The following is a 251,831-nucleotide window of genomic DNA, read 5'->3' as shown; positions in this document are numbered from 1 at the left end:
AAAGATAAACTATTTCAGACCTGAAAGTGATTAATGCATCCTTTCACAGGTTAGATAAGCCATGTCATAACCACAATTTAAGTTTTATATCAGATAAAAACAAATATAAAACTTTTTTTTTTTTTTTTTTGCAAATTTGTGAAATATTTAAGTTTCGAAGCTAGGGATAGTTTAGTAATAAGCTTATGAGGATGGACAGTGTCCTTCACAAAGTACCATAGCCTGGGTGGCTGATAAACCACAGAAATCTGTTTCTCACAGTCCCAGAGGCTGGAAGTCAAAGGTGAAGAAGGTGTCGGTGTGGTTGGTTTGGGTGATGAACCTCTAGCACGGTGCAGCTGCCGACTTCTGGGTGTGTCCTCACATGGAGGAAAGAGGGCTGAGAGAACTCCCAGGGTCTATTTCGTAAGGGCACTACGCTCATTCACGAAGGCCCTGCTTCCTGAGCTAGTCATCTCTCACAGCCAGCACCCCACTACGAATACCATCCCTTTGGGGATTAGGTTTCAACGTATGGTTTTGGGGGAGACACAGACCTTAAGTCTATTGTATTCATAGTGACCTTAAGCTCAGCTTGGGACTTGAGCAGGGATTGGGGTGGGGTGGGGAGTTGATAGAAAAGTATGGTCTCGGTATAAGACTCACCTAAACCTAGAGGTAGATTTACCATTAAACTTTCAGGGCCCCAGGAATTTTGTATCGGCAATAAACTTCAGTTTATTACACTTTGCAGATGAGGGGTTTTGTTTTGTTTTTGTTTTACAAACTTAAGGTTTGTGACAACCTAGCTTCATTTTCCAATAGCATTTGCTCACTTTGTGTCTGAATCACATTTTGGTAATTTTTGCAATATTTGAAACTTTAATTATATTTGTTACGGTGATCGGTGATCTTTGATGCTACTTTTGTAATGGTTTCAGGTGCCCCAAACTGCACCCACACAAGGACGGTAAACTCAACCGATAAATGGGTGTGTGCAGACTCCTCCACCAACTGACTGTGTCCCCATCTCCCTCTCCTCAGGCCTCCCTATTCCTGAGACACAACAGTATTGAAATTGGACCAATTAATAACCCTACAGTGGCGTTTAAGTGTTCAAGTGAAAAGAGGAGTCGCACATCTTTCACTTTAAATCAGAAGCTAGGACTAATTAAGCTTAGTGAGGTGTGTGTCGAAAGCGGAGATAGGCCGAAAGTGAGGCCTCTTGTGCCAAACAGCCAAGTTGTGAATGCAAAGAGAAAGTTCTTGAAGGAAATTAAAAGTGCTACTCCAGTGAACACACGAATGATAAAGCCAAACAGCCTTATTGCTGATACAGAGAAAGTTCTAGTGGTCTGGACAGAAGATCAAACCAGCCGTAACTCCTTTAAGCCAAAGCCTGACCCACGGCAAGGCCCTAACTCTCTTCAATTTCGTGAAAGCGGAGAGAGAAGAAGCTGCAGACTGAAGCTAGCAGAGGTCAAGTGCAAGGTACAGTAATGAGAGCTAATGTTCAAGCTGCAGCAAGTTCTCCAGAAGAATTAACGAAGGTGGCTCCACTTAACAGATTTTCAGTGTGGATGACCTGGCCTCCTACTGGAAGAAGGTGCCATCTAGGACTTTGCTAGAGAGAAGTCAACGCCTCAAAGCTTCAAAGGACAGGCTGACTCTTAGGGGCTCATGCAGCTGGTGACTAAGTTGAAGCCAATGCTCATGTACCATCCTGAAAACCCTAGGGCCCCTTAAGAATTATGCTAAATCTCTTCTGTCCATGCCCTACAGATGGAACACCAAAGCTTGGATGTGAGAAGAGTATGTTATTGGCACAAAATTAGACACGTAAATAGAACAGGATAAAGAGCCCAGAAATAAACCTATGCCTATACCATCAATTAATCTATGACAAGGGAGGCAACAATACACAATGGGGAAGGGACAGTCTTTTCAATAAATAGTGTTGGCCAAACTGGGCCACATTTTTTAATTTTAAGATTTATTTACTTATTTGAGGGGGGGAGGGGCAGAGGGAGAGGGAGAATGTCAAGCAGACTCCCTGCAGAGCGCAGAGCCTGATGAAGGTCTCCATCCCACGACCCTGAGATCATGACCCTGAGCCGAAATCAAAAGTCAGGCGCTCAACTGACCGAGCCACCCAGGCGCCCCCAAACTGGACCACTTCCTTAGGCCGTGCACAAAATTAAGTGGTTAAAGACCTAAATGTGAGACCTGAAACCATGAAACTTGAGACTATACCAAAATGAAGCAAAGGAAGCCATCGACAGAACAAAAAGACAACCCAGTGAATGGGAGGAAATACTTATAAATGATACACCCAACATGCAGGTAATAACTAAAATGTATAAAGAACTCATTCACCTCAACACGAAAAAAAAAATCAACTAAAAGGGGCAAATTTGTGATTTTATATAATATTTTTTTCTCAAAGAGAGTCCCCCAAAATATCAAAAGTTGGATCCAGTCCTGCTAAAACTGAATACAAAAAGAAACCTGTGTGGTGCATACATAGTAGGTGCTCAAATGTGGGGTGAGTGAATGAGAACATGTGTGCTTGAGAACAGCATAGATAGAGTTCAGTATCTTAACCTTTGAATGAGGAGCCTTTATTTTCTAATTGCTCATGCTAAGCTCTAAAATCAAATACGGACTTTGTATGTCATTACACTTCTGTTTTGACGAATGGACAGTCTGGAGTCTTAGATTCTTGATTTACAAACTTTTATGAATTTCTGATGAAAGAAAAAGACATCCATGTAATTATATACACAATTGTGTAAATTTTAAATGTTCCAACACTGAAGATCAAAAAGTATGATAGTGACGTCCTAGAGTGAGTACAGAGAGTAAGTAGCAACTTGCTCTCTGGCCTGGTAATGATCTAATGTCACATGCGCTTATCCAAATTTAGATCTACTCTCCTCTCTGCCTGCTCGTCTAAAGAATGACAGGAGACTTCCCTGGGTGTTAATGATTTTTGCTATTTTCATTCAAGAAATCCAGTATTTTGGGAGCCTGGGTAGTTCAGTCGTTAGGCGTCTGCCTTTGGCTCAGGTCATGATCCCAGGGTCCTGGGGTCGAGCCCCACATCGGGCTCCGTGCTCAGTGGGAAGCCTGCTTCTCCTTCTCCGTCTCCCTCTGCTGCTTCTCCTGCTTGTGCTGTCTCTCAAATAAATAAATAAAATCTTAAAAAAAAAAGAGCCACACACTTGCTCCACTTAGGAACTAACTCAGTCTCCCAGGTCAGCAACCTTGATCGAATTCTCTACTGCTTCCCTCCCCACCGCACTTCATTAATTCTCTGTTTTATATCTACAATCTGACCTTTGTTTACCTTCACTTCTGCTGTGTTTGCTGAGTGTTAAACATTTCATGGCGTGCTTATACCATCTCAGGGAGCTGTTGGCTTGCTTCTTGGCCTACATTTTGAAGTGGACTATCTGTATGTACAGAGTGGTAAATAGTGGTCAGTGGGATTGTTTGCTTTAAATCTGACATTTGGGGGGGCACATGGGTGGCAAAGTCGGTTGAGCGTCCGACTCTTGGTCATGATCTCAGGGTTGTGAGATTGAGCCGCACTGGGCTCCGTGCTCAGTTCAGAGTCTGCTTGAGATTCTCGTCCTCTGTCTCTCCTGCTCATGCTCTCTCTCAAATAAATACCTCTTAAAATCTGTATCCATATCTATATATCTTATATGGGTATATATATCTTGGGCCTTACACACACACACACATACCCAGAGCTTAAGCATGGATACATATTGTAATGATTTTTCTTTCAGTAGCTGTTGAAGCAATAGGTATGAAAAGGTTTTTACTTGGCCTGGAAGAGGCTCAGCAAGAGAGAAGGCATTGAGTGTGATATTCGAAGGAAGGAGGTAGGACTTGGTGACCTTGAATATAGAGGCTCTGGTAGGTGAAGGAAGCAAGCACTACTTTAAGGGACAACCTGGGTGCCTGGGAAGTTAAAGATAGAGGTGCTGTGTTTATCTATTGCTTTGTTAAAACAAAAAAACAACCCCGAACATAGTGGTTTAAAAACAAAAACAGCCATTTAATTTCTTTCATGGGTTCTGTGGATCATGAATTCAGGGCACAGAAGGGAGGGCTTATCTCTGCTCCATAATGACTGGGCTTTCAGCTGGAAGGGTTGAATGCTGGGGACTGGAATCATTTTAAGGCTTTTTATCCATATTTCTGCCTAGACCTAGCGTGGGAAGTCACATGATCTCATTTCTGCCATACTGCACTGGTCCCGGCAGTCCGGGTTCGGATTCCAGGGGAGGGAACACAGACCCCAGTCACATGGAAAGGAGCTTGTTGGTGGGGCCATCTTTGAAAAATACAATCTCCCTCAGCTGTCAATAAAACAATTTCAAACAAAACATAATGAAGGGTGGGAATTTTACTTGAGGAAAAATATGGGCTTGGGGTAAGTTGTATGCTGTCACTCCTTGTATCTTCTTCTTTTTTAAAAAAAGATTTTATTTGAGAGAGAGAGAGCAGGCGCACGAGATGGGAGAGGGGCAGAGGCAGAGGGAGAAGCAGACTCCCCCTGAGCAGAGAGCCTGACTCCCAGGACTCTGACATCATGACCTGAACTGAAGGCAGACGCTTCACTGACTGAGCCACCCAGGCGCCCCACTCCTTGTATCTTCTACATGACAATAAAAGAAAATAATGTTAGAGACAAAAAGATTTGTTGTCTCCAGGTGAAGATTTAAGGTTAAGTAACGGGTTCCCAAAATGTGAGGACAACCTTCATAGCTGACATGTCCGTGGTTCTCTGGGAAAAGGAACAGCAAGGTGATGCAATGTTGAGATAATCAGTTCCGACCCCAGCTTCACCATTTTGTGTGCAACTGCGACAAAAAAGTTAACTTCTTAGTATTTCAGTTAGTTCCTTAGTTAAGGGGTGGATAAGAATAGCATGTAATACATGGAGTTTTTGTGAAGATTAAATATAATAATTCTTTTTTTTTTTTTTAAAGATTCATTTATTTTAGAGAAGGAGAGAGCACGAGTGGGGGAGGGGCAGAGGGGAAGGGAGAGAGAATCCCAAGCAGAGTCCCTGCTGAGCATGGAGTCCAACTCTGGGCTTGATCTCACAATCCCGAGATCATGACTTGAGCTGAAATCAAGAGTACAACCCTTAACCAACTGAGCCACCCAGACTCCCCAAGATTAATATAATTCTTATTAATTGGGCACCTGGCTGGCTCAGTAGGTTGTGCATGCAACTCTTTTGTTGTTTTTGTTTTTTAAAGATTTTAGGGGCACCTAAATATATTCCCTCTCTCACTGTCTCTCTCTCTGGGCACAAGCAGGTGGAGGGGCAGAGGCAGAGGGAGAAGCAGGCTCCCCGCTGAGCAGGGAGCCCCATGAGAGACTGGATCCCAGGACCCTGGGACCATGACCTGAGCCACCCCAGCATGCAACTCTTGATCTCTGGGTCTGAGTTCGAGCCCCATGTTGGGCATAGAGATTACTTAAAAGATAAAAAAGTAAACCTAAATTAAACATTCTTATTAATTGCTCAGTAAAGTTAGCTATTAGCATGTATTCTATTCCTCCTCTTACTGAAATGTAGTTGCAAACGTATCTCATCATAAATTAAAAGATAATTGGGGGGGCGCCCGGCTCCCACCATTAAGCGTCTGCCTTCGGCTCAGGTCATGATTCTGGGGTCTTGGGATCGAATCCAGCCTCGGGCTCCCTGCTCAGCGGGGAGTCTGCTTCTCCCTCTGCCCCTCCCCCCCGCGTGTGTGCTCTCTCGCTCTGAAATAAATAAAACCTTTAAAAGCAAACAAAAAGCTAACTGGATTGCTCGATAACACTTGAATGAGCTGGGTGGGTCTGCGGGGAGAAGCTAGCTCCACGAGCAGAAGACGCTCGGCTCAGGACACCTACACCCGCAGCGTGCCAAGGTCGGAAGTGGAGGAAAGGGGACCGGCGGCCTGTCACGTGCCGGCCGGACTCCGTGCCAGCGCCTCAGGCCGAGTCTGTACTGAGGCTCCGCCCCCTGCCGTCTCGCCCCGTCCTGTCGGCCAATAGCCACTCACGCCGCCGCCGTCCGAGGCTGCTATTGGAGAGAGCGGGGTGGGGCGGGGCGCGCCTGGCGCGGGGTGGCCGGGGCAGCGGCGCGGGGACTTGGCTGCGCGGGGACTTGGCTGCGCGCGTCCGTCGTCTCCGCCTGTCAAGTCTGTCTAGGCGCCCGGAGGTCATGGCTGTGCTGGCGACCCTTCTGCGCGGCAGCGCACGCGGGCGCGGCCCCCTGCTCCAGAGGCCGCTGCAGGTGAGGGCGGCTGGGACCCGGGCCGCGGCGTGCCGGGCCCCTGCCTGGGAGGGCCGCGCTCGCGGCGCGCGTCGCCCCGGCTGTGGGCCTCCGGGCCCGCGCCGGGAAGCCCCCTGCGCCGCGCACGCGCCGTACGTGGCCCCTGTGCGTCGCCGGCGTTTGCGGGGTCTCCGCCGCCGCCTGCCGCTCGCTCGCGCGTGGGTTGCGCGGGGCGCGGATCTCCGCCGCCGGAAGGGCCCAGCCCCGGTCCTGCCTGACCGGCAGCCGGGGCCGTACGCCTTCCCCGGGATTTCCCTCACAGCGTGCTGTGTCCCTGCGCTAGGGCGTCACCGGGCCTGCGGGCGCGAGGCCCCGGGGGAGGAGGAGAAGACGCCCCGGCCTGATGCGGCCTGACCCTGACCGGGGCAGTAGGGCTCCTCCGCGCGCGAGGAGCAGATGGTGCTGGGCGTTAGGCACCGAGGGCGTCCCGCTTGCTGTGTTTGGGGACGCGGGAGCCAAGGCCGTGGGAGGGAGTCTGTCCAGGAGTGTCAGCAGGGAGCCTGCGTCTCAGGTTTGCGGCCTGGCAGAACCTGGCGAGGAGCAGAGAGCTTAGGGTGCGGCTGGCGGGGCGCGATTTTGACAGGCTGGTTCCCGTCGGACACTTGGCGGTCCGCCCATGTTGTGAGAGTTGGAATCTCACCCAGGTCGGCGGAGACGGCTGATGTCTGGGGACTTGTCACAGCCAGAGGTCAGGGGGATTGAGGTGCGGGAGGGCGAAACACTACTGCGGCGTGAAGTGACTTGAGCTGCCCGCTGGCCGGAGGAGAGGGAGCAGCATTATGCCAGAGGTTTGTGAAAGCGTGAACGTGGCACTTGGCACATAGGGAGTGGGTGTGGGGAGCCAAGAGGAAGAGGAAGAGTCGAAATAATCCTGGGTGACTGAGCTAATAGGAAAGTCAGGAGGAGTGGGTTTCCACGGAAGAGGAGTCCTTTTTTTCTTTCTTTTCCCCTCTCACCTAGCGGCAGAGGGGAGCTGGGAAAGGTACCCAGGTCAGTTCATCAGCATGTTCGTGCTTCCGTGGAATGATTTGGGAAGTCAGAAAATATAAGTACGTTGACCAGGTGAATTAGGTGAGCTGGGTCCTCTAAAAAAACCAAAAACGAATGCAGAAACCCTCTTAATTTATAGTTTAATAAGAACTTACGATCAAGCGCGTGTTGCTGATGAGAAGAATGTAGCTGTAGGTTTTACAGCGTATGATTGATGGTCCTCATTTTATTGAATTCTAGGAATCAGTATTGGTAGTTATTTGAAAGAAGTGGTCATTTACTGGAAAAATCCTGTTGTGCCAGTTTGTTGAGTGGAACTCGACCTTCACCCATTGCACTGGCTCTTTGAGGTTTGCCTTCAAATAACAAAGTCTCCCTTATGGTCAGCAAAGTAATGGACTAATTTATCGGAGCTTGTTGCCTTTCCAGCTGTAACCACTTTTTTTTTTTTTTTAAATATATCCCCTTTCTCTTTAAGCCTCTGGTAACTAGATTTCTGTGCCCCTCATTTGAAGAATACCCGTGCTTGTGTGTGTGTGTGTTTTTCATCTTGATCTTATACTGCATTTGATACTCCTTCAAACTCCTCTGTTTTGCTGTTTTGACCCCAAATTATTGTTTAATACTCAGACTTTAAAAAAATTTCTGGGGCGCCTGGGTGGCTCAGTCGTTAAGCGTCTGCCTTCGGCTCAGGTCATGATCCCGGGGTCCTGGGATCGAGTCCCGCATCGGGCTCCCTGCTCAGCGGGAAGCCTGCTTCTCCCTCTCCCACTCCCCCTGCTTGTGATCCCTCTTTCGCTGTCTCTCTCTGTCAAATAAATAAATAAAAAATCTTTAAAAAAAAAAAATTCTTGCATTGTGCCAGTCCTCAGCCTGTTTGCTCCCGGTTCCTGTCCCTCCTGTCCTCTGTAGGGCCGTGGGGCTGCCTGTTGCAGGTGCAGAAATCACAGTGTCTGCCAGCTGGCTTCTGGCTGGGTTCAGACACTGGTAGGAGACTGGGAGATAGCAGGGGAGAAGCCAGGATGATTTTTTTCTGTCTACCCTTAGGTGGTGTTTCTGAGAACGTCTGTGGCTCCTTTGGTTCTTGCTTTTGCAAGGTAACCCTGACCCTTGGCTTTGGTAACCTTGCTGCTTCCCTTTGTCCCAACAGCCTATGTGTGCTAATGCCTTCCTGTTGCTAATCTCTACCGCCTGCCTCCTGTTGTTCTTAGTTTTTCTATCACCTGTATGTTTAATCTCTGCATTAAATTATGTTTCAGATAGAATGATTTTTATTTTCCTGGTTGAATCCTGATGGATGGATACCCTCACTGTTTTTACTCCCTTCCCATTCCCTTTCACCCTGTGGATTTTTGCACCTCAGTCCTTGAGCCTTTCCTCTTTTACAGGACAAAAGAACAGAGTACTGTGGCAAGGCGGCAAGTGTTGATAGCAATCTGAAGTGGTGGTAAACGTAGGCAGAGGTGGATAGATGCCAGAGATAGCCTGGGGGTAGAATCTTTTGACCTGAATGACTGATGGGCTAAGAGGAGCTTAGTGAGAAGGAGTTGCGTATAATTTGGGGGCCTTGGCCTGCCATTTAGGTGATCACTAGTGGTTTTCAGAGGAACAGATGTGACTGTACAAAGTGATGAATTGTATTTTGGACTTGAGTTTGGAGTTGCCGGTTTGATGACTAAGAGAACTGGAGGAAATCGAGATTTGGGAATCATCAGCTGCTGATGACAGTGGCATCCATGGGCATTGGTGAGCTCACCAAAAGCAGGTGTAGAGGGAGAAGCAGGGAGGGCTTAGCAGGGGGCCTTTGGGACACGGTGTTTCAGGACAGGGCAGACAGGCAGGAACCTGCCGAGGTGAGTGAAGAGAGAGGATAGGTTATGGAAGAAAAGCAGGGGAATGTAGTGTCATCTGAAAGCCAAGGGAAGTGAGATTTTCAACAAGGAGGGTGTATTACTTCCTTGGGCTGCTGTAACAGAATACCACCAATTGGGCAGCTTACAACAACAGAAACAGTTCTGGAGGCCAGGAAATCAGAGATCATGATGTTGGCAAGACCCCTCTCCCTCTAAATTACCCCCTTGCCTCGTCCTTGTTTCTGGTAGTTTGCTGGCAATCTTTGGAAGCCCTTGGTTTGTAGATCTATCATTCCTACCCTCCATCTGCACAAGGCAATCTCCACCCCCCGCCCCCCCGCCATCTTCATCTTCTGTGCTTGTCTTTCTCTGCATTAAGATTTTCTCTTTTTATAAAGACATCAGTCATACTGGATTAGGGCCACCCTAATGACCTCATTTTGACTTGATTAATTCTATAGAGACCACATTTATAAATAAAGTCACCTCCTAAGGTACTGAGGGTTAGGACTTCTCTTTTTTTTTTTGGTGGGGTTGGGAGGCACAATTCAACCCCTAATAGAGCACTCAGTGCTGTAAAAATTTAATATAACAAAGGGGTTATGTAAGATTTTTTTTTTAAAGATTTTATTTAGTTATTTGACAGACACAGTGAGAGAGGGAACACAAGCAGAGGGAGTGGGAGAGGGAGAGGCAGGGAGCCCGATGGGGGGCTCAAAGACAGATGCTTAACGACTGAGCCACCCAGGCACCCCGGGGTTATGTAAGATTTTAACAAGGGAATTATATAAATGAAATACCTAAAATGAAAATTGTTGATTGAAATTAGCAAAACTCATTAATACTTGGGGAGCTTTATAAAGACCTTAAGAAATACAGATTTGATGGGGCGTCTGGGTGGCTCAGTCAGTTAAGCATCTGACTCTTGGTTTTGGCTCAGGTCATGATCTCATGGGTTGTGGGGTCAAGCCCCATGTTGGCTTCTCGCTGGGTGTGGAGCCTGCTTGGGATTCTCTCTGCCACTCCCCTCCCTCCCTCCCCCCCCACCCCAGCTCTCCCTTTCTCAAAAAAAAAAAAAAATCTTAAAAAAATCTTTAAAAAAATACAGATTTGAGATACAGATTACAGTTTAAGGGAATTTTGCTTTCCTTACACAGACAATTATATGCATAAACACAGGTATTTTAAATACTAACTGCTAAGCTCTCTATACTAAGAAGTTGAAAAGCTCCAAAAATGGTTTAATCAGTTTTCTCAAAATATTTTGTTGATTATGGCTCAATTTCTAACTCGCTTGGCTCATTTTTATAGTTATTTTGGCGTGTAGATGTTCCCTGTGAATTTACCTGTCTCCTGGGGTTCTGCCTGTTTCTACAACGGAATAAAGAGACGTTCGTGGTCCTGTTGACACACTTGATCAGTGAAGTATATCATAAGCAAATCATTAGTTCCTGAAAGATAGTGCAGTACTTTGGAAAGTACTTGCCTCAGCTTCCTAAATTGTGTTACTATTTTTTAAATAAACTCATATGTATAATATACAATGTATCTATTATACATATAAGTGTACACATCTAAGTATATATACATATACATGTATTTATAAATAGAGTCAGACTGCTTAGATTTGAAATACCAGCTCTCCCCTTACTGGCCGTGTGACTCTGGGCAAGTTGCGTGACCTCACTGTGCCTTCTTTTCCTTACCTGTAAAATACGAATGGTGGTAGCCACTAGCTGGTTGCATCTGTGACACGTAGTCCAGGTCTGTGCCCTCCGCCCTGGAGCCCTTGCCTGGCCCTGCGGCGCTCCTCCACGACCTCTCCCTCGTGCCAAGTGTGTTCGTGGTTCTCATCCTTCCCTGGGCCAGGTGCTCCTTTCCTAGGTCTCCCCAAGGCTGCTCTCTAAGACTCACTTCTCCGCTCCAGTGGCCTCCCCACGAGCCCCCACGTAGGGTAGGCCCTCACCCCCTAGCCATGTCACTGGCTTCCGAACGTACTTACCCTGCCCGCAATGTCACTTCTCACACTTGCTGGGAAGCTTCAGATTTTGTTCAAATATTTGCTTAGTGTCTACTGCCGTCAGGGGGAGACAGACAGTAAATGATTACCTGTCTCTTTTCGGAACTCACAGTATAGTGTGGAGACAGGTCACCGAGGGGCACGAAAGCCGCCTGGCTCGGGCAGCTGAGGTTTCAGGGCCACAGTGCGGCTGAGTGGCCCCGGGACGCAGATCACACTCTGCTGGTTGTGTTCATCCCCTGCCTACCGGTGACCCTGTCGGCAGGGAGGCCGACTTTCCTGGGGTGGCCGGGGAGGAGCACTGTGGGAAGGTGTCGTCCGTGCTCAGACGTCAGAGTACAAACGGGCCGCGTGGGGAGCAGGGGCCGGGCTGTTACTCGCAGGATCTGGCCGGTGCGGCTGGCGTGGAGCAAGAGTGATGTGAGCCCGGGAAGAACCGAGGAGCTAAGTTGCTGCAGAATGACCGACAGGGTTTGGATGTCATTCCGGGAGCGATGGAAAGCCGTGGAAGGATTAATCAGGGCAGCGATGAGATCTGATGGATGTGTTTAAAACCGGCTGGACGGTGGGCGGGAAAGTCCGGGGTGATGGGCTGTGAGTCAGGTGCCTGTGCCGCTAGCGAGAGGGACAAGGGGACCCAGGGGTCGCGGTGGAGACGAAGCCCGGGGAAGAAGTGAGCTATATTTTGGACACAGAGTTGGCAGCGTCCGTGGTGGAGTACCTGGGTTTTAGGGCGGGACGAAGGACAAGGGCTGGGATTTGGGCTTGAGCACCGGGTAGACAGATGGTAGTGTGATGCTCTGAGGGGGGTCGTACTGGGAGGAAGCTGGTTTCCTGGGTTGGAATTGGGCGTGGTGATTGGGACGTTAGATAGAAGCTGTCCCTGGGCCCTGGGACTGTGAGCCTGAGGTCAGCGGGAAGGTCAGGGCTGCAGAGGATGGAGATGCCGGTTCAGGAGCCGGTGAAGCTGGCAGAGGGCAAGGGACGGGGGTCGGGGTGGGGCCTCTCCAGCCCTGAGACAGGGTGGGTAGGGGAGGAGGAGGGGGCCCAGCTGGCTGGGAGGGAACCTCAGACCTTGCGAGCGCAGACGCCCAGCAATGGGTGGATCGGGTGGGGGTCCCCTGGACGTCCCACAGAGGAGGCCAGCCCGGCTCCTGGCCGCTGCTGGCAGGGCTGTGCTCGTGGGGGGCCTGGCGCAGTGCCGGCGCTCGTGTGGACAGCCTGGGGGGGGGTGTGGGGGGAGGCGGCTGAACGGTGAATGGGAGGTGAGCACGGGGAAACAAACTCCAAGTCACCGGGTGGAGAACTCGTGTCCCGGTGCCGGCTCAGTGAGAATGTGGGTTCGGGGAAGTTGGCTTGTGTTGTTCGGGTGGAAGGAAGTAGGGCCTGTGTGTGCTTGTGGAATGATCTGGGAGTACGGGGGTGAATAGAGGTGGGGGAAGACCTGAAGGTGGGGCATGGGGGCCAAACGGAGAGGCCAGGGAAGCTTCCTTTGTAGCCAGCCGCCTCGCGCGGGAGAAGCCGCTCGGATTGCCAGGAGGCACATCCCATTCCAGACTCGCACCGGGCAAAGGGCATCTTCACACGGGAGGCAAGCGCTTGGCATCCAAGGCTAGGAAATAAAGCGTTGCTGCCCTTGCTGGAACCTGGACGGGGAGGTCACTGACCAAGGAATCTTCTTTTGTCTCTTGTAGTGTGTCCTGCTCTTTTCCCTTCTTTCCCCTGAGTACTTTGTTCTAGTCCTTTCTTCTCTGCTTGCTAATGGCTTCTCTCTTTGCTGTCACCTCTGCTTTGACACAGCAGTGGTTGGCTGTGGTGCTGACTAGCTCCAGCACTGGGGACCACCCTGTGGTCACGCGCCTGTCGTCATCCAGCCGACCCAGTCTCTCATCTGTCCACCCCATTCCTGGTCCTGTCCGCTCCGGCCAGTGCGGGGAGGGTGGGAGTCGGAGGTACTTGGGGCTGTTCCTTCCGCACCCAAGAAAGGAGTGTGGTTGGAGAGTCAATGACTGGCATGTTTGCCACAAATGGGGACTTTAAAAAAAAATTCTCTGCTTTGGATACAGCCCACAAAGTATATCGGGTTTCCATTAAAAGTTTATTAGTTTCCAGATATTTGGGAATACAAGTGGGAACTTTTAATTCAGAGTTCGATCACAGATAATAGGCTGGAATCCTTCAGCAGCAGCCCACATTAGCTGACCTGTGAGCGGTGCACAGCTGATGGCGAGGAGTCCTTCCACGAGGCAGGTGGACCCAGCTGTTGCCTGCCGGTCCGTCCGCAGGGACCATGTTTTACGGATCTCAGATTCCCGATGAAGGCCTCTGTAACATCAGTGATCTCAGTGGTTATTGAGCAAGTGAGGGGTCAGGTAGTAGGAGGCGTGTCTGTCATCTCTTCATCACAAAGACCCAAAAGCCATCTCTTCAGAAGAGGGGCTGCACCAAATACTGTAATGATTATAGTTTGGAATAAAGCCAGGATTAAATTAGGTTATTTCTTATAGCAAACTTGTTTATATGAACTTTCTACATAAAAGTGACTTACTCTGTCATCTTAACATTGGAAAAAGGATTTTCTTAAATCCTGTTCTACAGCCTAGTAACACACTCTGTCTTGAAGCTGCCGATTGCACGTATCTGTTCTCATCTGAACACGTTATTGTGGTTTTCCCTCTGCTTATAACCACTCTTTGTCACATTTACTTTCTTTTTCTTTCTGTGCTCTATTATAAATTGAAAGCTTTCATTGGGTGTTCGCATTAAGTCAGGCTAGCTTTTAGATGTTTCTAGGCTTGTTCATTGCTCTGAGGTACGATTGGCCATTTACAACTATCAACAAGATTAGGTTCTAAATATAAGTTGTCATTTTTGAGTATTTATTATGCTCTCTGACGTCAGAGGATAAAAAAATTTATTCTTTGTCCTGCAAACTGTCCAGTTTCAGATCAGTCGGGTCTCTGAACTGTAACTAGCACTTTCTCTCCTTGTTCTTGTTGGCATTTGTTCCTAAGAATGGTGTGGAAAGAATGGACATGTAGGGGCAAGATACTTACTCATTTCTTTCTTAAAAAATAACTTATTTGGTAAGGTAGACCTTATTTGTATGAGGTGTGTTTGCTTCAAATAAATGAGATCCATTTGTTAGAAGTGGAGGAAGGAAAGGGCAAGTTTAAGTTAAATAAAATATTTTTTTGAATAATAAGGACATTTTCGTGTGGTACTCTGAAATTAGTTTAGAAAAAAATTAATATAGAAGATTTAACTGCATTTTATACAAAGCTTATACTTAAAGGCTTATAGATTTAAAGTTTATAAAGGTATCAGAAGTTAAAACAACATTTGCAAGGAACAGCTAATCAGAAAAGTATAGTATAAAGTAGTAAATTTTTTCTGATTATAAATGATATATGCTGTGTAGAACATGGAAATAAAAATATAAGGAAGCAGAAAGAACTCACTGAAACCCTACCACTGAGAAGTATAAAATGATGTAGATTAAAATTTTTCACATTATAACTTTACAAATATTTATATTACAGGAAATAAGATACATGGAGCGAAGTTACACATCAAAACCCACTTTGAATGTAAGTATAAATTTAAATTGTGCTTTAAAATTTCAAGAATTTAAAAGGAAATATAGACAATAAAAAATGCATATTCTTATATTTGCATGTATGTGGGGTCATCTTGGGATGCTGCAGGGGTTAGGAATAGCTAATTATTGGCAGATCCCGGTGAAGAGATCACAGTCTAGGTCCCTGCTCAGCTGCCACTGCTTCCCCAGTGTCTCCCGCGGAAGAACCTTCCTCTCAGACTGTGCAGGGTTCCTCCTTACTCTCAGGGACCCGCATTGTATTGTGAGGGATACATGGAAGATCCTAGAAGAAAGGAACCGAACCAGGCTGGGGATGAGACAGGGAGGACCGTCATCTGATCACGTGGTGCTTTCAGAGGGGCGCTCTGTGTCTGACGGGTCCCTTGGATGACTTAGTAATAGCCTTCTGTCAAAATCTAAGGAACAGTTCTCATCTTATCCCCGAGCTCAGTAGGAGAATGTGGAAGGGAAGTGTAAGGAGAGAATTGTTAAGAGAGCTTTTATCTCCTTTTTCTTCAATCTCATATTATTGTTCGTATGAATCATTTAGGAAGTTATGACTCTGCGGAGTCCCCGTTAAGCAGTACAGCCCCATGTCGCATGCAGGTCTGGATTCCCAGCCCAGAACTGCCTTCAGGAAGGAAGCCGTTTGGTTAGGATTCTTGATCGTGCAGTGAACAGGGTAAAGTGATCATTTCTTAAATTTTCACTGAGGAGTAGAAGTGAAATTTAAGCTTCTGGTGTGGACAACTGGGAAGGATCTATGCTTATTTTATTTTATTTTTTTTAAAGATTTTATTTATTTATTTGACAGAGAGAGACACAGCAAGAGAGGGAACACAAGCAGGGGGAGCAGAAGAGGGAGAAAGCGGGCTTGCCGTTGAGCAGGGAGCCGGATGCGGGGCTCGATCCCAGGACCCTGGAATCATGACCTGAGCCGAAGGCAGACGCTTAATAACTGAGCCACCCAGGCGCCCGATTTATGCTTATTTTAGACTTGGTTTGTCTTAGGTTTTCTGTTAGATCTTAAATCATAAAGCACCATCAGTGAACTGATTAGTCTTACTGCTATCCAGATATTTAGATTATTTTAATCTTTATTGAGTAAATAGTCATTCATAAATAAGTCTGTCTAGGGGCACCTGGGTGGCTCAGTCAGTTAAGCATCTGCCTTCAGCTCAGGTCAGGATGGGATCGAGCCCCACATCAGGCTCCCTGCTCAGTGGGGAGTCTGCTTCTCTCCTCTGTCCCTCCGCCCACTTGTGTGCTCTCTCTCAAATATATAAATACAATCTTTTTTTTTTTTTTAAGATTTTATTTATTTATTTGACAGAGAGAAACAGCGAGAGAGGGAACACAAGCAGGGGGAGTGGGAGAGGGAGAAGCAGGCTTCCCGCCGAGCAGGGAGCCCGATGCGGGGCTCGATCCCAGGACCCCGGGATCATGACCTGAGCCGAAGGCAGATGCTCAACCTACTGAGCCACCCAGGCGTCCCCAGTCGTTAAAAAAAAAATAAAAAAATAAAGTCTGTGTTTTAGATAATAAAATGGTCCCCCTTACCGCGGTTCCACTTGGCTGTGGTCGGCCTCGGTCTGGAAGGAGATGAGCCTCCTGGCCTGCTCAGAAAGTCAGTAGTAACCCAGAGCCCCTGTCGTTCACTCCCTTCATCTTGTCACGGACGCATTTTGTCATCTCGCATCGTCCTCATAGGGTGAGTCCCGTCCCCGGAGATACCCCGAGAGGCCCCATTCGTGTAGCTCTCATTACAGTATGTGGTTACAGCGTGCTGTGTGCTGAGTTCCTGCTGCGTTTCTCTCACGGAGCCTAATGGGTGTGCAGGGTGGAGCAGGGGGTGTGGGGTGGAGCAGGGTGTGCAGGGTGGAGGAGGGTGAGCAGGGTGAGCAGGGTGAGCAGGGTGGAGCAGGGTGAGCAGGGTGTGTGGGGTGGAGGAGGGTGGAGGAGGGTGAGCAGGGTGAGCAGGGTGTGTGGGGTGGAGGAGGGTGAGCAGGGTGAGCAGGGTGTGTGGGGTGGAGGCGGGTGGAGCAGGGTGTGCAGGGTGAGCAGGGGGGAGCAGGGTGAGCAGGGTGGAGGCAGGTGGAGCAGGGTGTGAAGGGTGGAGCAGGGTGAGCAGGGTGAGCAGGGTGGAGGCGGGTGGAGCAGGGTGTGCAGGGTGGAGCAGGGTGTGCAGGGTGAGCAGGGTGGAGGCGGGTGGAGCAGGGGGAGCAGGGTGGAGCAGGTGGAGGAGGGTGAGCAGGGTGAGCAGGGTGGAGGCAGGTGGAGCAGGGTGTGAAGGGTGGAGCAGGGTGAGCAGGGTGAGCAGGGTGGAGGCGGGTGGAGCAGGGTGTGCAGGGTGGAGCAGGGTGTGCAGGGTGAGCAGGGTGGAGGCGGGTGGAGCAGGGGGAGCAGGGTGGAGCAGGTGGAGGAGGGTGAGCAGGGTGAAGCAGGGTGGAGGCGTGTGGAGCAGGGTGTGAAGGGTGGAGCAGGGTGAGCAGGGTGAGCAGGGTGTGCAGGGTGTGTGGGGTGGAGGAGGGTGTGCAGGGTGGGCAGGGTGGAGGCGTGTGGAGCAGGGTGTGCAGGGTGGAGCAGGGGGAGCAGGGTGAGCAGGGTGGAGGTGGGTGGAGCAGGGTGTGCAGGGTGGAGCAGGGTGAGCAGGGTGGAGGCGGGTGGAGCAGGGTGTGCAGGGTGGAGCAGGGGGAGCAGGGTGAGCAGGGTGGAGCAGGTGGAGGAGGGTGAGCAGGGTGAGCAGGGTGAAGCAGGGTGGAGGCGTGTGGAGCAGGGTGTGAAGGGTGGAGCAGGGGGAGCAGGGGGAGCAGGGTGAGCAGGGTGGAGGCGGGTGGAGCAGGGTGTGCAGGGTGGAGCAGGGTGAGCAGGGTGAGCAGGGTGGAGGCGTGTGGAGCAGGGTGTGAAGGGTGGAGCAGGGTGAGCAGGGTGGAGGCGGGTGGAGCAGGGTGTGCAGGGTGAGCAGGGTGGAGGCATGTGGAGCAGGGTGTGCAGGGTGGAGCAGGTGGAGGAGGGTGTGCAGGGTGGAGGAGGGTGAGCAGGGTGAGCAGGGTGGAGGAGGGTGTGCAGGGTGAGCAGGGTGTGCAGGGTGGAGCAGGGTGAGCAGGGTGAGCAGGGTGAGGAGGGTGAGGAGGGTGAGGAGGGTGAGCAGGGTGAGCAGGGTGGAAGCGGGTGGAGCAGGGTGTGCAGGGTGGAGCAGGGTGAGCAGGGTGGAGCAGGGTGTGCAGGGTGAGCAGGGTGGAGCAGGTGGAGGAGGGTGAGCAGGGTGTGCAGGGTGAGCAGGGTGGAGGCGGGTGGAGCAGGCAGCCCAGGGCGCAGCTGTGTCCGCAGCGTCTTCCCCGGGGAGCAGGCTGAGGGACTGAGGCTGGGGACTGAGGCTGGGGGACTGAGGCTGGGGGACTGAGGCTGGGGACTGAGGCTGGGGACTGAGGCTGAGGGACTGAGGCTGGGGACTGAGGCTGGGGGACTGAGGCTGGGGACTGAGGCTGAGGGACTGAGGCTGGGGGACTGAGGCTGGGGACTGAGGCTGGGGACTGAGGCTGGGGGACTGAGGCTGGGGGACTGAGGCTGGGGGACTGAGGCTGGGGACTGAGGCTGAGGGACTGAGGCTGGGGGACTGAGGCTGGGGACTGAGGCTGGGGGACTGAGGCTGGGGACTGAGGCTGGGGACTGAGGCTGGGGGATGACTGCGCATCTCAGAATTCTGTTTCTTTCATGAAAGAAGGTTTGGATCAAGTATTTCCACGGACCCATTTTACCATCTCTGTCTCGCCAGGAGGTGGTCATCGTGAGTGCCGCAAGGACGCCCATTGGGTCCTTTCTAGGCAGCCTCTCCTCCCTGCCGGCCACTAAGCTCGGTTCCATTGCAATTCAGGGAGCCGTGGAAAAGGCAGGTCAGTCGCTACTTGGTTTTCTGGGTTTTTTGTTTTTTTTGAAGTAAGCTCTGTGCCCCACGTAGGGCTTGAATGTGCTCTGCCGACTGAGCCAGCCAGGCGACCCGGTTGCTTTGCTTTTTGTGTAGAGGGGGCAGTGATTCAGTGGAGCAAATACTTATTTTGCACTTACTGTCTACATAACACTTAGAAACGCTCAGTGCCTGCCTTTCTAAATTCCCTTGTAAAGAAATCCTTGGACTACATTTAGGATGAAACTCAGAGCTGACGAGAAGAAGAAACAGTTCCTGCTGTGTAATATCATGTACCTTAGTAGGTAACCACTAATTATATTTAAATTGACTAAAATATGGAAATGCTTGTTTTGTTTTTGTAAAAACAGGGATTCCAAAAGAAGAAGTGAAGGAGGTGTACATGGGGAACGTTCTGCAAGGGGGTGAAGGACAAGCCCCAGCAAGGCAAGCAGCCCTGGGCGCAGGTACTGGGAATCCGTGTTTGCTTTTATACTTCACATGTTTGGTGGAGCAGAGTGGAGGCCATTTCAGCTTAAATACAATGTTAAATGCATACTCTAGTGGCAGGAGTGATGCTGTTGCAGGTTAGAGGTTTCACGTGCCCTGTTGTATGAATTTAAATTCTACAGGTGTGTTTGAAGGGTATCTTCGCTTTTTATTTTTTATTTTTTTTATTTTTTTAAAGATTTTATTTATTTGACAGAGAGACACAGTGAGAGAGGGAACACAAGCAGGGGGAGTGGGAGAGGGAGAAGCAGGCTTCCCGCTGAGCAGGGAGCCTGACGTGGGGCTCGATCCCAGGACCCCGGGATCATGACCTGAGCCGAAGGCAGACGCTTAATGACTGAGCCACCCAGGCGCCCCGTATCTTCGCTTTTTAAAAGTAGGACTTGTTTGTATTGGTTTTAGGCTTACCTGTTTCTACTCCGTGCACCACTGTAAACAAAGTTTGTGCCTCAGGCATGAAAGCCATCATGATGGCCTCTCAGAGTCTTATGTGTGGGCATCAGGTAAGAAGCACCTTCTTTTCCATTTTATAACTCAAATAATACGCAGTGTTAAAAGACACTACACTGGAAATCGAAGCGCATTTGTGCTTTCGAAGTGAGGTTCTTTCTCGTCAGTGCCGGGAGCTGTGTTGTTCCCGAGGCTCCGGACTGTCTGGCTTTGTTTTATTCCAACTGAAGCGGGGGCTCAGATAGTAGCTTGAGTGTCTTGTGTTAGAAATTAGTTTTCAGCGAAGAGGTTTTGGTCTTCAGGTGACCCTTTACTTGGTCTTATTCTGGGAGACTCAACACACGAAAAATGTTTTATTTGCCAGAATAAGGAGGGTTTTCATGGTAGATGAGCAGAAGGTGCTGACCTTGGGAATGCAGTCACTGACAGAGCCCGGACTTGAGGACAGATCTGTGGCTCCTACGTAGCCCGGCTCCTTTGTTCAGTCGTGCTCTCTGCTGGCCGGGCTGGTTCCGTCTCGTCCTTACCTGAGCTCGCGCAGGAGGTGGCTGCTCAGCATGCCCGCGCTGTGGCGGGAGGAGAGCAGACCCGGGCCCACGGACCTGAGAGCTGGTCAGGTCCAAGCCCTTCCTTTCGCGCTTGAGACGAGTGGGGTTGAGACGCGGCCGGCAAAGTTACGTGGTTGAAATTAGAAAGCAGGTGTCTTTGTCCTCATCTAGTGCCTTCCGGCCTCTCGGGCTGTGACACCGGAGGGCCTTCTGTGAGGTGACTGTGAACGATGCTTACACGGTTAGTGTGCCATGCTCTTACCCTCCCTGGCTTTGTTTCCAGTTGAAAGGCAAAGAGGAAAACAGGACAGAGTGCTGTCTAGCTGGCGTGTCTGATACTTTATCATAAGTAGTGTTCTGAGCTGAATAGCGATAGCATATTTTCCGGGCCCTTATTGAAAGGACACGTAGGGAGTCTCCCCTTCTCCACTGTCTCACGTAGTGCGGCCGTGCGGAGCTCCCCTCGTGCATCTTTGTAAACCCTCCTCAATCCTTGAACGACGCCTTGGAGGGGGCGCAGCGTAGTGGTAAGAACAGCAAGTCTGCGGCCAGACGAGCGTGAATCCTCCTCCTGCCCCGCGAGCTGCGCACCTGCTCCGTGACGGTCGCTGGAGCCCGGTGGACAGAATGTTAAAAATCTTGTCATGGACAAATTGGTCTCTTAGAAAAATTACTAAGAGGAGAATTTGAGTCAGAAGATTTTCAGAGGATATTTTCAAATGCTTTCCATTAACGTGGTACCAGTTGCACACTTTGCAAATGTTGGGAGCTCGCTCGTGCAGAGGGTAACACCAACACGGGGTGTCACTAAGCCCTTGTCGGAGCAGTGAGTGGAAATTGGGGGAGATTGTTTACATGCTGGAAAACTGAGGAGGAAAGTTTTGTCTCAGTGGATTTATTGCGATTCTCTAGCCAATGCTGTGTGCACTACACTGAAATGCTTTCAGCTGGTATTATTTGTGCATGTGTACAATTACCTGACTTAAAGGAATACTAGGAGTAAATATTTTGAATTATCAAAGTATTTTGAAATATTTTGGAAAGTGGCCATTTTTATTTTGTATTGAAGAATAATTGATACTTTCTTTTCTGTCACTAATTATTGGCATCATCCTCAGGGAATATTTAGTATTTTAGGGTAACAGATTAGAACGTACCTGAGAACTAATTGAGAATCTCTTGATTTCAGAACCAGAAAAATATTTAGGTTTCTTTGGTCTGGAACTTGTGTTTGTCTTTACTCCTGGTTAAAGGCTGTGGCTTTAATGCTTACGTTAATGTTTTATATTAAACTATTTTTTTTAAATTAGCCCTTATATGCAAACAGATTTCTTTTGTTGGTTTGTACTGACAGGTGGATTAATAGTCATTAATAGCTGGGACAAGGTTTCTGGCCTTGCAAGAAGCTGCGTTTGGTGAAGACGAAGATGGGCCCTGCAGATACAGCTGTAGTTCAGGGCAGTGGCACTAATAAACGCCTGAGCCAGTAGCTGGGGAACAAAAAAGAAGGACGGGCGGCTTCCAAGAAGGCCCAGGTGGTCAGGGAAGGGGCGACATGGCCATGTCTTGATTAGTTTGAAAGGAAGTACCGGTGTTTCCCAGGTGGGCGGGTGGCGCAGAGTGCCCAGGGGTGTGTGAGCACGAGGTCTGTGAAGACCTTGCAGCAGGTGCGGTGACCTGACCCGAAAGGGAGAGACAAGCCTTCGGGAAGAAGGGCCGAGGAGTCTCATTCTACCCAAGGTGACCAGGGTGCATGTCGACGCCTCCGGGGTGGAAGCAAGGATGCGTGTCCGAGGATCCCGTAGAAGGTCATCACAGCCGTCTGGGAAAAGCTGGTCAGGAGGATCTCAGTCCAAGAAGTAGGATTATTTCTGCGAACAGGTTGTCATCTTTTAGAAGACATGACATAAAGCAGTGTTGAGTGCAGTGAAGGGTTAGAAGAATTTCACAAGAGGGTCGGTCTTCCATGAAGGATCCTGGCATTCTTATAAATACCTGATTCTTAATTATCGTGACACATTTCAGACCATTTCTTTTCATCTGGGTCAAAGCGGGTACTTCCTGTGTTCGCTGTGTAGCGGCCTAATGAAGTCCACGGAAACTTGTTTGTGGTTGCTGTGTGGTGGGTGTACTGGGTTGTACAGGTCCTGTTCGAGTTGACATTGTTTTTGTTGCTGAGCAGGATGTGATGGTGGCAGGCGGGATGGAGAGCATGTCCAATGTTCCCTACGTCATGAACAGAGGGGCAACGCCATATGGTGGCGTCAAGCTTGAAGATTTGATTGTGAAAGATGGGCTAACTGATGTCTACAATAAAATCCATATGGTAATCTTGATTTTTGTTTTTTTTAAAGATTTTATTTATTTATTTGACAGAGACACAGCGAGAGAGGGAACACAAGCAGGGGGAGTGGGAGAGGGAGAAGCAGGCTTCCCGCTGAGCAAGGAGCCCGATGCGGGGCTCGATCCCAGGACCCTGGGACCATGACCTGAGCCGAAGGCAGATGCTTAATGACTGAGCCAGCCAGGTGCCCCGGTAATTCTGGATTTTTAAGGAGAAATATCATTGAGTATGCAATACTGTTTGATTTTTTAAAATTATGTGTATTTTAGTAACTGAAGGATGGGCTCTATAAATGTTGATTTTAGCCATTCATTTCAGGAAAATATTTCTTTGCTCCCTGCATCAGTTTGACTCAGTTGTTGAATAAACTGCCCCACACTGGAATAGGGCGTTTTCTGGCTTCTGGTAATGGATTCCATAACTATTTAATTATTTGCCTTTGAAATAGCAACTTCTGGGCTCATTGAAGTATCTAAAGATGAGACATGAGTGAAAAATGACCTAGTACAGAAAGAGGTGTATTTTAGGAAACTAAATTTAATGGCTAACCACTATTTTGTTATGCAAGTTAACAGATATTTTGTAAGTTATGCAAAGCAAATTACTTGTTTAAGAATTCCAACTTTTATCAGGGGAACTGTGCTGAGAATACTGCGAAGAAGATGAACATTGCACGAGAAGAACAGGACACATACGCAATTAACTCCTACACCAGGAGTAAAGCAGCGTGGGAAGCAGGAAAATTTGGAAATGAAGTTATCCCTGTCACAATTACAGTAAAAGGTAGAGGGATGATATTCCAAAATAGATTTTTCACAGGTTGCTAAAAAATTTTGCTTTAAATTCATTCATTTTTATCTTCGTTCAGCTGAGGACACAGATACTTTTGCTTATGGTTAATAGAGGGGAATACTGCCAGGTTAGAATTTAATTCAACCCAATTTCATATCCGCTTCCAACTCAACTGCAAATGCCACTAAGAAGAATGTTTCCAATTTGAGAAATGTGTTTATTAGAAATCTTTCTAATATCAGTGACAGACGGTTTATTAGCCCTGGAGGTGAGGAGGAAGGCCACACGGCAGCAAGCAGCAGCTCTGGGAGCTCCGGGCGCGCGACCTGGTGCCGAGTGCTGCGCACTTTCGTCCCAGCTCCGTCTCTGGGGTCCCCCTGACGGCTCTCAGTCACAGAGCAGGGAGCTGTCCTCACCCCCTCGGGCAGAACCCAAAGCGAAGACTGGTTGAATTGGCTTAGGTTCCACTTCCGCTGAGAAACGACGATGAGGCTCAGAATGGTAGAATTACTAGAGCTTGTCCACGCCTGCGGTCAGGAGAGTGGATGGGATCTAAAAAGGGGGAGAGGAGAGAATGGGATGTGGCCACATCAAAGATTTAAACTGTGTTCAACTACTTAATAAACTCTTCAAGTGACTAACAGAGATGAGAGGTGGTGGATTCTCGAGTAGGGTTGACTTGGGATGGTGCAAGGTGTGCAGGCCCCGCATGGGAGGGACACTTGCTGTGTCTTACTCCGTGACTCACTGGTGTCCTGACTGGTGATGAAAGACTTGTGTTGTAGGTAAACCAGATGTACTGGTGAAAGAAGATGAAGAATATAAACGTGTTGACTTTAGCAAAGTTCCAAAGCTGAAGACAGTTTTCCAGAAAGAAAACGGTTAGTATGAAGAAATGAAGCATGGCAAAAAGTGGAGGTAAACTCCATCTCTAGTCTTGGAACTGCCTCAGGATTTTAGAAAAGTAATTCTAGAAAACATCTAGATGTTATTTAACATTTTCAATAGGTCAGGCTCATGTGAAATTAACAAATTATATTTAAAAATATTTAAAATTGTGTAACAGCAAATACCTTCAATATAGAAATCCTAGGGAAGAGATTGTAGAATGAGTATAGAATCCAGTTTTTCATATGTAATTCATTTTGAAAGCTTATTCTGAAATGAAAGGTGTTTATATGTTAAATACCGGTAAGCTTCTTGAGGGTGAAGTTGACAGCAGTGTTGTTCACTGTTTTATTTCCAGCGCCTGGCATGGAAGTAGTAGTTACTGAATGCTACCATGAATGGGATTCCAGTGTTCTCAGATAATGCTTTTGAAATCCTTGAGGTGGTCCGTTCTGCTTTTAAAATTGGCAGATTTACTGGTGATGATAATCTAAAGTTTCCGCCTTTCCTGATGTGAATTTCTCACTACCAACTATAGGGACGGATCAGTCTTTTTTAAAGCACCATATAAAATTTGTATTGCAAAAGTGTATTTTTATGTTGTATATTTTTAGCTGCAGTACTATAGGGTCTTGGTTGCAATTTTTAGAAAAGCTTAATTGACACAATTTACATACCGTAAGATTTAAAATGCACAGTCCAGCGATTTTTAGTACCCTTGACGTTGAACGTCAGGGGTGTGGAGCCGCAGCAGGTTTGCACCCAGGGCCTGCTCTGGTGGGGGCGGCGCGGCCGGCCGCGGGACGGGGAACCACGGAGCTGCTCCCCAGCCTCGGACGGCTCGGAGGGCTCGCAGGCCGCTGTCCCCGCCGCCGTCTCCGAGTCGCGTCAGGGCTGCGGGCTGGACGGCCCGGGCGGTACCCTGCGGGAGCGACCCCGCGACCCCGCGCGACCCCTGCCCCCCTCTTCCAGGCACAGTCACGGCCGCCAACGCGAGCTCGCTCAACGACGGCGCGGCCGCTGCGCTGCTCATGACCGCCGGCGCCGCCCGCAGGCTCAACGTGACGCCGCTGGCCCGAGTGGCAGGTAGGCCCGGTCGGCGCGTGCCCCCTGCCTCCGGGCACCGGGCCGGGCACCGGGCGGGGCTGGGGCCGCGGCTCCCGTCGCAGGCTGCGCCGAGCGGAGACAGGCGCTCCTCTAGTGCCTCTGGGGGAGCGCGCGCGCTGAAGGGCCTCCCGTCCTCTGACGGGCGGGGAACAGAAGGGCCGCGCTCTGGCGCCAGGAGCAATGTGACCGCAGCTTGGAGAGCACGAGATCAGGGCTCCAGAACTAGGGAATCTGGGTATTTATGTGACTTGTCATACCCTCAGTCTCTCTAAACATAGTTTTAGCTGTAAAATCTGCCTTGTTAATGAGTTAAACAAATATTTTGTTACTTTATAAAAAGGCTTCACGACTTCATCTTATTTTTTTTTTAAAGATTTATTAGCATCACGAGCAGGGGGACAGGGACAAGCAGACTCCCCGCTGAGCACAGAGCACACGCAATCCCACTACCTTGGGATGGTGACCGGAGCCGAAACCGAGTCAGATGCCTTCCTAACCCCCGAGCCATTCGGGCGCCCCTTCATTTTTAGCTGGGATCTTGGTTTCTTAACCTCAGCCCTTCTGAGATTTTGCAGCAAGTCAGTGTTTGTTCCTGAGGCTCCTCGGCCCCTACCCCCGATGCTGCAGGAAGCAGCGGCCTAGCTGCTGCGGACCTAAATGAGCCCTAGCTAATGCCGGTGTCCCTGGAGGCAGATTTCCCCCAACCCCCTACTTAATGAAAATCAGTGGCCTAGATGATGGATCTAATTTTATAAAGCCTAGAATCTCAGAAAAGGAACAAATGCATTTACATATATTATTGGGGTTAGGAAGCTTGCAGTTTTGCATATTATATCTAATGACAGATGTGAGTCACTTGTCAAAAAGATTTTAATGACCGATTTAATTTTTTTTTTAATAAAGCATTTGCTGATGCTGCTGTTGAACCTGTGGATTTTCCCGTTGCACCTGCATATGCCGTACCTAAGGTGAGGACCTGGTGAGGGGCGGTGTCCACCACATCAGCGTCTGTTCTGCTGAGAGCAGAGCTGCAGGGTTTGGGTTTTAAATGTTATGCATCTGAGGAGGCCTAGAGATAGGAAGATTTGAAACCAAGCTACTTTTTTTTTTTTAAGATTTATTAGCACGAGCGGAGAGAGGGGCTCCCCAACTGAGTGGGGAGCCTACTGCGGGGCTCGATCCCAGGACCCCCAAATCATGACCTGAGCTGAAGTCAGATGCTTAACCGACTGAGCCACCAAGGGGGCCCCCAAATCTTCCAACTTCTGCAAACAGTTTGAGCAACCCACACACTAGAGCTTCAGTGGAACAGACACAAACTATGTAATTATTTTTAAGTAGGATGCTCACTCACACCTGGTATGGAAACCACAAAGTGGGAGGTTGGCGTGGCAAAGAAAAAATGCTAAAGGTACTGGTTCTAGAATTCAAATAATTCACTACTAGGAGAGGTCTCCATTCTGAAAGGGAATTGCTGGGAGCTGGTCTTACTCCAAGCTGTCGCTGTCTCTAAGGGAAGTTGCTAAGGGGTCACAGGAAGAGATGGTGCTGAAGGATCTCAGAAGATTCCAGCAAATACTCCTTTTCAGAAGGAGAGGGCCTCACCCTGGGAGGGAACTTCTGAGACCAGCACCCAGACTGAGCAGAAATCAGTGAGGACTATGGGAAGAGAGGATCAGAAACAATGGGGTGGCGGATCTCAGAAAGGGACAGAATGACACAGCTTCTGAAAGTGAATGCATCACATTGGAGAGCGAGGGTGAGAAACAGTTCTGGGTTCTGAAGGTGCAGCTCCAGTCCTGACCGCGGCCTGACTGAGCGCCAGGGCAGGGGCCCCGCGGGTCTCGTGCGGTAGGAGCTGTGGAGCCTGCTGGAGGAAGAGGGGAACGGGGAGGAAGAGTTCACAGTGAATTTTACTGTTGCTCACAACAACAACAACAACAATTTCTAAAGAAAAAGGACAGCAGAATTTTATAAATATATAAGCATAACCATTATTATTAGCACCATCACACCTTCCTGCACAGCTGACGAACTATTTAGAATAAAAGACTTGAGATAATTTGCAGTGAAGATACAATAGCTAAGAATGTCTGTGCCCATATAACCCCAGAGCAGCTTTTATAAAGGAAAAACTATAGGAGATGCAGTGAAAAACAACCGTACTAGTAGTAGAAACTAACAGACCTCTCTCACTTGACAGATCAAGTCTACAACTGAGCGATGTAGTGAAGTAGATCGTAAGACTATCAAGTTATAACCCCCAAATAGAGAATATGCGTTCTTTTCAGGTATCCATGGAACGTTCAAGAAAATCTAGTTCTTTCTATTGCTGCAAAATAGAAATAATGCAAACAAAATTCTTTGCTCACAGTGCAATGAGACATTAAAATCAGAAAATAAAAAAGCTCTTCCTCCTGAAAACTAAGAAACTCTGTATTTAAGTATCTCTTGCGTCAAGGGGAAATAGCAACCCAAATTGCAGAATTCCAAGAAAATAATGAAAATAAGTTTTGACTGTTAATCGATCATTAAAAAAATTTTAGGTTCTTAAAGATGCAGGACTGAAAAAAGAGGATATTACGATGTGGGAAGTGAACGAAGCCTTTAGTCTGGTTGTGCTAGCAAACATTAAAATGCTGGACCTCGATCCCCAGAAGGTGAACATCAATGGAGGAGCGGTTTCTCTGGGACATCCGATTGGGTAGGTGACGTCAGACGACCGTCTAGGCTGATGGCAACATCATGGCCTTCGTAGTTTTGTCTAAATCTTAACCGCTTCGTGCTCATTCCTGTTACTCCTGGTCGAACCGGTTTCCTTCCCACCTGTCCTTCGAAGGGCAAACACCATTTCTGATCGATTGATAGGATCTGACCCTGAGCACAGATCTGCCACCGGCAGTTGCCGGAAACTAGTGGTGCTTTAAGATTAAAATCTATGCTCGGGCTTTAAAAAAAGCTGTAACCGTTTTTGAAACACGTCTCCCACATTGAAGGGAAGGAGTTAGATGCTCTAATAGACTTTTCAAGTGAATATGGAATGGAAACTTGGTTTGGTCAGGTATTCTGTAATTTATGTTAAAGGACACAAGTGCCTTCTTAATCCTAGGATGTCCGGAGCCAGGATTGTTGTTCACTTGGTTCAGGCCTTGAAGCAAGGGGAGTACGGTCTCGCCAGTATCTGCAATGGAGGAGGGGGAGCGTCTGCCCTGCTGATCCAGAAGCTGTAGGCAGCGCGTGTCGTCTAAAGCAACGAGCGCAACAGTCCTACGTGGCCGGAAGGTCTGCCGCCCTCAGTGTGACTGACCGCCCTGGGTCAGCTTGTATGCTCAATCTGTTTCAGGTTCTGTTGTTTTTTCTAACATTTTTACAATAAGAGAACAAGATCAACTCTCAATCCCTTTGAAATTATCAATAAATGTTTTCTTCTGCTTTAAGTCTTTTGTAATCTTTAGTAGTTCAGAGTAGTTTTTATCAAGCCGTACTGTTTGAAATACCAGTATGCCGCTGTTACTTAGAAGTAGAGGCTTCCGTTTTACAGAACAAATCCTCATTTCTATTTTGAGGATTGTCCGAGGTCAAATGAACGTCATGATGGCTAGCTGAGTGGAAGTGAGCACAGTGTTGCTGGGAACAGGATAGATCCGCGTGCTCGGGTCTAGAGGGGGTACAGTCTCTCCCAAGGTGAGCATGCAGGATTTGAGGGGGTAGCAGGTCTGAGAAAACCCAGGGCTTTGGCCTCTGGCTTACTAACTACAGCAGTTGGGGCGGGGGGAGCTGCTCAGCTGAACGGATTCATCAGGTGCAGAGACTCTGTTCTTAAGCAGGAGAAAATGCAGCCCAAGTATGGGGAACTGCATTTCTTCTGGGAGGAGAGCAGCACACTGTGGGCAGGGGCTGTGTGCACCCACCTCAACGGTGGCTCCGAGAAGGGACGCTCCTTTTCCGGTTGAGACAGACAGCGGTGGGAGAGGGAAGGGGCAGAAAAGGTCACGTATACACAATCTCCTGGCAAATGATTCTTGTGAATCCTTACCTGAGAAGGAGCAAAAAGACAATATAAGGAAAAAAATGTTAAGATTCAGACAGAATACTTAAAAAAAATATATCTGTATAGTAATCACAGCTAGTATTTGTGGCTCATTATGTACTAAGTAAGTCCTTTAATCCTCACAAGAACTCAAGAAGGTCGGCACTATCATTTCCTCTCAGGTGCAGAGAAGGACACTGAGGCCCGGAGTAGGGAAACTGCAAGGTCTGGGGCCAAGCTGCCTGGTCAGGAGCTGAGCCGGCCTGATCCAAGCAGTGCCCGTTGCAGCTGTGCCCAGTGGGCCTCCGCCCTGACTCTGACAGGAGGGGCCAAGACCCACGAAGAAAAGAAAACCCAAACTCTATTAGAATACTTCACGGAAGACAAGCAGAAGTAACACTGCATCTCAAAGTCAGTGACAGAGGAAAGCCCGCTCACAGTTCGGGGAGAGGAAAAGAAAAATATAGAACCATGAGTAAATGGTATTTCTTAAAAAGGAAAAAAAAAACACCAAACCAAAACAAAAAACCACGTGGTACTCCCAAGGATTAATTATAATAGAAAAACGCTGAAGGCCTTATTTCATTAGCAAAATTAACAGAATCCTACTAAGATTCTGGAGAAAATATCTAGGTGGAAAAATGGGTAGCCTCAGTCCTTGTTTTAATAAATACTAGAAGACAAGTGACCAACATCTACATATTTTTAATGAAACAAAGATACTAGGAATTTCTAGGCATGCAAGAGCTTATAAAATATGCTCTACTATTTCCTCCAAAATGACAAAGTTTATTATCAGCACATGGAAAGAATCAAAATTAAGAATTCAAGAATGTAAAATTTTTAATTTTCTTAATTTTTAAAGTTTAAAAGGGCTGGCTGGAGAGGCGGGGGAATGTAGTAAAATCGGGGTAAAAAAATTACATGTGCTAACTAAAGGCAAATGCCAGTAGAATGTAAAATAAGTTCTACAATAAATTACTATAGAAGATAAAAACTGAAAAACTCCATTATCAAGTAAAAAGAGAAGGTAGTATGTATCACAAATTACTAGTAGTCAAGGCAGAAACAGGACAAGAATGCTTTTATAAAGAAAAGATCATTCAAAATAAAGTTCTAGGGAACCTGAAGACAAAGAGGAAAAAGGAAGTGGTTTTTATGGAGCAAAAGCATTTAGCACGGATCTAGGAGTGCACAGTGATCCTCCCCGGAGACCGGGGAGCCAGCAGACCCTACCCCTGACTTCTCCCTTGAACTCCTTACAGATACAAGTATCTTCTAGATGTAGTTTGCATGTATGTCTGGTGCCCTTCCTTTTGTAGCTGCCACCCAAAGCCTGGGTCCCTGGATAACCTGGCTTTGACAGGCAACAGGACTTGCACTCCTGGATTGCAAAGAACTGTAGCAAAGAAGCAATTATTAGCGGGTGCAGGAGCAACCCCCCTCCCCCCACCCCGGCTCCAGTGCAGAGGCTGCTGGCCACAAAGTCTGTTGTCTGCTTTCTCTCGGGAAAGGCCTAACGACATACCTTGTCAGCTGCTGCCGGACAGTCCCGCCTGCATCTAGGTGCTGACTGCAGTCCTCCCCTCCCAGACACTCGCGTCCTCGCACACCCTCAAGTGCTGGGAGCCACTGGAAAGCAACAAGCAGCAGAGGTGATCACAGAAGACTGAGAGACAACCAAGACTGGCCAGGCTGACTGAAGACGTTCGTCTCCCACACAAGGTCAATGGGTAGAAACCACCTAAGTGAGTCAAGGAAGATGAAGAAACAGGGATTTGTGCTCAACAAAAGAACAAGATCAAACTTAACCAGACCTTAATGAAACAGAAGTGATTTGTCTGACAAGTAACAGCCATAAAGATGCTCACTAGGTTAGGAGAACAATACATAAACAAGGTGAGAATTTCAAAAAAGAAAATATAAAAGTACCAAAGAGAAATCAGAGCTGAAGAATACAGTAACTGAACTGAAAACTTAAGGAGTCAGACTTTCCCACGTGGAAGAAAGGATCCGCGAAATCAGGATGGTGAATCTCATCCAATCAGAAGAGAAGACAGAGGAAGGGAACTTAAAGCACGTATGTGATAACATCAAGTGGACAAATATTTGCATTACTGGGGTCCCAGAAGGAGAAGACAGAAAGGGGCAGAGAGCTTATTCAAAGAAATAATGGCTGAACACTTCCCTAACCTGGGGAAGCAAACAGAAATCCAGATCTAGGGAGCCCAGAGAGTTCCAAAAAAGATGAATCCACACAGCCCCACATTGAGACACATTATAATTAAACTGTCAAAAGCTAAAGCCAAGGAGAGAATCTTAGAAGCAGCAAGAGAAAAAATGACTTGTTACCTACAAGGGAAACCCCTTAAGACTAGTGTAGAGTTTTCAGCAAAGTCTGCAGGCCTGAAGAGAATGGCAGGATATATTCTAAGTGCTGAAAGAAAAAAAAAAAAATGCCAACCAATACTTTACCCAGCAAAGCTGTTCTTCGGGTTTGAATGAGAGTTTTCTGGACAAGCAAGAGCTGAAGCAGTTCATCACCACTAGGCCAGTCTCACAAGAAATGTTAAAGGGACTTCTTCAACCTGAAAGGAAAGGATGCTAATTAGTAACAAGGAGACATTTAAAAGTTTAAGTGTCCCTGGTAGAGACAAATACATGGTCAAACTCATAATACTCTAATGTTGTAATGGTGGTGGGCAAATTAAAACTCTAGTATGAAGGTTAAAAGACAAAAATATTAAAAATAAGTTTAACTACAAAAATTTTTAATGGGTGTTCAAGGTAACAATATAAATTGTGACATCAAAACCAGTGTGGTGGGGGAGTGTAAAAGTGTAGTTTTTGTATGCGTTTGAAGTTAGTTGTTATAGCTTAGGCTGTTATAAATATCTTCAATAGGCTCATGGTAACCACAAAACAAAAACCTATAGTAGATACACAAAAGATAAAGAGACAGGAATCTAAGGATGCCAACCACAAAAAATTATCAAATCACAAAGGAAGAGAGCAAGAGATGAAGAAGGAAACAAAGGAATTACAAAACAGCCAGAGAACAATTAACAAAATGGCCATACCTGTAAATAATAATTTTAAATACAAATGAACTAAATTCTCCAACCAAAAGACACAGAGTAGCTGTCTTGCTTATTTCTTGCTGCCTGCAAGAGATTCACTTCAGCTTCAAGGACACACTGACTCAAAGTAAAGGGTTGGAAAAAGACATTCCATGTATGGAGGCCAAAGGAAGCAGGGTAGCTGTGTTTGCTTTGGACAAAACAGACTTTAAGACAAAAACTGTATAAGATATAAAGAAGTGGGGGGCAATCCAACAGGAAGTTAAGCAATTTTAAATATATACACACCCAACATAGGAGCATAATGCAAGAGTAGGAGACTTTAGTGTTCCACTTTCAACAGTGGAGAGATCATCCAGACAATCAGTAAGGAAACACTGGACTTGAATCAACATGTCAGACCAGATGGGACTTAGATATTTACAGAACATCCCATCCAACAACAGAAATACACATTCATCTCAAGGGCATATGGAATACCATCCAAGATAAATCACAGGTTAGGCCACAAAAGAAATCTTACTAATTTTAAGGTGTTTGAAATCATATCCAGCGACTTTTTTAACAGTGGTATAAAACTAGAAATCAATTATAAGAAGAAAAAGTGGAAAATTCACCACAAATGGAGGTTAAAAACATGCTACTGATAATCAATGGGTCCAAGAAGAAATCAAAAGAGAAATACACAAAGTATTGACATGGGCGCCTGGCTCGCTCAGTCAGCAGAGCACATGACTCTTGATTTCCGGGTTGTGAGTTTGAGCCCCGTGTTGGGTACAGAGGTTACTTAAAAATCTTTTTTAAAAAATGTGCACACAAGTGAAAATGGAAGTACAACATACCAGAACTTATGGGATGCAGCAAAAGCAATTCTAATAGGGATGTTCACAGTGATAAATGCTCACGTTATGAATCAAGAAAGATCTCAATCTCAAATAAACACACTAACTACACCTCAAGGAACTAGAAAAGGAAGAACAAACCAAGCCCTAAATTAATAAAAGAAGGAAATAACAAAGATCAGAGTGGAAAGAAATGGAGACTAAAATACAATAGAAAAGACCAATAGAGTTAAGAGCTGATTTTTTTTTTTTTTTTTAATTTAAAGGCAAAAACGGAAAAACCATTAGCTAGACTTAACCAAGAAAATAAGAGAATTTGCTTTGGCAGCACATATACTAAAATCGGAACAAAAATAAGAGAACTCAAAAGTATAAATGAAGGAGGAATCCTTACATGAATACTACACAAATACACAGGGTAATAAGAGATTACACTGAATTACCAACAAATTGGAAAACCCAGAAGAAATGGATACATTTCTAGAAAACATACAACCTACCAAGATTGAATCATGAAGAAACAGGATATCTGAACAAACCAATTAATAGTAAGGACATTGAATTAGTAGTCAAAAACCTCACACAATGAAGTGTGTGACGAGACAGCTTCACTGGTTAATTCCATCAAACATTTAAACAGAAGAAGAGGGGGCGTCTGGGTGGCTTAGTCAGTGAAGTGTCTACCTTCAGCTTGGGTCATGATCCTGGGATCCTGGGGTCCTGGGATTGAGCCCCACAGGGGCTTCCCTGCTCAGCCGGGAGTTTGCTTCTCCCTCTCCCTCTAACCCTCACTTGTGCGTGCTCTCTAGTGCTCTCTCTCAAATAAATATAATCTAAAAAATAAACAGAAGAAGAGGAAACACTTCCAAAACCATTTTACGAGGACAGCATTACCCTGATACCAAAACTGGACAAAGACATTACAAGAAAGAAAATTACCGGCTAGTATCCCTGATGAACATAGCTACAAAAAGCCTGAACAAGGATTAGCAAACCAAATTCTACAGCACATTAATGTGATACATCATTTAACAAAATGTAAAAATCATATGATCATCTCTATAGATGGAGAAAAAGCATTTGACAAAATAAGGTTGAAAAGCTGAAAGTTTTTCCCCTAAGATCAAGAACAAGACAACAATGCCCACTTTCACCAATAAACTGGAAGTCCTAGCCAAAGAATTAGGCAAGGAAAAGAAATAAAAAGCATCCAAATCAGAAAGGAAATAAAACTACCTCTACTTGCAGATGATATAATACGATATATAGAACACCCTAAAGACTCGACAAAAAAAAATGTTAAAACTAATAAATGAATTTGGTAAAGTTGTAGGACATAAGATCAGTATAAAAAAGTCAACTGCATTTATATACACCAACAATCTACTAACAGAGACGTTAAGTAAATAATCCCATTTACAATTTCATCAGAAAAAGAATAAAGTTATCTAGTAATAAATTTAATCAGGGAGGTGAAAGATCTGTATACTGATACTATTAAGAACCAAATGGAAAGATATCTCATGCTGATGAAATTAAGAAGGAAGAATTAGTATTATTTAAATGTCCATACTATTCTATGGATTCAGTGCAATCCTTATCAAAATTTCAATGACATTTTCCATGGAAATAGAATAAACAATTCTAAAATTTGTATGGAACTACAAAAGACCCTGAATAGCCAAAGCGATTTTGAGAGGAATAACAAAGCTGGAGGAATCACACTTCCTGACCTCAAAGTTATAGTAATCAAAACAGTATAATACTGGCATAAAACAGACATGCAGATCAATAGAATAGAGGGCCTAGAAATAAATCTATGCAACACATAATCATTTAATTTAGGACAAAGGAGCCAAAAATATAAAATGGGGAAGGACAGTTTCTTCAATAAATGGTATTGGGAAAACTGGACAGGTATATGCCAAAGAGTGAAACTAGACCCTTATCTTACCCCATAAAAATGAACTCAAATGGACTAAAAACTGAAATTTAAGATCTGGAACCATAAAGCTCTAGAAGAATACACAGAAAGTGACCTTCTTGACATGGACCTTGGCCATGGTTTTTTTGAATTTGATACCAAAATCAAAAGCAAATAAATGGGCCTTTATCAAACTAAAAAGCTTCTGCACGGCCAAAGAAACCATCAGCAAAAAGAAAAGACAATGTATAGAATGGGAGAGATTATCTACAAACCATCTATCTGATAAGTGGTTAATGTCAAAAAAACAAAACAAAACAAAACCTCACATAACTCAATAGCAAAAAACCAGACAATCGAACTAAAAATTGGGCAGAGAATAAGAATACACATTTCCCAAGGAAGAGCTATAAATGACCTGCGGTTACTCAACGTCAGTAGTCATCTGGGAAAGGCAAATCAAAACGACATACCACCTCACAGCTATTAGAATGGCTGTCATCAAAAGCAGTGGCAAGAATGCAGAGAAGGGAGAACCCTCATGCCCTGTTGCTGGGAATGTAAACTGGTGCAGTCATTATGGGAAACAGTATGAAGGGTCCTCAAACATTCAAGAAGAAAAATCAGAAAAAATATGACCCAGGCATCCTACTTGTGGATACGTGTGTGCATGTGCGTCTATACCCCAAGGAAATGAAAAGCAGTGAAAAGACACGTGGACTTCTCCACTGTGCCCTGCAGCTTCTCAGCACGATCCACAGCAGCTAAGATACGGGAACACCTAAGTGGCAGTCGATGAATGAACAAAAGCGGTGGTAAATGTATGCAATGGAGGATGATTCAGGCATGAGAAAGACATTCTGCATTTGCAACAACATGGGTGGATCTCGAGGGCATTATACTTAGTGAAATAAGACAGAGAAAGACAAATATTGCATGGTATCATCACTTATATATGGAATCTAAAGAAAAAAAAAAGAAAAAAGAAAAGTCAAATTCCTAGAAACAGAGTAGGAAAGTAGTTGCTAGGGGCTGAGGCCCGGAGAGTGGTGGTGGAGGAAACGGGGGGGATTATAAAAGGGTACAAAATTTTAGCTCTAAGATGAATGAAGTTTGAGGGTCTGATGTACCATGTGGTGACTACAGTTGGAAATACCGTATTACAGAATTGAAATGTGTGGAGAGAGAACTCATACGTCACACACACAGCCAAGAAGAGGAGTATGTGAGGTGGTGGATGTTTATTAACTTGATGGGAGGAATCCTTCCACGACGTATTGTTTCCTCAATGTATTGTAGATCCACTCGTGATGTACACTTTAGATATCTTAACAACTGTAGTCATCAATCTTAAAAAAGCTGAAAAAAATGCAGTAATGACAGCTATAGACTATGCCCTGAGCAATGATAGCAAAACAATTGAGGCAAAAACTATGGCCAAGATAATAACGGGAAAGTAAAGGTTTATGACAAAAGTGTTAAAAGCAAATATAAAATTAAATATCAAACCTAGTATCTTTATAAACAGAATATTTGTTTTTAAGCATCCATGAAAGATTTACAGAAATATCAACTAATCTTTTTACCAGAATAAAAATAAATTTTAAGCAAAAAAATAAAAAAGATAACATGCTACTTTATTCTAAGTAATTAAATTACACAAGAAAATAATGAAACAAGAAAATGAAAGTACTTACCCTATCTTCCAAATTTCGATGTCTTAAGGTGAAATCAGAACTAAATTCATAGCGTTAATTAAATGCTTTACATAGTTTTAAAAGGAAAAAAAGCCAGGTAACTCTTCATTCAATTTAAAAAATTAAACATGAAAAAGAACTCTGAGGAAAAGAGCAAACATTAAGAATAAATGACCAGTTGGGGCGCCTGGGTGGCTCAGTCGTTAAGCGTCTGCCTTCAGCTCAGGTCATGATCCCAGGGTCCTGGGATCGAGCCCCGCATCGGGCTCCCTGCTCGGCGGGAAGCCTGCTTCTCCCTCTCCCACTCCCCCTGCTTGTGTTCCCTCTCTCACTGTGTCTCTCTGTCAAATAAATAAATAAAATCTTAAAAAAAAAAAGAATGACCAGTCAATCAGAAAAGTATACAGTTGTTAAACGTAACAGGTGATTTTGTCAGAAAATTAGTCTCTAAAGAGAGTAAGCAAGATTTAGGGGAAAAATATATTTAATTCAGAAAAAAGCTCAAAGCCTGATTAGACCAATCAGCCTAGAAGAACTTTTGGGGGAAAAAACCTAAATTGCTGCTGCAAGAGCCTGCCGGCTTCGATGATTTCGTGGTGATTTAGTTCCAGGAATAGTTAGCTCCCATTCTAAATAATCTGCTGCAGAATGCAGAAATAAAAAAACAGCACAGGCACTAGCTGTGATATGTTCCAGACACTGACCTTAAGTGCTCTGCCTATATTGTCTTAACCATCACGTGGATCCTCAAACAAGCACTATTTACTATTCCAATATTCAGATAAACTGAAAGAGATGGTAAGTTCCAAATTCAATGAAAAAAACTGGCATAAGCTTGAAACCAATCTCATTAGAAGTAAACATTTTAAATAAAATGTTGACAAATCAAATTTAGTTATACTTAAATCAGTAAGACTGCAAAGCACACATTAGAATATAAAAATAAATTCATGGACTTAATAAAAATATTTTAATTGATGTTAGAAGAGCACCTTATTAAGTTGAACAGATACTCCTGATGTAAATTCTTAAAACACTGTAAACAAAATGCAACACTGTACTTAACATTCTCATTAAAATGAGGAATAAGACATGGAAGCCTACTCTGATCATTATTAGTTGTACTTGAAGTGCTAATCACCATAGTAAGAAGAAATGAAATTAGAAAATAATTATTTAGAGAGGACACATCCTTAGTAAATAAAAACTAAGCATCAGGAAAACCAGGAGTTCTAATAGAGCTCTTAGTAAGTGGCTCAAATATAAAATAAAAACCTAAAACAAACAAATTTCCTACAGTCATTAAGATGGTGTGTTACTGGCACATCTTTAAAACGTAGACCAATGGCACAAACTTCCAGTTATAAAATAAGTAAGTCATGGAGATGAAAAGTACAGCAGAGGGAATACAGTTAATGATCCTATAGTAACGTTTTTTGGTGACAGATGGTGACTACCCTTACTGTGCTGAGCACCAAGTCATGTGTAGAATTGCTGAATCAGTATGTTGCATACCTGAAACTAACCTAACACTGTATGTTAATTATACTTCAATTAAAAAAAGTTGACCAATGGAACAGATTAGTGTCCAGAAGCAAACTCACACGTACATAGTTTATTAGCTCATGACAATGGTAACAGTGCAGTGTATTTGGAAAAGGAAAGTCTTTCTCAAGAATGGTGCTGGGTAGGGACGCCTGGGTGGCTCAGTCGTTAAGCGTCTGCCTTCGGCTCAGGTCATGGTCCCAGGGTCCTGGGATCGAGGCCCGCATCGGGCTCCCTGCTCAGTGAGAAGCCTGCTTCTCCCTCTCCCACTCCCCCTGCTTGTGTTCCCTCTCTCGCTGTGTCTCTCTGTCAAATAAATAAATAAAAAATCTTTAAAAAAAATGGTGTTGAGTTAATTGGATGATTAATCAAAATACAAAAGGTTGAACAATAAAATTGCTAGAAGAAAAACATGGTAAAATATTCAGACATCAGTTTTTCTATTTGAAATGGGACTTGTATCTAGAACACAGAAAGAACATGTACATATCAGTAAGAAAAAAAGGCAGACAACTCAATACAAAAGTGGTCAAAAGATATGAACTCATACTCCACAAGAGGAGACCCATCATCCAAATGGCCAGTAAGCATATGAAATGGTGTTCAGTTCTATCAGGAAGAACTAAAGTAAAACTGCATTATGATGCCAATATACACCGCCAAAATGGCTAAAACGAAAATACCAAGTACTGACAATGATGTAGAACAAATGGAACTCTCCTTACACTGTTGATAGTAGTAGGATTTGGTAAAACCACTCTGGACAACTGAAAAATCTGAATAGGGTTGGATATATGCAACCCTAAGAGCCAGCAACCCTACTGAATACATATCCAACTGAGAACTCTAATACATTCACCCCAAAAAATGTACAAATATATTCACAGTTCTATTTCTAATAGCCCCAAACTGAAAATAAGTGTTCACTGATTATAAAATGGATTAACTGTGGTGTAATACAACATGGATAAACACAAGGAAAAAATACATAGCATGGAAGAAGACATCTGAATTACATACATGGGTGGATCTTGCACTGCTGAGCAAAAGAAGTTATAAAAGACTATATACCGCATGAATACATAAACTGTTAAAAAAAAAGCTGAAACTGTGGTGGTAGAAGTCAGGATAATTATTACCCTGGGAGTTAGCAGTTACTAGAGGGATTCTAGGGTACCGGCAATGTGCTGGTCTCGATCTGGGTAATTAAGTGGATGTGAATACTTTTAGAAAATCCACTGAATTGTGAACTTAATAGTTGGTGCACTTTTTCTATGTTATGTTTCCATAAGAATTTTACACTAACTAAAAAAGCAATAACCAGTTAGAACAATGGAACAGTTCTTTAAGAATACAACAAACAACAAAATACCCAGTTTAGCAAGGAATTTATAAGACTAGCGGTAACTACAAAGCTATGGATACTCACCATACTGCCCTTACCATTTGCTTCTTTCAGTATCAGTTAACTTATAGGATCAATGTACTTCAAATGAATGCTCCAAAAGAATTTTAATTTGAAATAAAACAAGTGATTCTAAAAAGTTAACCGGGAAGCATGGAAGGAGTGAATACTTGGAAGAATAGTTAAAATGGACACAAAGCTATAATGCTTTGATCAGTGGTACAAAGTAATCTACATACTTCAGTGTACGTAACGATGTGTAAATTTAACACAGGTTCAAAGTCGTTGGTCTTCTATCTTTATGGTTAGCTGGGTTTTACGATGCAGAATATTTAGGATTTTTAAAAAGTAACATGATGTATATATCACATACACCCTGTTGAATCTCAAACAGCACATTTTAATAAGCACATTACTACTTTTCTAGTAATAAAATATGAATATCCCTACCAAATGAGATAGAGATTCATGTAGCCTCATGTCAAATCAGGTCAGGTTTTGCCATTAAATAGTTCTGACGCTAAACTTAGGGAGAAAAATTGGTTGTTAGAACCTTTTGAATTTTAGAATTGTGAACAAGAAATTGTGTCAGTACAGAATAAGAGAGACATTTTAAGTAAATGTGTGTGCACAGAGAAACCTTAACCAGTTGTACAGAGTCAAGTGGTTAAATGTTTAGGGAAAAAATATACTCTGATCTTTATTTCACACCAGATATCAAAACAAATTTTATATGGGCTGGGAGCTAACTCCTAATTTTAATAAGAACTAAAAGCCTAGAAACCAGTGATGACGTCTTTCACTATATCTTTGGTAAGTGATAAGCACATGCCATGGCAGAAATGATAATTTGCTGGCAGGAATGTAAACTGAAAAAAATTTTCTGCAATAATTTGGCAAAATGTATTGAGATCCTTAAAAAGATGTATACTAAGTTTTTAATTTGGTAATTCCACTCTCTAAAATGTCTCCTAAGAAAACAGCTGGATAACATAAATAGCTATTTGGTTACAAATCTGTCAGTGCTGTTTTTTTTTTTTTTTTTTAAAGACTTTCTAAGCTTTTTGTTCATTTATAAATTAAAATGACTCTTAATGGTTGTCATGGTTTTCTTTTTTTATAATAATATAAAAACTGAAAAGCATTAGGAAGTTATATTTGCAGTTTAAGTTCAGGTATGTAGAAAAATAGGAAAAAAGTATGCCAAATGTTAATTTTTTTATAAAAAGAAAAAAGTCTGTTAAAAGTAAACATCTAATAATAAAGTCAAAACTTAATACAGAATTTCAAGAAGTTGAGCCTGTGGCCAAAGGATGGTGGCTTGAGAAATAATGAATGCAAAATACATAATAACAAGCATTTGAAATGACATCTTATTGAAGCTTCATACTTACTCTCCTTAAAAGTCATGACATCTAGCCTTTGGCTGAGTGCTGATGGATGTTTCAACATACTACTAAAAGGTTATAACAATATCCAGGGCTAAAATAATAAAATCTTTTAATTACAAAAATTCCCAGATTTGGCACACGTTGAGGGCATTAACCACTAAATAATGTCCAAAATAAAGAGTGGATCCTTACATGTAGTTATAAAAGTAGCCACAAGTAGTTTATGGTGTATATACTCTGACCCTGAAATGCAGTCCCTGGGCATCTGAATGTTAAAATAGGTCACCCGGGATACGCTACGATTATGTCCAGGAATTTGGACTTTTGCTCTTGAACATGAAGGAAAGCTGCAAGCACGTAAGTTGTTTTTGGACCGTACCAAGTGCAGCTCTTGGCTAGTGCCTAAGAATCCTGAATAAAGTGAACTTACTTTGTGTATGACTTCTTAGTACTTAGCACCTATTAATACATACTAATTGAATGAGAAGGAAATCTGTTTTCCAACACTATGTGAACTTCTGAAAAAGTGACTTGCAAAGGAATTTAATGAAAGTATCTACATGAGAATGACTGCCAATATAAAGTAATTCAAACTTTTGCAGTTAATGAAAACATTTATTCAAACCTAACTGTAGTACAGTATCGAGTTGAGTTAAATAAACATTACGGGTATGATATGTAGTTCTGTAGGAACAGACCCCCACCATATCATAGAAATTTTTAACAAGACATATTTCTGCAGTAAGGTTCAGCAATTATGATGTGATTTCCACACTGAGAAATAGGAGTAGGATGGATTTAGTTTTTTAAAGGCCCATTATAAAAAAAAAAAAAAAAAAAAAGCTGAGGAAAATGACCCTTTAACAACATATACACCTGTAGAAAAAAATCCTTGATAATACTGATATTCAACCAAACAGAAAGCACTTAAGAGAATATACTTTAATCTAGGCACAATCGGTCAGATATTAATGATAATTTCTGTTCTCATTTAAAAGTTTAAACCAATTTTTCAACTTTGCTGACGTGTGTGAGTTGGTACAGAGAAGGCACCTCTTTCATTCTCCTTAAGGACTTTTTGAGAGTAACTCTTTGTAACACCTTAGGGGGCACAGAGACAATGCACTATATCTAAGTACAGATATAGTTATTTAACACAGCCCATTTTAGGAGAAACTAAATTAAAATATAAAACTATGATTTCTCTTTTTACATCTTATGATGGACATGGCTTTCTAAAAGGATACCAGAAGATAATCCTCCATACAAGCTTTAACATAGAATACAAGATTTAAATTAAATGTGCACTGGTCACTACTATGTATGAAGTTCTATGAATTAGTGCAATTCTTCAAATCCCCAGTATATGGGGAAAAAGTATATACATACCAAGAAATCTCAACTACTACATAAACTTTGTATGGCTCAATAGTCTAAACATTTAAAGTTCTGTAAAAGATCCTGAAAGTTATAAACAAAAGATCAGAACACTCAGATATGGTTTACAAAATTCTCTCTTTAGAACAAAGAGACCAGAACGACCAGGAGAAACACATTAAAGTGTAAAACTTCAGGAATATAATCTTTACTGCAATTATAAGGAGGGGTAATAAAGTATTCACTCTAGCAAAAACCTAAATTGTTCATTTCTGATCGCTCCACCGCCAATTGAGGTTGTCATCACCTTTGTACTACTTTGTGGCCGACTTTAAATGTCTTGTATGACAGTTACTGAAGGCAATTTTATAAGGAAAAGCATTATTCCCCCCCGCCCCCCAAAAAGTGAGAAACTACTCCAGATGAATAAGCCTCAGTTAGGGATCACAAGTCAAAAAACACAATGTCAGAACACTAGGTTGATTTAACTTCTATTTCCACAAGATTTATACAATATTTACAATACGTAATTGTCAGAGCTATACAGTTTTGCAGATTGGCTTTACTTACATTTCTGCAAATGTTTTTCCCAAAATAAAAAATATACTAGGTAAATCTATTTACAAACTAGGAAGCTGCTTCAGAAACAGCATGATTCAGATATAAAGTGAAGTTTCAGTACAAGGAAAGTGCAGGTCATGCTTTTAGGGTCTGTCAATATCTCACTCCCTACACTCAGAGTTTAAGGGATACGAGTTTTAAATAGCTACTGTTCTTTTATGTTCAGAATGTTTACTCATCATAATGCAATGATAACAAAAATTTGTCCACATCCATTCCAGCTGGAAATGAACTGGGTAGCTTCTTTTTCTGTCAAAAAAAAAAAAAAAAAAAAAAAAAAGGGAAGGGGGAGAAAAAGAAATGAAAAAAGAAAAGAAAGAAAAGAAAAAAAAAAAAAGAAAAAATAAACCTAAGTTAACATATTGAACTCAAACAAGGCCAAAAAACTTTCACTTAGAACCTTATATCAGGTTCTTCCTATACTACTAAAATTTTGCCAAAATTTTTAGTTGGTTGGAATTTTAGTTATACAGAGAAGTAGCAACACATTTTATAAATCCAAAGTTAATAAATTATACTTCACTGGTACTTTAACATTAGTTTAGGGCAAAAGACATTAAACAAATTCAGAGTTTGTGAATGCTGAGACAAGACAGACCACGCTTTCTATGGAGGTGGTCATTTTCCCCAAACCATAGGAAGAGTCTCAGCAGCCTTCCTCACTACAAGTAACAGGTACCGTTCCAGTTCCAAACACGGAGCACACCCGGGGCATCCGAGAGCACTACGTTTACTCCTCCAGCCTCAGGTAAGACGTGTGGTAGCCTCACGTCAAGGGATGCAGCTGAGCCCCAGAGGCTCCGGGCTTAACCACAACCTCAGAACCAGTAAGCAGGAGATGCGGGGTTCAGACCCAGGCTTGCATGGCATCGAAGCCATGAATCTTTCCCTGACACCGGACTTGCCGTAAGACATTTTAAACACCTTTCTTTCTATTCAATTCATTTACTAAGTGGCTACACAGCTTTAGGAAAAACAGGTTTTGGTTCTCAATGCTATCCCCGCATTACCTTTCTACAGATAACCTTGCCCAAAGAAAAAAACAGGTAAATTTAACTTTTACACTGCTCCAACATATTAACGTCTGTAAGAGCCAATGGAAGAGATGGCAGGACATGTGGGAAAAAAACCCAAGAGGTAGGAGTTGCAAAGGTGTTTTTTACTTGGTAATTCCACACACAATAGTGGCTTCCCAATCTTTCATGCCTTATGTTATTCTCCCAAAAAGCCTGGCTCCTACCACGACAGAAACAAAAACCTCCTTTCCCCAAGAAAGAGGTTCACCACTCAGTGCCTTAGCAATTGTCTGCAAACGCTTCATTTCGCCTAGACAAATTCTGCGTACCACACTGGCTGAGACACACTGCTACAGACTCTATTTTGTCAATCAAGACCCAAAGCTGTCTTGACCAGTGTTCAGTCAGGTAGCTGCGGCACAAATGCTGAGATCTCTAATGGGAGCACTGAAGGAAGGGCAAAGGTGTGGTTTTGAAATTAAGACTTTCAAACTTGCCTTTATTTTCTTCTTTTTCATTGGGAGTGATGAATTTGCAAGATTTTTATTAGAAGCACGAGAGGTTCGTTCACGTTCATCTAATTCCTCAATTTTCCGCTTTTTTGTGGTGCTCCTGGAAGATGCTCGGAACTGCTGGGTATTGTCTTTGAGCGGAGTGGTCGAGGCCGTCCTGGAGATGGCTGCTCTGGAGAGAATCATGAGGGTGTGGGCAGCCATGCTGACACTGTTCTCGCTCCCTGTCTCACTGGTAGGGCTACAGGCAGGCAAGTCTGGGGTGACAGGAGGGACCATTACCTTGGCTGTGCTACTGTCTTCACCAAAACGCCTACTAGAGGGCACCTTCATACCGTCTCTAGGCTCTTCTTTATGTTTGTCCCCTGGCCCCGAGCCAGATGTCCGGGGGACAGGTGCATCAGAACTATCGGGGAGCCTATTTACGGGGCTAGGCCACTGGCCGTCCGGCAACACTTCGGTGGCATGTTTGGTTAGTGGGCTAATCAGAGAACTGGCACATTTCGTTTGTTCTTGTTTTGGATCCTTCACAGTTGCACCTACTGAAATGACATTTTTACTATTTGAGGATGTGCCTTGTTTTTTGGTTAGTTCTTGCAGTGAAGCTATGGTTTTCTCATTCCGTAAACCCCCATTTTGCTGTCCGTTTGACAGTTTTGAAGTTTCTGGATTTTTCTGCCTTTCGACATCGCTGCATAATTCATTCTCCTTATTAGCTGTTGCTTTATGGAAAGATTCAAGTACAATTTCTGTTGGTGAAACTTTCTTTTCTGACTGAGTTTCTTTTATGGTTGCATGTCGGCTACTGGCAGTTTCTGATTTAGATAAAATCTTAGGCAAAGGAGGTCTCTCTCTCTCCCTTTTGAGAGCATTATTAGAAGGGGGTTTTAAGGCGGAGGACACAACGGGTGACTCAAGATTAGGAAATGCAATGTCATTCCTTTCTTTGTTCTGGGACACCATCTTATGGTCCGTGCCCCGCGAATCCGCCACAGGACAAGCAGTGCTATCAAAACAGAGCACACGTCGGTGGCTTTCGAATGGTCTACTAGCTGGAACTACGCTCTCTAATGAGAAGGGGACTGTCATTTCTTCCAGTTTTTTCCCAAGATCTGTGGCCATACTCCTGTCAGACACTTCAGTTCTGCAAAATAAACAAGTATTTTTAGCAACATAATCCTTTATGTTTTCAATCTGAGCAAAGAATCTATGATGGAAAATACTTTTATGCTCACCTTTGTGCATGACATCCAACTAAATGACTAGATGAATCCACCAAATTATTTACCTGCTTTCCTGGAATTATAAATGAAATAATTAGAAAAGGAAAACATTCCTGAGAGAAAGAGTACATTACTCTGAAAGAAAATGGGACAGACATCACACACCGTGAGAAAAATTTCAAATGACAGCTAATGTAACAAATGAAGTACTCTCACCTACTGGGTTTAAAAAGCAGCTTCTAATTATTATTATTATTATTATTAAGATTTTATTTATTTATTTGACAGACAGCACAAACAGGGGGAGCAGGAGAGGGAGAAGCAGGTTCCCCGCTGAGCAGGGAGCCCGATGCGGGGCTCCATCCTAGGACCCCATGATCATGACCTGAGCCGAAGGCAGACGCTTAACAACTGAGCCACCCAGGTGCCCCCACAGCTTCTAATTTTAGATACAAGACAAGATGGTCATTCATCCATTTTAGAGAGGAAATACAGATATGGAGCAAATGACTTGCTTCAACTTTAGGCAAGTATTGAGTCCAGTCTCTGGATCTATGAATTACAATGTTCAACATAGCACTTAGGGGTACTCCTTAGGTCCAGAAAGTTAAAGAAAGCAATGTATTATGCCTATTTTGAAATTTTGCTGATTCGACTGTCATGTTTGCAAGCCTATGTCAGGCAGAGCACAAGCTCTGGAGTTTTAATAGCCATATTTTAATTTCCAGGGACTTAGGAATTTATGTGGGAGAGCAGGAAGATACTAAGCTGGAGAGGTAGGCACAGATGAGATTAGGAAGGACCTTGTGCCTTATGCAAGAAGTTTCAGAGAGAATCCTTAAGAGTTTTAAAGAGGGAACAGGCATAAATAGACTTGTGCTTTGGAAAGTCACTCTGGCAGTAGTCGAGAAGGTGGGCTAGAGAAGAAAGAAAACTGCCATCCGAAATTCTCCTCAAGTGGCTGTCAATAGTCCAAGTAAGAGATGATGGAGACAGTGATGGGCGTTCACACAGATACGAAGGGTCAAGGAGGAGTGCATGGTGACATTAACCAAGGAGAAAAGCAGGCAGAAGGTCTCTGCGGAGCAAGGGAGCCTGAGACACGGCGAATCTGAAGGTCTGGAGTCAGGCAGAGTCACGAAGGCAGGAGTGCAGTAATTTAGTGGTGGGTCCAGAAACCACCAACAGTGTCAACCGCCAGAGGGAAGTAAGGTCAGGATGGAAAACATCCAGAGGCACTGATGATCTCAGTTTAAACAGTTTTAGTGGAAACATGAGAAAAGACAATAATGTGGATAAAGAAAGCACGGGAGACAGAAGTTGGGGATGAAGGGTTGGCAGGTGAGACAAACCCAAGGAGCTTTACAGCCAGAGAGGGAAGAAGGATCCAAACAAGAAAAATATAGGACATACAGAAGACAGAAGATGCAGGCAGACGGCATTAACTGCAGAAAGGACGAGAGCATTATTCCTGTAAGAAAGGAACGAGAGGAAGTAGAACAGGTACACACCCAATGGGAGTGCTGTGGGAAACTGGAGTTTACTACTTACTGATCAGGTGGGAGAGAATATCACTGGCCTACAGTGAGGAGGGTGGGGACTGGGTGGGTAGGAGAAGAGCTGTAGGAGTTTGGAAGAGTTTGAAGGGGGAATGGGAAAGAAAGATAGGAAGACATTTGAAATGGCTGCTAAGTGGCAGTAGTGAGGGTGAGACATTTTTAAAGTGGTCGTGAACGGCCCCACTTCTAAAGCAATGCTGAAAAGCCCAGGTACAAAGGCAGAGAGGGATGTTTGGAAAGATCCAGGGCTGGAAGGCAAGGGGGATGGTAGAAGAATGTGCACATGAAGGTGTTTAAGAGTCCTTGGAAGAGTGGCTGAGGTGGTGGATTGTGGGTCTAGCCTGGATGGGAAGGAAGGGAATCCAGGAAGGAAACAGGAGGTTCAGGGAAAAGTGAGGATTCGAGTAAGGGGAGCCCTTACTGGCTGAAGAGCGTCACTGTATGGGAATGAGAGTATTTTGAGACAGATCATTGGCCTTTAAAAACTGCACAGGGTAGTACGAAAGGAAACATTAAAGGTGAAGCTATGGGAGAGATTAGGGGCCATGAAGATCAAGACTTAGAAATGGAAGGTGTCCAAGAATTCTGAGGGCTAGGATGGTGGGTAGGCTGACGACGTGGGCATTGTCATCCACGAAGATGGAGAAGTTGGAGGCAGAAGTCTGACGCAACCCCTCAATGAAGACCTGGTGTTATTTTGTAAATAGGGTCTTTTGTTGAACAGAAACCTTTAATTTTGGAGCAGTCATGCTATCAACTTTTTCCACTTATAATTGTGTTTTTTTGCATTTTTATAAAGCAATCCTTTTATCCCTTTGTCTCTAAGATATTCTCTTACATTTCTTTTACTGCTTAACTGTTTTGCTTTACACTTTTAGGTCTTTAATCATCTTAGATGATTTGTGTATGGTTTGAGGAAGGGATCTAATTTTTTTCCTATAACATATATAACAGCCAATAAATTTATTAGAACGATCCTTCCTGCCCTCTGTGACTTCTGATGCTATATCCACCACATACAAGTTCTCATAAGTACATGGTCTCTTTCTGAACTCTATTTTGCTCCATTTGCCTTTTAGTTTAGATAACTAAAAACAAAACAAAACAAACAAAAAAAAACAACTTTAAGCAAAGACTGGAAATCACCTGTTAGGAATGAAACAGGTATTCAGAAACAAACACTGTGGTGCTGCTGTAAACCAGTGAGCATACAGACATAAAAGGGACATTAATGAACGTAAAAATGTACCTGTACCAGGCTTGTTTCTTAGTCCCTGAGTCTTCTGAGATTTTGGAGGGATGGGGATTTGAGGGATACTTCTATTGCATACAGGTGCCGCCAAAGGCATATGAAGGAGCTAGAAGAGAAGCGGCCATGAGTGATTCCCGGTTTGAAAAGCATCGCTGTGCCATTTTCAGTTCAGAAATCTTACCTGCTGAGGAGGAGCAGAAAAGGTATTTCCATTCTGTCCAACCACAGACACAGGGATCATTCCCACCATTCCTTGGAGCACAGGTTGGACGGGAGAAGCAATTATGATGGCAGATCCTTAAAAAAAAAAATCTCCATAAGATTCTCTCTCAAACAAGACTCCAAAGTAACTATTAATTTAAATTTTCTAAAATTATAATCCTTTTACCTTAGAATCTACTTTTTTGTTGAAGATTTTATTTGAGAGCGAACAAAAGCGAGAGAGATCACAGAGGGAGAGGGAGAAACAGACTCGCTGAGTGGAGAGTCTGATGTGGGGCTTGATCCCAGGACCCTGAGCTGAAAGCAGACACTTAACCGACTGAGCCACCCAGGCGCCCCTAGAATTTTCTGTCCTTAAAAAACTTTAGGAACAAGAGCAAGTCTAACAAATTAAGAAAAAATCAATCTGAATATTCAAAAGTAATCTAATTGCATTTGGTCAAGGTAAATATTCTAAGCATTAAACTTCACAGTCAGGAGATCACATTACAGTTATATGTTGATTCTTCTGGGTATAATAATGAAACTGATTAGAAACATGATGCTGAAGTTTTCAAATTTGAATCACACCACAAAATTAGAGTCTCAGCTGAATGTTAACGGCCCAAGACCTGCTCAGAACACCAACCTATCATCTCAGCGGTACTGGTCAGAAAGGGTCCAGAGAAATGTACCAACGGTCAAAACTGAGGGGAAATGACAATGCTTATATGGTCCTTAGAAGTCAACACTATAGTCTGTGGCTATCCTATTTTATCCCTAAATCAAACTTTTCCTTATATTCACTAACTGCTCCTGTCAGGTGGAGCTCACTTTCACGAACACCCACTTCAGTCTCTCAAATACCCACCTACACTTGACAACTCCCTCCCTTCACTCAAACCACAACTTCATTTCTCTGAGCTTCCGCTGAAGTCCCACAGTCTTTAGTCATTCTGACCCCTCTTTTATTTTTTAAAGATTTTATTTATTTATTGGACAAAGACACAGCGAGAGAGGGAACACAAGCAGGGGGAGTGGGAGGGAGAGGGAGAAGCAGACTTCCCACTGAGCAGGGAGCCCAATGCGGGGCTCGATCCCAGGACCCCGGGATCATGACCTGAGCTGAAGGCAGATGCTTAACAACTGAGCCACCCAGGCGCCCCCTGGCCCCTCTTTTAAAAGAGGTTATTTTAAACACTTCAAACAGATCCATCAGGCTACTAGTTAATTGTGTGTATTTATTCAGATTTTATTATATGCCTACAATATTAAGAAAAGGGGGAAAGGAGCTTGGGAAGCAACACGTAAGGAAAGGCAGATGAATGTATCCTCAGCTCCATCTTCCAAGATCACTGAAACCAATGAATTTCATAACTTATAGCAGATTTAAAACAAGGTATGGCTGAATTCATCAGGGAGAGAAAAGAGGGGGCATAATCACAAATTTCAGTCTTTTCTCACACTGTCCAGTTACGATTTCGTTCCTCCTAGTCAATAAATGCACACACGAGAAATTAGGTCCCATTCCAGAGAAATGAACCGCAGTGTGTTCTTAAAGTTACCTTGTGAAAAGCTGGGTGACACAGTGTGGTTGACAGCGAACACACTGTTTGACCTCGGGGGTGTCTGTAACTGGGGCAGGGGTGGTGGAGCGGTCACGGGGGCAGAATTTCCAGGCACCACCACCACATTAGACTGACTTCCAGCTGTCCCTAAGGCTGCTGCATCGGTCACACAGGTAGCTATGAGAATGTTACTTGAGTTGCCGAAAGTCGTGCTCGCAGCCGGCATCAGCTGTATGTACCCCCCGTCCTTGGGGACACTCGGTGTGACAGTGGGTGAGAAGGAGCTGCTGCCTTCGTGCTGAGCGCCGTTTCCGGCACAGTCCTCAGGTCTGCGGGCCAGAAGGCCCTGTTCCCCTGGTGCGGAATCCCCCAGTCCGTCAGCAGATGGGACGGCACCTGCAGTCTCTTCTGAAGACAGGCATTTAACTAACTCTGCATCTTTGGCAGGAGACTTGGCAGGAGAGGACAGTATTATAGTCGGCAAGTTCTCCCCACTGATACTGGAAACAGCACTGTTCAGTTCAGTATCCGAGGAAACAAACGGATCGTCACTAATGATAATCTTGAGAGAGACAATATTTGATGTATCTATGTCTGCTGAACTGTCCACTGCAGGTTTTTCACTAGTCTTCTGGGACTCCGGGGGAGAATCTCCCACTGAAGCACACACAGATTCTGAAGGAAGAGACTGCTTCTCTTCCAGAGGATGACCTTCTGGAGCCATCAGTGCAACCTCCCCACAGTTACCAGCTTCCCCTAAAGTGAGAAAAATACTATTTCCATCTTCTTTTAAAGACGCAGGCTCTTGTGAATCGACAGCGACTTTCTCAGACGTGGAGGGCTGACTTTCATGTTTTTCCGTACGACTTAACTCAGGTACTGATGAATCCTCAGATGGCTGTTTAACTGAAGACACTGAATCTTCAAGACGAATGTCTACTTGTTCGGATACGTTTAAACCTGAACTTTCAACTGACACAGGTAGTATTTTACCTGGAAATGAAGAATTATCTTGGCAGTCTGCACATTGTGAGGCAACTGGCAATCCACCGTGAACCTCAGTTTTATTCTGGTGCATTTCTCTAGGGTCTGACTTAGAACCAGGGAGAGTAGTAGTTTTAAGTCTTGCTGTGTTGTTGGAGCTTTCACAAAATTGACTTGTTTTAGATGTCTTTCCAGTTAGTGGAATAGTTTGGGATAAAAGCTGAGAACTCTTCCCAGAGAGAATTAAGTTTTCACCGTTGGTTTCACCACCAAGGGAAACAAATGACGGCAGAGCGGCCGGGTCAGGCTGCAAGGGAGGCTCCTGCGGTGTGCTGGACAGCAGAGAAGGCTTTCCAACCTCCATCGTCACGGCGCTGTCAGTGGGCATCTGATGGGTGTACAATTCAGCACAACGCTGATTACATTCAGCATCAGCATTTACTCTTTGGTTAAAGTCATTCAAATGAGGCACAGACTCAAAGGTAATATCAAGGTTACACTTCTGTCCATTAGGTACAACTGTTTTAAATGCCTTTTTCTGGATGCTAGAGCCTATCTGAGGAAAGTGTTCCTGGGCTTCCTGTCCAAGCTCCTCATGGTTGCTGCTATTCTTCAAAGCATTTGAGGTGTCTTCACTTTGATAGGATGCACAAAATGGGGGCTGCCCAGACTGATCATCTGCAAAATATAAGGATGGTAGAGACAGTGAATATGTAATCATTTCTGAGGGAGTCACGCTGACTGTTTTGCCTCCTTGGAAGTAACTCAACTTTGATATACCAGTTAGCAGAAGTCTGAAAAGCCGTATCTCACGTTTTCCGAGTATCAAAAAACTTACAGGTACTTTTTAAAAAAATTACTGATGCCTTTTTAAACAAGGGCTAAACTGTTCAAACCTCTTAGAAAACAAGTGACACAAAGAAGGAAAAAGTATATAGGTTTAAGAACATCTAATGTTCATCAGTATGTAAAAAAACTGGCCCCACATGTGCAGTGTTTTTCAAAATAGCTGACTTTTCAACTTGTGCCATTTCTGTTGACCTTACTTTACCGGATGTATTCTTCAAGGTGAAATGGGCCAAGTGCATTTTGTATGATCAACATTTGATGTTCTCATGTCCTGTTTGGAATCTTCAACACACACTTATTAAAGATCATCAACCACATGATTAGGGCTGGGATAAAAGACGAATGACCTAGTCTCCGCCCTTGGGGAGATCAGTCTATTAAGGGAAGCAGACATAGAAAGAGATGATAAAACATGTAAAAACTGTAATAGTATAGGAGCAAAAGGCAACTCTTTCTGCCTAACGGATGTGACAAAGTGTTAAAAAGGAGATCTTAAAAAAGAAAAGAAATGTGATCGCTGGAGTAAGAAGAAAGGGCGTTTCAGGAAGTAACACAGCATTGACATACTGTGTCATAGAGCACTCACAGTGTAGGACAGAGAACAGTAACAGTAACAATATGAAAAACATAGGGAAAAATCTGGAAAAATGTCTGTCACCTATGATTCTGTTAATGTGACACTGGTAAATAATCTTTGGTTCAGAGAACGTTTGAATCCTTCTGAGGGGAGACGGGCAGAAATTACGTCCAGGCCACGTCAGTTTCAGTGAAGTGGTGAGACTTTGAGAGAACGAGATTTCGAGTTTCATTCTGTGCACAGTAGAGCGCTTAAGTGAAGCATAATCTTCCACACAAAATGACACTGTAATCCAGTCCAAGAAGAATTAGAGGACTGGGCTTCAGTGTAGGCAGAGGATTCAGAGTGGGAATGTAGTCTGAGATATTCCCAAACTACTTTTTGGAAGACATGATGTGAAACTTGGAAGCCATCAGGTTTTTTTTTTTTTTTTTTTTGCAGTTGGAGGGGTAACAGCATTTAAGAAGACAGACAAAAAAAGATGACTTTGGCATAACTTGTTACTAACAGAACGGATAAAGGTGATACTAAAAAGGCACAAAGTTTAGCAGGTGTGAGATGCAAGAGTAATGGTTATCTCTGAGAAAAAGCTGGAGGGTTTAGTGTTGGGAAGGGGTATGAAGCGAGGTTTTCTCGTGCTGGCAGTGTTCTATTTTTTGATTTGGGAGATGGTTATACAGGGTAATTCCTTGGCTATAATTCAGTGAGATACACATATTTTTATTGTGCACTACTGTATAAGTGTTACGTTTTACAAAATTAAAACAATTGGCAGATATGTAAAGGAGGTAAGATGGACACATTCACTGCCTTCCCTCAGTCAGTAAGTAGTTACTGTGGGTCAATTATGCGCCGTATTGGTACCCCACTGCTACCTCACTGGTACGGGAGGCAGAAGTGAAAAAACTGACTTAGTAGACACATAGGAATATGACCTAAAGCCTTGTAAGATCCATACTGCAAGACTATCACTACAGTATATAATTTCCTTGAAATAAGTGAGATATGGAAGCTGAGCAGTCAGCTGAACTTGCTTACCAGGCTGAATGATTAATACCACATACTAACCTTACATAGCAAGGATCTGAATTTATGCCACAAAAAAATTATGTTAAATGTTATTGTTTTTTGTCAAACTGGACCACACCATTAATACTAAATTGTGCATGTCAAGAATCTATTGCATCACAAAAGAATGAGTACTAAAAATTCACCTTTTATTCAAATTACTAAAAGGCTTGGGGTTTTTTTTTTCTTTAATGAGAAGAAAAAACTTAAAAAAAAACACACACAACAAATCCTATGTGGCAATTTGAACAACTTCCAAATTAAACAGTATTGTCTGCCTTTGAAATTCTGAAACTGATATTAGGATTTAGATGGAAGATATTAACAAAACCAAATTCTTACCAGACTGTTCTGTTTCAAAAGGACCTTTAACTGCTAGATTAGTTCCATCTGCTAAGACTACACCGGTGTTGGTTTCCAGATGCTGACTGGAAATGCCTTGTGACATATTTTTATTATTCTTTGATTTACCTGTTAAAAAGGGAACAGGGAAACAACTGGTTAAATTATCAAAATAAAAACAAGCATCAGTTAATACAGCCTGAGGGTGACTAAGCAAATGTCAGACTTCATGTTGCAGTTACGGGCTTCTGGATGTTTTTAACACGTCGCCTTGTATATCACTGACAAAAATGAAGATTTTTCCAACAGACTGGTAGTTCTTAAACTTTAGCCTGTGTCAGAATCATCTGGAGAATCCAAGAATTTGCATTTTTAACATGTTCTCAGATCATGTTGTATGCTGGGATGGAGACTACACTTTGAGAACAGCGGCCAAGCTCCTGTGTTCCGTACGACCCAGCTGTGTTTAGGACAACGTATGTGCAGTAGTGATGCCAACGTATTCGTGCTGACTGCCAATAATGCTCACAACATATACAAAAGGTTCTCCATTTCTACAGCTCAAGTTTAAGAAAAAAATAACTCCCACCCCCCCTTTCATAGCCATATGTTTGCTTTGATGAAAACAGGACATTTTTTCAGATGCTCTGGGAATGTTGCTTCCGTCTGGTTAAATTGCCAAAGGAACTGAAACTTTTTTCTTCTAACTGCCTTGAAATGGTCTCCTTACCATAGTCAAAGAGATCAAAGAGTGCCTGAAATGCTGGGTCTGATTCTGTTTGTTCCAATATATCCTGTATGGCTTCCTCAGACATGTGGATCTCACTCTGCAAAAAAAGTCATCCTAATGGAGTTAGTATTTGGCTTAATACCAGCAAAATAATTAGGGGGCATATGATACTCTCATTTTTTATAAATAATTACTTCCCTCCATGAAAATTTCTTCTGATTCTAACACTAGGGTCATTTGAAACAAATAAAAACAACCACACCAGAAGGTAGAAGTGACTGTTCCCTAATTCTACTTCCTAGAGTTAACTGCTTTGGTGAATATATTCCCAAAATTAAAATAAAATGAACATAGGAACTACAGTTATCTGTGTGTGTATACAACTTCAGTCACACTATAAATGTTTGCTTCAACTTGACATCCAGCACTAAGTTTACAGTGTGCGGCGTAATGCCTTGACCTACATATGCCGTGAAATGATGATCACAGTAAGTTTAGTTTTAACATCCATCATCTCATGCAGATACAAAAATAAGAAAAATTTTTTTTCCTTGTGAGAACTCTTAGGACCTACTTTCTTAACAATTTTCAAATATACAACACAGCAGTGTTAACTAGTCATCATGCTGTACATTAAAGCCCACTACTTATTTATCTCTTATTTAGAAGTTTGTATTTTTGACCACCTTCTTCCAATCCCGCCCCCAACTCAACCCCCAACCAATACCCTGTCTTTAGTAACTGCAAATCTGATCTATTTTCCTATTAGTTTGGGTGACTTCTATATAAATCTTGCCCCTTTTATCTCTCTGCTTTGGTCTCTTAATATTAAATGCTTTCTTCAAATGTTGTACAATCCTTGCTCGTCTGTTCACATTTATTCTAAGATTTTATTTGTCAGAGAGACTAGGGCCTTCATTTACTCTAATAGAGAATTAAAATTCTCAATTTTAGTTATTTATAAATCATCCCACAATGTCATATTCTTCAAGATTAGTAAGGCATACATTTGAATCCCATGAGACAGGAAATTCACATGGAACAAGAGTTAAAGTGGAACTTTCATGAACTGATAAAAGCTTGGGAGTTTTTATAAAAATGCGTATAAAATGAAAAGAAAAACTTGTTTGAAATTAAAGAGCCAGTTCACTTTAATTATGAAGATGTACAGAGAACATCAACAATTCTCAATGAAATATGATTTGGGAGGAGTCCGGGAGCTTGAACAACTGTTTCTATATCCAGGAACTTGAAAATACAGTAATGTAAATAATGTCGAGAACACAATGTGATCGAATTATGAAACGTTGGATACAGTCTTATAAAAATTAATGTTGACGAAATGCATTTTTCTAGTAAGTCATTTTATTCTCAACTGTAAATATTAGAATCAAAAGAACCCTGAAATGAATGTTCCAAAGGTAACTGCAAATCAATCTTCTAATATTTTTAAAACTCAAGGTATAATTTACACACACTAAAATGCAAAGAACTTAAGTCCACAGTTCAGTGAGCTTTGACAATTTTAAGGACTGTGCAACCACCACTCCAATAAAAAGTGTGAAACAGGGCACCTGGCTGTCTTAGTTGGTGGAAGTCTGCAACTCTTGATCTCAGGGTTGTGAATTCGAGCCTCTTGTTGGGTGTAGAGGTTACTTAAAAATAAAATCTTTAAAAAAAAAAAAAGGTAAACATTTCCACCGCCCAAGAAAATCACACATCTATACACACCATTCCCTTTTCTAGAGCATTCCTCCTTTGGCAAATTAGTACCCTCATCCTCACCCAAACAATTTCTGATTTCTATCAGCATGAATTTGTGTTGCCTGTTTTAGAACTTCATATAAATAGAAGCACACCACTATATACATACATTCTTTTAGTCTATCTTCTTTGATCAATATATGTTTGAAATTCATCCATGTTGTTATGTGTATCAGTAGCTCAGTCCTTTTTATTCTTCACCAGTATTCTATGACTGTCAAAATTTGTTTATTCCTTTTTTGTCGATGGACATCTGGTTTTAGTGTTTGTCTATTAGGAACAAAGCTGTTACAAATATTCTGGTAGAAGTCTTTTTATAAACATATGTGAACATATTTATTTCTTTTGGGTAAAAACCTAGTAACTGCCAGATCATAAGGAAAGTGTATAGGTGTATACATAACTTTGTTAGCTATCAGTTTTCCGAACAGATTATACTATTTCATAACTTCTCATCAGCAATTTTTCAGAGTTCCAGTTGTTTAACATCCTTGTGAACATCTGGTATTGTCAGATCTTTAACTTTCAGACATTGTAGTGAATGTGAAACGGTATCTCACTGTATTCTTAACTTTCAATTCCCAAATGACAAATAGTTATTTTTTCATGGCCTTAGTGGCCATTCCTCTATCTTCTTTTGTCTGGTCCAATCTTTCACCCCTTTCTTATGGGTGGTTTATCTTTTTATTATTGATTATGGAAGCTCTTTCTATACTTCGGATAAAAATATCTTGACAGATGCATGTGTTAGGAGTATTTTCTCCAAGTTGGTGGTTTGACTTTTAATTTTTTGTTAATGATGATTTTAATAAGCAGGTATTTTAAGTTTTAAGGAAGCTTTTTTTTTTTTTTTAACAGTGATTTGTGTAGCCTAAGAAATCTTGCCTTCTGCAAGGTCACAAAGACTTGTAAGTATTTTTAAAATTCTTACTTCACCTATTTATACAACTGGCTAATTACTTCTCAGTGAATCTGATGTTTTTACTACTCAGTTGGGCAATTTGTCTTGCTGTTCTTTTAAAAAGTTATTTAAATCTGAATTTAACTTTTCCCAAATATACAACATTACAAAGCAAGGGCAGAGGGTTGTCTTCTCTTACAACGTCTCACAATATTTAGCACAGTGCCTTGATTATGGGAAGTATCTGATGTTTGTGGAGAAAATATAAACAAGCAATTGAAGACTATAAAAATTTAGAATAGGGTGTATTCATTTGTTAAACATTAAGACAGGAGAAGTTTTTAAAAAGAAGTACTGGTAGATAATTTAAAGTCGCTTTAAAAAGTTCGTCATATTTTGTTAAATTTACTGAACTTCACTACGGGAAAATGTAGCAAATTGTTTTTTTTAAAGTATTCTGAAGGAAAGACCAAAAAAAAAAAAAATTCAGTGGTTTTTATCTAGAATTCACCTGAAAGCAAACCTGCTATAATGAATTCGTTTGGTGGGCATGGCAACAAGAATGGATTACACTGTCCGAGAGTCCAAGTCAAAGGATGAGTTACCATCACAATCTCAGCGGCCCTTGAGGAAGGATATGTGCACATGAACAAATCTTTTTTTTTTTTAAAAACACATGAACAAATACTAAAGATAAATTGTCGGGGCGCCTGGGTGGCTGTTGTTAAGCATCTGCCTTCCGCTCAGGTCATGACCCCAGGGTCCTGGGATCGAGCCCCGCATCGGGCTCCCTGCTCAGCGGGAAGCCGGCTTCTCCCTCTCCCACTCCCCCTGCTTGTGTTCCCTCTCTCACTGTCTCTTTCTGTCAAATAAATAAATAAAATCTTTAAAAAAAAAAAAAAAAGATAAATTGTTAAAGTCTTCCTTTACCAGCTGATGTTCTTCCATCTTCACCATCACTAAATAGCAACAGTAACTACAATCCCATCTTCCTTCTCTTGGCAGTAAACTTCACACAATTTATTCATTTAGTTAGTAACCTTTCTTTTTTAAAGTGTTTTGTTCATTTTACTTGGATTCATCATATACCTTTAACATGATTTCATCGCTTCCGTACATCCTCATGCCGTGTGTAGCAATGTAGAAGAAACGCAATTTATCCACGCTGTACAGTAGCGCTGCGACACAAACATACCCACTTCCGCATCTTTAAGTACTGAGTACTTAGATACCCCCGACCGACTGCCGCACGGCTACAGTAAAGGGTTTCACTGATAACGTGGAAGAATTAGAGCTATTAAATGGGTTAGAGATGTCTTACTACTTTTACCATTTAAACAGTACAATTTACACTGATTATTTGAAAATTCACTAATACGTTTTCAAGAACAGGTTACATTTATGCTTGGATAATGAAGGAAATCTCTATCTAAAATTATTATCTTAAATAATTTTATACATCTCTTGGCAATGGGTTTTGTTTTTTGGTCAAGATTTTATTTTATTTAAGTAATCTCTACACCTAACATGGAGCTCAAACTTACAACCCCAAGATCAAGAGTCGCATGTTGTACTGACTGAGCCAGAAGGCACTTCTTGGCAATGGTTTTGAAATGAAACCAAAACACCATCAGTTTTAACTAGGAGTATATGCACTACAAACACACACCCGAACCTATACCTGAAGTCCCAGGAGTTCATCAATTGAAGTCTCTGGTTCCGTAGGGTTGCTCTCTGTTTGCTTAGGTATTTGTGCAATATTGTTGTCGCTGTAATACAGAAAGAAAAATTTTTACCATAGCTCTCAACTAGGTGAAAACAGTTAGGCATCATCAACACACATAGCTTACCTAGTCAAAAATTTATTAATGTTTTCCGCAAGCTTTTCTTGAAGAGATTTGTTACTTAATATTTTTTCTCGTGCATTTTCAATAACCATTTGCTGGAAAAGAAAGTCAATATTAGTAAAGAATAGGGTAGACCTTCTAGTTAGCGGGAGCTAGCTAGTTTTAATAAATCTAGGTGGAAACTCAGAAGTTACCGTGGCTCCGTTTGTATAAATACTTGAATACTACACAAGTGTTACCACAGGTCCCTCACCAACTCTTTCTTCACTGATTACAAAACAGTTCCAAACTCGAAATTTTCATACAAGGTTTTTAATAATCTGACTCCAGTAAAATGCCCTACTATGTTGCATAATCCAGCACCCACAATGTATTTATTGTTCCCTAAACATAGCACTGGCTTCTTACCTGGTGCACTCGCACACGCTATCTATTCTAAATGGACTGTCTCCTACTCATACACTTTACTACGCTCTATCCCAAGGAAATTACCCTGAATTTTTATAGAAATACTGTCACACACACACACACACACACACACACACACACACACACACACACACATATGCATGTAAATATCACTATTTTAAAACTCAGGAATATCTCAAACTGCAAAGCTTGGTAAGGTCACTTACTTTTTCTACTGCAAATGCATTTGGATCCTGGAAATTCCGTATCGTTGAATGAGGCCCAGACAAAGTGTTACTTTTCCTTTGAGATTCACTGAAACACATTTTAAAGCTTGTCTTTTAACTAGTATGAAAAACAGATTCAATGATAATTACATATAGATATATAAATCTTAAGGTCATGGAAGAACAGGTATTTTCCCTCTCTGTGGTAGCAACAAAGGGCAAGAGTAGAAAACCATTACTACACCCGCATTAGTAAGAAATGACTCTGAGGTCCAGCTTTACCAACTACTATGTGGTCTGTAGCAAGGTAAGTTCTATTTGTTTTATTTTTAAGGTTTATTTATTTGACAGAGAGCGCGAGCGCGCGCGTGCGCGTAAGCACAAGCAGGGGGGAGCGGCAAGCAGAGGGAGAAGCTGGCTCCCTGCTCCCAGTTCTGACTATTTGACCTACTTTATAACGGGGTAAGATCAACTGCATTATTGGGTTTATGAAAGAACCGAATAAGGGGCGCCTGGGTGGCTCAGTCGTTAAGCGTCTGCCTACGGCTCAGGTCATGATCCCAGGGTCCTGGGATGGAGCACCGCATTGGGCTCCCTGCTCAGCGGGAGGCCTGCTTCTCCCTCTCCCACTCCCCCTGCTTGTGTTCCCTCTCTCTGTCAAATAAATAAATAAAATCTTTAAAAAAAGAAAGGACCGAATAAGATGAAGTACGTGTAAAAACTATTTTTTTTTTTAATTTTAATTTTTATCTTTTTTTTTTTTTTTTTGAGACCGTGCACACAAGCTGGGGTGTGAGGAGAGGGCCAAGAGAGGAGAGAGAGAATCTTTTTTTTCTTTTTGCAGTTTATTATAATTCTTAATATCTTTCTTGGCAATTTTTTAAAATATAAATTTAATTAACATATAGTATATTATTAGTTTCAGATGTAGAATTCAGTGATTCATCAGTCTTATATAACATCCAGTGCTCATTACACCACATGCCCTCCTTCACGCCCATCACCCAGTTACCCCATCCCCCCCTCCTACCTCCTCTCCAGCAACCCTCAGTTTGTTTCCTAGATTAAGAGTCTCTTACGAGGGGCGCCTGGGTGGCTCAGTCATTAAGCGTCTGCCTTCGGCTCAGGTCATGATCCCAGGGTCCTGGGATCGAGCCCCGCATCGGGCTCCCTGCTCAGCGGGAAGTCTGCTTCTCCCTCTCCCACTCCCCCTGCTTGTGTTCCCTCTCTCGCTGTGTCTCTCTCTGTCAAATAAATAAAATCTTCAAAAAAAAAAAAGAGTCTCTTACGATTTGTCTCCGTCTCTGATTTTGTCTTATTTTTCCCTCCCTTCCCCTACGATCCTGTTTTGTTTCTTAAATTCCACATAAAAGTGACATCTTATGAAAATTGTCCTTCTCTGGTTAACTTATTTCACTCAGTTGTGAGAATCTTAAGCAGGCTCCACACCCAGCATTGAGCCCAACGTGGGGCTCGACATCATGACCCTGAGATCACTACCTGAGCTGAAATCAAGAGTCAGACGCTTAATCGACTAAGCCACCCAGGTGCCCCTGTGTAGAGACTTTGTAAGAAGGCCAAGGTTTCTATAAATGTTAGATACTGTCATAGTTGTTTTATTATTAAAACAATAAAGGAGGCTGAGGTCAGCCTTGAATGAGAGACAACCAACAGTAAAAACTAACAAAAATATCCATGGCATGGCAGTTAAGAAATTAGAAGTAGTATTTAAAAACTATTATCTCTCTTTTCTGAAATATCCTTCAAACAAAGACACACAGGTTAAGGCAGAAAGAACTTTGGTCTCAAAGACTCCCTGAAAAAATTTCTGACTTTAAGACTTGAAATATATGTTTGTGGACATGCTAGTATTATTCCTATTTATTTAAAAAATTGATTGATTTATTCATTTGAGGGACAGAGAGAGAGAGCACAAGCAGGGGGAGTGGGAAAGGGAGAAGAAGGCTCCCCAGTGAGCTGGGAGCCTGACGTGGGGCTCGATCCCAGGACCTCGAGATCATGACCTGAGCCGAAGGCAGATGCTCAACCACCTGAGCCATCCAGGCGCCCTAAAAAACACTTATTTAAAAAAATCTGAGATACCACCAATATATTTTTTTTTTACCACCAATATTTTTAAATTTAATTTTATTATGTTGTTAGTCCCCACACAGTACATCATTAGTTTTTGATGTAGTGTTCCATGATTCACTGTTCTCGAATAACACCCAGTGCTCCATGCAGTACATGCCCTCCTTAATACCCCTCACCAGGCTCACCCAATCCCCCCCCCAACAAAACCCTCAGTTTGTTTCTCAGAGTCCACAGTCTCTCATGGTTTGTCTCCCCCTCTGATTCCCCCCCTTCACTTTTCCCTTCCTTCTCCTAATGTCCTCCATGCTATTCCTTATGTTCCACAAATAAGTGAAACCATATGATACTTGACTTATTTCACTTAGCATAATCTCCTCCAGTCCCATCCATGTTGATGTAAAAGTTGGGTATTCATCCTTTCTGATGGCTGAGTAATATTCCATTGTATATATGGACGTCTTCTTTATCCATTCGTCTGTTGAAGGGCATCTCGGCTCTTTCCACAGTTTGGCTATTGTGGACATTTCTGCTATGAACATTGGGGTGCATATGGCCCTTCTTTTCACTACTACTGTGTCTTTGGGGTAAATACCCAGTAGGGCAATTGCTGAGTCATAGGGTAGTTCTATTTTTAATTTTTTGAGGCACCTCCACAGTTTTCCAAAGTGGCTGTACCAACTTGCATTCCCACCAACAGTGTAAGAGGTTCCCCTTTCTCCACAACCTCTCCAACATTTGTTGTTTCTTGCCTTGTCAATTTTTGCCATTCTAACTGGTGTAAGGTGGTATCTCAATGTGGTTTTGATTTGAATTTCCCTGATGGTTAATGATGTTGAATATTTGTCTGTTAGCCATTTGTATGTCTTCTTTGGGAAAGTGTCTGTTCATGTCTTCTGCCCATTTTTTGACTTACTTGTTTTTTTGGGTGTTGAGTTTGAGAAGTTCTTTACAGATCTTGGATATCAGCCCTTTGTAGTGTCATTTGCAAATATCTTCTCCCATTCCGTGGGTTGCCTGTTTTGTTGACTGTTTCCTTTGCTGTGCAGAAGCATTTTGTCTTGATGAAGTCCCAAAAGTTCATTTTTGCTTTTGTGTGCCTTTGGAGATGTATCTTGAAAGAAGTTGCTGTGGCCGATGTCAAAGAGGTTACTGCCTATGTTCTCCTCTAGGATTTTGATGGATTCCTGTCTCACATTGAGGTCTTTCATCCATTCTGAGTTTATCTTTGTGTAGGGTGTTATAGAGAATGGTCGGATTTCATTCCTCTGTATATAGCTGTCCAATTTTCCCAGCACCATTCATTGAAGAGACTGTCTTTTTTCCATTGCATGTTTTTTCCTGCTTTGTCGAAGATTATTTAACCATAGAGTTGAGGGTCCATATCTGGGTTCTCTATTCTGTTCCATTGGTCTGTATGTCTGTTTTTGTGCCAGTACCATACTGTCTTGGTGATCATAGCTTCGTAATATAGCTTGAAATCCGGCAATGTGATGCCCCCAGCTTTTTCTTTTCCATTTCCTTGGCGATTCAGGGTCTTTTCCGATTCCATACAAATTTTAGGACTGTTTGTTCCAGCACTTTGAAAAACGTCATTGGAATTCTGATCGGGATGGCGTTGAAGGTATAGATTGCTCTGGGCAGCCTAGACATTTTAACAGTGTTTATTCTTCCCATCCATGAGCATGGAATGTTTTTCCATGTATTTGTGTCTTCTTCAATTTCTTTCATGAGTGGTCTGTAGTTCCTAGAATATAGATCCTTTACCTCTTTGGTTAGCTTTATTCCGAAGTATCTTATGGTTTTTGGTTCTATTGTAAATGGAATCGTTTCTCTAATTTCTCCTTCCACAGTTGTGTTGTTAATGTCTAAGAAAGCAACTGATTTCTGTGCACTGATTTTGTATCCTGCCACATGACTGATTTGCTGTATGAGTTCTAGCAGTTTTGGGGTGGAGTCTTTTGGGTTTTCCACATAAAGTATCATGTCATCTGCAAAGAGAGAGAGTTTGACTTCTTCTTTGCCAATTTGTATACCTTTTATTTCTTTTTGTTGTCTTATTGCTGTTGCTAGGACTTCTAGTACTATGTTGAACAACAGTGGCTAGAGTGGGCATCCTTGTTGTGTTCCTGATCTTAAGGGAAAGGCTCTCAGCTTTTCCCCATTGAGGATGATATTCACTGTGGATTTTTCAAAGATGGATTTTATGAACTTGAGGAATGTTCCCTCTATTCCTATACTCTGAAGAGTTTTAATCAGGAAAGGATGTTGTATTTTGTCAAATGCTTTTTCTGCATCAATTGAGAGGACCATATGGTTCTTCTCTCTCGTCTTATTAATGCGTTCTATCACACTGATTGATTTGCGAATGCTGCACCACCCTTGCATCCTGGGGATAAATCCCACTTGGTCGTGGTGGATGATCCTTTTCATGTATTGTTGGATCCTATTAACTAGGATTTTGTTGAGAATTTTGGAATCCATATTCATCAGGGCTATCGGTCTGAAATTCTCCTTTTACATGGGGTCTTTACCTGGTTTGGGGATTAAGGTAATGCTGGCCTCATAGAATGAGTCTGGAAGCTTTCCTTCTGTTTCTATTGTTTGAAATGGCTTCGGGAGAATAGGTATTATTTCTTCTTTGAATGTTTGGTAGAATTCCCCAGGGAATCCATTAGGCCCTAGACTCTTGTTTTGGCAGGTTTTTGATCACTGCTTCAATCTCATTACTGGCCTATTTAGGTTGTCAGTTTCTTCCTGTTTCAGTCTTTGGAGTTTATAGGTTTCCAGGAAGGCATCCATTTCTTCCAGGTTGCTCAATTTATTGGCATATAGTTGTTGATAATAATTTCTAATAATTGTTTCTATTTCCTTAGTGCTAGTCATGATCTCCCCCCTTCATTCATAATTTTATTAATTTGGGTCCTTTCTCTTTTCTTTTGGGGTAAGTCTGGCCAGTGGTTTATCGATCTTACTAATTCTTTCAAAGAACCAGCTTCTAGTTTCATTGATCTGATCTACTGTGTTTCTGGTTTCTAATTCATTGATCTCTGCTCTGACCTTAATTATTTCTCTTCTAATGTATGGCTTAGGCATTGTTTGTTGCTTTTTCTCCAGTTCTTTAAGGTGTAAAGTTAGTTGGTGAATTCGGGATTTTTCTATTTTTTTTGAGCGAGGCTTGGATGGCTACGTATTTCCCCCTTAGGACCGCCTTTGCAGTATCCCATAGATTTTGAACTGATGTGTTTTTGTTCTCATTGGTTTCCATGAATTAAGTTCTTCTTTGATTTCCTGGTTGACCCATTTTTTTTTTTAAATTTTTAATTAACATATATTATTTGTTTCAGGGGTACAGGTCTATGATTCATCAGTCTTACACAATTCATAGTGCTCACCATAGTACATACCCTCCCCAATGACCCAAGCATTCTTAAGCAGAGTGGTCTTTAGCTTCCAAGTGTTTGAATTCCTGCCAAATTTATTCTTGTGATTGAGTTCCAGTTTTAAAGCATTATGGTCTGAGAATATGTAGGGAACAATCTCAATCTTTTGGTATCAGCTGAGATCCATGTGCACTCAAGAGGGAGTGTTCTGTTGTTTTAGGGTGGAATGTTCTGTAAATATCTATGAGGTCCATCTGGTCCAGTGTGTCATTCAAAGCTCTTGTTTCTTTGTTGATTTTCTGCTTAGATGATCTGTCCATTGCTGAGAGTGGAGTATTGAGGTCTTCTACAATTAACGTATTATTATCAATATGACTCTTTACTTTGGTTAACAGTTGGCTTATTTAGTTGGCTGCTCCCATGTTGGGAGTGTAGATATTTACAATTGTTACATCTTCTGGTTGGCTAGACCCTTTAAGAATGATAGGGTCCTTCTCTGTCTCTAACTACAGTCTTTAGCTTAAAATCTAATTTGTCTGATATGAGAATTGCTACTCCAGCTTTCTTTTGAGGTCCGTTGACATGGAAGATGGATCTCCATCCCTTCACTTTCAGTCTGGATGTATCTTTAGGTTCAAAATGAGTCTTTTGTAGACATCATATGGATGGGTCCTGTCTTTTTATTCAATCTGTAACCCTGTGCCGTTTTATGGGAGCATTTAGGCCATTCACGCTGAGAGTGATTATTGAAAGATATGAATATATTGTCATCATGTTGCCTGTGAAGTCCTTATTTCTATGTATTGTCTCTGTAAATTCCTGTTCTATATCACTGTTGGGGTCTTTCTGCTTTTATAGAGCCCCTTTAAAATTTCTTGCAGGGCCAGCTTAGTGGTCACATATTCTTTCAGTTTCTGCTGGTCCTGGAAGCTCTGCATCTCTCCATCCATTCTAAATGGCAGCTTTGCCGGATAAAGTATTCTTCACTGCATGTTCTTCTCATTTAGTACCCTGAATGTCTTGCCAGGCCTTTCTGGCTTGCCAGGTCTCTGTGGATAGGTCTGATGTTATTCTGAAGTTCCTCCCTCTGTACGTAAGGAATCTCTTCCCCCTAACTGCCCTTAAGATGGCTTCCTTGGTTCTAAGATTTGCAAGTTTCACTATTACATGCTGGGGCGTTGGTTTGTTTTCCTTGATCTTGGGAGGGGTCCTCTCTGCCTCTAGAACATGAATGTTTGTTTCATTCCCCAGATTAGGGAAGTTCTCAGCTATAATTTGCTCAGCTATATCTTCTCGTCCTCTCTCTCTCCACCCCCTCAGGGATCCCAACAATTCTGACATTGGAACGTTTCATGGAGTCACTTATTTCTCTAATTCTGTTTCCATGGATTTTTAGCTGTTTTTCCCAGGCCTCCTCTTTTTCCTTCTTTTCTATCAATTTGTTTTCTAGATCACTAATTCGTTCTTCTGCCTCACTTACCCTAGCTGTTAAGAGTACCTAGATTAGATTGGATATCATTGATAGCATTTTTAAGTTCTGCCAGTTTAGCTTTTATTTCTGCCCTTAGAGACTCTATGTTCCCATTAATCGATTTCTCCATTCTAGCTATCATCTTCATAACTGTTACCGTGAAGTCCATTTCCGACATCTTGATTATATCTGTATCCATTTGTAAATCTGTGGCAGAAGTCACAGTCTCTGATTCTTTCCTATTTTGGGGGTTCCTCCTCCTAGTCATTCTGTTGAGGGGTGGTTGAGGGAATGTAGAGTCCAAATTATTGACCACAACCCAAGCAAGATGCACCTGTTTTGTAGGGACCTTAGGGTTGTCAGCCTCTTGTTCTCCCAGCCTGTCTTCTGGGGGAGAGGCCTGCCGCGCTGTTACTCAGGCAACACTGGGCAGAGTTGCCCTGCCCCCTATGGCAGGGGATGGGCTCAGTGAAAACCAGTTTTTGGGGCTTTTGTTCTCTGGCAGCTTTACGCGTCTCTTCTCAAGAGTCAGAGCAGCAGTGACCATTTCCAACCCTCTGCCTCAGAACAGAGATCGCAGTCTGTTCTTCAGTGAGTTCTCCAGGCCACACTATCTCCGTTTCTGTCTGTGCTGCTATAAACTGCGGTGTCCTGGGTTGTGTGCCCCTCAGCAGCACTCCCAGTCCTTGGTTCTAGGTTGGGGCACATCTCTGCCCTTTGTGCTTCTAAAACCACCAGCTGCACCCAGTTCACATGTGCGGCCCTGCCGCTTCAGGTTTCAGTTCAGGGGGCTGCCCTAAAGTCTTTTCCCCACTGCTACTGGTCTGTGAATCTGTGCCCCATCCCCAGTGCGAGAGGCTTTCACCCACTGGCAGTGCAGGATCCTGATGGCTACCTCCCCCTTCCAGTTTATCTTCTGATACGTGCCTGTGGAATCACGGCTCCCCACTTCATACCTTGAAACTAACCGCCTGCGATATTCTGTTTGTAGAGATCCAGATAGGTCTTCTTACATCTCAGGCTGATTTCATGGGTGTTCAGAGCGGTCTGGTAGATATCCAGCTCAATTCAGAGGATCGGTTGGAACAGGGTCTCCTTTTCCTCCGCCATCTTTTGTCCTCTTGATACCACCAATTTTAAGACATATTTTTATGTACTACTACAGATTTAAAGTGTAGTAATGTGAATGTGAGAAAAAAAGCATTTTAGAAGGGGTATAATAATAAATAGTCCCAGGAACCGAATCCATTCTTGTTATTTTATTCATAATATAAACATGGTGGTGTAATTCTTTAATTTTAGTGGTTACTGGAAACTTGTCTGTTCAAAAAGCATTTACCTTTTGCGTCTAGCAGGAGACATTACTGTGGTCTGAGTTTTCTTTTCCTGAGGACCAGGAATGATATTTAAAGCCTCTCCAGCTGTATATAAAGAAAACAAAGCATCATGTCAAGGACATGGAATAGTTTTCTAAGCTTGAATTAATGGAATAAGTAGCATTACATAATGATTATTATTTTATATTAAACTCAGCATACACTGAATGCTTTACTATTTGCAAGGCACTGTAAAATACATTAAGATGAGTAATATATACTACAATTTAAGGCTTTATAATACAGTATTAAGTATAGTAGAGTCTCAACCAAAAACATGGCAGAACAGAGGAAGTGTAGGAAATATAAATTAAGTGTACACTATAGAGTGTGTATACCGTTTTTTCTTTTCTTTTTTTTTTTTTTTTTTTTAATACTAAGCGTTTTTACCCAGCGGTGTAAACGAGCCTGGAGAAAAGATGGAAATGAGGGAGGATGTAACGGATGGTGATAAATTTTAGCTGCACAGAAGAGAAAGAAGATTGGTCTAAGAAGTGAGATAGCTGAGACCTGAATTTTTATTCCAACTCTGTTATTAACTAGTTTTTGCCCCTTACTATCATGCGTTTTCAATAGTTTCAAGTATACAAGAAGATATACCAGATGGTCTCTTAAGTTTATGCCTAGCTCTCAGATTCACAGAAATATGAAGGATTCGTAACATGCAGAAATGGAGGTGTACTGGAAGAACATTCCTCACTGTAGAACAGACTGTCATGAACAAAGATAAGGAGATGGTCAAATGTAATGTGTATTACTTTTAAAATCAAATATAACAAGAGTCTTTTCTATCCTTCAGTTAGAATAGAAATAATCCTAGATTAAAATGTCTCATAAGTGTAGTAATATGTTTACTTTAAGGCAAACCTACCCAAAGTGTATTCTACTTCCAGCCTCTCGTCTTTTTTTTTTGGTGTAATTTTATAAAACGCGTATAAAAGTGCAGCGTATCATCTATTTATACAGGTACAAAATTTCAGAGAAGAAAATTTAAACTTACCGGCAGCAGCGTCTTGTGGCTGTGAATGGCTGACCACTATAAAATTTGATCTCAAAGGAGCTGAAATCTGGCCAGCCGGCCTCATAACCTGTGTAGCTGCTGGGGGAGGAGGGGGAGGAGGAGGAGGAGGAGGAGTACACTGTCCTGAAAGATACGCTAAAGTCAGCAAGTCTGAACTGACGGGCGCTGCTTGAGCGGCAAGCCTTCTCTGTCGTTTGATTTCTGCAATTCCACTTCTTGTTCGGACTGAAACACATGAGCATTTAAAAGTAAACTGTTGGAGTACTCTGGCAATTTTAACAAGTCTACATGATACATGTCCTACTATTTAACATGTGAAATCTACAGATTAAAAAAGAGCCCTTGAAAGTATCAACTAAATTTATGTTGAAATTATGTGGTAATTCCCTATGAAACAAACTGAAGTGAGTACAGCTGACCCTTATACAGCACAGGGGTTAGGAGCACCGACCCTCTGTACAGGTGAAAATCCAACTATAACTTAGGACTCCCCAAAAACCTAACTAATAGCCTAATGTTGACTAGAAGCTGTGCCAATAACCAATAGTTGATTAACACATATTTTGTATGTTATACTGTATTCTTACAATAAAGCAACCTAGAGAAAACAAAATGTTATTAAGAAAGCCACAGGAAACGAAAATACATTTACACTCCTGTACTGTATTTAGAAAAAAATCTGTGAATAAGTGGACCCATACAGTTCAAAGCAGTGTGGTTCAAGGGTCATCTGTACACACAAACTGCATAAATCTACGAGTATATTTCTTCTGTAACAATTCATACTGATAATACCTCTACAAACCTTTGAAGTGAGAATTAAAAAGATGTGAATACATGAGAGCCACTGAGAAAAAATAGGGAGTATTTCAAATGTTTATTTCTACAATAAATGAAAATATTTCCTATTATAATAACTGTACTTAGAAGAGCAGTAGTTTAAACAAAATAAATACTTAGCACAAATGTACTGTTAATGAAAATGTTCATCTGATAGTATGAGTATGAAGTAATTCTGAACATTATTTATAGTTTAAAGTTGAATACCAACCTCTCTGATTAGCAACAAAGCCTGGGGAACTTTGCATGCTCCTAAAAAATAAAACAAAATAGTTAGACATGAAAAAATTTCTGCTTTGGCCAAGATACATTCTAATTTATTAACAGTCAGACCTGAAGTAAACTGAATTAAAAGGCAATAGATCTCTCTCAGACAAAAAAGACAAGCACATTTTTTTTGAGGGGGTGACCAAATCTTACTTGCTTTAGAAGAGTAGCAGGTAAGCACACTCATGCACATATGATTTTAATCATCAAGCTTCTATCCAGTGCAGTATGCATTACAGAACTCTGACATCCCATCAAGAATTTGACTTGACTTTAGGAAGTCTATATATTTAAGAAAGTTGTGCATAATTACCCTTACCACTAGAGATACCTTCCCAGAGAGATTCTGATTTCGCAAAGGACTCCATAAATACTCCAGAATCCCAAAGTTAACTTCAAAGGACATCCTGATTTTATCAAATTTATGACTATAAACTATTTTATCCAGCCTCTAACAAGAGAAAAAAGTAAACATATAATTCACAATATAAGGTGATTCTCCTTTTATTATGGTTACCCAATCATGGATACTGCTATCTTCCTGGGAAATCTGTTAAATAAGTCTCTACCAACAAGAGCAACAAAACTTACTAAACTGATTAAGCATTTTTTTAAAAGATTATTTATTTGAGAGAGAAAGAGAGAGGGGGGAAAGAGAAAGGGAGAGTGAGAGGGAGCAGCAGACTTCCCACTGAGCAGAAAGAGTCTGACGTGGGGGCTCGATCCCAGGACCCTGAGATCATGACCTGAGCCAAAGGCATACGCTTAACCAACTGAGCCACCCACGGGTCCCTGAATAAGCATTGTTAATAACACACAAACCACCCTGGAGAATACCTGGCTAAGAGCCTTTTATTTTTATGTAGTACCTTGTTAATAAGACATCTCAGTAACATAAATATTTATAGGTGTTAAATTGTGAATGTCTTTTTTAAAAAAAGATTTTTAGAATTTATTTATTTAGAGAGAGACACCGTGTGAGCAGGGGGAGAGGCAGAGGGAGAGAATCTCAAATAGACTCCCTGCTGAGGCGGGAGGCTGATGCAGGGCTCAATCCCAAGACCCTGAGATCAGAACCTGAGCAGAAATCAAGAGCTGGATGCTTAACTGACTGAGTCACAGGTGCCCCAAATTGTGAATGTTTTTGAAAGATTATTTGAAAGAGAGGAAATGAGTTGAAATGGGGGAAAAAAGGTAAGACTGTCAAATGAGATGTGGTACAAAGTTAGATAGAAAGCATTTGGAGCCACTTCAGGGTTTAAACTGAGGAAGGAATGGAGCCCCTGCTGAGGTGTTTTTTTTTTTTTTTTACAGATTTATTTATTTTACAGAGACAGAGAAAGGGAGCAGGAGCAGAAGGGCAGAGGGAAGGAGAATTCCAAGCAGATTCCCTGTTGAGCGCAGAGCCCCACATGGGGCTCAGTCTCACAACCATGAGATCATGACCTGAGCCAAAACCAAGAGTTGGATGCTCAACCGACTGAGCCACTCAGGGACCCCAAGACCCTGTTGAATTTATGTTGGGTATTCACCTGTAGCTCTAGGAGAAAGGGTAAAAAACTCAGTTTTCATACTAGATTCTAAAGTTAAATAAGAGATGTTATAACTGATACCAATAAGGGCTGGCATCCAAGGCCATGACATGACCTAGGTAAAAGGCAGACACTGCTACCATGAGGAAATTCTAAAATTAGAAGATCCCAGAAGTAGCATTATTATTCAAGTTTGTTTCTTTATAGGGCAAGAACCAATGAGGCATGAATTCAACACATCAATTCTTTGCATGAGTAACCAAGATGCAACTATGTAAGGGAATTCACACAAGACTGGCATTAGATTTGTATTCTAGCCAGAGATCTGCCTCTAACTTGCTATGGGAACATGGGAATGTTATTAAATATCTATAAATCTCAATTTCCTTATTTCTAAACATTTTACTGAAGTATGCATTTTATGTCAAATTATTCCAATAAAAAACAAATGAACATCAATAATCTCTAGAGTAAATTTAAAATTAGATCAGTATCACAGAAATGCACTGTGTGGGTCTTAAGAAGATTTAAAACTGAACAGCTTCCTACATGTGTTTGCATTCCAAAATGATCACGCATGTTCTGATAAACTTACTATACAGGCTTTTTATTACCTGATCTGAGAAAGTGTATGGTCTAACTTCTTCCATAGAGATGACATAATTGCTGGGACATCATTTGATGTTTCTAGAGCATAAAAGGAAAAGTTTCTTAATAAATACAGTCAAAGAAAATTCATCACTTTAGACACAAAGTGAACAAGGAAAACAAACTTTCCTCTAAGCTGCTGACATATGTCACAAACTAAGAAATAAGCCTATTTTGTAAAATGACCTACAAAGCTATAAACGAGACTGCCTTCTTTTCTTAAGCCATTGAGTATCAGATGCAATATGAGTGGAAATGGGAATTTGTAAAGCCTCTGAAGCTTTTACAGATCAATTTTTTATCTTCTCTGCATTAAAAAAAGACTTTTTTTTTTTAAAGATTTAAGTAATCTCTACATCCAACATGGGGTTCGAACTTACAACCTAAGATCAAGAGTCACATGCTCCACCGACTGAGCCAGTCAGGTGTCCCTCAAAAGGGCAAGCTATTTTAAATCCTTTCTATTTGACATCATATTACATTTGAATGTTAATTAAAATAATCTGATTTATAATAAATATCATAAAGGTTACACAAACTCCTGTGACTATGGAAATTATTTTTCTACAACCAATGTTTTTATGTCCAAATCACTGCGATCACTCAGCAACCCCTTAATAAAAGCCCCACCAGTTACTATACTTAAGTTACAGGTAAAATTCCTGAGGACGGATTAATTTTTTTTTTTTAGAATATGCTCTAAAAGCCCACAGTGATGGGAAACTTCTAGGATATTTAAAATCTTTACTATATACTTATAAAAAAACTCAAACCAGAGAAAGCTACCCAACATAAAAATGGGATTAAACCTTTGTAGTCCAATAGCATATTGTTTCTGAAGTTATTCACACTCTAAATATTCCTGTAAGAATATTTAGGCCTATTACATTTTTTTCTAGTGCTGTGATCTTGGAAAAAGTTATATGGCTTCTCTAATTCTGTTTTCTGATATTTAAAAATTATCTGAACAATCAACACCTGTAACTGGGTTTTTTTAAGAACTGAAGTAAAACAAAGGAAAGCATTCAGCACAAAGCTGCCTAGAGACAAATACCCAAAGTAATAAATAAGCATCTTTCCTTTTTTTCAATGTTATTATTTTATGGTAATTCTTTTGTTAATGTTGTGAATTACAAAAATAATCAGTATTGGAGAATAAAACAAACAATTTTAACTTTCCCCCTAAAATATTAACTTAGGCAAGTATTATTTTATATTCTGGTTAATATAAACCAGAATTTTATGACTGGTTCCTGTGTCGAGATTTAGACTACCAAGACCTTAAAATTAAAATATTGACTTGAAATTTTATAACACACAGAACATGTTCATTAGTTTAGACACTTAGACTTGAGTTTTATTTTTTAAGAAAATTATTTTCTTGTTATATTCTCTAGCTTTCAGATTTTTGCCACTGATTTATTAATCAATATAAATGCAAACTGATTAGATATCTCCCAGTAAAACATATCTCATCATAACTGAGACAAGTTTTCTTTTGGCTTTTAGGAGGCATTAACAGTCTTTAAAAATTGTTTCCAATTAAAACTATTAGATAAATCCTGTGTAAAATAGAAAAGAATCCTTGACCCTCAATTCTTACCTTTTGCTTTCATAGCTACATACTCATTCAGAATTGTTGTCAGGTTTTTTCCAAACAAGGACTGAAAAAAAAAAAGATCAAGCATTATAAAAGTTGTGCAATACTACTAATAATTTCCCACCATGAAACATTTCACTGTATAAAGTTATAAAAGATCTGGATTTTTTTTTTTTTTTTTAAAGATTTTATTTATTTATTTGAGAGAGAGCACATGAGAGGGGGGAGGGTCAGAGGGAGAAGCAGACTCCCTGCCGAGCAGGGAGCCTGATGTGGGACTCGATCCAGGGACTCCAGGATCATGACCTGAGCCGAAGGCAGTCGCTTAACCAACTGAGCCACCCAGGCGCCCAAGATCTGGATTTTTTGATGAAGAACAGATTAGGGTAAGAACAGGTTATCAAAAATGAAGAGTCACTTAAGGTAGGGTTGCATCAAATCTACAAGTCATGAATCTTGCCTGTTTGCATAAGACACTGTGACTGTTTCATTAGCTAAGATAGTCCAAAGGCAGAAAAGCAGTTTTCAGCTGTGGGGTAGGGATCTAGTCACGTAACTTTTTTTTTTTTTTTAAGATTTTATTTATTTATTTAAGAGAAAGTGAGAGGGAGAGAGAGAGACAGAGAGCATGAGCTGGGGGGAGGCGCAGTGCAAGAGGGAGAAGCAGACTCCCCACTGAGCAGGGAGTCCGATGCGGGGCTTGATCCCAAGATCCTGGGATCATGATCTGAGCTGAAGGGAGATGCTTAACCACTGAGCCACCCAGGCGCCCTCAGTCACATAACTCTTTAAAAACAGTAAGGACTCACTCCTAATTTGCCCTTTCTATCCTGAAAGCCATATGAACCTGCCAAAAAACAAAGTGAAAAGACACTGAGCATGAGAGAGCCTTCTCAAGGACGAGCACCTTCCTATTTTCACTTCTATCCTCTCACAAACTTGTTTTCCTCCCCTCCCCCCCGCCCCGCCCCAGTTTCTCCTACTACTAAAGTGCAGGTTTTTATTACCTCAAGTTTGAGGTCATAAGAATCTGGAAGGCTTACTTTCGTATGTAAAAGTGGACATGTTAATTCTTAATTCGTAGAGTCATTTGTTGTGAAGATTAAGTAAGGATACATGAAACATGTCTAAGACAACGTCTAACACAGGACAGGTGATCAGTTTCCTTTTCTCTCCTAAAGATTTCTACTTTGTTCTGTCTTAACTAAAGCCTGAGAAGTTTGGGGATTTGCTTAATACTAACTTGGTCATTCTACCTTGTCTTATATCTAGTAGCTAACATTAATTTGTGAATGACTGGTATCATGTCCCCCAAAATTCACATCAGGACACAGTGGAGAAAGTGGCCATCTATTAAGCTGGGAAGACAGCCGTCACCAGGAACTGAATCAGGAGCACTTTGATCTCAGACTTCCTACCTCCAGACCTGGGAGCGGATCTAGGGGCCAGGTGTGCATGTGGCTACTGGGGGACCACTGCAGCTGGGCCCTCACAGCAGGAAGCTACACAACCGCACCGACACGCTAATCCAAATGAACAAACACACCCGTATCTGTACAGATTTCTACAGATATTAAACATGGCTTCATACTGGGATCTCCGACTACGATTCAACACCACAGATTTCATACTTAGGCTTATCTGTATCTTCTTTCTCCCAGAGTCCTGGCTCCAATTATCTACAATACCATCTTACTTATTTGTTGAGAATGGCTAATTTAGAGGAACTCGGGGGAATTTATTTAAGATTCATTCATGCTGTTGTGTGAATCAACAGTGTGTTGCCTTTTATTGCTTAGTAGTATTTGATTCTATGGCTATACCGTAGTTTACCCACTTACTGGCTGAAGGACAGCATGGTGGTTTCTGATTTTTGACCATCACATATGAACATTAGTGTGCAGGATTTTGGGTGAGTATGTTTTTCAATTCACTTCGGTAAATATCTGGGTGTATGAGTGCTGGGTCTCATGCGTGTTTTATGTATGTTTAACTCATATGTATTTAGCTCAATGTATGTTTAACTTCATAAACAATTGTCAATCTGTTTTCCAAAGTGGTTGTATGATTGAGTTGAATGAGCAATGAATGAATTCCTACTGCTTTGCATCCTTAGTGCTAAGTATCTGACAGTTTTTAAATGTTTTTTACATTAGCCATTCTAATAGGTATATATTGGTATCTCCTTATTCATTTGCATCTTTCCAGTAACAAATGATTTGGAGCATTTTTTTCTTGTTTTTCTCTTTTGGAATTTTTTTTCCATAAGCTTATTGCCATCTTCAGATCTCCTGCCCATTAAGAATTTCGTTTTTTGGGGCGCCTGGGTGGCTCAGTCATTAAGCATCTGCGTTCAGCTCAGGTCATGATCCCAGAGTCCTGGGATTGAGCCCCACATCGGGCTCCCTGCTCGGCAGGAAGTCTGCTTCTCCCTCTCCCACTCCCCCTGCTTGTGTTCCTGCTCTCGCTATCTCTCTGTCAAATAAATAAGTGAAATCTTTAAAAAAATTTTTTTTCTTCGTTTTTTTTAAAAAAAATTAACAGTTTTTTAACACGTATTCTCGGTACAAATTCTTTACCACAGATGTGATAATGTAAATAGTTTCTTTCAGCCTGTGGCTTGTCATTCTTGGAACAGTCTATTGTAGAGCAAAATTTTTAAATTTTTACAAAGTTTAATTTACCAATTTATCCTTTTATTGTCAGTGCTTTTGGTATCACATCTAAAACTCATCACCAAACCCACGTTTACACAAGTTTTCTCAAAAAAAAAAAAAAATCTTACAGTTCTACATTGCACCTTTGGTCTTTTACCCACTTGGGTTAATCTTTATATGAAGTATGTGTAGAGGATCTTTTTTTGAATCTGGATGTCTAATTGTTCTATCTCCATTTGTTGATAAAATTACTCTTTCTCCAGTGAATTGCTTTTGCACTTTGGTCAAAATCAGTTGTGTGTGTGTGTGTCTACATTGGGCTCTATTCTGTTCCACCAATCTAAGTCCCTAACCTTCCTCTAATGCCACTCAATCCTGATTATTAGAGGTTATTAGTAAGTCTTACAATCAAGTAATGGGAGTCTTCCAACCTATCCTTTTTAAAAATTATTTGGGCTACTTTATAGTTCCTTTGCTTTTCCACGTAAAATTTAGAATTCAGCTTGTTGCTATCTACAAAAATGTTTGTGGGGATTTTGATTGTAATGGATATATAGATCACAATAGGGAGAACTGACATCTTAAATGAACACAGTATGTTTGATATTCTCCAGCAGTTTTGGAGGTTTTTTCAGGTTTCCTCCATAGATAAGCACGTTGTCTATGACAACTGAAATGAATCTGAGACATGTTCAAAATAAATTAGCAAAATACTATGTCGGGCACCTGGGTGGCTCAGTTGGTTAAGTGACTGCCTTCGGCTCAGGTCATGATCCTGGAGTCCCGGGATCGAGTCCCACATCGGGCTCCCTGCTCAGCAGGGGGTCTGCTTCGCCCTCTGACCCTCTTCCCTCTCGTGCTCTCTGTCTCTCATTCTCTCTCTCTCAAATACATAAATCTTTAAAAAAAAAAAAAATACTATGTCAAATAATGTAGCTCCAAACTATGTCTATTATATTCCAAATGATGCTCTGTTGGTCTAGTGATATTCTAAAAAGAGGTGACAAGATAACAAAACACCTGTTTTATATTTGTCTAAATTAAGCAAGCAGACATAGGAAAAAATGGGTTGAGATAAGATACCACAGAGCAGGTGGCTTAAATAACAGGCATTTCTTATTCTGGAGACTGGTGAGTCCCAAATCAAGGTGCTGGTCAATTTGGTTCCTGGTGAGGGCCAAATTCCTGGCTTCCAGACATCTCCCTTCTTGCTGTGCGCTCACATGGCATCCCCTCCGTGCCTGTTCAAGGAGAAAGATCTCTCTCTTCCACTTCTTCTAAAGGCAATAATCAGATCCCAAGGGGCCCAACCTCATGACCTAATCTAAACCTAATTAATTCCCAAAGGCCCCACCACTAAACCATCACATTGGTGGTTAGGGTTTCAACTTATGAATTCTGGAGGGACAAAAATATTTAGTCCATAGCAGGCAGAAAACAAGTGAGCCCCAAGACAAGCAGTAGTGAAACTAGTTAGAAATGAGAGTGTCAGGGCCTCTGGGTGGCTCAATCGGTTAGGGATCTGCCTTTGGCTCAGGTCATGATCCCAGGGTCCTGAGATTGAGCCCCGCATTGGACTCTCTGCTCAGCGGGGAGCCTGCTTCTCCCTCTCCCTCTGCTGCTCCCCCTGCTCGCTCACTCGCTCTGTCAAATGAATAAATAAAAAATTAAAAAAAAGTAATGAGAGTATAATTTTTTTTTTTTAAGATTTTATTCACTTGACAGAGCGAGTGAGCCAGAGAGCACAAGCTGGGGGGAGGGGGGGATTGGCAGAGGGAGAAGCAGGCTCCCCACTGAGCAGGGAGCCTGACGCGGGGCTCGATCCCAGGACCCTGGGATCATGACCTGAGCCAAAGGTAGACGCTTAACCACATGAACCACCCAGGCACCCCGAGAGTGTTATTTTGAAACTGATTCTTAGAAGCAAAGTTGCCAGCTTTGGCATAAGTGTGTGAAAAGAAGAGCTGGCCTTCTTTAGGTCTTTCCAGTCATGCATTAATACTAACTATCAAATGTCTACCAATTTTGAAACTGCTAATGAGCTGATGTTAGGACTGCTGTTTATAGTCTCTCATGTTGGTCAATGAGGAACTATTTCCCTTAAGGAACAAATCACTCACCAGTAAGCAGGCTGGAATAAAACCTTCATCTGTACAATGTTCCGCGTATTCTTTTAAATTTGAACTTTCCAAAATAAAAGTTTGGCAGGTAGAAGTGAGGTTTTCCTGTTGTAAGTAACCTAAATGAAAAACAGAAGGTTAGGTAATTCCAGTAACTTCGGTACTTTCGCCAAAATGCAACAGAAATGCAGTTTCATATCACAAATGGAACCTCAGGTGGAATGTGCTGGGTTTCTGCAGCCTTGCCCAGAACCACCAGTTTGTGCTGCAGTACAAAGCAGTCTTCAGAGAATACATGGTTGTTTGATGGAAAAAACTCTAGCTAATCTAAAAACATACGGTATTTGATCAAGTACAATTAATGCACAGTAATGCTTACAAGCGAATCTATAAGTAATGATACGTAAGAGGAGAACTAATAAATGATCCATGTTCTTCTCCATAACCTCCACACTGACCAGGCTGGCAGACAGTTATATAAGTAACTTACTGCATTATCAAAAAACTACATTCTCCCCATGTTGCTATTTACTTGTACATTTCACATATTTGCCTAACGGTTTTAAGAGAAAAATGAACAAGAGATCTGCTTTGAAGGAAAGCAAAGAAAGGCACTCCCTTGATTTTTTAATTTATGCCTTTGGGAATCAAAACACTATTTCAACAACAACGACAGCACTTACATCTAACTGACATTTACGGAACAGTCTTATTATCAGCCCTTGGTACTTGCACACATATGAATGCTTCATTTGTCTTGACTAGCAGCCTATCTTTGTTCTTTTGTTTCTTAGCATTATTGGCGTTTACCTAAACCCACCACAAAAAACAGCAGTATAATACTGAAAGAATATTGGATAGGATATTGGGAGACCAGGTTTTTACTCTGTTCGGTTAAAATAAGCATTGTGAATTTGGGGCAAAAAATATCACGTTATCTTCCAGGACTAGGGTGCTTCATCTGTAAGGCATCACACTTGTCTTGACTTGTGGATCAAATCTGGTGAAATTACTCCCTTGTGTAAAGCCCTTCACTCACTTCCCATAGCACTCAGTTTAAACTTCTAAATTCTGAGCAGCTTCAGCTGGATTGACCATGTAAGGACCTCTAAAAATCCTCTCCTCCATAAAAGCAATGAGAACACTGGCACAAATGGTTAAAAAGAGAAAAACTTTTACAGAACTCAGAAAATAATCAAAGTCTTGGGAGCATTTAAAAAAAATAGAAGAAGGTCAGTAATAATGAACATTGTGGCATTTTAACTTGCTCTATTCTCACGCTCATATCCCCAGCTGAGTGGTATACTTGTTTTAACTGTGATTCCAGGCTGTTGATTTTCAAACAGCCTAGCAGCCCATGGAGGGGTCAGATAGGGCTGGAATTTTTCCAAAGACTCATTCCCATTCCCAGAATACTTTGATCTGTGTAAAAATTACCTGGAAACCTCCACTTGCATGGCTTGTCTTTGAATTCAATCAGAATTTACCCAGTGCAAAGAACCTTCTCCTTTAAGATGTTTGCCTAAAACTATCAGCAGGAATAGCTTAACACTACAGCTACCAGTGACGAAGAGTGGGACAAACAAGCTAAACAAAAAAAACACAAAACATACAGACACACACACACAAAGCTGGGGTATGAGCAGTCCATAGCAGGCTCTGAAAAGTTAGGATATATTCCTGGGATATTAGAAGGACATGTACAAGTGTAGGGCAGTGCACCTACTCAGAAGAGATCTGACAAGGCCCTAAGCCCTCACCTCTGGCTGACCAGTAAGGCTCTGAGTAAGCAGGCTAAGGCAGAGTTGCCAACTGCTTAGCTGAATGTTCAAGCATGCCCCAACATACACACAGCCCCTTGACAAACAATGGGAGACTTATGGACTCCAAGCTTTAAAAAAAAAAAAAAAAAAAAAAAATTCAGTGTCCAATCATAGAATATAAACTCAAAGAATAAAGACTTTACAGATTTAGTTCAGGCAGTTCACAGCAACTGCTGAAACAACAACAAAGAGCCATAACAAACATGAGGGAGGCAGGAGAATTTGATTACAAGAGCTGTCACGTTATATTATTTAAAATGTCTAATTTACAGCAAAAAATATGAGACATGCAGAGAAACAAGAAAGTATGTTTCATATACAAGGCAAAAATAAGGGCGCCGGGTGGCTCAGTCGGGTAAGTATCTGCCTTTGGCTCAGGTTATGATCCTGGAGTCCTGGGATCGAGACCCACATCGGGCTCCCTGCTCAGCGAGGAGTCTGCTTCCCCCTATACCCCTCACCCTGCTCGTGCTCTCGCTCTCTAATAAAAACTTAAAAAAATAAATAAAAACACAAGGCAAAATAAAAGCAGTTAATAGAAATCATCCCTAAGGAAGCCAAGAGTTAAAACTTTAAAAACTTTAGAGTTTTTAACTACAGTTAAAACTTAGTATCAGCTACTTCATTTTTAAAAGATTTGAGAGAGAAATAAAGAACAAGCATGAGCATGGTGGGGAGGGGAAAAAGGAGAGGGAGAGAGAGGGAGGGAGGGAGAGAGATACTTTAGCAGTCTCTGCACTTAGCTCAGAGCCTGATGCAGGGCTCAATCTCATGATTCTGAGATCACAACCTGAGGTGAAATCAAGAGTCGGATGCTTAAACGACTGCCTCACCTAGATGTCCCCAAAATCAGCTGTTTTAAGTAAGTTCAGAGAACTAAAGAAAACTATTCCTAAATATCTAAAAAAAATCATGAGAGCAATGTTTCATCAAAAAGAAATAAGAAAAACAGAAATTATACAAAAAAAAACCAAGCAGAAATTCTAGGGTTGAAAAGTATAACAACTAAAATGAAAAATTCCCTAGAGGGGGGACTCAACAGCAGATGTGAAGAGGCAGATGAAAGAATTAGTGAACCTGAACACAGCTCAAATGAGATTATCCAGCATAAGGAACAAAAACAAAAAAATATCACAAAAAGTTAACAGTCTTTGAGACTTGTGGAACACCATCAGTTGTGCCAACATAAGCATAATCAAAGTCCCCGGGGAGGAGAGACAGAAAAAGGCAGAAGGAGTATTTGAAGAATTAATGTCCAAATAATGAACATCCAAAATTTGAGAATTATTTATTTATCTAGGAAGTTCAATAAATTCCAAGTAGGATACATGGAAAGAAATCCGTATCTAGACATCTCATAATCAAATTGTCAAGACAAAGAGAATTTGGAAAGCAGAGAGAAACAGTTCATCACATCACAAGGGATCCTCAGTAAGATTAACAGCTTTTTTTCTCATGAGAAACCATGGAGGCCAGAGGCAGGGAGATGAGGTAAAGTGCTAACAACAACAAAAATCCAACCAAGACCAGCAAAATCCCTTCAAAATGGAGACATTAAGCTACTCCCAGATTAAAAATACAAAATGAAACAAAACCCAAAGACATTGTTGCCAGCAGACTTGCCCTTTAAGAAATATTAAAGGGAGTCCTTTAGGCTAAAATTAAAGGACACTAGACAGTGAAACAAATCCATGTTAAAAAAACAAAACACACCAATAAAGGTAACTGTACAGGTAAACATAAAACAGTATAAATTACTTTTTGTTTGTAACTCCCTTCTGCTTTAAATGACAACTGTATATAGTAAGTATAAATCTGGGTTGGTGACCATATAATGATGAAGATGTAATTTATATGACTTTAAAAGCAAAAAGGGGGAAGAGAATGGAGTTAAAGAGGAGCAAAGTTTTTTTTATTTAAATTTTTTTTATTGTTATGTTAATCCCCATACATTACATCATTAGTTTTAGATATAGTGTTCCATGATTCATTGTTTGTGCATAACACCCAGTGCTCCATGCAGAACGTGCCCTCCTCAATACCCATCACCAGGCTAACCCATCCTCCCACCCCCCTCCCCTCTAGAACCCTCAGTTTGTTTTTCAGAGTCCATTGTAAAGAGGAGCAAAGTTTTTATATACTATTTAAATTAAGTTGGTATTAATCCAAACAAGATTGTTTTAAGTTACTTGTAACCTCCAAGCAATCACTAAGAAAAAGGCTCAAAAATAAAAAATATAAAGGAAACAACGGGGAGGCGGGGGCGCGCCTGGGCAGCTCAATTGGTTACGTGTTCAGACTCTAGTTTTTGGCTTAGGTCATGATCTTGGGAGCCTGGGATAGAGATAGAGAGAGAGAGAGAGAGAGAGAGAGAGAGAGAGAGACACACACACACACAGCTCTGCGCTCATCAGGGAGTTGGCTTGAGGATTCTCTCTCCCTTAGCCCCCTCCCTGCTCGCCTGCACGTGCTCTCTAAAATAAAAATTAAGAAAAAAAAGGAAACAATGGAATTAAAATGGTAAATTGGAAATATCCAACACAAAAAAGGCAGTAATAGAAGAGTAACAGAAAAAGTAAACATAAAATATATACAGACTACAAGTATCAGAATGGCAAGCAAAATCCTCACCTTATCAGTAATTATATTAAGTGATAACGGATTACACAATAAAAAGGTACAGACACACAGAATGAATAAAAAATACGATCCAACTACATGCTTTCGACAACAGACACACTTTACATTCAAACACACAAATAGGTTGAAAAGAAAAGGATGGAAAAAGATATACCATCATACAGTAACTAAGAGCTGGAGAGGCTATACCATATCAGACAAATTAAGACAAATATTGTTAGTAGACACAAACATAATGATAAGATATTTAATGAATCAAAAAGAGAACAATTACAAGCATATATGCATGTAACAACCAAGGCCCCCAAAAACATGAAGCTGAAACTAACAGAAGTGGAACAAGAACTAGACAATTCAACAAGAGAAGTTACAGACTTCAACATCCTACTTTCAATAATGAATAGACTAGAGAGCTCAGTCAGGAATGAGAAGGCTTGAACACTATAAACTAACTAGACCTAACAGACATCTATAGCCTACTCCACCCAACAACAGCAGAATACACATTCTTCTCAAGTGCATGTGAACATCCTCCAGGATAAACCACACATTAGGACATAAAAAAAGTTTCAGTAAATTAAAAAAGACAAATTATATAGAGTATGCTCTCTGGCAAGACTAAAATTAGAGATCAGTAATAAGAAATTCACAAATATGTGGAAATTAAACAACACTCTCCTAAATAATCAAAGGGTCAAAGAAGAAAACAAAAGGAAAGTAGAAAATATTTTGAGATAAACAAAAACAAAATGCAACATACTAAAACTTATGGATGCAGCTAAAGAAGTGCTTACTGGTATATTTATATCTGTAAATACATTTCAAAGATGAAAGATCTCTAACCGATAACCTATCCTTTCATTTTACGAACTAGAAAAGCAAACTAAACCCAAAAGAAAGCAGAAGGAAGAAAATAAAAGATCAGAGAAGAAAAATGAAAGAGAATTAAAAAATAGAGAAAAATCTATGAAACAAAAAGTTGATTCTCTGAAAAGATCAACAGTAATCAACAATCTTTAGAGAGGCTGACAAAAAAAGAAGACTCAAGTTCCTAAATTCAGGAAGGAAAGAGGGGACATTACTATCACCCTTACCGAAATATTATAATATTTATATTATAAAAGGATACTATGAACAATTATATGGCAACAATTTAGAAAGCCCAGGGGAAACAAATACTTCTTAGACATTAACTGAACTGACTCAAGAATCTACAGAAAATCTGAATAGACCTAAAACAAGTAGAGACTGAACTGTAATAAATATTCTTTTCACAAAGAAAAGCCTAGGATCAAATGGCCTCACTGGTGAATTCTATCAAACATTGAAAGAAGTTTCACCAACTCTTTAAAAAAATAAAAAATAAGAGAGAGGCTGCCTTCCCATTTCAAACGCTGATACTAGTAATAATCTGATACTAAAACCAGACAAAGACATCACATGAAAACTACAAACCAATATCCCTTATGAAAAAGCAGATGTAATAATTCTCAACAAAATACCAGCAAACTAAATCCATTAACATTTGAAAATGATTATACACCATAACCAAGTGCAACTGCGCCTGGGTGACTCGGTTGAGCGTCTGCCTTCGGCTCAGGTCATGATCCTGGAGTCCCTGGATCGAGTCCCGCATCGGGCTCCCTGCTTGGCAGGGAGTCTGCTTCTCCCTCTGACCCTCCCCCCTCATGTGCTCTCTCTCTCATTCTCTCTCAAATAAATAAATAAAATCTTAAAAAAAAAAAGAGTGGTTCAATAAAACAAAAACAAATCAATGTAATACACTCTATTAAAAGAGGGGCGCCTGGGTGGCTCAGTTGTTAACCGTCTGCCTTCGGCTCAGGTCATGGTCCCAGGGTCCTGGGATCGAGCCCCACACTGAGCTCCCTGCTCGGCGGGAAGCCTGCTTCTCCTCTCCCACTTCCCCTCTTGTGTTCCCTCTCTCACTGTATCTCTGTCAAATAAATAAAATCTTTAAAAAAAAAAAAAAGGAGTAAAGTCGGCCCAATACATTGTTTTAATAGAATAAAGAACAAAACCATGTTATCATCTCAACAGATGTAGAAAAACCACTTGACAAAATCCAACACCTTTTCATGATAAAAATATGAGGAATATAAGGGAATTTCTTCAACCAGATAAAGGCATTTGTGAAAATCACACAGCTAACGTAATACTCAGAAGGTTAAAGAGTCAAAGCTTTGCCCATAGGATCAGGGACAAGACCATGCTTGCTCTTGCCGTTTCTATGCAACACTGTACCAGAAGTTCTAGTTTGGGCAATTAGGAAAGAAACTGAAGTAAAAAGTGTCCACATTGGAAAGGAAAAAAAATCAAATGTCCTCATTTGCAGATGACATGATGTCCTAAATAAAAAATTCTAAGGAATCCATGTACACACAGAAAAACTATTAAAGTCATTAAGTGACTTCAGCAAGGCTTCAGGATAAAATCAGCTGCATTTCTATATACTTGCAATGAACAATCCAAAAATGAAAAAAAACAAAAACACAAACCAATTTCATTTACAAAGGCATCAAAAAGAATAAAATATTTAGGAATTAAGTTTAACAAAAGTGTATGATCCTACTAAAAACTAGAAATATTACTGAAAGATATTAAAGAAGACTAAATATAGAGATAGATCTCTCTTGTTTATGGATTAGAAGAGTTAATGTTATTCAGATGTCAATACTCTTAGATTCAATACAATCCCTATCAAAATCTTAGTTGCCTTTTGTGCAGAAATTGACAAACTGATCCTAACATCCACAGGGAAATACAAGGGACCCAGAGTAGTTAAAACAATCTTGAAAATGAAATAGTTGGTGGACTTAACACCTACCCACTTCAAAACATACTACAAAACAATAGTAATCAAGGTAATGTGGTAACTAGCATAAGGATAGACCTATAGATCAATGGGACAGAATTAACATTCCAGACATTTATGGTCAATTGATTTTCAAAAACAGTGCCAAGTCAGCTCAATGGGGGAAATATTAGTCTTTTCAACAACTGGTGCTAAGAGAACTGGATACCCACATGCAGAACAATGAAGCTGGACCAAAACAATGAAGTTATACCTCATACCAAATATGAAAATTAACTAAAAATAGATCAAAGATGTAAGTGTAAGAGCAAAAATTGTCTTAGAACAAAACACAGGTGTAAATATTTTTGATGTAGGATTAGGTAATGGTTTCTTAGGACATCTAAAGAACAAGCAACCAAAGAAAAATTAGATTGAACTTCATCAAAATTAAAAACATTTGTGCTTTCAAGGATACTATGAAGGAAGTGAAAAGACAATGGACAGGGGCGCCTGGGTGGCTCAGTCGGTTAGGTGTTTGCCTTCAGCTCAGGTCCTGGAATCAGCCCGTATCAGGCTCCCTACTCAGTGGGGAGCCTGCTTCTCCCTCTCCTCCCTGCTTGTGCTCTCTGTCCCTATCTCCATCTGTCTCTCGCTCTCTTTCTGATAAATAAATTAAAAAAAAAAAAAAAGACAAGATGATGGACAAAAATTGAAGAAAATATTTGCAAGTCATCTATCTGATAAGGAACTAGAATCCAGAGCATATAAAGAACAAACCACTAAGCAAATGAGAAGAGGCTCAACTTCATCAGTAAATAGGAAAATATAAAATCAAAACCACAACGAGATGTATCAATTCATACCCACTAGGATAGTCAGAATTAAGAAAGATAGTGAGTACTGACAAAGATGTGATGAAACTGGAAATCTCATACATTGCTGGTAGAAATGTAAAATGGTGCAAAATCACTTGGGAAGTTCTCAGAAATATTAACATAGAATTACCACATCACCAAGTGATTCTACTCTTAGGTATATATCTAAGAGAATTGAAACAGTATGTCCAAACAAGATTTGTACATGAATGTTCATATAGCATTTTTTTAATAGCCAAAAAGTGGAAACAACCTAAATGTCCATCAATGAATGGACAAAATGTGGAATATCCATTCGGTGGAACATTTTTCAGGCATGAAAAGGAAGTAACTACTTCAACTTGCTATGACATGTATGAATCTTGAAAACAAGGTTCTAGAAGTCAGATACAAAAGGCCACAAATTGTAGAATTCCATTTACATGTTATGTCCAGAATAGGGAAATCCACAGAAACAAAAAGTAAATTAATGGTTGCCAGAGTTTGGGCGAAGGGGGCAAGTGGGAGTGACTATTAACGGGTCTGGCGTTTCTTTTGAGGATGATGGACATGTTCTGGAATTAACAATTTGGTGATGGTTACAAAACACTGTGAATATACTGAATATTGTGAATATACTGAAAACCACTGAATTTTACTTGTTGTCGGATGTGGATTATATCTCAATGAAAAAATGTAATCCTACATTAACACGTTATATGAAGCTCTACTTGTTTGGCATCCTAATTTCTTCTTTAGCCTTTTATCATGCCATTCCATCTCTCCCAGACTAACTGGTCTTTCAATTCTGCAAATTCACAAATGCTCTGATAGCAAGACCACTGTATACTCCATTCCTGTTGCTTCGACAGCTTATCTTCTTAGCCTAGCTAGTTCCAACTCATTCTTCAGGTCTACGGTTAACTACCACTTCCTCAGAGGCTCTTTTTTTGAATCCTCTTATTACGTGTTATACTCCTCTTATCAGATACTAGATTCCCTTATACTTACCTTTGCAGTAGACTTATCTCAGTGCTGGTATAATACTCAAGTATTTCATGACTAAAGCAATTATTTAGGTCTCCTCCGTATTTAAAATCTACTTCTGTATTTAAAATTCTATTCTTTTCACCTGGAACTTTATCTTTAACCAGGCCCTCCAAGTCAAAAGACTAGAGTGCCTATGAAGTCATTATATATGAAGATTATAAAAGCAAAGGGCAAGAAAATTGTCATCCCATTTTAGAAAATGCCCTAGCTGGGATCTGGGAACCAACTCACCACTTTCTACTTATAGTTGATGAATCAGTTTTCCAACAGCTTGCTCACTAACGCTATAGAGAGAAAATACACAAATAAAAAAACCAAAGATATTGTCCTTTGGATTAGGGGAAGACATTTAGAAACCAGAATATACCTTTTATCTCATATACTAGTACTTCAGTATCTCCAACACTGATGATATGAAATCATCTCAATTATGAAATTAGATCAAAGATAGATTGCTATTTTCCCTTTTTTTATTTTTCACAAGTAACCCAATATAAACCCTACAATTCTACAGCCAGCTGAGAAGCAATCATTTTTATGATGGCTTGCTTTTTAACATTACATTATTTGGAATAACTCAGCTGCTACTAGGATTTCACCAATACAGAAATTTAAAACGTATACGAACCACTGGAGTCACTTTGGAAGCAGGCAGCTGGAGCTTTTTATATGTTTCAAAATTTAAACTGAAGATAATTTCTTTTCATGGGAGAGTTTCAAAAGTATTAAGCACCCCAGATGTATTCATAACCACTTGAGACTTCTAACAGGTGGTGGTGTGAAATCAAATTCCTAATGTGAATTTGCTTTTCTGTAGACCAAACATTCTCAAAAATAACATAGCACTAAGGGGATGAAAATTGGTACAGGAGAGGCAAGGGAACAAAGAGAAGATCACCCTTTTAATGCATAAATCACAGATGTACATACAATACATGAACACTGTATTTGTGACATTAAAGTATCATGTGGGAGATTAGGGGGAAAAAAGTCTAAAAATACTCAAGGGTGTAATAATGAAATAAGGTTGAGAAACAAACCTAGACTGAATGTAGTGATAGAATTAACCTTTCTCAGAAAAAAATACGATCATTAGTGCTAACTACTCTGGCCAAGGAATTATCACAGATCAGACAGTTTACGGTTTATCTTAAGACATTACACTTCAGTATACAGTTGAGAAAAGGCTTGTTAGAAGGCTAGATTACTTCTATAAAGTGCTTAAAAATTATAATGCATTTTAAAATAGCAATATCTAAGATATTTACCTTCTGCTCTTAAAAACATGCCCAACTTTGAGCACTCTAGAGTTCCCATTTTAGATTAGACTTGATGAATTTTGCTTTACTTTATAGAAAAATAAAAGAGCTGAAGTTAATAAACCAATAGTGGAGACAAAATGAAACACTAAAAATAATCCAGAAGAATGTAGGAAAAAAAGAGCAAGTAACAAATGGGACAAATAGAAAACAAATAGCGAGATAGTAGATTCATTTTTTAAAAACTTTTTTTAATTTAGTAAGCCTATGCCCAACGTGGGGCCTGAACTCATGAACTCAAGATCAGGAGTCCCATGCTCTAACAATTGAGTCAGCCAGGCACCCTGAGATAGATTTAAACCCAATTTAGCAATCCTACTTCTCAGTATTTACTCAAATGAAATCAAACATGTCCACACAAAAACTTGTAAGCAAGGTTGTAAACATTTTATAAGTTTAACTAAGTTATATAAAACCCAAATATCCATCGAGTGGTGAATACATGAATGAAGTATATACACACAGTAAAATACAGCAAAAAAAGGGGGGTGAGTGGGATGGATTTATAGGAAGCTTGCCTTAGAGTAGGGTATCTTAAAAACAGAACAAGTTCCTGAATAAATGGACAAAAGAATAAATGAATGGGAAAATGAACAAATGAATAAAAATCTATGATCAAGGACTGTCTTCCTTCAGTATTTTCGGCATTTGAAGGAAAAGCAGTTTACAGCGTATACGTAACCTCCTGGACCTCGGTTTCTCCCATCGTATCATAGAGCAAGCAACTGCTACTTTTCTGGGCCCTTGAGAAGATGAAGAAAGAAGTGAATAAAAGATTTAGTATCGTTGGTCCATAATCATAGAAACCTAGAGTATGTGTAAAGCTATGATGCATGTGTTCAGGGATGTGGGCAGCTAAATCCTGGAAATTCAGGCAGAATGGCTTATTTTATTTTATTCTGCAGCCTGGTTCTGTCTGGTAGCATTATAATCAATTTCTAAAAGAGGAAAGAGACTCCAGCATTCTCCACACGATCCATTTTCCCATGGGTAGAGCTATTCTGTGCTTGTATAGACAACTTCCGCATTTCCCCCAACTCTTCTAATGTGGTTGTTAGATGTGACCATAGGATTACGTTTATATTGAAAGTGTTCCTAGCGACTTTGCTAGTTCCTTTTGGCTTCTACTCAAACTTAACAGAGATTATTAGAATTAGTATTTGTGATTTCACTGTTTTAAATATTTATAGATGCTTAATTCTTAGATACTTCTGACACTGCTACAGACTTATACCCCAAGTATAAACATTCCTTTGAGAGTTTTTATTTTGTTCTGATAGTAAAAACTGTTAGAGGCATATGACTTACACCTGATTTCTAAATGAGATATCCTCTAGCAATCGAAATATCTGATGTGGTTGTTATTATTCCACTGCAAAGTACACTTTACCCCAGGGAATGTGCTCTAAGAGAAAATTAAAACCTAGCCTCCCACATCAAAGCCCATTAAGTCATTAGGTGGCTCTTCAGTATGTGAGCTTCATTTTCTTGCTGGGCTGCAGGGCGCTAGGAGCCCTCCCAGAGACATTAACAAGTGCCTCCTTTAGGCAGATTTATCCAGGAATCACAAAATTTAGACCTGAGATGGATCTTGGGCTTCCTCAATCTGCAGAAGAGGAAACTGAGTACAGAAGACATTAAATAGTTTTTCCAGGATCTACAGCTGGTTACAAGAAAAGGAAAAAACCCCAAATCCCCACAGCATTCTGAAATCACATAGCCCAAGTGGTCCGGAAGGTGGGGCGAATTATTCTAGACTAATGTGATTTGGATGGTGGAATTAGAATACCATCCAGGTTGATGACTGCTTCAGATGAAAAAATCCCAATTCTTCAGGGGCATCTGGCTGGCTCAATGGGTAGAGTGTGAAACTCTTGATCTCAGGGTTTGAAGACCGAGTCCCACGTTGGGTACAGAAATTACTTAAAGATAAATAAAAAAACCAAAACCAAAACCAAAAACACATGTGCAATTTTGGGCAATCTAGAGTTCCCATTTTATTTATTTTTTTAAAGATTTATTTATTTGACAGAGCAAGAGCAGAGTGGGAGGGGCAGAGGGAGAGGGTACACAACCTCCAGCAGTGTCCGTGGGCGGAGCCCCACACGGGGCTCGATCTCACGACCCTGAGATCATGACCTGGGACAAAACCAAGAGTCAGATGCGTAACCAACTGCCCCATTCAGGTGCCCCCTTTCTTATTTTTTATTTCTTTTTAAAAGATTTTATTTATTTATTTTTGACAGAGAGAGAGACAGCGAGAGCAGGAACACAAGCAGGGGGAATGGGAGAGGGAGAAGCAGGCTTCCCGCCGAGCAGGGAGCCCGATGCGGGGCTCGGTCTCAGGACTCTGGGATCATGACCTGAGCCACCCAGGCATCCCTATTTCATTTATTTTTTAAGTAGGCTCCATGCCCAGTGGGGAGCCCAATGCGCAGCTTGAACTCACAACCCTGAGATCAAGACCTAAGCTGAGATGAAGAGTCAGGTGCTTAACCGACTGAACCACCCAAGTGCTCCTAGAGTTCGTATTTTTAGGTTAGACTTGATGTATTCTGTTTTACTTTTGTCCTACGAGTTCCAAAACAATGCTCTAAAGTAATAATTGAGTCCTTCCATATTAACAATATATACATGGTTAACCACTTATTTACTTATAAAAATCTTATTTATCATTGTTGAACACTTGATTGTAATCAATTCTCTATCAGAATAATAGGGGAAGTTTTAAGTATAAATTATTCCAAATCTCAAATGTTACAATGAAAATACAAAATAGGGAGCAATGATCTCTTATTAGAATACAAATAATTACTCTTTCAATTAACATTAGTGATTATTTCTTTTTACTCCTTACTAAAAACATCTTTAGAATAAAATAACTATCCTTTGTGCAAACTTACTGACAAAGATGTACAAATAGGTAAGAAAGCATGCCTGAGTTTCCTTTTTTCTTAATATAATATTGTCCTCAGCCTGCTTTTCAATGGAGGTAGAAGATGAGCACAAGTTAAATAGACTGAAGGGGAAATATAACTGGAAAAGAGAAGGAAAGATAAAATCCTAACTATATCTAGAGTATTCAAATTTTAGGAACTGAGATGCCAAGAGTCTGCCTTCTATTCTTCCTGTTTATGGAGAAGGAAAGCTAAAGACAGAGGTGCCTGATGAAGAAAGCAAGAGACATCAAACCCCCTGACCTGAAAATATCTCCTTTACATATTCTAATAATTTCCCAGAAGTTTCTGAATTATTACTTAAAAATGTAAGCAATTCTTGGGAAGACTTAACATACAGTGCCTTATATTACTAGATCTACAAATAACGAAGTTTCTGTCTATAAGGAAGTTATCTAAACGGACCCAGAAGATACATATGCAAATAACTATAATACAAAGCAAAGATGGTAAGATAATAGGACTTACTTTATGGGAGGAAAGGGACTTGAGAAAGTATTACCAACTTGGGAAAAATTATGAATGTTACAAAGAAGAGGTGAGTCTTGAAGGATGTTTGGGGAATCCCCAAAAAGCTGATGAAAAGTATACATGGAGAACATGTTTGGGGGACGTGCCCAGTTTGGAGAAAGCACAATGTATATGATGGAGAACAGCTGGAGATACAACTGAAAAGACAGAATGGGTAAGGATCCAAAAAAGCTGTAAATGTCATCAATGACATATTTTTATGAATAAAGAGGATATAAAGACAGTCTGATTAATAGAAAACAGAGTAACAATCTGACTAAATGACATATTCAGTAAGCAAAAAAGAAATGTTATGATCACAGTTGCACTTCTGTAGGTATTTACTAAATATTTATAATGTCTTAGCTACGTAAAGGTGAATAGGATCAGTGGCTCTTGACCTTTCAGGTGCGTCAATCTGATTCTGTTTGCCTTCAAATCTCTTCTTCCTCTCTCTTTTGCTCTGAGCTGTGTGATAGGAAACCTGACCCCACACAGGCAATGTTTCCTAGGCTCCATGTCAGCTGGCTTCTGGCTGTGTTCAAACAATGGGAAGCACTGGGGGGGGGGGGGGGGGACTGGACGGCACTTGGAAGAAGCCATGTAGTTTTCCTCCCATCTCTTCTTTGCTTTAGTAGATTCTCCTCTGTGACTACCGCTCCCTCACCAGAAAAGTCTACTTTCCATCTTCAGCAAGAGAACCGGGTCTCTGGACTGCTTCATCTCTCCTAGTCCTCGTCCTTCTGATTATCACAGTGGCTTCCTGCCGTTGCCGCTGTACAAACTGGCTCACATAAGCTGCTTGTCTTCTTAGTTTTTCTATCACCAGTGTAACCAATTCCCTCATTAGATCCCTCCATGTTAAATACTCAGATTGGTTTCAGTTTTCCTGAATGGATTCTGACTCACACAGAAAGAACAAACCTATTTAGAAATCCAAAAAATGTTCTGGCTCCTTCACTCATAAAAATGCCCCACCTGACATAAACCTTTACAGTTTTGGGGGCTTCCAAGAACTTTCAAAGCCTGTCTTATTAATCCCAGATCAAGAAAAATGAGGACAAAAGTTAAGTTTCAGTTTGAGAAGATGAAGTCCTACAGGTGGATGATGGTGATGGTTACAGAACAATGTGAATGTACTCAATGCCAAAGTGTACACTTAAAAATGGCTAAAATGTTGCATATATTTATGTCATGTATATTTCACTAAAGTAAGTAAACACAAGCAAAGCTAAAACATGGTTAAGTAAGGGTTTCACAGAAGTGATGTACAAGGCTGCTGAAGCACTTAAGGAGACATTTATAGTTACACCTGCTAGGAAAGGTGTCAGAGACCGTGGCTTCCACTTGGAGAAACTCCCAAGTAGTTGGCATGCCTGCAGCACAGGGCAGACACTGAAAAGCTGAGATCAAGCAGGAGGGGCAGGCAGGGTGAGTTTCAGAGTAGCCTGTACAACACACTGAGAAAACCGAAGTGGTGTCCCAAAAGTAATAAGCAACACTTTGCTGTATTTTGGCCTGTGTAATATTTACGGAGATTCCAGCAAGACAACTGCTGGACATCGCTGAGGAGCAAGGGCTGGTTACGTGTAGTGACGTTCAAGTCAGTACGGTACGTTGAAGAATGAAAGGCAGGCGGGAAGTAGAGTTCAGTCTTTGATTTGTAAAAGGGTGACACAGAGCATTAAATAGAATTAGACAGAATGTGTGGTGAGGTCTAGGTAAAGTATTTTGGGGTTTGTGTGTGGGAGGGGCACATGCCTGAGGGTAAAGAAACCTAATTATGGGAACTCTAAGGGGAACTACTTCTCTATTCTTAGCATTTAACAGTGTCTGATACTAAGCACCCAAAGATTTCTTTAAAGAACATTATGAAGAAAAGGAGTCAACAAAAAGAGAGGTGAAGATAAGGAGGGGGTACTGAAAGAAGAATCATGACAAAATAATGAAACTGGTACAATTTTAAGCCTCTAAGTTTTGGAATTATACATCTCTGTGTGCTGATATGAGCTTCAAGACATAATATTAGAGTAAGAATGAGTGTGGGGAGACTTTTTTTTTTGTATCATGTATTCTTTTGCACAACTTGAAATTTTGATAACTGCACAATTTTTTCTTTTAGAATACGTGTAGTATGAATGCTTTAGGCAGATTTTTCTTAACAGTAAATATCAACAGCATGACTATATCAGAAACGATGACAGAAGTCCTAAAGAAGGCACAAGGGAGGGGCATATTAAGTAGGATTGGTGGCAATTAAAATGGAATGTGAATGACAAAGAATTTTTAGGGTAAGAAACAATGAATTTGGAATTTTTATCCATTAAAAAAAGTAGGAGTCAAGCAGAGCAGCTGGTTTGTGGAGAATACAATTTGGTGTGAATTATTCCAGGTAGAAAACCATATTGCTTTAAGATCAGTTGTTATTAACCGGGGATGATTTTACCCTCCAGGGAACATACTGACAATACCTGGAGACATTCCTTTTACTGTCATAAGTGGGGGGGAGTGGGGTCTTATTGGCATCTAATGGATAGATGCCAGGGATGCTGCTAAACATCTCACAATGCACAGGACAGCTCCCCATAATAAATAATTACCTGGCCCCAAATGTCAATAGGGCCAGGGTGAGAAACCCTATTAAAAACTATAGTTACTGAAACTGGAGTGGATTACCAAATTGCTAAAACCCAAAAATCCTTAAACTATATGCCAGGAGGAAAAAATAAAGTACGCCAATGTTATCTTGAACGGTGTTGAAGTCACTTTAAATGGGTTTCCATATAATCCCAGTAAATGTAACAATTACAAGACAGTCAGCTTTTTCTCACAGATATAGACGGAGAATAACTATTGATAATTCAGTTCTGATAAAGCAGGCAAAAGATTAACATTAACAAAATGTTAATTAAAACTTAAGTCATTAGTTTCTCCAAAAAGGGCCGTGCAACCGTTACCCTCTCCTGTTTCCTGCAAAATGTGCTCACCAAAAGCCCCGAGCACAAAGGCCAGTTTTCCGGTAAGCCTGGGTATTTAAAAAGTAAGACAAATGGGATTTTCCTAACAACAGGGTAAGGACAGTAACTCCTGCGGACACTAAGGGAAGTTTCATCACAGGTATCTACCATTTCCTTTCAGGGGTGTCGGGTGCGAGGTCTGCGCTCCCGAGGGCTCTCGCTCCCCGCAGCACGACCCTCTCGATTCTGCCCGGGGACACACACCCACAAAACCCGTTCCCCCACACGGGCAGTACTCCCTGACGACAGGCCCGTGACACTAACCGTCCTCAAATGGAGGAAAAACGAACCAGTAGGACGAGCACACGTTCAACTGGAAGGCATTTTCCTCTGTGAAATTTCTGGCCGGTCGACAGATGAGGAATGGCTGCAGTTTTACAACCTGCAGATGGCATTTCAGACCCCCTACGCTGGACTACGCACTGCGGGGAGGGAGGGCGAGGGGTGGGCAGGGAAGATCACCCCGTTCGCCCCGAATTCGTCGTTGTCGGGGCGAGTTACGAGAAGGACGTCGCGAAGGCCTCTCTACGAGACCGGCCGGCTCGGGGACGTCCTCGTGCTCCCCAATCTGGTCCCAGCTCTGACAAGTCTCCTTCCGGGGGTCCCGGCCAGGCGTGCAGGCCTGGCTCCCCTCCGAACCCGGGCCTCAGGTGTTCCGCCCCGCGCTTCTCCTCGGCCCTCCCCTCGCCACGCAGCCTCCGGGGAGCGCAGCACCCGCACACAAAGAGGCTTACGCTGCCCGAGCGCCCGGCTCAAGGGGAACCGCCGCAGGTCTCGACCTGCAGGCGGGGAGGCAGAACCCCAGAACTTCCCCACCCCGGGGAGAACCTTTGCCCCAAAGGTCGTTCCGTCCTGCTCAGCCGTGTCCGCTACCCGTCCCTCCCGCGCCCGCGCTTACCCAGTACTAGTCGCGCTATGTCCGACGGTAACAACATGACCGAAGCCGCAGCAGGAACCGCCACAGGAGACGAGATTCAGGTAAAAGCCAACACAGCGACAGCTCCTGTGCCGCATCTCCCGGTTCCAGTGGCGGCACTGAACCCGCGGCAATTTGTCCCGCCTCTTTCGCCCCGCGTCCGCCAATCGCTTCCGCCGGAGAAAGAAAGGCGCCGAAATGAAACCCGCCTCCGTTCCCCTCGGAACTGTCGTCACTTCCGTCCTCCTATTCTGAGGGGTGGGGCTGAAGGTGGTGAGGAGGTGGGACGCAGGCGCAGCGGCCGGAGCCAGGGGGCGGGCAGCGAGCGCAAGGACGCTCGCCATTGGCGGGTAACGCGCAGGAGCGTTTGCTCAGAAGAGCCGAATGTTTTGAGGCGAGCGAGCGCAAGGACGCAGAGCGTGCGGGGGTCGGCGCGCATGAGCTGATGGTACGCGCTTCCGGGTGACCCTCACTTCGTCTTCGGGAGATCCGGGCTGCGCGGTCACGCCGCCTTTGAACCGGAAGCGGGAATAGTGGGTGTCCACCTGGCTGGAGCCGCTGGGGCCGCGGGGGGAAAGTGAGTGGAGCCGGGGTTTAGGCTGCAGCCGCCGCCGCTTTAGGAAATTCCACTTTAGCTGTGCGAGTGCACCGTTAGGGGTGTGGAAAGCGGGCGGTGGCTTCTGCGTCGGGGACTGCAGGGGTGTCCGAGCCGCTCTGCGCCGGCCCCCCCGACGACCGGTCTCGCCCGCTGCTCTGGCGCGGACCTTCCCCGCACGCTGCACCGCCTCTCTCCCGCCCTCTCTCCGGGCCCCTAGCGGACTTAGCCTCGAACCTTCTTCCAGATGTCCCGTTGCACGCTCCTGCGCGTCCCCTTTCCCTGCCACTTTACGGCCCCGATTTAACTAGATGACTAACCATGTTTTCCCCCCTTTCGTTGCTTAGTTTTAACCCACGAGCATCTCCTGAGGCTTAAACTAGAGTGGCGTGGTTAAGAGCACGGACTCAGGAATTTCGTTGCTGGACTTGGAATTTTGGCACACGTGGGTGCCCGCGCTGCCCTGTCTCCCTTGAGAGAATCCTTGCCCGTGGTGAGCCCTCAAGAGCAATCGCTGCTGTTTTTACCAGGTACCGAGAAGTAAAAGGACTCTCAGAGCTCAGGGTGATCGTTGAGGGAGAACCGTGATCGTAGAGGAGCTAATGAGGTTCTGCGAGGAGACCTCGAGTTGTTCAGTTGCCCCCAGAGGAGGATGGTGGGGGCCCTCCACACAGGAGGAGAAATGCGTGTAAAGACACAAAGCGTGGAAGCTTTCAGAAGCTCAAGAGTGAGGTCTGGCGTTGAACGAAATAAATGTGGGCATTTTCAGCATGTCGAGGTCTTAGGGATGGATGAGATCACACTGGGAGAACATCGGGTGGAAAGTAGGGAGACAGAGATAGTCTTTTTTTTTTTTTTTTTAAGATTTTATTTATTTATTTGACAGACACAGCGAGAGAGAGAACAAGCAGGGGGAGTGGGAGAGGGAAAGCGGCTTCCCGCGGAGCGGGGAGCCCGATGCGGGGCTCCATGTGGGGCTCGATGCGGGGCTCGATGCGGGGCTCGATCCCAGAACCCTGGGATCATAACCTGAGCCGGAGGCAGACACTTAACGACTGAGCCACCCAGGCGCCCTGACAGAGATAGTCTTGCAGGTGTGGGTGAAAGAGAAACCATCAAGAGAGACTTAGGAAACGAAGGGAAGAATGGTGATTCGTGACATTTATTGATCATTTGTTGTGTTCCAGGCAGTGTGGCAAATCCGTACATGAATCTTTCACAATAACTTTGAAGGAAGTTCTAGTATTGTTTTTCATTTTATCGTTGACAGATCTGAGGTTTAGAGAGATTAGCTAATGTGTCCAAGGTTATACATCCTGTAAGGGGAGGGGCAGGGGCAGGATTTGAAACGGTGCAATCTAACAACAGAGCCCACACTATTACTCCAGAAAAGAATGGCATGCCAAGGGCAGAATTAGATGCAGGAAATGCGATGGAAGCATCATTGTCAAATTATGCAAAGCAATCAATTTGATTGAAATCTAAAAAGGAAGGTTGGACTTGCCACTTAAGAGACTGTTGTTCAGGAAGTATGTATGGTTTCAGTTGCATGTTGGTAGGGGGCTTAGTTCTGGGTTAATATATCAATTGAATTCAACTTTATCTGTTTACTCTTTTACTCTGACTACTCTGTAGTCTCTTCGGTTTTTTCAATTCCTTCAACACACCATGAACTTTTCCATCTTAGGACCTTTGGGTGGTACTAGTCTCCTTCCCTAAAATATTGGTCCTCTAGCTCTTTCTCTGATTGGCGCCAATTCACACCTTGGCTTTGTTGTAACCTCTGCTGAGATGTGTTCCCTGGAAGTTTAGCAAAAGCGATCCTCTTCATTGTTGTGTATTTGCCTCCTTTGAGTCATATATCATACTTTGGAATTAGGCATTGATTTTTCAGTGTACTTGTGTATTGTCACTCTCCCCCACCATTTATGACTCCAGAAGGGAAGGAGTTGTGTCTGTTTAATTCATTATGTCTAGCTATCCCTGACATAGTACCTCAAACAAGTAGTGGCCCTGTAAATATTCTTGCATATATCAGTGAAAGAACGTTTCCTGACTGGTTTGTTTTCTTCAAAGTAATCAATCTTTGAGAAACGGAAGAGAGGAACACAGAAGGAGACAAATAGAAAAACCACAGCTTTAGAAGAAAAAAGGATGTTTGACACATCTTTCTGAAGTGTCACATGGTCAGTAAACCTGCATTTTTTTTTAACGTTATAAATAACATCTTCAGTATACTTAGAAATAAACATGCCTACGTTTATGGTTCTTTGGATATGGATATTGTTAAGGTGTTTTCATTGTTTACAATCCCAGTTTTATTTTCCTTACTGACTCAATCAAGAGGGTTTTAAACCAAGATTGACTATGAAGGGGAAAGAGTCCTAGATAAAACCATAAGGAATGGAAAATAAAAATAATAGCCCTTTTCCTCAAGAAGTTTACAATCAAATGAAAAAGACCTTTGGGTAAATAACCTATAATCTACAGCAAAGTAAAGGATGTTGTAATAGGGATAAAAGAGTCACAACAACCAATGAATAAAGATAGAGAAGCGAATTAGAGCTACCTACCAACGAAATAGGTAGGCTTGTTAGGTAGTGTGCTCTCACTGAGTGTTTAAAATGAGTGTTTAAATAATTTTGTAGGAGGGATTTCTTCCTTTATAGAAAGATTAGATGTGGTCTCTCAGTTCCAGTTTTACGACTGTGAGTTAAACAACAGCAAAGATACATACTTGATCTTTAAAGAATGAGTGGAGTTTATATGAATGGATGGGAAAAGGACTCCCCTTTTTCCTCTTGAGATATGTCAAAGACAAAAAAAAGTACGTTTTTTTGTTTGTAAACATTTATAGTCTAACAAAAAGGAAACTTCTTTGTAACAAGAGTCAGAAATAACGACACAAAATGCTTTTTTTATGTGAATTTTTTTTTAATGGTTATCAAAGGAAGGTTTGATATGTCCGAAAACATAAGAGGAGGAGGGCTACCGCAGTGGCATTAAGGCACAGTAAAACGTAGTTTATTTTTGGTACTGTAGTATTTGATTCCCTTTTAAAACAGGAGCAGAGGGGCGCCTGGGTGGCTCAGTTGTTAAGCGTCTGCCCTTGGCTCAGGTCATGATCCTGGGGTCCTGGGATCGAGCCCCGCATCGGGCTCCTTGCTCGGGCTCCTTGCTCGGGCTCCTTGCTCGGCGGGATGCCTGCTTCTCCCTCTCCCACTCCCCCTGCTTGTGTTCCCTCTCTCGCTGTGTCTCTCTCTGTCAAATAAATAAATAAAATCTTTAAAAAAACAAACACAGGAGCATAATTGTCCTTGTATTTTTATGTTTTAAATGAGAACCATAAAGCCAGTTGAGACTTAAGTGCTAGGCAAGGCTTACTGGCTCTGATAACCTCCTACATAGCAATTCCAAAGCATAAGCAATTTCAGCTTTTGGCTCAGCAAATGACATATCTTGTCACTCCATGTAAGAGTTAAATAGTTAAGAGTTAAATAGTTAAGCTGGTCAGTGTTAAATCCTTAAATGCTCTTTTTTTTTTTTTTTAAGATTTTTAAATTTATTTATTTTAGAGAGTGCGCATGCACTCGGGGTGGGGGGTGGGGAGGAGGAGGGAGAGAGAAGGAATCTGAAATAGACTCTGCGCTGAGCATGGAGCTCGTCATCGCGGAGACTTGATCTCACCACTGCGAGTTCATGACCTGAGCGGAAACGAAGAGTCAGACGTGCTTAGCTGACTGAGACCCAGGCACTCCTTTCTTTTCCATATTCTTTTTTTTTTTAAGATTTTATTTATTTATTTGACAGAGAGAGAGAGGGAACCCAAGTAGGCGGAGTGGAAGAGGGAGAAGCAGGCTTCCCACAGAGCAGGGAGCCTGAGGCAGGGCTCTATCCCAGGACCCTGGGATCATGACCCAAGCCGGAGGCAGATGCTTAATGACTGAGCCACCCAGGCGCCCCTCTTTTCCTTATTCTTGATCTGGCTGTCTCCTGTTGATCTTTTACATTTTAATTTAATTATCATGTTTCTTAGAAAAGGTCTCAGAACAATAAAGTATATGTTTTCTATTTTTATCCTGCTATTGCACATAAGTACCCATTTGCATGTTGGGGCTTTGTTTTGATATACTCTAAGAAAATCTCACTTGAATGTGGAAACGTTAAGAAAAATCATTGTATGTTTGATCATAATGTTCTTCTAATTGTACAGTTTGATCTGACTATATATTAATACCACAATTTGAAATAATTTTGCATTTGTGTGTTTTTTTTACAGTGATGTGCTTTCTGAAATTCTGAACCATGAGTTTAGCACTTAATGATCTGCTTATTTGCTGCCGTCAACTAGAACATGATAGAGCTGCAGAACGAAGGGTAGTAAATTACTGAAATTTAATCTTTTCTTGAAATGAGTGTGTGATTGGCAACCCATTACTGTGTTCTTTTTCATTTTCAGAAAGAAGTTGAGAAATTTAAGCGCCTGATTCGGGATCCTGAAACTGTTCAACATTTAGATCGACATTCAGATTCCAAACAAAGCAAATACTTGAATTGGGATGCTGTTTTTAGGTATTCCATTCTTGTTTTTTTTTTTTTTTTAGATTTTATTTATTTATTTGAGAGAGAGAGAGAGCACAAGTAGGCAGAGTGGCAGGCAGAGGGAGAGGGAGAAGCAGGCTCTCTGCCGAGCAGGGAGCCTGATGCGGGGCTCGATCCCAGGACCCTGGGATCATGACTTGAGCCGAAGGCAGGCAGACGCTCAACCGACTGAGGTACCCAGGCGCCCCCCATTCTCGTTTTTTTTTTTTTTTTTACTGTCTTTATTTTTCTCTTTGTTTTTATTTGTTGTGATATTTTTGTGTATGTTGGTCTTATTTATCTTTGCTTCCTATATACTATTGTGCCTTGCATATAAAGTTGGTGCTTAATATTTATCTGAAACATGATTTTTAAAGGATGTTCATATAGAAAAAGTTAAAGTTTTTAAGCCATTTTTCAATAAAAGTTCTCAGATCTCACTCAAGATTAGAGATAATTCCTTTCATATTTGTTCATTCAGGAGTTTATTTAAAAAAAGACTATTTCAAATTCGAGAATAAAATTAAGTTATAAATGCTTTATTATTACTTTTATATCTTTAAATATTGCTCTGAGTAACTGCTACATACTAAATTATAATTAAGAAAACAATTACAAAATAATTTCTATAGGAATGCAGTTAAAAAAATCAGGCGTTGGAAAGACAATTGATTGCTGGACTGGAATGCCAAACAGAATTGATGCTTTTTTACATTAAGATATAATTTTCAACTCTGAAGTCCATTTGTAACTAGAAATGGGTTGTAAAACTTAGGAAAAATGAATAAAATATTTTAAACTAATGTAGAATACTGGGAAGCTTGAAATACCATTTTCAGTCAAGGGGGAAGTATATTCATTTATTCTTAAGTGTTCAGAACTTTTATTTTTACCACTTACTTGGTACTGGATGGACTTACAGATTTCAGTGCAGATAACATAAAAAATGCATGCTTCTTTTTCTCTGGTTACTTAATTTCAAATACCACAAAAATAGTTGCTATCTAAAGGTGAGTATTATTTTGCATAAGCTGATCAGGTAGGTCCAGTAGGCACCTGGCACTTCCAGCTAATCATGAATATCTTCTAGGCAGGCTTCATTCAAAGGCTAGAAACATTGCCAACTACCTGGGAAAGGGTTGAGTTGTGTACAGAATAACAAGAGAGAACTGAGAGCCCTAATAGCATTGTAAGCTTTTAATAATAAAATGAGAAAACAAGCAGTAAAGCAACCAAAAATCATGGAGGTTACAGTCTAGAACTTTGCAGAACAGACTTTAAATTGGTATTGGGGGGCTGAGGCCTTGAAAGAGGAAATTATTTTATTTAGCTGGTACATTGATTGCAGCATTGTGGCTTGAGAGATTATCTTTGTGGTGGCATAAAGGACTTTTCAAACTGTTGTAATAATTTAAGCATTTAAAAAGTTTCTGAAATTCTACTTTGTTTTCTTGAAGATTTTTGCAGAAATATGTTCAGAAAGAAACAGAATGTCTGCGAACAGCGAAACCAAGTGTATCAGCCTCAACACAAGCCACTAGGCAGAAAAAGATGCAAGAAATCAGTAGTTTGGTCAAGTACTTCATCAAATGTGCAAATAAAAGTAAGTGCTATTATTTATTATAAATAGCTGGTTTAAAAGGTTATTGTTGCACGAGTTTTGTCGGAATATGGTGAGGTAAAAGTTGGGTGCTAACTCTAATTTCTAGTGCATATAATGGTTTTTAATATATGATCAGTTCAAATATTTGGAGGAATTTACGCAAGCATGGAATGATAGTCTCCAGGTTGGAAGGATTAAAAAATTAGTATTCCAACTACGCATTCTTCTTGGATCCCCTCTATTTGTTCCTAGCACTTAGGTAGCCTTAATGATCGAACATACCTTTTAGGCTTTTTTTTCCTATCTTTGAATAGCTTTAATAGTGGTGAAACCTGTCTCCTTTGTTACTGCTTCTGTCTTCTGATATAATACAGAAAAATCCTAATAAATTTTTTCAGAATGATATCCTTTGAGATATTTGAAGTTAGCTGTGACATTTCCTCTGAGTTGTTTTTTCTAAACAGACGTACTTCCTTCAGCTCATATGACCTAGTTTTTGTGTCACTCTCTTCTGAATTTTCTTCAGTTTAGTGTAGGACTTAATTATAGCTATATTCTCATTGGTGCAGAGTGGAGCAGGACTTGTATATCTTTTATGCTATACTTTTACTGATTCATTTTGAGATCACATTAGCTTTCTTGGCAGTCAAAACCCACCCTCTTAAGTAACACTATGCCCGCTATTGATTAAAAAAAAAATACCCAGTGGTTTTTTGCTTTTGATGAGCCACATATTTCGTGTTTTGAACTGGGGCGGTGGATATTTTAAAGAGTTGATATTTTTGACCCAAAGTTCAGGATTCCAGTAGGCTTATGTAAAGAAATGGGCTTCATACAACGCTGAAAGCAGGAAGTAGAAGTGTTTGTTTAGGGACTCTTGGGCTCAGACTTTGTTTATTCTTCACACACAAAGATGTGGCTTTGTGATACCAGGTTTAGTTTAAGAATCAGAAAAGCCATTGAATCACTCTGTTGGACGCCTGAAAGTAACATAACACCATATGGTAACTGTACTGGAATTGAAATAAGAAACTTAATGAAATAAAAAGAATCAGAAAAGCCCAGTGTTGGTAAACATTATTAAGTAGAAGGATATAGATGGTTAGTGAATGGTATTTTGGAATGGTGGTATGAGACTTGAGTCTAAAAAGCAATGGTTTAGCAGAAATTTAGTTTTCCAGCTCTGAGGTGCCAGTTTGTGTGGACAGTGGCAAGCCCGTGTCAGGGACTCCGGCATAGACAGAGGAAAGCTACATTGAAATACTCTGCACCTGCTTTTGCCCAGTATGATAGCCCTGCATTTATTAAAATTTGTTCTTTTGGCTGCTAACATTGGGTTCTTAACAGATTTTAATATGTACTTGCAGAGTTATTGAGAGAAAGATACCCAAGCCCATATATTGCCCACCAGAAAAGTTTGCAGTGTGTGATTTTGCTTTACGGTGAAAAAACCTTCAGTTGCAAAATTAACAGTGGGGATCACATTGGGAAATGTGAAAGTATCACTGTCGGTTTACAGGAATGACTAGATGAAATTATCACTTTAAGATTATTTAAATGGTTGAAAAGTTGGGTTTTTATTTGAGGCTTCTTTCAAGTTTGACTTTGTAACTTAAACATCTTTAATCTCAGAACAAAACCAGAGCATTACTGTCATATCCTTTTTCAAAGAGTTGGGGAGTTGATGGGAATTTAAACACATGTCCAGACTTAGCGTTGGTATTCAAGGTATGATGAAAGAAACAGAGATTCCAAAAAGACAGCTGGGAAGGAAGCAATAAGCAAATATCATTTGTTCTTTTATGTAGGTGTTTGCTCTGCACGAAGCACAGATGGAGCCTAGAGAAGAGAAAACTCAGCTTTGTAAAATGTTAAGTTTTATGAGGTTCCTTAAATTCTCTTTAGCCAAGGTGGTTGTCCTTTGGAGGTGGATTTTCGTAGAAAAGAATGTCAGCATAATTCTTGAAACCTTTCTCAAATTTGGCGGAGGAAGGAAATTTGTTGAGATTAAGACCATAGGGAAATATGATTTTATCGTGACATTGATTTATGCAGTTAATAAATGTTTACTAGGCAAATACTATTCAGTACAGTTACCGGGCTGTGTTGCCTTACAGAGATTAATTAATTCCTTAGGGATGTTATAATATAGCAGATGTTGCAGTTAAGAGAATGTTGTAAGGACTGTAAGAGAGGGGCACAGGGTGTTAACAGCAGAGGAACGTGATTGGACATTTCATCATTGGTCAGGTGCCTGAAAGTGTCATATAAGCCACAAGTAAAAATGATACACAGTTATGTCAGTGTTTACTTATTTACCATAGTTTGATAAGAAAATGTTAAACTCCTCATAAGAAACCGCTAAATATATAGAAAATAATCAGATATATATATGACTTGCAACCTGTTCATAGCTTATAACAAAAAACATTATATGCCGTTTTAAGATTGTTAATATTGTGTGATTGTTAATAGTGTGATTTGCTGAAAATAAGAGACAGTTTTTAAATGTCCTTTTGTTGCCTTCAAGAATATATCCATTAATACTGAATTTTTAGGACCTCTAATAAATAAAACTGGAAATATTACAGCCTTACATATTTATGCCACAAATGCTTTTGTATGATGTGAAAGTAATTTGGTTTTCAAAGCCAAATACCCTCCTTACAATCTTTTTTTTTTTTTCTTTTGAAAGAAAGAGTGCACGATTTGGAGGGGGGGACAGAGGGAGAGGGACAAGCAGGCTCCCTGCTGAACAGGACCCTGGGATCATGACCTGAGCCGAAGGCCGATGCTTAACTGACTGAGCCACCCAGGCGCCCCATCCTCCTTACAATCTTAGGTTATTTTCATGAATTCATTCTTTGTAAAGTACCAAGAAACTTTGGATCATTTTAGGTCTAGTGCCAGAAATTGTGAATTATTAAGGATAGGATGGATGATTGTTTTTGCTATATATTCCCATAAGGATCGGCCAACTTCTTTTGTAAAGGGACCAGTCAATGTTTTTGACTTTTCAGGCTATATAGTTTCTGTCTCAGTTATTCAGCTCTGCTGTTGTAACATGGAAGTAGCCTTAGACAGTATGTAAATGAACGGACATGACTGTGGCCCAGGAAAACTTTAGTTCCAGAAACAGGCAGCTGGCTGCATTTTGCCCATGGGCCATGGTTTGCTAATCCCTGCTCCATGAGAAAGTGATTAGTTCATAGTAGTGTCCCATATGGGATTATTTATATAGCTGCAATTCCAAGTGTTCTTATGTTTCTTAAGATTTATATGTTTTTATTTGTTTGTTTATTTTTAAATAGGAGCACCCAGACTAAAATGTCAAGAACTCTTGAATTATATCATGGATACAGTGAAAGATTCATTTAATGGTGCCGTTTATGGAGCGGATTGTAGCAACATTCTGCTCAAGGACGTTCTCTCAGTGAGGAAATACTGGTGTGAAATATCTCAGCAACAGTGGCTAGGTATGTTTTGAAGTTTGTTATTTGTGAATTTTTTCTGTGAAATGAAATGTCACTAAAAGATTGGTCAGAATCTATATCCCCCAAGTGACCTTGCAGTTTAACAGTATCTTAGTAAAATTGAATACTTCAGAATCCAACCCTTAGTTTCCTTTATTATGGACTTCCTAAGTGATTGTCTCGATCAGAACTGGAACGACACAATTGAAAGAAGCCATCCCTGTCCTCGAGTCTTTCACAGGCCAGTGGCGGAAGAAACGAGTAAACCAAAAATTACAATGCACTATAATATAGGTATGTTTGGGCTCAGTGAGTTCTCAGATCAATGACATTAAACAACCATGATTAAAGATAAAGAAGAAAACCAAGAAGGAGAGGAGGTGTCATAAAAGTGAAAGCAGCAGAGTTTCAGGTTGGAAGGCGTATGGCATTTTAAGTGTGGTAGAAATGATAAAACACAGACGTATCCATTGGATTGGGCATTTAGCAGGTCACTTGTAAGGTATAATAGGGGTCAAAAATAGTAGACTAGGATGTATAGGACCCAGGGACTATAACGTAAGTAGAGTGGGTGTCAGGGAGGAATCTACTGTTTCTGACTTCTAGGTGAAAGGTACTGAGGAACCACAAAGGAAGGAACTTATGGTCAGAGACTGAAACATTAGAGTTTATTGATTTCAGAGGTGGAGCATTTCTGTCTCTGAGTAGGTTCAATGGGTGAAAATGGGATTTGGCTTTAATGAAGTGACTCTAAGCCATATGTCAAAGTCTTCTAATACAGCCACCTCTGAAAATCTAGAAGCTCAGTGTTTTTCATGGAAAGTATTTAAAATAAATTATGCTAATGAAATGAAAAGACACTTGTCTGTATTGTTTATTGTCAGTTTCTCATTTCAAAACAAGGTATGTGTGGGCGGTAAAACCGAGACCTTACCAGGGCCCTGCAGTATATTCTGTTCCCACATGAATGAAAAGCCTTCTTAGCTGTTATATGATTTCTTAGGTGTCATCCCGCCCTTTGTTGTTCTTAGTGCGAGGGAGGCTGTGTCCCAAACTTGACCCTCACAACAAGTTTAGCAGAGAATAGGCTAGTGATATCCAGGACACTGTGACACGTCTCTCACCACCATGGTCCATCCTAAATATACAGGAGGTTTGCGTATTTTTGATTAGTCCTTCTAACCACAGGACTCACCGAAACAAAGGCAGTCCTTGCTGTAGTCGCCATACTATGTCTCACATGTTCTCTGAAATCCTCTTTCTATTTTTGAGCATATTACTATCACTTCTCATAACCGGCCCTTTGGTTGAATTATCTTGCTAGTTAGCTCCCTTCTCTGAAACTTGATTCTCTAGTGAGGATTGTACTGAAGAAGTGAAGTTTTTGTTCAAAATACATCTTTGGTAGAGGTGTTGATGGAACCCACAGTTATAGGTAAGATTGTCTAAAGGGAGAGTTTTGAGTGGGATGAGAAGATGCCCTGAGGCCAAGCCAGATACAAAGTTTAGAATTAGCTTATTGATTTCTGCAAAAAGCTCTGCTCAAATTTTGGTAGGGATTGCACTGAATCTATTGAACACTGAAGGAAGTGTTCTAAAGGAAAGATTCATAGCAGCTATATTCTCAGTTTTGAAGGGGGAAAAACACTATTGATATAAAAATCTAATAGAAACAGAAGAAAAGGAAAATCTATGCATAGATGAAAACAACAGTAAGCAGTAAAGGAGACTAAGACAGAGTTACATCAAATTGGGCACTTAAAACATCCGACCTCATTAGCTGGGGAAGCCCCGGCTGGAGTCTTGATTGGGAGGGCCTGGGCAGAGCGTCCTCCCCACAAGCGAGACTTCCAACTGACCATCCCCATAAGGGCTGTATTTGTAGGGCAGAGGACAGGGTTTGGAGTTAAACATTTGTTTGCGTACGTGCAGTTTGGAGCTAGTCACATTCCTGTATTATCATGTCTTTACATATTCAAGGAGCCTGGGCTAGGTGTGTTTGCCTCCCCTCCCAGATTCCATTGCTGATGGGGGGACAGCCCAGCCTGGAGCTGGAGGGGATGTAAGGCAAAATTTATAGCTCTTGGTGTCCAGACCAGAAAAGCCACTTCTGACCTGGAAGCCAGCTCCCAAGGTCACTTATGCAGCACAAGTCTCACAAACAACATTCCTTAGCCTGCCTGTGCACGTGCAGGTCGGGGCGGTCGGTCACGCGGGCCAAACCACAGAAACCTCCATCCATACCAGATAGGAAGGACAGACTTCACAACCACATGGAGTCTTTTAATCTGTGAACATGATGTATCTCTATATTTGTTTAGGTCTTTTTTGACTTAAAGAAATCAGTGTTTTATGATTCTTAGCATACAGAATTTATATATTTTTATTAGATTTATATTGCAGTAGTTTGTAAATTGTGTAGTTTTTAAAAATTTCGGTTTCCATATTCATTGCTGTCATACAGGTGGTTTTTGTGTTATTAATGTTGTGTTCTGGGACCTTGCTAAAATCACTTATTAAATCCAGGAGCTCTTTTGTAGCTTCCGTGGGATTTTTCTCTTTAGACAGCCATATATTATCTGCATTTTATCCCTTCATTTCTGAGCCATGTGACTTCCACTTAATTTTTTCTGCTGTATTATATTGGCGGGGACCTTCAGTATGATTTGTTTAAATGGTAAAATGTACATGACATAAAATTTACTATTTTAACCATTTTTAAGTATATAGTTCAGTGGCATTAAGTATATCCACATTGTTGTGCAACCATCACCTTCTGTTTCCAACACTTGTTCATCTTCCCGAACTGAAACGCTGTCCTCCTTAAACAACAACTCCCCCCCCCCCCCCGCCCCCCCAGCCCTTGACGATCCTCCTGCTTTCTGTATGTGTGAGCTTGACTACTCTGGCTGCCTCCTGTAAGTGAGGTCCTAACAGTGTTTGTCCTTTTGTGAATGCCTCATTTCACTCCTGTCTTCAGTGTTCATCCATGTTGTAGTGCATCTCGGAGTTTACTTCCTTTTTAAGACTGACTTGTACGTGTATACTGCATTTTGATTATCCATTCATCTGTCATTGGACACTTGAGTGGTTTCTACCTTTTGGCTCTTATGGATAATACTTTATGAACATGAGTGTACACATAGCTCTTTGAGTCCTTTCTTCAATCCTTTTGGGTATTTATCCAGAGGTGGAATTGCTGCATCATAGACTAATTCTGTGTTTAATTTATTGGGGAACCCCCACACTGTTTCCCACAAGGTCTGCATCCCCTGCCCGTTTTATGGACGCACCAGGAATCACAGGTGTTCAGTTTCTCCACGTCCTTACCAACACGTACTCTTTTTCTTGTGTTGATGTCAGCCATCCTAATGTGAATGTGTGTGAAGTGGTATCTTATTGGGGTTTTGATCTGCATTTCCTTAATGACAAGTGATGTTGAATATTTTGCATGCTAACTGGCCATTTGTATATCATCTTTGGGAAAGAAACACATTTTTTGCCCAGTTTTTAATTGGGCAAATTTAATTGGGTTGTTTTGTTGTTGTTGAAATGTAGGAGTTTTTTATATATTCTGTATATTAACTCCTTATCAGATGGATGGTTTGCACATACTTTCTTGCGTTTCATGGGTTGCCTTTAATTCTGATGATAGTGTCCTTTGATATACGAAAGTTTTAAATTTGATGAGTACAAGTAATCTGTATAATTTTTTTGTTACCTTGGTCTTTGGTGTCATTTCCAAGAGATCATTAACAAATCCAACATCATAAAACTTTTCCTCTGTGTTTTCTTCTTGGAGTTTTGTAGTTTTTCCTCCGGTATAATTTTGAATAGGAGTGGTGAGAGCACACCTTGTTCTATTCTTGGTTTTAGGGAGAAGCATTCACTGTTTAACCATTAAACATGATAGTAGCTATCAGTATGGGTTGACGACTTTCTCTTCAGTTTCTCGTTCCTCATGGTTTTTATCATGAATGGATGTTGAATTTTGTTAAATTTCTTTCTTCATCTGTTGAGATAATCCTATGGGTTTTTCTTTAGTCTCTTGATAGGATAAATTACACTAATGAATTTTTCATAGGTTAAGTCAACCTTGTGTTCCCAGGATGTACTCCACTAGGGCATGATGTATTATCCTTTTTATATATTACTAGATTGAATTTGGAGGGCGTTGTTGAAGGTTTATAACTATGAATTCAGTTTCTTTAATAGATTCAGGAATATTTAGTTTATTTCTTTTTCAGTTAGCTTTGGTAATTTGGTTAAGAATTTGTACATTTTACCTAAGTTGTCGAATATAGGAACATAAAGTTGTTCTCAGATGTTATTGCCTTTTTATCCTTTTAATGTGTGTAGGCTCTGTAGTGGTATTGTCTCTTTCATTATTGATTACCTCATCTTATTATTAGTTCTTTTCCTATATTTATTTTGAGTTTAATTTGTTCTCTAGTTCCTTAAGATAGAAGCTTAGGTCATTGATTTGAGAGCTTCTTCCTTCATATGTGCATTTAATGTAATAAAGTTTTCTCTAAACACTGCTTTGTTGTATTTCACACATTTTGACAATGTTATATTTTCATTTTTCTTCAGTTTAAAATATGTTCTAGTTTTTTTTTTTGAGAGTTCTTTAACCTCTGGATTATTTGGAAGTATGTTGTTTAATTTCCAATTTTGGGGGGGCATTTTCGTGGTTTTTTGTTTTGTTTTCCCTTTTATAGTTTTCAGTCTAATTACATTATGGTCAGAGAACATACTTTTTATCATCTAAGTTATTTACAGTTGTTATGATTTCTTTTATGACCCAGGATAAGGTCTGACTTGGTGAGTACTCCATATCCATTTGAAAAGAATGTGTATCTGCTGTTGTTGGGTGAATTATTCTATACATGGCAATTAGAGTCTGTTGGTTGATGATGTTCAGTTCTGTAAGAGACTGGTGTGAAAGCGTGAGTGACAAGTGAGAAAAGGATTAGCAAATACAGCACTTTCAAAAGCTTTGATTTTAAGGGGAAGGGAAAGAGGGATCCTGTTAAAGATGGGAGTGACTGGAGTATATATAAGCGTAATGGGAAGGAGTCCATGGAGAGAGAGTGGTTGAATACACAGGAAAATGGACTCTGTGTTTTCTTTTTTAGAATTTATTTATTTATCTTTATCTTTTTAGAGAGAGCACGTACGCACAGGAGCGGGGTTGGGGGGAGGGGGCAAAGGGAGAGAGAGAAAGAATCCTAGGCAGGCTCCATGCCCAGTGTACAACCCGACACAGGGCTCGATCACACCACCCTGAGATCATGACCTGAGCGGAAATCAAGAGTCGGGTGCTTAACCAACTGAGCCACCCAGGCGCCCTTCTGTGTTTTCTGAGAATAAGGGGTTCCAAAGTAAGAGCCCTAGGATTTTCCCACGGAGGAAGGTAGTTTTTCTAATAAGGTAGGAAGGAAGAAATATTAAAAACCTTTAGTGGCTTTCCTGTACAACTAGGATAAAATATGGACTCCTTTTCTAGGCCTTGGAGGCACTGGGTAATTTTGCTTCTGCCTACCTATCTGACCATCGTAACTAAGAGCCACCCCCATCTTGTGGATTTCTGTGTTCTAGCTACAGTGGCCTTTCTTCACATTCTCTAACCCAGTGGTTCCAGACATTTTCTTAAAAACAGACTTTATTTTAGAGCAATTTCACGTTCGTAGCAGAATTGAGCAGGAAGTAGAGAGTTCCCAGGAACCCGCCCCCCCCCGTCACACATGCATAGTTTCTTCTGCTGTCAACATTCTGCCCCAAAGTGACACATGTGCTTCAGTCAGCGAACCTATGCTGACACCTCATCTCACCCAAAGTTCAGAGTTTGCATTAGGATCACTCTTGGTGGTGTAGATTCTATAGATTTTGACAAATGTACAGTAACATGTATTTACCATTAAAGCGTCATATAGAATAGTTTCACTGCCCTGGAAGTCCTTGTGTTCTGCCTGTTCATCCTTCCCCTCCTGCTGATCCCTAGCAACCAGTGATCTTCTTACAGTCTCTCTAATTTTGCCTTTTGCAGAATGTCATATAGTTGGCGTCGTACAATGTGTAGTCTTCCCACATGGGCTTCTTTTACTTAGTAAAATGTGTTTAAGTTTTCTCCATGTTTTTTTGTGGCTTGATAGCTGATTTTTCTTTAGCACCAAATAATATTTCATTGTCTGCATGTACCACAGTTTAATTATCCGTTCATTTACTGAAGGACATCTTGATTGCCTCCAAATTTTGGCACTTATGAATGAAGCTGCTGTAAACATCTGTGTACAGATTAAGTTTTCAATTCATTTGGGTAAATACCAAGAAGTGTGATTGCTGGATCGTATGGTAAAAGTATGTTTAGTTTTTTCAGAAGCTGCCAAAGCTGTCTTCCAAAGTGGCCATTGTTGATTTCTATATTAAATATCAGTAAAGCTTGATTTATTTATTTATTTATTTTTAATTTTTAAAAGATTTATTTATTTATTTATTTGACAGAGAGAGAGAGCAAGAGAGGGAACACAAGCAGGGGGAGTGGGAGAGGGAGAAGCAGGCTTCCCACTGAGCAGGGAGCCCGATGCGGGGCTCCATCCCAGGACCCTGGGATCATGGCCTGAGCCGAACACAGACGCTTAACCGACTGAGCCACCCAGGTGCCCCAAGCTTGATTTTTTCAAACAGTTTATTTAAGAGAGAGAGAAAGAGCGTGTGCACGCGCTCGTGTTTACAGGCAGGGGGCCGGAGGGAAGGGCAGAGGGGGAGGGAGAAGCAGATCCCATGTTGAGCAGGGAGCCCAATGCAGGGCTTGATCCCAAGACCTTGAGATCATGACCTGAGATGAACAAAGACAGACACTCAACTGACAGAGCCACCTAAAAGTTGATTTTTATTTGTAATTAATTTTAATTTAAAAAGTAAGAGTTCTAGTATTTCCTTCTGACAATGCTATGGATCATCTCACGCCCTCAATTTCGAGAGTGCAAGCCCTTTCTTCCCTTGTGGTGTTTGTCCTTCTCTTGTCAGAGGCTCCCCTTTGTATGGCTGCTTTCTTCTCCTCCTACAGGTCTTGGCTTAAATGTCACTGCCATTTTCTGATTGCCCTTTCTAAATTTGTTCTTCTCTTTATTTCTACCATAGTGCCCTGTCTCCTTCATAGTGCTTTTGTGAAAATCAGTGACATACTTCTCAATTCATGGGTCAAAGAAAAAGTCTCAAAGGAAATCAAAGTATACTTGGAACTGGATGAAAATGAAAAAATACAACATGTCAAAATTTGTAGAATGCAGCTAAAGTTATGTTGAGAGGGTAATTTAGAGCACTAACTGCCTATATTACAAAAGAGGGAAAAATCTCAAATCCATAATCTTAACTTCCATCTCAAGAAACTAGAAAAACAAAACAAAAACTTCGAAGCAAGCAGAAGAGCAGAAATCACTGAAATTGAAAACAGAAAAACGGAAGAGAACGTTTAATGAAATAGCTGAATCTTTGAAAACATCAATCAAATCTAGAACAGCTTGTAAAAGTGACTAAGATAAAAAAGAGGACACAAATTGCTGAGAGTAGGAAGGAAATGGATATAATTGCCATCTTTTATTAGAAGAATATTAAGAGCATGCTCTGAACAACTCTGCACGTAAATTTGACCACCGAATTTACATGGGCAGCTCCTTAAAACTACTCCCTGGCAGAACTCAACCAGTATGAAATGGGTAATTTGAATAGTTCTGTAGCTATTAAAGAAATTGAATCCATGATTTAAAACCTTTCGTAAAAGAGGGGCGCCTGAGTGGCTCAGTTGGTTAAGTGTCTGCCTTTGGCTCAGGTCATGATCCCAGGGTCCTGGGATCGAGCCCCGCATCGGGCTCCCTGCTCAATGGGAAGCCTGCTTCTCCCTCTCCCACTCCCCCCGCTTGTGTTCCCTCTCTCACTGTCTCTTTCTCTGTCAAATAAATAAAATCTTTTAAAAAACCCAAAAAAACCTTTCCTAAAAGAAGTTGGGAACAGGATAAAGATGTCTGCTCTCACCAAACCTATGAGGTTCTAGCAAGGGCAGCTAGGCAAGGAACGGAAGTGAAAGGTGTGCAGATTGGAAAGGAAGAAAGAAAATTGTTCCTGTTTGCAGGTAGCATGATTGTCTATGTATAAACTCCCAAGGAATCTACAGTTAACTGAATTTTATTAACTCCAGAAGCCCTTTTTATTATGTTCCTTCACTGTTTTTCGAGCTTTTTTGTTGTTGAGTTTGTGGAGGAAGTGAATTCACCTGGAGGCATGTCCTACAGCTTTTTTTTTTTGAAGAAGTTGAACTGTGCACTTCTGAGACTTTCACTGAATGTCTTATACCAGTTTTTCTTAACCACTTACTAGGATAGTATGTGGGATTCTGGGAGAATTGGGATCATATCCCACAACTAATAAAAGGCCTAAAACTTGAGCTTTAATTGAAGACCGTTGGCACTCTCATTTCACCTCTCTGCTCCTATCAGGTAGTAAGAGGGAAATGATCAAGATAACTGCTCCTGTTTTTTCTTTTTTCTTTTTTTTTTTTTTAAGATTTTATTTATTTATTAGAGAGCAGTAGCGGGGCGGGGGGGGGAGGGCCAGAGGAGAGGGAAGGGGCAAGCAGATGCCCCACTGAGGGCAGAGCCTTATGTGGGGCTGGATCCCAGGACCCTGAGATCATAACCTGAGCCAAAGTCAGACGCTTAACCGACTGAGCCACCTAGGTGCCCACCCCTCTCCGCACCCACCTCCCCGCCGTCGCTCCTGTTTTCTTGTTTCCACACATCTGTGTATTAACTCACAGTTTTTAACCATTTAGGTATTGTAGTGACAGAACTTTGGGAAGCACTGATGCAGAGTTGTATAAATTAATGTCAGATATGATGGGAATCATTTGAACAATCATTTTCCTTACTATAATGTTTGAGGTATTTATATTGTCCTTATTCTTTCATATTTGAAATCTGATTTTAAATTATTTCTGCAGAATTATGTGATACATACAATTGAAAAGAAAGATACCCATAGGTGTTACTCACTCACTTTACCAGCCAAGGACTTTCTTTTTATTTATATGGGGAGCAAATCCTGCATTAGCAGCTTTGGTTTTCCTGGTTCTGAGAGAGGATTCTCAGTGCATCTCAACATTTCTGCATGTTTTAGGAGCAGACCCTGACTGCTTTCATTCCTGACTGTTTTTTTTAAGTATAGTGAACCTTGGAAGGTGGAGATGGTGACAGAGATGATGGCTTCCTCAGAGCCACCTGTGGGTCACAGAAGGCTTGAGGGCTCTCACTGTTTGCACGGCTCGCACCTACCGCTCTTCATGTTGCCTTAGGGATTGAGGAATCTATGCAAAAAGGAAGGTACTCAAGCAGGAATAGAATGTCTTCTGCCAGCATCCATGAAACTGGCATTCTGATCCCTTAGGTTACAAGTAGAATAAAATCTCAGCCCCCTGACGGTGTTCTTGATACATTTTACACTTGTTACCTGTTCTCTTAGACCTAGAGGAAGGGACACAGATGTAGAGCAGTTAAGCAGCTTGTCTGAGGGCTGGCTGCACATACTTCCTAGCCGAAAGTCGTTCCTCTCTTGAAGGCAGTTTATATAAAATAAAAGCAAATATTGATGTGAAACTTTTACCATATTAAATGTAAATTATTATAATTTTAAATCTTTTTCTTTGGGATTACTAAAATTTATTTAAAAAGATTTATTTATTTATTTTAAACTTTACTATGTTATGTTAGTCACCATACAATACATCATTAGTTTTTTTTTTTAATGTTTTATTTATTTATTCATGAGAGTCGGAGAGAGAGAGAGAGGCAGAGGCAGAGGGAGAAGCAGGCTCCCCGCCTAGCAGGGAGCCCGATGCGGGACTCGATCCCAGGACCCTGGGATCATGACCTGAGCCGAAGGCAGACGCTTAACCATCTGAGCCACCCAGGCGCCCCAATACATCATTAGTTTTTGATGTGATACACGATCCATTGTTTTCGTATAACACCCAGTGCTCCATGCAGTACGTGCCCTCCTTAATACCCATCACCGGGCTAACCAATCCCCCCTCCCCCCTCCCTTCTAGAACCCTCAGTTTGTTTCTCAGAGTCCATAGTCTCTCATGGTTCATCTCTCCTTCCAATTCCCCCCCCCCTCATTTTTCCCTTCCTTCTCCTAGTGTCCTCCATGCTATTCCTTATGTTCCACAAATAAGTGAAACCATATGATAATTGACTTTCTCTGCTTGACTTATTTCACTTAGCATAATCTCCTCCAGTCCCATCCATGTTGATGTAAAAGTTGGGTATTCATCCTTTCTGATGGCTGAGTAATATTCCATTGTATATATGGACCACATCTTCTTTATCCATTCATCCGTTGAAGGGCATCTCGGCTCTTTCCACAGTTTGGCTATTGCAGACATTGCTGCTATGAACATTGGGGTGCATATGGCCCTTCTTTTCACTACATCTGTGTCTTTGGGATAAATACCCAGTAGTGCAATTGCTGGGTCATAGGGTAGCTCTGTTTTTAAATTTTTGAGGCACCTCCACACTGTTTTCCAAAGTGGCTGTACCAACTTGCATTCCCACCAACAGTGTAAGAGGGTTCCCCTTTCTCCACAACCTCTCCAACATTTGTTGTTTCTTTCCCTGTCCATTTTTGCTATTCTAACTGGTGTAAGGTGGTATCTCAATGTGGTTTTGATTTGGATTTCCCTGATGGCTAATGATGATGAACATTTTTTCATATGTCTGTTAGCCATTTGTATGTCTTCTTCAGAGAAGTGTCTGTTCATCTCTTCTGCCCACTTTTTGACTTGATTATTTGATTTTTGGGTGTTGAGTTAGAGAAGTTCTTTATAGATCTTGGATACCAGCCCTTTATCTGTAGTGTCATTTGCAAATATCTTCTCCCATTCTGTGGGTTGCCTCTTTGTTTTGTTGACTGTTTCCTTTGCTGTGCAGAAGCTTTTTATCTTGATGAAGTCCCAAAAGTTCATTTTTGCTTTTGTTTCACTAGCCTGTGGAGATGTATCTTGAAAGAAGTTGCTGTGGACGATGTCAAAGAGGTTACTGCCTATGTTTTCCTCTAGGATTTTGATGGATTCCTGTCTCACATTGAGGTGTTTCATCCATTCTGAGTTTATCTTTGTGTAGGGTGTTAGAGAATGGTCAAGTTTCATTCTTCTGCGTGTGGCAGAAGAATTTTCCCAGCACCATTTATTGAAGAGACTGTCTTTTTTCCATTGCATGTTTTTTCCTGCTTTGTCGAAGATTATTTGACCATAGAGTTGAGGGTCCATATCTGGGTTCTCTATTCTGTTCCATTGGTCTATGTGTCTGTTTTTGTGCCAGTACCATGCTGTCTCAGTGATCACTGCTTTGTAATATAGCTTGAAATCGGGCAATGTGATGCCCCCAGCTTTGTTTTTCTTTTTCAACATTTCCTTGGCGATTCGGGGTCTTTTCTGATTCCATACAAATTTTAGGATTGTTTGTTCCAGCACTTTGAAAAATGTCATTGGAATTTTGATTGGGATGGCATTGAAGGTATAGATCGCTCTGGGTAGCATAGACATTTTAACAATGTTTATTCTTCCGATCCACGAGCATGGAATATTTTTCCATCTTTTTGTGTCTTCTTCAATTTCTTTCACGAGTGTTTTGTAGTTCCTAGAGTATAGATCCTTTACCTCTTTGGTTAGGTTTATTCTGAGGTGTCTTATGGTTTTTGGTGCTATTGTAAATGAAACCGTTTCTCTAATTTCTCTTCCTACAGTTGCATTGTTAGTGTATAAGAAAGCAACTGATTTCTGTGCATTGATTTTGTATCCTGCCACATTACTGAATTGCTGTATGAGTTCTAGTAATTTGGGGGTGGAGTCTTTTGGGTTTTCCACATAAAGTATCATGTCATCTGCGAAAAGAGAGAGTTTGACTTCTTCTTTGCCAATTTGAATACCTTTTATTTCTTTTTGTTGTCTATTGCTGTTGCTAGGACTTCTAGTACTATGTTGAACAGCAGTGGCGAGAGTGGGCACCCTTGACGTGTTCCTGATCTTAAGGGAAAGGCTCTCAGCTTTTCCCCATTGAGGATGATATTCGCTGTGGATTTTTCATAGATGGATTTTATGAACTTGAGGAATGTTCCCCCATCCCTATACTCTGAAGCGTTTTAATCAGGAAAGGATGTTGTATTTTGTCAAATGCTTTTTCTGCATCAATTGAGAGGACCATATGTGTTCTATCACACTGATTGATTTGCAAATGTTGAACCACCCTTGCATCGCAGGGATAAATCCCACTTGGTCGCGGTGGATGATCCTTTTAATGTATTGTTGGATCCTATTAGCTAGGGTTTTGTTGAGGATTTTGGAATCCATATTCATCAGGGTTATCGGTCTGAAATTCTCCTTTTTGATGGGGTCTTTGCCTGGTTTGGGGATTAAGGTAATGATGACCTCATAGAATGAGTCTGGAAGTTTTCCTTCTGTTTCTATTTTTTGAAACAGCTTCAGGAGAATAGGTATTATTTCTTCTTTGAATGTTTGGTAGAATTCCCCAGGGAATCCATCAGGCCCTGGACTCTTGTTTTTTGGGAGGTTTTTGATCACTGCTTCAATCTCGTTACTGGTTATTGGCCTATTCAGGTTGTCAATTTCTTCCTGTTTCAGTCTTGGCAGCTTATAGGTTTCCAGGAAGGCCTCCATTTCATCCAGATTGCTCAGTTTATTGGCATATAGTTGTTGATAATAATTTCTAATAATTGTTTCTATTTCCTTGGTGTTGGTCGTCATCTCTCCCCTTTCATTCATAATTTTATTAATTTGGGTCCTTTCTCTTTTCTTTTGGATAAGTCTGGCCAGTGGTTTATCGATCTTATTAATTCTTTCAAAGAACCAACTTCTAGTTTCGTTGATCTGATATACTGTGTTTCTGGTTTCTAATTCTTTGATTTCTGCTCTAATTTTAATTATTTCTCTTCTAATGCATGGCTTAGGCATCGTTTGTTGCTTTTTCTCTAGTTCTTTAAGGTGTAGAGTTAGTTGGTGAATTCGGGATTTTTCTATTTTTTTGAGTGAGGCTTGGATGGCTACGTATTTCCCCCTTAGGACCGCCTTTGCAGTATCCCATAGGTTTTGGACCAATGTGTTTTCATTCTCATTGATTTCCATGAATTGTTTAAGTTCTTCTTTGATTTCCTGGTTGACCCAAACATTCTTGAGCAGAGTGGTCTTTAGCTTCCAAGTGTTTGAATTTCTGCCAAATTTTTTCTTGTGATTGAGTTCCAGTTTTAGAGCATTGTGGTCTGAGAATATGCAGGGAATAATCTCAATCTTTTGGTATCAGTTGAGACCTGATTTGTGACCCAGTATGTGGTCTATTCTGGAGAAAGTTCCATGTGCGCTCGAGAAGAATGAGTATTCTGTTGTTTTAGGGTGGAATGTTCTGTAAATATCTATGAGGTCCATCTGGTCCAGTGTATCATTCAAAGCTCTTGTTTCCTTGTTGATTTTCTGCTTAGATGATCTGTCCATTGCTGAGAGTGGAGTATTGAGGTCTCCTACAATTAACGTATTGTTATCAATATGACTGTTTATTTTGGTTAACAGTTGGCTTATGTAGATGGCTGCTCCCATGTTGGGGGCATAGATATTTACAATTGTTAGATCTTCTTGTTGGATAGACGCTTTAAGAATGATATAGTGTCCTTCTGTGTCTCTAATTACAGACTTTAGTTTAAAATCTAATTTGTCTGATAGAAGAATTGCTGCCCCAGCTTTCTTTTGAGGTCCGCTGGCATGGAAGATGGATCTCCATTCCTTCACTTTCATTCTGGATTTATCTTTAGTGTCAAAATGAGTCTCTTGTAGGGAGCATATGGATGGGTCCTGTCTTTTTATCCAATCTGCAACCCTGTGCTGTTTTATGGGAGCGTTTAGGCCATTCATGTTGAGAATGATTATTGAAAGATATGAATTAATTGTCATCATGTTGCCTGTGAAGACGTTGTTTTTATAGATTGTCCCTGTAAATTTCTGTTGTCTATGACTCTTGGGGTCTTTCTCCTTAATATTTCTTGCAGGGCCGGCTTGGTGGTCACATATTCTTTTTTTTTTTTAAAGATTTTATTTATTTATTTGACAGAGAGAGACACAGCGAGAGAGGGAACACCAGCAGGGGGAGTGGGAGAGGGAGAAGCAGGCTTCCCGCAGAGCGGGGAGCCCGATGCGGGGCTCGATCCCAGGACCCTGGGATCATGACCTGAGCCGAAGGCAGACGCTTAATGACTGAGCCACCCAGGCGCCCCGGTGGTCACATATTCTTTCAGCTTCTGCCGGTCGTGGAAGCTCTGCGTCTCTCCATCCATTCCAAATGAAAGCCTTGCAGGATAAAGTATTCTTGGCTGCATGTTCTTCTCATTTAGTATCCTAAATATGTCTTGCCAGGCCTTTCTGGCTTGCCAGGTCTCTGTGGATAGGTCTGACGTTATTCTGATGTTCCTCCCTCTGTATGTAAGGAATCTCTTCCCCCTAACTGCCTCTAAGATGGTTTCCTTGGTTCTAAGATTTGCGAGTTTTACTATTACATGCCGGGGTGTTGGCCTGTTTTCCTTGATCTTGGGAGGGGTCCTCTCTGCCTCTAGGACGCGAATGTTTGTTTCATTCTCCAGATTAGGGAAGTTCTCAGCTACGATTTGCTTAAATACATCTTTTAGTCCTCTCTCTCTCTCCACTTCCTCCGGGATTCCAATTATTCTGACATTGGAACGCTTCATGGTGACACTTATTTCTCTGATTCTATTTTCATGGGTTCTGAGTTGTTTTTCCCTGGCCTCCTCTTTTCCCTTTTTATCTCTTATACTGTCTTCCAGGTCGCTTACTCGTTCTTCTGCCTCAGTACCCTAGCTGTTAGATTATCTAGATTGGATTGGATCTCATTGATAGCATTTTTAAGTTCTGCCAATTCACCTTTAAGTTCTGCCAATTCACCTTTCATTTCTGCCCTTAGAGACTCTATGTTGCCATTAATTGATTTCTCCATTCTAGCCATTGTCTTCACAATTGCTAGCCTGAATTCCATCTCCGACATCTTGGTTATATCTGCATCCATTTGTAAATCTGCAGCTTAAGTCATAATCTCTGAGTCTTTTCTGTTTTGGGGGCTCCTCCTCCTAGTCATTCTGTTGATGGGTGTTTGAGGGAATGTATAGAGTCCAAATTATTGACCAGAACCCAAGCAAGATGCACCTGTTTTCTTGGGACCTTAGGGTTGCTGGTCTCTTGTTTTCCCAGCCTGTCTTCTGAGGGAGGGGCCTGCCGCGCTGTTACTCAGGCAACCCTGTTTGGGCGGAGTTGCCCTGCGCCCCTGTGGCAGGGGATGGGCTCAGCGGGAATCAGTTTTTGGGGCTTTTGTTCTCTGGCGGCTTTCCCTGGTGGCTTTCCGAGTCTCTTCCGCGAGTCACAGCAGAAGAGACCATTTCCAACCCTCTGCCTCAGAGCAGAGAGACCGCAGTCTGTTCTTCAGTGAGCTCTCCAGGCCACACCGTCTTCGTTTCTGTCCGTGCTGCTATAACCTGCAGCGGCCTGGGTTATGCACCTCTCCGCAGCGCCCCCAGTTCCTGAGAGTGTGACCCCGCCGCTCTGGGTTTCCGTCCTGGGGGCTGCGCTAGAGTCCTTTCCCCGTAGCTACTGGTCTGCGAGTCTGTGCCCCGTCCCCAGCATGTGAGGCTGTCGCTCGCCGGTGTAGGATCCCCACGGCCAGGCACCCTCCCGCTGCCATTTATCCTCCGATATCTGCCCGTGGAATCACGGCTCCCCGCTTCATACCTCAAAACCAACCGCCTGCGATATTCTGCTTGTAGAGATCCACATCTTCTTACATCTCAGGCTGGTTTCGTGGGTGCTCAGAGTGGCCTGGTAGATATCCAGCTCAATTCTGGGGACCAGTTGAAATAGGGTCCTCTACTCCTCCGCCATCTTTCCCCCCTCCCTAAAAAGATTTATTTGGAGAGTGAGCAAGTGGTCGGGGACACAGAGAGAGAGAGAATCTCAAGCAGACTCCCCACTGAGTGCGAACCCTGATGCGAGGCTCAGTCCCAGGACCCCAAGATCAAGACCTGAGCCGAAACCAAGAGTTGGACACTTAACTGAGTGAGCCACCCAGGTGGCCCGGAATATTGAAATTTAAATTAAATCAGGACCTTTAAGTTAAATGCTTCCATAGTTTTCTTTTTAATAACTGATTTTTTTTTTTTTTTTAAGAATTGTTCTCTGTGTACTTCAGTCTGTACCTTAAACCTGCACAAGACATTAATAGAGTTTTAGTGGCTAGAATAATTCATGCTGTGACTAAAGGATGCTGTTCGCAAACCGATGGATTAAATTCCAAATTTTTGGATTTCTTTTCCAAGGCTATTCAGCATGCAAGGTAATCTAATCTCTTTTTGTTTTGTTTTGTATTGAAAACCTGTTTGATCTTCTTGCAAGACAGTGCTTTAGATCCAGTAACTAAAAATGTTACCAATTAAAAAAAAAAACAAAGTGGCCCATTGTAGTAGAATTAGTAGCTTCCCAAAGAAAGTGTCAGTTCTACCACTTCCTGAATATGCAAAGGCAGACAGAACATGAAAATGATGTTCTTAAGTGGAGGATCAGTGTTGCTTATCTAGTGACAGGAAAAGCTAAATGTCCTCTTAGTAGTTTCATTTCCCCCATTTTTGAAGATAGATATACTAAGCAAAAATAAAATAGGAACATATTTTGGAAGTATCAGTATCTTATATTTGTGACATTACCCTATCATGTGAAACATTGTATGAATGGTGGTATTACAAATCAGTTTTGGGTCATTCTGTACAGTGTTTCAGTAGCAGAGAGCAGGAAGGACGTGTCAGCCTCAGATAAGATCTGTTTGGTTTGTTGCTCTGTAGTCCTACTAAGATTTTTTTTTTTTCTGAATAGTTCTAAAACTAAGGCTACTGTTACTTGAAGATTAGATATTTTTTTTCTTTGCAGCATGCAACTTCATAACTGCCTTCAGTGTTCATTTTTCTGCCCTGTTATACCAAGCTGAGTCTGTTTATTTTCTGTGACAGACAGGAAAAGAGTTCTGCGGGTCTAAATCACATCTTAGCAGCGTTTATTACCTTCCTCAAGACGTTGGCTGTTAACTTCCGAATTCGAGTGTGTCAACTAGGAGATGAAATTCTTCCTACCTTGCTTTACATTTGGACTCAACATAGACTTAATGATGCCTTAAAAGAAGTAATTATTGAATTATTTCAATTGCAAATTTATGTGCATCATCCAAAGGGAGCCAAAACCCAAGAAAAAGGTATAAAAGTTTTTGCTGTTTTGAATTTGCTTCTTCATTGATACATAGAGGCTTAAGTATGAAGTTTGTATTTTGTGGGAGGTTATGACCTTCCTCTGGATTGCTGTGCTTGGTAATAGTATTAGTCTCGAGGATGTTTCTCACACTTTTTTTTTTAAGAATTTGAAGCTGTGGTAGCAAATCCTGTCATGCCCTACCATCTGTTTAGTACATTCGTAAGTACTATGAGGAACACAGATAAATAGGAGACACTGTTCCCTCTAGGAGCTGATTATGCAGCAGTAGTTAGGTGGTGAAAGGAATTACACAGACCAGAGTGTAAACGAGTTTAGAAAAGCCAGGGACTTACGTGTCTACATACTGCTTTTATTAGGAGGTAAACAGATAAATGTGGACTGCAAACAGTTAGATGAGTCAGTTCCTCAGGAAGATGTGTTCATACTGCCTTAAACCTCATCCTTAATCCAGGCCCCTGTTTCCTGGAAAACCAGAAATGAATGACTTCTCCTCCTTTGATACCTTTATGTTTGTCTTTTACCAAGAGAGTATTATTTGTTAATATGTAGTGCATATTTGAAAGTGGCTAAGAGAGTAGATCTTAAAACTTCTCATCAGAAAGAAAAAACTTTTTTTTTTTGTAACTATGTAAGGTATGTTAACCAGATGCATTGTGATCATTTCACAATGTATACAAATGCCAAATAATTATGTTGTACACGTGAAATTAATGTTATATGTCAGTTATACCTTAATTAAAAAAAAATCTTAAAAATCTTAGGTGATGTAGCTTCACTCAGTGGATAGGAATTTTATTGGGTGCAACTGGAACCGGATGGGTTCCCTCATGCTCACACTGTGTTTACCTTTGGGTCTGTGCTGGCCTTCGGACAAATTCATCATGGCTTGTTTAAGGCCCTTGTTAGGAAATCAAGCTACACTGAGAAATAGCAGCTAAAATGGAGAAAAACAGTGAGAGCCAATTTTTTTTCAAAAGTAGCTGTCTGTGTTTAATGGGCTTTTCTCATGTAGGAAGTTAGATGTATTTGTAGCCCATGAAACCACTGTAAGTCATAGAATGGTGGATTTTCTTAGGTTTTCGTCTTTCACACAGCTCCTGTCAGGATGAAGATCAGGCTTATTCAGGAGATGATATCATATGTTTAGGGTTTTAGTTAACCGTATATTTAGGATGAATTGAAAATTGGCAGGATGATGAGTCTGCCAGAAACACTCATGTAGTTTTAGGCTACACTAAGAGATTTATGGTTCTCTGTGAGAAGTAATAGCTCCTTTGTTACCCATACCAGTCAGATCACAGTGGGCATATCATGTCCACCAGATTTTGTAGAGTCACCATTTCAAGAGGGACATAAGTGGACTGGTGTGTGTTTAGGGATAGATGACTAGAATGAGGAGAAGTCTGGGTAACGTGTTTGTATGCTGAAGGAACTAGTGATGTTTTTCTCTTAATGACATACAGAGAACTTGGTCCTTATATAAATGATGGGACATATTAATTGTATTTGCTTTGGGAGAGAAAAAATTAAGGTTTGATTGGGATTTTGATGGAGTTGATTAGAGAAAGTTAGATCAGATTATAGAAGAATTTTATAACAGATACAGGTAACTGAGTGTGAGCCGGACACCGTTACAAAGGGGAGCCTGCAAGGGTATTGTCTGAAGAGGCCCTAGTACAGAATGGACGGTTGGACCAGTTCCCACCTTAACAGCTGAATGGTTCTTTGGAAGTTGGCAGTGCAAGTGGAGAGTATATGTAAACTATATTTTAATTTTTTGAATTACAGGTGCTTATGAATCAAGTAAATGGAAAAGTATCTTGTATAACTTATATGATCTGCTAATTAACGAGATAAGTCATATAGGAAGCAGAGGAAAATATTCTTCAGGATCTCGTAATGTTGCTGTCAAGGAAAACTTGATTGAGTTGATGGCAGATATTTGTCACCAGGTATAGTAGGTCTTGTCACATTTGGAAGTTTTCCATTAGTTTCCCTTTTAATGGGTTTTTTAAACGTGTGCTCTGATAAAAAGCCTTGTAAAATTACTTTGTATTTGTAACTGTTTCTTTCAAAACTCTGTATTTGGAATTGCTGTTCTGACTTAGTAACTATTTTGCACATATGAACTTAGTGAAAACTAGTGATGAATTTTTTTTTTAAGATTTTATTTATTTATTTGTCAGAGCAAGAGAGCGAGCCAGCACAAGCAGGGGGGAGCAGCAGGGAGAGGCTGGCTCCCCACTGAGCAAGGACCCTGGGATGATGACCTGAGCTAAAGGCAGATACTTAACTGACTGAACCACCCAGGCATCCCTGAACTCTTCATTCCTAAAAGATGGTCTATAGGAAATCAGATTATCCTAACTCTAATGTTTCTTGTTTTTTCATTTTTTTCCCTACTGAGTTAAAAATCACATAGCATAAAATTTACTTTTATTTTTAAGATTTTATTTATTTATTTGAGAGAGGGTAGAGAGAGAGAGAGAGTGAGCGAGCATGAGCAGGGGGAGGGGTAGAGGGAGAAGCAGGCTCCCTGCTGAGCGAGAGCCCAATGCGGATCTCGATCCCAGGACCCTGGGATCATGACCTGAGCCGAAGGCAGACACTTAACTGACTGAGCCACCCAGGCGCCCTAAAATTCACTATTTTAAAGTGTACGGTTGAGTGGTTTTTAGTATTTTCACTGTGTTGTACAAGCATCACCACTGTCTAATTCCTGAATATTTCCATCGCCCCCAGGACAGACTATGTACCTGTTAGCGGTCTTTAGCAACCAACCAGTAATCTACTTTCTGTCTCTATTGATTTGCCTACTTTGGACATTTCCTAGAAATGGAATGAAACAACATGTAGTCTTCTTTGTCTGCTGCTTTCACTTAGCACAGTGTTTTCAAGGTTCATCCATGTTGTGCCGAGAATCACTAGTTCATTCCTTTTTATTGCTGGATAATACTCAATTGTATGGATATATTATATTTTGTTTACCCATCTATCAGTTGATGGCTTAATGTTTCTTAAGTAAAACTTTCTTTTCCTCCTCAGAAATTTGGTTAATATCTTGGGTAATTTCACTTGTCAGATATTTTCTTAATGGTAAATATATGATATAATCCCATTTTTTTATCAAAAGAAATTTTAAATTTAATCCCATTGAAAACAGATTTTTGCTTTACTTTTAGATGTCTTAGTGCAAATGTTTCTGGGAAATAAAAGTAATAACATACTTGGTAATATCTGTTTTCTAGAGAGCTACTATAGTCATACAAGGTGTTTGTTACTGTGTTATCATACTTCTGTATTTCTGTAATTTATTACTCTTGCTCTGTGACTTCCCTGTGTCTTCATTTGAGGAGGAACATTTTTTCCCTCATGAAGTATTAAAAAACAGAATCAGTGTGGGGAAAAAAAAAGATTTTCTTTTTGTTATCTTACAGATTTTTAATGAAGATACTAGATCTTTGGAGATTTCTCAGTCTTACACTACCACTCAGAGAGAATTTAATGATTACAGTGCACCTTGCAAAAAGAAGAAAATAGAATTAGGCTGGGAAGTAATAAAAGATCATCTTCAGAAGTCACAGAGTGATTTTGATCTTGTGCCTTGGTAAAATGTTACTGTTTTCTCTTCCACCATCATTTTAGTCTCATTTAGTTTTTCTCACAAGCCCTCCAGTAGAACGGCCCGGCCATAACTAGGTCAGTTGTCCGCTCTGAAACCAGCCCCTGGTGAAGGGGAAGGTGCTTGCCCAGACCTCTGGCTATCAACCACCAAGGCTTATCTGCTGGGGCCTGGGCCAGGGGGCCACTTTCCTAAGCAGGTAGCCTTAGCAAGGAAGATGGGAGGATGGCTGCCTAGCAGGCATGGAATGCGCTGAGCTGTACATCTCCACACGAAGAGACTTTAGCATGTATAGCACCTTCTAGTAGAAGTAGATGAGGGAGAAATTAAAGATGGCTTTCAAAAATCACAGAATAATTTGGACCTCGTGCCACAGTAAAAGGTTGCCTTTTTTTTTTTAAATTTGCCATGTGCAGCATACACAGTTATTCAAATGATTAAATAAATTGTGGTGTTCTGTGATATCACAAAATACTGGATCTGGTAGGGATCTTTAGAATTCATCCAGCTCAGCCTGTTTGCTTTATTACCAAAAAGAAAACGAAACTGGGAAAGGTTAAGCAGCTTGCCCAAGGACAGTTACAAGTTTGTAGATGACAGTCAAACTCGTGTGATCCGTGCCTTGATTTTTACCATGTTGATGTCATATTTAAATATAACTGAGTCGTGAAGGGGGGGAAGCATCTTGATTTAGATACCTGTTGCTTAAGTTCATGTTTCTTTTATATGATGGAGGATCCCTATTTCAGATTCTTCAGTTTTTCCATTTTGTCAGGGGTTATTTATTGAATACGTGCTGTATGCCAGGCATTAGAGATACAGGAATGAATAAGGTGAAGTTTCTCTTCTTGAGTAGTTCACATTCTAGAGAACTTCTAGCAGATATTTATTGAATTAACTGAATGTCTAGGAAAAACAGTTGTTTGGGTTTTTTTTGTTGTTGTTTTCTTGTTTTGAAGGAATATTAATGGTGGCTGAAGAGCAAGGATGGATGTGATAACTCAGAAGTAGAAAATTGTAAATAAGTTTAGTTTTGTTTTTAAGTAGGCTCCATGCCCAGTGTGAGGCTTGAACTCATGATTCTGAGATCAGGAACATGCTCCACCAACTGAGCCAGCCAGGTGCCCCTAATTTAGTTATTCCTCAAAGTTTTTTTATAAGGGGAATATGACAACTCACCTACCTAGCCAGAAAGTTGTCATTCTTCCTGCCACTTTAGGAAGTAGGGATTAAAAAATATTAAAAGCCAGTTTATTTTTAGAATGGTATGGAAAATAATGATGGTGATACTCTAGGATATTGTAAGGGTGCTATGTCTATATATTTGTTTTAGTTTGTTAATGGAATTGAATAATTTTCAATTTAATTATCTTTTTATTTTATGTAGGTTACAGATTACAACCCAGTTAATATCAAAATATCCTTCAAGTTTCCCTAACTGTGAGTTGTCAGCGTTACTGATGATCCTGTACCAGCTCCTACCTCAGCATCGACACGGGGAGCGCACACCGTATGTGTTACGGTGCCTCACGGAAGTTGCGTTGTGTCAAGGCAAGAAATCAGACCTAGAAGGCTCACAGAAGTCAGATTTATTGAAATTCTGGATTAAAATTTGGTCTCTTACCTTTCGTGGTATAAGTTCTGAACAAATACAAGCTGAAAACTTTGGTTTACTTGGAGCTATAATTCAAGGCAGTTTAATTGAGGTTGATAGAGAATTCTGGAAGTTATTTACTGGGTCAGCCTGCAGACCTTCATGGTAAGTTGACTGTGTATTGTAAGAGATTTATATATAGACATATATACTTTTTTTCTTCTGGTTTTATAGTTTGTAACTTGAGGTGACAATATGTTAAATTTGATTTTAGATGTTTCTATTGTTTGTCCAGGGAGTCTTAATAAGTAAATAAATGTAAATTTAGTTTCAAGTGTAGAGAGTTTACTAAGGCCAATTTTAAAGAATTAAATGTTTAAATGTCTTTTTTCTTTAATTGCATATTAAGTACTTATTGTTCAGTATCCATAAAAAAATTCTTTTTGGTAGTGCTACAGATAGTTACGGTAAGAGAGAGTTCTTCTCAAACGTAATCAGACTTCTCACAATTTTTTGTGTTCATTTCTTTAGTAGACGTTCACTCTACACTTAGACGTGTCAGGCGTTGTCTTAAGCATTAGTAGCAGCTCGGTGGTAAATAAAATAGACAGGGTCTTTCTACCTCAGAAAGCTTATTTTTTAGCAAAGAGGATGGTTACCAAATTTGGAATGAGTGAAAAGCTTGGAGCTACGACCTGCAGTGACAGAGGGACACTGAGGCCAGAAACTCAGTCTGCTATTGAACAAGAAATTAGAATCCTTCTCAGGGACTTGTACGAACTCGCGAAGCGTATCTTGGAGACTTAGGCAAAAGAGCGTAAGCATCAGGCAGAAGCTTTACTAACTGTGAGACCTCGGATGCCAAAGAGATTCAAGTTGTTCTTGAGGGAAAGAAGTTGGAAGTGAGCTGGTGACTCTTAAAATGGTTGCATTGCTGGTGTTCCTGCAGGAATATAGAAGTAGCACTTCAGGTGTCTCCTTTTGCAGTACTTTTCTCCCATTCTTGACTCTCCTGTTCTGTCCCTCAAGGGTGTGAAACACTCTGTCGGTCTTTTGTCACACTCGGTCTACTTGTGGTTCTTCTCATGATGCTACCTATTGCAGATCATCGATCCATAGCCACTGTGTTAAAGAAAATAAAGAACTTTTAGTATTGAAAAAAGAGCTGATCTTTAACAGCGGCCGTGCTTGGCTTTGTTGTAGTCCTGCAGTTTGCTGCTTGACTCTGGCAATGACCATCTGTGTGGTTCCTGAGACTGTAAAAACAGGAGTGGAGCAGAGTACATGTGAAGTAAATAGAAGTTGTTCTTCAAAGGAGCTGATGATGAAATGGCTCTTACTCTCTCAGTTAGAGGACGACTTTGAGGACCGCACAGAGCTGCCTCCAGTTCTTCACAGGTAACTTAAGCTCATTAGCACTCTGCTGTTGTGTGTTGTAAGGTACTCCCGATGATTTGATACCAGGTGGCTTTTTTTTTACAGTGGTAATGCAGCATTTCTCAGAGCGAATTCCAGATACTGAACAGTCCCTTTGTTTTTACACCGTTCTGCATCTCTGTGCTCGGATCTGTTTATATTCTTTTACTTTGTCCTTGTGTCTGCCGAGACAGTAAGAATAAGGGAATTAGAATTCTTTGAGCACTTATGTGTTTTTTGTGATTTTCTGTGAATAGGTTCGTCTGAACATATATCTGATGCAGATATATGTCCTGGAATCATAATGAGAGTATGTTCTGGGTGATGGGTGTTCAATTAATGGGGGGAGGACGCTAGAGACAGACAGAATGAGGCTTAAACACCAGGAGGGGGAGCAGCTTGCCCATTTAACCTTTCCACAGCTGGTAGCTGGGACCGAAGGACTGCAGGACAGACCTTTGGATCCTAGTGCTTTTGCTTTAATTTCATAATCTGTTTATTTCAGAAATGATTTTTAAAAATTGGATAAGTCTGCTGTCAGAAAGTATTGAAAATGATAGTAACATAAAATGTCTGCTTCTTAATTCTTGTTTTAGATGTTCAAAAATTCAGTACAGATGAAAGAAATTTTAATTTTGGATCCAGGTTTTAGAGGTCAGGATTTATAGCCAGACATGGATGTGTAAGGTTAAAGAATGCTTTAAATGGCTTTTGGTCTTCTAAGTGAAGATTTTTTTTTTTTTTCCTTTGTAGTAATTTTCCTCATCTTGCAGTGGAGAAAATTCTTGTGAGTCTCACTGTGAAAAATTGTAAAGCTGCAATGAATTTTCTCCAAACAGTGCCAGGATGGTATGTTACCTAATAGAGTTCTGTGGTGTTTTAAGTTATGGCTTTAATTACAAAGATAATCATTTTAGCAGAGTAGTAGCTACATCTTAAAAATTATGAACTAAGTTGATCAGTTTAAAAAAACATCACACCTATTAGCCTATTAGGGCTCTTAGGGAAAAGCTGTTTTTTAATTCATGATAGTAATCTGCAGCTACAATTTTTGATCCAGTTGACTGTTTTTTCATGCTGTGTAGTATAGCTTGTGACATTTGCCCCTGGAAGATAGAGAATGATTATGATGGAAGGTTAGGAATGAGTTCTTTAACGATATGATACATTTTTGTATGTCAAGTAAAATCTATTAGCTTTAAAACTAATGGTAATAGAGGATAGGGAAAGTAAAAATAAATCTAAAAACCTCATTTTAGTTGATTGACTCAAGAGGCCTATGTTTATCACTGTGGCTGAAAATGACTCACTGGCATGAAGATTCCTAATCTCCCTGGAGAGGGCAGAGGATGAAAAACTCCCTTCATTTTGGAGAAATCAACAGGCAAAAAGGAAAATGTTTTCAGATAATGTTTATCTTAGTGTTTATGCCTGGTGTTATTAATTTTTTTTTTTTTTTAATACTTTCTGAATTTCCCTTGGAGATCGTAACTTGAATGTTTTCATCCGTTAATAAAATTTGCTACCGCATAATGAAATCTGGTACAAGTAGCTATCAATTCCAAAGAAGAGCAGCATTTAAAAGAGTAATCCATTAACTATATAAGCACTGTGTGAATAACATAGATGCTAAGTTACTGTGTTCGTTTGTAATACATTGCTGCCACGTGGAGGTGAAGCAGTTGGTCATTCCATTATAACTTTAAGATCTTACTTTCTTGAAGTGAACAACACCAAAAAGATCAAGGAGAGCCTTCATTCTCAGAAGTTGAAGAACTATTTCTTCAGACAACTTTTGACAAGATGGATTTTTTAACCGTTGTGAAAGAATGTGCTGTAGAAAAGCACCAGGCCACTGTAGGCTTTTCTGTCCACCAAAACCTCAAGGAATCACTGGATCTCTATCTCCTGGGATTATCAGAACAGCTTTTAAATAACTACTCAGCTGAGGTGAGATTTTCAGAAGAAATGTCTTTGACTCAACTTTGGTGGACGCTTAGAAGGAGAAACAGGCAGGAAGGGCCCTAAGGATGATCAGACGCTTGATTTAAAAAACAAAGTGACAGTACAATGCGTACAAATAGGGAAAACTTAGCATGAAAAAAGGAAAACCCAAAAAGAATAGTTTGTGTTTCTTTTGTACCAGGAATTCTAGTAGACATTAAATAAGTAGAATTCCTTGTGTAGGTTAGTGGGGAATAGTAATGGTTTTGAGCATAGGGATTCTATGATGAGAAAGAACCACTCAGTACAGAGAAGGGAGATGTTACAATAACAGGAAAGGACATCATTTAAACTGATTTAATAGATTTTGGTGACACTTGAAGAAGTGATTAATAAAATGTAATAGAGGAACCAGCAGTCACCCATATTTTGGAGGTCACTAGTAATTTCTCATAAATCATTTCCTTTGCTTCTTAAGATCACAAATTCTCTTTGTGTGCTGTTCTCTTGCCAAAACTCTCATTTCTTTTGACATGAGGTAAATGCCTTTCTGCCCATTTCTGTGTGTTCAAATCATCCAAATGTCAAAATCCTGCTAAAAGCCTTTCTTAGATAATCTCAGCCATGGTAATTCATCTTTTAATTTTCACAGTACTTAGTATTTCTTTTTAAAGTGAGACTTAGCATCTTCCTTGTACTGTGGATATTTGTATGTTTTATACACAAATGTCTCAAACCATGCTTTAAGCTCGTTAAAAGGCATACATATTTTTATTAATCTTTGTATATTCCACAACACCTTGTTATATGGTAAATGGTAAAATATTTGTTGAATAAAATAAAATCTGCAAGTTACTCAGTGGAGTGAATTCAGTAGCCAAAGAGGATGACCCAGAGAACCGGAGACAGTATACCTTATCCTTAGTTACTGGCATTCTCCTGGGTCACAGTTGTAACCATTTTGTAATATGGTCTTCTGTGTTTTCCCCTAAAATGCCATTTCCTGCCGTATAGGAACAAAACAGTCTGAAAATCTTATTTTTCTGTGTAGTTAGAAATTTGTAAATAATTTTATAAAATTGGCTATGTGGTATCTACTTGCAAAAATTGTGCTGGTTTCTGGAGTCTAAAAAGCTTAATAAATCAAGGTTCTTATCCTTCAGAAGGTCAAAATGTCATTTTAATATCTCTTTATATGAATCTGATTTCTGCTCGTGTTCTAAGAGTTATAGACTTATTTGTCTACCTTTTTTTTTTTCTTTCCTCCCCTACCTCAAATGTGAAGGGCCTGTGTGTGCAGTACTCTGCGCCACTTTAAGAGGAGAGAGATACGTAACCTGGCCATTAGGAGATACTTCTTCTTTTTCCTGAGACTCCTAGTTACCATTCTGCAGGGGTCTCTTAGATGTTCATAGAGATAATCAGAAACATGCCACTATTAACTACGTTAACTAAATTTGTTTCTTAATATGTACATAAATTTGTTCTTACAAAAGATGATCGTGGAATACTCAAAATTATTTATGGAACGAGTATTTATTTTATTTTTTGTTTTACTTTAAGACTACAAATGCAGAAACGCTTATCCGGTGTTCCAGTCTTTTGGTGGGTGTTCTCGGCTGCTATTGTTACGTGGGAGTAATAGCTGAAGAGGAAGCATATAGATCAGAACTATTCCAGAAAGCCAAGGTATGAAAATTTATTTTATTAAAGTTTTGGATAAATTTGAATGAAGAATATTCCTGGGAAAATTGGTATACTTGCTTGGAAAAACAAAACTTTTACATAGGTTAGCTCTTTCTCTTTCATTTATGCCATCTGAGAGAAATGATACTATCTGTCCTTCCTTAACATTTGCAGTTATTTTAAGCCAAGTATAAATAGAATAATTGAAATAATATCACATTAAATTTAATCTTATTAACAAAAATACTGATTTTTATGGGCACTTCTAAAAGTTTTTCCTGTGGGACGCCTGGGTGGTTCAGTCAGTTGGGCTTCTGCCTTCGGCTCAGGTCTTGATCTTCAGTTTCTGGGATCAAGTCCCTGCTGAGCAGGGAGCCTGCTTCTCCCTCTCTCTATGCCCCTCCCCCTGCTCGTACTCTTACTCTCGCTCTCTCTCAAATAAATAAATAAAATGTTAAAAATTTTTTTTTCCTGTGATCGATTGTCCTAAAGAATCCTTGATTATTGTTATACAGGTAGGCTCTAAGTGTGAAACTTTTTTTCATCTTTGAGTGCTGTTCAGTCAGTGCAATTTGAGTGCAATTTTTTTTTTTTTTTTGAGTGCAATTCAGTCAGATTTGTAAGGATAACAAGGTGTAAGATAGGTCATTTAAAAAATTGTTACCATGATTTTTAATTACACTGTATAACCAAATATAACTTTTTTTTTTTAAGATTTTATTTATTATTTGTCAGAGAGAGAAAGAAAGAGCAGGGAGAGCGGGAGGAGCAGAGGGAGAAGCAGGCTCCCCGCCGAGCAGGGAGCCTGATGCGGGGCTCAATCCCAGGACCCCGGGATCATGACCTGAGCCGAAGGCAGACGCTTAACTGGCTGAACCACCACCCAGGCGTCCCAACCAAATATAACTTCTAAAAAAGCTTCATTTTACTTCTTAAGTAAAACTTTATTTATTTATTTATTTATTTTTTTTTAAAGATTTTATTTATTTATTTGACAGAGAGAGACATAGCGAGAGCAGGAACACAAGCAGGGGGAGCGAGAGAGGGAGAAGCAGGCTTCCCGCAGAGCAGGGAGTCCGATGCAGGGCTCGATCCCAGGACCCTGGGATCATGACCTGAGCGGAAGGCAGACGCTTAACGACTGAGCCACCCAGGCGCCCCTTAAGTAAAACTTTAAAAAGCAATCACAGAACTGTAATTTTAACTAGAGTTTGGATTTTTCCTTCTTTTCTTAATAGTCTCTAATGCAGTGTGCAGGAGAAAGTATCACTCTGTTCAAAAATAAGACCTCTGAGGAATCTAGGATCGCTTCACTGAGAAATATGATGAATCTGTGTACCAGTTGCTTGTGTAACTGTACCAAGGTAAGATGTTCTTATTTGACTGGTTAGTCTAGGAGGTTGATAACTGGTTGGTTGGTGGTGGTACTGGTTTTTGGGTCCATTCATAAATTTATACACCGATTTAAAATTAAAGTGAATGGTAAATAAAAGTAGCAACCGGAGGAACAAAGCAACAGGTAATCTGAGTTTCTTGTGAAATCAGTTCATCATTTCAGGAAGGTTTCTGAGGTTATTTTACCGCTTTTATATACAACTACATGGGCAACTCTTTTATTGCCTGCATGTTTTTATTCTTTTTTTTTTTTTTAATTTTATTTTATTTTTAAAGATTTTATTTAGTTATTTGACAGAGAGAGACACAGCGAGAGAGGGAACACAAGCAGGGGGAGAGGGAGAGGGAGAAGCAGGCTTCCCGCCGAGCAGGGAGCCTGACGTGGGGCTCGATCCCAGGACCCTGGGATCATGACCGGAGCCGAAGGCAGATGCTTAACGACTGAGCCACCCAGGCGCCCCTGTTTTTATTCATTTAATAATTTGTTGACTACTGGCTGTGTGATGTGCATACCACTATGCCAGGGCTAGCGGGCACCACGAAGATAAACATCTCCAGCCACATACATTACTGTCTTTTGCCCAGACAGTCTTCTGTTACACTTGGTAGAAAGAGTGCTTCTCTGTGTAATCTTTGTTCTGACTGGGGCCAGCCTGAGGTATAGCTGAGCCAACCCAGGGTGCTGGTCGTGGTTGGAAAAACGGTTTTTGGAAGCTAATGATAACGACATGGCTGTATAACAATATTACCAGTATATATTTTTCATTTTGTAATGTGTTTTTCTTTTTTTTCTTAAAAAAAAAGTGTAATTTGGGCGCCTGGGTGGCTCAGTTGGTTAAGCGACTGCCTTCGGCTCAGGTCATGATCCTGGAGTCCCTGGATCGAGTCCCGCATCGGGCTCCGTGCTTGGCAGGGAGCCTGCTTCTCCCTCTGACCCTCCCCCCTCTCATGTGCTCTCTCTCTCTCTCTCTCATTCTCTCTGTCTCAAATAAATAAATAAAATCTTTAAAAAAAAAAAAAAAGTGTAATTCGTTTTTCGGTGTTTTTTTTTTGCAAATGGGGAAGGAGAAAATGGAAGAATAAACTCTAACTTAAAATTATTACTTTTGTTTAGGGTCGGTAGTTGGTATTTTACTTTAATGTTTATACACAATTTAATGGACTATAGTTATTACTTTAAAAAAAGAGGTTAGTGTGTTTAATTCAATTTATATCTTGGCCCTAATAGCATACTGTTTATGCTTCTTATGATAGAGAATTTCCAGTGTAAAAAAAAAAAATCTACATTTCATTTAAGATAGAGAAAATATTATCTGCCAGGATGACTTTTTATTTTTTTGTTTGTTTTTTTGTCTTAATTACAGCCCAGTCCAAATAAGATTGCATCTAGATTTTTCCTACGATTGTTGACATCAAAGCTCATGAATGATATTGCAGATATTTGTAGAAGTTTGGTAAGTATGTTTGTTTTACCACCCTATTTCATTGATTCTAAGATTTTTTTTCGTTGACATCTTTCTTCAGTAGGGATGCATCTAACAAAATGTGGCATCTTTGGTTTTTTTTTTTTTTAAGATTTATTTATTTATTTGAGAGAGAGAGAGAGCATGAGAGGGGGAGGGTCAGAGGGAGAAGCAGACTCCCTGCTGAGCAGGGAGCCTGATGTGGGATTCGATCCTGGGACTCCAGGATCATGACCTGAGCTGAAGGCAGTCGCCCAACCAACTGAGCTACGCAGGCGCCCTGATTTTTTTAAATACAGAAATTAAAGTTACTTTGTTTTAGGAAGGAACATACTGTTTGCTTCTTAATGTCAGTACCATACATTCTGCTCAGCTTTTAATTTTTCAATAATGAATAATAGACTGAATGATTGGAAACTAATCATCTAGGCTTATACTTATTTCTGTGTAACACTAGCAGAAATCAAAATAATCATCTATCCTGGGGCGCCTGGGTGGCTCAGTCGTTAAGCGTCTGCCTTCGGCTCAGGTCATGATCCCAGGGTCCTGGGATCGAGTCCCACATCGGGCTCCCTGCTCCGTGGGAAGCCTGCTTCTCCCTCTCCCACTCCTCCTGCTTGTGTTCCCTCTCTCGCTGTCTCTCTCTCCCTGTCAAAATAAATAAATTAAAAAAAAAAATCATCCTTAAAAATAAAAACAAAAGGGATCTCTGGGTGGCTCGGTTGGTTGAGTGTCTGACTCTTAGTTTCGTCTCAGGTCATGATCGTGGGGTTGTGAGATTGAGCCCTGCTTCGGGCTTTGCACTGCGTGTGGAACCTCCTTAAGATTCTCTCCCTCCCTCTACCCCTGCCTCTCCCACCCCCAACCCCCTTCCCCACCCCTGCTTGCACGCTCTTGCTCTCTCTGAAAAAAAAAAATAAATAAATAAAACAAAAATTTTACCAGACAAACAACCTATTTCCATTGTGGTATTTATTTTTCTTCCATACAAACGGGCTTATGCTACACATGCTCATTTGTCTGTATGTGCCTGGCACATGCAATAGATACTCAAATATATCTGTAACTTGGTTATTTTCATTTAATAATAAATCTTGGTCATTTTTCCATGTTGCTACATGCTGCTGTTCTTTACCTTTTTTAATAGTAGCGTTGTATTTCATTACTGGGAATGGTATATTTGTATTTTTAGCCCATCTGACCTTAACATTAGAAGTGTTTTCTATTTTTTTGTTGTTGTTACAAAGAGTTTTTGGAGTAAAGATTCTTGTACTTTTGTCTATTTGTATTTGTGCATATGAGGGATGTAGAATAAATTCTAGCACTGGAATTGCTTGTTCAGAAGGAATGTGAATTTTACTTTTTGATGGATATTATCCCTTTGCTCCAAAATAGTCATACCAAATTATACTTTTCCCCATATGCTCATCAATTTTGGGTAGTATAAAGCTTAATATAAGAAATTATTTTGGGGCTCCTAGGTGGCTCAGTTGGTTAAGCAGACAACTCTTGGTTTTGGCTCAGGTTCCTGGCACGCCCAGCGGGAAGGATTCTCTCCCTCTCCCCCTGCTCGCGCGTACTCTCTCCTTCTCCCTCTCTCTCTCAAATAAAACTTTGAAAAAAAGAGAGATTATTTAAAAATTTTGCATATCATTATTATATAGACCTATTACAGTTTATCCATTTTTCATTGTTGTACACTTAATAGAAATACTGCAATGTTCATACACATGAATCTTGATTTGTTTGAATAGTTGAATTTTAACTACATCATGCTTCTGAAAGAAGCCAATTTGAACATCTTTCTTTTTCTTCTTTGAAGGCGTCGTTTATCAGAAAGCCCTTTGACTTTGGAGAAGTAGAATCAGGGGAAGACGACCATGATGAGAATCTGATGGAGGTGGAGGACCAGTCGTCCATGAATCTGTTCAGTGACCCCGGTGCTGGTGAAGCAGGCATGTCTGGAGATGGCCAGAGCACTTTCGGTGAAGACGCACTTACTGCTTGGGATTGCTTTTACCTCTTTGTATGCATTTGGCCGTGTAAAAGGGCCTCATACGTACCAATTTTATGCTCATTTTACTTTCCCTTACATAGTCTGTTAAGTTTGTTCCTGCTGTATATGTTAGATTTCTCTGATTATTAATTGAATTTTATTAATTACTCGTTTTATTCTTCATGAGAGGAATTTAAAATATTTACTAAAGAAGTAGAACCATGTGATGGATTATTTGGAAAACAGCAGGAGAGTGAAGACACCCATACGGCCGTCACTTTTAACCTTTTTCCATTATTATAATCAGCATCAACGTTCAAATGCTTGTTTTTTTTTTTAAAGATTTTATTTATTTATTTGACAGAGAGAGACACAGCGAGAGAGGGAACACAAGCAGGGGGAGTGGGAGAGGGAGAAGCAGGCTTCCCGCCGAGCAGGGAGCCCGATGCGGGGCTCAATCCCAGGACCCTGGGACCATAACCTGGGCTGAAGGCAGCCGCTTAACAACTGAGCCACCCAGGCGCCCCCAAATGCTTTTTTTATACCTTGTTCATTTTAACAATTATAAGCGTTTTTTTTCATTAAGCTATTTGTATTGATAATTATCCTTTTTAATGGCTTCATAATATCCCAGTTAACATACATCATAATTCAGTTGACCATTTTTTCTTGTCAGAAATTTAGATTCCTTTTTCTCTATACTTATCAGTATTGTAATGAATTTGCCTGTATAGATTTTCCTATAGATTATTTCTGGATGATAGAATCCTAGGGTAACTTTTCATGAAGAAATTTGAAGCTTTTAGTGTGTAATCAATTTCACCATAATTTTGCTTTCCATATACTTTTATCTCTTTTTTTTATATTTGAGCTAATGTTCAATATGTGTTTCCTGTATCCCTCTCTTAGTTTTAATAAGTGCTTTTTGTTTTCAGGTGCCATGAATCCTTTAGCTGAAGAACATCTGTCAAAGCAAGATCTACTTTTCTTAGACATGCTCAAGTTCTTGTGTGTGTGTGTAACTACTGCTCAGACCGGTCCTGTGTCATTCAGAGCGGCTGATATTCGGAGGAAATTGTTAATGTTAATTGATACTAGCATGCTAGACCCTACTAAATCTCTCCACCTACACATGGTGAGTTAAGGGAAAGTGACATATTCTCAATTCTGTCTGTTGTTGCTGGATAAATGTAGCAGACTGACATATAAGAATCATGTAGTACCTTTGATGGCTTGAAATTGCTTCCTTAGGAATGAGTCTGATGCTAGTTATAAAATACACTTTTTCTTTTAATGTACTGTGAAAAAATTTTAAGTGGATCCTGAAACATTAAGACTTGCATGGACTTTGGATAGGTTTATTATCTTCAGGTATGATTATTATAAATTATTTTAAAGTAGGCTAAGAAACAGACTCTGATGTGAAAATAATACATAACCGTGTAGTTGAACTCTGAATCTTGCCTTTACCTTAGTTTATTTGCTTTAAAGTTTTGTTTTTGCTTTAAGTACTTTGTTTCTTTCAAAGTTTTTTTTAATTCCAGTTTGTTAATATACACTTTAAATATTTTTTGATATAATTTCAAAGTGACAGTAAACTTACAGTACTACAGGGATTCTCCTATTCCCTTCACACATTCGCACAGTTAACATTTCACCAAATTTGCCTTTTCATTTTCTCTTTCTGTGTGAACGCGCGCGCGTGTTCTCTCTCTCTCTCTCTCTCTCTCTCACACACACACACACACACACACATACACACACGTCTTTTGTTCACAACATTTTGAGATTAAGTTGCTGATGTGATGCCCCTTATACTTCAGGGTATGTGCCAGAAACAGTGATACTCTCCTATAGATACTCTGCTAATCGGGAAATTAACATTGTATCATTGCAATTAGTTGTCAAATCTGTTCAGTCTCTTTGAACTTGGAGCAGTTCCTTAGTTTCTCCTTCTCTTTCCTGACCTTCATATTTTTAAATAATATAGCCACTTGTTCTCTAGGAGCCCTCACTTTAGGTTTGTCTGTTTCCTGTAATTAGATTTAGGTTTTGGTGAGAATGTTAGAAAAAGAATCCCTCTCCTGCCCTGCCCGCATCAGTCTGTCCATCTGCTGGTAGATGAAACCTTCAGTTCCAGTCCGACATCGTAGAATTTGTTTTTTTCTCTTTCCGTATTTGTAGCTCCCTTTTCCCGCAGTAAGAAAGCTGGCTTCCCACTTACCTTCAATATAGTTACTTGTTTACTCAGAATACTTATATGTAACATACCTCCTGACCATGTAGGCCATCACCCCCTTTGCCCCAGCATCGGTGAACATTGAGGGAGAGCCTCTGGCTCACAGTTATGGTGGGTGAGTCCATGGTCATGCCCCCAGTCCCAGAAAATTGGCAAACATCCCTGTGTTTCCTCAGCCCTGGGAAACATGCCAGGGGATTCCATGAGTAGAACCTCTTGCAGTCATGTACGTTGTGTCCTTGGTAGAATCCCTTGTCATGTTCCAGCTGCAGTGAACAAGCTGGTTGATCCTTTGACCCCAGCAAATGTGCTTGGTTGAGCCCTGTTTGATTCCCTGATTTTGACCCCGGCAAACTAGTCAAGTCTCCAGCCCTGGCCAGTGAGGAGGGCTGGGTGCTTTTCTTGAGGCTTTGGTGCTTCAAATCAGTTCAAGACACTCAGTAGCATCACATATATCACTCTCAAGGCAAATATTTAAAATGGTCCAGTTTAGTCTTCTTTTATATCTGAGGAGTAAGAAACATTTTTCTACATGTAGATGGTAGGAAAAAATGTCTTCTGATTTCTTATTATAGCTAGAAAGGGATTTGGCAACTCTCCGAAACTGGCTGCCTGGTTGTAACTACCACGATTATAGCTGGTAGTTGCTGAGTGCCCTTTGGTACCACAGCAGCATAGAGAACCCTACAAGGTTGCTCTGTGGGAAGACAACTCAAGGTGTTTATGACTTTTTCCCTGCCCACAATTATCTCTGCTGTCCAAAATTCATTCCTAGGACAGTTTGTAACTGTTGAAGTCTTATCCCCAGGCATTATTTTTGGAGGGTAGGGATCTAACAGTAGTTTCAGATTCTTGCTCAGGCTCTTAACCCCAGCAGTGATAACAACTACGTATTTATTGAATTCCAACAATAAATTCTAGACATTTACATTCATTTCCTTTATTCCTCATAGTAATCTGGCCAGGTGTGTGCTGTATCCCCGTTTTATAGGTGAGAGTACAAAGGCTCAGGTGACAAGGCAAGTTTTTTAACCACACAAGTAATAGGTTGTAGTGCCGGCATTTGAATCCAGCTCTGTTTAACCTCAGACTTTTTTTTACTACACTGCCTCCTTTAAAAATTCACTGGTCTTTTTTGTGTGCGTGTGTGTACATGTGCACGCATTCATGGATGAATTTATGATTACATATATATTTATTTAAGCAAATGATTTATGAAAAAAAATGATTTTTTTCTCTTCAATTATCTTAGTATCTAGTGCTTTTAAAGGAGCTTCCTGGAGAAGAATATCCTTTGCCAATGGAAGAGGTTGTTGAACTTCTAAAACCACTATCGTAAGAAATTAAAGCCATCTGTTATCTTCACTTTAAATTTATAAGCTAACTGGTATGTTCTGTTATACTTACAAAGTTAAACTTTTTCCACTGCAGCAATGTGTGTTCTTTGTATCGGCGTGACCAGGATGTTTGTAAAACAATCTTAAACCACTTCGTTCCTGTTGTGAGGAACCTATGTCAAGGCAATATGGATGCTGAAAACACAAGGGATGCTCAAGGGCAGTTTCTAACAGTGATTGGAGCATTCTGGTAGGTGCACAGTATTTTGCAGAGTTCTTAATTTTCTTTGCTACTCTGGATACAATTGCAGACTTTGCATTTCTACCTTAGTGACTTGGCCAATCCTTGAATGTAACTATATACAACCTTTAACAATAGTAGAATGTAGCTCCTGTTTTCCTCCTTAATTGTGTGAAGAACTAGTGAACACACTGGCCTTGTCACCATCTGGGTATTTTATGCACAGAGTGTGACGTAACTTTATGACACTGAGGAGCACATGTATGCGATTTAGAACCCACTGACCCACTTGATTGATAAGGACTTCTGAATTGGTATAGAACGTGGTTTTGAAATCTTTGATATAAGAACAAAACTTCACAAATGTTTTCCTTTTAAAGCAAGTTTATGACCTGGTGAGCAGAAGTGTGATAGCCCCTAGATGACGTATAATCATATAAAATTAATAAGATACATTAAAATGAACTCCCTTTTTTTTTTTTTTAAAGATTTTATTTATTTGTCAGAGAGAGCAAGAGAGAGAGCGTGAGCAGGAAGGGAGAGGGAGAAGCAGATTCCCGGCTGAACAGGGAGCGTGATGCGGGGCTTGATCCCAGGACGACCTGAGCCGAAGGCAGATGCTTAACCAACTGAGCCACCTAGGCACCCCTAAAATGAACTCGTTTTCAAACTAACTTCTTTTACGAAAGTTGAGAATATTGACTGGCATATGCCACATGATGAGAATTAAATTTAATATGGAAAGAAATTTTGGAAGGATAAGAATAATTAGAAATTGAATAAGTAATATCCAATGATTTTTTTTTTTTTTTTGACTGTGCTTTTACTGGAATAATTTGGCTTTGAAACACTTACTTTATTTCAGGCACCTAGCAAAGGAGGGGAAATGCACATTCTCTGTAAGAATGGCACTAGTAAAGTGCCTTAAAACTTTGCTTGAGGTGAGTTATTCCACGTTAATTATTAGTAAGGTCTCCAGTGAAATTTCTAAAGTAGCCTTTGTTTGTTTTTGTCAACGGGTGATTTTTCTCTTAGTATTTCATATTTAACACCAGTTGTTCTTTTCCCATAGACCGATCCTTATTCAAAATGGGCTATTCTTAATGTAATGGGAAAAGACTTTCCTGTAAATGAAGTATTTCCACATTTTCTTGCTGATAATCATCATCAAGTGAGCATGTTGGCTGCAGAGTCGATCAACAGGTAAGGGGTCCTGCCTTCACGAAGAGTCTGGGATGCCGCAGCTGGCGATGTCGCGTGACGCCGCCGTGGCTCCCCGGGCGTGGCTCCCCGGCCGTGGCACGAGAGAGAGCCGGCATCGGCCGAGGATCCACTGTACACCTGGCATGGATGCTTTTTCTTAATTCTTTTTTTTTTTTTTTTTTAAAGATTTTATTTATTTATTTGACAGAGCGAGAGATAGCGAGAGCAGGAACACAAGCAGGGGGAGTGGGAGAGGGAGAAGCAGGCTCCCCACTGAGCAGGGAGCCCGATGCGGGGCTCGATCCCAGGACCCTGAGACCATGACCTGAGCTGAAGGCAGATGCTTAACGACTGAGCCACCCAGGCGCCCCTGCTTTCTCTTAATTCTGACAGTCCTATCACTTAGACACTGTTACTGCCTCCAGTTTGTAAATGAAAAGTGGCTTCAAGAGAGAAAGTAACTAGCTCAGTGCCCTGCAGCCAGTAAGTGGTGGAGTTGAATGAGGTGTGTCTGCTCCCACTGACGGGACACATGGAATGTTTGGCTATTACTTCGTATTTTATAGGAGTTTGTAAAATGAAAATGAGCACATTTCACAGTGTGCTAATTACAGTTATGTTCATGTGAGTGAACGTACAATTAGGCATTGGAGTAATCCTGTCCTAGAGACCTGTTCTGTTTGAGTACTTGAAGAAGCAAGATTAATTCCTTAGGACTGCATGTTTCTCAGGTTGTCCATTTGATTTTTAAGATCTAAATTATAACCTATCTCTGCCTTTCCCACCTTCCACTCCCTACAAATAAAGTACCTCTCTCCTTCATTTTTCTCAGTAGCATGTATGGCCACTTGAAATGTTATATTTTAAATGTAACACACCTAGCTTAAATAGAAGCTGCTGGAAGGCATTGGTTTTTTGTCTGTTTTGTTCATTGCTGTGTACTCAGCACCAAAGACAGTTACGGCATGTGGTAGGTGTTCAGTAATCTATAAAATAAGTGAATGTTTGGAAAAGGAACTTACGTTATGCTTTTAAAATCACCAAAATTGAAAATCATTTGGGTAACTTTACTATTCAGATATAAGTAATCAGTAATTAAAGATTGCTATAAAGAAATTGCCCCAGCAGTCACATAAATGTATGTGTTAGATAAACCTAACGTGTGTGCATAGTTTGAATATGCTGACGGTAGTGTTTTCACAAATCGGAATCGTGTCTAATCCCTCAGGTATAGGATGCTTTTCAGGACTTGCATTGTAAGGGTTACTAATGAATGTGAGCTTTACTTCAAGTCCTTAAAAGATGGAAAATACACACCAATGCTAAAGATCTGGGGATATGGAGAACCACAAGTTAAATGTAATAAAGCAGTGCAGTGGTGGCTTTGGAAAACCTCTTTAAGATTTAAAAAATGTATAAATTCAAGAATGACATGAACATAACATCTGTTGGGATTTTTTTGCTTTTTGGTTATTGTTGATATTTAATAGTGGGCTATTGTAAGAGATGTTAGAGAACCTGGAGGAATCAGAGAACACCAAAAAGTATAAAAGCTTTGGTTACTAAAAAAGCAGAAAGGACAAAATTGATCAGAGTTGTCCTTAAATATGATAGGATATTATGCAGAGAGCACTGGTCAGCTCTTTTCCATCACATAAAAAAATTAAATAGATCATCAAGACATAAAGCTATCCACTTTGCAGGACAAGATCACTTTTTTTTTTTTTTTTTTTTTTTTTTTAAGTAGGCTCCTTGCCCAGCATGGACCCCAGCACGGGCTTGAACTCAAGATCTGAGATCAAGACCTGAGCTGAGATCAAGAGTTGGACATTTAACCAACTGAGCCACCCAGGCACCCCTGGGATATCACTTTTTAAAATTAGAGCAGGGGGACAGGAGTCTAAGGCTTGGTGTTTGATCACAGGATAATTTTTCTTTATGGGCTAATTGGAGTTCAGGACTTTTTAAGTTTGGGCTCTAAGCTAAAAGATTTTTTGAGACCCTTTCAGTTCTAGGAGAAAAGGGAGTATATTCTAAAGACCTGATACGAACCAGTGCATCTGAACCTGTTTCAATGGGCTTAGATTTCACTGGGTTTTTTGAAAGAAGGCCCAATATGCTAGTATATCTCACAGTGTGATTTATTTGTGTCCCATAATACGCTTTGGAAAATAATGTTTAAGGTAAAAAATTATTTGACTTTTTTTTTTTTTTTTAAAGGTTATTCCAGGATATGAAACACAGAGGTTCTTCCACATTATTGAAAGCACTTCCTTTGAAGCTTCAGCAAACAGCTTTTGAAAATGCATACTTGAAAGCTCAGGAAGGAATGAGAGAAGTGGTAATTTTAGCAATGCGTAATTGCTTTTATCACATACTTCTTACAAATATGCCATGTGTTACTTTACCAGTGTGGCCTAAGACAGTTTGCGTCCACCAGTTTACTAAAACAACTGTGTGAATTAATTGAAATTGGTTAGAATTAGTCCAATAATGGCAATTTCTTTTGGTTCAACTTATATGTACTGTTTTTTGTGGGGGGAAAAACAAAATTTACTGAGTTTTTGTGGGAGTACAAATGGCTTTCTTTTTTTATTAAAATTTTTTTTAAATCGAAGTGGGGTTAACCTACAGTGTTGTTATATTAGTTTCGGGTGTATAACATTGTGATTCTGTACCTTACTGGTGCCTGTCATGGTAAGTGCGGTCACTGTACAGCATTATTACAGTGTTACTGAGTATATTCTCTATGCTGGGTTTTTCATCTCTGTAACTTACTTATTTTATAGATGGAAGTTTGTACCTCTTAGTCTCCATTCTCTGTTTCACCCATTCCCCCACCCATCTCCCCTTGGACAACTACCAGTTCTCTATATTTAAAGTCTGAATTTTTGTTCATTTGTTTTGTTTCTTAGATTCCACATGTAAGTGAAATCATTTGGTGTTTGTCTTTTTTTGACTTATTTCACTTAGCATAATACCCTGTAGGTCCATCCATGTTGTTGCAAATGTCAAGATCTCGTTTTTTTATGGCTGAGTAATATTCCATCGCTCACACACACACACACACACACACACACCTGCATACATGCCCCCCCCCCACCACATCTTCTGTATCCATTCATTTATCACTGGACACTGGGTTACTTCCATCACTGGGATATTGTAAATATTGCATAGAAGTGCATATATCTTTCAAATTAGTGTTTTTGTTTGAGTAAGTACCCAGTAGTGAAATTATTAGATCATAAGGGATTCCCATTTTCAATTTTTGGAGGCACCTCCGTACTGTTTTCCACAGTGGCTGCCCCAGCTTGCATGCCCAGCAGCAGTACACGAGGCTTTCCTTCCTTCCACGTCCTCCCAGCACTCTTTATTTCTTGTCTTCCTGGTACCAGCCATTCTGACAAGTGTAAGGTGATAGATATCTCACTTCGATTTTGATTTGCATTTCACTGATGATGATGTGTCTGTTGTCCCTCTGTATGTTTTTGGGAAAATGTCTATTTAGGTACTCTGCTCATTTTTTAATCAAATTGTTTTTTGGGTGTTGAGTTGTAGAAGTTCTTTCTAATAAATATTTTGGATGTTAACTCTTTATCAGATATATCATTTGCCAACATCTTCTTGCATTCAGTAGGCTGCCTTTTAGTTTTGTTGATGGTTTCCTTTGGTTTGCAAAAGCTTTTTATTTTGGTGGAGTCCTAATAGTTTATTTTTGCTTTAGTTTTCTTTGTCTGAAGAGACACATTCAGAAAATTGTTGCTAATTTCAGTGTCTAAGAGATTACTGCCTTTGTTTTCTTTTAGAAATTTTACGGTTTCAGGTCTCACATTTAGATGTGTGGTTTTTTTTTTTTAAGATTTTATTTATTAGAGAGAGAGAGAGAAAGCACAACCAGGGGGAGGGAGAGGGAGAAGCAGACTCCCTGCTGAGCAGGGAGCCCGACCCGAGTCTTGATCCCAGGACCCTGGGATCATGACCTGAGCTGAAGGTAGATGCTCAACCGACTGAGCCACCCAGGCACTCCTCACATTTAGATCTTTAATCCATTTTGAGTTTATTTTTGTGTATGGTATAAGAAAGTGGTCCAGTTTTATTTTTTTGGCAGATTTCCCAGCACCATTTATTGAAGATGCTATTTGTTTCCCATTGTATATTCTTGCTTTCTTTGTTGTAGGCTACTTGACCGTATAAATGTGGTCTGGCCTCGTTTTTCTGTTCCATTGATCTATGTGTCTTTCTTTTATGCCAGTACCATACTGTTTTGATTGCTGTAGCTGTGTAGTATATCTTGAAATCTGGGATTGTGATACCTCTGGTTTTGTTCTTTTTAAGACTGTTTTGGCTATTCAGGGTCTTTTCTGGTCCCATATAAATTTTATGAGATTATTCTAGTTTTGTGAAAAATGCTATTGTTATTTTGATAGGAATTGCATTAAATCTATAGATTGCTTTGAACAGTATGGCCATTTTAACAATATTCTTCCGATCTGAGAGCATGATCCATATTTCCATTTTTTTGTGCCATCTTCAATTTCTTTCATCAATATCTTATATTTTCAGGGTATAGGTCTTTCACCTCCTTGGTTAAACTTACTCGTAGGTATTTCGTTCTTTTTGGTATAATAGTAAATGGCATTGTTTTCTTAATTTCTCCTGCTGCTACTTCATTATTAGTGTATAAAAGTGCAACAGAGGGGTGTGCCTGGGTGGCTCAGTCGGTTAAGTGTCTGCCTTTGGCTCCGGTCATGATCTTGGGGTCTTGGAATCAAGCTCTGCATCGGGCTCCTTGCTCAGTGGGGAGACTGCTCCTTCTCCCACTCCCCCTGCTTGTGTTCCCTCTCGCTGTCTCTCTCTCTCTCTCTGTGTCAAATAAATAAATAGAATCTTAAAAAAAAGTACATCAGATTTCTGTGTATAAATTTTGTATCCTGCAACAGTATGCTGAATGCATTTATGAGTTCTAATAGTTTTTAGATAGAGTCTTCAAGATTTTCTATGTGTAGTATCATGTCATCTGTAAATAGAGACAGTTTTACTTCTTCCTTACCAATTTGGATGACTTTTACTTCTTGTCTTATGGCTGCAGCTAGGACTTCCAGTACTGTGTTGAATAAAAATGGCAAGAGTGGACATCCTTTATTTGTTCTTGTTCTTAGAGGAAATGCTTTCAGTTTTTCAGCATTGAGTATAATCTTAGCTGTGGGTTTTTCATAGATGGCTTTATAATGTGGAGGTTTGTTCCTTCTAAGACCTCTTTTTTTAGAGTGTTTATCATGAAGGATGTTGTATTTTGTCAAATGTTTTTTTGCATGTCTTGAGGGGATCATATGGTTCTTATTCTTCCTCTTATTAATATGATGTATCACATTGATTGTGAATATTGAATCATCTTTGCATCCCTGGAATAAATCCCCTTGATTGCAGTGAATGATCTTTTTTGATGTCTTGTTGAATTCAGTTTGGTATTATTTTGTTGAGGATTTTTGCATCTGTGTTCATCAGGGATATTGGGCTGTAGTTCTTTTTCTTTCTTTCTTTCTTTTTTTTTTTTTTTTTTTGGCATCTGTCTGGTATTGGTATCAGGGTAATGCTGGCCTCAGAATAAATTTGGAAGTTTTCCTTTCTCTTCTATTTTTTGCAGTAGTTTGAGAAAAGTAGGTATTATCTCTTTAAATGTTTGGTAGAATTCACATGTGAAGCCATCTGGCCCTGGACTTCTGTTTGTTGGGAGTCTTTTGATGACTGTCTCAATTTCTTTACTAGTAACCTGTTCACATTTTCTGTATCTTCCTGATTCAGTTTTGGGACTGTATGTTTCTAGAAATTTCTCCATTTGTTCTAGGTTGTCCAGTTTGTTGGCATATAGTTTTTCATACTATTCTCCTATAATCCTTTGTCTTTCTGTGCTGCCAGTTGTTATTTCTGCTCTTTTGTTTCTGATTTTATTTGAGTCTTCTTTTTTTTCCCTTGATGAGTCTGGCTAAATAAAGGTTTATCAATTTTGTCGATCTTTTCAAAGAACCAGCCCTTGGTTTCATTGGTCTTTTCTATTTTTTTTTTTTTTTAGTCTCTTTTATTTATTTCCTCTCTAATCTTTCTTATTTCCTTCCTTCTACCAGTTTTGGCCTTTGTTTGTTCTTTTTCTAGTTCCATTTGGTGTAAAGTTAGGTTGCTTATTTGAGATTTTTGTTGTTTTCTTGAGGTATTGCTATAAACTTCCCTCTTAGAACTGCTTTTGCTATGTCCCAAAGATTTTGGATTATTGTGTTTCCATTTTTATTTGTTTCCATATATTTTTTGATTTCCTCTTTGATTTCTTCACTTACCCATTGGTTGTTCGGTGGCATGTTCTTTAGCCTCTGTGTGTTTGCTCAGCAGGGAGCCTGTCTGTCCTAGACATCATTAATAGAAGCATACTGTCCTGGATCTGGGATCCTCTGTCCGTTATAGAGGGCAGCCAGCTTGTTTGGTTCTGAGTAAAAGCAGATTTTTAACTAGGATGTTAAGGAGTCTGTAGATGTGTTTCTCTTGAGGAGCCTGTGGAGGAGCTGACATAGTGGGGGCCTCATAGCGATTTCCAAACGTGCCAGCAATGGCCATTTAGTAAAGGAATTTGGCTCTTTTCCTTGTTCCAGAAAAACAGAAGTAGGGTCAGTGAGTAGCAGAGTTTTCAAAATGTGAAGAGAAACTTTATTTTGTTTTAAAGATTTTATTTTTAAGTCATCTCTACACCCGATGTAGGGCTTGAACCCACAACCCTGAGATCAAGAGTCCCATGCTCCACCGACTGAGCCACCCAGGCCCCCCGAGGAACTTTTATCAATTATAGCCAGTTAAAAAATGTTTACGTCTGTTGGGATATTATAATGATTGGTCATTAAATTAGAAGCATGTATTATTCTGTCTAGTTGCCTAGTTGTCTAGGATTTTATTTTTACTTTTGACAATACATGTGACTATTTTTTAAAGTATAAAGAGCTATCAATAAAGATAGTAAAAGCATCTTAGGATACATACTTGGTCATGGAAAAGGAGCTTATAATCATTCTCACCTTCTTGCAATTTTTTTTTTATTTAAGTTGTTTTAATTCCAGTTAGTTAACCTACAGTGTTACATTAGTTTCAGGTGTTCAATACAGTGATTCAACACTTCCATACATCCCCCGGTGCTCATCATAACAAGTGCCCTCCTTAATACCCATCACCTGTTAACCCATCTTCACACCTCCCCTCTGATAACCATCAGATTGTCCTTCTTGAAAGTTCTTTTTTGTTTTTCTTTAGTGCTTTATACTTCACTGAAAGGCTTGTGAATTCTTTACAAAAGATCTTATCAAAAACAGTTGTCCCTCTACAGAAACTTTGATATTTTCTCAGATCTCTGCCCTTGACTCCATCACTGTGGGATTTAACACTGCTTAATGGCTGCTCATTAAATGTTATAATGGGTAAATATTTTAGACTGATAGTTTTTTGTTTTTTTTTAAGATTTAATTATTTGGCAGACAGCGAGAGAGGAAACACAAGCAGGGGGAGGGGCAGAAAGAGAAGCAGACTCCCCGCTGAGCAGGGAGCCCAATGTGGGGCTGGACCCCAGGACCCTGGGATCATGACCTGAGCTGAAGGCAGATGCTTAGCGACTGAGCCACCCAGGCGCCCCTAGACTGATAGGTTTATTTGTAATGTTTATATATTTACATTATATTATTATTTTTAAAATTCTTTTCAAGTCCCACAGAGCTGAGAACCCTGAACTTTTGGATGAGATTTATAATAGAAAATCTGTTTTACTGATGACGATAGCTGTGATTTTATGCTGTAGCCCAGTCTGTGAAAAACAGGCTTTGTTTGCGTTGTGCAAGTCTGTGAAAGAGAATGGATTAGAACCTCACCTCATTAAAAAGGTACATGTAGATGAATATTTTTCATTATCCTCCTCGGGTAACTTTTAAATAATTTAAAAAGTTAAAGCTTATTTTATTTTTATTTTTATTTTATTATGTTATGTTAATCACCATACATTACATCATTAGTTTTTGATGTAGTGTTCCATGATTCATTGTTTGTGTATAACACCCAGTGCTCCATTCAATACGTGCCCTCCTTAATACCCATCACCGGGCTAATCCATCCCCCCACCCTAAAACTTATTTTAAAGTGGCACTTGTTAAAGACTTGGAGACAGTCTTATTTTTTAGATTGGGAATATTGGGAAGTAGTAACTCTTTAAATAGTATATGTTTATTTGGATGCAGTATCATTTTTTATATTAAGTATTTCACAAAGTATTCTTGAACTAAGCAGGGATGAATGACGTCTCATCCAGACCATGCCCTCTGGAATTGCTTTTATTGAGGAAAACACATGGGACAAAGAGCAATAGCAAGTGTTTTGCCTGATAGATTCTGGGTTACAACCTTGGGATCTAGCAGGGCCAGAAGTCAGATCATAGAGCTGTGAAACTTTTAAGCCGCACGACTAGGGAAGGAACACTGGGGTCCAGTCGTGCAGTTGCATCAGCACGGTGTTGTAGAATGTTCGCCTCTGCCCTGTTCCACCACCTAGCGTTCATGGTTTGGAAAGGTCCAGACCTTTCCATTGTAGATGTTCATGTGATGAACCAGTGATAGATCAGTGGCCTGATAGACCATTCAGCATTCTACCAGCATGGTTTCCATGGAACTGGATAATAGGCCAACCTGTAGGTAATCAGCCTTACACGAGCTAATCTTTCACCTCTCAGTATTAAAATAAGTTTTTTTTTTTTAAGTATACTGCTACACTACCTAATTATTATTTTTTAAAGATTTATTTATCTTAGGGAGGGAGCAGGGGAGGAGTAGCGGGAGAGGGAGAAGAAGAGAATGCCAAGCGGATACCACCTCCCCCCACCCCCCACCCCAACCCCCCCCCCCCCCCGCCCTGAATGCAGAGCCTGACTCGGGGCTCCATCTCATAACCCTGAGATCATGACGGGAGCCAAAATCAAGAGTCGGACACTTAACAGACTGAGCCACCCAGGCGCCCCTACACTACCTAATATTATAAGTGGATTATAGTGGTTGGATTTTTCTCATTTAGATTTAGGACTGAGAAGAATTATTATTTTACTTTAGACCTTCCTTTGAAATGTAATCAAAGGTTGAACATTACACTATATTTTTCCATTTTTATTCATTTAACATTTATTAAGTGTTTTCTGTGTGCCATGCTCAGGGCTAATTATATTAAATATGTGTTTCTCATTTAGTCTCTCTGAAGTCTAGGTACTTTTATTATCCTCTTCTAGATGAGGAAATCAAGCTATAGAATGGTTGAATGATTGCTTCAAAGTTATACTGTAAATAAAAGGATTTAAGGGATTTATTTTTTTCATTGCTTTCTTAAAGCATTGATTTCTTTCTGATTTGTGCAGGTTTTAGAGAAAGTTTCTGAAACTTTTGGATACAGACGTTTAGAAGACTTCATGGCTTCTCATTTGGATTATCTGGTTTTGGAATGGCTTAATCTTCAAGATACTGAACATAGCTTATATTCTTTTCCTTTTATTTTACTAAACTACACAAGTGTTGAGGATTTCTATAGGTAGGTCTACATATGGCACATATGAAATATGTTCATTTTAAATTAGATGGAAATGTTTGGCAGCCCCCCTCCCCCCACCTTACACGCATGTTCATGCGGGCACGGAGCTGGGAGGCTGTGTGGTAGGAGAGGCAGGACTGCTTGTTTGAACTGAAGTGTACTGAAGGGAATCACTAGGCTTAGGATCTGGCCCGGCTGTGCCGGTGATGAGCTGTGTTAGTTTGGGCAAAAGCCATGGAAACACCCCCTGGGCCTTGGTTTTTCAGTCTGTGCAGTAAGGGAATCACATGGGTCTTTAAGGGCTCTTTCAGCTTTAATGTTTGATAATCTTCCCTATGACAAATCAAAGATAAATTGTTCATCGTTGCTGTTGCTTGGCTATGGACCATTTTGTCATTATTTTTATTAGATTTAAAGTCTAATATAAAAATATTTATTTTGCTAACTCCTAACTCTTGAGAAGAAAATTTTGAAAATGGGGAGGTTTGGAACAACTAAATAATGTTTAGATATCAGGATGATGGGAAAACAGTTCATAATTACTCAGTGGCCCTTGTTCTTTCATTTTGGAAATAACGGTATTTACATTAATGGCTTGAATTCGTAAATTTCTTTCACATTTCGTTTTACATAAATGAAATAATTTTGCATCAGTCAGTTATACAGAAGAAATAAATTCAGTTCACACTTTTTTTGATCATAGAATCAGAGTGGTTATTATATTCTCAGATGTTTCCTCCTGTATTTGATTATTTAGAATTTGTTTAACTTCATTTCTCCATTTATAGAATTAGAGTAAGAATGCTTAATGATCTAGATAAAGTGATGCTCTCATGCTTACTAAATAAAGCATTTCATTATTTTAAGAGCTATATTATAAAATTTGACTATGAGAAGTTATATATAACATATATTGCAAAATTTTATATTTTCAGATCATGTTACAAGGTTTTGATCCCACATCTGGTGATTAGAAGTCGTTTCGATGAGGTGAAGTCCATTGCTAATCAGATTGATGAGGATTGGAAAAGTCTTCTAACACACTGCTTTCCAAAGATTCTTGTAAATATTCTTCCTTACTTTGCCTACGAGGGTACAGGAGACAGTGGGATGGCACAGCAGAGGGAGACTGCTACCAAAGTCTATGATATGCTGAAAGATGAAAATTTACTAGGAAAACAGGTATGGCTTCCCTTGTACCTACTTATCCTCTACTTCTTTCTTTCCTTCTTTTTTTTTTTTTTTTTTTTTTAAGTAGGCTCCAGGCCCAGCGTAGCGCTTGAACTCATGACCCCTAGATCAAGGGTAACATGCTCTGCCGACTAAGCCAGCCAGGCTCCCCGTCCTTATCATCCCCAATTCAATGGAGATATAACTTTGTAGTTTTAGGACTATTCATCATTTATGCAGTAAAATTTAATATGTAGTAATCCCTGTCTAGCATAGGCAATCCGTGAATTTTTTTATTGCTGTTGTTATTACGGTGTTCTCTTCTTTTGATTGGCTTTTAAATGAAATGTTTTTGATCAGAAATTAAAAACTTTGGAATAATTTTATTGATTTTTTTTCCTTTAAAATTTTTTTTTTATTATTTCATTTTTTGGGTTGTTTGCAAAAAGGTGGTTTTATTAAAGCATGGAGACAGGTCCCGTGGGCCTAAAGAGCTGCGGCCCCGGGATTGTGAGGAGCAACATGATAGACTTTGGGGCTGGGGAAGTAAAGACAAAGTGAAGTTCCAAAAGGATTTTCATATGCTAAAGAAGACTCACAGGATAGGGGAGGCCTGGCTGTTGTCAAGCTAAGGTTGTTTTTCCCGTAGCAGGGCATTAACATTAAGACAGTTGGGAGTTTCCTGGAGGAATGTTATACTCTGCCTATTTCAAGTATTTGTCATTGGGTGCAGGTTGTAAGGAAATTTAGTTTTATCTCATTTCCTTCTGCCTTTGTTTCCCACATCATTCCCCCTGAACAGTTTTGACCCTTAAATCTTCAAGGTTGCTGAGGGTGGAAGGTCTTATCTTTTATAACTTCTTCCTGCTGAATAGGGGTGTAGAGATGTCCCTACCTATGGGTCAACATTGGTCAGGTGGGGAATATTTTCTTTTAAGATTTTATTTATTTATTTGAGAGAGAGAGAGAGGGCATGAGCAGGGGGAGGGGCAGAGGGAGAGAGAGAATCTCAAGTAGACTCCCTGCTGAGCAGGGTCCCATGTGGGGCTCCATCTCACAACCCTGAGATCATGACCTAAGCTGAAATGAAGAGTCTGACACGTAACTTACTGAGCCACCAGGCGCCCCAGGAACCAGCAATGTTTCAAACAAGAGTTTGAGTTACAAAAACCATCCATGTTACTAACTCTTGTTCAGTTTGAATGCAGCTTTTTAGTTAATTCTGGAAATTCTACCAGTTTTAGTTTTAGGATCTTAAAGATACCAAAACCTGTATTTGTCAAAAGCCCTTTTTATGAATCTCCTTGAAGATGAGACATGTGTCGCAAGAGAGTAAGAATTGACTGTAAATGAGAAAAGACTCCAAAATGGACATGGTTAAAGATCTGATGATAGGTTACAATATAGCTGCAAGGACATCCGGTTATTTCTGTGAAACATAACACTTTAATAATTAGAGCATGAAGTGATGACCTTATTACCAAAACTTCAGGAATTACATGTATTCTCTAGAATAGTTGCAGCATTTACCCAAACATAATCTAGGGTTTACCAGTGTTTGACCGTGCTTCCAGAGTAGTCTAACATACAAATAAAAAGGCCTAATGAGTCAGAGACTCCATTTACAATTTAAATCCGGAGAAGTTTGTTTAAAAAACCTTAGAAAATTATAAAACACGAGCCTGAATAGTGGATTACAGATCATTACAAAACTCAAAATGTAATTATTTATTTAACCAAAGTGGCAGAAAGAGATTCCAAAGGCAAATATGTAGGGTTATATAGTTGTTAGCAAAACTTGGCTCCTTTAATATTAAAAGTTTTTGTTTGTTTGTTTGTTTTTTGTTTTTTTAAAGATTTTATTTATTTGACAGAGAGAGACACAGCGAGAGCAGGAACACAAGCAGTGGGAGTGGGAGAGGGAGAGGCAGGCTTCCCGCCGAGCAGGGAGCCCGATGCGGGACTCGATCCCGGGACCCCGGGATCATGACCTGAGCCGAAGGCAGACGCCCAACGACTGAGCCACCCAGGCGCCCCAATATTTAAAGTTTTAACGGTGTGATGAAAGACTTGATAAAGACAAAACATAGAAACCGGTTCTCAGGGCAGACAAAAGAAAAAAACCTTTGTTTACATTTTCTTATCAAGTGCAAACTAGCAATTCAAGAAAACTATCTTTGAACAGAGAAAAAAGCAAAACTTCAGTCTTACACCAGTGTACTTTTAATATCCATTCGTTTCAACTTTAGTCCTGACAGCATATAAAATTCTTTTCCAAAAATTTCCCCTCATAAACCTTTTACAGCTTTTTCATTCAAAGCTGTTTCCCTTATTTCTATCAGTTTTAATTACATTTAGCAGAAATATTTTAACTCTTAGAAACCTTGGTCTCCAGTGAAAACTACATTAGAAACCAATTGTGAATGTCACACCAGATACCTTTAGATGGTAAATTTATGAGTCTATTAAACACAAAGCGTGTTTTCAAACACTCAAATAGTCTTCGTTTCTCTGCAATAAGAAGCCAAAGCACAAACATGCCTTCAGTAATCAATGCTTTAGTATCTTATTTCATTTGAAAAAGACCTAGATGTCCAATGAATTCAGTGCCATTTATTATCCAAGCAAAACTTTAAAGTCGTAGGTTACCAAAGAGTGTCTTAACAATTACCCATGAAAACTTTGAGACAGAAAATTAATCATCATTTTAAGTCATCCTTTTGCTAAAAAATTGCAACAGAGATAATAATGAACTTATTTGACCTTTAGCAAACCTAGATAAAAGTGTCATATTTAATGCTGATAACTCTAAAGATGTGTCTATCTTAATTAAACCAACAAACTTAAATTAGTTTAAATACCGAATATATTCCGCCTGCGTCCACTTGAAAGTCGATCAGTTTGTTCCCCCTTAAAATTTATTTTAATTGGCAGTAATAAATGAATGCAAACCGGATGTTAAATTCAAGCAGTACTGAACAGTGTATAGAAAGTGTTCCTCTTTACTTTTCGAGAAGTATGATCTCAAGTTCCGATGCCCCGCTCTTTCTTTTTTCTATGAGACTGACTACATGTAATATAATTTACTTATGAATCATGTTCATTGTTTATCAGTCTTCTCTGCTAAAGTACTCTGAAGGTAGGATTTTTTTTTTCCTTTTTGCCGGTGTATCCTGGCTTCCTAGTATGTAGTGAATACTCATTATTTGATAAAAGATGGAGTCAAGTAAAAAAGAATCTAACAACTTCTGTTTGTTTTATAGTAATTTAGATACATCCAAAATTATTTGAGGGAACTTAAAACACATAGATAAACTTTTTTTTAACGTAAAAGAAATTAGTTACTCTCAAGTTTTGTTTTGTTTTGTTTTTTTAAATGTAAGTAAGGGATGACTAACCAAGTAGGCTAATGTTAAAATTACGATTGGATGAACTTGAAAGAGACTTTTTTTGTTTGCCCGGTTACTGTATTGAACCAAGAAATGGAACATAGAGTTTCTTACTTGCCTCGGTGGACCACTGCCAGTTGGAGCTAGTTCTAAGTCACTATGGAGGCAAATGAGGAGATCCTTTCTCAAAACACAGTTGAAACAGAATGTTGGCGCTCCAAAGGTTATGGAATCTATGAAAGACCCTGCTTTTATCCTCTTCCAGCCATCTCCCTGTTTCTAAGCAGGCCTAATCTTACTACTTTTTAAAATGTATTCAAACTAGGGACCCCTGGGTGGCTCATCGGTTAAGTGTCTGCCTTAGGCTCAGGTCGTGATCTCGGGGTCCTGGGATCGAGTCCTACATCAGGCTCCCTGCTCAATGGGGAGTATGCGTCTCCCTCTCCCTCTGCCTGCCACTCTGCTTGCTTGTGCTTTCTCTCTCTGACAAATAAATAAAATCTTTAAAAATAAAATGTTAAAAAAAACCAAACATGTTCAAACTAGAAGAGAGCAGTGTGCAGAGTCAGAGTAAGTCTAGGAGGGGAAAATAATTACATTGAGGCCTGACTGAAACATCAGTGTCAAGAATGGAGAGAGGCAAACTTGAATAATAATTTCTTAGCTTCTTGGTTAAAGACCTAAATTCTTGTTAGTCTCAATTCCAGTTGGCATTAAGTTGTTATAAGTTTGTTTTTTCTTTGGTTCTCTAGTATACACTTTCTCTGAATCAATCTTCTAAGATTCTTTCCCCGTGCATAAGGGTTGGTACAATTATTATTAGTCTCTGAGCCTCTAAAATCTGTCATTTGTCTGTCAAAAGCCTGAAATATTAACAGTTAGAACATTGGTTAGCTGTACCTAGACATCTGCATAATTTATATGTCCCTTAGATAAACATTACAGATCTTGCTTATTGTAGAATGATACAAAACTCATGAAGCCACTTGTCATTCTTTGTGTAAGGAAATTCATTAATGTTTCCTCTGATATTAAACAGACACGGCCAGTTTATCCTTCCTTATCCCAGATATACTTTGAAATGAGGTTGGATTCCTAAAAGGGCTGAAACCCTTGGAAATGATGACCTGAATGACTGATGTGTAAGCGTGAGGGAAAGACTAGGATCTTTACATTCGATTTCTTTCTTGTCACATTTTAAACTGTTTCTGTTGTGAGGAAGTGTGTTTTCAAATCTTATGCACCAAGTAAATCAGCCATTTACCTTTTAGTTTAGAGCACTGTAATTCCTTACTTGGAGAGCTAATAAACCACCTTTATCTCCACGATTGTCGTTTATTTGGGTGAGGTATAGTGGAGCAGACCGATTCTTTATAGTTAGAGAATATCTGTTCTCTGTGAGGCCGTGGGTACAGGAAGTGGATCAATGAAGAACCTGCTCCTGTCGGGGAGGATTTCAGTTTACTGTTGAGGACAGCAGATGTGGGTAGCAGTGAAGCTCCAAATTTGGGATATCAGCCAAGTAGGAATCTGGGCAAAAGTCATGCAGGCAAAGTCACTGGCAATTCTTACTAGTAAAGTATTGTTAAGTGAGATAGATTTTCCAAATAAGTCAAGAGTAAAATGCAGATTGAGAAGCAGTGTAGCTCAGTGGGGAATTTGGTTAGCTGGAAAATCACTAGGTTGAGGAATTCAGTGCTGCACCTGAAGCCTTAGTCAATTAAAATGATTCTTTAAAATTATTTTTTTTAAGATTTTATTTATTTGAGAGAGAGTGAGTGAGAATGAGCACAAGCCAGGGGGAGAGGGAGAGGGAGAAGCAGACTCCCCGCTGAGCAGGGAGCCCGACGCAGGGACTCGATCCCAGGACCCTGGGATCATGACCTGAGCCGAAAGCAGACACTTAACTGACAGGCGCCCCTGATTCTTTAAAATTAAACAAGAGTCAGATTAAGGGAGTCTTGTTTGGTATCATTTCCTTACCAGCCTCTCAGGCTACAGGTCGGTTGCATAGCAGAAAGTTAGCTGTATGTCTTGCACATCTTAGGTCTTTGGTTATCTATTTCATCAATTTTGGAAATGATGCAATAACTTTAGTCCCTTGAACTGTCTTAAAGGTCACAGACATAAAAACTTAACTGTTATTTTATTTATTTTTTTAAAGATATTTATTTATTTGACAGAGAGAGACACAGTGAGAGAGGGAACACAAGCAGGAGGAGTGGGAGAGGGAGAAGCGGGCTTCCCCCGAGCAGGGAGCCCGATGTGGGGCTCGATCCCAGGACCCTGGGATCATGACCTGAGCCGAAGGCAGACGCTTAACGGCAGCCACCCAGGCGCCCCAAAACTTAAATGTTATTTTAATTTTGTATCCTTACAGATTGATCATTTATTCCTTACTAATTTACCAGAGATTGTTGTGGAGTTATTGATGACATTACATGAACCAGCAACTTCTGGTGCCAGCCAAAGCACGGACCTCTGTGACTTTTCAGGGTATGGATATTTTAAACTTAGAGAATTCTCTGCAATTTCAGAATTTCCTTGGGAATTTGATTGGTTGACACCTTCAAATGTCTGTTTCAGTTTTTAGGCACATACTGTTTCTTGTGTGAGCTACTGGAAAGCATCCTTTAGTTACAGTGTGCCCTACTATGCTAGCTGTATGAAAAAGTAATAATATCTACCAAAGTATTTTCACTTTATAATTTCATTTGATACAAAGAGTGTCTGATTGCCAGTCTCAGAATATTAGTGTGTTTACAGTAGTAACATAGAGCTTTAATTAAGACCCGAAGTGATACAAGGCTCATTTGTAGAATTGCCATTAACTTCATAAAAGATTTTTCTTTTTTTTTTTTTAAGATTTTATTTATTTATTTGATACAGAGAGAGAGAGCACAAGTAGGCAGAGCGGCAGGGAGAGGGAGAAGCAGGCTTCCCGCTGAGCAGGGAGCCCGACGCAGGGACTCGATCCCAGGACCCTGGGATCATGACCTGAGCCGAAGGCAGACGCTTAAGGACTGAGCCACCCAGGCACCCCCTTCATAAAAGATTTCTTAAGCACATCACTTAAAATTAAGTAATAGAGGGTAAAGGTATTTAGATATTCTGACTGATAATGTGTAGAATGTGATAAGTCATTTGTGATTTTATTGAAAGCCTAGTTTTTCATTGGGAAAGTAATTTTAGAACGTGGGGTTATTAATCTAAATTTTCTTTCTGAAACTTTATGGTTTCTGAAACTTGACTTCAACAGAATCTTTTTTTTTTTTTTCTTAATAATTTTGTTCTGAAAATGATGACTGCTTTTTTTCCCTATAACTCTCAGGGATTTGGATCCTGCTCCTAATCCACCTCATTTTCCATCACATGTGATTAAAGCAACATTTGCCTATATCAGCAACTGCCATAAAACCAAGCTTAAAAGCATTTTAGAAATTCTTTCCAAAAGCCCTGTAAGTACACATTACTATTATAATAACTGAAGAGAGACTTCCTTCTTTTTCAGCTAGAAAATCTGTGTAAGTACATCTTAAAAAGAACGAAAATTAAAGGGAAAACTCGTCTGAATAAATTAAAAAGAAAAACACTCATTTATAAGTTTATATCTTGGTATTTTACTTGTAGATATTAATTGAAATATGTCATGTATGAGGCCTGAATTTCATGGTACTTTAGTCATATATTGGCTTAGGGAGTATATATTTTTTAAAATTACTGTTTGCTATCTGAAAACTAGATAAATTGACAACAGTTTAAGATACTAATTTTCTTAATGTAATATTTGCCTTTGATATTACACCAAAACAAAATTCTGTAATTTGTTGTTTTGAATATAAAACAGATTTATTATAGTTGAGTATACATGATTCGATAAGTTTTTTATGAAATGTCTTTATTTTCTAGGATTCCTATCAGAAAATTCTTCTAGCCATATGTGAGCAAGCCGCTGAGACAAATAATGTTTATAAAAAGCACAGAATTCTTAAAATATATCACCTGTTTGTTACTTTATTACTGAAAGATATTAAAAGTGCCTTAGGAGGAGCTTGGGCCTTTGTCCTTCGAGATGTTATCTATACTTTGATTCATTATATCAACAAAAGGTACGTAATATATTTAGACTAATATATAAGTTGTTTTTTCTACCTTATCTTAATTGAAAACTTAGATAATTTCAAGAGGTAGAAGCAAGAGTATTGCTTTCTTATTTTTGCTTTTTAATATGTATCTACCCAGTATTTTTTTTTTTTTTTTTTTAAAGATTTTATTTATTTATTTGAGAGAGAGAGAATGAGAGACAGAGAGCATGAGAGGGGTTAGGGTCAGAGGGAGAAGCAGACCCCCTGCCGAGCAGGGAGCCCGATGCGGGACTCGATCCAGGGACTCCAGGATCATGACCTGAGCCGAAGGCAGTCGCTTAACCAACTGAGCCACCCAGGCGCCCTCTACCCAGTATTTTTTAAAAATTGCATTACCTATTTCTCCAACTCTAGAAATACTAAGTACTAGGGGTCTTCAACATTTTAAAATTAGTGAATTTTAGATGGCTTGAAATATATATGTCACGATAGCAGTTCTGGTCACCTGTATATGGGGAGGGTGGTGTTTCTCACACACACATGCAAAGAATCCTCCAGACACCAGCTGGGTGTCCTACAATTCAACTCATATATAGTTGATTAGTGTCAGATCCCACAACTGAGGGCTCAGTCCTGCAAGACTGCCTGCCCCTCCTTCCCTTCAGATGCCAGTCACTAGCCCAGATTATCACCTGTGCTTCTGACCAGCCCCCTCTACCCTGCAGGTTCCAAGGACCCTGTTCCTTGAGTTTGATTAATTTGCTAAACTCAGGAAATTCATAGAACTCAGGAAACCTGTTTACTGACTAATTAACCAGTTTATTATAAAAGGATATAGCTCAGGCACAGCCAGATGGAAGGGATGTATTGGGAAAGGGGATGGAGCTTCCCTGCCCTCTCCAAGAGCACCACTTTCCCCACATCTGCATGTGTTCACCAACCTGGAAGCTCCCACAGCTGGTCCTTTTGGGTTTTTATGGAGGCCTCATTACAGAGACATGATTGATTACATCACTGGCTGTTGGGTATTGATACAATCTCCATCCCTTCCCCCCTCCCCAGAGATTGGAGGAGTGTGACTGATAATTCCAACCCTCTAATCACAAGGTTGGTTCTCTAGGCAACCAGCCCCCATCCTCAGGTGACCTAGGTGCTTTCAGAAGATAGAGACATTTTTATTTCCCTCATCACTGGTGTTCCTAGAGTTTTAGGAGCTTTGTGCCAGAAATAGGGATGAAGACCATATATCTATTTCTTATTATAAATCACAGTATACTGTAGATTTGGGGTGTATATTCAGTTTAAGCATCTTTATTCCTTTCCATTGATTTTGATGATGTTTCTGTTACTTGTTTTCTGATTACTATATAACATTGCCTTCAAATGTGAGTTCTTCAAAGCACACAAAGAATATCTTTTTCCATTTTGTTTTGTCATATTTTTATTAATATCCTATAATTTTTATTTTAATTTAAATCATGTGAATATAGTTATTCAGTCTTTATTTTCATTCACTTAATTTTTTTAAATGATTTTATTTATTTGAGAGAAAAAGCAGGAGAGAGAGAGCGAGCGGGGGCGGGAGCAGAGGGAGAGGGAGAAGCAGGCTCTCCACTGAGCAGGGAGCCCGATGCAGGACTCGATCCTAGGACCCCGGGATCATGACCTGATCTGAAGGCAGACGCTTCACTGATGAGCCACCCAGGTGTCCCACATTCACTGAATTTTTTTAAAAGTTTCTGTATTATGGTAAAATATATAACATAAAATTTGTTATTTTAACCATTTTAAGTGTCCAGTTCAGTGATACTAATTATGTTCACAGTGTTGCACAACCATCACCATTATCTGTTTCCAGAACTTTCTCATTACCTCAGACAGAACCATTATACATATTAAACAATAACTCCACATTTCCCCTTTCCTCCAGCTCCTGATAACTTGTAATCTATCTCTTGTCTCTATGAATTTGCTTATTCTAGATATTTTATATAAGTGGAATTATAAAATATTTGTTGTTTTGTGTCTGGCTTGTTTCACTCGGCATAATGTCTTCAAGGTTCATCCTGCGTACATGAATCATGTATCAGAACTTCATTCTTATTTATGGCTGAATAATATTCCATTATATATATATATATATATATATATATATATATATATATATATATATATACACACACACTACAATCTATTCACTGTTGATGAACACTTGTGTTTCCATCTTTGGCTATTGTGGATAAGGCTGCAGTGCACATAGGTTTATGGGTATGTGTTTGAGTGTTTTCAGTTCTTTGGGGAATATACCTAGGAGTGGCCTTGGTGGGTCCTTTAATCATCTTATGTTTAACTCTTTGAAGAACTGCTAAACTGTTTTCCACAGCAGCTGCACCATTTCATATTTTTCCTGCAATGCACAAAAGTCCCAATTTTCTCAGATCCTTACCTATGCTTGTTATTTTCTGTTTTGTTTTTAATTTTTATTATTATAGCCATCCTAATGGATGTGAAGTGGTATCTCATTGTGGTTTTGTTTTTGCATTTCCCTAATGACTAATGCTGTTGAACATCTTTTCTTCTGCTTATTAACCATTTGTATACATTCTTGGAAGAATATGTATTCAAGTTCTTTGCTCATTTTTTTAATTGGGTTGTCTTTTTGCTGTTAAGCTGTAGGAGTTCTTTATACATTCTCAATATTGAGCTCTTATTATATGATTTGCAAATATAGTCTGGATATTGAATTAGTATGTATGATTTGCAAGTAGTTTATCCCATTCTGTACATTGTCTTTTCACTTTCCTGATAATGTCTTTTGATGCACAAAAATTTTTAATTTTGATGAAGTCTGATTTATCTGTTTTTTTCTTTTATTCCTCAAGCTTTTGGTGATTTATAAAAGAATCCATTGTCAACTCCAAGCTCATGAAGATTTACCACTATGTTTTATTCTAAGAGTTTTATAGTTTTAGCTCTTCTGTTTAGGTTGTTGATCCATTTTAATTTTTACATATGGTGTGAGGTAGGGGTTCAGCTTCATTCTTGGGCATGTAGAAATCTAGTTGTTCTATTACCACTTGTTGAAGAGACAATTCTTTCCCCATTGAATGGACTTGGCACCCGTGTCAAAAATCATTTGGCCATTGATGTGTGGATGTATTTATGGATTCTCCATTCTGTACCCTTGGTTTGCCCTTACGCCAGACCACACTGTTTTGACCACTATGGCTTCGTAGTAAGTTTTGAAATCTGGAAGTGGGTATCCTCCAATTTTGTTCTTCTTTTTCAAGATCGTCTTAGCTATTTGGGGCGCCTTGCAATTCCCCTATGAATTTAATGACCAGCTTTTCTGCTTACGCAAAAAAGACTATTGGAATTTTGAATAAAATTGCATTGAATATGTGATCATTTAGATAGTATTGACATCTCAACAATTTGTCTTCCAGTCCATGAACATGGGGTGTCTTTCCATTTATTTGGACTTCATTTCTTTTATCCTTGCTTTTACAGTTTTCAGTGTACAAGATTTTTGTATTTTAGGTTAAATTTATTCCCAGGTATTTAATTCTTTCAGATGCTATTGTAAATGGAATTGGTTTCTTAGTTTCCATTTTAGATTGTTGTTGCTGGTGTATGGAAATACAATTGATTTTCGTGTGCTGATCTTGTGACCTGCAGTTTTGCTAATTTATTTGTTACTAGTAGATTTCTTGTGGATTCTTTGGGAGTTTATATGTGTATAGAATCATGTCATCTATGATATAGTTTTACTTCTTTTTTTCTGATTTTGATGCCTTTTAGTTCTTGTCTAATTACTTGGCTAGAAGTTCAATACAGTGTTGAATAGCAGGGGTGAAAGTGGGCATCTTTATCTTGTTCCTGATCTTAGTGGGAAAGCTTCCGTTCTTTCAACATTGATTATGTTGTTACCTGGGGGTTTTTCATAAATTATCTTTATTGTGTTGGGTAAGGTTCTATGTACTCATGTTTTTCTGACTTTTTTTATCATGAAAGGAGATTGAATTTTGTCAGATGCCTTTGCTGTGTTTATTGAAATGATCATGTATTTCCCTTCATCTTATTAATGTGATGTGTTACATGGATTGATTTTCTTATATTGGCCCACTCCTGTGTTCCTGGGATAAATCCTACTTGCTCATGGTATATAATACTTTTAATAAGCTCTTACATTCAGTTCGCTCGTACTTTTTTGAGGAGTTTTAAATCTATATTCCTTTTTTTTTTTCAAGATTTTATTTATTTGACAGAGACAAGTGTGCACAAGTAGGGGGAGCTGCAGAGGGAAAGGGAGAAGCAGGGAGCTGGATGCAGGGCTTGATCCCGGGACCCTGGGATCATGACCTGAGCCAAAGGCAGACACTTAACTGACCTAGCCACCCAGGCACCCTTAAATCTATATTCCTAAGAGGCATTGAGTATTATAATTTTCCTATGGTATATTTATTTTCTTTGGTATTAGAGCACTCTGGCCTCCTAGAATGAGTTAGGAAATATTCCCTACAATTCTGTTTCTTGGAAGAGTTTGAGATAGACTGCTGTTAATTCTTTTTTTTTTTTTAAAAGATTTTATTTGACAGACAGAGACACAACGAGAGAGGGAACACAAGCGGGGGAGTGGGAGAGGGAGAAGCAGGCTTCCCACTGAGCAGGGAGCCCGATGCGGGGCTCGATCCCAGGACCCTGGGATCATGACCTGAGCCGCAGGCAGACGCTTAACAACTGAGCCACCCAGGCGCCCCGACTGCTGTTAATTCTTAAGCATGTGTTTGGTAGTGTTTTTCTAGTCTCTCCCCCTACCCCCCAGTCTTCTTTTTTTTTTTTTTTTTAAAGATTTTATTTATTTATTTGAGAGAGAGAGAATGAGAGACAGAGAGCATGAGAGGGAGGAGGGTCAGAGGGAGAAGCAGACTCCCTGTCGAGCAGGGAGCCCGATGCGGGACTCGATCCCGGGACTCCAGGATCATGACCTGAGCCGAAGGCAGTTGCTTAACCAACTGAGCCACCCAGGCGCCCCCCCAGTCTTCTTTTTTTAATGTAGGTGGTTACTGCTACGTATTTTCCTCTCAGTGCTTCCTTTGCTGCATTCATAAATTTGGGTACGCTGTGCTTCTGTTTTCATTTGTCTCTAAGCTCTTCTAGCATATTTAAGACAGTTGTTTGAAGTCTTTGCCTAGTAATTCCACTCTCTGAGCTTCCTCACGAACTGTTTCGGCCAGTATATTTTATTTCTTTAAATGGGCTCTCCTTTCCTACTTCCTATTTCTTTGTATGCCTTGTGATTTTTTTGTTGAAATAATGGATTTTTTTCACCTGAAAAATTTTTTTAATTAAAAATTTATTTTGTTACATTGGTTTCAGGTGTATAATGTAATGATTCAACAATTTTATACATTACTTATCACAATAAGCGTCCTCACAATCCCCTTTATCTATTTCACCCATCCCCCTACCCACCTCCCCTTTGGCAGGCACCAGTTTGTTCTGTGTAGTTAAGAGTCTTTTTGTTTGTCTCTTTTTTCTTTGTTTTGTTTCTTAAATTCCACAAATGAGTGAAATCATACGGTATTTGTCTTTCACTTATTTCACTTAGCATAATACCCTCTAGGTCCATCCATGTTTTCACAAATGGCATGATCTCATTGTTTTTTTTTTTTATGGCTGAATAATATTCCACTGTATATATACACTACATCTTGTTTACATATTCACCCATCGCTGGACACGTGGGCTGCTTCCATACCATGGCTACTCTGAAAAATGCTGCTGTAAACATAGGGTGCACATATCTTTTTGAATTAGTGTTTTCATCTTCTTTGGGTAAATATCCAGTGATGGAATTATTGGATCATATGGTAATTCTATTTTTAACTCTTTTTGAGGAACCTCCAGACCGTTTTCCATAGCGGCTGTACTAGTTTGCATTCCCAGTTTGCCACAGTGCATGAGGGTTCCTTTTTCTCCACATCCTCTCCAACACCTCTTATTTCTTGTCTTTTTGATTCTGGCCATTCTGACAGGTGTGAGGTGGTATCTCATTGTGGTTTTGATTTGCATTTCCCTGATGATGAGTGATGTTGAACATCTTTTCATGTGTCTTTTGGGCATTTGTCTTTTCTTCTTTGGGGAAAATGTCTATTCAAGTACTCTGCCCATTTCTTAATCAGATTATTTTTTAATTGTTGAGTTGTGTAAATTCTTTATATATTTTGTATATTAACTCTTATCAGATAGGACATTTGAAGATATCTTATATCTTGCCCTGTTATTTTGTTGAGGGTTTCGTTTGCTGTGCAAAAGCTTTTTATTTTGATGTAGTCCCAGTAGTTTTTTGTGTGGGTTTTTTTTGTTTTGTTTTTTGCTTTTGTTTCCCTTGCCTGAGGCATATCTAGAAAAATGTTTCTTTGGCTGAGATCAAAGAAATTACTGTCTGTGTTTTCTTCTGGGAGTTCTGTGGTTTCGGGTTTCACATTAAGGTTTAATGCATTTTGAGTTTATTTTTGTATATGTTGTTAAGAAAGTGGTTTAGTTTCATTCTTTGGTGTGTAGCTGTCCAGTTTTCCTGACACCATTTGTTGACTGTCTTTTCCCTGTTATATATTCTTGCCTCCTTCATCAGATTAATTGAGCATATAAGCATGGATTTATTTCTGGGATCTCTATTTTGGCCTGAAAACTGGATATTTTACTATTATAATGTGGTAACTGGGGAAATGAGATTTTCCCCTTCCCCAGGGTTTGACTTTTTTTTTTTAATAAATTTTTTCTTTTAAAGATTTTATTTATTTATTTGACAGAGAGAGACACAGCGAGAAAGGGAACACAAGCAGGGGAGAGGGAGAGGGAGAAGTAGACTTCCTGCGGAGCGGGGAGCCGGATGCGGGGCTCAATCCCAGGACCTGGGATCATGACCTGAGCTGAAGGCAGACGCTTAACGACTGAGCCACCCAGGCGCCCCTTGACTTTTTTTTTTTTAATTGTTGAAGTAGTCCATTTTTTTTAATTGTTGTAGTAGTCCATTTGTTTCATGAGTATACTCAACTATTTGTGCAGAGAGTGTATTCCTTGCTGCATTTGGCTACTGAAGACTGGTCCTTAACTTGCTTTCAGGGAGTGTTTCGACAGATTTCCTTGAATGCCAGGAGTGAGGGAGTGAGAGAGAGAGAGAATGAGAATCTTTCCTAATTTTTGCAGACTGGCTCTGTGTTAGGACTCTCTTCAACACTTAGGTAGGTTTGCACTGAGCCTAGGGATTAGCGCAAAGTAAAAGCTTATGGTCTTCTCAGGTGTTTTTTGAGTAAGCATCTTGCCCTGGGCATGTGTGTGGCTTTCTCAGTTTCCCAGATATGTGTGTGATTTTTAATGCTCTAATTTCACAAGGGAATTGTCTTTCCAGCTTTTCATCCTAGGTTTTAGGCAGTTTGTTGTATGTCTCAACAGTAATTTTTTGCCCCTCACAGCTGTGGGTAGTTGGTGAGTTTTACGGTGTTTTCAAGCAATGCTCATGGCTTTTCCAGCTTGGGGAGATCCAAGTAGACAAATCAGAGCTAAGCCCCGTACATTAGTCGTGTAGGTGGCTCCCAGTCTGGTTTAGAACAGATGTATACAATAATTTGCAAATATGGTCTGCTATGCTCCCTCCAGAGCACAGAGCCAGGATCCCACACTGGGAATGGAGACTGTAGGTTTCATGACAACCGCCAAGCTGTGGAGGGAATAGTGGGGCAAAGACAAGTAAACACCACCGCGTTTTCCTACAGTTAAGTTGCCTTTTTTTTTTTTTTTAATTTAGCATTTGCTTGATTGCTTTAACCTTTGACTGTTCTACAGAATTCTAACGGTTCTGCCTGTTTTTCCGTATCTCTGTCGGGAGGGCACATTGGAGCTATCCACCCCATCACGTTGCTGATGTCACTTGTCTTTTTGGCTTTGAAACCTTATTAAGGAATTAGACATGAAAGTGATTTTTATGTCAGGCCACTTCAGAGTTAGAGCTGCTGAAGGAAAATGACTTCTACATGAGCTTTGTCAAAGTTGTTTCCTAGAACTTACTATTTTTCTCCCTGTGTTAGGCCTTCTCGTTTCATGGATGTGTCGTTACGGAGCTTCTCCCTGTGTTGTGACCTGTTAAGCCGGGTTTGCCACACGGCGGTCACTTATTGTAAGGATGCTCTAGAAAATCACCTTCACGTGATTGTTGGAACACTTATACCCCTTGTGGATGATCAGATGGAGGTTCAGGAACAGGTATTTCCCCAAATCCTCTTCACAGAGATATTTGAAATAACATTGATAAAGCCTTCTTGGAAGGAGCCGAATGTTTTATGTTTACTTGGTGTGATTAGTCATTTTAGTGAAAATATTCTTCGGAAAATGGTTGGAAAAACATTTTCAGTGAATTAATATTTGTAATCATTTAATTACAGAGCACCTAGTAATTTTGATCTCACAAATAACCTAAGAGTTTGTGTCTCTTAGTTGGGTTGAAGCGTAGAGGTGCTAAAAACTGGGACAGCAGTTGACACCACTGGGATGGTGCATGAGACACTGTACGGAATGTTCCAGGAATCCTGGCACTTCTCTGTCCCAGTCCTCATCCTATAGCGGCACCTTACGTATGTGGTGAATCCTTTGAAAGCACAGAAACAGTCATAGGTGGTCCTATAGGAATAATTAAAGCATTTTATCTGAACTGGGTTAGTAGAGTTTTTATCATTTATTACAGTAGGTTTGGTTGTTTTACTTTGAAATATAATTAAACCATTTTTTCCTTTTGATTTTTTCCTTTTTTAAATTACGTTTAGGTATTGGACTTGTTGAAATACTTAGTGATAGATAACAAGGATAATGAAAACCTCTATATGACAATTAAACTTTTAGATCCCTTTCCTGACCATGATGTCTTTAAGGATTTGCGTATTACTCAGCAGAAAATTAAATACAGTAAAGGACCCTTCTCACTTTTGGAGGTAATAATTATTCCATCATCTTACTATTTTGTATTAGGGTAGAGAGCAGTACTTTTTGAAAACTTCCAATTCTCTAAAAGTAAAAAACTGAATCTTTTTAAAAAATTGTAATAGAAAAACAACATGAGATTTGCCCTTTCAACAAATAAGAAACTGAATCTTAATATATTGTCTTGTATTGCAGTAAAATTATAAATATCAAGATTTCTTGGTTAAGATCTGAAATTAAGTAATGAAGAAATATCTAAAATATGCTTGATTTTCATATGCATCAGATCCATTAATATCTCAAAATTACCATCTGATCCTTTGAAGGACAATTTATGTTTGAATTAGAGATGGTATTTGACTTTTTAAAGAGTTTTTCAAATTTTAATCTTACTTTAATATTTATAAACTTTAAAATTATGTTCAGGTGTATTTTTTAGTATAAATGTTACAATTTTAAAACCATACTCCATATCTGACTGTATATCAATATGACAATATAGTTAAATGTACTGAGATGTGAAACTAGAGTCACAGTACTAAATAAGTAGAAATTTAAGCTTTTCCTTTGGAGGATGCTATTACAATCTTAAAATCTTAAGTATGTTATCATGAGTCTGTTAGCATTTAAGTGATTACAACATTGGCAGATGTGAAATGGAAGAAGCCATTTATTTCTGCCTTGTGTGGTAATAATAGTGATTGAATCAGTGTCTATAAAAGGCACTAATTTTTTTCTTTAAGTTTTATTTGATAGACTTCATACATGTACATAAAGCAAGTTACATTTTTAACTAATTTTCTCTTTTAGGAAATAAATCATTTTCTCTCCGTGAGTGTTTATGATGCACTTCCTTTGACAAGGCTGGAAGGATTGAAGGATCTCTGCAGACAGCTAGCTCAGCATAAGGACCAGATGGTGGACCTCGTGAGAGCGTCTCAGGGTACTGATGTTAATGACGTGGGTCATTTGTACCTCTTCCTTTTTGAAAGAGTCTTTTTATAAATTCTTGCTCTTTGTTCAGTTGCTGTGGACTTACTTCAGGCTCTCAGCATGTAGTTCATCATTTCTCATCTCACCATAAAAGAGATTGTGGGTGGTCTCCTCACCTTGAATTAACCCCATTTTATCCGTCCCGTATACCTCTGCCAGAACGGTTTCTCTAAACCCAGACACGGTCGTGTTATTCTACTGCTTGAAAAGTTTTAACCACTTCCTACTGCCTGAAAGAAACATTTGAATTCCTTAGAGCCAGGCATATGGGTAGTCTGTCTGTGCCTATTGCTCCAGCTTGTTTAAATAAAAGAAATGTATCCCACTTTAAGTCTCTTATGTATGTGCATATGTAAAATCATGAATGTATATGTGTGTGTGTTTTTCTATATAAACACGTATCTGTATATGTGTTTCTAGTTTTTTTTTTTTTACTTAAGAAAACATTAATTTTTATGTTAATTTGATTTGAGTTTAGGTTATTCTAGTATTGTACTTAGGGGAAATTTTTCCTACTTGAGTTTTGATTATCATCTTTTGCCCATTAATTTCCTATTTCCATTGTGGGTTTTTTCCAGTAGTTTTATTTTTTTTAAAGATTTTGTTTATTTGAGAGAGAGAGCGAGTGATAGAGCACAAGCAGACAGAGGGGCAGGCAGAGGGAGAAGCAGGCTCCCCGCCGAGCAGGAGCCCGACGCGGGGCTCGATCCCAGGACCCCGGGATCATGACCTGAGCCGAAGGCAGACGCTTAACCGACTGAGCCACTCAGGTGCCCCTCCAGTAGTTTTAAAAACTAATTTTGGTCTTGATCATATGAGCTCAGAGTTTGGAGTGCATTTGTTCTGAGGTGTGTGTGTGTGTGTGTGTGTGTGTGTGTGTGTGTAAAAGATGAATACCTCTTTCTTTTGTTCTTGTGTGTTTGGGTAAGTCATTGGTGCAGACCTGTCTTGTCCAAAACAGACACGAGTTGTTTTTAGCTATTTAATTCAGTGAATTAAATTTAATGAAATTTAAAATTTAGTGTCTTCATCAGACTCACGCGTGTCAGGTTCTCAGTAGTAACTGTGCTCGTGGCTGTCGTGGGACCGTGTACGTTGGAGAACGTTTCTGTCGTTGCGGAAAGTTCTGTCGGACATTGCTGGTCTGGACTAAATCCAGGGGTTAAAGACCAGAGTGTGCCTCCAGGGTCTCTCGTCAGTTAATGTTGAGTGATTTTTGTGTCTCTCACTCTTCGTGATTTGCTGAGGTGTTGGCTAATTGGACATTCCTCTCTCTCTGTTGGCCAGATACTGCTTTGCTCTCACTTTTACGTGGTTCTGTTTTATAAGAAAGTTCAGATACATTCACGTTATGTTTTTTGACCTGCTTGTGATTTAAAACCTTGTTTTTAAAAAAACTTCATGGAAGTTTTCTAGTCAGATAATTTAATCTATAAACATATTGTAAAGAAACGTGTCTTCTCCGTTGTAGTTGAAACTATTTTTCCTAATCTAAACCGCCCCCAGAGAACCCGCAGGACGGCACGATGGTGAAGCTCATCGTCACCCTGTTGCAATTATGCGAGACGGCGGTGAGCCACACTGGAGAGAGAGAAGTCCTAGGTAAGCTCTTCGGCTGAAGGAATATGAGCTTTTATGTTTGCATGGTCATCTCTGTTTTCAAATTCAGTAAGAGTTTGTAATTTGGGATAGTAGGGAAATGTGAGATGGTAGCTGAGGTATATTTATGTTCAAGTGTCCCTAAGGAGCCTCCTTCCATATTTTCCTTCCTTAAACATTTGCATAAAGTGCAAAGTTAGTGATTTACACGTGTGCATCACTGTTCATTCAAAAACATCTTATAAATACTTAGGAAAGTCAGAAATAAATATTTGTACTGTTAAGTTGCAAATAAATTGACTTCTGATATATTTTGTAAATATAACTGAGCAGTACTTAATCTTTTTTATAGGGCAGAGTAAGAATGAGGATTTGGAGGGCTAGGTGAATTAAACTCAGATATGAAAGCTGCATCCAAGCCCTTTCCTACCACCATTTGGGGCTATCCTAGTGTAAGGTAAATGGCCACCACACATCCCACCTAGAAGAGGTGTTTAGACTTAGTGATCACAGGATGGAGACACTGATTGAAGTCACCTTGAGGTTGTCATGACAACATTGCTTCAAATAAGAAAAATAGGAGGAATAAGAGGGTCCTTCACAGATTTTACTTCCATTCAGTGGAGTCTTTCTTGTCTTCTCAGTGGGAGCCTAGTAACTAGGGCACTCTTTTATTTTGTAAGTTCTTTTGCTGAAATATACTGTACATACAGAAAAGTACAGATATAAGTATGTAACTTGAAAGTTTTCACAAGCGGAAAATACCTGTGCATCTAGCACACCCAGACCAAGAAACAGAGCCTTACCAGCACCCTGGAAGTTTCCTTTGACCAAGGAATTCACGTATATTTCCGTAATTTAACTGTTTCTAGGGACAGACCTGATTTGCTCCAGGAGCACTGAGTGGCTTTCCTGTGTAGCATAAAATCTTAGTATGGTTGTTCATCATTCTTAGTGGTGAAAGACGAAAAGCTTTCACCCCCAGGTCAGGAAGGAGACAAGGTTGCCTGCTTTCACCAGTGCTGGTCCAAGTTGTACTGGAAGTAATAGCCAGAGCAGGGGAACAAGAAGAAAAGTAAAAGCACCCAGATTGGAAAGAAATTCTATTTCTAGAAAACCCCAGAGAATCTACAAGAAATCTACTGTAATAAAGCTAATAAATGAATTCAGCACAGTTGCAGGATATAGGATCCACACACAAAATTTAGTTGTGTTTCTCTACACCATCAGTGAACAATCTAAAGAGAAAATTTTGTTCCATTTGCAGTTCTGTTTATAGTAGCATCTAAGAGAATCCAGTGCGTGGGGATAAGTTTAATCAAGGAAGTGAAAGACTTGTACACTGTCTGTTAGAACTGAGTCCCCAAGTACACCCCACACTCAAGGGGAGAGGAACTAGGGCTACACCTTTTGAAAGGAGAGCTATCAAAAAATTTATGGGTGTATTTTAATTCCCTCACGGCTGGGAAAGAGTGTGAAGGGAGTTCTCTGGCAGGAACTGCTCTGTCTTCATCTGGATGGTGGTAACACAGGTGGAAAAAAATGTGTGTGTGAATTTTCACTGAACTGAGTGTTTAAGGTTTATGTACTTTATGTATATAATACCTCAAAAATGTTCTAACAGTTTTAAAGTCTGTTGCTACATTCGTATAGTAGCTATGTTTAGACTTTCATCCTTACTATCTTTATTCTGTTACTGATTTCTCTCTCCTGGATATGATTTTATAGGGGAAAGTATCTTTTGCCCACATGGACATATATAAAGAAAATGCTACAATATATAGTAGCTTCTTTATTCAGAATCTTTGGGAAACCACTTAAATCTTGAAGGATGACAAAACATGATATTTTTTGTGGGGGAAAAACTTGTTTTATGGGAGATCTTTTAGCTACAACTGTACTGAAAAGGAATTTCTAAATATAGAGGCTGTTGGAAGCTGCTTGGGAGAAGTGGGTCCTGTCGATTTCTCCACAATAGCTATACAGCACGGTAGAGATACATCTTCTACCAAGGCCCCTGAGTTATTTGAAGATAAAGAACTTCAGTGGACCTTCATAACGCTGACCTACCTGAACAACACGCTGGTAGAGGATTGGTGAGTAGGGACTGAGCCTGTGTACCTGCTAGCACCTACTTCGTCTGACATTCAGGGACGTTGATACTTTACGTAAATTAACATCTCCTGAAACTGAAGCATTCTCCTTTACATTGCCATACTTTTCTCTTAATCTCAAGTATTTTAATAAAAATCATTGTATTTTTATTCATTGCCATAATCCCTGAAGCCCTACTATGTGCCAGGCACTGGGTTCACTGATGAGCATACCAGATAAGGTCCTTGTTAAAATCTAGTGAGAGTAGCCTAAACAATAAGAAAACTGCCAGGTGGTTCGATACAGAACATTGAAATAGGAAAATTGCAAAAGCGGATGTTTTGGGCATTGGTCGAAATCAAAGGCACTGCTCTCATTGAGAGTATTTTGATCCTTTTAAGATAAGTCCTAGAGAAGAAGCGTCATAACTCCAAAGATCTTAAGCTAATCAGACAGGGTTTTCTTTTGCCCCCTGATTCTTTATGCCAAACAAAATTGGAACAGATTCTATCCTAATTTCAGCTGGGTAGCTGTGAGATTACTTTTGCTTGCTTTCTTTGCCCCCTACCCCCCTGCAGTGATTAGTAACTTAGGTTTACTAGAGGAGTATTAAAAATGGTTTGATAATTTTGGCATTGATGCTGTAGAATTTTGATTATAGAATTTTTTTTAAGATTTTATTTATTTGAAAGAGAGAGTGAGTGAAAGAGAGAGAACACAAGCGGGGAGGGGCAGAGGGAGAGGGAGAAGCAGACTCCCTGTTGAGCAGGAAGCCTGACATGGGGCTCGATTCCAGGACCCTGAGATCATGACCTGAGCCAAACACAGACTCTTAACCGACTGAGCCACCCAGGCGCCCCTAGAATTTTTATTTAGAGGTAAAATTTCCTAATGTAACTGCCTGATGCAGTTAACCTTTACGCTTCATAGTTGAACGACACAGGTTTGAATTGCCTGTGTCCACTTACATGTGGGCTTTTTTCGGTAAATACAGTGTAGTACTGTAAATGTATTTTCTCTCCCGTATGATATTCTTCAGAACATTTTCTGGGTGTTACACGCAAACAATGAATCATGGATCACTACGTCAAAAACTAATGATGTAATGTATGGTGACTAACATAATAAATTTCTTTTCTCTAGATTATTTTGTTGTACAAATACAGTATGTAACACATACAAGTATGTGTTCACTATGGTGTGTGTACGTCTCCCTGTCAGGCTATTCGTGGTTAAGTTTTGGGGGAGTCAGGATTTATACACAGGTTTTGACTGTGTGGGCATCAGTGCTCCTAACTTGTTCAAGAGTCAACCTGTAATATAAATTTAAAATTTTAGATTTAAATTTTTTATTGGGGGTTGTTTCACATTCATCAGTAGTTGAATATACTTCATAAGCATCTGAATTATGTTTTTCAGTGTCAAAGTGCGATCAGCTGCTGTTACCTGTTTGAAAAGCATTTTAGCCACAAAGACTGGACATAGTTTCTGGGAGATTTATAAGACGACACCTGATCCCATGCTGATCTATCTACAGCCTTTTAGAACATCAAAAAAAAAGGTCTCTCAAATAATAAATGTTTATTGAATACCCACTATATCTGGAACAGTTCTGTTTGCTGTGAGATATGAATATCAAGTTGCCTAAATAGTATTATACTAACATTTAACCTTTCTTAGAAGTAATTCCAACTGTACTTGAATCCAGGGCATTTCTGTTTTTAATTAGAGCAGTGTGGAAAAGTTGAGATAGAAAGCTGATTGATTTGGAGGATAGGAGGAGTTCTTAATGATAGGCCTTTCTTCTTAGGAGTAGAAAACCCTTACATCGATCCCATGAAATCCACTGATGTTGGGTGTGGTTTGTAGGTAATGTGCAACAAGCAAGTGTTTATTTCCATAGGAAGTTAAAGTATCACAGCCCCCTAGTGAAATATAAGATGACCTATAGATTTCTCCCTTCCCTTTTTCCACTTGAATATCATAATCACGTTTGACTGAAAGGACTCTGAAGGATATTTAAGAACTCTTGCTTCTCCTTTAGTCTAAGCATTCCTCTTTAATATTTTCTTTTCATAAAGCAATTGGGAGTTAAACAGTAGAATTTTCACCAAATTAACTTCAGGACATATACCCATCGTTGTACTAGTCTCTTTAATATATCATAAATATAATTTTGGTCTTAGTGAAATTACTGGTAATATAAACTATTAATAAAACCAGTAATACAATGTGTAAAACACCAGTAATATAATCTGTTTTAACATTTTGAAATCAGTTCCCTGTGGTAGACTTGGACTGGTTTCGTCCATGAGACCAGTGAGGCAGAGAGTTTGTGATGTGTATAATATGCTACTCGTGAGCTGAGAGTAGAGCTCAAGTATCCTGCTGTGCAGACCAGTAATTTTTTATCATACTACTTGGCCTTCCGTATAAACATAAATGTATTTTAATTTTAAGAGTTACCCATTGCCTCCAGTATTATTTTTAACTCTGTTTAGTTTGGTTTGGAAACAGATTTATGCCTAGATATTTGTTCTACGCCGGAAAGATAAAATGTATTTCTAATGACCTTACTTACATGTTTTGACTATTTTTCTTTCTAGTTTTTAGAAGTCCCCAGACTGGACAAAGAAAGTCCTTTAGAAGGCCTGGATGATATGAGCCTGTGGATTCCTCAAAGTGAAAATCATGACGTTTGGATAAAGAGGCTGACTTGTGCTATTTTGGATAGCGGAGGCACAAAAAGTGAAATTCTTCAGCTATTAAAGCCAATGTGTGAAGTAAGAAGATTAATTAGTCTGCCTTAATCCCTTACTACCTATGCTTTTTGTATTTGAGCCTTCTCATAGTAGTTTCCTTTGGTTGTCCCGATACATTTGGGTTCCATGTCCATATTTATGGCCTCTCTCTCTGAACAGTGTGGTGGTTGTGCACCTCATGTCCATGAAGCATCACCTGTGCTCAGCTGTTGGGAATCCATCAAACACGGCATCTTTGTGTAGCTAGAGCTTTGTGTGGTTGGTTTCAGCTGTGGGGTAGCTACGTACTGGATGAGCTCTAAAGGGTGCCTTGAATAATTTGTTACTAACAATAGTTAAAATACTGATGATTGTAAATTACTTACATTAACCAAAAGTCTACTTTTTAAAATATTTTTAAGGTCATTGTCATTTACTTTCCCTAGTATACTTTCTTAAGAAAAAGAGGTAGCAGTTAACATTGCTTTTTTATTTTTATTTATTTTTTTAAAGATTTATTTATTTATTATTATTATTTTTTTTATTTATTTATTAGAGAGAGAAAGAGACTGAGTAAGCACTCTCTTTCTCTCCCTTCCCACAGAGGGAGAGAGAGAGAATTCCAAGCAGACGCCATGCTGAGCTTGGAGCCCAACGCAGGGGTCCATCTCATGACCCCAACCTGAACCAAAACAAAGGGTTGGATGTTTAACTGATTGTACGCCCAGGCAGCCCTGCTTTTTTATTTTTGAAGGTCTAATACAGTTTATTTCAATAAAGGTCTATACCAAATCAAACAAAATTTACACACTTTTATCAAGTATGCCATCCAAAACAGTATAATATGATGATGCTCTAAGACTTTAATGTTAACCTAATTTATATTGTACCATCAGGCACGATTCAATGACAGTGTGAAAACAAAATGTCTGACTGGTTCAAACATCTACCAGTTAAAAGTAACTAACTGATAGACAATGGCATGGATGGAACTGGAGGGTATTATGCTAAGTGAAATAAGTCAGTCAGAGAAAGATAAATACCATATAATTTCACTCATATGTGGAATTTAAGAAACAAAACAGAGGAACGTAGGGGAAGGGGGGAAAAGAAAGAGAGGGAAACAAACCATAAGAGACTCTTCACAATAGAGAACAGACGGAGGGTTGATAGAGGGACCTGGGTGGGGAATGGGTTAGACAGGTGATGGGCACGAAGGAGGGCACTTGGAATGAGCCCGGGGTGTTGTATGTAAGTGATGAATCACTGAATTCTACTCCTGAAACCAATTTTACCATATATGTTAACTAACTAGAATTTAAGTAAAAACTTGAAATAAAAAAACAAAACTGATGGAGTATTTTGATAAAGTGCCCTCATTGAAAGCAGTTTAAAAGGCAGGCCTTGCTTCTGCAGAAGAAGTGTTGCAGTGAAGAAATGGTCACACTCTCTGCATTACTACCTTGTGCTTGTAGTAAGTCAGCTTGGTGACGGCCTAGACACCGCGCATTTCCCGTTAGTGAGCATGGCTGAGGTGTTTTTTTATAAAGTTCTGACTTTGCGCCACAAGATAAAATGTTCCAAATACACATACACACCACACCCCGATTCCAAATTCCTTAAATTCTTTCTTTCTAAAACTGCCATTTGATTTGTCTTTAGTTTAAAAAGAAAAAAATGTGCATTTAGTCATCTGTCGTCTGTTTTGTGCGTGTAGTATGTGATAAATACATGAAGGGAGAACCTTGACAAAAATAAGGTTGAGTACTGTTTTGATGTACCACAAGTATTGAAGTACTTTTCTACACTTTGGAGTATATCACAAATAAGTACCCAAATTGTATACTCAAATTGGAGTTTATTAAAATAATAAACATTTGAACATGACTGTTGCAGCTTTTTACTGAGTGTAGAAAATGTACAAAAATCAGATTTTCAGCTTTTCTCTTAAACTTTGATTCCCCATTTTCCTTTATATCAAATTAGAAAACTGTGTGTTATTAGTAACACTTTGCAGCAGTTGTGACATATAATTTCATTTGTAAGCATTATGCTATTTCATTATGTGCATATGGCCTAGATTGGAAATGAACAGTTGTCGTGTAACTAACACGATGCTTCACATCGAAACATAGGTTACTTTGATTTTTCTTAAGCACTGCCTTGGTACATGCATTTTGTGTGTGTTTTAGAGACACTGAGTTCATGACAGATTCATCTATCATTTTTCTTTTAAGTCTAATATGCCAGTAACAGGGAATGAAAGCGTTAAATAGATGTTCACTCAGACTGTTGACTTGATGTGTTTGTATGTTCCAGGTGAAAACTGACTTTTGTCAGACTGTGCTTCCATACTTGATTCATGATATTTTACTCCAAGATACAGATGAATCATGGAGAAATCTGCTTTCTGCACACATTCAGGGATTTTTCACTAACTGTTTCAGACACTCCTTACCAACAAGCCGATCCACGACTCCTGCAAATTTGGATTCAGGTATTCTGTTAAATTCCTGGCATTTATACTGTTAACTTCTCAGTTCTAGAGAAAGATGTGTTTGAATCCCTTCAGGATGCTTTATTGGCTTAATTCTGTAACCTCTAAGTATTTATTTTCTCATCATCATGAAAGTTGTAGTCTGTTTTCAGTGAGATAATATATGTAAAGCACCTAGGGTAATACTTGATGCGTAGTACGCCCTCAGGGAATTTTGGCTACTAATAGTGGAGCAACTGACTGAGCGCTCAGTGTGTGTCCGGCACTGCGCTCAGCGCTGGCACCCCGGGTACGAAGAGGACACCCTACGTTCTCGCCGTGGGAAAAGAAGACAGATAAATGCAAGCAAATATCACGGGTCCTGTGTTGGAAGATAGGTTGAAATTTTATGGTAAAGATCTGGCCAACTCATTTTTTTAAAATAACGCTTTGTATTACAAAATATTTATTGTGGAAAATAATAGAGAAATTAGCATAAATTTAAAAATTAAGTTGCCTGTAATCCTATGACCTGGGATGACTGCAGTTAACATTTGGTATATATCCTTGGATTTTTTTTAACAATAGCAACAACAAAAACAACAAAACCCAAAACAAAACAACCCCCCAGAAAAACCCAGAATAGATTATACTTTATTTACTTAAATAACCGAATTTCTTTTTATGCTTTGTAATTAATATTTCCCACGGTAAGAGCTTATAGCAGGAGGACTTCCATGAGGAGCAGGAATAGTGTATTGTGTGTATCCATAATACATACACGCATACTGGAGGGCTCATTGTGGGTCAGTTTTTCAAACCTAAAATAAAGGAAGAAAATTCACAAATCTATAATGTTAACTTGTTGTCTTTAGTGTTATTAACACTAAACACTATGTGCAAACATAAAACCAGGTACAAATTCACTTAGTGTACTTGAGACTAGTACAGTTCTAAAACAAGTATTGATTTGTGTGCTGTTTCGCTGCAACTAAATTGCCCTTTCCCAATCTGACTACGGTTCCTGTCACTTTGGCGTGTGTTGTGATCACACGATTCTCCCAGTCCTTTCTCTCTGGACTGCTGAAACCTCTGTTCGACGTGACCATGGTGTCTTGTAGACCTCACTTTGCTCTGTTCTGTGTTTTAAGTAGTTCTTCTCCATTGACAGCACTTACACATCTCCCGTTTGAAATGATATAAACATAGACACGGAAGCTCATTCTGTGTTCCTAGTAGATGATAACTTGGTCTTGTAAATAATCCGAAATATGCTTATGTGAATTTTCTTTAGATTATCAAAATGAAATACGTGAAATAAAAATTCTCGCAGAGACTTTGCAATCTAAACTATATATCCTGTCCTTAATTTGGGAAATAAGGTGTAAGTGGTTCAATTACCAGTAAGCATTTAAACTTTAAATATTAAAATAATTTAAAGTCATATTAAAAACAATTTTTATTACCAAGTTTAATATAATCACTGCCTGTGATGACCTGGCAGTTTATTATCATGAACATGGCCAAGACTTTTTTTCATGTTTATCATATATACATACATATTTATGCTGTCTCCATTCATAGGTAAAAATAGCCTGTTTTATTTTACCTCTGTGTAAAGTGCCAATATTTATAAGGCTGTAAATGAAAATTTAAATTTCACATGTAAAATTCTGTAGTTTAAAAGGAAGTAGCTTCCGATTTCTATCAGATTAAATGGTTTATCTTTTCTGATGTCTGTCAGTCTCCTGCCTTCCCTTGAATGTCTCCTATGCATCCCGGACTCACTTCTCCAAAGTAAACTTACCATCTTCATCCCCTTCCCTTGGCCTACTTCTCTAATGTCTTCAGTGAACGGCACTCAGTTGCCCAAGCCAGAGAACCTCTCTCCCGTGTCCATCTGATGGCCAGATCCTGCCAGTTTCTGTTGTAAATAATGTGAGTCCATCTGTTCCTCGCTCGCCCCCATGTCCTTACTGTCTTTTAGCCCTGTGGTTCGGCACAGCTGATCCTCTTTCACTAAATTCTTGTTTGGCTGTCTCAGGTAGTGTGACTATTGCCTGGGACGCTGTTACTCTTCTATCAGATACCACTTTTTCTGTGAAACTTTTCTTGTTCAGATCAGGCTCCTTTTGGTAAGCCTCTCCGTGCCGTCCACCTTCCCGGTCCTAGCACTCAGCCTTGTGTCATCGGTGAGCTCTGTGAGCTCTGTGTGCACAGCAGTCGTCTGTCGTATTCAGGGTTGTATCCCGAGCACCTGGTACAGGAAAGATCCTCGATAAGTATTTAATGAATCAGTGAATTAGTCCCCTTCAGAAATAAGATACAAATAGTAATTAAATTCTCAGTTTTATTTATTTTTTTTAAGATTTTATTTGTTAGAGAGAGAGAGCATGAGCAGGGGGTGGGGCAGAGGGAGAGGGAGAAAGAGGCTCCCTGCTGAGCCAGGAACCTGGTGTGGGGCTCGATCCTAGGACCCCAGGATCATGACCTGAGCCAAAGGCAGATGCTTCAATGATTGAGCCACCCAGGCGGCCCTAAGCACAGTAGTTTATTTTAAAAGAAAAAGAAATGCCATTAAATTCTACTTCTCCATTCCTATTTATTAAGAACCAGTTTTGTGCCCGGTTACTGCCTACGAAACGCTATAGCCTAGAGGGAGACAGACACACGGAGGGAGGAATGTGCGAAAGCAAGTCTGTCCGGGACTAAGGGGAGCTCTCTGTCTTTGTCAGAGTCAGACCACCTGTTCCGATGCTGTTTGGATAAAAAATCACAGAGAACAATGCTTGCCGTTGTGGACTACATGAGGAGACAAAAGAGGTAACGGAGTGAATATTGCTGCTTGAGTTTGGGGATTTAGAAGTGTAGCTTGTGAATTTTGATTTTAAAATTAAATTTTAAATTTTGCTGGTTGAATTTTAACACCATTATTTTAGGTGCAGCTGCTGCAGGGTGCTGTATTTAATTTGTGTAATGCTTAGATCTTCTTGAAATAATCCGTATGCAGGGTGGCACCGTGGTTAAGTCAGTGTCAGGAACTTCGTAAGATACAAGTTGCTGACTGTGACTCACGGTCCTCAAAGTGCATGGTTCTGTATACTGTGCTGTGGCCGTGTGTATTTTCTTGATTGTGATAAATTGTTTTGTGGTATAGTATCTTGTTCCTCTTATTCCTCATGAGATTTTTAACAGTGAGTGCAGGCATTGCTAGAGGTCATGGTCAGATCGATCCATACTGCTCCCGAGTTGACCAGGGTTGTGAGGAAACAGTGTCGTCGGCCGGTAACTCGAGGAGGTAGGAATTGGTAGGCTGCTGCTGGCGTGGTTGGTAAAGAGTGGGAAGGAGTGGGAGGAAAACGAAAAATCCCTGCGTGCGTTTACATCTGTATCCTCCTCATCCATCCCAATCCTCCTCATCCATCCCGCTCCACTCTTAGGAAAAGAAATGTTAGGTCTTTCAGCGTCTTTGTTGCCAGTTAGAAAGTTACCGATTGACTTTCTTGGTTACCAGATCCTCTTCTGAGAAAGCCCACGGAAGCTTTAACTGTAGCTGGAATCCTCTCTTTCCTGGGTGTGGGGAGGCACTTTCACCTTGGAATCATTCAGTGCAGGTTTATCCGAGGTGGAGTGGTGTTGACATGGGCAGGCCTTGGAGAAGATAAAAGTTCTTCGTCTTCAGTTCTCATTCTGAATAGGCCTCAAAGAAGAGTTTGAGAGAAGATGAATGGAGCAAAGGGTGTAAGGACCTGAGTTCAAGTCCAGGTCCGGTACTTGGGAGCTGTGTGATCTCTGAAATGCAGGGTCCCCAGTAGCTGCAGTGAAGTGTTAGCACCTGATTCATCACCCTGATAAGCATCATTGAATCATCGCAACGACTGTTGGTGACATGTACTGTCCCCGGGCTCTCCAAGTGAGGAAACTGAGGCTCAAGAAGGGAAGTCGCTGCGGATGGTGCAGCTTGTAGGGGGGCTCAGCTGGTTTGAGCCAGGTCGTACCCTCCTCTGAAACCAGCACTCCTAACCGCTCCCTTGTCGTAGCCCACATATGATGTTGGTTTTGGAGAAGGTGGTGTCTCTGGTCCCTTCCAATCCTGACCTACTGTTACCACAGAAGATTTTGATTGAGTGACTTAGAAAATGAACTGCAATAGGAGAAACATGTAATTGCGTCTTAGCAGAGACAGTATTTTCATTTAGTTGGCCACGTGAAAAGATTTGTGTAGGTGTTACTCGCTGTTCTGTGCAGCCCATGCTTAGCCTGTGGTCCATGGACCCCTTGATGGAGGTCAAGTATGAACCCCACATTTGTACGAGCCGATGACCCACCGCCTTCGTGGTTTGCGATCCACAAGGGGTCAGAGGTAGGGCTCTTCAGCCAGGCTGAGAATGGGACAGCTCTGTATTGGGGGGACACGCGGGTCCGAGTGATTTGAATGTAATATTCTTTTTCACCAGAGCTCGATACCACTGTATTCTAGATGAGCATGTTTTCTCTTGATAATGAAGTTGAAGAAACGGACATGACTGCATGTTAACATTTTTCTTTAGACCTTCCTTAGGAACAGTTTTCGATGATGCTTTCTGGCTGGAGTTGAATTATCTAGAGGTTGCCAAGGTCGCTCAGTCTTGTGCTGCTCACTTTACAGCATTGCTCTATGCAGAGATCTACGCAGATAAGAAAAGCATGGAAGACCAGGACAAAAGGTAATGGGATTCAGCCCTTTGGTTTTTTAAGTCTGTGTTGACATTGTTTCGGTTAAGGTAAAAATAGTTTGTTTTGCTCCTGCTCTCCCATTTAAAACACATCTTAGATAGAAGTTTCCTGTCTTTAAAAGTGAAATGATAATATTTTAAAAGAAATAAATAATTATGCTCTGAAATAAAATAGAGATGTTTATTACTTAAGAACTGTAGACATTCTCCAGACAGCAAGCTCCTGAGGGGCAGAGACCACAGTTACTTTTTTCTGTATCCCCCACAGCAGGTAGCATTGGGAACTTAATACAGTGATCACAGTTTCACGTGATTGAATGATTCCCTGATTTCAGTGAAATTAGTTTCACCACCAGTACCCCAGCTTATTCAAGATCCATTTTACTTATTGACTATAAAGTAATGTAACTGATTTTTTTCTGTGACTAAATCACTTTGATTACTTTGCTGTCTACCTGGATTTCTACTGATTTAATTAGCTTTTCCTCTGAGTTAGAACTCTTGTAAGAGTCGAATGGGTGTTTCCTAGATCATAGTGGAAAAGAAAAAACAGCAAGGTTAAAGAGTGGAAAATACGCACTGTATTATCCCAACTGCCCTCCTCGGATTTTATTCATTTGACGTAGCCTAGTGTTTATTTTTGTTGTTAGCTTCGTTTTCCAGCCACAGAGCCATTCATATTACAGAATTGAAATAAAAAAGATGTATAATGTTGCTACATTTCTCACGCTTGCGACTTACAGTTTCTGCTTTGGATTGTCCTTAAGCTGGCAGCACTGTGGTTCTTAGACTGTGGAAAACCAGGAGCCAGAATTCAGATCCTAACCAAACACAAATTAGTGTGCCTGGACTGATTCTTAACTCTCTGGCTTGGTATTTAATTTCTACTTTTCAACTGAAAACAAAAATCTACAATATGTAGATACTGTGTGTAACATGTAATTGATATGTTCACCGTCATTATAGACTTTCTGTGAAGACAGTTCTGTTCTGTAATGTAATGAGTAAGAAATTGATTATTGCTTATTCTTAGAGCCTTAAAATTTGAGTCAGGGTCTGCATAGTAATTAGGATCTGAATGTGTTTCAGTGGCTTGGTTTTACAGTAGAGTATTTCTTACTAATCAGGAGTGAATAACTGAGCTCTTCGATGAGTGTAAATAAGATCACCTTAATTTGTAGGTAGGTGATTGTATAGAATTTGGCACATTTTTGCAAAATTACTTGTTTAATAAGCAGGAGGGCCTGGATTTTTATTTTGGTTAACTTTAGGAACAAGTCCTTGACACATACGGCTTGCTGTTTGCTTTAACAGTTTGGTTTTGATGTTTTCCCCCCAGGTGCCTGATGGCAAAGGGAGGGCAGACAGAGAGACAAGCTTGACGGAGGGTAGGGAATGCTAGTTTTCTTCAGTGACTCCGATAGGTGCCCTGCAGTTTGATTTGTTAACTTGCTCTTGAGAACAGATGAAATTTCCAAGAAATTTTTTAGAAAGAAATCCAGAACTCCCTCAAACCGACTTAGACCAGAGGCGTTAGCTCACAGCCTCAGTGGTTTCAGTGTTCCTGCTCCGGGAGGCGGGGACTGCGGGGCCTGGCCACACGCTCAGCCTGGGCACTTACAGCCTTGCGCTGACAAAGTCCTCACTCCAGGACTGTCTCCCCCACTGTCCAGATTGCTCCTCTGAAAACTGACTTCTTCTCCATGACTTGCCAGTAAGGAACCTGTATGTAGTGTCTGCACAGAAAGTCGGATGTTGTCAGTACGGTTCTGTCACTCAGCACTCTGTGCCCCTCTCCAGGGGCTCAGTGTTACCTCGTGCTTACGGGTGCTGTTTTTATCAGACGACTACGAACCCATAAATACAGTTCACTTTTCCTCATTTTTGAGCTTTAGCATGAATTATATGTGGACTTTTCTACAACTTGTTTTTCTGCTCAGTGTTTTTGTGAGCTTTATCTCTGTTGTGTGTGGCTGTAGTTCATTAATTTGTCACTACCGCTTAATGTTCCACGCGAGGACACCCCGCAGTTCATCGGCTCATTCCCCGGTTCATGATCCGTGTCTCAGTGTGAAGTTACTGGCTTGCCGGGTGTGCAGAATTTCAGCCGTATTAACATAATGCCCAGTTGTTTTTTAACATGGTTGTACCAGTTTGCACCCTTCTCAGAAATGTAGTTCGTGAGGAAGTAGATCAGTAGAAAACCTTACATTTAAGGAAGGCAGCCGATAGGTAATATAGAGGTACTATCCCTGATGATAAGATTTATTTTACACTTTGGATTATTATTGTCATAAACAGTTCGTAGGTGGCATGATTTCTGAGTTGAAATTACTTATGGGACTGAATGTCCTATATATAATATAAATGCATGGCTTAAAGCTAAGGCCTTGGAGTCCACAAACTTGAGTTTTCATCCTGTCGCTTGTTAGTTTTATAATCTTGGGTGTAGGTGGATCCCACTGATGCACTTCTTTCTCAACACTTAATATTATCAGACTTCTTGATTTTTGCCAATTTATCAGGTGGTAAGTGGTGTCTCAGTGTGGTCTTAATTTGTGTGCCTGTGGTTATTAATGAGGTTGAACTTCGGGTAAAACCACTGACAGAACATTTAGGAATTTGGGAGCATATATTTTTAAGCAGGCCTGGCTCTGTAAATAAGTTTATTTTGCATTTGGCCTTCCCATATATCAGCCTGTCATTAAAATTTGATTCTCCTTCGAAAAATTAATACTCAGAATTTTTTTTCCACTCTAGGTGTAAGTTATATTGCATTTTAAAGTATAAATGGTTCATTATGTTTTATCTGTGATCTTGGTTAGTTTTTCCCATCCAAGTCTATATTGTATATATTAACAAGCTTCAAAATAGTATATTCTCATTAAAAGAAGTGCTCTTGTTACAAACAGAAGTTTTACGTTTGAAGAAGCAAGCCAGAGTACAGCTATTTCTAGTTTGAGTGAAAAAAGTAAAGAAGAAACTGGAATAAGTTTACAGGTAAATATTATAGACCTTATTTGTGATACTATTTATTTTATATTTTGGATTATTATTTTGTTACAGAGATTATAGAGATGTCATTTGATTTTCAAACTGACATTACTTTTTGGACTGTCATGTAAGTTCCTGGTTTGGGGGAAGGTTAGGCCTTGGAGTAGCGGACAGACCTGAGTTCTCATTCGGACTCTGCCACTTAGTTGTAAAAGCTTGCACAAAATTACTTACCCTTTCTGACCTTGAGTTCCTTCATCTGAAAGTTGGAAGGAAAACTACCTGTCTCACAGGGTGAGTTTATAATATATGTTTTCTGCCACAGTGGCCTGTTCATTTTCTTTTCTTTTTTTTTTTTTTTAAATATTTTATTTATTTATCTGACAGAGAGAGACACAGCGAGAGAGGGAACACAAGCAGGGGGAGTGGGAGAGGGAGAAGCAGGCTTCCCACTGAGCAGGGAGCCCGATGCGGGGCTCGATCCCAGGACCCTGGGACCATGACCTGAGCCGAAGGCAGACGCTTAATGACTGAGCCACCCAGGTGCCCCGGCCTGTTCATTTTCTTTATAGCATTTAACATTTATAATCATATATTCATTTGTTTACTTGTTTATTGTATGTCACATCTCAGGGCAGACGGCTTCTTCTCTAAATCTCTTAATATCCGTCCTCACTGAATTTCTTTGGTCAGCTTATTCCTCTGAAATGACGGTTTCAGCCTTTGGACTTTGCTTAAACCCCTGGTTGTCTCTCCTGCTTTTGCCCCACTTTGGGTGTGGAGCCTATTTAAGAAAAAATAAAATCATTTCCTTTCAAACTAACACAAAATCATTTCCCTCTGTTTCATCCTTTCTGGCCTCCCTTCCCTCAGGGCCGGCCGGACCTTGTGAAGGACCTGAGTGTCTTCTGTTTCCTCTCCTTCCCGGCTCCTGCCTGAAGCAGCACTTGCTAATGCCCCCCCCCCACCCCCCGCCCCGAACTTCACGTGACTAGTCAGAGTGGGGGGGTCGCCTTCCCTTCAGCACCCTCCCTGATGTTTCATTAACACTTAGAACCCTCAGCCTTGCCTTGTGTGAAGTGTGTTCTCTCTACTGGTTGATCCCATTCTCCTTTCTCTTTTCCCTTTTCGCTTTTTTATAGTCTTACCCTCTTTTACTGAGTTTTTAGAGTATTTCCTGTGTGTCAGACACTGTACTAGACTTGGGTACTGAATGAATAACACCAAGGGCTCAATTTCATGTTCATGAATGTAAACAGTTTAGTTAGAAGTATAAAATTATGCCAGTATCAGTGAATTTGTATGTAGTAAATATTTCCCAGAGCAAGCACCGTTAAGGCACTTAAAGTGCTTGACTGGTTTTCTATGCAAAAGTTTCTAGCTTTTTCATTTTTCTCTTTTCTTTTTCTTTTTCATTTTTTTTTTTTTTTCTTAAGTAGGCTCCACACCCAACATGGAGCCCAGTGCAGGGCGTGAACTCCTGACCCAGAGATCAAGACCTGAGCTGAGACCAAGAGTTGCATGCTTAACTGACTGAGCCACCCAGACGCCCCACTTTTCCATTGTTTTCTATTTTTATTTTACTGAGATGGTTTTTAAATGGAATCAATTTTGTGCAAACTTTACAACAAAGATTTGAGTCAGTAAGCCACTTCTTTATCCATGCCACATTTTACCAATTGTAACATAATGCATTTTTGAGTTTTTTTCAAAGAAAAATTCGTGATCTTTATTTTTACTACATTCAGTTTTCACGAGTCAGACTTTGCAGACGTCATTTTCCCTGCATAGTTTTAGCTGTTGATGGGATTGTTTTTGTTTTCCTTCTTTTTTTTTTTTTAATTCAGGGTTTTTTGTGGATCCATACAAATTTTAGGGTTGTTTGTTCTAGCTCTGTGAAAAATGCTATAGTATTTTGATGGAGATTGCATTTAATGGTTTTAAGATTTTATTTTTAAGTAATCTCTAAACCCAGCGTGGGGCTCGAACTCATGACCCTGAGATCAGGAGTCACATGCTCCTCTGACGGAGCCCACCAGGCGCCCCTATTTGTTTTTGTTTTTATGATTATTTTTGTCTGTGTTAAAAGCCTGGTAGATTGGGATTGATTTCTTATTTAATTCATGAAATTGTGAGCAGTTCTTTTCAAGGAGTCATTCGTTCTGTTCTTTGGGATCAATTTGTTGTGTTGCTGATTCACAACTTTATATTTCAGCATCACTGTCTTTTACTTTTGTAACATAGCACTTAGAGTTAGGAGATACATGTTGGTAATGATAAAAGTTCCAGTTTGCTAAATTCATAAAGTGATATTTTTCCCTCTCCAATGTTTGTTGCTGCCATGTTTTTAGGATCTGCTCTTAGAAATCTACAGAAGTATAGGAGAGCCCGATAGTCTGTATGGCTGTGGTGGAGGGAAACTGTTACAGCCCCTCACTAGGTAAACCGCACGTTTCTAGATAATGCTGTCGTAATTCTGTCTGTGAAGGACCTCCACGAATGTGGAACTCAAAGGTATTTTGGAAATCTTCCGTTACAGACTACGAACATACGAACATGAAGCAATGTGGGGGAAAGCCCTGGTGACGTACGACCTTGAGACGGCCATCTCTTCAGCAACCCGCCAGGCGGGGATAATTCAGGTGAGCTATTTTCTGCCCTGGAGAAGCACTGCTGGCCTCGTGCTGAGCTGATTTCAGTCAGTGGAGACACACTAGACATGAGAACGTTCCCTGCTCTTCAGGCATTGGGCTGAAAACCCAGGGGGACACACAGCTGAATCGGGCATGTCATTGACCTCAAAGAGAGTATAGATTTGTTGATCGTGGTCTTGTTGGCTGACAGCAGAAGACATTTCTTCACAGTGTCCAGTGCGCCACGTGGTGGGTGTGTCTCACGTAAACTGTTCCTCGTGGTCTGCATTCGAGTCGGCCCGGGCGTGGTCAGCTGTGCTGCTGGCCGGTGTTCTGTAGCCTTCTTCCATCACAGGGCAGAGTTGTGGGAGCGCCTTCTTTGTTCCTGGGGGGGAACATACTAAACAGTATTGGGGGATTTCCAGTGATGTGTTGTGAAAGTTACTTTTCGTGTTCGATTGCTATTTTTTGGGTCTCTAGTTCTGCTACCTTTGAGTACTGAATTTTTTTTTTTTACACTCCTGCTTAGGCCTTGCAGAATCTGGGACTCTGCCATATTCTTTCCGTCTATTTAAAAGGATTAGATCATGAAAATAAGGAGTGGTGTGCCGAGCTGCAGGAGCTCCGGTACCAAGCAGCGTGGAGGAACATGCAGTGGGGCCACTGCCCTTCCGTCAAGTAAGAAGAACTCGGGTGCTTTTTCCCACCATTTCTCGAGTCGTATGCAGTGAGCTGTTCCTCATTGCACTCCCTGAGTGTCACGGGGCTTGGGGGCTTCATGTGTCGTAGACACTGCGGTTGTAGGTACGCCTACACGGCTTAAATGGGATAGCAGGAAGCAGTGACTGTGTGGGGCTTGGATTTCACCCTCTTCTTAGTTAGGGTAACTCCACTCCCACCCCTAAGATACTCTTGAAAATAGAAATCTAAAACGTATTTGCTCATGAGAGTCTTTTTGTTTATAAATCCAAAGAAAAATATAGTCCTTTCCCTTCCCACGCCCTGCTGCAGACTCTTGAGTTAGTCACCACTTTACTGGCTGGATGGTTCACAGAAGACTGCTTATCTTTACTGATAAAATATCTCCCTCTGTAAAAACTGCTAAACCAGGAACACAGCAAGATACCGTTTATAACCTATATCATAATATCACCGTTGTTTCTGAAAGGAAAGCCAAACACCTAATCCGGTAAAAGATTTTGCTTTTATGTAAAAAGTCTTATGATGACATAAACACCAAAAAAATGAAATCATATGAATTTTATGTTGAATTACCTTCATTGAAAAAAATTTCATTAATTGAAGTGTCTTTCAAATTTCAAACTATTAGATTGCTATAAAATTAGAGATACGCTTTCATATTTTTACAGCATTTTACTGGAGGAGCTTATTCTTGTCACCTCTGTAAATCACCATAGACTGTTCTTCCCATTGCCGGCTGCATTTCGGGCATGTAGGCTTTCTCTGTGTTCTTCCTGCAGGCCAAGCTGTTTCCGCCTCAAGGCCTTATATGCATCTTGTTTTTTCCCCTGTTCCATGTGTATAGAATCTGTCATTCAGATTCTAGTTTAACAGGGCCACATATGAGACCTGTGCTGCCCACCCATCCAAAGTAGCCACCCAGGCGTTCTGGTACCCTCTTTTAATTTGCCGCACGTCCCTCATCACTGTCCAGTATTTTTTTATTTATTGTCCATCTTCTCCAAACCACAGCGTAAACTCCAGGAGGATGATGACCCTACCTGACTTGTCCACTCACAGACCCCTGCCTCTGGAAACTGGTGCCTAGCACCTGGCATACAGTTGGTGTTCACAGAGGCAATAAATGAGAATGTAGCATAGTTAGAATCAGGCAAAATATCTGAGAAATTTACTTTTTTCTGCTTGAATAATTTACATGATCCACAAAATTCTTTGTATTTCTTGCCAGAATTCCTAAAAATGCATTTTTTAAATGGAGAAGTTGTAATTTTAGTTGTCAAATTTTGGTTTTTTTAGTGAAACTATTTATACATGTATATTTTAGGATTCTTTGTTTATAATTACATTTTTTCCTTTTATGTTTTAATTATCTCAGCAAAGGAATAGAAGGAACCAGTTACCATGAATCATTGTACAATGCTCTGCAGTCTCTGAGAGATAGAGAATTCTCCACATTTTACGAAAGTCTCAGATACGCCAGGTATTATAAAATGAGTTACTATATCTTAACATTTAATGTCATGGCTTCTTTTCTGAAAGCCTGATGAATAATTTCAGTGTGAGGATTTGCACTGGTGAAGGGATAAGGACTTGGTGGCTTTGGTCTGGCTGTTTCTTTGTCATTGCCATCCTCCCAGAAACGAAGGTCCCTGTGTGATGAATCATGCCAGTCGCGTTGACACTTGAGCAGCACAGATTGGGGGGGGGGGGTGCGAAATCCTGTGACTAACAACTTCATAGCTGCTCTACATCTGAGAAATAAGCGCTGGGATGTGGTTTTTCTTCCACAGGAAGGTTTTAGTAGGAACTGTGGGTGTGCTTATCTTAACAGTTGTTTTCCATATCTTGAAAAGGGATTCTGTGTGTTTCAAATGTTTTATATTAGAGAATTATTTAATGCATATATGTCAAATACACATATATATGTATAGTACTAACAGAACCTTTCTGTGTTTTGTTTTAGATGTAGCAGCATGCTCATATGTTAGGTACTTACATAAATTGTTACATTTTTTATATATATAGTACCTTTTTATTTGTTCATGTGGTTCAAATCTGTTTTTTCCTTTAAAAAAAAAAACAACTCCCTTTGGGACCATGTCAGCTCTTTATGCAGAACCTTCAAGAACGTCTTGTTGATTCCCACCTCTCTCTCCATTTCCTGGACCTCTGTGGCCCAACAGTTTTAATCTTGTCTCCTCTAGTAGTTGTGTGGCATTTACCTCTCAGCATTAGTGTTCCTTCTTTAAAGTGGTGACTCACGGTCAGGGTTTACCGATACTTGGGCTTGTTGTGAGGCACAGATGAGATCATGCACAAGAAGGTACTTAACTATAACGGACTAACCACACATAACACACTGGTTTTTATTTAATAGTAGTTAGTGACCTATTAAATCCTGTATTTTATTACAGAAATATCCGCTACCATTTCAGTGCTTATTGCGTGCTGGCCATTTTGTCAGGCTCTTTGCTTACGCGCTCTCTAAGCTTCAAAATAATTCTGAAAGTGGGAAAAACGTAGGAATCCAGTAACGTGGCCTGGGTTAGCGGCCCGGAGTGGGAGATCCAGGGTGAACTCTCAGTCTGAGTGATGACTCCATGCCCACCACGTTTTGCTGCTGCATGCGAATGTCAGGAGCATTTGGTTACCAGCAGAGCCAGTGAGAAGAACTCTTTACAAGCAGATTTGAGCTTCTGTCTTTCTGAAAACCTCTTAGTGTCCCACGTATCTTGTATTTTCTGCCTCCAGGGTGAAAGAAGTGGAAGAGCTATGCAAGGGGGGCCTCGAGTCTGTGTACTCTCTCTACCCCACACTCAGCAGGCTGCAGGCCATCGGCGAGCTTGAGAACATCGGGGAGCTGTTCTCTAGGTATGTGGTTCGGACGACTTTGTAATGAACTCTCAAGTGCAGCTCTGCTGTTTTCTCTCTGCAGTGACTTACAAAACAAGAAAAGAGGCTGTCAGTAGGTTTGTTTCTTTTATCAAGATATGTCGATTAGCCTCGTGAGCTGTGCTCTTAGTAAAAGAAGCATTTTCAAAAATATTTATTGTAAAAATACAAGTTTTTGGAATTTAGCATCATTGTGCTTTCTTCTTCACAGCTCTTCCCCTCTCGTACCCCAGATAAAATTGTTTTTTCCTGGTGGTTTGCCAGAGCGCATGGTACGCCATTCTGTTGTAGCCCTGCGTTGGATCAGTGTCGTTCTAGGTGTCCTCCGCAGTGCTGTCCTAGAAGCTTCCGAAAGTAGCTGTCATTTCCTAGTCCTCCCTTTGTCATCTTCTTCCTGTTCCTGCTTCCTCTCGATTCCTGTCAGTGCAGGGGTCCTGAAGGATCGGACAGTACTTCTTCGTGTGGACTTTTCATGTAAACTAGTTGTACAGTATGCATTTTCTCTTCTTTTAATAAATAATGTTTGCCAGGTGCCAGTATTTCTCTCACTGAATTGTGATTTCTTTAACAACTGTAATTATGCATAGAGTCATCCCTGTGCATAGTTGGGCACAGTAGAAATTAATGCGTTCACTTCATTTCCTTGCTGACGTGTCTGCTTTTGCCACAGGGAGCGCTGGAGCAGGACTGGGGGTGTAGGCGTGTTGTGTGACGGGCCTGATGAATGTCTTCTCTTTTCAGAAGAATATATACTTAGAAATGCTGCTTTTTGTGAGGTTGAAGAGCATTTTTAAGAAAATCCTTAAAGATGTTCATCGTCTGTAGCTCCTGTGTTTTGTAGCTTTCTAAACTTTGGGCCTTCTTTCAAATTTCTAGTGTCATTACTGCAAAAACCCTTTGTATTATATCTTAAATATAGAACCTGCACAATAGGGATTTTGTTTTCTTCTTTCTCTTGCTTACGTGAATTCTGATTGTGCTTTCAGATCAGGCACGGACAGGCAACCCTCTGAAGTTTATGCTAAGTGGCGGAAACACTCCCAGCTTCTCAAAGACAGTGATTTCAGTTTTCAGGAGCCCATCATGGCTCTCCGCACGGTCATTTTGGAGATCCTGTTGGAAAAGGAAATGGAGAACTCCCAGAGAGAATGTTTTAGGGACATTCTCACCAAGCACCTTGTAGAACTCTCCATACTAGCCCGAACTGTCGGGAACACTCAGGTAATAGGATTCAAAACCGTGTAGTCTCACCCCGTGACCTTTCCTTTTATGACAGAAAATAGAAAGCATGAGTGAAACAGAAATGTCATTGAGAAACAGACTGCTATAAAAATATTGTTTAGCATAATTGTTCAAGATTTCCCATTTTGGCATCAGACCTGAGTTAAAGCCTTGGACAGGGACTTACCTTCTCTAAGCCTGTTTTCTGGTTCTAAGATGATAAGATACCTAACTTACTATATTGATAACAGTTCAGTGATGGTACACAGTGTGCGTATGCACACATACACGTACATACATACGCTTGTATGTAAATACGTACTTACGAGAAAAACAGGCAGATGTGGGGCTGGGGGAGGCAGGTAGAGATGTGCTTAAGACGGTCCTGACACATAATTGTCAGTGAATGCTGGTTACCGCTGTCGTGATGATTATTCACGGTAGTAGTAGTAATAGTAAAAGTATTTATTCCTGTATGTCCTTTTCATTTCAGCTCCCTGAAAGGGCAATATTTCAAATTAAACAGTATAATCCAGCTAGTTGTGGAGTCTCTGAGTGGCAGCTGGAGGAAGCACAAGTATTTTGGGCAAAAAAGGAGCAGAGTCTTGCCCTGAGTATTCTCAAGCAAATGATCAAGAAGTTGGATGCCAGTTGTGCAGAGGTTCACTTTTTTTTATTGACTGAATTAATTCCTGTTATAAAAAAGTTACTGTGCTTTAAAATATTTTTAATAAAGCCACAGTGAAGTTACTGGTCCATGAACAGGAAATTGTAAAAAAGGAGCCTGGAAAATTAGTATTTGTAAAAGAAGTCTAGAAAATACTCATTTTTTTCTATTTGCAGTAATTCTATCAGTCCAACTTGTGGTAGATTGATTTGATTTATCCCAATGTTAAGCCTTTTTTTTTTTTAACTTTACATAGAATTGGAGAAGAATGTGTGGGAAACAGACATGAAAGAGCTACTCTAGGCACAGGCGGGGTGGGGAGAAAGAGCTACTGTAAGTTTGAAATAAATAGGAGAGGAAAGGCGTGAGAGAACAGAAGTTAAAAGAAGAGCGTGTTGGAGTGACTGTCAGCCCACCTACTTAGGGAGTCCCACGTCTGATACTTTCTTTACCGTCGCCTGCCGGCTACTGACGACTTGTCGGTCTCTGTAGTTCTCTCTCCGGCGCGTGATGGGGATGGAGTAGAGGCGTTGTAGCAGTCACGCTGTGCTGGCCGGACACACACGTGCTCAGTGACGCCCAGCTGACCGCGCTCTGGTCCTCGTTACCCGAGAGCTCGTCACTGTGCCACAGCACTGGGAGCTGACACAGTATGATGTTTGCTGGTCGCCCAACAAGTGTAGCCTGAAGTAGGTCTGGCTATGGGTGCCCACCCTCCTCGTACCTTGTTAGTGTTGGTGTTGCCCTCGGCATATTAGGGGTAATGACAGGACTCAGGTCACAGGGTTCTTGAACCTTGAACCTCTTGAACTGCGGTAATACACACCGATAGAGCCTCTGCAAAGTGCCTAGCTTATATGAGTGTTCAGGAATTGTGAGCTGCTCCAATAGGAGAGATTGTTTCATGAAACTTACCTACTTGTCATTATTAAAATCGTTGTATGGTGAAAGCAGATGAGGAAAAACATTTTTAACCTGCTTTTCCCCCCACATGGAACGTACTTGCGTATAGTCATAGTGGTGAATTACATTTTAAGGTTTTGCTTTTTGTATACAGAATGATCCTGACCTAAGACTTATCTACGCAGAATGTCTGAGAGTTTGTGGCACCTGGTTAGCGGAAACTTGCCTAGAAAACCCTGCGGTCATCATGCAGACCTATCTAGAAAAGGTAAGCTTTTCTAACAACCCTTGAGAGTTGCTCAGCATGAACACACTGTTGTAGCTCTGTGTAATTTTTAAGGCAGAATGAAGTACAGTGGTAAAAAAGAAGGACCCTGTTTTGAAAGTAAGCCCAGATGTGTCCTCCCTCTACCCCCTACCACTAGCTACTCTCTTAACCAGCTGTTTCTGATCATTTCTCCATTTATTTATCTACGAAAAGAGCTGATAGAAGGAACATGCACGTCAGTCTTTATTCCTTTGTAATCTCAGCCACCCTACAAGTAGGACTCGCACTTCTGCGCTCCAGCCCCTTTCAACCTTCCTGTTGCTCCTTCTTACTCCTTTAGTTTAATTAATTTTGGAATAGCTAGTGTAGCATGAAAATCATAATAGGACTGTCTTTAAATTTAATGGAGGCCTTTGTTTTTGTACAGTTCTTTAAAATATTAGCTGTTGGGGTTATTTCTACACTGTCAGAGCTGTTTGAAAATTTAAAATACTGTACTTCATATAATTTAGCTTAACCGTATATATGGTTCATATATATGTATAAATTGAACTTTAGTGCGGTATTTCTTTGATTTGAGTGATTCTTTAGATGCATTTAGTATCTCTATATAATATAAAGGGATTGTGTTTTCTTCAAGGCAGTGGAAGTTGCTAGAAATTACGATGGAGAAAGCAGTGATGAGCTTAGAAATGGAAAAATGAAAGCATTTCTCTCATTAGCACGGTTCTCGGACACTCAGTACCAGAGAATTGAAAACTACATGAAATCATCAGAGTTTGAAAACAAGCAGGCTCTTCTGAAAAGGGCCAAAGAGGAAGTGGGCCTTCTTAGGGAACATAAAATCCAGACCAACAGGTAATGAGATGTCTCCCAGTGAAAGTGGTAAGATACACAGAGATACGGTGACTGTATACGGAGAGATGTACTGAACCAGAGCATGAATTCATGCCGTGTGATTCTAGGTGCACTGTAGAGTGTAGAGCTTTTTGGGTTTGTTGGTATCATAGTTAAAAAGAGGTGTTTAATTTAAATACAGAAGAGTAATCTCTTCCGATGTAATCAAACCCTTCTTCAGACCTGCCTTTGTCTGGCATACAATAGGGAAAGTAGAGTTAAATAGGCATCTTGGGGAGGGTCCACTTTGTCCCTGGTTGCCTAGAATGGCTTTTGAATTGCACAGACTTTCAGTTACTAAAAGGAAGTTTGTTCCCTTATAATTTTTAGAATTTTGCTTTTTCTCCTGGGATGGACACCTGACTGTTGATTTGTGTTGTGGGTTTTGTGTTTTCTTTTAATTATCCAATGCAAGATACACAGTAAAGGTCCAGCGGGAGCTGGAGCTGGATGAATGTGCGCTCCGTGCACTGAAAGAGGACCGGAAACGTTTCTTATGTAAAGCAGTTGAAAATTACATCAGTTGCTTACTGAGTGGAGAAGGACATGATATGTGGATATTCCGTCTTTGTTCCCTCTGGCTTGAAAATTCTGGAGTTTCTGAAGTCAATGGCATGATGAAGGCGAGTCTTCTTTTTGAATCCAGTGCTCTCGCCCGCGCTCGATAAGCTCAGACAGAAGCCCACCGGCGTCAGGGACTCGTACGTTCTTTGTGTCCTTGGTGTTTGGTTCGGTGCTCTACTCAGAGGGTCGTGATGAGTTCCAGTGACGCAGGTGTATGCAGAGAGGAGAGCATGTAGTTCCGTCCTTGCCTGTACCCTCTCAGTGACCACTGGGAGATGCCAGGGTGCCAGACTGGGAGATTGGGAAGGCAGCTGATGATGCTGTGACCCCAGGCGGGGTTTTCCTCCTGCTTCATCTTTTCTGAGATTTTTACAGTGAATTACTTTTGTAAATGAAAAATAAAGTTTTAGGACAACATTAAGGCAGTAGTATTTCGTAAGTTTTTATTTAAAAATTTTAGATTTTATTGATGATATTAAAGTTATGCTTACAGGACCTATATTGGCAACCAATTTGAAGCTTACAAGTAAAATGTTTCTTCTGGATGAAAAGAATGATAAGCCTCATGATAGATAGAAGCAATCTCTGCTGCTAGTACTCATTGAATCCTGTTAGTTTTAGCATACAGGGCACAAGTTACTCCATTGTATTATGCACCGACTTCTCCGTAGTCGAGATCACAATACCCTCAGATCCACATTTGTCCTCCTTGGGTTCACTGGAATGAAATCAGTGCGAGTGTTCCAGTTCTGAATACAGTTTAATTTAGGATCAAATACTGTGACTCACCAGTGAATCGATCTAGAATACCCATCAGGAAGACTAAGAGAATGTCAAGGGAAAAAATGTAATCAGCGAAGTGTTATTAACAAGTAGATGCTTGTGCTGGTAGCATTTATCTTACAGTAATTTATTTGCTTGGATGTGAGACTTTTTTAAATGCATTGTTTCTTAAGGCTTTTTTTTTTTTTTTTATGGTAGACCGATGGAATGAAGATTCCATCATACAAATTTTTGCCTCTTATGTACCAGTTGGCTGCTAGAATGGGGACCAAAATGATGGGGGGCCTTGGATTTCATGAAGTCCTCAATAATGTAAGTAAACCTGAAAATCAAAACACAGCTGCTTTTCTTTCATATATTATACATTACCGTTCCACTCTAGGAAATGAAAATATAGAAGTATTTTAGTCATTCGTCTTTATTATGCTGTAAAAGGGCGGGAATAAGAATTTCCTTTTGTCTCATCTCTCCGTTCTCTGTCATTTCTCCCTGTTCCTCCGTCTCACACACACGCTCTACCCACGGCGGCATCGGGTGGAGAAGCACATAGCTGTAACGCCAAACAAAAGGAAAAATGTTACGGATTTTCTAGTTTTGTTTGATTGGTTGGTTGCATAAAACTAATAGTTCTTTATTTTTTGACAGCTTATCTCTAGAATTTCAATGGATCACCCCCATCACACTTTGTTTATTATACTGGCCTTAGCAAATGCAAACAAAGATGAATTTTTGACGAAACCAGAGGCAGCAAGAAGGAATAGAATAATTAAAAATGCACCTAAACAAAGCTCTCCGCTCGATGAGGTATTTGGATTAAACATACATACCTTTTTGAATTGTAGTATTCATATTTTCCCACAATATTCCTTTCTTTTTTTTCTAAAGCTTTTATTTATTTATTTGACAGAGAGGGAACACAAGCAGGGGGAGTGGGAGAGGGAGAAGCAGGTCTCCAGGAGAGCAGGGAGCCCGATGGGGGGCTCCATCCCAGGACTCTGGGATCATGACCTGAGCTGAAAGCAGACGCTTAATGACTGAGCCACGCAGGCACCCCAATATTCCTTTCTTAAATCTCAGGGATTCTAAGAATGTGTGTTGACCGTATTCAGTTTTCAAATCCTTTGTTGTTATGCCACCTAAAACTGGTTCAAAATTCCTGAATATTCTCCAAGCATAGTGGATACCAATACTTTTTTCTCTCACAGCATCGAGCAAAGAAAAAATACATTTCAAAATACACCCAAGTCCTTTACTGTTGATATTATTCTACTTTTGATGTATTTCATTCATAAGGTGACTATTTTATTCGTTTCTGAGTGATTATAATCTTTCCAATGTTTAGTGCATATATTTTGCTTTTCCTTTTGTTATGACTCTGAAAAGTTTAAGTCTTGGGTATTTCTTTATGTAATGTTTTTTTGTTTTTTCTTTTTGAATAGGATCGAACTGAGGCTGCAAACAGAATAATACATACTATCAGAAGTAGGAGACCTCAGATGGTCAGAAGTGTTGAGGCTCTCTGTGATGCTTATATCATATTAGCAAACTTAGATGCCGCTCAGTGGAAGACTCAGAGAAGTAGGTGTTTGAAAGAATGACAGTTGATTTTACACTATGTTTTTCTCTGGACAGATATATTCATTACAGAGCCTAATATGTAATCTCTCTAACTTACCTACGTCACATTCATTACAGACATGGAGGTCCTTATGATTACACTTTACACATTGTCCAGAGCTGAATTTTTATCCAGTAGCTTCAGCAACCCCTAGTCACTTACCATTTGATATCTTCTGTCATCTCGTAATATATGACTGCACTGAATTAATTGATTTCTCTGGGTAATCTCCTGGTACAAATACTTGTCGCAGAGAATTAATTGCGTAGAGGCAAATCCATTAAAATAACTGAATAACTGACAGTTTTCAGGGTCAAAGGTTTCTTAAAATGATGTTGTTACTCACCGTGCCCTAGGTCTTAAAAATGAGAAGGCTTTACCATTTCCTCCATAAGCATTAGAATGCCTTGCATGTAATCCTTCACTCTTCTTACTGTGTCTGTTCAAATAATTATAAACTGCTGTAATATTTGGTTAGGGGTATACACTTAGAAGTCTCTCTCCCCATATTTTAACAATTGTATTCCCTTTTATGTTCAGAATCAGGTCTTTGCATTTAAGTTCTTTTTTTTTTTTTTAAGGTTTTATTTATTTATTTGACAGAGACAGTGAGAGCAGGAACACAAGCAGGGGGAGTGGGAGAGGGAGAAGCAGGCTTCCCGCTGAGCAGGGAGCCCGATGCGGGACTTGATGCCAGGACTCCGGGATCATGACCTGAGCCGAAGGCAGCCGCTTAACGACTGAGCGACCCAGGCGCCCTGCATTTAAGTTCTTAATACTTGAAAAAAAGAATGAGAATTCTCGTAGTATTCCTCTAAGCAAACAAAGCATATTGATCGTCACATCCTTTGGTTACATTTAATAGTAATGTGGCGGGAGTACATTACCTGTGTAGTGTGCAGACCGTTGTGTAATTATCTTAAGGTGCTCGGCCTGGGCTGTCGGCTGGGTTCTGGCCTAATTACTCATGCCAGGTTACCTGCAAAGTCAGGTGTAAGCCTTATCAGCTGTTGCCGTGCTCTGGCCCCGAGCTGCGTTGTGTCCCGAGCCCTGGGTCTTCATTTCTGGATCGGGGCCTAAAGCGCAGATGAGCCACAGGTTGCGTCTGCTTCAGAGCTGTTCCTCAGTGTGTGGTTGTCACCAGACCTCTTTATTTTAAATACAGAAGGCATAAATATCCCAGCAGACCAGCCAATTACTAAGCTGAAGAATTTAGAAGATGTCGTTGTTCCAACTATGGAAATTAAGGTAATTTACTATTACCTGTCTTGATTTTTCTATTGAACTGAATTCCTCTTAATTAGGTTAACTGTTTGAAATAGATCAAAAGTGGTTAAAGATCAGCACTTTCATTTGTTTTAACCTTTAGTTTCTTTACAGATTCCCTTTACCTAAGTCTTAAAATACTTAAAGGACTCTCCTGCTTTCTTTTCTTTTGCCTTCAGTTTTACACCTTCTGTCTTCCTTGTGAGGAAGGTTTGTAGACTGTTACCTTTAGTGGCTAAAAGAAGAAAAGTTTCTATGTGCTTGGCAAGAAATTTTTAACTTGGCAAGAAAGTCCCTAAATGCTTCATATTTTAAAAAGTCTGTGTGTTAGAATGTATTGACTGTCATGTATTGTGCTATTAACACAGTATGTGTTACAGTATTAAATTAACTGTAATATGCATGATACTTTTAGCTACGTTGTGCTGATATTTTATTGCTAGAAATACCAAGTTGGCAGGGATATATGTAATAATAGATGTTATAGTTTAGTAATGGACTGTTAACTACAGAGAACATACTGATGGTGACCAGAGGGGAGGTGGGTGGGCGGATAGGGGAAACGGGGGATGAGGATGAAGGAGTGCACCTGTCATGATGAGCACCAGCTAACGTATGGAAGTGCTGAATCAGTATATTGTGCACCGGAAACTAATAACTATAAGTTAAATAACTGGAATTAAAATAGAAACTTTAAAAATTTTTCAAAAGGATCATTTGACTACATTCTTAGTATATGTAGTTATTTGAGTTGAAATGTAGCTGCATCATATGGATTAACTAAGACCTTTCTGACTACACTAGCAAAAGTATTTAGCTGAATATTTCCTGAAAATGCCGGAGTTAGCAGTTCAACCTAGAAGATCACTCCCCACACTTTTCTAAAAATTTACCTTACTATGTTTTTGTGAGACATTTACTGTTTCTCAGAGGACTTAACAGACAAAGTCAGCAGTGAGACCTGAAACCAGGTTCTTTAGTAGCTTTTTGGCAACACTATTCTAACACTGTGTGCCCCAGCATTAGTGAGAGATGTTTAGAGAGGTGACTTCATAAACCTTTCCAGTGTTAAATTTTGTTTCTTTCATTTAAACAAGAAGTAAATTATCACTTGAGCTCTTAACCCACAGCACATTGTCATTCATTCCTCTGTTTAATATTAAAATTGTCGTTTATAATTCATTCTTCTTTAAAGCACATAGTGTAACCTGACCTCTTCTCTCATTTATATGCTTTATTAGGTGGACCCCACCGGAGAATACGGAAATCTGGTGACTATACAATCATTTAAAGCAGAATTTCGTTTAGCAGGAGGTTTAAATTTACCTAAAATAATAGACTGTTTGGGCTCTGATGGCAAGGAAAGGAGACAGCTCGTCAAGGTGAGACTCCCCCCCCAGGGGTGTGGTCCTTAGTGTCTTAGTGAAAAAAGTTAAAGCAAAACTGTAGTTGATATTTACTTCCTGCTTTGGGTCTTTATTTTTCTTCTCAAAAATTGCAAGTGAGGAAAACTTATAGAATATAAATACATTATTTTCTAGAAGCAGATTGCTTTTCTTCAATTTTTTGTGTCTCTGGAAGGCCAGCATTGTAACAGTTGATTGAAGTAAAAGAATACTTTTAACACGTACGGATATGATGAAGTTAACAATCCGCTTGCTTGTCATGGAAAAACTGTTCAGGTGATAGTTGCTTATTTTCTTGAAGAGTTCAAGTTGAAGGCCCTTGCTTCAAGAATCCTGAGTGTGGCACTGGGCCAGCTGCTAGTAAATGTATCAGAAAGGGGACGGCATTCCTCGCTTACTCTGCTCCCAAGTTCTCCGGGCCGTGCTGGGAATTCGTGGAGGAGTTCCAGTGAGCCTAATCCCAGAAGCATTGAGGGGGAACGTTTTTCTAAACTCGTCTGCCTACCCATGTTACAGCATATTCTAAATGAAAGACTAGGTCTTAGTTATTTAAGAGACTGTGAAAAGGAGTACAGAGGCTCAGATGGATTTCTGAGCACCCTTTCTTTGTCCTCATGCTCTCTGTGCGATTTTATCATAAAATGGACTGTGCCCAGTTGCTCGTGCTTTGCTTACTCTGAAGGGCCGTGACGACCTGAGACAGGATGCGGTCATGCAGCAGGTTTTCCAGATGTGTAACAAGTTACTGCAGAGGAACACGGAGACCAGGAAGAGGAAACTGACTATCTGCACCTACAAGGTGACTACTTCGCGCTTCTGCCCCTTCATCAAGAGCCTAGAAAAGATGCCATCACCCAGATGAGCGCTCAGCCAGTGTTTTCTGTGAGAGTAAACATTTTAGACTTTGTGGGCCATACAAGGTCTCTGTGGCATGGTGATTGGAAAAATACACATTGTGGATGGTGGCTCAGGAGTCCCGGTCCTTTTGCCATTTGGGCACCTTCCCTGCTAATCATGAAGCCCTGTTTTTCCCTGTAGTTAGTCTAAAAAGAAGTCTTTTGTCAGATCACATACAGTATTTGGAAGGGCTGGTTCCTGACAAGATGAGTGGGTTCCGTAGAGATCTAAGAGACACCTGAGGCTCAGCAAGTTTAAAGTAGAACTTCTGATGAATACCTCCACCCCCCAAAAACCGCACACCAAACACGTCTCCTCCTCACAGATGAGCAGATGGCACAACCTTCCCCCAGTCGCTCGGTCCAAAGGCAGGAGGCGGTCTTGTCTTTTTCTTTTAATTACTCTTGGAAATTTCAAACATATATGAAAGTATATAGAATAATGTAATGAATTCCCTTGTACCATCACCCCGTTTCAGTAGTGATCAGCTCATGGATAATCTGTTTCATTTCTACTTCTCCCTACTTCCTTCCCTTCAGTATTATTTTGAAACAAAATGTCCTATCATTTCATCTGTAAACATTTATTTCAGTGTGTAGTTGTATAAGATAACGTCTCTTTAAAAAAACAAAACAGAACCACAATACTGTCACTCCTAAAAGAGCAGTAATTCCTAACTATCGTGTAGGAATGTCAGCATCATTTTAAACTCCTCTCTCTCAGAGCTCACACCTGTTCCGTCGGCACGTCCTCACCGGCCTGCGTTCGTGGAGTCACTGTTCCCGCCCCTGCCCTCCCCACCCTGCAGTCACGTCTCCTCGATCGTGTCTCACTGGCCCCTTCCTTCTTCCCTGTGCCACCAAAACTCCTTTATTCACAGTCGTGAGGATGATCTATTTAAGAGTCTGAGACAGACTAACTATGTCCATTTCCTGTTCCGAACTCCAGATGAGTTCACGTATCCCTGAATGAAAGTGATGGGCCTCTGCTGTTCTCTCCGCAGCTTCATCTGCCGCTCTCCCCACCCTCCGCTCTGACTTTCTCCCTGTGACGGCTCAGCTGCTCTTCCTGCTGTGGCTGAGATCCGGCACTTTGGTGTCACGTCCGGGCTTCCCTCCCCTCGGCCTGGAATACTCTTCCCTCAGGTCCCGTCCTCCGTCTCTCACTTCATTCAGGTTTCTCTCTGTGTCACCACCTCACAGAGGCCTTCTCTGACCATGTCTCTCTTAGTCACTTTTTTAAAATGCCTGTTTTGTTCTATTAAACACATAATAGACTCTCCACAAACATAGTTAATAAATTAATGAAAGGCCTCCTTAAGACACAAGACAGTTCAGCATGTTTGAGTACATTAAAAAATGGATAGAATTAAAGATTCTATAAAGACAAGTGGCCAACTAAGAAAAATGAATTTAATAATATTAGTAACAAAGGTTTGTTGTAATATTAATAACAATAGGGATTTATATACAGAATGTATAAATAGCTGTCACCAACCAGTTGTAAAAAGGCTAACATGTCAGTAGGAAAATGGGTAAAGAATACAGACAACTCAGGAAGAAAATATTTGAGTGGCCAGTGAGCCCATTAAATTTTACTCAGCCTTACTGGGCATCTGAAAATAAAATGGAAGCCACAGTGAGGTACTGTTGCGCACGTCTCACGTCGGCACAATACTGGGGGTCTAAATCGGCATAACTACTTTGGATAGTTCTTTGGCAACATCCGGTTAACTAAGCGGAAGACGCACATCCCCTGTGACCCCGGTATTCAGTTCCTGGTGTGTGTATATGTGGGTAATTATGTGTTCTTACACAGTCTGTGGTTGTTGAAACAAATGATTTAGGGTTACATGTACTAATGCAGATAAAATAGTGCTGAGTGAGTAAAAAACAAATTGCAGAAGCATTCACGGAGTATAATACTCTTTTACTTAAAGCTTACAACTATGTACATATTGCTTTGAAATAAAAATATACCAGAAATACCTGAACATTAACGATAAGCAGATAACTAGCAGTCATCTTGGTGGTGGGGAAGGGCGTGGGGCCAGGGAGGGGTACACAGGGAGCTTCATCTCTCTGCAGCAAATTTAGTGGGTAAAAGGATGTTTGTTTCTATTATTTTCTTTTTTTTTTTTGACATTTTAAGATTTTATTTATTTATTTATCTATTAGAGAGTGAGCGAGAGAGAAACAGCATGAGAGGGGAGAGGGTCAGAGGGAGAAGCAGGCTCCCCGCTAAGCCGGGAGCCCGATGTGGGACAGGACCCTGAGATCATGACCTGAGCTGAAGGCAGTCGCTTAACCAGCTGAGCCACCCAGGCGCCCTGTTTCTATTATTTCCTATACTTTGTGTATGTTTATATATATGTCAGTTTTTAATCTTTCCAGTAAAATTGCTCATTTTATGTTCAGGAATATATTTCCTCTTGGTGTAGCTAACAAGACTCTAAAGCAAGAATACATATACTTTTAATTATCAAAGTATATTAGTATTAAGGTTATAGTCAGTATTTTCCAAAGTGAAATTCTTCAGAGTGTTTGATATTAAAAGTATGAGCAAAGCAGGTAAGTCCTCTGCTAAATGGAGCAAACTGTGGCTCAGGCACAGATGCTACTGAAAAGCCTAGTTAACAGGGCCGACCTCTCAGGGAATCCTGGAGACGGAGAGCACAGCAGGTCCTCGGGAGTCTCAGCCGCAGGCTAGAAAGTCCTGTTCTTGGAGCGTAAGTGTGTTTTCCGTTGCTTACCTGCAAGGTGTCCTGTCTCCTCTGGACACGGACACCGCAGTACGGTCCACGGAGCTGCTTCCCCCGGTCTGTGGTAGGTGAGTGGCCGTCACGTGCCCTCCGGGACCCTCCCACTGATCAGAAGGCCTCTCGTGCAGGTGGTCCCGCTGTCGCAGCGGAGCGGGGTTCTTGAGTGGTGCACAGGCACTGTCCCCATCGGTGAGTTCCTCGTGAGCAACGAGACCGGGGCTCATCGGCGGTACAGGCCGAGGGACTTCAGCGCCGTTCACTGCCAGAAGAAGATGATGGTGAGTGACACTCACAGGTATAAGTCCGTGCACGACCGTGGACCCGCTGCCGCAGCTGACCGCTCTCAGACGTTAGAGCACACGGTCATGCTTCGGTGTCACCGGGTGCTGATCCGGAGTGAAAGCAAGCACGCCCCCAGCGTGGAAGTGTGTGTGAGTGAAACGGGAAGGTCTGTGAACTCCATAAAGTGCCGACCCTTGTCTGATGAGAGATTTAACGTTCGGTGGAATGCTAATTTGCTTCCAGTTTGGGGTAAGCTAATTCTTAACAGAACAGACAAAACACTAATTAAACCAAAAAATAGATAACAAAATAATTTTTATATAAAACTGATAGACCTTTTAAGACATTGGCCACATCACTCACACTGGCCTTGTGGCCTGACGTTCATCCAGCCACAACACGGACTGGACGTGCCTTTTCCCCTGGGCACTGCGCTCACACTTCACAAATGTTAGGACTCATCATCGCCGTACTTACCCCATTTTAAAATGAGAGGACGTTCAGAAATTTAACTTGCCCAGGTCAGTGAGCTAATGGTGGAGCAAGGATTTGAATCTTGTGTGTCCAACCCTGAATCTGTTACCTTTCCTTGTAATTTTTTAACTGGGTGGCAAAGTGCCGCAGGTGTTGTGATGGAAAGCTTTCCCGGGTACCGAGCAGGCCCGGGGTGGATGCGGTGCGTTCTACCTGCGCTGGGCAGGACTGGAGCCAGATCCAGAACGGCTTCGTAGGGCAGTGGCCTTTGAGCCGAGATGACTCGCTGAATTGGTTTTCTAAGTAGAAGGCGCACGCAAGCAAAGGGAAGGAGGCCCGGACAGGCAGTTAGAGACAGCAGAGGCTTAGTTTTTGAGGAGATCAGTGAGACTGAAGCAGTAGTTGTTAGTCAAAAAATGGAGGGTTGCTTCATGAAATGCTAAGAACTGGGTACTTTATCCTGTAAGCAGTAGAGAACCCTCGAGAAGGACAGTAATACCAGATTTGCATTTTAGAGAAAGAACTCACAGCACTGTGGGCTACATTTTTGAGAAGCTGACTAGAAGCGTGACACAGGGGACCTGAATTAAGACGAATAGCAGCAGGAATGGAAAGTAAGGGGTACATACCAGAAATATTAAGGAGGCAGAACTGATAGGATTTGGTTACTGATTAGAAGTGGGGTTGGGGAAAAAGTAATCAGTGACACCCAGTGTTTGGGTGATGGGGTGGATGGAGGGGCTCCTTACCGTGTAGAAGATGAGAGAAGTGGCTGAGGTTTGCTGAGGAGAAGGTGAAGAAGTCGTTCGGGTTTGGAAGTGATCCAGGTGAAGATGCTGACGGGCAGTCTGAGAAGCAGGCCAGGCGGAGCTTCATAAAGACACTGGGCCAGAGAGAGAGACGTGGGGTCGTCAGCACATGGTGAGAGTGCAGCCCATGGAGGTAGACCAGCTCTGCTGCAGGAGAGGATTACCTAGTGAGAAGATACTGGAGGACGGATCTGAGACGTGTCAGCCTCTTCGCCATCCACTCTTGCTTTTCTGTTGCCTGTTGGGCCCCTGGTGCTCAGACAGTCCGGAGCCGTTTCTGGCTGTTTTGTGTTTACTTCCACATAGATAACAGAATCATTCCAATTCGAATTGAATTAAAACAACAGTCACTGTTGGTGTGTCTCCTTCCCCTGAGATTCACATGTGAAGCCTAAAGGGATTATACCTTGTCACTGTTTCCCTGACCAGACTGTTAGCTTCGGGGGTAGATAACACCTTGTTTATCTCTTCATTGCCTCTGCATCCCTCATACTGTTTTCTATCTAGAAACTCTCAGTAGACATTAAAGTAGTTGAACACAATACTGAGAAAATTTTATATTTGATCTTTTTAAAGGATGTACAAAAGAAGTCGTTTGAAGAGAAATATAAAACGTTCATGGATGTCTGCCAAAAATTTCAACCGGTTTTCCGTTACTTCTGCATGGAAAAATTCTTGGACCCAGCCGTTTGGTTTGAGAAACGACTGGCTTATACTCGCAGCGTGGCTACTTCCTCTATCGGTAATCGTCCTGTCCGTTGTAGCCCGTGCGGCACTGGCTGCTTTCTCAGCTGCAGGGGTGATGGTGCTGAGGGAGCTTGTCAGCCAGACCGTCCTCGTCATTCCGTCATTGTGCGTCTCGTTCGCCTCTCGGCTCGTAACTCGTTCTTCTGAGCTTTTGCAGGAAAGAATTCTCCTACTCCAAGGAGAGAGAAGACCGGCTCTTCTTTGTTCAGTAGTGAATATGGCGTATTTTCAATCTTCCCTCAATATGTTATTTTCTTTTTTTTTTTTAAGATTTTATTTATTTATTTGACAGAGAGAGAGACGGTGAGAGCAGGAACACAAGCAGGGGGAGTGGGAGAGGGAGAAGCAGGCTTCCCGCCTAGCAGGGAGCCCGATGCGGGGCTCGATCCCAGGACCCTGGGATCATGACCTGAGCCGAAGGCAGACGCTTAACGACTGAGCCACCCAGGCGCCCCTCAATATGTTATTTTCTGAGATCGCCTTTGGGAAATAATAAAACCCATGATAACTATATTTAACTTACCTCCTTTAATTTAATTCAGTTTGTTCTTTTGCACAAAATCTCTATTATCACTCAGTGACTGAATCTATTTAATAGAACTTTATGTTTGGATTAGAAAGCATGATATATATTCAGATACGCAGGGCACACTACATATTTTGACCTTGTTTTTTTAATTGGTAAGAGACTGGAATAGCTAGACAGGGCTATTAGCCAAATCCTAGAGTATGAAAACTAATGTTGAATAGCAGAGATCTTCTAATCTATTGATTTTTTAACTAAGAAAGGCCATCCCTCCATCACTTAGGTAGCATACCCCGAAAGGCAAGGAGTGTATATTCTGAACAAGTTCTCGGTCATTAAAAAACCCTCTTCTTGTCTACAGTGAGAATCACTAATCTGAGTCAACTAATTTAGTTTATAAATAAGAAAGGAGACCCACCCAGTTCGTGACAGCGCTAGCCAGGTGCACGGGCGTCCTGTTTCTTCTCTAACACCACGTGCTGTTTTCATTAGGTCAGAAGTGTTTGGACATGCCATCATCTATCCTGAAACAGAAATGTAGTTTTTCCTGGACATATATCTGATGAAATGAGTTAATGATTAATTTATGTTAAATTTAAAAGTATACTCAGTAAAATATTTGAGGGCATATAATGCCTTGCTAAATAATGGGTCTCAACTTTAACCACACTAATTTTCAAAGTATGAATATTTTTAAATGTATGCTTATTAGTAAAGGGAAAGCTGTTTTTTAGCTCACCATGTAGAATTTGTAAAATGCAGTGTTGATGAAACAGCTCGCAAGATCTGACTTAAATTCAAAGTGGCAAGTTATGTGCATATTTTCCTTGAAGCCGGCTAAATAGCCTACGCTACTTAAAAATGTTGTCAGTGGTATTAGTAGAAATTATGGGTCAGTGTGTTCTAGAAATAGATGGTCCCAGGGATTTCAGGTTGGTTTGTTGTTTTTTTCCCCAGTTGGTTACATACTTGGACTTGGTGATCGACATGTACAGAATATCTTGATAAATGAGCAGTCTGCAGAACTTGTACATATAGATTTGGGTAAGTAATAAAAGATTAGAAATGCATCTTTATTCTGTTTATTAAATACTTGGTCATAAGAAGTGATATTTGCCTCCAGGATGTTACAAGTGTGAGGGAGACAGATCAAAGTAATAAGTGTTGTTTAAAAAAAAAGCATAAACACATGCTAGAGGGAATAGCTAACTCTGTTGAGATAATGAGTGAAACTTACTACAACAGGTGACATTTAAGCCAGGTCTTAAAGAAAGGAAAGATAATCCAGACAGAAGAGAGAGCAAATACAAAACGGGGACTAATGAAGATGTAACCTGTAGGAATGGTGAGATGTCCAATATGGCCGGAGTGAAGTTTGCGTGTAGTTGAGTAGCTGGGGAGGTAGCTTGGTACTAGACTGTGAAAAGCCAGGCTCAGCGTTTCAGCTTTAACCTGTGAAACAAGGGGGGGAGTAAATGAAGATGTATTTAAGTAGGACATGATCACCTCTAATTATTGGAGAAATAATTTGGGGAGCAATACTGGCAGTGGAAAGACACGTTAGGGGCTAGTATAATAGTTCAGACAAGAAAGGATGAGGACTTGGACTAAAGTTGTAGAGGTCAGGAGCTGGGCTGTGGGGGACATTTTCATCGTAACCTGCAGCCGGGATGTTAGATATGGCAAGGGCGGGAGAAGGGATGGCAGGATAACTGACGTTTCTAGCGAGGGAACGCAGCAGGTTTTGTGAAGAATGAGAGAGCAGTGAGTTCACTTTTGCATCTTGTCTTTAGGTATTACTGGGACTTCCGGGTGTAATGGGCAGTTTCATACACAGGAAGGCGAAGAGCTTGAGCATAATGATAGAGCTGTACCGCCTTCCGCTGATAGATGTCAGCTGAGGGCAGCGGGCTGGAGGAGGTTCTGATCGTCTGTATCCTCCTTGATAAAGAAGACTGAAGACAGAATCCTAAGGAATGCCAGTTTTGAAAAGCCTGAGTCAGAAAAAACATTGAGGAATAACCAACAAGTCATGGGAACGAGGAGGCAGGGGCGGGAAATTTTTCATGAAGGAAGAAGTGCTGCTGTTGTGTCTGCTACAGCAGGTCAGATAAGGTCAACACTGAAAACAGGCCTTTGAATTGAACAGTTAATCGATGTTCAAGGTCTAGGAAGTTAATCTGAATAGGATGGAAGAAGTGAGATTGTGGCAAGGTAAGGACTTGCAGAGCAGGAATGTGCGCTGTCCACGAGAGGTTTAGAAGGACGGGAGAGGCATTGGCTCTAGAGATGAGAGAGACGTGCTCCAGCCTTTTTTGTTTGTTTTGAGGGTTTTTTTGTTCATTTGCTTTTTAAAGATGAGAGCGGCGTGCACATGTTCTATATGGATAAGTTAGAGGAGAGAGACAGAGATCCTGAAATAGCAAGGGGAGTCCTCAAGCATCTGGGGTACTGTTGGCTTTACACGGGAGGCACGTTAGCTTTTCCACTGAGAGGAGGAAGGTCTTGAGCTAGAGGAGAAAGAATTGGAGGGAAGTAACATTTGCTGTTCTGTTTTAACTGAGAAAGCAAAAGCCTGCTTGCTTGCTGAGCAGCGGAGGGGGGTAATTGGCCTTGTAAGAACAGTACAATGCAAACCGGGCTCCACGGAGGTGAGACCAAGAGCCGGGTGGAGACGGAGAGCGAAGGCGACGTGCCGAGCAGTCCCCGGGGCGCTCGCCTACCGTGAGGACCTGCACTTGCAGTCGGGCCAGTGGTGTCTTCCCGCGCCTCCTCCCAGCCTCCCTGAGTCGCAGCTGTGCTTAGAGAAGTGTGGAGGGGCCGGGGGCCAACGAGACGTGAGGCAGCAGTGAGAGTGAGCAGCCTTGCACTCCGCACCCTGAGTGGAGTAGGGAAGGAGGAAAGGCTGACAGACTAGAAATCTCAGTGAGTTTGAAGACTCTTTAATAAGGGGGTAGAAAAAGAGCTTTAAGATTTCTAAGAAGGTGTAGTCTCAGGAAATTATCAGTTCTGTATTATAATCCATATAAGTTGTTGCTGAGTTAAGATGGAGTTCCATTAGAATGGAGAAGATCACATATATTACATGGTTTTCCCCAGAATGAATTCAGTTCTACGAAGTTACAAAAGAGTAGTGATTGCTGGAGGCACAGAGTGAGTGGGAGGGCAGTAGGCTGGGAGGGATGTGGGTGGCTGTAAATGGGGCAGCTTGAAGGATCCTTGTGGTGATGGAAATATTCTGGACCTTGTCTGGATCGGTGTCCGTGTCCTGGCTGGGAAGCTACTGTAGAGTTTTGCAAGATTGGGGGGAAATGAGGAAAAGGTATATGGGGAATTTTGTATTTTGCATATTGTATCTTATGAATGCATATCAATGTATAGTTATCTCAGAATAAAAAGTTTCATTTAATAAAAAGTTTTAATATATAACTAATATGCGTGTATACTTAAATACATATAAATTAAGATTATATGCATGCTTTGCATTTTAAATCCTACCCATCACTATTTCATTTTAAAAAAGCACCCTTTAATCTAGAACTTCTCTAATTATGTCTGGAAGTTGCTACGCTTTTTAAATTTGAGGTGCATCTCCTAGACCGTGGCAGAGCAGAAACAGAATAAACCACCGTGAGTGGTACTATGTGTCACTATGCAGTACTGATGACAGATGATCTGGGGCCTTGCACAGCTCACACGCCCCAAGGGAGGACAGTCAGTTTGCTGTGGAACCTCCTAACCTTGCTGTACTGTTTCCTTTAGGAGTTGCTTTTGAACAGGGTAAGATCCTCCCTACTCCTGAAACGGTTCCTTTCAGACTCACCAGAGATATTGTGGACGGGATGGGCATTACTGGTGTTGAAGGTGTCTTCAGAAGGTAAGGGTTTACAGCAGATGGTTTTTTATGTCAAAATTATTTGGATTATTGATTTCTGTAGACTCTAGGATTCACTGCTAAATCATGTTCCAGTGCTGAAAACCCCGGAGTAAAGACTGTAATAGTTTCCCCTTCCTTCAGACCACCTGGGACCTCACCCTATAGAACATACATAGCTGTCCTTCCTAGCCCCTTCTGGAAGCAGCTTGCCTCTACCGTTAATGCCTCTGTCCTCGGGAACTCCGTTTACTGCTCAGAACTCCTTCGGGCGCTCAGTGTTGGGCAGATAAGCTCTGCTGAAGGCGCGTATGATGGACTGGTTCCTGCTGAAAGCACTTCCCAGGTCCCTGTAGCTCCCCAGCATTGGTCCATGTGCTCAGCTTTTACTAGAGTAGAATCCAGTCAGAGTGAACTAATAATTAACGCAATAATCACTGACTGAAAGCAATGTTTCATAGTAGTACTGTGTGTTATTCTTACAAAGGCTTAGCTTACATTCATATAGATATATTCCTTTTTTTTTTTTTTTTAAAGATTTATTTATTTGACAGAGAAAGACACAGCGAGAGAGGGAACACAAGTAGGGGGAATGGGAGAGGGAGAAGCAGGCTTCCCTCTGAGCAGGGAGCCCGATGTGGGGCTCGATCCCAGGACCCTGGGATCATGACCTGAGCCGAAGGCAGACACTTAATGACTGAGCCACCCAGGCGCCCCTAGATATATTCTTTTCAAAAATAATTTACCGAAAATGCAGTCTGCCTAGTACTGTGCTCTTTGAGATGTTAATCTGGGAATTATTAATAAGAATAGTCTCGGCACAGTATACATGAATATATAGCAATGAAGAGATGTTGGACACGGTGTGTAACAAGATCCATATTTGTAACGTGTTTGTAGATGCTGTGAGAAAACCATGGAGGTCATGAGAAGCTCTCAGGAAACCCTGCTAACCATTGTGGAGGTAAAGCGTATTATAAGGAAATCTTCATTTCTCTGCCGTTAGACTGTGTATCTTGTTAGGACGTCACTGATTTGAGGATCAGTGCTTCGTGTTAGTGTGGTGGGATGGGCAGTGGGAGGGACGGGGGTGCGCACATCAGTAAACAGTGGTTTAGAAACGCCTCCAGTCCTACCAGGTTTCTGGGCATGTTACGGCTTCCTAAGTCATCTCTAGTGTTTAAATCATAAATCAGCACTTCGACATCTTTGCTCTCTCCTGTGGCATGACTTGCTTTCAGAATGGTTTCCTTTGGGGTTTTGAGAGAAATAGTAAATTATATCCCTTTGCCCAGGTTCAGAACATGTAATCACTGCCTCATGTTGATCAGGCAGAAAGAGGAGAAAGTAATGCAGATTTCTAGGGCTTAATGACATTAGCTCTACCCCAGAGAGAATTATGTACCTAAAGCAGTGTTTCACCACCCTGGTAAAGGGTGTGTGGGCAAGAGATGAGTTGTGTTTGCTCCACAAGGAAACGTGGGAGCCGGAGCACAGGGGACTCCCTTACTTACAACCGTCAGCATTTATTCCTTTAACCTGGTGGTGCTCAGCTGGCTGTACTTGACTATCACCAGGACAGCTTTTAAAAAATATTGATGCTGACCATCTTCAAACCATACTTCAGGGGTGGGGCAGGAACATTTGTTTTTTTAAAAGCTATTGATATCTATTGGGTGGAGGCCAGGGATGCCGTAAACATCCTGTAGTGCACAGGACAGCGCCCACAACAAAGAAGTTTTCAGCCCAAAAATGTTAGTAGTGCCTGGATTGAGAAACCCTGCTGTAGCTTAATCGGTCTGTATTCCTTTATTGTTTTCATTCAGCCACTTCTGTTTTGGTGGTAAGACTAAAGTCAGTTTTTGAAGTAGTCTGGTTCTTCCTTGATTTCAAAATTTACAAATATGACGCCTAACAGAAGGCTTAGGGTTTGAAATAATTTGTGTTGTTTTTCTACTGAAACCCAAGACGACCATTATAGACTCTTTGTAATAGTAGAGACCTCCATTCCTTTTCATTATTTGATTAATAAAATGTACTTCCCTATGGGTTCAAGCTGAAGTAACGATCAACTTCATATAGACTGCTATATGCAGAAGACGTCATAGACAAACCTAATGGTAACCACAAATCAAAAACCAGTAATAGACATGCAAAGAATAATCCAAGTATATCATTAAAGAAAACTAACAACCATGAAAGAGAGAAGAGGATCAGAGAAAAACTACAAAAACCACCATAAAACAAGTAACAAAATGGCAATAAATACATGTCTATCAATAATTACTTTGAATGTAAATGGACTAAATGCTCCAATCAAAGACATAGTATGACAGAATGGATAAAAAAAACAAGACCCATCTATATGCTGCCCACAAGAGACTCATCCCAGACCTAAAGACACCTGCAGATTGCAAGTGAGGGGATGGAGAACCATCTGTCATGCTAATGGATGTCAAAAGAAAGGTGGAGTAGCAATACTTACATTGGACAAAATAGACTTTAAAACAAAGACTGTAAAAACAGACAAAGAAGGATACGATATAATAATAAAGGGGACAATCCAGCATGAAGACAAACATTTATGCACGCAACACTGGAGTAGCCAAATACATAAAATAGTTAATAACAAACATGAACTCATCAATAGTAATACAATAATAGTAGGGGACTTTAACACCCCTCTTCTATTGATGGACTAGCAATTCAAACAGATCAACAAGGAAACAGTGGCTTTGAATGACCAACTGGACCAGATGTACTTAACATATATTCAGAACATTTCGCCCTAAAATAGCAGAATCCACATTCTTTTCAAGTGCACATGGAACATTCTCCAGAATAGATCACATATTAGGCCACAAAACAAGTCTCAACAAATTAAAAAAGATCAAAGTCATACCACGCATCTTTTCTGACCACAGTGCTAAGAAACTATAAGTCAACCACAAGAAAAAATCTGGAAAGACCACAAATACATGGAGGATAAATAACATGCTACTAAACAATGAGTGGGTCAAGCAAGAAATCAGAAAGTACATGGGAACAAATGAAAACACAATGGTCCAAAATCTTGTGATGCAGCAAAAGCAGTTCTAAGAGGGAAGTTTATAGCAATACAGGCCTACCTCAAGAAGCAAGAAAAATCCCAAATAAACAGCCTAAACTTACACTTAAAAGAGCTAGAAAAAATACAAAGAAAAATCATGCCAGTAGAAGGAAAGAGATAATAAAAATTAGAGCAGAAATATATGAAATAGAAACTGAAAAAAAAAAAAAATAGAAAAGATAAATGAAACCAGGAGCTGGTTCCTTAAAAAGATCAACAAAATTGATAAATCTCTAGCCAGACTCATAAAAAAAAAAAGAAGGGATTCAAAATCACAAATGAAAGAGGAAAAATAACAGCCAACGCTACAGAAATACAATTACAAGAGAATATTATGAAAAACTATGCCAACAAATTAGACAACCTGGAAGAAATACATAAATTCCTAGAAGCACCTACCAAAACTGAAGCAGGAAGATGTAAAAAAATTTGGACTGATTACCAGCAAGAAATTGTTGGGAGTTTTTGATTACTGATTCAAACAAAACTCCAGGACCAGATGGCTTCACAGGGGAATTCTACCAAACATGTAAAGAAGAATTAATACCTATTCTCGAACTATTCCAAAAAATAGAAAAGAAAGGAAAACTTCCAGATTTATTGTATGAGGCCAGTATCGCCCTGACACCAAAACCAGATAAACACAATATAAAAAGAGAGAACTACAGGCCAATATCTCTGAAGAACATAGATGCATAAACCTTCAACAGAATACTAGCACACCGAATCCAACACTACATTAAAAAAGTCATTCACCATGTGGCCAAGTGGGATTTCTTCCTGGTATGCAAGAGTGGTTCGGTATTTGCAAATCAAACAACATGATACATTATTACATTGATAAGAGAAAGGATAAAAACCATATTATAATTTCAATAGATGCAGAAAAAGCATCTGACAAAGTACAATTTCCATTCATGATAAAATCCCTCAACAAAGTAGGTTTAGAGGGAACAAACTGAACATAATAAAGGCCTTATATGAAAAAACCCACAGCAAACATCCTCCTCGGTAGGGAGAAACAGAGCCTTCCCTCTAAGGTCAGGAACAAGACAAGGATGTCCACTCTCACCACTTTTATTCAACATAGTACTGGAAATCCTAGCCACAGCAATCAGACAACAAAAAGAAATAAAAGGCATCCAACTTGGTAAGGAAGAAGTAAATTTTCACTGTTTGCAGATGACATGATACCAAAAATAGAAAACCCAAAAGATTCCACCAAAAAGCTAGTAGACCTGATAAATGGATTCAGTAAAGTCGCAGGACACAAAATCAAAGTGTAGAAATCCGTTGTGGATTAACAGAATATTCCACCGTGACAGAGTTGTAACACTTTCTGCTGCTGCCCTTTTTTGTGTTTTCTCAGTACTTCTGTAGGCTGGGACTGTAAACTGCCTTTAAGCATTCCATGTTTCATTCCAGGACGTGTCCGGCATCCGCAGTACCAAAATCTGCTCCGGGCAACCCCCAGGGTCACTAAAAACTGTGGGGGCACTGACTTCGAATCTCTGCGGTTTGTCCATAAGTTCCAGGGCTCCCGTGTGACTTCACATTGGCCACTGACGCGGCTTTAGAGAGATCCGGACCAGGCTCAGCCACAGAAAGGACCTTGGGTTTGGAGGAGCTTTCAGTAAAGCAGACCCTTTGTTTTCTCTAGTGGAATTTAGGACTAATTGAGAGAAAAAAAGCCTTAGGAACAGAAGTCAGTGTTAGCTCTATTACTGATAAAATGCTTGGATAAGATGGTGGAGGCGTGAGGCCCACACAGGCTTGCGGGTGCTTCCCGCTCCCCCTGCCGATCCCACCTGAGGGAGGGATGGGGCGAGAGCGGGTGCCTTTGCTCAGGACCCTAGTGGTGAAGCGGAGAGAGAGAAGGGAGGGAGGGACTAGTCCTTAGCTCTTTGAAATAGATTAGTTTCACCGAGTCAGAAACAGGTCAGGGGATGTCACCACCCCACCCAGGGAGAAGAACGGACTCAGAAGGGGCTAGGAAGCCGGAGCACTGTGCGGACACGGTCTCCTCCACAAGGAGACGGGAAGCGCCTCCAGAGGTCGTCCCCGTCCCCCCAGTCACCTACCATTTGACTGGCCTCTGTTATTTTTTATCACACTGGTTCGTCTGTCTCTAAGTACGTCATCGGAAGGCACATTGTTCTTCTAACACGTACGTTCTGCCTAGGTTCTCCTCTACGACCCCCTGTTCGACTGGACCATGAATCCTCTGAAGGCTCTGTATTTACAGCAGAGGCCGGAGGACGACACTGAGCTGCACTCCACTCCTGGGGGAGAGGACCCGGAATGCAGACGCAACCTCAGGTGAGCCGCCTGTTACGAACAAGGGCCCTACTGTCCAACTGCTCAGCTTGTCCTGTTCCCGAGGCCCTTGAACTGTCCCCCCGCACTACAACCTGTGTGTTTGTCCTCAGTGACACAGACCAGAGTTTCAACAAAGTAGCGGAACGAGTCTTGATGAGACTACAAGAGAAGCTGAAAGGAGTGGAGGAAGGAACGGTGCTCAGCGTGGGGGGGCAGGTGAATCTGCTCATCCAGCAAGCCATGGACCCCAAAAATCTCAGCCGACTTTTCCCAGGATGGAAAGCTTGGGTGTGATCCAGCATATGAATTTCCCTTCAGCTCAACCTTTAGAAATTATACTGTGGCCTTCATTTTTAACCCATCCAGCAGACTTTGAATAGGTATTAATATTTAACTAAGTGAACTATTTACTGTTTTTAAAAAAGTGTTTAATACTTGAGTCAGTCACCTAAAGAGGCCTGGACAGTCTCAAGGAAAATCTCCTCTATCACATGTTAGAAATAAGTGTCATTCATGCTGTACTTATAGGCTAGACATTTGTTTTTTCTTTTCAAGTACATGTATTGTTCTCAGTAAAACCCCTGACAGATGCTTTAGCTGAAAGTGGAAGCAGCTGGAGGGCAGAGAGCATCACTGACAGTGTTTGCTTGAGTATGAATTAGAAGAAAGAAACTGCTGGATTGAGGTAGCTTTTAATTAAAACTTGTTTCCCAGATATTAGATATGAATGATAAGTTATTTGATACTAATTTATAAAAGGAAGAAAAAAACTTTAAAATTGTGACCATCTATATATCGTGGTAAAGCCACATTAAAAATAAGCAATATTGAAAGCAAGTTAGTACTTAAGAAATATGTCTGGATTTTCAGTAGGAAGATCACCCAGTGTTACTGAATAATGAAGTTACTTTATGGAGAACAAATTTCTAAGACACAGTTAGGATGGTTTCTATTTTTAAAAATGTATATTGGGCCTTCTCATTCTATTCTGTATCTTTTAAACCCTTCTGTACTTTATCTCTCTCTGATGACTTTATATCTCTTCTAGTTTATGAATTCTCTTGTCAGCTATATATAATCTCCTTTTTAGACTGTTTACCATGTTTCTTTTTTCAAAATTTATTTTTCATTTCGGGGCGCCTGGGTGGCTCAGTCAGCTAAGTGTCTGCCTTTGGCTCAGGTCGTGATCTCAGGGTCCTGGGATTGAGTCCTGCATCGGGCTCCCTGCTGAGCAGGGAGCCTGCTTCTCCCTCTACCTCTACCCCTGCTTGTGGTTTCTCTCTTAAGAAATAAAATCTTTTTAAAAAATTATTTTTCTCTCTAGTAGCTCTACATTACATCAAATTCCTATTGTTTGTATCTGTTGAATCTTGTATTTGGTGGAATGTTTATCCATGTATTTTGTAATGTTGGAGGGTGAGCTTCAGCAAGGCTTTCTCTGTGGGAATTGTGAGTGACCTGGGTTAAGAATAATTCATTCCAGATAAGGTTTCTGGAGAACTCTTCTTAAAACTATTATTTTACATTTCAAATTACAAACTTAGTTTGGTATATCTGCCTAAATGAAGACTTAGTATGTACAGGAAGTTTTATTACTGTAGTGAATCAAGGGATTGTAATAAGAAAGCCTTAAAATCTTCGTGGATGGAATAAGAAATTAGCCAGATGACGGTGCAGGTATATGAATTTGTCCTGCTAGTTGACGTATGCAGTTATATAACATCATTAATCTCCTCGTCAGCCTGGAGGTATGCCCTAAGTTTCCTGTCCTGTTTCAAATATTCTTAATAATGGTTTTGAAGTTTGCCAAATTTGCAGATAACAAATCTAGGAGGAATAGCTAATTCACAGGTGGTGGAATTAAAGATTTTGACAGGAACACGGTCTAGAAATAAATAGGTTTTTAAAATATTAATTATACAATTTGTTGTATGCTGAGTGCCTGATGTACATTCTCTGCAGCATATTGTGGGAGATTAGTGATGTTATTCCAGTTTACAGCTGCAGGAAGTGAAGTTTAGAGAAATAAGTAACTTGTCCAAGACCAGAATATAGTAAATTGAAGGTACAAGTGTAAGATGGACAAAGAATCTAGGCTTCACTAGTCAGTTGAGTGCAAACCAAGTAAAGCATCTACTAGAAAGGCTAATAAATCGTAGGCAGAACAGTGTTGTCTGGATTAAGGGAGATCATCGCCCTGACACCACTCTCTGTGCTGGTCATACCACCTCAAGGTGTCTCCTTCCTAGTATACATTTAAAATATATGCACTTAGAAATGCTAAAGATTTAAATATGGTATAAAGGAAATCAAAGCAAAGAGGAAAAACTCTGGATTTCTTATTTGCTGTAGGCAATTCTTTAAAAAAGTAGAAAGTATACTGACTTGAAATATAGAAATATGTGTCATTTCAAGTATTTTGTTTGCACTTTAATGAAATTATATATTTTCTGTAGATTTATTTTAGTACCATTGAATGCATTTCTTTACTACACTGTTCCCTGTTTTTGAATAAACAATTGTAAAAGAAAATATATGCTAAGACTCATTTATTTTATTCAGATGCGTGAGTGTTCTGTGTGCCTGGCCCAGGCTAGTTCCGAGGGAGACAGCGGTGAATGAGGCAGGAACAGTCGACCCCTAGAGCCTGTGGTCTGGGGCAGACCCAGACCCACCACTTCCAGTCGTGTCCACTGGGAAGCCTGCTACACAGAACCAGCCTGGTGGGCTGTATCTCAGTCTAAACAGTCAGTTTGCTTGTCTCTCTTAATTACCCCATCACAGAAAGGCAAATAAATGGTCCTTGTTTGGGCCCAGAGAGTGATCTAGTTGACATTTCTAAAGTCTAAAAGATATATCCTGGAATATGACAAATACAAAGGTCCTACTATACTAAATGTGAAGTTAGCATTCCATAATATTTATCATTTTTTAAATAAATAAATTCAGTCCTTCAGATTTTGGGGCTCTTGTTTCTGAAAAAATGAATTTTGCATAAATACCACAGAGTCAGATCTTTACAAAGTTTGAATCTAAATGAGGAGGGTGGAAATCTTACATACTTATATACTGAAAATTATTCCCTAAAAAAATTCTGTAACGTGCCCATAAAGTACAGCATGCATAATGTTTCTAATGTCCAGCAATATGTAAAAATGTGTACTTTGTACACTTAGGCACAGTCTATGATTCTAAAGCAGTGCTTCTCAACCAGGGGTGATTTTGCTTCCTGACTCCCCACCCTCACAGGAGACATTTCATAATGTCTAAAGACATTTTTTGTTGTCACTGGCATGGTGAGAGTATGAAACACTGACACACAGTATTGAAGGTCAGTATTTCCAAATTGGGACAGAAACATGTAGGAGAGAAATGGTCATTATTTTACTTGGCTCTTGCCATGTTGTAAGTGTGTGTTCACTGCTGGTCTACAAATAACGTGTGGGTCACTATTTTTTAACTGTGGTAAAATACGCATAACTTGACCATCCTTACTATTTTTAAGTGTACAATTCAGTAGTGCTAAGTGTACGTGCAGCTTGTCTCCAGCGCTCTTCACCCTGCACGACTGAAATTGTATAACCATTCCACAACTCCCCATTCTCCCCTCCAGGTGGCTCTTGGCAACCACCATTCTATTTTCTGTCCCTAGCTACCTCCTATAAGTAAAATCATATAATATTCATGTTTTTGTGACTGGCTTATTTCATGAACACAATGACCTTAAGGTTCATTCATGTATGTCAGAATATATACCACCATTTTGTGTATCCATTTATCCATCAACGGACACTTGAGTTGCTTCCCCCTTTTGGCTGTAATGAATAATGCTATGAATATGGCTGTACAAACATCTCTTAATATGCCGAAAGTATATAAAGTATATAAGTGTATTACCAGACTGCTGGATCGTCTGGTAATTATATTTCTTATTTTTTGAGGAACACCATACTATTTTCCATAGCAGCTACACCATTTTATGTTCTTACCACCAGTGCACAAGAATTCCAAATTATCCACGTCCTCAGTGCCTGTTATTTTCTGGGTTGTTTTGTTTTTATAGTAGCCACCCTAATGGGGTATGGCTGAGTCATTCTTGAAAGTAATAAAATACTGTGTACTTTATATAAATCCTATGAGTGCTATTGCAAGAACTAACAAGTTCAATGCTGGAATACAGGCACAAACCCTAACTCCCACCCCTGACCCCTAGCCCTAACCCCAGCAGAAGTCAGGGCTTCTTTATCTAGAGAGGACTCAGCTACAAATTACCAGGCACATACCCTAACACCTAACTCTAATCCCTAAATTTAACCCTAACCCTAACCCTCTGGAGAAGTCTCAACTGCAAAATACCAGGCACACACTCTAACCCTAACCCTAGAGCTGAAGAAAGTGGCTTCCTGAACACACAATAAGAAAAGCTGAGAAGCAGCCTAGTTATCCTGGAGAAGACCCCAGATATTTTAAGTATTGGTAGTATTTCTGCAAATGGTTGGGAAAGTAGAGTTAAAAACAGAAGGACCAATTGAATATGTATTTTAAGAGTATTTAGATCCCCAAATCCCCTCCTTGCCTTAGCTCAGTGGATGGCTACTATGTCTATTCTCACCCCAGCACAAGTCTGGGGTTTTATTCTCTGGAGAGGTCTCTGAACTGCAGGACGCCAGGTACACACCCTAATCCCTCACCCCTAACCCTAACCCTAACCCTCAGGAGAGGTCTCTAAACTGCAAAATACCAGGCACATACCCTAACGCTAACCATATAGCTGAGAAAGAAAAGTTTTAGAAGCAAAATATGTCCTCCAGCTGATAATTTTGAAACCAGATTCTGAGTAGTGTTGTTAGCTTTGCTAGTAAATTTTAATGTTAGTTTATTTGAAAACTACCTCAAAGTGTTCCCTGATGGCATATACAGTGTTTGAATATTCACTGTAGACTTACGTCTTTGTAAATATTGCTAAACTTAGTATTTTCAAAAAGATTTATTTATTTATTTTAGACAGAGTGAGCAAGCATGAGCAGAGGGAGGGGCAGATGGAGAAGGAGATAGAATCTTAAGCAGACTCCCCGCTGAGTGTGGAGCCTGATGTGGGGCTCAATCTCTCAACCCTGAGATCATGAACTGAGCTGAAATCAAGAGTCGGGTGTTTAACTGGGCCACCCAGCCGCCCCTAAACTTAGTATTTTCTAAACAACTTTTTTTTTCGGTATGCATGATAATAAGAGTTGGAAATATTTTAAGAGAAAAATGGGTAATCAGTCAACTGGTTACAAATTTGTTTAAAGCCATTGTAGTGTAAACCCAACATGGAAAGTGGATTTTTTTTTTTAATTTTTTTTATTGTTATGTTAATCCCCATACATTACATCATTAGTTTTAGATATAGTGTTCCATGATTCATTGTTTGTGCATAACACCCAGTGCTCCATGCAGAACGTGCCCTCCTCAATACCCATCACCAGGCTAACCCATCCTCCCACCCCCCTCCCCTCTAGAACCCTCAGTTTGTTTTTCAGAGTCCATTGTCTCTCATGGTTCTTCTCCCCCTCCGATTTCCCCCCCTTCATTCTTCCCCTCCTGCTACATTCTTCTTCTTCTTTTTTCCTTTCTTAACATATATTGCATTATTTGTTTCAGAGGTACAGATCTGAGATTCAACAGTCTTGCACAATTCACAGCGCTTACCAGAACACATACCCTCCCCAGTGTCCATCACCCAGTCACCCCATCCCTCCCACCCCACCCCCCACTCCAGCAACCCTCAGTTTGTTTCCTGAGATTAAGAATTCCTCATATCAGTGAGGTCATATGATACATGTCTTTCTCTGTTTGACTTATTTCGCTCAGCATAATACCCTCCAGTTCCATCCACGTCGTTGCAAATGGCAAGATCTCATTCCTTTTGATGGCTGCATAATATTCCATCGTATATATATACCACATCTTCTTTATCCATTCATCTGTTGATGGACATCTTGGCTCTTTCCACAGTTTGGCTATTGTGGACATTGCTGCTATAAACATCGGGGTGCACGTAGCCTTTCAGGTCCCTACTTTTGTATCTTTGGGGTAAATACCCAGGAGTGCAATTGCTGGATCATATGGTAGCTCTATTTTCAACTTTTTGAGGAACCTCCATACTGTTTTCCAGAGTGGCTGCACCAGCTTGCATTCCCACCAACAGTGTAGGAGGGTTCCCCTTTCTCCGCATCCCCGCCAACATCTGTCATTTCCTGACTTGTTAATTTTAGCCATTCTGACTGGTGAAACTGGACCATTTCCTTACACCACACACAAAAATAGACTCCAAATGGTTGAAAGACCTCAATGTGAGACAGGAGTCCATCAAAATCCTAAAGGAGAACACAGGCAGCAACCTCTTCGACCTCAGCCGCAGCAACTTCTTCCTAGAAACATCGCCAAAGGCAAGGGAAGCAAGGGCAAAAATGAACTATTGGGACTTCATCAAGATCAAAAGCTTTTGCAAAGCAAAGGAAACAGTCAACAAAACCAAAAGACAACTGACAGAATGGGAGAAGATATTTGCAAATGACATATCAGATAAAGGGCTAGTATCCAAAATCTATAAAGAACTCATCAAACTCAACACCAAAAGAACAAAGAATCCAATCAAGAAATGGGCAGAAGACATGAACAGACATTTTTCCAAAGAAGACATCCAAACGGCCAACAGACACATGAAAAAGTGTTCAATATCGCTCGGCATCAGGGAAATCCAAATCAAAACCTCAATGAGATACCACCTCACACCAGTTGGAAAGTGGATTTCATAGGCCTCCCAAACATATTCATGGCATGAGGAGAATTAAACACAAAACAGTCCTGTTGAATCAATGCCTTCTACTCAAAGAACACCAGTGCTACTCAAATATTTCCTGATATTTTAGTAAGAGCCCATTTTATGAGGCCTGCATTATCCTTATATCAAAAATTATGAGTTACAAGAAAACTGAAGACCAGTACCATGATGCAATGTAAATCAATTTCATCAATATAAAAAAAAAGTACATTGTGACCAAATGACATTATTGAGAAATACCAGGGTGGTTTAATATGTGAAAATCAATGTGAATAAACTAACAAAAACTATATGATCATGTCAATAGATGCAGAAAAGGCAAATGACAAAATTCAACACTTATGATAAAAATTCATCAAACTAGGAATAAAAGGAACATTTTCAACTTGATGAAGGACATCCATGAAAAACTCACAGCTCACATCATACTTAATGGTGAAAGACTAAATGTTTTCCCCCTAAGATGAGGAACAAGGCAAGGATGTCACTCTTACCAGTTCTGTTCAACAATGTACTGGAGTTTGTACCCATCAATAGAGCAAAGAGAAAGAAAGAAAAGACAGTTTGATAGGAAGTACAGTTATCTTCCATTTGCAGATGACATGATCATCTACATCGAAAAATTCTCAAGATTCTATATGTTAGGTCTAGAACTAGATCACATGATAAAGGTCAATATACAAAACATCAACAATATTTTTGTGTACCAGTGTCAGAGTGTCCAGACTAGGCCAAAGATGGAATCACTTATTCTACATCCCACATCAGCAAACCAAAACAGCTCAGTTTCTATGCTCAGCTCTCCCAGAAAAGGAATGCCCAGACCAAACAATTAGCACTTGCCTGCTCAGCATAAGTTACTTAACCAGACTCCCAGTCTTCCCTTTTCTCCATATATGAAAAGTAATACTCTTTTAACCAGTTAAATGTCCAATATAACTTCCTTGTTCCTGTTCACCTTGGTCTATGAAACTTCTTCCTTTGTAAAAAGCTCTTTTCTATTTTCTAGACTGGATGCTTCCCAATTCATCAGTCACTAAATGAAAGCCAATTATATCAGGAAATAAAATATCTGTAAAATTTTCCTTTATTACCAGCAATGCCTATTTTGAAATTAAAAAACAATAATTAAAATTTAAAAATATCAAAAACATGAAATAGCTGGGCATAATTTTAATAAAATATGTGAAGTGCCTGTATGCTGAAATTTACAAAACATTAATGAGAAAGCAAAGGCCTAAATATATACAGAGAGATGTACTATGTTCATGGATTGGGAGATTCAATATTGTTAATAAGATAGCAATTCTCCCCAAATTGATACATGCAATGAATCAATGCAATCCAATCAAAATACAAGCTTTTTTTTTTTTTTTTTTTTTTCCTCTTTTGGAACTTCAAATCTATGTAGAAATGCAAAGGAACTAGAATAAGCCAAAACAATTCTGAAAAGGATAAAACAAGGTTGAAAGACTTAAAGCCATAGAAACAAATACAAGGTGGTAATGCCATAAAAATTAGACACAGATTAATGGAGCAGGATAAGGAATCCAGGAACAGACCCTCATATGAGACTAACTGATTTTCAGCAAAGGCTCCAAGGTAATCGTATTTGGAAAAAAAAATTAAAAAGTGCATATCCATATGCAAACCCTCTCTCGCCCCCCCCAACAAATCTCAAATCTTCTCTCCCACTATATACAATAACTAACTTGAACTAGATATACCTGAATGTGAGAGGTACAATTATAAAATTTGTATAAGAACTCCTTTGTCACCTTGGTTTAAGAAAAGATTTCATAGAGAAGACACTAAAGCATTGGCCATAAAAAAAAAAAAAAAAAAATGGTAATCTGGACTTTATTAAAATGAAAACTTTTTTCTCCTTAAAAGACATTGAGAAAATGAAAACACCAGCCACACCTGCCAAACCAGTATCAGATAAAGGATTTGTTTTTAGAACATATTTTTTAAAACCTTTTAACACAATAAGGAAATAAACTAACTTGAAATTGGCAAAAGATTTTAAAATATACCTCACCAAAAAAGACATCCAAATGGGAAATAAGCACATTAAAGAACCTCATATCCTAAGTCATTTAGGAAATGCAAACTAAAATCACAATGAGATGCCATTCAGTATACATCCATTAGAATACTTAAATTAAAACATCTGACAACACCAAGTGACAAAATATAAGTGGAACAACTCAAACTTGTTCATTGCTTGTGGAAATACAAATTGGTACAGCCACTTTAAAAAACAGATTCTTGAGTTCAACAGGAGGAAAGGTGGCAGAGTAGGAGGATCTGGACTCACTTCATCCCATAGACACACCAAGGTAACAACTACACGTATCGCAACTAATTCTGAAAATGACCTGAGGACTGGCAGAACAGGTTTACCACAGCTAATCCTGGACAGAAGGCCACACCGAAAAAGGGAGGAGTGGTGGAGACAAGGTTGGGAACCGCCCTCCAACTCCACACCCCCACCCCATGCAACTAACCAAAAACAGGAGGGACATCACAAGCAAGGAGAAGTGAGAGGATGAGACCCCACACTGGGCACCCCTGGCAATGGGAACCTGCAATGAGAAAGGTGAGTCCCTAGGCTTGAAAACCAGTGGGGCTTAACTCTGATAAGTTTAAAAATCAGTGGATCTTAACTTCAGAAGCTTTAAATACCAGCAGGCTCCACTGTGGGACAGTGTGAAGGCAATAGGAAACAGTCCTTACCCTTAAAGAGCCAGCATTCTAAATAACTGCCCAAGACACAGCACAGAAGAAGCAGTTTGAAAACTGCCTGGGGCATACATGAAGGAGAACATGTGCTGAAGGGGCAGCGTTCTGTAAATGTCTCCAGGAACAAAAGTGCTTGCGGGTGTCATTTCTCTCTCCTCCCCCAGCCTAGACAGCCAGAAGCTTGCAGGAGCCAATGCTAACACTCTCCATCTACCTGGCTTACAAAGTATGCCCTGCTTCTGTGCTCCCCCCTACAGATCCACCCCACCCTACCTGTCTACCCAAAGCAGCTTTGGCTCCACCACATCCTGTAGGCAGCCCTGGCCAGGAGCAGCACCACTCCAAAGTGACTCCTGCCCTGGAAAGTAAAGGAGATAACCACACATACCAGTGTGTTCCCAGTTACTGCAGCCAGGCTCCTTAGCTGGCTGTTCAGGGAGCAAGCCCTGACCTCCAGTGCACCTACAGCTGTGGCAGACATCTGGGCTGACTGCTGGCTCCACACAGCAGTGAGCCTGTGGTGGTCACAGATGGGCCTCCCAACAGCACTGGGAGCAAATGCTGCCAGTGTACCCACAGCAGGCAAAGTGGGTCATTGCAGCAGGCTGGGCTAGAGGCAATGGTGCTTCAGCCATAATGGGAAGGTGCATGCAGCCCATACAGGGGACACCCCTGAAGCACCTAATTCTGGTGACTATAGGGGATTGTACTATAGGGCCCACAAGACCTCTTCTACACAAGGCCACTACTTCCAAGACCAGGGGACTTCCTGACATAGAAACAAAAACAAAGAGTCAGACAAAATGAGGAGAGAGAGGAATATGTCCCAAATGAAAAAACAAGACACAGTCACAGTAAAGCAGCTAAATGAAAGAGAGATAAGCAATATACCTGATAAAGAATTCAAAGTACTGGTCATACAGATATTCGCTGACTTGACAAAAGAGTGAATGAACTCAGAACTTCAACCAAGAGACAGTAAATATAAAAAAGAACCAGTCAGAGCTGAAGAATTCTTTAACTGAAATGAAAGATACACTAGAGGGAATCAACAGTAGTTTAGAGGATGTAGAAGAACAGATCAGCAATCTGGAAGACGAGGTAAAGGAAAGAAACCAAGCTGAAGAGCAAAAGAAAAAAGAATAATAAAAAACAAGAATAGGTTAGGGGAATTCTGGACATCATCAGGCATAACATTCACATTATAGGGACCCCAGAAGGAGAAATGAGAGAAGGCGGCAAAAAGTTATTTGAAGAAATAATAGCTGAAAACTTTCCTAATCTGGGGAAGGAAACAGACATCCAGGTCCAGGAGGCACAGACAGCCCCTAAAATAATGAACCCAGGAAGGTCCACACCAAGACACATAATAATTAAAATGGCAAAAAGTAATGATAAAAAGAGAATCTTAAAAGCAGCAAGAAAAAAAGAGAACAGTTGTATACAAGAGAAAAACCAAAAAGGCTTACTGCTGACTATTCAGCCGAAACTATGCAGGCCAGAAGAAAGTGACATGATATATTTGAAGTGCTGAAAGGAAAAAAACCTACAACCAGGAATACCCTATCCAGCAAGGTTATCATTCAGAACTGAAGGAGAGATGAAGAGTTTCCCCCCAAGAAAACCAAAAGTAAAAATAAGTTCATCACACTAAACCACCGTTATAAGAAATGTTAATGGGAATTCTATAAGTGAAAAGCAAAGAAAATTATGAAAGGAAAAATGAAATGAAAAGGAAAATGTTCCAGGTAAAAAGCAAATATACAGTAATGATAGTAGATTAATTACTCATAAAGTCAGTAGGGAGGCTGAAACACAAAAATAGTAAAATCATTTATAGCTACAAAAATTAGTTAAGGGATACAGAAAATAAAAACATGTAAACTATGACATCATAGACATAAAACATGGAGGGAGGAATAAAAATTTAGTGCTTTAACAGCGGGCTCGAATTTAAGTGACCATCAAGTTAATATAGACTGCTATGCAGTAAGATGTTATACAATGCCAATGGTAACCACAAGTCAAAAAACTGTAATAGATACACAAAAAATAAAGTTATCAAAGCATACACCAAAGAACCATCAAACCACAAGGGGAGAGAACAAAAGAACAAGAAACAGAGAACTATAAAAATAACCATAAAATAATCAACAAAATGGCACTGAGTATATATTTATCAATAATTTCTTTAAATGTAGGGGCACCTGGGTGGCTCAGTTGGTTAAGCGTCTGCCTTCAGCTCAGGTCATGATCCCAGGGTCCTGGGATCAAGCCTTGCATTGGGCTCCCTGCCCAGCAGGGAGTCTGCTTCTCCCTCTGCCCCTCCCCCTGCTTGCACTCCCTCTCCCTCTCTCTCTCAATAAATAAAATCTTGAAAAAAATAATTACTTTAAATGTAAATGGGCTAAATGCTCCAATCAAAAGACAGACAGTGACAGAATGGATAAAAAACAAGGCGGCCCCCACCCCCGCCCCAAAATAAGACCTATCTATATGCTGCCTATAAGACATCACTTCAAACCTAAAGACACATACAGACTGAAAGTAAAGGCATGGAAAAAGATATTACATGCAAATAGAAGTGGAACAAAAACTGGGGTAGCAATACTTTACACCAGAGAAGATAAATTTTAAAACAAAGACTATAACAAGAGACAAAGAAGGGCATTACATAATGATGAAGGCATCAATCCAACATGATTATGTAACAACTGTAAATATCTATGTACCCAACACAGAAGCACCTAAATAGATGAAGCAAATAATAATAGACAAAAAGAGAGAAACAGACAGTAATACTAGGGATACTTAAACACCCCACTAAATCAAGGAATAGATCATCCAGACAGAAAATCAACAAACAGTGGCTTTAAGTAACACATTAGACTGGATGGACCTAACAGATGTGTACAGAACATTCCATCCAAACACAGCATGATACACATTCTTTTCAAGTGCACTTGGAACATTCTCTAAGATAGATCACATGTTAGGCCACAAAACAAGTCTCAATAAATTTAAGAATATGAAATCATATCAAGCATCTTTTCTGACCACAATAGAATGAAACTAGCAATCAATTACAAGAAAAAAATTGGAAAAAACACAAAGACTTGGAGGCTAAACAACATGCTATTAAACAACCAATAGGTTAACAAAGAAATCAGGAGGAAATAAAAAAATATATGGACACAAATTAAAATGAAAACGCAATGGTCCAAAACCTTTGAGACAGAGCAAAAACAGTTCTAAGAGGGAAGTTTATAATGATACAGGCATAACTCAAGAAACAAGAAAAATATCAAACAACCTAACCTTACACCTAAAGGAACTAAAAAAAAAGAAGAACAAACTAAGCCCAAAGCTAGTAGAAGGAAAACAAAAATAAGTAAATCTTTAAAAAATAAATAAAAGAACAATAGAAAGGATCAATGAAACTAAGAGCTGGCTCTGTGAAAAGATAAAATTAACAAACCTCAGTGAGAACTCAAATAAAATGAGAAAGGAAGGAGGAGAAATAATAATTGACACCACATCAAGAGAATATCATGGAAAATTATATGCCAACAAACTGGACAACCTAGAAGAAATGATTAAATTCTTAGAAACACACAACCTTTTATTCAAATCAGGAAGAAATAGAAAATCTGAACAAATCAATTACCAGTAATGAAACTGAATCAGTAATCAACAAACTCCCAACCAACAAGAGTCCTGGATCAAGAAGACTTCATAGGTGAATTCTACCAAACATTTAAAGAAGAGTTAGTACCTATTCTTCTCAAACTACTCCAAAAAAAGGAAGAGAGAGGAAAACTTCCAAATTCATTCTAGGAGGCCAGCATTACCCTGATACCAAAACCAGACAAAGACACTACAAAAAAGAGAACTATAGGCCAGTATCTCTGATGAACATGGATGCAAAAATCCTCAACAGAATATTAGCAAACTGAATCCAACAATACATTAAAAGATTCATTCACCACAATATTCTAGGGATACAAGAGTAGCTCAACATTCACAAATCAATCAGTGCGATACATAACTTCAATAAGAAAAGGAAGGACAGACACCACATTATCCTCTCAAAAGATGCAGGTAAAGCATTTGGCAAAATACAACCTCTTTCATGATAAAAACTCTCAATGACGTAGGTATAGTGGGAACATACCTTATAAAGTTCATATATGAAAACCCCACAGCTAACATCATACTCGATGGTGAAAAACTGAGAGCTTTTCTTCTAGGATCAGGAATAAGACAAGAATGTCCACTCTCACCACTTGCATTCAACATGGTACTGGAAAGTCCTCACTGCAGTAACCAGACAAGAAAAAGAAATAAAAGGCATCAAGGGGCACCTGGGTGGCTCAGACGGTTAAGCGTCTGCCTTTGGCTCAGGTCATGATCCCAGGGTCCTGGGATCGATCCCTGCATTGGGCTTCCTGCTCAGCGGGGAGTCTGCTTCTTCCTCTCCCTCTGCCTCTCCCCCTGCTTGTGCTCTCTCTCTCCCTACAAAATAAATAAAATCTTTAAAACAAAAAAAGGCATCAAAACTGTAAGGAAGAAGTAAAACTGTCACTATTTGCAGATGACATGATACTATATAGAGAGAGAACCTGAAAGACTCCACCAAAAAACTATAACTTGTAAATGAATTCAGTAAACTTACAGGATACAAAATTAACATACATAAATTTGTTGTGTTTCTATGTACTAATAACGAAGAACCAGAAAGAGAAATTAAGAAGTCAATCTCATTCACAATTACACTAAATATAATAAAATACCTAGGAATAAACTTTTTTTTTTTTTTTAAGATTTTATTTATTTATTTGACAGAGAGAGACACAGCGAGAGCGGGAACACAAGCAGGGGGAGTGGGAGAGGGAGAAGCAGGCTTCCTGCAGAGCAGGGAGCCTGATGCGGGGCTCGATCATGACCTGAGCTGAAGGCAGACGCTTAACGACTGAGCCACCGTGGTGCCCCAAAATACCTAGGAATAAACTTAACCAAGGAGGTGAAAACTGAAAACTGTAAGGCACTGAGGAAAGAAACTGACAACACCACAAACAAATAGAAAGATATGCCATGCTCACAGACTGTAAGAATTAATATTGTTAAAATGTCCATACTACTCAGAGCAATCTACAGATTTAATGCAATCCCTATCAAAATACCAATAGCATTTTACAAAAAACTAGGACATATAATCCTAAAATTTGTATGGAACCACAAAAGACCCTGAATAGCCAAAGTAATCCTGAGAAAGAACTAAGCTGGATGTATTACAATCCCAGACTCCAAAATATACTACAAAGCTGTAGTAACCAGAACAGTATGGTAATAGCACAAAAATAAACACACAGATAGACAGCCCAGAAATAAATCCATGGTTATATGGTCAATTAATTTACGACAAAAGAACTAAGAATAAACAACAGGGAAAAGACAGTCTCTTCAATAAGTGGTGTTGGAGAAACTGGACATCTACATGCAAAAGAATGAAATGACTGTGTTTCTACACCATACACAAAAATAAGCTCAAAATGGATTACAGACCTTTATGTGAGACATGAAACTGTAATATTCCTAGAAGAAAACATAGGTAGTAATCTCTTAGACATCAGCATTAGCAATGTATTTATGGATATGTCTTATCAGGCAAAGGAAACAAAAGCAAGAATAAACTACTGGGACTACAGCAAAATAAAAAGCACACCAAAGGAAACTATCAACAAAACAAAAAGGCAAATCTACTGAACGGAAGAATATAGCAAATGATATGATAAAGGATTAATATCCAAAATATATGAAGAACTTATACAACTCAACACCAAAAAAACCCAAATAATCTGATTTTAAAATGGACACAAGACCTGAAAGACATTTTTCCAAAGCAGACATACAGATGGCTAACAAACATGTAAAAAGATGTTCAACATCACTAATCATCAGTGAAATGTAAATCAGAACCACAATGAGATACCACCTTACACCCGTCAGAATGGCTAGGATCAAAAAGGTAAGAAATAATGTGTTGACAAGGATGTGGAGAAAAGGGAACCCTCATGCATTCTTAGTGGGAGTTTCAACTGGTACAGACACTTTGGAAAACATTATGGAGGTTCCTCAAAAAATTAAAAATAGAATTATCATATGATCCAGTAATTCCACTACTATTTACTCAAAGAAAACAAAAACATTAATTTGAAAAGATATATGCACCCCTATTTTTTTTTTAAGATTTTAGTTATTTATTTGAGGGAGAGTGCATGCAAATGAGAGAGCACAAGCAGGGGGAGCAGCAGAAGCAGAGGGAGAAGCAGACTCAATGTGGGGCTCGATCTCAGGACCCTGAGATAATGACCTGAGCTGAAGGCAGCCACTTAACTGATTGAGCCACCCAGGTGCCTACACCTCTATGTTTATTGCAGCATTATTTATAGTAACAAAATGTGATAAACACACACACACACACACAACACACACACACTAATATTACCTGGACATAAAAAAGAATGAAATCTTGCCTTCTGTCACAGCATGGATGGACGTTGAGAGTATTATGCTAAGTGAAATAAATCAAAGACAAACACTATATAATTTCACTTATATGTGGAATCTCAAAACCGTAAAACAAACAAAAAATAAAACAGTTTAAATACAGAGAACAAACTGGTGGTTGCCAGAGGAGAGGTGAATGGGGGGTTGGTCAAAATAGATGAAGGGGATTAAGGGGCAAAAACTTCCAGTTATAAAATAAATAAGTCAAGGGTATGAAAACTACAGCATAGGAAATATAGTTAATAATGTCATAAAATAATGTTGTATGGTGACTATAGTTATCATGGTGAGCAATGGGCATAGAATTGTCAAATCAGTATCTTGTGTTCCTGAAACCAATATAACATTGTATGTCAATTATACTTCAATAATATATAATTTTAAAATATATTTATATTTTATATTTTATTTTATATAAATATAAAAAAAGAAAAAACAGGTTCTTATAAAATATAGTTTGCCTTTGCTATTCCCCTCTCAGGTGTTTCCCAAGAGAAATGAAAACATATGTACCCACAAAGACTCATACATGAATATGTACATAGCAGCTTCATTCATAATGATCCCAAACTGGAAACAACCAAATGTCCATCAGTTGGTGAATGGATAAATAGTGGGATAGCCATACAATGGAATATTAGTCATTAAAAAAGGAATGTACTGATATAAGTGACAAGAAGGATGAATCTCAAAAGCATTATGCTAAATGAAAGAAGCTAAACCAAAAAAGACTACATATCCTTTTTTAAAAATCTTTTTTATTTTTCAGTTTTAGAGTCATATTCTATCCCTTCATAGTAGTTAACCTTATTTTTGGTATATATATAAGTTGTTCTCTCTTGAAAATTTTGGGATACAGTTTCTTCTAACAGACCAAAATATACCCTAAATCTCTAGTGTATGGCTTTGTTCTAGTCTCCTGCCTGATCACATTCTCTCCCTTTTTTTTTTTTTAAATCCTCTTCTTTCTTTTTCCAACCAACTTCTTATATTATCAATTCCTTTTATAAAGTCTTTTATAATTTTCATCTTTACAGTCATATTCCATCCCTTCATCGTATTTACCTTTATTTTTGTACATATGTAAGTTTTTCTTTCTTTAAAATTTTGGGAGGCACTCTCTTCTAACAGACCAAAATACGCCCAAAATCTAGGGTGTGGCACTGACCTATGCACCAGCCTGATCATATTTGATCATATTCTGTTTTTTTCTTTTTTATCTTTATCTTTTTTTTTTTTTCTTTTTTCTTTCTTTCCCTTTCTTTTCCCCCGGTTTCAGGTCTCTTCTGATTTGTTTAGTGTATATTTTTCTGGGGTCATTGTTACCCTGTTAGCATTTTGTTCTCTCATTCATCTGTTCTCCTCTGGACAAAATGACAAGACAGAAAAAATCACCTCAAAAAAAAAGAACAAGAGGTACTACCGACCACCAGGGACCTAATCAATACGGACATTAGTAAGATGTCGCAACTAGAGTTCAGAATGATGATTTTAAAGATACTAGCTGGGCTTGAAAAAAGCATGGAAGATATTGGAGAAACCCTTTCTGGAGAAAGGATAGCATCATTCCATTTATATAACATTTTAGCAAAGGCAGAACTGTAGTGATTGAAAGGAGATCAGTGGTTTCCAGGGGCTTAGTTGAGGTGACTGGGTTGACTGCAAAAATGCACAATTTGGGGGTGATAGAAATACTCTGTCTTGAATGTTATATTTACGTGAATGTACACATTTGTCTAAACTCAAACTGAACACTCAAAATGGGAAATTATATCTCAATAAATCTGATTTTTTTCTTAAATATACAGTAGATCCTCTGAACACTGTTTTTTTTTTTTTTAAATACTTGAGGGTACAAGCCTCTAGTCAACTGGGATTATAGACCGATTTTTAAAGATACAATGTGGTAAGTGGGATGATGAGTAGTAGCAAAGGATGTTTCTGGGAACATAGAGTAATTCAGAAATGGGAGACCTGACAGGTACCTCCACTCCTCTACTCCTCCCCTGTGGAAGCTGAAAGACAGATTTTTGCTTTTCTAGCTTCTTTAGCTAAGAGTGCCCCTGTGACCCAGTTTCATTTCAAGGATGCTTAAGGTGATGAGGGCTGGGCTTCTGGTAGAGCTTTGGCTTTCCTGATAAAAGGAGAACTTGTCACATTGCCCTTTCCCCTTTTTTAAATGGAAAAAGAGATCTGCCTGACATGAATGCACAAATGAAGAATGCTTCAAGTAAAGAAGAAAATTAATCTGAAGATTTTTTTGCACCTAAATGTATTTATTTAAGTGGGATTATTAGAATACAAGGAGTAATTTCTACATTTTCCATGACCATTGGATTCAGTCTGATGTCCTATTTCTCTTTAGGCTTCCTTACTTAATTGAGCTACATAGATTCTGTGCCAACAATATGCAAGTTGTTCCGGTCAGAATAAACTATCTCTTGACTATAACCAACAGAATCAGGGCTTGATGGGCTATAGCTCAGAAAAGCAGAGTACTTTATTTTTATATTCCATAAGTGGAATCAGGTGTTAGTCTAGTAGAATTTGGTGTTTTATAAATATTTCCATCTAAATTATCTTCTGGTGTTCCCATTTTCTCTTCTGATATATCTGCATAGTCATATCTTTTTATCCATGGTTGCTCAAGTGTATAACCTAGAGAGAAATGACAAATGTTTAGAAGGATGTCAGATATGATAAGGTGTAGACTCATTCAATATGCCTCTACCTACCAGGCGAGGTCTCTTCCACATTCCTTCTTAACCACTCTTAGAGAAGATACCTTTATATCCTACTTAGCCATAAATGTCTCAAATTTCCCAGCTCATCTACTTTTCACACCATCATTGTCTATCTCTACAACAGGCTCTGCGGGACCTGGGTCTGAGGTTTGATCTACTACTAAGTAGCTGTATAATTTGGGGCAGGTTACCTAACCTCTCTATGTCCTCATCTGTAAAATGGGGATAATAATGGCACATGCTTAGCTCTAAGTTTCTACAAGAATTAATTGTGAGGGTGCATGTAAAGAACCTAACGTTTAGTCAGTTTGGCATTTACCTGCTGCTCCATAATGAAGTATTAGCCAACAGTTCTTTATGCATAAATGAAGAGAAGCCTTTTCTTTCCCTAGAGCTAAAAGTTCCATATCTTCTCTGGATTTGATTTCCTTGTGCTTCTTGGAGAAAGGGCACACAGTCTCTCCTCTTCTCCCATGCCAACAGCCTCGGGGTGGTCACCTTCCACTGACTGCACTGACAGGGCAAATCTCCCCGACTTAAAATAATTTTCACTTGATCTCATGCACCTTCCAATTGCCATGCTATAACTTTCCTTCTTTTCACAGTAATCTCTTTTAACTCAGTATTTATATTCTCTGCTTCAATTTTTGTACTTGTCATTCCTTTATATTCTTTTATCTGCCACTGAGAACCTATTATGTGCTACAAGTTGGGGATTCCTATCGAACAGACAAATCCCTGCTGTCAAGTGAAGGCAGTTACCTAAAACTGTTCTCTAGAAGGCCATCAGCTCCATTAAACCCCTCAAGTGGAGACCACAGAGCATTTCTAAGGAACAGGCCGGAGGCTGGTGATGCAGGGTTGTGGGGGAGGGGGAGAGTGGGACACGATAAGGGTGGAAGGGGAGCCAGAACCAGAAGGTCATGGCAGAGTTACGACTGTACTCAAAGCGCAGTGCGAAACTATGAGAAACAGCAGAGGTACTCATCGTTAGGAGTGTGGTTTCTAAGGCTAGCCGGCCTCCCTTCAAATCCTAGCCATCACAGGAACTGACTGTGTGACCTTGAGCAAGTGACTTGGTATCTGTGCTTATCTGTAAAATGAACCTTGTCTCATTGAGCTGTTCTGAAAATTAAATGAGTTAATTTTATAAAGCACTTTAGGATACCACTTCCACATAGTAATTGCTAAAGAAGAGTTTGTTAAATAAATGTTTTAAATGTACTGATTTAAATCTGTAAAAGACCACTATCTATTGTGTGGGCTGCCCTGGATGACTGTCAGTTTGGAGGCTGTTGGAGAAGCCTGCAGCGGGTTGATGGACACGTGGACTGTGGGGATGGCCGTGAACTGGGAATAAGTGGACAGGTTAAGACGAATGACAGCTAACATTTACAGAGTACATATTATGTGCTAGGCACTATTCTAAGCTCTTCACAGGTATTATCTCTTATAACCTCACAACAACTGATGAGCTAGGTACTACTGTTATTCTCATTTTACAGATGAGGAAACTAAGCCAGTAATTTCCCCAGTATCACACAGCCAGTAAACAGCAGAACCAAAAATCAGAACGAGGCAGTCTGAATCGACATTCCACAATTGTAACCTCCTGCCTCTCAATGATGATCACAGGACAGAACCCATACACTCAGATTATACAATACCCATAATTAGGCTTGAGCTAAGTTAGAATTACTGATATTTCTAGGACATGAGAATATGCTTCCTCAATAGGCTATCACTTTCAGCTTCTCAGTACTGTGGACCACTGGCAGGACAAGTGGCAGACAACCTAAAAAATATTTCTAACGTTAAAAAAAAATTTTTTTTAAAGTAGGCTCCATGCCCAATGTGGGGCTTGAACTCAAGACCCTGAGATCAAGAGTCACACGCTCTAACAACTGAGCCAGCCAGGCGCCCCTATTTCTAACATTTTGAGGCATTTATTTTGCCATGTGAAGTTTGCTCATTAAAAAGAATTACCGAAACCATGAGAGAAGCAACTTTCCAAAAGGAGGGTTCATTTTTTAAGCCATTTTATCCAACCTAAATAAAACAAAATTTTCTTCTATTCCCAAATAACAAGCTTACATGTAAAGGTAAAAATGACTTAGCAGATTCGTCCATGTCTATATACTGTGCAGGGTGCTGAAATGTTAGATGCTTAGAAATGTGTACGTGTGTGCAATGTGTCATTCTGTTCACAAGAATTCCCCATAAAAGTATTGCTAAAAATCACCTACTTTTGAAGTTATCTGAAGAGTTGCTTGTAGCAATTTCCTTCCAGTTGGCAATATACCTAAGCACATTATATGGGCATTCATTAAATTAAATCAATGTATTAGTAATAAATTGATCCATTAGTACATGTTAGACTACTTCTAAAATTCCACTTTCTCTATGAAATCTTGGATTGATGGTGCCAAATGCACAGGTCCAAATGTTTAATTCTCATGACTTGTCCATCTCCAGCTAGCTCCCATGTACTTAAGGCAAGCCCTAGAACAAGGAGTTGAAGGAGAAATAAAAATGGTACATCTACCATCTACCATAATCGTGCCCTCTGATTTCCCTCCAGCACACCTCTTCTCATTCTATGCTGTTCCACTCCTGCAACTTCATGTCCTCAGTTGAGTGCACACTAAGATCTCAGTTAACTTCTAAATTAAAAGTACCAACAGAAAATTCTCTGGAAGGGAAAAAGTCAGGGGAAAACAACAACAAAAAACTTCCTCCTTCATTCTGGGTTGTCAGACTTAGGGTCTCTGTCATGTCAATGGAAATTTAAAGTGTGTGCTTTATGATATTATTAGAGTAACGGTGCTATCTTTGCCATGTCTGGTAAATATAAGAAATTACATTAAAGTCAAGCACAATTTTCGGGCTGCCACCTCTATTCCCTAAACAGAGACTGAATTAGGGAGACAAAGGCAGCCCAAGAAGAGGTAGAATAGGGAAGGGGAAGGCACGATGAGCTACAAAGATGAGTAGAGCTTTAAGGAGGCAGGTTTCCTGTGACTTATCCTATTTCATCCCTTTTCCCAAGCCTCCTTGAAATCAGGTAAGGAGTTGGTTGCATCCCAAAAAAATCAAGTAAGGAGGTGGTCCCAAAAGGTGCTGACAAGGGACCTGGCAGAGAAAAAAATGAGAATTCTGAATCATGTAATTCAGAAAAACGCTATGATTTTGCAAGTATTTATTTATTCCTTTTGAATTGTTTTTACCTTTGTTGACTGTGTGTTTCTGGTTTGTTTGGGTTTTTGTTGTTGTTATAGGAAGGTATATATTATCCAACAGTATTTAATTATAACAAAGTATTGTGGTTAAGTTGGCTCCTTCCTGTCACAACTACCTATTGTTGCTCCAAGAACTTTATTCTACAGCCTTAAGTAGGATGCGGGTGGTCACAGCCACATAAAAAAGATGCAGGAAAACAGCAGGCAGTGTAAACCCCCTCCAGGATCTCTTAGTAGACAGTTCAATCTGGCTTCACCTTAAATTTAGGCAAATTCTGTCTTCAGTGGTCACTGTCCTCGGAGGAACACTACGAAGTGTTGGATGTCAATTATCCTGCTTCCTTGGATTTATATACTGAAAGGTTTTCATTACACTTTCAAGAAACCAAGAAAAAGGACCTCCAATCAATTGTATGCTACGACCTGACAGCTTGGGGCATAAACATACACCATATTTAAGGCTGATCACTAACCCTGCTCTACCTGAGATTAGGACATGAATTTATTTAGTTGCATAAATTTTTTTTCTCATAATGTACATACGAGCTGTGAGCAATAAGAAATTAAGTTTTACAAAGAGAAGCAACAATCTAATGAGAGTATTGCCATGCTGATCTGTCTTTCTAAGATATTTTTAGAATTTTTTACAGAATAAAGTGTATGTGGAATCTATAGTGAATCCCTCAAAAGTATAAATTTAACATCTTAACAGCCCAGGAAAAGTCCCTGGCCAGAGAAGCTATATAACTACATGTCTTAGATATCAAAGGAGCAGCTTCAGACATAGAAACTACCCATAACACACGTGGGCAAAGAGCTCTCACCAACAGGATTCATAGAATATCAGAAGACTAAGATAATCCAGCAACTGACCACTCAACAGGTTATGTCAAAATTCACTTGCAGTTTGAAAAATATGAGGACTCTGGAAGAGGAACATCCATCTTGATAGAGAATATGACCCTGAAACCCAGCAGGATAAATGCCAGCAACAGTCACAGTAGCCATCATGTGGGTGACTCAGTCATGGCAATGTAAGCACTGTTTTACATTCTAAGTGCCTGTAGCAGCGTATCCCTGGATACTGCAGAAGGGCAACAGTCCTCATCAGTATCCCTGAGTCCTAGAGTTAAGTTGGCTCTATCTATTCTTCAAAGTAATAACAACATCGTTCTTAGTTGATATTGTTGCAATCAGAAGATGCCCATGATTGTTTCCAGTGGAGCGTCCATCTGTCACACAAGGGGCTAGCACACAAGCTTTTTGGGCAGAAACTGGTTTGTATCACTGAACATCAATGTTCAACACATTTATGTCATTCTAATGGTCTGACTACTGAAAAGTGTCCACAGATTTCCACTATCAATTTTCCTGAAGGGAAAAATGTCAGACGCTGAAATTTTTAACAAACAAGGTGTCATCAAGACAGCTGCAAATATCTAGATGACTACGAAGATCTAACAGAGAGCAGACTGTGGAGTCCATAAATACGCTGCGAAAATGGTGCTTATACCTAACGCCTGCCATTGGTAGGGGAAGATGTTTGCAAATTTGGTCTTGCCTGAGATAATCAGTAGCTTGAGTTCAGTAATGTTTCTGAAATATTCCAAATAATCATGCTGGATTCCTTTGAAAATTTGTTGTCTAGGAGTCAATAGAAAAAGTTAGAATATAAGAATACCACTAAAGAAAAATAATCAAACCACAAGGGAAGAAAGCAAGAGAACAAGAACAGAAAAGAATTACAAAAACAACCAGAAAAAGAAATTAACAAAGTGGCAATAAGTGCATACCTATCAATAATTACTTTAAATGTAAATTGACTAAATATTCCAATCAAAAGATAAAGGGTGACAGAATGGATTAAAAAACAAGACCCATCTATATGCTACCTCTAAGAGATCACTTCAAAATAAAGACACACACAGACTGCTGGTGAAGGCGTTGAATAATGCAAATGGAAGTGGAGAAAAAGCCGGAGTAGCAATATTTATATCAGACAAGACAGACTTTAAAACAAAGACAGTAGCCAGAGACAAAGAATGGCATTACATAACGATGAAGGGATCAATCCAACAAGAGAATATAACAATTGTAAATATCTCTGCACCCAACACAGAAGCATCTAGCAAATGTTAACAGATATTAAGGGAGAAATAGACAGTTATACAATAATACTAGCGGATTTTAACACTGCCTCTATGTCAATGGATAGATTACCCAGACAGAAAATCAATAAGAAAACAGTGGTTTTGAACAACATATTAGACCAGATGAACCTAACAGATGTATACAGAAAATTCCATCCAAACACAGCAGAATACATATTTGAGTACACATGGAATATTCTTTAAGACAGATCACATGTTAGGCCAAAAAACCAGGCCAGAAAATAAATCTCAATAAATTTAAGAAGACTGAAATCATATCAAGCATCTTTTCTGACCATATCTGTATGAAACTAGATATCAATTACCAAAAAAAACCCCACCAAAACCGAAAAAAATCACAAACACATGAAAGCTAAACTAAACAACCAATGGGTCAACAAAGAAATCACAGAAGAAATAAAAAATACCTGGAGATAAATTAAAATGAAAGCTTAACAGTCCAAAATCAATGGGATACAGCAAAAGCAGTTCTAAAAGGGAAAGTTTGTAATTATACATGCCTAACTCAAGAAACAAGAAAAATCTCAACCAACCAACCCAAACTTACACCTACAGAACTAAAAAAAAAGAAAAAACTAAGCCCAAAGCTAGTGGAAGGAAAAAAAAAAAAGGAATAGAGAGGAAATAAATTACATAAAGACTAAAACAACAATAGAAAGTATCCATGAAACCAAGAGGTGGATCTTTGAAAAGATCAACAAAATTGATAAACCAGAGAATAAAATCAGAAATGAAGTTGGAGAAATTACAACTGACACCACAGAAATACAAAAGATTATGAGAATATTATATAAAATTATATGCCAAAAAATTGGAACTGAGAAGAAATGAATAAAGTCCTAGAAAATATGATCTTCTAAAACTGAATGATAAAGAAATAGAAAAAACTGAACAGGTCAATCACTTTTAATGAAATTGAATCAGTAATCAAAAAACCCCCAACAAAAGTCCAGGATCAGATGGCTTCACATGTGAATTCTACCAAACATTTAAACCATAAGATATCTAGGAATAAACCTAACGAAAGAAGTAAAGGATCTGTACTCTGAAAACTATAGAACACTTGTGAAAGAAATTGAGGAAGACACAAAGAAATGGAAAAACATTCCACGCTCATGGATTGGAAGAACAAACATTGTTAAAATGTCTATGCTACGCAAAGCAATCTACACATTCAGTGCAATTCCTGTCAAAATACCACCAACATTCTTCATAGAGCTGGAACAAACAATCCTAAAATTTGTATGGAAACAGAAAAGACCCTGAATAGCCAAAGGAATGTTGAAAAAGAAAACCAAAACTGGTGGCATCACAATTCCGGACTTCAAGCTGTATTACAAAGCTGTCATCATCAAGATTATATAGTGAGGGCCCAAAAACAGACACACAGATCAGTGAAACAGAACAGAAAACCCAGAAATGGACCCTCAACTCTATGGTCAACTAATCTTCAACAAAGCAGGAAAGAATATCCAGTGGAAAAAAAGACATTCTCTTCAACAAATGGTGTTGGGAAAATTGGACAGCCACATGTAGAAGAATGAAACTGGACCACTTTCTTACACCATACACAAAAATAGACTCAAAATAGATGAAAGACCTAAATATGAGACAGGAATCCATCAAAACTGTAGAGGAGAACACAGGCAGCAACCTCTTTGACCTCGGCCACAGCAACTTCTTGCTAGACATGTCTCTAAAGATAAGAGAAACAAAAGCAAAAATGAACTATTGGGACTTCATCAAGATAAAAAGCTTTGCATGCAAAGGTAACAGTCAACAAAACTAAAAGGTAACCTATGGAATGGAAGAAGATATTTGCAAATGACATAACAGGTAAAGGGCTAGTATCCAAGATCTATAAAGAACTTATCAAACTCCACACCCAAAAAACAAAAAAATCCAGTCAAGAAATGGGCAGAAGACATGAATAGACATTTCTCCAAAGAAGACATCCAAATGACCAATAGACACATGAAGAAACGCTCCACATCACTCAGCATATCAGGAAAATACAAATCAAAACCACAATGAGATACCATCTCACACCAGTCAGAATGGCTAAAGTTAACAACTCAGGAAACAAAAGATGTTGGCAAGGATGTGCAGAAAGGGGAAGGAACCCTCTTATTACACTGTTGGTGGGAAAGCAAACTGGTACAGCCACTCTGTATGGCGGTTCCTCATAAAGGTACAAATAGAGCTACCCTACAACCCAGCAATTGCGCTACTTGGTATTTATGTAAAGGACACAAACATAGTGATTTGAAGGGGCATATGAACCCCAATGTTTATAGCAGCAAGATCCACAGTAGCCAAAATATGGAAAGAGCCCAGATGTCCACCGACAGATGAATGGATAAAGACGATATGGTGTGTATACACACATACACACACACACACACACACACACACACACACACACACACTCACACTGGAATATTACTCAGCCATCAAAAAGAATGAAATCTTCCCATTTGCAATGACATGGATGGAACTAGAGGGTATTATGCTAAGCAAAGTCAGTCAGTCAGAGAAAGACAAATACCATATGATTTCACTCATATGTGGAATTTAAGAAAACAGATGAACATAGGGTAAGGGAAAGAAAAATAAAATAAGACGAACACAGAGAAGGAGACAAACCATAAGAGACTCTTAACCATAGGGAACAAACTGAGGGTTGTTGGAGGGGAGTTGGATTGGGGGATGGGGTAGTTGGATGATAGGCATTAAGGAGGGCACTTGAAGTAATGAGCACTGTGTGTTATATGCAACTGACAAATCACTAAATTGTACCTCTGAAGCTAATAATACAGTATATGTTAATTACATTGAATTTAAATTAAAACATTTAAAAAAATAAAGAAGATTTAATACTGATTCTTTTCAAACTGTTCCAAAAAGCAGAAGAGAAAGGAAATCTTCCAAATTCATTCCATGAGTACACATTAGCCTGATGCCAAAACCAGTCAGACACCACAGAAAAACAAAACAAAACAATGGGCCAATTTACCTGATGACATAGATGCAAAAATCCTCAACAAAATATTAACAAACCGAAGTCAATAATACATTAAAAGAATCATCCACCACAATCCAGTGGGATTTAGTCCAGGGATGCAAGGGTGGCTCAATATTTGCAAATCAATCAGCGTGATACATCACGTTAACAGTAAGAAGGAGAAAAACCATATGATCCTCTCAATAGATGGTAAAAATGCATTTGACAAAATACAATATTGTTCATGATAAAACTCTAAACAAAGTAGGTTTAGAGGGAACATACCTCAATATAATAAAGGCTATATATGAAAAACACATAGCTAACAATGGTGAAAAACTGAGAGCTTGCTTTTCTTATAAAATCAGGAACAAGATTAAGAATGTCCACTCTCACTTTTATTGAACATAGTACTGGAAGTCCTAGCCACAGCAATCAGACAAGAAATAAAAAGCATATAAATTGGTAAGGAAGAAGTAAAACTGTCACTATTTGCAGTGGACATGATACTATATATAGAAAACCTGAAAGACTCCACCAAAAAACTATTAGAACTCATAAATGGGGTGCCTGGGTGGCTTAGTCCATTAGGCATCTATTTTTTTTTTTTTAAGATTTAATTTATCTATTTGAGAGAGAGAGAGAGTACTCACGTGAGCATGAGCACTAGCATGAGCACGAGTGGGGGGAGGGGCAGAGGGAGAAGCAGGCTCCCTGCAGGGAATCTGACACAGGGCTCTATCCCAGGACCCCAGGATCATGACCTGAGCTGAAGGCAAACGTTTAACCAACTGGGCCACTCAGGTGCCCCTTGGCATCTGACTCTTGATCTCGGGGGTCATGAGCTTGAGCTCCATGTTGGGCTCCATGCTCAGGAGCCTACAAAAAAAGAAAAAAAAAAGAATTCATAAATGAATTTAGTAAAGTTGCAGAATCCAAAATTAACATATAGAAATCTGCTGCATTTCTATGTACTAATGACAAAGTAGCAGAAGGAAATTAAGAAAACAATCCCATGTTCAGTTGCACCAAAAAGAATAAAATATCTAGGTATAAACCTAACCAATGAGGTGAAAGACCCATACTCTGAAAACTGTAAGATACTGATGAAAGAAACTGAACACAACACAAATGGAAATATATACTGTGCTTGCACATTGGTTGTTAAATGTTAAAATGTTCATACTACCCAAAGCAATCTACAGATTTCATGTAATCCCTATCAAAATACCAACAGCATTTTTCACAGAACTAGAACAATCCTAAAATTAGAATGGAACCACAAAAGACCCCAAATAGCCAAAGCAATCTTGAGAAAGAAGAACAAAGCTGGAGGCATCACAATCCCAGAATTCAAAATACACTACAAAGTTATAGTAATTAAACAGTATGGTAGTGGCATGAAAACAGAGTCATAGGTCAATGGAATAAGGTACAGAGCCAGAAATAAATCCATACTTATATGGTTATTTAATCTATGACAAAGGAGGCAAGAATATATAATAAAGACATTTTATTCAATAAATGGTGCTGGGAAAACTGGATAGCTACATACAAAAGAATGAAACTGAACCACTTTCTCAGACCACACACAAAAATAAACTCAAAATGATTATAGACCTAAATGTGAGACCTAAAACTATAAATCTCCTAGAAAAAAATGTAGGCAGTCATTTCTTGATATTCGTCTTGGTAACATTTTTCTAGCTATGTCTCTTCAGGCAAAGAAAACAAAACCAAAAATAAACTATTGGGACTATACCAAAATAAAAAGCTTTTACATAGCAAAGTAAACTATGAACAAAATGAAAAGGCAACCTACTGAATGGGAGATATTTATAGATGAAATATCCAATGAGGGGTTAATATCCAAACTATATGAAGAACTTATACAACTCAACACACACAAATCCAGTTACAAATAGGCAGAAGATATGAATACACATTTCTCCTAAGACATGCAGATGGCCAACAGACACATGAAAAGATGCTCAACATCACTCATCATCAGGGAAATGCAAATCAAAACCACAATGAGATACCACCTTACACCTGTCAGAATAACTAAAATAAAAAAGACAAGAACTCGTAAGTGTTGGTGAGGATGTGGAGAAAAGGAAACCCTCCTGCACCGTTGATGGGAATGCAAACTGGTGCAGCCACTGTGGAAAACAGTACGGAGGGTCTTCAAAAATTAAAAATAGAAATACCATATGATTCAATAATTCCACTACTGGGTATTTACCAAAAGAAACAAATACACTAATTCGAAAGGATATGTATGTTTATTGCAGCATTATTTACAGTGGCCATGATATGGAAGCAACCCAAGTGTCCATCAACTGATGAATGGATAAAAAAGATGTGGTAGATACACACACACACACACACACACACACACACACACACACACACACAGTGGAATATTACTCAGCCATAAAAAATGATCTCGACATTTGTGAAAATATGGATGGAGCTAGAGGGTATAATGCTAGGTGAAATAAGTCAGATAGAGAAAGACAAATACCAAAGAATTTCACGACCCTATGAACTAGATTTTGTTTCTAAGAAACAAAACAAATGAACAAAAAAGAATCAGACCCTAAATGTAGAGAACTGATGTTGGTCAAAGGGGAGGTGGGTGGCAGGATGGGTGAAACAGATAAAGGGGATTAAGAGATACAAACCTCCTACAGCCAAACTATGGAAAGAGCCTAGATGTCCATTAATAGATGAAAGAAGATGTGGTATATATACACAATGGAATATTATGCAGCCATCAAAAAAAATGAAATCTTGCCATTTGCAACCATGTGGATGGAACTAGAGGGTATTATGCTAAGCGAAATAAGTCAATCAGAGAAAGACAATTATCATATGATCTCACTGATATGAGGAATTTGAAAAAGAAGACAGAGGATCATAGGGGAAGGGAGGGGAAAATGAAACAAGACGAAACCAGAGAGGGAGACAAACCATAAGAGACTCAATCTCAGGAAACAAACTGAGGGTTCCTGGAGTGGAGGGGGGTGGGAGGGATGGGGTGGCTGGGTGATGGACATTGGGGAGGGTATGTGCTATGGTGAGTGCTGTGAATTGTGTAAGACTGATGAATCACAGATCTGTACCCCTGAAACAAATAATACA

The 251,831-nt window shown here is 40.2% G+C and overlaps 4 protein-coding genes and 1 long non-coding RNA gene across 21 annotated transcripts; 2 read left to right on the top strand and 3 right to left on the bottom strand.

Moving 5' to 3' along the window:
* The first annotated feature begins 6,132 nt into the window (after positions 1-6,132).
* ACAT1 (acetyl-CoA acetyltransferase 1) lies at positions 6,133-28,772 on the top strand. 3 transcript variants are annotated; one of them, XM_036087731.2, is made up of 12 exons: positions 6,133-6,289; positions 14,734-14,781; positions 18,568-18,685; positions 19,068-19,163; positions 19,609-19,709; positions 22,387-22,530; positions 23,181-23,331; positions 24,126-24,221; positions 25,201-25,314; positions 26,239-26,303; positions 27,882-28,039; positions 28,445-28,772. In XM_036087731.2, exons 1-12 carry the CDS (start codon positions 6,218-6,220, stop codon positions 28,563-28,565), a joined length of 1,284 nt encoding a protein of 427 aa, XP_035943624.1. In that variant the 5' UTR covers positions 6,133-6,217; the 3' UTR covers positions 28,566-28,772. The 3 variants fall into 3 exon arrangements, with proteins under 3 accessions (XP_035943624.1, XP_077915181.1, XP_077915180.1); XM_078059055.1 differs by lacking the exons at positions 6,133-6,289; positions 24,126-24,221; XM_078059054.1 differs by lacking the exons at positions 6,133-6,289; positions 27,882-28,039.
* Positions 27,305-37,128, bottom strand: LOC144379473 (uncharacterized). 3 transcript variants are annotated; one of them, XR_013442631.1, is made up of 4 exons: positions 36,909-37,128; positions 36,417-36,570; positions 30,894-31,953; positions 27,305-29,371 (listed from the first exon to the last, which is right to left on the bottom strand). It is a non-coding gene; the product is annotated as an uncharacterized LOC144379473 (long non-coding RNA). The 3 variants fall into 3 exon arrangements; XR_013442630.1 differs by having other exon boundaries at positions 30,894-31,109; positions 31,841-31,953; positions 36,417-37,125; XR_013442629.1 differs by having other exon boundaries at positions 36,417-37,128.
* Positions 37,129-41,843: 4,715 nt separating this feature from the next.
* On the bottom strand, positions 41,844-97,349 carry NPAT (nuclear protein, coactivator of histone transcription). The gene is made up of 18 exons (XM_036087730.2): positions 97,165-97,349; positions 79,282-79,400; positions 74,508-74,568; positions 72,871-72,943; positions 70,669-70,709; positions 69,597-69,842; positions 68,560-68,641; positions 60,276-60,363; positions 59,644-59,735; positions 59,475-59,562; positions 55,129-55,225; positions 54,399-54,527; positions 50,576-52,240; positions 48,991-49,106; positions 48,807-48,915; positions 46,011-46,071; positions 44,761-45,919; positions 41,844-43,496 (listed from the first exon to the last, which is right to left on the bottom strand). The coding sequence occupies exons 1-18, from the start codon at positions 97,199-97,201 to the stop codon at positions 43,419-43,421; spliced, it is 4,341 nt and encodes a 1,446-aa protein (XP_035943623.2). The 5' UTR covers positions 97,202-97,349; the 3' UTR covers positions 41,844-43,418.
* A 198-nt stretch (positions 97,350-97,547) lies between these two features.
* On the top strand, positions 97,548-223,917 carry ATM (ATM serine/threonine kinase). 13 transcript variants are annotated; one of them, XM_078059043.1, is made up of 65 exons: positions 97,548-97,630; positions 98,125-98,307; positions 99,854-99,963; positions 102,057-102,154; positions 102,237-102,349; positions 103,816-103,961; positions 107,273-107,437; positions 123,720-123,885; positions 124,553-124,791; positions 126,597-126,760; positions 128,246-128,415; positions 129,818-130,189; positions 131,228-131,422; positions 132,194-132,289; positions 133,165-133,390; positions 134,948-135,073; positions 136,309-136,434; positions 137,830-137,919; positions 139,751-139,913; positions 140,860-141,059; positions 143,416-143,498; positions 143,595-143,750; positions 144,607-144,682; positions 144,814-144,944; positions 147,165-147,285; positions 152,681-152,854; positions 154,366-154,535; positions 155,471-155,717; positions 161,475-161,590; positions 162,426-162,552; positions 163,004-163,203; positions 171,270-171,444; positions 172,002-172,166; positions 172,966-173,098; positions 174,655-174,750; positions 176,672-176,843; positions 178,261-178,402; positions 179,448-179,624; positions 181,902-182,079; positions 184,794-184,881; positions 186,609-186,764; positions 189,686-189,773; positions 192,119-192,207; positions 192,307-192,409; positions 192,930-193,078; positions 194,478-194,582; positions 195,854-195,973; positions 196,981-197,215; positions 197,709-197,876; positions 198,940-199,053; positions 199,694-199,911; positions 200,366-200,573; positions 201,496-201,609; positions 201,943-202,101; positions 202,737-202,875; positions 204,081-204,163; positions 205,423-205,563; positions 206,270-206,386; positions 209,374-209,523; positions 211,387-211,552; positions 213,041-213,127; positions 215,846-215,960; positions 216,858-216,921; positions 221,249-221,385; positions 221,496-223,917. In XM_078059043.1, the coding sequence occupies exons 4-65, from the start codon at positions 102,083-102,085 to the stop codon at positions 221,677-221,679; spliced, it is 9,165 nt and encodes a 3,054-aa protein (XP_077915169.1). In that variant the 5' UTR covers positions 97,548-97,630; positions 98,125-98,307; positions 99,854-99,963; positions 102,057-102,082; the 3' UTR covers positions 221,680-223,917. The 13 variants fall into 13 exon arrangements, 12 of the variants coding, with proteins under 12 accessions (XP_077915169.1, XP_077915170.1, XP_077915168.1 ...); XM_078059044.1 differs by lacking the exon at positions 97,548-97,630 and adding an exon at positions 97,637-97,759 and having other exon boundaries at positions 98,125-98,270; XM_078059042.1 differs by lacking the exon at positions 97,548-97,630 and adding an exon at positions 97,637-97,759.
* Positions 223,918-238,614: 14,697 nt separating this feature from the next.
* Positions 238,615-249,812, bottom strand: LOC118546256 (protein MFI-like). Its single transcript, XM_036108948.2, has 3 exons — positions 249,338-249,812; positions 242,517-242,572; positions 238,615-240,184 (listed from the first exon to the last, which is right to left on the bottom strand). Exons 1-3 carry the CDS (start codon positions 249,355-249,357, stop codon positions 240,033-240,035), a joined length of 228 nt encoding a protein of 75 aa, XP_035964841.1. The 5' UTR covers positions 249,358-249,812; the 3' UTR covers positions 238,615-240,032.
* Positions 249,813-251,831: the final 2,019 nt, after the last annotated feature.

Source organism: Halichoerus grypus, chromosome 11 (assembly GCF_964656455.1).
Source record: "Halichoerus grypus chromosome 11, mHalGry1.hap1.1, whole genome shotgun sequence".
Taxonomy (NCBI): Eukaryota; Metazoa; Chordata; class Mammalia; order Carnivora; family Phocidae; genus Halichoerus; species Halichoerus grypus.
Note: the sequence above shows the minus strand (reverse complement) of the source record. Positions and strands in the feature narration are given on the sequence as shown.

Bases quoted from the DNA above. Each gene is read 5' to 3' on its own strand.
- LOC118546256 (XM_036108948.2), bottom strand. From the start codon at position 249,357: ATGCTAGTGCTCATGCTCAC. The intron at 242,573-249,337 runs GTGAGTACTCTC...TAATGTGCTTAG, and splicing joins ATGCTAGTGCTCATGCTCAC to GTATATTGCCAACTGGAAGG. The intron at 240,185-242,516 runs GTAGGTGATTTT...ATTTCTCTCTAG, and splicing joins CTCTTCAGATAACTTCAAAA to GTTATACACTTGAGCAACCA.
- ACAT1 (XM_036087731.2), top strand. From the start codon at position 6,218: ATGGCTGTGCTGGCGACCCTTCTGCGCGGCAGCGCACGCGGGCGCGGC. The intron at 18,686-19,067 runs GTCAGTCGCTAC...TTGTAAAAACAG, and splicing joins GGGAGCCGTGGAAAAGGCAG to GGATTCCAAAAGAAGAAGTG. The intron at 19,164-19,608 runs GTACTGGGAATC...TATTGGTTTTAG, and splicing joins GCAAGCAGCCCTGGGCGCAG to GCTTACCTGTTTCTACTCCG.
- NPAT (XM_036087730.2), bottom strand. From the start codon at position 97,201: ATGTTGTTACCGTCGGACATAGCGCGACTAGTACTGG. The intron at 74,569-79,281 runs GTGAGTGATTTG...TTTTTTTTTCAG, and splicing joins TTATTCCAGCCTGCTTACTG to TCCTTGTTTGGAAAAAACCT. The intron at 48,916-48,990 runs GTAAGATTTCTG...CTTCTCTTCTAG, and splicing joins TTTCTGCTCCTCCTCAGCAG to CTCCTTCATATGCCTTTGGC.
- ATM (XM_078059043.1), top strand. From the start codon at position 102,083: ATGAGTTTAGCACTTAATGATCTGCTTATTTGCTGCCGTCAACTAGAA. The intron at 102,155-102,236 runs GTAGTAAATTAC...TTTCATTTTCAG, and splicing joins ATAGAGCTGCAGAACGAAGG to AAAGAAGTTGAGAAATTTAA. The intron at 143,751-144,606 runs GTAGGTGCACAG...ACTTTATTTCAG, and splicing joins ACAGTGATTGGAGCATTCTG to GCACCTAGCAAAGGAGGGGA.